Source organism: Serinus canaria, chromosome 2 (assembly GCF_022539315.1).
Source record: "Serinus canaria isolate serCan28SL12 chromosome 2, serCan2020, whole genome shotgun sequence".
Taxonomy (NCBI): Eukaryota; Metazoa; Chordata; class Aves; order Passeriformes; family Fringillidae; genus Serinus; species Serinus canaria.
The window spans coordinates 43,779,124-44,005,486 of NC_066315.1; the positions used below are offsets into that span (position 1 = coordinate 43,779,124).

Sequence of the window (226,363 nt, forward strand, 5' to 3'; positions counted from 1 at the left end):
CAGCTTTCTTAAAGCTGGGGGTGACTTGCTACTAGAGAAGTCCTAGGGTGAAAAAAGTTTATATACACAATTTTTATAAAAAAAATCATTCTGGGAACAGCCCTCAAGAAAATATGGTGCTCAGCATTTTATAACTTTGGACCTAGAACTCTTACAGCAAATGAAATTTATTTCAGGTGCACATGTTCACAGTATCCCAGGGAAAGTGAGTTTGCTCTCACATCCAAAATGTCATTTTCTGTCAATGTATGATGCTGGATTTCAAATAAGTATTATAAAAAATAAACCAGTAAGTGTGGCAGTCAAGCACATCTTGTGAGTATACATGAGAGAGATCCCTAATTTTTTAACCATGATATATTAAAAAAATGGTGTATCTGCAAGTTTCTGAGCTACAGATTAATTAAATAAAATATAAATATGAACAAGAACAATTATCCAGCATCAAAAATATTAGCTGTTTAATTTTCTCCCTTTGATATGTTTATTAAAATGATCCAAGATGCAGAAATTGCTGCTGTGTAACACTGCAATTCTCAGCAAGATATCAGTATTTTGTTATTAGTTCATTAAATCTTTATGCCCTTCATTTTTTAAATGTTTTAAAATAGAATACAAATAAACCCTGATTCCTGTTCCCATTTCTAGACATTCAGAAAACTCAGTAATGGCCCCAAACCAACAAGTTGATGAAAACTGAATGCAAAGACTATGCATGGTAGTATCACATGAGCAGAATGGGAGTTCAGGGTCTTCACATTTTCATTAGAACTGGAAGAGAGTGAGTTGTTTAAAAACATAAACCTGCTCATAAGAAAAACCTGTACAAGATCTATTTTACCCTCAGAATATGTCTTAAATTAGGCAGCCAAGCATAAAACTATTTTCCCTCCCCTCTCTGTGCCAGCATGAATGCTGGGATAGCTCAAATACCTAAGCTGAAGTTAAAATCTTGGCTGTAGAACTAGTTGGCCCCCTAGAAGGGAGTGCTTGCTCAGACACAGATTTCTTACTAGCATAAACCTTTGCTAAATGCACACAGAACTTGCAGTGTCCATACCACTCTGCTTGCCAGGTCAGGTGGACATTTACCATGCAGCAGTTGTGTGGGTTTTGTTGTGGCAGTGATGGTCTTGTGAACACAATGAAATTAGTTGAAAATTATATAGTTTAGCTATTGCTCCCTGGCTCAACACAGAATGACCCTTTAGGTCTTTATTTCATATGCTGGGTGCTTTTTGTGGCACAAACTGAGCTCCATGTCATAACAGCTTTGCTTTTTGAAATTTCCTATGCAGCTTAAAGTTAACAAACTGATTAAACCTCTAATTTAATTACATACCTAGGCTGTCATCACTGTCATCACAGTGCAAACATGTCCCTCTGCTTTGCACAGAGCTTATTTTGATGGGTTGATGAGATGGTGCACAGACCTTGATATAACCTAGAATCATGCCATAGGCTTTCCCAGGAATGATTTGCCCCAACACTTGGCTCATTCTGTACTGCAGAGGGGACTGGCTTTGGAGTAGGCAGAGTTGAGGGTACTTACATATTTTGATGAATGTTGCTGTGGATCTCTATCCCTTTCTGGGAGCCGTATCTGGGAACGTGTTCTTCCCTGAATAGATCTTATCCAGCAGAAGGTTATTGTGAGATAAGTCTTCTGTAAAGATGCAGAAATCTCACCTTTTGGTACTGTTTTGCAGATGTGAAGATCACCTGGGGATATTACATTTTATTCTAGGTGGGTTATGAGGTTTTCACCATTGTGTGCAATCCTGCCTGTCTAAATTACATATTCAGATAAGAAAAAAAAATATCTTTCTTTTCTCCTTGGTAAAAACTATCATAAAATGGGTTTTGGATGGAGGAAATGTTCTCACATTAATATTTGAAGCCTAAGAAAATTACTGCAAAACATTGGTTAAGCAATAGATATTCAAAATGTGCTTGTCTGAAACTCTAAATGATTGATTCACAGAAAAATTGACAGTGAATTGGAAAATTTCAGACTTGCCCTTATATTAATAATCTTTCTGTCTGAATTTGCAAACTGTAATTTCTTTCAAAGTCTTTACATGAAAAGCAAAAAGTGACTTCTGATATAATTTTAAGGGAATGATATCAGAAAGTCATTAACTAGCATTTAAAACCTATAGTTCAGACTACAACTCTATACATCTCAAAATTTAATATGGTTCTAATTAGGGTTTAATTTTCAGAACATACATAATTCCTTCTTGCAAATTAGCCATTATTAGTGAATCATTCTTGACATGGTATGCATTACAAATCCTGATTTTTTGAGTATGGGTGATCTTGACTTTCTGCCTGCAATCTTTTCACCTTCCACTGTGTTTGCTTATTCCTGTGGGATGCTGAGAACACTCAGCTCTCTCTGTATTCCACACAACCAAGCTCTGAGCCTACTTAGATTCTTTGATTAAAAGTTTGTTCCTTTATTTGCTTTGTGCTCCCAAAGGCTTTTCTTCCAGGCAGCCCACATTCATTAAAGACTCTGTAGGAAACACGTGGGACAAACTTAATTGAACACTGCCAGTCCAGAATAGCAATGCATGTTCAGTGAGAACAAGGTGCAAGACAGTTGGCATCTTGGGAATTGTAAGCCATCACCAAGGCCTTCAGAGACAGAAGCATTTGCTGGAGACAGCGCAGTGTGTCAGGGGATATTGCATCTCTCTTCCGTAGAAACAGGGATTTGAAAGGTTACTGTGTATCTTTCCCCATTACCAAATATCAGACTACTCTTGAACTATATATAGTATACACTGTAGTCTTCATCCTTTGCTTATTCCAGGTAATTTAGGGTCTTTTTTTCTATTTCATGTAGCAGAAATTGACTTTGGTTGTGTTTCTGCATTTACTGAGATACATTAAATGTGCCATCCACTTAAGCAAAGGGCAGATTGAATGAAAAAACCCCCAACACTGTCACTTGGTATATTGAGTAGTGTATGTACTACCTAGAGTAATAAATACCTCATTGATAGCTAGCAAGTACTTCACATGTAAATTATGAATGAAGTATAATGCAAATTATTGATCTCTGATTTAAAATATTTACATTCTTAATTGAAATACAACTACAAGTGTGATTTGCAAAGTTACCATAAATACTACTTAATTAAAAAAGAAAAAAGTATCAAATAGACATGATTTCCCAATAAGGTGATTCAGCAAAGACTATTTGATCATGCTGAAACAAATTCTGCATCTATTTCCCAAGTGACTTTAAGGAACTACAGAATTAGGATATTTATTTTTAAACGTAAATGTTATTAAAGTTCTGGATGTTCCCCCAAGGACTAGATTTTCTTCTCATTGGCAAAAAGTCATAGAAGATGATATACTTTATTAAAATTGTGTTCCAAGTAGTTATAGTAGAAACTGCAAAGCTATTTTTGATCAACATACAGATACCTTAAAAATACACACAATATAGATAAAAAAGGGGAAATTAGCCATGCATATGCAGGTGTACCAGTTTTTTAAGCAGCTTTTCCATGTTTCCAGATAAAGAAATTTTTGCAGCTTGTGTAAAAGTCCAGACTCACAAGGCAACAGTCAGCAAATAGAACCCCAAGTCAGACAAAAGATGGAAGTATCCTGAATGCAAAATAATCCACCTGAAAATTGCCACTGCTACTGGGGATGCAGTCAGGTCACTGTTTTGTTTTCTAGATATTTTTTTACCTGTTTTCTGAAAAAAAGGTGAATTGAGAGACTGGTTTTCCTTTTTCTCACAGAAAGAGTATGGGAAAGATTGTTTGCAGCTGTTTTTGAAAGAGAAGGAACTAAAGTTTGATGTCTTTTAGAACCAAAATGGATGAAGTATGAAGCTAAGGCCTTTATCAAATCAAAAAGATCTTGTTTAATTTTTCATCTTATGATATGTGTTCAACATTAAAAAAAAACCTATTAGATAGAACTGACCCAACAACATAAGCTCATCTCTGGAAATTCAGCATCTACACAAAAATGTAAATTAGCAATAAAAAGCACAAGTATCATGCCATTTCTATTTTGTAAAGCTTTTCAGTATCTCTAAGAGCCATCTCTCCACCTGATATTATTGAGTCAGACACTGATATTTGGTGGGTTAGGCATATTCCGATGCTTTTTCCTGCTGCTTTACTTGTAAAACTAGGACTTGTTTGTAAGGCCATTCTATTTTTTAACTGGATTTCACAGTCATCAAAGCAATTTTGTTGTATTTAATTGGATGTTGTATCGCCATCCTGATGGTTTTTAAGAACAGTAAAAGCTTGGTTGGGTGTTATTATTTATATATTGGTTGGGTGGCTGAGCTTGAGAAGGATCCAAACCCAACCTGTTGTGAAGGCAGTGCTGGATGAGTTTGGTTGCAAGTAAAGAATGAATGTGCCATTGAGCATTACACTTTTAACTCCCTATTCTACTATCATGAGCCCAAAACCTCAGAAACAGCTCACATCATTTTTTTATATGTTGTCAGTTAAACTGACCCAGTGCTACCTTGCAGGAATGATTGATATGGCCAATTAAATCATAGCATGTTAAATGCAGCTGATATTTTTTATATTTTACTGAGATATATAAAGTGTGCCATCCACTTAAGCAAAGGGTAGATTGAATGAAAAAAAAACCCAACACTGTGTTACTTGGTGTATTGAGTAGTGTATGTACTAACTAGAGTAATAAATACCTCATTGATAGCTAGCAAGTGCTTTACAAGTAACTTAGGAATGAGGTATAATGCAAATTATTGATCTCTGATCTAAAATTATTACATTCTTAATTGAAATACAACTACAAGTGTGATTTGCAAAGTTTCCAATAAATACTACTTAATTAAAAAAGAAAAAAAAATTCTCTGCAGTCCAACATTTTTCCTGTTGTCGCGAACAAACTTATAACCCCCATGCTCTTGGACGTGGTGTAAATAAAAGGAGAGAGTGAGATTATAGGGGAAGTTGAAAATAAACCAAATAAGTTTGCAAAGTATCCTACATGGAAAAATTACACAGAATTTTAGACAGGTGAAGACATTAATATTCTTAGTGTTTAATTGTTGCAGTCCTTTCTGAGGGTTGAGTGACAGCCCTTGAATAAATGACCAGCAAATCTTTTTCTTGGATTCAAAGTCAGAATATGATTTTTCACTAGGGAAATGCCAGAACCTTCAGAATTTACAGTTTCTTTGATCAACACATGTACAATTTAAGAATATATTTTAATCAAAAGTATTCTTAGTGTCAAGGCAGTGTAAGATTTATGTACCATACAGCTCGATCATTTAATAGCCTCCTCAGAGCTATTATTTAGTGTAGAAGAGAGTATGTCAGGAATCCTAAAAGCCTGCTTTTAACAGTTTGTTGTTCTCTACATTACTCATTTCTTTCAGAAACTTCTTTCTTTTCTTACACATGGTTTTGCCATTATATTGTGTTTGAGGATGAGAACTTACTGTGTTCTGTGGGCATAACCTGCCTAAGTGAAAGTGCCAAGAACTTGTTTTTTAATCCTAGAATCACAGAATGGTTTGAATTGAAAGTTAAGCTAATCTCTGGTTTTGTTTAGTCCCAGTGTCAGGATATACCAGAGGCCAGTAGTCCAATGGAAATGTTCCGATGCAGAGTACAGCTTATAAAGCAGTACACAGAAATGTTTCTACAGCACAAGTGTGTTGTTGGATACTTCAATGCCCAAATCTTCAATCTTTCTGGCCAAAGATTCACCCTGTTGAAAGTTTCCAAATGCAGTTGGATTGTACTTGCCATCTGCATTTGCTGTTTTCTCATCTTTCAACATCTTGCTCTGCTAGAAAAGCATTGTCTTCTCTAAAAGCATTGACTTCAGTCTCCCATAGGTCATTTGATGAAACAGGTTTATTATGTCGCTTTCTGAGTGAGAAAACAAAAACAGCAATAAAAAGAAAGCAGATTGGCAGTTGCTATGGCAATTCCATCCTTTGCTAGGGTTTGATATAAGTCGTAGGAGCTAGGGGAAATGCTTGGAAATGATAATTATTCTTTTTTCAAGGGAATTTAATTTTCCATTGTGAACAGAGATTATAAAGTCAATAATTTAACTGATGCAACTGGACTCTAAATTTTATATTATCCATTTCTTAAGGAGGGGCAAGGGACATTTTCTGTAACATAGTTGTATTCTTACCTGCATTTCCAATTATGTACTGTCAAATTCTATTTCAGATTATTGGCTGTTTTTACAAGTGTATTTTGGTGACAATGGTTAATATTATTTGAGCAAACACAAACCCAGTAAAGCGTGCTATTTTTTGCAAAGAGATCCATTAATTTCAATATAAAACATGGTGCTAAAATGACTTAGTTTTTTTCCCAAAACCTGAGAACCTGAGAGGAAAACATTAAGTGAGTTTTGGGACATAACTTTGTGGGATGATCTTTGTAGATTTCCTGAAAATGATATAAAGTTGCAATTATATGGTATTTATCCATACTGCACATTTAGTAGATTACAAAGGACTTCCAAATTAGAAGTTTGATACCAACACATTTTTTTTTCTGCAAAAGAAAATTCTAGTGACAGTGTAGTTACTACTGCTGCTAAACATATGAAATAACTCTGGGGTAGGAGTAGACTAAAGGAATATGCAATAATACTCTTCCCCATTTATTATTCTATTTCCACAGACATGTAAATGTTATTATTTATATATTGCTTTCTTATTTTGAGACTCTTCTTATATTAGTATTCATTAAATATTTTACAGTGATGGATTTTTTATATTTCTAAGGATGGACATTGAATAAGTTTAGTAGCTATTTTGGAGGTTTACTTCTGGAAATTCTCTGTAGAAACTGCAGCACAACCACAGGACATCCGTTGTGTATCACCTAATATTTGTTTACCATTGAGTTGAATTTGTAAGAGATAATATTTGTTGTCATGAAGAACAATTGATTCCTACCCCCTCTTTTTAAATCACTGTACTTATAGGAAAAATTAAACTTTTATCTTTTGGGAATAGTTGCATCCAATACCCTGTATTTTCTAACACAGCTATAACACTGGGAACATACAATGAAATACTCTCTGGAAAGACAAAGGAGACATTCTAGGAAAATGAGCTAAGAATGGAGAAGTCATTCAAAATAACAACAGATGAAAATATGGAGTCTAGCTAACAGCTGAGTCACTGTATATGCTGAAATAAGTCTGGAAATTCAACCAAATTATTGTCTGGCTTTCCTTTCTTTTTCTCAGGTTTTCTGCAAGGAGATTTTTCCTCAAAGTACATTGACAAGGCAAAATATTAGTAATTTCTAGAGCTTCATTTTAATTAAATGGTCATTGCATTTTAAAAGATATTTTTAAAGTAGATGATAGCAGAACACTGTCAGATTTTGAATTATGCTTTTGTTTCCCACCAGAGTTGTTGTCTAAAAAGAACTTCAAAGGAGGGGGATACTGTAAGTCACTATTTTCCTATTTTGATCCAAGAGATTATGATTTACAAAACAAAACAAAACCAACAATCAAACCACAACACAAAAGGGAAGGAGCTAATTAATTGCAAGGAGGAACACTTCAAAAGGCTGAACATAATGTCTTTCTCTCTGGTTACTGCTAGCTCCTTCTGATTCACACAAATGAAAGAAAAAGCAACATTCTTGTGTGCTTCAGCTCTGAGGTACACAGGAGTATTGGACACCTCTGTGGAGAGAAGACTCTTCATGCATGTGGATGCATTCTACCTCTGACGACGTCTGCTCCTCACTGTCACCAAATGTATAAGGAACCCTTTAAGTGAAATGATTTTTAAAAACAGGGTAAATAACCTCTGTGTACTCCAGAAAGGTATATTTCAGAAATTAAGGGATAGTGTCCTAAAATCCTCATATACTTGCTGTTTTCTGGGAGGCTTTCAGAGCTGACTAAATAACATTCTTGGAACAGCTAGTACTCACTTTTTATTTGTTATGGGACATTAATTAGCCTTAGAGATGACCCAAAGTTGTGCATAACCTACCTGCATAAATTTTCATACCCTGGTGTGCTCTGTAGGGAATGCCCAGGCGTGACTGAAGGCTGCAATTGTCTAGTAAGTGACCCCAAATGTAAAAGATCAGATGAATCCCCTCCTAGACACTGTGGGCTGGCAACAACAAAGGTGTTACATAGCACTTTGCAGCTCTGAGAATCCATTAGGAGATCTCACAAAGAATATTTCTCCAAGAGAGATCACCTGACCAGAAGCCTGCGGCAGAGCTCTTAGAGGGGAATTAATTTGGATGCTAACATATCTAGGTTTTTGAATAATTTGTGCTGTAGAGAGATACTCCAAAAAGAGTCCAAAAAGTATTTTCTCAGAACACTGAGGAGGGAAGTTAATTAAATTGTGCTGATTAGCATTTTATGACATTTTCTTTGTATTACCATCCAGGCAGGAATTTCCTGTTGGTGATATGCCATAATCCAATGAAACAGTGGAGAACACAAGTGCTGGTGTTGATGAGAGCACTTTGTCCTCTGGCTGTCTGCATTACTGGTTCCTCAACAATGGGAATATACATACAAGAATGCAGATTTTTTTTTCCCCTGTAATTGTTACAGATGGGGATGTGCTGAACAGAGCTGGAAAAGTTCTGCAATACTTAAGACAGAAACAGAAGGGCATCTCTAAGTCTACCCAGTGGTTGCAGTGTTCTTTGCCATCAGCCTCACTTGGAGGTGCAGAGTTGAAGGCTGGACTCATTTAACAAGAAGATTATACAAGTAACTGTAATGTTGGAGAGGGAAATTCCATCTATGCAGACTCTGGCTCTATGCAGAGATGACCCTGAGCACTAATCCAGAGCAACCTAAATCTAGAGCCCTGCAGAGATACTTTAGTCAGGGTCTTAAGAAAGTCTTGAGCCTTTTCAGTCAATTGCAATTGGCTGCAGAGGTGTGGAACAATTATTCCAGTCAAAAACACAGCATACACATTGTCTCCTTCCCTAGCATCCTAAAATCTGGCAAAGCCAAGCTTGCTCATTGAGCTTGACCCTGTGTGCCGTGCCTAGGGATGGAAACATTTGAAGTTGTAGCCTGCATAAGCAAAGAGGCTCAAATCCTTCAGCGCCCTCTGTAATGAAGAAAGAGAAGTAACAGTGGGGGAAGTGAAAAAGCCAATAAGTGGAAGAAAACAAAGCAGCGGGAGGTGTTCTGGAGCATCTAAAACCTGGGTGCAAGAGCACCAGCTCAATGATGCTATCTTTCCTGCCTTGGACAATGGAGGTGGCCAAATTGAGGCATGGATTCTAGCAGCTTTGGGAGAAACAGAGTAGGAATAGGAAGGATTTGCACACAGGCAGATACTTTCTGAGCAATTAAACCTTTTTAGTTCTGCAGGTTTCTCTGTGGTAATGTAATTCTGATACAGTTTTACAATGTGATAAGCTTGAAGAGAACAGGGATTTCACAGTAAATGGAGGTACAGTGAAAGTGTCTTGTAAGGTTCACACCCCATATATCAATGTATTTAAAAACCCAAGTAATTTTGTATGATATCTTACATTTTAATGTATTAGTTAAAATATGGTTCATGGTCTAAAATTAAACAGCCTAGGGTGATCATATGGTAGCGGATAAAATATTCATCTCATTATAATTACAGAACTTAAATATAAAAGATTTAAACCTAGTAATGTTGCATTTTGAAAAAAATATTGTATTGTAATTCTGGGGGGTTATGTGAGCAACATCCACTCTAGGGTTTTAAAATATTATTTCCTAGCTGTAATAAATGCATTTTCTGTAGGATTCAACTTCTTCTTTTCTCTGTAAAATGAGCAAACTAACAGTGTCTTTTTCACTGAGTGGCACAGAGAATCATGGCACAGAGAATTTCCATATTAAAATGTACATTTGCAATAATATCACATGAGTAATGGAAGCAACGACTTCCCTCCCTGCCAAAAATACACATACAGCAGAAAAATACCCTTGAAGTCTACACAAGGAGGATGTGAAATATAGCCTAGAGAAGAGTAATCAGAGGCAAGATAATACCAGTTTTCAAACAGGAAAAAGGTTGCTTAAGAAGAGATATTCTGGGTCCATCCACTCTGTTATTCTAAATTTAGCACCCTCAGAGGACATAAAAAGCCAGTAATTTGGACCAAGAAACAGCAATCCACCTTCATTATGTACTCCCTCCCCTGCTTATTGGACATCTTAGGCACAGCAATTATGGCCAGACTACATGACTGGGAGCTATCATAGAAAAAACATTGTTATGAGAGAACTAGAGAACCTGCTTAACTTGAAAGGAGGACAGCTCCCATTCCAGCTGTGATTTACTATTACCTGCAATGACACCAAGGTTCCCTGACTCAATAGCTTTTTAAGCACAACTTTCTGGCCTCTCTATGGCCATAAAAAGCCATAACAATGTTATAATAGGATTTTAGATTGGAGAAAAGGATACAGGATGCAAATTCAAATACCACTGGGCAGGTTTGTCATAAAAATATATGGCTACAGACAGAATATCAGCAAATCAAAATATTTGTACCTATAAACTTAACTCAGACATCAAAAATTGCTTGTAAAGGACCGAGTACAGCTAGATACACATGAAGAAAGCTATTGCCAAACACCTCAGCCTTTTGCTACCTCTTCAAAGTCCACAAGGAATGGTTTGAGCAGCAGCTCAAAAAAATGTAAATTATACAGGGTATTAGATGTATATCCTTTTCCTCATTTTATCTTTCAATTATTGCAGACAGATGCTATTCAACTGGAGCATGCTTGTTTACTTGTGTATCATTTATCATGCTTCCTTTGAAATTTTTTTTGTAATGTGAGCAACTTCTTCAGTAAGAACAGCTTCTGCTCACTCATTAATGTCTCATAATTTTAATGGTTCTTTCATTTTGCAGTATTGTTGTTTCATGGTTATAACTCCCAGCAGTGCTAAAGAGTGGCCAAGAACAAGGCCCTGTCAGGGAGAGGTCTCTTTTTTAAAAAAAGAGGGAAAAGGGTACACTTGTTTTTCAGTTTTTTAAGTATTTGATATTGACTGTCAATCAGGTTGTTGTCAAATATACTCAAATATGATGATCTTTCCTTCAGTCTTGTCAACAAAGGAAATGCCATTCTGCTCTTCATTGTTTCTCTAGTTTTCTGTTCAAAATACATTTAATGAAATTGAACAAATTCCTTGGATCAAGACTAATTTTTGTGGTTTTGTAATTAGATACTTGATAAGCCTCCAGCCACTTTGACTCTATTCTCTTTTTCCTCCTTGTATAAATTAGCAAAATTAAACCTATACTTGTGTCACAGGCTGATATTGTACTTTGTAAACTGTGCTTTTCTGGTATCATGAAGGATGGGAGAGTTTGAGCAACTCTTTCCTAAAATAAATAATAATTCCTCTGGCAATTGATTGCTTGCTAGATGAGGTTAAGTGACCATGCTCTGACCTGACTACCTGTTCATGTTGTGCAAAAGATTTCAAATATTTGCATTTTTTTGAATCAGAAAAAAGTATTAGTTGCACAGAGCAACAGTGGGTTTCTGGAGCATATGTGCAGATGTGTCAATATTTCTGCTCCACTGCCTCCTCCATAGCAATTGAGGTAAAACTTGATCTTCTGTCCAATTAAAGACATTTTGACAAAAAAATGGCATTCTCATGGCTGCAACCAAAGCTGTAGCAATAGCAGCAAGAAGAGGGGAAAAACTGCATAATCTCTATTTATAAACAGTCCTTTGGCTTTCTCCCATCCACATCTGAAGTGAGTAAACTGCTGTTAATCTTAACATCAGCAATCTGAACTGGAAATTACACCGTGTCCATAATTTATGAGGAGGGGTGGAAAGTGAATAATCTTTTTTAGCATTATATTGCAAATTTGGAGAGGGATATGCAGGTTTTGGGTGATATGACACACAGAAATAAATCGTACTTCTCTCCCAATTTAACACATCACATTCTAAAGACATAAAAGTGGTTTTGTTTGCTGCATCCCATTTGATTACTTCCCTATTTTGGTGCTACATCTTAATGCATTTACTCTCTGCTCTTTTGCATGAAACCAAAGTAAAGCTTGGGTATGCTATCAAGATGGAATAAGGAAAGTATGGGCCCCAAGCCTCCTTTCAATTACACCAATGTAAAGGAAAAATGTAATTGAAATTACATTTCCTTGGTGCAAGGCCTGCTGAAGTCAATATTCCCTCAACTATGAATCTAGTAAAAGATAGTTGATGGATTTGTTGTTCACTGTGGGCAATGGTAGCACCTGCTTTTCCATTGAACATCAGGCTACAATAAAATTTTGCTGCTTGTTAGTCTGTCATTGCAAATCTGGTGCTTTGATATAAAGGAGAAAACAAAATATTACAATAAAGTTGTTGTTTGCCATTGGCAAGTTTTAAAGAGTTCTTATGTAACAGGAAGAGACATTCTTTCCCCATTCCTTTATGGTGGTTGTTTTTCCCTCCTTCCCCCAGGGTCACCTTTAAGGTCTTGTTTCTTGAGTGATGGTAGAAAAATAAATCCTTTTGCAAAGAAATAAGGACAACTTCTTTTAACTCTGCTTCAGGCTGCTTTCTTTGTTCCTGTCACTCTGCAGTCACTTGGTATGAAACAGTCCATATTTACAATCCAGAAAGAAAACTTTTGGAACTTGTTAGAGGCCATTGACCCTAGAAAAGTAAGCTAGCATTTCCATTTAACTTCTACCCTGGAGGCTTCTCACCTGCATGTTATGATTCATTGTCTACACAGAAAATCAGGCTTAAATAAAAGGCAAAAGGGCTGGATACACAAATGTAGAGCAAAAGAATTTCTTGCATATCACAACATTTCTTGCATATCTCAAAGTGCTTTCTGGGGATGCTGATGTAAATTCAAACAGAAAGTGCAATTTTCTTAATGTCAGGGATATAGCAAACTCCCAGCTATGCCTTCAATTTTTGTAAGTAATGTTGTTTTTCTTCTCCCTCCACCACCCCTTTCCTACTGCCATCCCTCCCACCCTCTTGCCTTTTTCTGCCCTGCCATATTTACTCTTGATCCATTAGCTTTTTAACTCAGGGTTTTCCCTTCTAACTTTCCTCGAGGAAGATACACCCAAGAGTGTAGCCTGAGTCATTTAGTTCTTCTTTGCAAGATGTTGCCTGTTAGAGTATATTACTATCAGGCAGATATTTTTCTACTCCATTGAGTGCTTTTCCCTATGCACTCCTTGTATTATGGAAGAATTCATTAGCTGATTGACTCCTATCTCTTTCCCCACGGTGGCTGGTAATGTTATCTGTGAGCATTCCCTTTAAATCCCAGTCCAACTCAGTACTGAGTGGTCATGAAAGAGCAGGCTAAGGCTGTCTCTGTACTGAAGGACAGTGTGATCAAGCAGGAGAAGATTGGGTCTTTGTTCAGGAACTACAAATTCCTTATATGCAGCACTATGTCCTTCTGAGAAAACAAGTTTACAGCTTCCTCACACACACAGTAGGGCTTACCTTCTGGTAATGGAAATGGACATTGATCTACTGACATTACTGGAGCTATTTGGAACAAAAACAATTAAGGACTTGGCCCCCTAATCCTGCTTTCCCATGCTTTTTCTCAAGGAGAGGCTTCCAATTAGAACACACCAACAGCAGTGATGGTTTACCATCACTGTTCAAAATGGAGACATCTCTGTGAGTCACACTAAAGAGAGCAGGACACGCCTGGGCTGCAAAGATCATTGGTATGTGCTTCAGCAGCCTTGCTGCACATGTGCCTCATCTTAGACACAGCACAGGGCCAGGTTGTGCTGCTGTGTGTTTTGAGAAGTCAGCTGCTCTCTCCACATGAGGCTGGAGTACATGGAACTGCCATCCCAGTTGGAGTTGTTGTGGGAAACAGTTAAGATAGGGGTTTACATGGCTGAGATCCATTCTGCTGCTACCTAGCTCTGAAGTGTGGGGTAGAGGATTGCATATCAAGGAGGGAGTTATCTTTGCTGGTGTCATCTGACTGCTGCTCTGAAGCAGCAGTGAAAAAGTACCTGCTAAGAGGGATTTTTTTAGGCAAACTGCATATAAATTTCTCATATAAAAGAGTAGTGATTTCATTAGTCCTTCAAAGACATGAGGGTCAAAGGACATATTAAAAGTAAATAATGCAGATTTTTTAAGACTAATCTTTTTCTGCATCCTTTGCAGTATTCTGCCCTCCAAAGACAACTAGGAGTGCCATACAGAAGGAAGGGTAAGGCTCACTTTCTTTCTCAGCAGGAACGTTTGTTTAACTCCATTCTGGTGGGATTTTTTTGCCCTATGGCTTGGGGCTCTTCACCAATAAAATCACTGAAGTTCCAGAAACATAATTGCCATATTCGTCTTCAAACCAATCTTTCAGGATCAATAAAAGATTTGCATTTGAAATGTTAGTAAATTCTTAGTTCATCTGTATAGTTTTAGACTGGCTGCAAGGTTACCAACAGGAGTTTTTGGTATGTACTTGGGCATCAGACCTATGTTGTCAGTGTCATTCCTTCTCCAGATGTATGCAAGTTACTTTATTTAATCAGTTCCAACAATTTAATGACAAAAACCAGGTTTTATGTGGCCATCATAGATTTGCAGATGATGACACAGAGGATATTAGCTGAACTCTTGCTTATATCTACTGCTTGGCAAAGATATTTTGCTGTAGATTGGAAATGTCCTTTTAGTGCAACCAGAACAGATGTTGGCAGATAAACATAAAAGGCAGGCTGCAGGATGTTAAAAGGTCTTGAAGAAAATTTGGGGACATAAAATTATGTCACAACTATCACAAATAAGGTGCCATGCATCGATTTTTTACTCAACTAGCTTGAGTTTCCTGCTTATAAAGTTGTGTAGATAAAGGTTTTGAAAGCAAAGCCTAAAATCTGACACGTAAAACTGTATTCAGGCACATAAATAGAAGTGCATGACTAAACTGATAATAAAGGTACCTGGCTTGCTATTTCTTTTAGACTTGCAGCTTACATGATGACTGGTGGCTTTGTGAATAACATTTTTTACACAGAAGAGCTACAGCAGGTCAGTCAAGAAGGTGACCTTCCCTGGCATTTTTGACAATGTTCAATAGCAGATGCTTTAGAGAGAATATTGAAAATATACAAACATACAGTAACACTACTATCAGTATATCCTCCCAGCCTCTGTCTGTTTAAAACATTAGAGGCATCTCTTAGATTGGAGTTTGCATCCATAATTGCAATCTATAATGCTATTTGATTCCCATTTAAGGGTTGATCTTGCACAAATTTTCCTAGCCATCTTTTGAATCTCCTAATACATTTGTTTTACTGTGGCCATCAGTTCTGCTGCTGAATTATTTTTTTTGTTAAATTGTTCTTCTCTTTTGTTTCTTATTTATGTCCCTGCATTTAAAAATAGTGTGGCAAGCTCAGTCTCTCCTGGTCTCCAATTATTGATTCAATATTTTAAGAATTATTTAAGAGCTCAATTTTCACTAAGGAAAAAATACGGTTCTCTTGTTTCTAGTGTTCTTTGGTGCTAACTAGGCTAAACTTTCCTCTCATGTAGCTACTCTCTGCTAGCTTCCAGGAGACAGACAATGACAGTACCATATGTCAGTTTGTGATGTTCCCAGGTGGTAGGTAAGTGATTTCCAAACACAAGAACAGATTGGTGATGTTTTAGACTCCTCTCTCTCTAAGGAAAAACACTCCAATATACCTCACTGTTGTAAAAGAAAATAAATTTCTTCAAATATTCTTAAAAATTGCTAAAATTAGTTTTAAGGAGTTAAATGTTCACACCTGAACATTTCAGATAAATCAGAATAAAGAGAGGAATTCCCAGTAGGAGAATGTGTTGTGGAACCTCATAGATCTCCTCCCTTTCTAAACTCTGTTAAACTGTCATTCATGTTTTTAAAAATTTATGTTTCTGACAAACAGGAACCCTCTGGAACCTATTAGAGAGATGTAAGCAGCCTCTCAAAATGAGGATGGTGTTCACTAATGGTACACCAGTACCTCTGAAAGTTTGCAAGTATTACCTGTCCAATCTGCCCAGCAAATCTGATCACTAGGTGAGAAATACATTTGCTGCTGGCCTTAGGGTGCCAAATATACTATTTATTCCTCCCTAATGCATCTCCTTCCCATTTCTGCTACTATTTCAAGCTGCTTGTTAAGGAAGAGATGGCACAGGTATGACCTCAAATTCTGACTTTTTGAGAAAGAAATAGTAAAATAGAAATGTACCAAATTTGATAGAAAAATATTAGAAGCTTTTTGGATTCAGGATACACACTGCTGCAAAAGGGCCATATGAGGAAAAGAAAGATCCCCAGAGCAGCTAATAGCCACTAACCAAGACATTAATTTGTGTTAAAAATAGATCTGGTCAAATCAGTATGTTGAATATGGAGCAAGGGCTCAAGCAAGTGCCATTGTATCTGATGAATGCCTTACACTAAAATTATTGGCTTTTCCAGGATGGAAGTCTCTCAGACTCTTTGGATTCAGTTCCTGTGCTTTGTGTAAGAACTCCACCTCTCTTGGCAGCAGAGAAATTAACCCTTGTAATGGATGGTTAGCTCTCTCTATTGTCTAGAGTGTGGGAGATTCAAGAAAGGCAGGACAGTGGACCTGTGCCTCTCATGTGTAAGGAGGTCTTGGTTGCCTTGATTTAAATAATCTCTGTTCAGCATGTCTCTCATTATTCCTGAGAAAATACTGACAATTCTTTATAAAAAGAGCAGCCAATGACTGAAATCTCAGAATTTTTCATGCATTCTCATTTTCATGCATTTCTCATTTCCAGTTGCACAAAAGCATTCATCAAAGGTCCTAAATTACAGTTCTTTTGTAAGGGCAGTAGGTTTTAATTATACAGTACTTTTAAGAATGTGAAAAATACTGCAGCTTGTTGGAGAATAAGACCTGAACTTTGTCCTCATAGTTACTGCTCCATCTAGGTAGAAATGCTTTACTCCCAAAAAAGGTTTCTAAACAATGCAATGAGAAATTGAGAAATAGAGAAATATTTTCTGTAAATTATGTGGCATATGCAATATGCAGCATGGCATAGATGTTCAAGTGGTTCAACATGGGATGATACTCATGACTTCAGCATCCCAAGGTAACTAATTCTTCCACTGTTCCTTCTGGTTCTTGTCTCATTGCCAAACACATATTCTTTCTTCTGTGAGGGCAATACGCTGAGACTTTTTATTTTTTTCTATCATTCTCTTTCAATGAAGGGCAATACACTAAGACTTTTTATTTTTTTCTATCATTCTCCTTCAAACAGAATATAAACTCAAGGCAGTTAGTCACATTTTCAATCCATTTTATTACTGGGTTACAATTGCTCAGCACAGACTCTGCTCCTTTCTCCATAACTGAAACTGATCCTTAAGGGAGAACCAGGATAAATTTGTATCTTCTGTAGAATACCAGTCATGTCTGCACAATATTACAACAAGAAATTTAAAAACATGATACATAATAGTCTTCTAAAACCAGGACTTGGCATTGCTCAAAATTAACTACTGACTGTTCAGATCTCATCTTTTTTAGTGGGTACAGTAGTGGAGGTCATTGCATTTTTCACTGGTATCTGCAGGACCATGAGATGAGAGATGTGTAATTTAGCATCATTTCATCAGAAGGATGTCTGTTCTGGTTTACAGCTATTATTTCTGTCCTGTGATATATTTTTGAACTTTAATGTAATCAGATTTTACTCACCATGTAGACTAAGGGAAAACTGGCAACCTATAGGTAGTACATGAAACACTTGTCACGTACTGAAAAAGAAGTAAAAATCAATCTCTTTTTTTCACTGCTAGTCTGCAGATGAAACATTTATTTTTTGAAGTATTCCTGTGTAATAAAATTCTGATATTCTATTTGATTGTTTATTATTTTATTTATAATGCATGTGGGACTTAGTCTGTATAGATAGTTAAAATGGGTAAAATGAATGAAGTTTTTAGCAGCCATGCACTGGGGTTTGGACTGAGTCAAAAAATCTGAATCTGGTTTCAGATTCCACTCTCCTTATGAGTCAAAGACATATGACAGCACTGAAATCACGAATTCTGGAACAGCAAACCCTGTAAATAAAAGGCAAGTATGGATATGGATGTCAAATTTAGATTCAGAGTTCAGATCTGATATTTTGATTTAAGGTAAGCTCCCTTTATCTCTTTCAGCTTTCAATTCAAAAAGCTAGGCATTGTGTATGCTGTTGTTAGATTCCCAGAAACTAGGCAGCTCCTGCCAGCTGCATTCCACTTTGTCATGCTGTGCTTCCCATCATCATTTTCAATAAATCTGCTATGCAAACTGACCTTGATATTTAATGAAGGGATAAACTTGTTGCTACTGAGATATTGAATTTAAAGCATGGGAAATCATGTAGTCTCACTTGAGTGCATTTTGCCATTGATGGTATCTTTCAGCTTACTCCTTAAACTCTGATGGTTGCTAAAAGCTGGATCAGAAAAAGTCACTTCTCATTTTTCACCCTTACCTGGGCAACCTTTTCTGGAAAAAAAGAGTGATGTGTAGTACCAAAAGGCCATGCTGGTTTCCCTTACCTGGTCCTGGCAAAGCTGCTCCAAGGGATGACACATTTCTGTTATTCTCATGCAAAGCCAGTGAAAATGCTCTATGTTGGATAAAGCAGTGAAGAGACAGATGATAACAGAACTGTAAAATAAAGCAGCAGGCCAGGTGCTGAGAAAATATGCTGGTTTTGCTCCATTTGAGGATAAGTCTGACTGAGTTTAATCATTTCACTTGTACTAGGAATTAATTAGGACCTTAAGGCTCTACCAATACAGAATAATCACTAATAATCTACCATGTGCAAACTATTTATGTCATGGAAAGGGCAGGGATAATTACAGGTTATAAATAACTTGGTAGACAAAACATGAAGGCAGAGACCTTTCATTGTGGTTTTATATGAAATCAGTACCTTTTGATCCCTTTTCCCTTTGATTTCTTATTGAAGAAAAGATACTGATCTCACATTAAAATGCTGCTTTTCACCTCAAAGCACATCAAAAAGTTGTACACACATGGTAGCATGTGTGTGTAATGTCTTACATAAATATGAGGCCCTCTATTTGATAGGAAATACAAAGGAGATGGAGGCTTAGAAGACAGAGTGGGAATATACACCAAATATCCATTTTAATTTTTTTTGGCATTTAAACCTTCAAAACAGAATTATCCAGATTCTGGTCTGGTTCTGGGAATGGGAATCCTGAAGTTTTTAGGCCATGTAGCATCCAGCATTCCAGGTTTATCAATGCACAAAGCCACCAGCTTCACAACAATATGGCTGCACGAATTTAGCACAAATCACTGATCTCCACGGTAGCGAAAGGGTTGCATATAAAATAAAATATACAAAAGCCCTTTATAAAGGCCCTTTATAAAATAAGGGCCTTGTTACCCTTGTAAAATCATGGCTCAGGCCTGCTCCTTCAGCTAAGCAAAAGAGGACTGTGGGAAAGTGACCCAGCTGGATTAGAGGTAGAGAAACAAGTTAAATAACCATTACGTGTTCACACCATGGTGTGTGGTGGTTGGTTGGGTTACATTTGTTATGATTTAAACCTACATAACTGATAAAGGCCTGGCTGCTTCAAAAGGCCTGGTTTCTAAAGGGCTCTCCTTTGCACCTGCCTGGGGACTCGGCGTCACTGTGGACCCTGACCCACATGAAAGCAATTTCGTGAAAGCAATTGAGAATTCCAGTGATTTGCAAAGGCCAAAAGGACTGGTTTTGTTTCATCATCTGGATGGCAGTCACGCCCATTGCCATGGTGATGAGGAGCTGATTTGGTGCTGATTTGGTGCAATAACTGTTGATGGTCCTCTGGCTTCAGGCTGGTGCTGGCCTGATCCTCCTCAACTTGTGGAAACAAAAGTCACAGCCTTAGGTTTTCCACAGGAGAGTGAGCTAGAGAATGAATCTTTATCCCTCCCTGGGGCTGGCTGCTGTGTGGCAGAGGACATAGCATTTAGGAAGAATTTTGTCATTCCTTATCTGCAGTAAGCACTACGTGGGCCAGCCAAAGTAGAGGAGGCTCAGACAGCTCAGTGTGAATGCTCTGAGAAGCACAGGGCCAATGGACAGAAAAAAACAGCATTTGTGTTCCTCATGATCAGAATAAATGCAACAGTGTAGGATCACTAATGAACACATCAGAATACAGAAACTTTGTGTCATATATATTAGATTTCATTCTTAATTTTCTTTGTGCACTAGAAACACGTGGAAAGGAGGCAGCTGTATGGGAATCATAATACAGAGAACTTTGCAAATGTTGCCAATGCATAGAGTTAGAAAATAAATTTAGTAATGGAAAATCATGGAATCATTAATTGGGTTGAGATGCAGGGTTGGGTTGGAAAGAGACCTTAAAGATCATCTAATTCCAACTCTCCCCACCATGGGCAGGGACACTTTCACTAGAACAGGTTGCTTAGTGTCCCATTCGGCCTGGCCTTGAACGCTCCCAGGGATGTTTCACATCTTCTCTGGGCAACCTTTGCCAGTGCCTCACCACCAAGACAGCAAAGATTTTCTTAATATCTAACCTAATCCTGCTCTCTTTCAGTTTAAAGCCACTACCCTTTGTCCTATCACTACATGTCTGTGTAAAAAGTCTCTCACCAGCTCTCCTGTAGGATCCTTCAGCTACTGAAGGATGCAATATGGTCACCCTGGAGCCCTCTCTTTTCCAGGCTGATCAACCCCAATCCCCAACTCTCTCATCCCTTCCTCATAGGGTTCTAATGTTGTAGCAGAATCTTAGGCAAAAGGAGGAAGGCAGAATGTGAGTACGCTTTGGAAACAACAGAAGAAACACCTTTCAGGCTGTGCTCAGAACCTGTAGGAGTGATCTGAAAGCAACTCTGGCATGTATGGAAACATAGGCAGGAAGTTTACATTTTGATGAAATCTGTCCAAGCCTTTCTTCCCCCTCAGTACTTCAAACAAACCACCATGTGTTACTCTAATGAATAATGGGACCAGAAATGTGAGCATAAATAGCATTTTCTATTGTCCCATTGAATGAATTATGCTTTACATATCCATTTAATCTTGGCTCTGTCCACAGCATTATTGTGGTATGGTATAAGTCCTGCCAATGTTAGCCTTGGTTACAAAAAGCATTGAGTTTCTCAGATGTGCTATTTCCTTTTGGAACAGCATCAGTTGAGACAGACTGGTTTCCCCAGGGCCCAGAGTAACTTTTCTTTGAAGTACTTTTCCCAGTTGATAATTTGGCCTGATCCTATGATCATAATAGCCAAGTTGTTTGGTGTTTTTTCATTGTTTTTTGTTTTGTTTTGCTTTGTTTTTACCATTAGCAGCATGAGTATCTCCCTTTGTTCTATAATACCATCAGCCTGAGACCTACTTTGGAGTCACCAGTTCATGGGTGATTCATTAAGTTCAGTTCTACTTAATGGTCAATCATAGTCTGCTGTATACCAAATATTTTCTTCTTCTTTTGATAGAACCTCTGTTTTGATCTGAATGGTATACATAATATTGATATAGCACACACTCTGCCTCAGACTGACAAACAAAACCCCCACTTCATTGTCTTGTCACTTACCTGGACAAGTATTTCTTGATATCACCAAGAAAAATCATTATCAAAAGCAATAGGTCTTTAGTGGTGACAACTTCTGTGATGAGTGTCAGGGTAAGGACATTATAGACAAATTTCTTGATTTTTTTTTCTAGCCACATTCAGAAATAGGGTATATTTTTACTTAAAAGTTACTTTAAGTTAGTTTACTTAAAAAAATGTTTTAAACCTTTAAAACCCATTGATGATAAAGTGGCAGATGAATGACAGCCTAGGGATTGGTATACATGGGGATTGAGATCTTAGTCAGGGGCAAAAAACTTGGGAAATGTCTGCAGAGGGCATCTGTAGCACTTATTTTCATTCTGGGCTCCAAAATACTTGTGTGATTTCATTCAGATGTGATATGCTGCATTGAATTTTGCCTTTGCATAGTTATATATAGTTTCTTGGCCAGGTTTTACAATGTAATACTTTTCTTTGTCAGAAAGAACCTTGGATTTTTGTCCTCCTCTCACAGGTGTTTCCTTTTCCCAGACTATTTTCTTAACATTTCCAACACTTCCCATTTATTTCTCCCCAGCTGTCGCGCCATACCAATAAATTCATGCAGTAAACATCTCAACAACAGAATAACCCAAGAGAATGTAAATCAGCACAGAGCAGCTCAAAATCTGGCATGATACAAATTTATGAAGCCTAGAGGTCTGTAGAGTTGAACCTCAATCACAGTCATCTCACAAAAAAATTTGCAGTCAGTTGTGTGCACCAATGCCTACTCTATTATAATCTTCATATGCAACAAAATCTATTGTTCAGTTTCAGGGGAGTTCAGTCTTCTCCCTTAACTCTTTGTCTTATCTATTTTCCTCCCCTCCTTTTCCTTGACAAAACCTGGAAATCAGGCCTTATCAATAAACCCTCCTTTGAAATTAATGTGCAAGGCACAAATAAGTAGCCTGTGTGTGTGATGTTTGTGTGTGTGTGCATGACAGAGAGACAAAGAAGAATGGCATTAAACCAGCTGATTATGAAGAATGGCATTAAACCAGCTGATACAGTTGGGACACACAATTAGGCTTCAAATGCTTGTGCCTGGAAACATGTCCATTTTTCCTGACTGAATCATTTGAACTAGTAAGAGGACGTGCTCATCCTACAAACCTTGCTTTATCAGAACTGTTACAATAGCTTTTTATGCATTGTAGCTTCCTCAACTCATGACTTGTTAGCAAAGCAAAGTCATAAACAATATTTAATCTGGCTCTGCAATCCTGTCAGCACAGGGTAACTTTGAGTGACATGGAGGAATGGATGTGAGGACTGAGCACCGAAACATCCAAATGGTTCACTGGAAACTAAATGAAGTTTTAAAAATACACCTGTTCATCAACCCTGAGACAGCAATGAATAAATGTGTTTTAGTAATGATCCAAAGAAACAATAAGGCATGGCCCTCGATTATTGGGACTGACATGAATAAGAGCATGGGAAAAATATCAATTGTTTCCTGCCTGTATTGGATTAAGAAGAGAGTTATCCAAACAAAGATGGAGAACATAAAGTGAACCGATACTTCTTTTTATGCCTGATGGGTAAAATCTGCATGCTTGACTTATGCTGAGCACAACCTATTTATAACCATGCTCTTGCAGACTTAGTGGAATTTTTCCTGTAATCCGATGTTCATTGCAGCATCAATGAACCTTCAGTCAGGATCATGCCTTTCTGTTCTTCAGCAGAGCAGCACCTGCAGATGGGTACTTGCAATGGGAATAAATGTGTCAGAATAGTCCTTTTTTATTTTTAGCAAAGTGGATAAAACACTAGGAATTCAGCTATAGCAACCTCTTTCTCCCTGAAATATTTTGTTCAGTTGGAGGTCATCATAGTTGACCTCCAATTTTATAAAGCCTTATGTAAATTAAAATTAGGATTACGTAATTCTCTGCATTGAAATCCACTGCTATTGTTTTCATGCTGGATAGCCAGCAAATTGATAATAGCACTGTGTATGCAGTAATTAATTCAGAATTACTATCACAAGCAATGACTGATATAACTATCTTCCTTCTCAACAAAAATTCCTGAAAATTATTTCCCCTTAAAAAATCCATTCTTTTTGTAGAATAATTCGTTCCCATTTCCCTATATTATTGCTAACATTTTCCTCCAGACCCTTTAAAGATATGACATATTGGCAGCATTCTCAGAAGCAAATCACAGAAACATTTAAATCAAGGCAAATGATTTCTGAGGAACAGTTTTTAAAACAATGTAAACAAAGCAGAATGGAGGGGCAGAATTGTGTTTAACAACCAGGATATAGAGGCTGACAAAGTTAAAATGAGAGAAATTGAATTTAACTGCTTCTGGCCAGTGAAGTGAATGGTAACTTACACGTACTTCTCTGTTAAAGAAATGCATGAAGAGTGCATTATTGGCATGTTGCTGCTATTTCCAGTGGCATTTACTGTACATTCAATTAGGCAGCTTGTCACAAAGAAACTCAGAGCTTCTAGACTCCCCTGTGTTGTCTTACTGTACCACACACAGCCTTCAAAATTTACCTTCATTCATAACAAATTTGTGAATTTGTTTTCACATTCTGAACAAACTTAGGTTTGTTTTTCAGTTGTATCTTCCTTCACATTTTCTATTCAAACAAGAGTAGTGTGCAGAAAATTACAAGTGTACTCATTTATATTTTAGTGAACTTGGGCAGCTCTTTCAGTATGAAGAAGCAGATTCCTTCTTCTAGCAGAAACTGTAGCTTGATGAACAGGAAATCCCTCCCAGGTCATCCCCTTGAACCATCCCAGTTGCTAAAAAGAGTGGTGATAAGAGCAGGAAACTTAGTATGACTTGTGCCTTATCTATCTTCTTTTGTAATCAAGGGTGTTTGATGAAAATGAATAAGCATTGCTAGACCATGCTCTAGGTGTATTTTTTTAAGCAACTTCTTTTTCATTTTAATTGACTATACACAAAAATTCATGCCTTTAATATTTTACAATCATTTGCTGCTTTAGAAAACACTCTTGAAAGTAAAAGTTCATTTTAAACCAAATGAAAGGAAAATTAATTCTGCAAGAGGAAACTGTCTGCTTCAAAGCCAATACCAAAACCACTACACAAACACACAGGGGTTTTTGCAAGGGCATAACGTCCTTCCAGACAAAAAAAAAGTCTGATACCTTACAAAACATTTGGGAATTTGCATCTTTTAAAGGAATTATTTCTTACTCTTTCTGTACGACATTTAGCACTTTTGTTGGTCCCATGACTGACTGGCACAGTTTCCTGCTATTTTTAGTATTTCCTTAGACCTTCATTGCTCAGTTCTCTTTAATTTTTTCACATTATGGACAAAAATATCCCCTTACTATTTGTATGTTTGCTATAAAGTTATTAGCCAAGACTGTTTGTGTCAGGTAAACAGATTTCATTTCAAAGTGAGATGTAGGTAATTTCCCTTGCTTTTAATTCTTGTGTCTTTCCTAACCTTCAGTCACAAAGTTGACCAATTACAGTTACACTCCAGAGAAGATTATCCTGAACAGGTTTTAAACTAATGCAAAAGATGTCTCCATTTTCTTTTCATTTCCCCTTGTATTCGGGGGCATTAGTTATTTATAACCTGGTAATTATTTTTAGTCATTCAACTGAACAAGATAGGAAGAAAGCAACAGGTGAAGAGAAGGTAAAACCACTTTTGAAGCTAGCAAAAAATACATTGTTTCAAAAGCAAAATCCTGACTTGCATCTAAAACAAAGTTCTTTATCCTTGGAGTCAACATCAGGACTTATATTGACGTCAGCTGGACAGTACCACTGCCAGAGGTCTTGTGATGCTGCTGCAAATGTGCAAAAGGATGAGAGAGCCAGCAGCAGCAATTGAAGTACAAAAATACTGGTAGGTCAGCATTATGTAAACCATGACTGTGTATTTAATTTTTCAATTTTTAAAAATAATTTCTGGTGGTTTTCAGCCAAACTTTTAAGCAAGTTTGTCTCTTTAGACTATATTTTCTTTTGCCTGGGTGTATTGTGTTCCCCATATGATCTTTCTTGCCATGTTTAGGACAGAAAGGAAATAAAAATCAAGATGAAAGAGGAGAATCAGTTCTAGTTTGTTTTAATATTGATGGAGTCAAAGCTGATAATAATATAGGTAATGTAAGAACACAAACGCAAACTTTTTCTGACAGAAAGAGAAACTTTTTTGTGGTTGGAAAAACCTGTAGTGAGCAATGGAAATATATATATATATATATATATATATATATACATATAACTATGTGCATGCAGCTGACATGCAAAGAAAAACAGGTTCCTTCACCGCTCACTTCAAGAAATGGAGAATTTCAGTTCTCCACTAAGTAAAGCATTTCCTGGAGGAGATAAATAAGCAAGTGCCTAGCAAGACATGGTGAAGGTTGAATAGGGCTGAGATGAGGCTGATGCCACACTGAATGGCATTATAAATCAAAAGGCACCAAATAAATAAAACCACTGGCTGGAAGAAGTTGATTATGGATTGGCTGAAGTTTGACTTGAGCCTGTGATGAAGGGTAGAGGAAGAATGAGTTTAGAGATTTCTTATTGAAGGAGGATAACTCTGAAGATTTAGCTGTTTGACACAGGCACTAAATAATTAAAGTTGTAAGTTGTCTAGGATAAAAATGGTTACATCAAAGCTGAAATGTGGTCAGTATCTCCCAAGAAACCAAATTCAGACAGAGAAAGAGAAATTTAAATGTTTGTTTGAATTCAAACATATGTTGCATGAGTGCTAAAATTCCACAGGCAAACAAAATTAGTTTTACAAATTCCCTTTGTTTTCTGTTCATTTCTTCATTTTTTCCTTTCATCATTCCAACAATAACTGTTGTGGGGAAAAAACTACTCATGGTCCTCCTCTAAGACAAAATAAATTGAAAAAAGAACAGCACTAAAACATACTCATTCTTTTTGACAGAATACAGAGTTGTCTTTACATTTTCTCTAATTATTTTTATCTTTGAAGGGCAGCTTAAGAAAAATAAATTATACACTGAGGTACTACTCACACAAGTGCAAAATTCAGTAAACTGTTAATATTGTAAATCTGTTACAATTTTCTCTGCTCCATTACATGAACATGACTTAAGTTGAAGCTCAGCACATTTAAAAACTTGGACGTAATTTTGAGTCCTGAGGGAGCAAGCCTTAATAAGTACTCACACTTCTTCCCACTTCATTATTACTAGATTATTGCTTTCTTATTCCACTATCTTAACTTGTATGACTTGACTGTTCAAATAGAAACTCATTGACTTGAAAATGAGCCCCATTGAGTTGGCTCAACAACTTTTGCCTTAGAGGAGAGTTTTTAATGATGTAAACGTTGTGAAACTGCAGATACTTGCATGGGAAGAGAAAAGAATGAGGCAAACATTTCCACTTTGTCTTCTAGAGAAAAAGGGATATGCAGGGAACATTGTATTTTTTGCTCCTGTGTCTGCAGTTCTCAACCAAAGCTTGAACACTTTGGAACTTCTTATTCAAGCAAAATGATTAACTTCAAAGTCTCAGAATATGGCCATGGGCCTGTGAAACCATTAGGATCATCTTGGTTGATGTGTGATGAACCGTGAATTGCTAGAGGGTTAGTAACAAGGCTGGATTAAGCAAACAGAACCAGACACAGAAATTGGAAACCTCCATTTTCCATCTGCAGTGAAGAAGTTACAGGATAGGTGGAAGAAATGTAAATTCTTCAATGGCTTAAAAAATGCCTTTGCTTTTGAGCTGAAAAGCTTGATACTAATGCTGATAAAATAGTTTATTTAGGAACACTGATGAAAGAGGACATGGATGCTGTGTTGGAATTGAGCTGCAAATCACAATATTTATTTACTACTGCACAAATATGCACATTCATACTCAGACATAGTTTGCTGCCTATTCTGTGAATTCAAGGCATAACATGACAGCCCTAGTGAGGGATTCCCAAATTCCCTTGGGCTGGTTGTTTCAGGTGAAAAAGTCCTGTTACTATCAGTCCTAGCTCAGCAGCTACCAGCCTGATTCCTTACACAGCTACCACAGGGCTGGGTGAATTACTACAAATTTCATAGCTGAAATAAACCTATTTTCTTTCCAAGGATTGGCCTGTTGGCATAACGATGCATTGGATACTGTCCATTTCAGAGCGTGATCAATGCTCAGCCAAACACCTTGAAGTGTGACACATAATGAACAAATTCACCCACATTTGGGACCCTCATTTTTATTGAACACAAGTAAGAAGCCAAAACATTTGCTGACCCATCTTTTCCAGGGAAATCCCTATGTGATCCATGCAAATATCAGCAATTGTGCTACCTGCACTGAGTAACTTGTAATTGCTTTAAAATATAGACAAAGTGGACTGTGTGCTTGCTTTGATGGATGTTCAGAGGTCATTGATCTTGCCAATAGACTAAAGACCTGCTTACAGACAGACATCTGCAGACCTGTCAGTCTGTGGCTGCATCTGGTCAACAGTGGGAGGGTTATTATGAGTCCCTGAGGAATGTCCTGATCATCACCTGAGCCCAGCACTCTCCCCAACAGGAAACCAAGGAATGACTCATCTCTCCAACTGTAGTGCTGTGTCTGACAATTAATGTCAAAGTTGATTAATATAGCTAATTCGTACATATTATGAGATAAATATCCAAAGAATGTCATCAGAACTAATGTGGCAAATGTAGAATTTGGAGATTTGCATTGCAAAGCTACAGACTGGTCTTTCCAGAATTTTGGAAGAGTCAAACACCTGAACCCACAGGAAACTGATGAGCATAGATTGTTTAGAACATTGGCCCTGTGAAAATGGCTGAGAAACTTAGCAAACAGGGATGAAAGCAACAAATGGTAGAAATAGTAGGCAAAAGGAGGATGGCAATGTGGGTTGAAAACAAAGAGGTTTTTTGCCCTGGAATATACTAAAAGAAAGGAGAGCATTCTCTAAAAACGATTTTATTTTTCCTGCCTGTCGAGTAAACAAAAATATCACACTCTGAATAAAAACTATCAAAAGAAATCAATATACTATAACAGAATTCACCTTCCAGTTTTCCATGTAATACATATTTTTACTCCTTTTTCTTTCACAGAATGCAGCCATATTTTGTTTGTTTTGTCAATGTTCCACATTTATTTTAATAATAACCAAAAGGCAGATACCTTGGCCATATCTTCTATTTGGCTGAAATATTTTCACACTTTCATTGGAAGTCATATTTAGACAAAATATTTTCTTGCTATTTTTTCTCAAAAGAGTGATAAAAAATACTGTTGTCAGAACATGGAAGCTGTTGTGGAACCCATCTGGAAATTTGCACTGACTGGGGCATTTCCAGGAGTTACACCATCAGACAAGTAATGCACCACTGAATCAACATCCAGCAGTATGTTTTGTGACCAAATGCACTTAAAAATCTCTACAAAAGGCTAATATTTACATGGTTGGTTTAATAGCCCCTGAAAAAGACTTATAAAACTGTTTTGGTAATGCAGTTGCTCAAATACTTTCATCCAGCTATGAAGAAGAGATCCAGTAGGCTCTACATGGTCATATTTTCATAAAACCCAGAAATAACAGTGCCATCACTGTAGAGGGATAGTTTTCTAATTGGATCAGGGGCAGTGCAAGCAATTTTAATCAGACATCTGTTTCTGAAGGCTCACTTCCTAGATTTGTAAGATAAGTTACAATTAATTTTCAGTATAAAGTGTCCCAAACCTTGAGGTTGGAAACATGTATTTTCTATTCCTTATCTAGTCCTTCTCCTCTTGAATGCACAGAAGAATGTCAGAAGAAGACAAATAGCTCATCTTATTTTAGTCTTCTCAATTTAGGGAACTGTAATAATGAATTAATCCAACACCTTGCTAATTGGAATATGATTGTAGTTTTAGAGATTTATACATTTAGGTATAAGAACTGCACTGTCCTTTCAGGGGAATTTTTAGCCTAATATAAACCTTTGCAACTTATTTAAAGTCCTCACTGTATATATAATTTCTGTTTCTCCAAAGTTTTTTTACAAATAAATGCATCCAACCAAAAACTGCTGGTGATACTATAAATCTGGACACAACAACTCCAAAGTAAAATGATGCAATTTAGGAAGAAAAAGCTAGGAAAATTTTACTTTACCTGTGTTTGCATGACAGATGGTGAGCACAGTCTTGGGTAATCTGTTAGTCCTTGTGAGTGAAATCAATTAAGTTAGAAAATCTATTTATTGCCAGGGAGATTAAAAAGTAATTAGCAATCATAAAGAAATCTGTAAAGGTCCTAATTACAATGAAGCAATGAATTTAGTTTCTGAACAGGAGGGAGGTTCTAAATACATGGGAAGTTTGTATCTCATCTGTTGTTCATTAAGAAAATAGCAAGCCCAATCTTTTTGGTGTTTTGGTCATGATGTGTGGAAAGGCCACTTGAATTTTTTTTATCACAATGCTGACACAGTAGCAATGTCCTTAATACCAGTTTATTAAAATCCAACAGCAGGATTAATTACTTAGTTAAGGGCATTTTGCAACAGATAGGAAAATAATCTTAGAAATTTTTTTTATTTTCATATTCTTTCATCTTTTCCTGCAGATGCTTTTAGTTTTATTTAGCCTTTTACTTGTGCCATTAAAATTCTAATTTTTTTTCTTTTTCTAAGAGCTGAGCATAGGAAGAATAATTTAATTTCCACACAATGCTTCCATGGGATGAACATAACCTGTAGTCTTTGCTGGAAAGCACATATCAAACCCCAGGCTAGAGTTGGCAGTGGAATGTTTCTGTTGACCATACAGACATAAAACAGGGAAACACCTGAAACAAAGGGAAAGTCAGCAACAACAAATCCCTGGAGTTTATGGGACATGTGAAGATATGTGGCTTGTTGAAGAGACTTAGGTATGCTGTGGGGGGAAGTCTTATTGGTCACCTGCTGTCCAGATTGCCTCAGCTTCTTCCCTGCTGTGCCCCTGTTGTTAATACTGACTCTGATAGACACATGGCAAAGTGGAACTTAAGCCTCCACTGTTCTGGTTTTTGTGGTGACCTTTCAGGAACAGTTCCCAGCAGTAGTGATTGCTCAAGCAGTACTAGGAATTCTTTATGGGTGAGATCTACTTTAAACCAGTTTTCTTTGTTGACATGTTTTTATTCTTTTCTCTTTGTGAATGACTCTCTTTGCTCTGAACCAATAAAACCAATAAAACCAAATAACCCTAAGTTTACTTTCAGCTACCAGTGCTCTTCCTCAGAAACGTGTTTCATTAAGGTATGGTTGAGGTATGCACACATCCTCAACACCTCTGGTTTTGAATAGTCTATTCAGCACATTTACAAGAGAAGCACCCATTCCAAAGCCTGTTATGTAATATTTAGATACAGATCTAAAATAATTGTGGCAAGCTTTGAAAATGTTATATTTTAGTTTAGTCTTTTCAGTGGTATACTACATGCTCTTCCGCAAAATCCCTAAACAGATACAATCCTACTCAATGAAATGTACTCTTAAAGTATTTTGAATTCTCCTATAAACCCTAAGGCTTTTCCTTCCCTCTAGGAGAACTTTTGAAGCATTAGTAGTTTTTTTTTGTTTTGTTGAAGATTTTGTATTTTTAATATATTGCTTCTTTTCCATCTTGCTTAATTAACTGCTTGTAGACTTCTGTTATGTTCATGCAACCAGCACAAGAACAACTTTCCCCCAGTAACAGCTGCCTTTTTGAGAGCCTGTCTTAATCAATATGCATCAAACTGAAATCTCTGAGCACTTTCCTAAAACCATTCAATATATGAGCATGCCTTATGTGTAAGTGACTTTGGCATTCATAGCTGATCAACTTTTCCTTCTTCAGTCCTTCCCTTTCTCTTTACAAATTCTGGGGAGCTATGAGATGCTTCTGAGAAAAAAAAAAGAGGATAGAAAACCCGAGATATGAAATTTCGGGTTTTTGAAGTCTGTAGGCTTAACCTTGGATTTCCAGGACCATATATAAACATTTAATAAAAGAGTGCTCAGTCCTAGAGCTGCTATATTTATAGCTTCTATAGGCAGGTAGACATTTAGGATGCCTGGAAACCAGACTATGTAATTAAATATTTTACCAAGCATTCAGGGACCCAATGTTAAGCGTAAGCATAAATACAAAATTACAGTAGTAAAAGAACACTTCACTGCCTGCTGTTATCTGAATTCACAATCAAAATTATCCAGTGGATGCAAAATTAGAAACATTATTTTTAAAACTTGCTAAAATGGCTCAACTCCAAAATATTGGAGTTTCATTCATCCTGAATGAATGAAACTCCAATATTTTCCTTACTCTTCCCACTATTTTTATCATTATTTTATTGAATCTTTGTGAGATCATTCCTTCTTTCATTCTAACTCATCGTTCTTAGCACATGCATAATTTCATGACTTTGTAAAGACCTAGAGATGAATTAAATCTGAGATGAAAGGAAAAGAGATTAATAGTAAAAAGGAAAAAGCTTTCTCCTTTAAAAAAGTGACTCAAATACTACAGATTCGCTGCAAGTGCTTTTCTGAGAAGTATTTATGATCACAGATGTTTATAAGCCAAGACATTTTTGTAAAAAGTCCTGCATATTTCAGGGATATTTTTATGCATTTAAGGAACGTATTGTTAACAACTCATCTCCAGGTTTTATTTTTAGAGCAGTGCCACAATATTTTAGTATAATTTATTAAAAATTTATTATGCTGTTAGCTCTCAAGTTGTAAATGAAGCATGTAGGAGGAGAGGGATTACTACTGTACAGCTTCTACAACTGGGAATAATTATAGTCCTTCTAGAATAAGAAGGGGGTGGAAAAATACTGTGTAATAGGTTGTGTATACTTTTTCCTTTCAGTTACAGATGGATTCATTTTTAAAAACTGCAAATCTCTCAGCTCCTGCTGGGTGTTGGTTACCCACCATGCGACTGACCTACAGAGAGAAGAAATGGATACAGTCAGAGGACTCGTCTGGGGCTCCTCGTGGCTGTAGCTCTGAGAGCTGACAGCTCAGTGTTGCTTGTGCACCTCATCCTGACCTTTTGAAGCTGATGAGCATCTATCAGGCTTCCGTTCTCTTGAGTGCTAAGGAATCCTTCAAGGACAAAGAATTCTTTTACAGACCCTTCCTTGTTCATCCCATTTTACAACGTACATTCATTTTGCAAAGATAAAGTTTACTTTTTATCTAAACCAGTTCAATTTGGATTGTCTATGCACTAAAGATTTACATTCATTTTGGTTTGACACTCCTTTTTTTATTTAATTTTCATTAGGTAAAAGATGAATAATGTCATGTGGTTTTACCAGTCCCATGAGGATTTTGAAAATTTCTTGTAACTATAGTTATAACATCAAAAATAATTTTGTTCCAGTGAGAAAGAACTTCCAATCTTTTCATTTGTCCTTTATAATTACTTATTAATTACAGTGCCTCAAAGGAGCCAAGCTTGCTGGCTTTTGACCAGAGACAAGTCATAACTTCTCTTCAAAACATAGATCTCTGAAGTGGCTGAACTTTAGTCTTCTTCAGAAAACATCTTTTAACCTGTAAATATCTATTGCTGGCTAGTTAAATAAACTACCTTAAAATGGTTAACCTCAGCATGTAAAACATAGGCAGACAAGTGATTTCTCTGAAACATGGTTTCCATATGTGGTTTGCGTGAGCCCTGGGATAATGTTTTCTTAGCAGCTGAAATTTCCTCCTGAGCTGTATTAAACAACTATGGAAGAAAAAGCTTTTACAGAAAATAGTTATTTTTAAAGTTTAGCAGAGTTGACGGACATTCTGCCAAACAAACCCCCTCTGTGTGGAGCAAAGGGGTCTATTTAACTCCAGGCTGTTACTTTATTCTGTATAAGGCAGCAGGGAGATTAGGCAGACTGATGCTCCTTCTCTCTTTCACTATGAACCAGAGTATCCACAGACTGGCAAACATAATTGAGGCTGCCAGCCTGGGGAGCTCTCCTTATTTCTATTTGCTCATCATACAGGAAGGTGAAAATCTTACACTTCCTAGTCAGTAACAGGTACTCTGTTATTACAGCTTCATTAGCATATTTAGCCTATTTATTTAATATTTTTACTGTGATTGAAAACAACTCACTGCAGGTGTTGTTAGTTGTTGGTGTATGACATGGACTCAGCCATTCAAGCAGCAACTTGTACGAAATATCGGGCAAAAGAAGAAATAAGAAAGGAAAGCCAGAAAAACATGGCAGTGGTTGGTTTTTGCACTCAAAAAGTAAAATCTCAGTGAATAATCCATAGTTTCAGTGTTGGTGATATTTCACCAGCAGCAGCTCTTTCTTTAATTAGAAGGAAGTCTGCAAAGATTGTAAAGCCTGTTGAATGAAGTGCTGAGCAACTAGACAGATGGGGAGGATCTTGTTTTGCCCTTTCAGTGTCTGAAAGGGGGCTTATAAGAAAGATAAGAACAAAGCTTTAAATCGGGCCAGTTGTGATAGGACAAGGTGTAGTAGTTTTAATCTAAAAGAGGGTAGGTTCAGAGGGTGGTAAAACACTGACACAGATTCCCCACACAGGTGCTGGACATCCCATTCCTGGTAACATTGAAGGTTAGGCTGGACAGAGCTTGGAACAACCTGATCTGTTTGTACCTGTCCCTGCTCATTGTAGGGAGGTTGGACTAAAGGACCTTTAAACGTCCTTTTCAACCCAAATCATTTTGTGATTGTTCTATACACCAGAAGCTCTGTGTACCGCTTTGCACTCTTAAGTCCTAAATTCCTCACACATTAACATTTCCATGGAAGTAATAAGAAACAAAAAGTAAGATAGCCTGCACTGTCAGAAGACAGATGTATCAGGTTTGTATTGGCTGATAATAATTATATAGCAATAGCAAATCTGAGGCAAAAGGAGCTAACCAAAAAAGATAGGGTTTTCCCCTCTGTTGGTTAGTATAGAAAAATACCAACCAATAATGATTTTGGCTAATGAGGGGAGAGGTAGGACGGCTTAAAATTTTCAGGAAGCAGCCCTGCTTTGGGTAAGACATTGAACTAGAGCAGATCTGGGAGCTGCCACTATTTCTAGATCTGCACTTCCGAGGCTCAGGTTCTCTTGGAGCAGCCACACCAACGTCCCTACAAACGTCCGCTCGCCTACGGGTTAAATACTAACTCATCAGTAGCAAATTTCCTCTGGAGGTCTCTTCCAGCCAGGCTCAAACCTGTAAGAGTTGCCCTGACAGCACACGAGCCCGGTGTAAACGAGTGGTAAAACATTGCCACAATGTCAAACAAGCCACTGCTCGCAGCGGAAGGGGCTGTGTGGAGGGAACCGCTGTGGCAGCCACCTGTAATTTCACTGTAACACCGTATTCCTGCCAACAGCTCCTGCCGTACATTTAACCTCTCCAGCCCGGCCCCCCCCTAAACCCCGGGCTTCCCTTTCGGCGCAATCACTGCTAACCCCCCTCCCAGCCCCGGTAAGACCCTGCCCCTCATCCCTGGCAGCCGCTGCCGCAGCCGCGGCTCCTCATTGACATTCGACGCCAGCGCCTCGCCCGCCGCCTCTCCGCGCCCCGCGGCGGGGCCGCCGCCTCCCCCCGCCCTGCCGCAGCCAGGGACCCTTCCCGGGGAGGCCGGGCCGGCGGAGCCCCGCCCGCCGCCGGGCCAGCAGCATCAGCAGCGGCGGCGGCAGCAGCAGCGGGCGGCGGAGGGTGCCCGGCAGCAGCAGCAGAAGCAGCAGTGCCGCTCGCTCCGCAGCGCAAGGGGAGGTGAGCGGCAGCGGGAAGCGGCGGCCGGCTCCTGCTCGCCGGGGCGAGGGCTGCGCGGTTCGCTTCGCTTCGGCTCGGTTCGACTCGGTTCGGTTCGGCGTCACCAGCTCCGGAGCGAGGGGTGCTAGAGGGATGGGTGTCCGCTTGTGAGATGTGTTCTCTCCTCGGTTTGTCTTGTTCTTGTTTCGCGAGAGGTGATCTGAAGTGGCGGCAGGCTGGTGGCTAGCGCTGATAGTTTAAGGAGCATTGCGTTATAACTGTCCTTCTGCGGCACAGTGGGCTCGGTTATATGCGAGTAAGCAGTTTCAGGGGAAGGTACGTAGTGAAAACAGCGTGTGGATTATTCCCACTCTTTTCGAATGGGTGGGAGCTGCGAGGGAAGGTGACAGTATCTATCATTCCGTGAAAAGCATCATATCTCCGGTAGAAGGCAGGATTTTTTAATTTTTTTTGTTTTTCAGGCGTGAACGACCAGGTGCTTGTCACGACCAGTTTTCTGAGATGTGTATTGGTAATATTCAGCCAAAGGCACGAGACTGCTCCATATCAAAATGAACTGGGAGCCTGTGGCTTGCATGTTATATTTGAAGTAGAGCGCTGCATGTAAGACGGCATCCTTTCTTAAAGATGTCTAGAAGTGTAACCACAGAAAAAGCCTGTTGTAGTAGTGATAGGCAGTTTACTAGAGAGAGCCTTCATATATTTATCTCATATAGTAGGAGGGGCCAGACGACTGTTTCAGTAAAATATTTTAAAGCACAGATTGTAACAGAGATAAAACAACTATGGATAAGTAATTAAGGATTGAACAGACTTATACAGGAAAAATTGGGAAGGAAATTGAACTGTGCTATGAATAAATGGCCATGCTTGTGCAGCAGTACTACAAAATATATACTGTATCAGAGAAAATTCACCTCTCTTAACTGCAGAAAGCAGTCAGGCATTCAAGGTCTGTGGGGGGGAGTCCTTTATATGGAGAGGCTGCTGTGGAAAAAGCCACTAATTAAAGCAAGTAGGATCAGTTCATCTTTATCCTATTGACAATTTAATGTTTAAAAATGACCCTTTGACTGCCTGAGAAGGTAAATCAGCAATGAGAATGTGCTTTTGATGAATGAGGATGTCATATTACACCTGGCCTTTATTTTTGGGGGGGATGGCGGGGAGAGGGGAAAGTGTGCTAATCAGTAGATTAAGGAATGCAATTCAAAAGAAAAAGAAAATTTAAGTAAACATTTTCTACTAATGCTTTGCAGCACTATCCCTGGAAGGCAGATGCAACTGTTCAAATCTATGCTAAGTTCATCAGAGTGATCTCTGATGTTTGCAGAATGATTTTAACCAGATAATTTGTAGGGATAGAAAATAGTATAGTAACAATGACACTGTCTGAAGATAATCGAGAGACTTAAAAACTTAACTAGACCTAAAACAATACATGCAAGCATTTGGCTGTTTTCTACTATGCTGTTGTCCCAGAGTGACCTATTCCCCTCTAGTTTATGCCAGACTTACTGTAAGTCAGAATCATAAAGTAATGTTTCATGCAGATGCAATGAAATTATTCTGCTAAATTTCTTACCAGCTATTCTGATTGTGGTGGACCATGCTAACAAACTGTGTGAACGCCAGGTATTCCTTTGAAAAAAATGTGTTACTTCTGAGGATTTGAAAACTGCAGAAATACCTTTAATCCTATTAGAACTGATGGAATTTGCTCTACCCTTGTAAACTGATGTTCTCTAGGCTAATGCCAGGTATAGACTAGTTTGAACTTTTGTCTTTCCACTGGAGAGATTAAAGAAAGAGGGAAGCCAATTACAGGTGTTACAATGGTAGAGATGCAATCATGCGATTGCACCCAAGATCTGCAGTAACAGCAGCAGAATAAAACAAAATGCAGGATTATTATTGACAAAATCTTTTATTTCTGCTAATAAAATGGATGTTTCAATATAATCCTGACATATCTGCAATGTTGTGCATACATTAAAGAAATTTTATGTGTTGTCACTGCCTCTAAAAGTTTGAAAACGCTGGGCAATCTTTCCTCTCCTGGCAACAGCAGGCAATATTCCTAAGTGCTTGTGCCGTAGCATCTCCTCTGGTGCTGCCTTCCACTGGAGGTCTTGCCAGGGCTGAGTTTTGCCTTAGCAGATAAGCTGAATCAGCACAGATTACATTTCTTCACGGCCTGCAGCTCCCCCAAAGCAAGAGTTCAGCTAAGCTGAACCTCCTGGTGGCCATGTAACAGACCTCAGTTGCATCAATGAAAAGCAACCAACTCATGCTCCAGTCTAGCTCATTGCATTATAGGTAGACCAGAAGTTTTGCTATAAATTGGATTAATTGATTGCCAGGTAAATAGGGGCAATTAATTGAATAAATTCTAGTGCATGTATTTGCAAGTTATCTGTTCTTGTCAGAGTTAGTGGATATATGTAGAAAACTTTCCCTGACTGATTCCATGACATCCTTGCTTGAGCAAAATATGAACTGGTATGCCTGGCTGTGCTTACTAAACCACTAAATTAATTATTAAGCAACTTATGATTTTTTATGAATAGGTACTAAGTTTTTGCATCCAAAGCTCGGCTGTGTTGTGAAGTGCAATTAAAGACAACATGATGTCTACGACAGATCTCCTTTGAGTGACAGGGAGCAATTTCATGACTATGATACTGAAGATATTTAAAGCTTAAAAGCAGTAGAAATTAAAGTGAACCAAAAATCTTGTTATTCCCTGAATTATTTCAAGGAAACCATTAGGCACAGTTACTGTGGAGTAACTACAAGTGACTCATCTGGTGGCATGTGCTGGCCACAGTAAATAGACAAATGCGAAGAACGAAAATCTCTGGTTTTAACTTAACATCCACAAAGAGAAAGCTGCATTGTCAGCTCTCTTGTCTGACTGAAGACTCAGTTATTCTTCAAAAGAAACAGGAGTTAACCTAGATTATAACTTTGGATCTGCTTTGTAGTCCACTATAAAGGAAGCTTTTCAGACTTTAAGATACCGGGACTCAGAATGGTGAGGTTAGAGGTGTAACCAATAGATCATTAGTAACAGGAGTGTGGTAACTGTTGAAATAAGGAGTGATGGGTGTAGGAAAGAATGACTTATCTCTTGCTCTTGGCTGATGGATGAAATGAATTATGCAGAACACTTAGCCATCTCTTTGGGCAAGAACATGATACATCTCTTCTTAGTACTGAGTAATCCTTGCCGCTGATGATATAAGTAATCCACAGGTAAAACACTCATTGTGACCTTTTGTTTGCTGATAGCATTCCCTGAAAGATGTGTATGAGCTGGCATGATTGCCAGTTTTCCTTTGAAAAGCTCTCTGGAGCTGAGTAAGGGTCCAACTTGTTCTTTATTATGGCAGTGAATTCTCAATGTGTCTCTTCATTCTTCTGCATCATTCTTCTGCAGAAAAGCAGGTTTTATTCAGTGTGCTGGGAGGCTGAGGGAAAGATTTGCTAAAAATTGCCTTGGCAGTCACCATTTGGGAGCATGATATAAAGGGGAAACATAAATGTAATTTTACAAGTGGCTAATGCATTAAATGCTGAAAGTAGGAATACTGATCTTGCTGTAGGCAGCAGTGACCACTGGAGCTTTTCTCCTAAGAGAAGAATAAAAGAAGCTGCATGATTCTTAGAGTAAGAAGCATCTCTAACATCTGGGTACATTTTCAAAGTCATTTTTGCATCAGTCCATTCCATCTGTGAAATGTGGAGAACTCAACTGAAATTCTTGTACCACTGTTCAGGATTTGGCCAGGTCAGTAACATTCTATGGTGAACCTGTTTTTAAAAAAGAGTTAAGTAAATTTGGGAACAGGGCTCTGTTTACAGGGTTGTAGAACTGCTAAAGTTGCAGGTCTCTCTGGAGGTTGTGTAGCCAACCCTTTGCTCAAAACATCTAGAGCAGGGTGTACAGGACAGTGTGCAGCTGAGTTTTGAATGTCTGCAGTCTCTGGGGTTGGAGACTCCAGTGCCTCTCTGGGTCACCTGCATGTGTGTTGGACCAGCCTCACAGTGAGAGTTTTCTTCTGTTTAAATTCAGTTGCTCGTGTTTTCAGTTGTGCCTGTTGCATCTTGTTCTTTCTGTGAGCCCCTGAGGAGAGCTTAGCTTCCTCTTCTTTGCTGTCCCTTCTTTGTCACATGGGCATGCTCCTTGTCCATGGTCAGCTTGTCCACTGAGAGTCCCAGGTCTTGTAAATCCATTTTGCTAGCCAGTTGCCCTCCAAACTCTGCTAGCACTAAAGGAGAGGGAGAGCTAAGCAGAAAGGTGGGAAGAAGACTAAATGACAAAGGGAAAAGAGTAGGAGATGTGGGTGGTGGGTGGGAGTGTGCAGAGGAATGCAGGCATCTGGAGGCATTATGCTGTTTGCAGCAGGCTGGTTTACCTCAGCCCCACTATAGTGCTATTGAGGGGAGACCACATGTCAATCCACAAGCGCTTTTATGCCTGGTAATTGAAGCAGGATTTAATGCATCCTGACGTTGTAAACAATGACATTAGTATGAATCAACAAAGATGTGTGAGTTTTTTCTCTGTGATTGGTACATACGCTTCCAGGGCAGCCAGGATGTTCCAACAGTCTTTCCAATGGCATAAATTCAGGCAGTTTTGGTGTGATTTAATAAAAGGTTTGGCTGGGTAGCTCACTTTGCCTTATTAAGCTTATTAAGGCAGACTTTTCCAGGAATGGCCTTTCAGTATGACATCATGATTCCTAAAGGAAGAACAATAGTTTTATGACAAGCCACCAGTACGATATGTTAGTCATGGAAAAAGTGGGTGAGAGAAGCCTTCTGTGGTCACTTAAAGGATCACTGACATTCATGTTTTAATCCAGTGGTAGTCCTCTTGAGTAGATGGTGCAGGACTACACCTGGGAGTCCTTTGTGGTGGTTGTAAAATGGAGGTTGTGCAACAAGGTTGATTCTGGTGTTTCATAGCACATTTTCACTGAAGCATAGAATTTCTTGGTGTTTGGAAATCACACAGGCATACTGGGAGTCTTTCCTAGCTCAGAAGTAGTTGCAGCTTGGACTTATCATTAGTCCTATAAATAGGTCACTCAAAGTCAATGGAGCAGTATCTGTCCTCCCTTTGTACTTTGGTTTTTTTCTTCCAGAAGATTGAAAGTCACCCAAGAAACAAAAAATATGGTTTTCCTTTTCAAAGTCACCAGAGGTGGGATCCATGGTAAGGTGTTAGAACAAAAATCTATCAAAATTCTAGCTATCAAAATTCTCTTTACTTTCATCCAGGCACATGCCAAGTCCTGTGTCTCAGATGTCCCTTTTCTTAACCTGCTGCCTCTTTCTGCCAAGTTGAGTGGTCCTAGTCCATGTTTCAGTGAAACTTCTCTTTGACCCACTAATTGAAGGACAGCAGCCACTCACCTCTGTCTGAACCCTGCTTGCTTTAGGACTCCTTGGTGTTACAGGGAAATAGAGATTGATCACAAAAAATTTGCTGGCTGCCTCTCCTGACCTGCAGGCCCTGGTCCATCCAACAGGTCTGAGATGGCAGGAGGGTTTCATGTGCTAAGACCAGATTTACTTATTTGAAGTAAAGTATAAAGTATAAGTATAAAGTAAAAGTATTTACTTATATTGTATTTGACATTATGTTGGATTTGTATTCTGAAAGAGTAACACAGTATTATGCCAAAATCCCAGCACAAGCATGCTGCAGAAATTGTAATATATAGTGGAATTGCAATGCAAGCTGCTTCCTCCTAGTCTCTGCCTGTTCCACTGTCATGATGAAGGTGGATTTCTTCTAATTAGAGAGGTCCAAACCCACAGGTTGAATACAAATGTAGCCTGAAAATGTTCAGATAACCTGCATAGTGTGGCATTTTCAGGTTTTTTTCCTAGCAGTTTGCATTGTGGTGCTTAATTTGCAAGTGTGTGTGTTGTATTTTTTCCCCATGTCATGACTGTCATTTCATCCAGTACTTCTGAAGGACAAACATTTTACTTCACAGAAACCAAGTCCTGAAACTTGTTGGGAGTAAAAATGTTGTGTAATGTTGTTATTTTTTGGAGATTGAAAATCAAGGATTCTCGGGTAATTGTGTGTGACCTTTCAGATCTGAGATCTGTCTGCATCAAGGCAGAGGCACAGATCCATTAAAACGTGTCCCAGGATCAAGGCTTTTTCTGGCTCTATCAAGAGTTTCAGGTTTGAATAGCAATCAAACCAGATGTAACATGTGCCATCAGTGTGTGACATGCAGGGATGGGGGGGCTTTATGTGCCACCCTTCATGGTGGGAATTTACATCAGGATGTAAAGCTACAAGTGGTTCATATAGTATAAAGTGTCACCACTTAGAATTTTTAGACATTCTGACCAAAGTGAATTAATTTTTAATTTTCCATAATAAAAAGGGGAGTGAAAGGACAGCCTACAGAGGATATGTATACTGCTCAAACCCCACATACAAGAAGTTATACTAGCCTTTAAAATTCTCATAAACAATGTCTATGGAGAGCAGGGACAGCTTTTAAGCAGCAGGAGCCAAAATGTGGAAAGCAGCAAATATGCATCCATTTTCTGTGCCGTGATGCTGGAGCCAGGGGTGTCTGGTGAAATGTCATATTGAAACAGTTGCTTGAGCATTGAATACAGCCCAGCAAAGCAGCTCTTGAACTGACACGGGCTGCCTGTCTGCCAGTAAACAGATAATTACACTCTGTTGTTTAATTAAGCTTTCATGAAAACTGCAATATGTTTTTTGTAAAATCCACCATGAAAATGTGTCCTGCTTGTGGATCCTGCAAATAGGGATCAAGATCCTGGGGAGGGGTGTCAGGTACAGAGCTAATGCTCTATATGCTGAACACTGTGCAGTGGGGAGTCAATAAGAGACTCCCTCCTAGCTTTCACAGAGGAAAACTGTATAAGCAGAGAACCTGTTGCTTGGTTTTCAGAAGTCCTTTTGATTCAGATAACCAAATTTAGATACCTGGAGGGCACTGCAGCTCTGGATACATTTGAGGAATCTTACTGTGACTCCCTGAGTATTTGCAAAAAAAAAATCTTTGACTGAATTTTCCTGCTGTCCCACTAATTAGTTTTGTTCCTAAAAACCATTGAACAGTGGCCAGGGTCACTTTTTGGGAAGGTTTTTTCTTTTTTATTACCTTGATTGCTGAATATAAATCTTGGCCACTCTGTCATCTTCCAGTTTCTCAGATTAGTAGCATTCTTATTATGAAACTAGTATTTAAATTGATTTTAGTCTCTTTCCACAAGAATCAACCTTTAACAGATAAATTAACAATTAAAAAAAAAATTTAAAAGTTTAAAAATTGACAATTCAGAGATGCAAGTTGTGCCATGGTTTTGGGTTTTTTTGTTCTGTGTTTGAATTTCATAAAATTAGGAGCATGTTGAGAAATCTGTAGGATATACACATATGGAATGTGACAGTCTGGAAAGTCTGAGTCTGCAAAGAAATCCTAAAGGTCTTATACACCCAAAAATCAATAACCTACAGAAACAACGTGGTCTGTAATCCATTACACTGAAAGCTCTGGAGAGCAATAGGAGCCACATGGCACAGAGCTGTATGTACTTAAATTGAATGCCTTATAAAATTAAATGAATAAACATCTTGGAATAACACACCCACTTCTTTAAATTTACAGGTCGCACCTGCTGGCAGATTAAAAAATAAGAAAGCAAGAAGCTGGCAGAGTTTTGGTCACCAGGAAGATCTGAACCAATGGACTGTGTGGATATAGATATGTTTGAAGGCATCTGCTCTTCCCCTTACAAGGTAAGGCACAAATGGATTTCTCTGCTGCTTTGTGTCTCTTCAGTGCAGTGCAGCTCCCTTTTGTGGCACTGCCCAAGATGGTAGTGGAGGTGTTCTCCAAAGCTTGTTCAACCTAGAGGCTGACTGCTAATAACTGTGGCCTGTTATTAACTACATAAATGGATGATATGCAGACCCAAAAAAGCCTAAAGTTTCGAAACCCAATGATGAATTTGGATCCTTGGGGCCTGTAAAATTCAAAGTTTTATTATTCAAAGCTACCTTCTCAGATAGCTCTACAGGTTGTCTATTTTTAGCATGTGCTAATAGAGGACCTTCCTGCTTACCTAAGGCATCTTTTTTATGGGTTTATTAATTGCTATAGATTGAAGTAGACTTGAGACCTTTATGTAGTGTAGCAGCTAATCCGGAGAAAAGGTCTCTAAACTAGGTGCCATAAAATGTCTCTGAATGGAGATGCAAATTGTGCCATTTTCTTTGTATAGTTTTTATGTTTCTCTTTCAGGATTGTTATATGGTTTGTGTACAAAACCTGCTGGATTATTCTTGTTTTTTCCCTACCAGTAAAAATATTTACTTACTGGTCTAAACTGAAGGTGGTGGAGAGCTTGATGGATTTGCTGGGCATCTTTTGCCTGATGTCCAGACACACGCTCACTTACCCTGAATGTTTCCTTTACTGAGTTACTTTCAGGGAAGGTAAACACAGAATTTCAAAAAGCTAATTGAAGCTGGTGGAAACATTTGAGAAATACATGAACGGAACTTGTTTTAAAGTAAAATATCTCATTTTTGTGATGATGTAGTTCTGCGTGTCTGGGGAGTGGCTATGTGGGACTTCATATTTTAATAATCTGGATCAACACAAGTTTGCTAGAAAGCAAATGCAAAACCATACCAGCTCTGTGTTATTCAAGAGCTCAAATCAGGCAGCTGAGCAGTTGGAAAAAGAGGAATCTGCAACTGGGCTTAGTTGGTCTCTGCTTTAACCCAGAGAGGCTGAAGAGAGGACTTTCAGTTCAAGTCAGTGCCACACTTAATTTCTCCATTTTCCACAGCCAGTGTTAAATGATAAGGGAACAGTCCTGTGCAGTGCTCTGCCATTGCTTCTATTCTGTATGGAAATATGACCACCAGTGTTATCAGCCTGGCATTTCCACGAGTGTGAGATAACCAGTCTCCTTCTTTTGTGGAAGAACTAAATTGAAGAGATTCTTAGGTGGGGAATGTAACAGACTGTGGCACTGCATCCTGTAGATATATATATATTGGGGGGGGGGGGTGGCCCTTGCATGCTGAAATAACAGGAATGACATGTATAAAGTATTCAGAAAATGCAAAGATAAGCAATAGCTAATACAACTTAAAAGGAAAAACACTTTCAAACTCTTGAGCACTTGGGACATTCCAGTAATTTTCCACAACTCTTGTTAGGAAGGAATGTACATGGATCATAAAAACCTGTAGGATCTAGTCTAGAGAGCAGGCCTTTCTCTAGAGAGTTTTATTTCATCTACCAGATGCTTGTGTAACCCCTGGTGTCCACACTCAAGTGCCCCAGTGGAATCTGTTTTGCCACCAGCTGTTGCCAGCTCCCACAAGTACAAATGTCTGCTGGTCTGTGCTTTCCTGTTTAAACATCTTTACACGAGGTGTGTGCAGGCGGGTGGGGAGTGGAGCTTTGGTTCTGCCTATGTGAAGGGACAATGCCATTTCCTGTGCCACCTTGCCTGCTTTAATCATGTCCTTCTCTGGATCAGAACTTCCTGAGTTTGTGCTTCTTGGCACAGCAGGGATCCCAGCCTTGGACAGGGCCTCTGGCTGTTGCATGGCAAGTAATCCTTCCAAATAGGATTTGCATTCTTGCAGCAGCCATTCTGGAATAGAGGCTGAATACATGGAGGCAAATTGTGCTTACACAGACATAGCTCAAGCCCAGCCATTCAGAACACCAGTCAATGACAGAGTTGCACACAAATTGAGTATCTGAGAATCTGAAGAGAACTTGTACTAGTAGCTAAGAAAAATGTACAGGGTCAGAGTATTCTGCAGTGTCTTAGTTAACTGGATTTATTGGTGCTGCTTCACAGCAGAAATGTTGTTAGAGCCCCAGAGTTGCTTTGTTACTTTTCATTTGCCAAAGGCTGTTGTCCCTGCAGTGCTGCTGTGTGGAAACGTGAGCTTGCAACTCAGCTACCTCTGTGAATTGTCTTGGTCTTCACTTAAAACTTCATTGCTCTTCCAGTGCTGTGCATGTCCTGTTTTAAAGCACCTGAGATGACCTACTACAGTGACTCTTGGTATTGGTATAGTGTATATAGCAGAGTTTGTATAGTATATGTTGTATAATGATTCTTGATGGTAGCCTGCAGCTGTTGGATAGAAAAAATAAGTGGATGTAATAGTCACTTAAATCAAAGCCAGACTTTGAATTCCTGAGCTTTTGAGTTGTGATTTATATGTGGGCATTATCTTGATAACCTTTAGGATGTGTTTATCCAGTTTTGGCTGAGAAATGATTGAAAGAACAGACAAAGCTTAGGAACTGAAGGAACAAATGACCAACACAGCTACTCCAATATTACAAGAAGCTATGTGAGTTTCAGTTAATATTCACATCATGAAAATGAAGGCCTGAAAACCTCTGAAAATCCTAGATTAGAAAAGTTAAAAATGGAATAAACATTTTCTTCATCCAAATATTTTGTAGCTCTAGTTTTGTTGTGGGTTTTTTGTTTGTTTGTTTATTTCCTCTTTAGAACATAAGGACATGTTTTTTTCTCCATATTGAAGCACTGGTAATTTTTAATTGACACATTTATTTTTAAACTAAGGTTAGCTGAATCAAAATGAGTTAACTTTGCTAGGAGTTTGCAGTCCAGCAAAAGACTTTCTCATACTTAAATTTATAAAAAATATTTTCTAATGACTTAGTCCTGTCTTCCTGCTTTCTGGTGTTTTGAATTTTATGTTCCCATTATTCACTTTTCTAGCCTTGATGCGGCCTCAGTTGTTCTGCATACCATGTTGCGTCCCACATAAAGAGAAAATGCATCTTTTTGCAAAGAACATATGATCAAAGAGGCAAGAAAGATTAGATGGGTATGACCCAGGAGCATAAGGACAGTGAGACATTTTTCATCAGCATAGTAAGCAGTGCCTTCACGAACCTGGTGGCAGCCATTTACATACACAACTCAGTAGCCTTGAGGTGATGGTGTTTTAAGGTAGTGGAGAATCAAAGCCTTTCATCCATGCAAGTGGGGAAGGATCTGAAGAACTGCTCATCGTGTCATTGTAGTACTCCATCTATGCTGTTTTGATTTGAATAAGAACAATTTGATTTAAATCAGCTTGGAAATGGGAGCAGGTTCTTGGCAGTGAGGGAAGCCTTTTCCTTTTGGAAGTGAATGTGACATACAGCTCACCTGTCCTGCTGTGTAATTTGTCCTGACATTTGCTGGCACAGTAAGTTCTTACTAACTGCAGTGACATTTGCCCTGTGTGACATAATTCGGAACACTTTTTCATAATACTTCCACTTGAACTGAAAGCAGCCAAACTGTCTTTTCTAATTTCAGCCCTCTTGATCCCTCGTCCCCAGTGATAAAATCTGCCTTGCAGTGTTTCTCAGTGGTGCCTGAAGTAAAAAGATGAGATAGCAGCTAGCAACGCCAGGTTTTTCCCTTGTTGCTACTCTAGAGCATGCAAGAAGTCACTGATCCTTTATGAGTCAAATCCTGAAGGAGTTAGCTTCACAAGTCAGCCCTCCCAAAGCAGACATTAAGATGCAGAAGTAACAACAGAGCCACCTAATAATCAGGTGTGTTTGTTCTTGCCTCTATTACTACCAACACTGGTCACTAGTCACTGAATATTATATTCAAAACCCATCAAAAGGAAAGTGGTATGAACAAAGTTTACAGTCTAAACATGCAAAAAGCATTTTTTTGGTTTTGCTGGAGAATTGTTTCAACTTTGTTTTCAATTTGTTTCTAAAAGAAAAGCATTCAGTATTCTTCAGTAAGGAATACCGAAACACTTGTTGCTACTCATTCATGTATTCAAGCTGTGAGTGTGATACAGAATTTATTTCTTGATGATTAGGTAGAAAATAAAGTTGTTTTGATAGCATTGTGTTCATGTTGGTGACACTGAATGTACATAATTCACTCCACTTTGTGATCTGGCCCTGACAAGTTTGATTACTATCTCTATCACTAGCAAGTGACAGTGTATCTTTTGGGGTGATAGGAGACAGTAGGGATGAAAAGTCTTTTGGGTGCAGTTAAATGTTGCCAGATGTGATGGGGAATTCACCATTAAGTGGAGGAAGTTTGGGATTATGGTCTCTTGCTCAGTATCTGGTATGAAAAACAAACTGGTATACTGTGTAAAATCAGACTGCGAAATCTGATAAAAGGATGAACTTGCTATGAGACTAATCTAAGAGGGTCCATCAATAGTGGCAGAAAGAAAGAAGCAGGAACCTGGCTATGCAGGATGTCATAGTGCTCCCTCTAGTTTCTTACCAAACATAGACATGAAAGGTGGGAGACTTTTAGGTATTTACTTACATAGCCTTAGATTCCTCACAATCCATAATGAACCATAGTTTAGAGGACAACCTTGTATCAGCTCTGTGGGGTGGGGAAATGCCCTTATCCCACCCCCCCCATACAGATGGCCACTGAGATTAGCCCAGGATCATCATGCAAAGCAGAGAACTAAATTCCACTTCTAAAACTAAGCACCAGACCTGGCTATACTTTTACAGGCATGGGCTGATTTTTCTGTAGAATGAGTGGGCCATACCATACCTGTCCTCAGATTAAGGATCAGTCTCTTAAATTTCAGCTGTGCATTTCTAGGTCAGATTTAAAGTGAGTAAAAAGGTCACACTTCAACTCTTTGCTCTTCAGGAAGAGAACTGAAAATAGTAAATGGAGAACAGAGAGCTACAGAAATTCAAGAGACTCAGTTTTCAAGAAGCAGGACACACTGAACTTCTAATCTGTCTGCAAAGGTGAAATTGCAGCTGAGAGAGCATCATTTTGTGCTAAAGAGGTCCCTATAAATGAAGATCCTCATACAGGAAATTAAGTCAGTATAGAAAATCTATGCAGAGTGACTTGTGTATTTGTTTTTGTATCTGTGCTATTAATTACATGTTAGATTACTAGAAGGGAATTTTTAATACTCTGCGATTTAACATTTTCTTTTTTTTGTTTCTGTTTTTCTCTTGTTTCTTATTCTTCCTTACATGTGTGTGATGATTGCTTAGATTTAGCTGTTAAACTGCTTAAAAACAAGCCTTTGCAAAAGCAAAGTAACATTCTTTTTAAAAACCTGTCTTTCGGCACGTAGCGTGCCAACAGCAGTGCTAAGAAGTTAAGGGAATGCCTGCAAGTAGGCAGGGAGAAGCACTTGAAGTGAAATTTCACATATGAAAGCCGGCATCCTCTTTTGCAACTAGTTGGGGATGTTTGTGGCTGTGAAAAGCTTGCTGACTGCCGAGCTGTCGAATCAAAGTGCTTAAAAAGTTGGGAAAAATTTTGACTTCTATATGTTCTGTAAATCCTGTTTTCATGCATTTCAGAGTGGGATTCAAAGTTAAACTGTTGGCTTCTTTCTAAAAGTGTACAGACATGGGAAACTGATAGATATGATGCACTCTGTCAGAAGAAGCCACAGTGGTGGTTTTTTGCTAGAAAGTGAGATGAAAGATGATCTGAACATTGTCTTACCTGCAGGATCTGATTGGGGGTTTTTTGCATGGCTTTAGCTAATTTCCTAATTATCTTCCTTAAATATTTCCTTTGGTTGAATGGAGTAATGGCTTGACTTTGGGAATGAAATGAGGGGGTGAAAATACATGTGCAGTTGCTGAAGCTCCAGATTGTTAAAAATGCAGACTGCTGGTATTATACAACTTTGGTCTCATTTGAACAACATGATCAGCAGGCAGCATTGTCTAAGCATCCTAGTGAACTACCAAATAAGTATTTAATTCCCTAAATCCTCTATTGTGGTTTTGTATGCATCAATGTCATAACTCGTTCTCTTTTATAGCTATTCAAAGAAAAGGTTGGTCCTTTTTTTAAAGTTATGCTCTTTGTCCTAATCCTTTTTTTGGAATACTCTGATGAATTGTATGTCTTGCTCATTTAGCTGCATCCAGTGCTGACTTTCCTTGCTCAGCTTAGTCAAATTTTGGAGAGAGGATATATTGTCTATAAACTTCAGGTAGTTCAGCTGCTCTGCCTTTTATGCTGAATCTTTTTTAATTTTCCACACCATTGTCCGGAAGAGACTTTCAAAGCTAAGAATGACATCAGAGTCATCTTGTTCTGTTCTTTCTCATTTGGTATTATTAGCTGTTCATGCCCTATCTCACAGTAAAGTCAACACCAGAAATGGTGCATGTAAAGTCTTATTCTTTAAATTGAAAAATGCTTTACCTATCACTATAAAGATACTAATTTGCAATTGTTTCTTTCTCTTTTGAAATGTCATCTTCATGCCCTTGAATCCAGTCTCTCTTAGCACGATGTCTTAGGCAGACAATGTTTATTTTATTTTCTCATTCTGTCACACAACCTAATAGCTTTCAGAATGGAAGCTGTCAGGTACCAATTGGCAGGAACGGCCACACTTAAATTTTGTACTTTTTTTGGCAATTTAATAATACTGTAGTCTTCAGTTTTCTGTTTCTCAATAGTAGTCTGCATCTTTCTTCATCTTTCATTAAGGCAAGGCATCATTTATGACTTTACTCTTTTGGAGGATGTGACATTTTTCTTCCTTTCCCTTAGGCTGTTGAAATTCTTCTTTGATCTCCTGCACCTTTCCAGGTTAATTTTAGTTGTCTGCTTACGGGTGATCAATCTGTTTTTATCCAGCTTTACACTAAGTGGAATCTTCTTTGTGTTTCCCTCCTGGGACTGTCTCATCCCTTGAACTTTTGCTCTGTGGAAAAGTAGAAATATTCTACTTCTCGATCACAAAAATATCAAACACATTTTCATGGTAGGGGGTAGATTTTTTTCTGTCTTACTTAGGTAAGACACAAAATGCATATTAAAGAGATTTACATGGTGTCTCCTAATCTAATGCTAGCATTGCTATAGTCCTGTGCTAAACTTACTAGGCATGGCTAAAATCATGTCTGTCTCTTGCAGCACCAATTTTAAGTGTATATGTATATGAAACCTGTGCTTTGTGCTCTTCACACACTTGTATAAAACTTCCCAGTGACTTTCAGCTGGGTGTCTGCTGAGTTTCCAGTCTGGTTCCATACAGAATATCTTCTAATATAATGTTGCCTGTCTCAAGTTAGGCCTCAATAATTCAACTTGCAGAACACCTGACTTCCAGGCTTGGAAGAGTGAAGGAAAACTGGAACTTGTTAAAAAATTTTTAGCAAGAAGTGGAGGTGGTAATTTTCAACAACCCAACCAGAAATAGGTTGAGAAGACTTAATGCCTTGTTTCTTTCTGATGTAATTTGTATCGTGTATTTTAAAGTAAGCTCAGAAATAAAAGAACGAAATTCATATGCTGGACACATGGCAGATCAGAGCAAAGCAGTCCTAATGAAATAGCAGTCCTTTCTCTCTTCACATTAGCAGCTGCTGGGAAAGAATTGCTGTGATTTTCTCCTGCACAGGTAGAAAAGGCACAGAAAAGTGATGTAAGGGAAATAGTCCTTAAAAATTTCCCTAGAGTGTTTGCTTTCAAGTATGAAAACTGTCTAGACTGATCAGTAGATCAGTTCAGGCATAGAAGAAGGCATTCTGCAGATCTTTCCCTGCAAAACTGCAGAAAATTTCTAACTACCTCAGATATTAGAGGCACCAGCTCATCTAAGGTGTGCATCTGTTTCAGTGAAGCAAAAAAGAAATAATTGGCTACTTTCCCAAATGTGTGTTTAGTTTTTAAGCACCATAGGGTACAGAGTACCAGCAGAGCTCCCTAAGAATTAGGTTTAGATAGATGGCTGCCAGCAGTGACTTCTTCTTAAAAGGAAAGGTGATTTTAGATATCAGCAACTAATGGTAGAAAACCAGTCTAGCACTCAGTCTGATAGCACAGCCGTGGAAGTTTGGTGCCGAGGCGGGAGCTTGGGAGAGACAGTCGGGAAGGCGTTGAGGGGGTGGGAAGATAATTTTCACACTCTGCACAAGTAACATAAGCTCTGTGTTTAATCTAATATCCTGAAATCTGACATGGATAGCTATCCTCAGGGGATATTCACAGACTAATTGTAAGTTCTTCTTTGACGAGAGGAGAACTCACTGAAACATTGCGGTAAGGGTAGCTGTGAAAATTTTTCCACACATTTTTTTTCAGTGCTTCTTATCTCCAGTTTAACCCTTTGTACTACAGAATTGCCTTCATTATCTCTGTCTGATATAGAATACATTAGTGGGTTATGACAAACACTCAGACCCGTTGCAACAATGGGATCATTCTCTATTTTTCTTCAAACTTCCAGTAATATTGTTCAGTGGCTGTGGCACACAACCTTGCAGCAATGCAATGACCTAGCCTCAGGCTTTGCCAATGTTTTGTGTGCAATAATTTAACTTTACAATACCCTTCTGAAGCACCATCTGACCTGTGTTAGGCAGTGCTTGGTGAGTAGTTCTATTGTAATTATGTTAGCTGTTTATGAGTGGAAGTAGGGTGTTGGGTGAAATCATGGAAGCTGGCCCCGTCACATACCGTATATCCTCCTCCCAAGGTCTTAACACTGTGATGACAGGCTTGACAAAAATAGAAACTATGAGTCTCAACTCCTGGGAGAGTGATTTCATCATTGGGCAGTGTCTCTTCCCTTAGGACCTTCTGTGTATTTGCTTTATCCTACCTTCTTTCTACCTTTGTTGCAAAGAAGTAGCCTGACTCTAAATAAAATTTTAAATGAAGTTAGTTGCAATAATACATCTCTTCCACAGGGGTTTGCATTAGCTTTCTTTTTAAGTTATAAGGACTAGGAATTATACTGAACTCCTTGCTGTGTAGTCAATACTGCATGAAAATTGAAAACATTTAAGCACCTTTTTGAAATGGAATGCCCTTACAATGCAAGGCAATTGAGTTCTGTTAGTTTTGTTTGTTGAAAATCGACCAAAACACAACACCATTTTTTTTCCCTCATCCCTATGTCACAACCCTCAGTTTTTTGTGTAGATTTTAAAAGCTAAGATTCCCATTCTTTAGAGAGCCTGCACAACTTCATTCTGCTATTGTTTGGATTATCACGTGAGGTGTAATCAGGTTTTTTTATACTGTATAATAATTTTTGCATTCTAAATCAGCAAAACTTGCAAAACATGATCACCAAAGGACTGTTAAAGCTGATTTCTTATCACTGGAGCTTAGAAGGTGTAGCTGACAGCTGGGAATACATGTAACTAGGTAAAGGTCAGAAGTAATCCATCTCTTTGCATTCTGGCATTGCAGACCCATTCTAAATACAGTAACTAGCTGCAGAAGTGGGTTCTGTTCAGGTCTCCCTCCTGGCATACACAATGAGATGAGAAAAGGAGCTAATGAAAGCTTAGTTTTTTGTTTTGAGAGGGCTTGCCCAATTCCTTTTACTAAGGACCAGGCTGCCCACTGCTTTGCTATAACACCACTATAATCCAAAATAACAAACTGACTACTCCAGAATAATACACTGACCACAAATCCTGGTCAGGAACAGTAAAAGTAGCTGATACCATAATTCTGCGTGGGAAGGGCAGCAGCTGTTACAGCTGTAATTTATTTATTTATTTTTAAATTGTAATTCGGTTTTGCTTTTGTTTGATTTGGAGGTGGTTGTTTTTTTTTTTATTTCGGTTTGGTTTGCTTTTTTAACTTGGTGTTGGAGATGCCACCTCAAGGGAATCCATAGAGACATATTCTCATTTATGCAACATTTTCTGCTGTGAGGATGATCAAGTCCCTACTTAGTATGAGGCAATCTGTAGTAATTTATGCCTGTATCTTGCCTGCAGATTACAGACTACATCATGCATATTTTTGGAAAAGTACATGAGATTTCTTACTGAAATTAAAAGTAAACTTTCTATTGACTTAAGGGTTGAAATTAGTTTTGGTGGTTTTGTATAGTTGTTTTCAATTATTTGGACAGAACTAATCACAGGAGAATGATGAAGATTTAACAGCAAGAAAATAGGGTTAATTAGGAACTGTGGGGCGCTGCAATGACCCTAGAGATCACTGAAGTAGGGATGGCTTTTGTTGAACATGAGATTGCTTTCTTGTCTCCCAAACAGTTACACCTCAAAGTGTGGATAAAGCTCTTGCAAAATGTGCTTCTCAAGAAAGTGTCATTGATCAAGATAAAGAAACTTATTTTTTGTTGGTTTCTGTTTTGGAACTATTTGAATAAACATGAATCAGTTATTCTTTCTCCCACTGACTCGTGAGTCAATGTGAGGGATTTTGATCCTATGTTATTAATGATCAGTTTTAACTGCAATGTTTTTATGCAGTGCCTTTAGTTGGACTCCTTTCAGAGTTTATTTTTGTTACTTTATGTACTACAGTATTGCTTAGCACATTTGAAAATTATATTTTGCTCAAACTCAGAATTTCTTCTGTCATTTTGCAGTAAAACAATGTTATGTTGCCATATAATCTTCTGAAGAACACCATCACTTGATTCCAGTATCATTTCTGTTTATTTAAAAGGCTGACACATTATAGTTTACTTCAGATCAGAAAAAATTAATGAACACTCCAGGAACATCAGGGATGAATGATGAGTGTTAGTTAGTCATCGCTACAACTTTTCTCTTTCCTCCTTTGCCTTCAAAGGAAGGAAAAATTCAACTACTAATATTTTTATTCTTCTTTATTCCGTGAAGATATAATTCAAAATGCATTAATAGCTAACTGCAGAGTGCCGTGGAAGTCTAATAAGATAACAAATTACCTTTAAAACTAGGCAACTTTCTGTACTTATTCTTGATTCTGGACCATGTACTTTCAAGGCTATGTACTTAAGCCATTGTCCTCTCAGATAATCTCTCCCAGTTATTAAAGAAGGTCACCATTTGGTACGAACAGAAGTATAGACTCAGGTTTCAAAATAATTTACCTATTCTGATCTGTGGAATAAAATACCAGTAGTTTAATGTATTTTTTCAAATTATAATTACAGTGTATTTATACTGTCTTTCAATTAACATAATTCAACAGCAGATGATGAAAAAGAGCATAGATAAGTCAATTCATGGCTGTGCCAAAGCAGGATTGTTCCTGGTGCCATATTTTCCATGGCATTGCCCAGTACACTTTTGGTAACTTCAAGGACAGATTGCCCCTAATTTCCTCTTCTTGTCTAAGTTAGGTTGAGGTTCTTAAATGAGTTTTATTAAGAGGCTCATTCTTTGTTGCAGTCAGAAGTTCATCAATGAAAAATGACATTTGCTGAGATGAGTCCATGTGTTTTGTGTAATAACGGAGCAGTTTATAAACCTTAGTGACTGGATGGTGCAACTGGAAGAGAAAGCATGTGACCCCTTGACTTCTAAGGGTCTGAAAAGGTAGAAGTGTTGCTTCTTGAAGGTTTTATCAGAAGGTTTATTAAGTGATTGGTTTACAGACTCTGCACTAAACATTGAGCTTTGTATTCCAACCTCCTGGGAGAATTCAATGGAAAGTAGGTTTCCTGGTTAGCCAGGAAAAGTTGTGAATTCAGTCCCTCATCATGGAAGTGGGTGTATTTCTTAAACAGAATTACTAACCTTCTTGTAATCTAGAGAGGCTGATCTGTAATATGAGTCTTTTCCCATTTTGTAACTTTATCCATGTGAAAGGATTGGCAGCTCCTCCTACTCATATAAAGTCACCTTAATCCAGGTAAAACTTCTTTTCTCCTCTCTTCTTCATCACAGCCCACCGGACTTACTCCTCAATTAAACCTTTAGTTGTATTTAAAAGATTACTTTAAAAATGTTTCCTTTACTGTTTGCAAAATTACATTCAGTCTCTTCCAAAAATAATTTTCAGTGTGAAAGTGCTTCAGGTGAGCCCTTTCTTCAAGCAGAAAGCTCTTGCACTCTGTTCTTTTATTTAATAGAGGAAAACATTGAAGAAGTTATAAAACTTGAACCTCTGTGTCTTGTGTTGTCACTTAAACCAGCTACCATAAGTGATGACTGAAGGATGTACAGTCCAGCATTTATCTTTCTTGATTAGCAGATCCATCAACTGAGTTTTGTTCTTCCTGACACTGAGGCAGTGGAGCTGCTTGCCCAGCCTTCTCAGTTCTGTCCAGCTAATTATCTCTGTAGGATTAAATGCAAACAAACCAAAGAAGGCAAGCATGCAAAAAGCATGGTTTATGTTTGATTTTGAAAAGAGATGTTAGATACTCATTCCCATTTGTTCTCATTGTTAAGGAATTGTGCTGACAAAAGCACTTTGCTTGTGAAATAAGAGGAATGGAAGGAGAGGGCAAAGCAACATTAATTGGACTGAAGGATGTGCATGTGGCTTGGCAAATTGAGGAAGTGGAGGAGGTGGGGTCAGGGTTCCTGACTTCACAGCTGATAGACTGATGTTCTCAGTTTAACTGATTTACTCTGTGACACAGAGTACCTTGGCTCTTCAGTACGCCCATCCATAAGAAGGTTATGTTACCTGATTTAATAAAGGGTTCTGCAGATTATTTTGTAAAATGCTTTGGGAAATTTGAATGAGAAGATTTCTAGCTAGATAGGTACAGATGTAGAAATAAATACAGATATGCATCTTAGCCTACTCCAGTTACAGAACACGGCATTACTTACAGAGCATAGCATTACTGCCACGAGAGGAAAAGACTGAAAGAAATCCTATGGAAGCCATTAAGTAATTCCTTGAATCTTTTCATACATGTACTGGAGGTTGCTTTTGTTTAGCAGCAAATGTGGAGTGATATGCAACTTAGTGCATGGATAGAGACAGAAGTGTGGGAGAAAGGATCATTTGTTGAGGCTTTTTAATTCCTTTGTAACTTGTCATTAGAACCAAAATTCATTCTTTCATCTAGAGCCCTAGAGTGTTAAGTTCCAGGCATTTAAAATAAAAGAATTTCAATACCCTAGAATTATATCCTGAGGAGAAATAAAAAGGCTTCTTCAAACATGCTGTTCTTGAAAACAAGGTACAGGGTAGATAGTTCCCTGGTCAGCTACAAGATGGCAATTTCTACATGATTATAACAGCTCTTCTCTGAACACTTGTTTCTCCTATGGCTCATCAATTCCATTTGCAAATCAGTCAGTTTTTAAACCATTTAACTGGTTAACACATTTTAAAACTCTGTCTTAAAAACTATTTAAAGCTGTAGTGATCTGCCAAAAATAACACCAACCTGTTCTTCTATAGCACTATAGGATTCATTCCCCTTGCTTTGTATCTTCCATGTATTTTTCTTTAGATTCATCTTCTGTCAGTTTCTGCTGTCCTTGTGGCAGTGGTGTTCCGATGGAGTAGAAAGCAAGAAGGGAGAACTCCCTGAAAGCATTTTTACTACACCACTGAGAGAGAAGCCTATTGGTGTGTGTCAGCAGGGGCACAGACAAGAGGTAACATGTGGCATGAAAGGAAATGTAAGAAGCCATGAAGGTACAAGGGAACAACATTTGTCAAAGAAAGATAAGTAATGTCAAAACAATGTGCAGGGAAGGGAGACAGCTGGGCACCTAAGGCAGAGGTGGTCAGAGCTTGCAAGTGGACAAATCCATTCTTCCCAGACAGAGCTTTTTGTGGGATGAGTGGCCCATGGTGACCTGCTGACTACTGGGGAAAAAACTTTGGCCTCTTCACACTGAGCTGAAAGACCCTGTTTTTTTAGATCAAAAGACAAACAGACCTCTCAAGTACTTTGGTTCATGTTTCTGCTTGAAAGTGTCCTGTGCCATTAGTAGATGGGTACAAACTGAAAGAGGGGAAATGAAGGTTCAATATTAGGAAGAAATTCTTTACTGTGAGGATGGTGAGACTCTGGAACAGATTGCCTAGGGAAGTTGTGGATGCTCCAACTTTGTCATTGTTCAAGGCCAGGTTAGATAGGGCTGTGAGCTACCTGGGAGATGTCCCTGCCTGTTTTGGGACTAGATATCTTTGAGGTCCCTTCCAATCTCTTAACATTCTGTGATTCTACAATTAAGCCATGCAGTAAGGGGAAAAGCTGCAGGGCTGCAGCTGGGAAGTGTTTGTTTTGCCTAGCCAGTATGGCAGTATCAACATTAATAAATGTGGCCAGCACGCCCAGGGTCACTCAGGCCCTGAACACAGCTAGCTACATGCAGCTCAGCTCTGTGTAATCAAACATTTTTTAGTTTACAGATGATAGCCACCTGTAAACTGCTTGCTTGGTGTAGTATCTGTAGATTGCTAATTCCCAAAGTGTGTCTGGGAATCGTCAAATCCAGGACAGTGACCCTTTGAGTGATCTATCAGCATTGGTGATTGATTTCCAGCAGCCAGGGGGCCATAGGTTGGCTTTCTCTGAAGGGTATAGAAGGGGGTGGAAAGCTGACATTATAATGATAATGGAAGGTCAGAGGTAGGCAGTAAGGATGCACATTGAGTCACATTGATCTTGACATTCTTTACAGCCCAAAGCATTTTGGGTTGACTTTACTTTACCTTCAGGAACTAAGAGAGTATTTTGAACAAGTTTTGCTTTTCAATGTCTGAAGTTTGTTTGAGCCTGAGAAGCTCAGTTGGAAAAGTGAACAGGGACAGATTGCAAGTCTTCTTCCAGAGAACTGCTTCAGTTTTTTTTCAGAACTCCCTGCACAAAGAGAACAAGATTATTGGGACTTTATTCCATGAGGACCAGCTATTAAACAGGGCTAAAAAGAGGCACTTGTCTGTTGACTGCACAAGGAATTACACTTGCCAATGCCATTTTGTGGATGTCATCCGAATGCCCATTTGCAACAATGCTGTAAGCAACCTTATACCATGGTTTATTTCTAACTAATTAAAGTCTTATTTAGGAATGAGTAATGTGTACACCAGAATAATTTATTTATTTCTCTAAAATCACAGAAGCAGGCATTTCATACTGAGGTCTGCTGCCTCTGTAGTGCAACTTATTATCCCAAAAATGATCTGGGGTTGCTTCTCTCTGAATTCAAGCATCTGTGACGTTAATGTTACTGCATTTTATAATTGGTACTTGATGGTTTAAGTGGATAATCAGCTAAGACATAAATGCAGCTTACCAGGAAACAATTGAGAATTTGGGATAATAAGACTGATTAGACACTGTGTTATGCCAGTCTCATGCTAAGATAATTCTACTGAGTTGAAGTTGTACAAATAATGCTGTAAGATACACAGTGGTCAGGCAGGCCCCCTTCACATATGCTTAACTGCCTGTCTTTGAGCAGACACTGAAAGGTAGTAAGCTCTTGTTAGTGGAAAAGATTATATGCTTCTCAAGTCTAGGATCATAGACATTGCTTTCCTGTGATCTTTGCTACTTCTTTCACAGAAGAGTTTGAAAAACAGTTAATAATATCTCAAAGCAGTCATCATTTCAAATACTTTTGTCCTTTTATCTAGGCTCTTTATTTTAGATTAAAATATAAAGGGAGAAATGTCTTGTCTGGTATTACATAAGCCTGGTGGCTTCCAACATTCATTGGGAATGCTTGTGTGCTGCTGAAGCAGGTGTTAATGCTCTGTGGATGAGGGAACTGAGGGCATTTTTCTGGTGGACAAGCACAAAACTGACAGCACATAATTTGTACAGCTCTTAAAGCAGGGCCCAAGCAGCAGAAGGAGCCACGTGCTCCACTTGAGCTGTTAGGTAAAGGTGAGCAAAGAAAGCTTTATCTTACCTTTGGTACAAGGCTTCATGAGAACCAGTTTAGTCTGTCACAAAAGATACCAGCCTTATTGTCTGGGTATCAAAGGAGGGTGACACAGCCTGGTGTGGAGGACGTTGCTGGATATAGTAGCACATTATTTGTAGCACAGGAAGGAGACCACTCAGTCTTCTGTCCCAAGGGCTCATTCTGGCCCTGATTCCCATGGTCTAGGGATGGAGGGCAAATGGAGAGGGTTCAGGGATGATAATTACAAGTTTGTTTTTTTCTAGAATGTGCTTCCCTGACACCAGGAAGTGCTTCTACTAAGAAGGTTGACTTATCAGTATCTTGTGCTGCTCTGGGACTCGCAAAACCTGAAACGCTTGGATCCATTTCTCAGATTCCTCTGTACTTATTAGGCTCATGAAATCCATGCACTCTGAGGAGCATTTAATGCTGTTTCCAAAAGTGCTGGCTAATCCCCAAGTGCCCGTTTGGCATGCCCTTGACACCTTCAATGTCACAGGAGCAGCAGCTGGAGCTGTGTGTTCAGTGGCCATGTGATGGTAGGTTGGGGTGTGTCAGGCATATGCTGTGTGTTCAGGGCTATTCAAAGGATTAATTTACATGAGCCATGCCACTGTACTGAAGCTAAAGGTTTTCAGAACAGAACAGCTTCCATGACTGGTTGGAGGAGAAAGAATGAATTAATTTCCCTAGCTTTCCTGTTCTAGGCTCAGTCTGGCACAAGGCAGCTGCCCGGTGTGTCTGGTTCATAGATGTGAGTGAGCCACAGTACCAAGCAAAGACACTGGGATGTGTGGGTGGGGAGCTTTTCTGAGATTATTAAGGTGGAGGGGAAAGAAAATTACTGTTTAGGAAACAGGCTACCAGTGAAATTATTGCTTATTTAAGCAATTTTGTAGAATGACTGCTTTTTGAGCTAATAGGGCCAGATTTCTTCTTTAGTTACTGATTGTATATTGGGTTATTCTTTCAGGTCTTTGCAACAGACTTTTTTTTTTTTCATAGTGGCACTTTTTTATTTCGTGTACAATAAGGGTTATTTCACTGTCTTCCAAGCATAGGAAGCTTCACTTTTTTTTTTTTCTTTCTTCGATGTTAATAGATTTACTTTGTTGTTCTTAGGCTGAGAATTTTTTAATTATTACTTTGGTTGTAGAAGTATGGCAAAAGTCTGAAAACTGTTGTCCAAAAGGAACTGTTTGAATTTTTGCTTTGATGACAAAGGAATTTCTGTCAAGGAAGGGAAAACTCTGGTCTCTTTGTTACTGAGAACATATCTGAATTGATTCCAGTAGAATCTGATAAAATTGGCTTCAACCTTAACCACTGGAAAAAGACACTTTGCATTATTGTCTTACTTCTTAATAACAGTACAGTGCCATTTCCATCAAGGTTAGACAATTCTGAAGTGTGCTAATAAATATCTGATGGCAACTGTGCCAGAGGATCAGCATGGCTCTGAGTCAGGAAGACTGAGATTCTGATTTCTGTTCATTTTTTGAGGTGCCAACTCTCCATTGACCTGTCCTTCTATCCAGCTGCTATTGCCAAGCTACACCTTCACTTTCTAACAGACAACTTTTCCTTTTGCCCCACATATTTCTGGAATGCTTGTTTTATTTGTTTGTGCATATATTTATGCATGTATTTAATAACTTATCTTACATCCAGCAAGAATCCAGCAAAGAATCTCTATGAAGAGCTGACTGTGATTCATCCATGTCATCACAGCAGATTTTTCCAAGGAGAATTGGAAAATCCCACTATGACAGTCACAGCCCAGCTGCACATCTTAAAACTTATTGCAGTTCTGAACAAGAAAATTGTACAATTTAAATAATGAAGTGGATCTCAAACGTTTTTATTGCAACCAAACAAATAGATACACAATGAACATGGCCCTGCCACTGTTGACTGACATAAAACATTAGGAAATCTCATATTTCATGGTGCAGTTAAACACCCAACAGCCCTATCTCAGCATGGATGTCACATTTATATTCTAACAGTTCTTTATGGTGGCCATGATTTTTATTGATGACCCTTGCTACCCATATAAAATGTTTTCTTCTTGCAACTGTGTTATCAAACTGACATCACCCCTCTTCCTTCCTATTCCACATCCACAGCAACTTTCCACAGCAGATGGATTCAGGCATTCCACCTTTTTTGGCTGCTTTAACAAAACACATCACTCATAGGTTAAAACTGCAAGGTGAAATTATAACATTTCTTACAGTTCCCCTCACAAAAATGTATGTGGCACAGAACTTTATGGGAAGGAAATGTCATACCCAAATCTTACATAGCAAGAAAAATGAGTCCATCTCTTGCTAAAAATGCTGATTTGTGGGATCTGGGAATGATCTCAGTTTTGATAATCAACTGAATACAAATCACTTGAAAAATATGAGCATTTGCCTTGTTCCTTTAGAGGAATTACACTAAACTTATGGTTAAATAGCCATTTCCTCTATGGTCAGCCAAAGGCAGTGTTAAAGAAAGTTTGTTGTATTTCAGGGAAGCCAAATCATCTCTCTCCAACATTCAGTAGGAATAGGGGGGTTTTGATTATTTTGGCACCTTTTACATCTTTATTCTTGCAAAGCTGGAAATACTGTGTGAATAGTGTCCCTCTGGGAAAAAAGTCTTATTTTATTTGCAGCCTGTCAAGAATGGAGAGATCTGAAAGCTGGTCAAAATGAAAACCAAAGAAAATTGTTTGGATTGGGCTGCTGCCTGAAGAAAGCTTGCTCCAAATACTGAACTATGTATTACTTCATGTTAAAATTGCCCCCATTGTTCAAACTGTGTCTTAGCTAGTGGATTGAATTTTTTTCAGGGATGTCAGCTGAAGGTGCATTCTATGTCAGGATGGGAAGTTATTTGTATATTTTTGTGGAAAGAAACCTGATTTGGGTAGGAAAATTATTTATGAATTCCAGGTACATTTCATGGCCGAAATTTTAGTCTGGTAACCTACTGAATTTACAGTCAGAATTTAGTTTTAGGTGGGATGAGATAATCTTTATATCTAGATGGGGGAGTGTGTTTTCTAGGAACAAACAACTGACTGATTTTTCCCTTTTCAAAGTAGTTAATGTTTTCCAAGGTCTCTTCCTCAACCTTTACAAGCAGAGCATAAACAGCAAGGGATGAATCTTCAGTGTATCAGTTTCACACCAGCCAGTAAGAAACATCCTGCCTCTAAATGGTGCTGAGCCCTCACTGCACAGCAAGGCATTCATTGCCTGCATGTGTGCAGCAGTTCTGCTCCTGTCTAGTTGTGTTGAACACTCTGCACTTTGGAAGGTTTAATCTACAGGGCAGGTCTTGTACAGTTGTCAAATGCATTTTTGTTATGAGGTAGTCATCTGACCAGGGGTGTTTAGCATCCCAGAAATTCCAAAGGGTTGAAACTTTCTTCTTTTCCTTGTCTGTAAAATTCCTCAAGCAGTAAAAAAAAAATGATGTGAAGAGGAAAACAGAGGAGTGTTGATCACTACTGCTGTCAGTTATCTGCTGTCATAGGCTTGGAATTCAAAGAAAGGCTAAAAATGTTGATACTTCTGACGTGCTTTACTGAAAAAAAATTGTTCAGTCACATTGGCTGCAGGCTCTGTCCCTTTGCTTGTCCTCCTGCATGGGCTGTGCCACTCATAAATAGGATTGTGCTCTCCCTTGCTGAGTTCTGTGCAAACTTGGTGTGGGTTCACTTGGAAAAGGGAAGATAAAAAAGCAGATGTAGAAAATAGAATTATGTGTTCTCACCTGTTTTGTCTGAGGTAAAGCAAGTTGTTTACTGACCTTTTCTTGCTTTAATGATCTCTGTGTTCCATCTCTTATTCCAGGAAGCTTTGCTTATCTGCTTGCTGTAGCTATGACTAGAAAGCATTAATTTGGACACCTGGCTGACAAAGAATTGTTTATTTACATTTAAGCAGCTGCAGTATTGGAGTGCATCCTTTGAGGATAAGAGCACATGATGGACACTAATTGGAAGACTTTGAAAACTGAGCAGGATCTGCCTTGAATTATAACCTTGTGCTGTGCTCTGCACAAGATCTGTAAGATCAAGGCAGAAAGTCTCACTGAGAATTAGCACAGTTTCAGTGACTGCAAACAAAAAAGGCATTGGCAGTCCTAGAAATGCCTCACTCAGGGGTGAATGGTAGACATGTATCTCAACTGCATGGGCCTGAAGGAGCGGAAAAAAAATTCTGTTGTTCTGTTGGGGAATTCTAAGCTGTGTTGTGTTAGTTCTGTACGAATTGAAGATATTTGTTAATTTAAGAGAGGGCTAAGCCTCAAGACCTGAACAGGCTGATTTTTCATGTGCAGAGTTTGCAAAGACTGCTTTGTAGACTGGTTTTTAGATATCTATGAGCTTTACAAGCCACTGTACAATAGGCACAATGAAAAGTGTATAGCCCAGAAGTACAGACAGTGAAAACTATTATCTCACCAGGAAGTGTGAAAAGGGAACACTGCTGAGGCAAGCAGCTGAGTGAAAAACTTTGACAAATGGTAACTTTTTCTCTTTGGAGCTTTTCTGGATTTGCAAGGCTGTGGGTAGGGAATCAGCTGGGGTAGAAACCAAGCACCAATTTTAGTGGGACATTCGTGATGGCAATGACTGTCAAGTGAGAGGACACAGAAGGGAGGCAGCAGCCCGATGGAGAATTACCTTGTCATTCACCTAAGGTGGCAGCATCTGAGAAAGGGGAACTAGAAGAAATGCAGTTGTATCTCACAAGGTGCATTGTTGTTGTAAGGGGTAGGTGCAATGATGTTTGCCATTTTCCTTTGCAGGACGACCTGGCAGCCAGGCTGCTCTCAGGGGCAGTAAGTTGATTTGCAGCAGAGAAAGGCTTGCTGTATCTTGGTCACTTTGGGTAGTTTCTGTAGTAGCCACCAGTTCAGTGACAAGATCCTGTGCTTTTTGTCTGTCCCCTAGAAAGGAGTCACTTTCCCTGCCCACCCTTTCTTTTGTAGATATACAGTAGCCTGTGATGAAACATAAATTTAGACTATTGTCCTGTTCCAAAAATCTGTTCAATGCTTTTATAATGCAGCTAGAGTGATTTTAGGCATGTGTTTCTTTTCTTTAACTTGCTTGCCAGTCATGTTTATGCCTTACAGAGCACATTGTACTGTTTGGCCATCTTTGCAAAAGCCTTTTTCAATTGTGTTGTTGGTTTATGTCTAAAGATGGAAAGCTTTTTGGTCATGGTCCTTCACAGAGGCACTTCAGTAAAGATAAACAGTTGGTATATAAAGTACAAGGCTAGATGTAATGAGCTGCTTGCTTGACTTATTTGGGTGCAGTGATTTTTACATGGATGCAGCTGGTGCTGGTTTCCCATGTAGACACCCTTTTAGCAGGGAATATTAGGCTGTTTTGGGGATTTATTATATGCATCTCATATCATATAGGAATTTTTTTAAATAACTTCTACATGACAGCTTTAATAACCCAGGTATCTGAAATGCAGGTCTCACTTTTGTGGAGATTTGAGGATTAGAGGTTCAGGTGTTCCTGTACAATAAAAATCCCTTCATTGCTCTGTGTGTCTCATCTCGGTGTGAAGTGCTGACCTAAAGCCTTGCTTGTGTTTCTCTTTGTATATCCTGGCAGCAGAGTAGCTGGTGTTGCTGCTGCAGGAGTAACAAAAGCTTCCAATTACCATCTGTCATGTCATATTTATAATTTTCAGGATCCAACCACGGCTCTCCTGGCGCGATTGACTGTGAATCATGATTGACGTTAATAGCTATTTTTAAAAGTCAGAACCTAGGCTTTATTTCTGACAAGAGGAGCATGTTTGATTGATACTGAACTCATTACAATAATATAGTCCAGTCCAGGAGTCCTGCAGTGACATTTATAACAGCTTTGTTTCACATGCATATGTACAATTATGTCCTAGTAGTGCAGGGCCTGCTCCAACAGTTTGAATTTAATGCCATGTTTGGGGGGCTCAAAGAAGGAAGGAGAAGGGAAGAGACACCTGTGGAGGCAGTGAACCCCCCCTTTTAGAGAGTTGTCCAATTGCTGAGTGGAGGAAAATAAATCAAATGTAACTCTTATGCAGTGACTTTAGCCATTTTTTTGTTTGAAGAGATGCATATCCCACTTTTAAGCTGAGGTATTCTGGCATCAAAAAATGCTCTGCAAGGGCAGTAAATCCCTGTATTTGGAACAGGCTCATGATGTGCTTGAGAAATGCAGACTTTTGATTATCCTCACTTTCGTCATTCACACTTGATTGCTTTTTATTTTATATACAATAAATAGTTATGAGGGATACAGGCAAAAGTTTTGATTCAACCTTGAAGCCAGGCTAGAAATAAAATGTTTTTGCCAAAATGAAAAAAAAAAAAAAAGGAAAAGGCAACCAGACTTGTGTGAACTAAGTTGGCAAAAGTAAATACTGCACTAGCTTTTGCTGCATTGATTACAAGAAAAAGAAGAGACAGCTGTGAATGAAGTCCAAAGGACAACACCTGTGGCCTGAAAAATCAATATATTGGAATAAATTGTGTAAAACATTGGCTGTAGTTAAAAAGCACGTTCTGTTGAGAAGATCTATAGAAGTAAGTATTGTACTTCAGAACTTTGCCTTGTGTTCTGTGGTTTTTCTGCTTTTGTATATTTTTAATAATTTGTGAACAAACGAAAATGAAATTCTGAAGGGTTTTTTTCTTTTTTGTGGCAGACTTCTAGATATTTCAGTGCTCAAAACACTTAAATTTAGGATTAAGTACAGCAGCATCTAGGTCTGCCACCAAAACTAGCCCTATAATTTCTGTGCAATGTTAAGGTGTTTTTGATGATTAAGAGCCTGTTTCTGTCCTGTATAATGAAGTTTTTAAAGGGTTTCCTTCCAGCTCTCTGCCTCATTTTTGGTGTTGGGAGTTTGAAGGGTGGGCTGGCACCAAATTAAACAGAGCTCTCATGTCTTCTCTCTCTGCCTCCCTGAGACACAGAATAAGTAATAATAAATGGTAAAGACTAGATGAGATTAGAAAATCTGCATAAATAAATAATGTGATAAAACTCAAGTTTTACAGTCGGGGCAATTTTTTTCTTAAAGCCAAGTGTCATAATTTTTAGAGAAACACCTTAAAAATATGTAAGTTAGTGTAATAATTTGTGAAAATGGCAAAGAGGTTTTAATAGGACTATATAACAACACGATATATGAGTAGAATTAATTATATCTGATTGTATCCAGTGCAACTTCTAAAATAAGGCAAACTTCAAATAGGCATTTGTCATTACCACCCTCTGCCAAAAGGTGGGATAGATGGCACTTATCTTGTAGTGCCTGGGAGCAACAATAGTATTGGCTGGCCAAAAATAAAGGTTTTCTAGCAAAATTATGCTCATTGCTGCAAGAAGAGAAACTCACATTTGAGCAAGCAGGTTGGATTATGGTGCACACAAGCAGATAGCAGCTCTCAGGATGCACAGCCAAATGTTTGCTTGACTATGTACAAGACATTTTTGTTCTTGTAAAGGAGTGCATGAGCACTTTCACAGGTAGTTATTGGATATCGTTGTGAAAACTCGATCTTTCATTTGATAGCCTAATGGACTGATATTATATTTTCATTTTCATTAATACACATAAACTTGAATTGATTTTGCATGAATTTCACTGAAAAAAGGATGTAACTTGTGTGAAAGCCTATTAAATTTTGTCCTTCTTATCTTTTTCTAGGCAATACTTTAAAAAAACAAAATTGTAAAAATTAAAGTGTTTCTTGGCATAAACTTCAAATGTCTTCTGAAGCAAATTTCCTTTTTGAGCTGACTTAGCAAAGTGCCCTGTCTGCTCTGCAGCACTCACGCTGTGAACACAAGTTTGAAATGCAAAGATGTCTGTCTTAGTACCACTGGCCAGGGGCAGTGAAAGGAGTGCAATTCTTCTTACCTTTAACATAATTCAGTGCTCCCAGTTCTGGGGGAGAGACTATTGAAAGAAGAGTCCTCAGTTTGGAAACAACTAATGATTTGTCTATGGCTGGGTTTGATTTCAGATCCTTGACCAGGTGAGACACCTGACCAGGATATAACCAGAGGATCATATTTTGAATTTAAAACAAACCTAAGTAGATATAGCTGAGGCAAAAGCTTTTAAGAACTTCTGCACATAATAGAGAATATTTTTTTCAAGTATGAAATGTTATATGTGAAATTTGTAATGAACCTTATATTCTTTTTGATTCTCGTACATATTAAAAAAGCTGAGACATGTGATATACAGTAAGGCGGATAAATTTAATCATAAGTTGGTTTTCTTTTATTTAAAAAAAAAACCTAAAACTAAGAGATATGAGACTTATTACTATTTTCAATAGCTGTGAGGTGGGCTAAGGAAGGTTTGTGAGATTGTTTCCGCTAGGAAAACAGAGTTCAAGTTCTAGCTGAAGTTCCTCTGCTCAAGAGCATGCTCATGCCAGTATGAGAAGGCTCTTGGAGGCAGCCCTGTGGTCCTGGAGCTCAATCTACAGATGCCTGGGTAACACTGAGCTACTTCCTAAATGTTCTACAGCACAGAGCAAAGTAAAGTAAGTTTACTTCAGGAGGTTTAAAATTGATTGAAACAGAGGCTCACCTCCACTAAAAAACACCTAGGGGAGGTCTGCAAATGCAGAAAGATTGAAAATCACTGGACTATGTCTAGTGACATACATATGTATGATTATTACAGGGAGCTAATCTAACTGCAGGTTAGATTAGTTCTCAATATGGATTGCTTTAACAATTGACCTTGTGTATATTCTGGAAAAGAAATTGCTGTTGTTTTGATTTCTGCAGAATGAAGAATATTTAAGTGTTAAAGCACATTTGTCCCATCTGTTGGGACCGAAAACCCAGACACTCCCACAAATGCCCAGTCTGTTTGAAGGTATCAGAATGCCTTTATGGTCAGCCATCAATTAACAAGATTTTCAAATCAATTCTTTAGATATCAAAGGCTACCTTGGCACAATTGTTGTCTTTAAGCAGTGATTTTTAAATTAGATTGTTCTCCAGAGAGAAATGAAAGTGTCTCTCTCCTGTTAGTGTGATTTATGCTTCAAGTAATGTGCATACCTTGAACAATAATACTTGCATACTCAATTCTATTTACATGTGAAGCTTTTTTTTTTTTAATTTCTAGTAAGTTTTGCTTATGTGATGGTGGAGTGGTTAACATAGACCAAATTCTAATGACTGGGACTAGTTACTACAATATGGATGCTTTTTGGAGCAGACTTTGTGCAGTTGAGGTGAGTTTCATGCATAAATTCATGTTTAGGTATTACATGCTTTCTTTTGTCTACAGATTGAGATGATCACATGTATAGATATTTGTAGATCAAGTGAATGTTTAGTTCTAAACCACAAGACAGACTACAACTTAATGGCCTAGAATTTTTAGAAGATACAACTACGGTGAACAATCTTTTATTTTAGCTTGGCTTCAAGGTATTTGAAGTACCTCTTGTCAGTTTTTAGCAAATGCATATTGATGTTCTGAGGTGATTTTTAAAATTGGATTATTTTATATTTATGTTTGAGTCTGAATGAAGAGCATTTCCATTTCTGATTATCACTGAAGGCTCTCCACTGAGAGGAATGCTCTAGAAATAGCTGTCTCAGGATCAGTGCCTTCTACAACTTAACCACTGACCAAGTGCAAAGTCATAGAACCATATAAATTGGTGATTAGCAGGCATTTCTGGAGGTCACCTGGTCCAGCCTCCAGCTCAAAGGGGGCTACTGCCAGCAGTAGATCAGCTGAAGTGTGGCTTGGCTTTGCATTGCTGAATCTTTGAGCAAAGTAGCCCTCCATCATGGTCATTTTGCTCTTGGGCAAGAGGTTCAGCTAGTAATCAGTTGGTGTTTCTTGAGCACACAGTTCTAGGTCAAAGAAGGAGGAATTAATCTCTCAAACTGTAAGACCTACACTGTAAATCAAAACACTTTCCATAAGTAGGTTTGCTGAAGAAAACATAAAGGGGAAATTCCATGCTGCTTTCCTTTAATCACTTCAAAGCTCAACAGAGGAATTTGAAAATCTGTTCTACAGAAATGCCTCATGCCAACACATCTCTTTTGGAAATAGCAGAATTGCTACTCTTCATTTTGCTGATGATGTCATGAGGAATCCGAAGCAGCAATCTGAGCAAACTGCAGCTTAGGCAATGCTTTATCAGCAAAACAGTTATGGATTTGTGGTTAGCAGCATATCGACCATGTATTCTAATGCACTTGGCAGTTTTATCCTTTAATCTGCTTGTAAACCCTTTTCACCAGCTTGTAAGATGGGCTTTCTCAAAATATGTAAACTGCAGAGGTGATTGTGTATGATGTTACACTGAGATGAGCATCTCTCATAGTTAATATGATGCCATTTTTTCTTATTGGAACCATGGGAACAATTTGATAAATAATGTAGTTATAGATTTCAATAAAAAAGGGTAAGGACAGAGTAGGTCAAGCTAGGCACAACTAGACACCAAAGCAGTTGGTTTAAAAATAGTTTTGAAAGTTGGAATGAACCCCATGAAGTCTGAATTGGGGCAAGGAAATGTACTCAGTTACTTTCAGAAGTAATTTTTGATTTCTGCTAGAAATAAGACTGACTATGTGGGAATAACAGTGATAGAGATCCTTTGACCCTTGGTTTTGCAGTGTGTAGAAACTCTTCAAGATTCTTTCAAACTATTTCCCACTGGAAATTCTGTGTGCATTTTGCAAGCAAATTTGCAAGCCGATGTCCTCGAATTTCAAAAACACGCAATCGGTTTAAGTTACAACTCCTGAATGATGGAATACATCTGAAAATTTGCAATATTAGTTCCAACAGTCCAGCAAGATTTCATATTTAGTTGTCAGGAATTCACCTGACTTAGAGACTAGTGCCTGAGGGCAGGTCTTACTTTGGGTGCCACTTCCCTGCTGAACTCTGCTGCCTAGGGGTGCTTGTCCAGACTTGGATTTGCTGCAGTTGAGTTTGCAGGTTGCCATGGGCATTAGGTAGTTCAAAATATGTTCTCACATTTTAATAACAGCCAGTTTCTGCCCTTCTGGGGCTGGAGGATAATAAAATTACCATGTGGAAATGGATAGGGGACAAATGAAGTGCTGCTGAAAAGCTAGATGTGACAAGCAATATGAAGGAATAAGACATTTCCAGGGCTTTCATTTGTGCTGCATTATGTGAAATGGATGAGAAATGGTTTCTTTGTTCAGTCAAGATTTTGTTATTAGGCAGCTAGGTCAGCAAGGTTGACTTACAGTGAAAACAGGAGGAGAATATTGATGACTCCTCATTGCTAGCCAAAAGCAGGAGATAGGGAACAGCAGTTCATTTAAAATCAAGGAGTGAAAAATGTCACAGAACACAAGTTGTTTCTGTTTCAAAAGAAAATCTAGGTAGGGAAGTTTTTGTTCTCTTTGTGAATGGGTATCAGACTTGATTGTACATGCAGTCACAGGTATGCAGGTCTTAAAGCTGTACAGATACCATTATCAATGGCCTTCCCTTACAATCCATGCCTGTTGCATCCACTTATTGTATTGAAAAGTAATGACTGAGAATTTGTGTTTCTTTCCATCTCTCTTTCTCCTAATAGGTTAAGTATTTTCTGTCTCTGTAAGAAATGAATCAAAATGGCTGGATCCCCTTGAAATGTACATCATAGGGTTTTTTTTTTTGTTGTTGTTGTTGTTGTTTTTTTGTGTTTTGTTTTTTTTTTTTTTTTTTGTTAAAGGGGTTATTTTTGATGACATCACTTCAGGTCTATTATGTAGTTAAGAATCCTAACCTTCCCTAGTGCTGCTGGGTCCTGACATAATAATAGGCACATGAAATTTTCATGTAACCACACAAGTGGACAAGAATGCTGTTTTCTGTATTTCCTGACTGTTTCCTCATGCCAGTCATACGCCAATCATTTAACCAACACCGTTTGCTAATATTTTTGTTAACTCAGATTTTCTGAGTGATACACTGAGAATGTCATAAATTGCTAGCAAGAGGGCAAGAGTCAACTTCAATAAACCACTTCTTGAGGCCTTTTCTTCACTGGGTACAGATCCCTCTGCAGCATGTACCAAAGAATAGTTGATTTCTTGGTACAGTAAATCTTACCTGTGATGGAATGGGATGAAATTCTTCAAAGGGTTGAAAGAGTTATCTGTGCCTGGTAGGGCTCCATTTAAGTATGTTTGTTTACACCTTTTTAGATTGTCTCCACTGATCATTGTTCAATGCCTTGTTTTCTCTTTCACTGTTTAAAAGTTATTTTGTTTTTTCTGCAAACAAGGCAAAAGAGTTTGTACATAAAGAACACTGTGGAAAATTACCTCTCTGAGTTCAGAAAAATATGGGAAACAAACCCAACAACTTAGTGTACAAATTTTGAAAAAGAAAAATACTGTGCATATATGTAAGCATATTAATATACCTGCATACCTAAGTAAAGATACAAACCATGCATGGTTTTGCTAAGTCACTACAGCTGCTTGAGATGTATCTTGGTCACAATTGCATTTATGAAATTGTCAACTCGTATACATCAACACTTTATTTTTCCTGTGTCAGGGAAAACAATGGTTTGAGATGAAGTTGACATTGTATGATAGGTGCAGAGAAGAGGGGGTACTTGTTTTGTGGTTGAATGGTGGCATAAGGTCCTCCTAGCTTGTAGTTTTTCTAGTCTCTCTGAGCTGGAGCTGCAGGAATTAAGTCTTTACAGCACTCTGACAAAAAGAAGTGGGAGGCAGACATCACAGACCTCAATAAAAGCATCAGAAAACCTACTGATCCAGAAGTATTAAAATTTCTTGGAGTTTGATATGAGGAAAGTATCCAATTATTCGTGTAGGTTTAGTTGGACAGCAGCTCAAAGTCAGTTCATGTTTAGGACCAGATGATTGAAAATTGTACATGGATATGTACTATTTTCCCCCATGTGGTCATGGATAGTTGCCTTGAGTCCAATGCCTTTTTGTCTGGCCAGTGAAGATAGGACAATTAGAGATAAATTAATTCTTGATGCATGTTTGCTTTTTACATTAAAAATTGGGCATGGAATGTTGCTGTTGGTCCAGACAACCCATGTTGTCTGGTAGACAAGACATGCATAAAGTAGCAGAAAATTTTTACCTCCTCCCTGCTCAGGACTGCTTTTTCTCAGACTCAAGAAAATTACAAATTGTACAGGGTTGTAAGTGAAATTTTTCTGCTTCTCTCCCTTCTGAATACAGTCACAACTTAGTCATTTCTTATATGTTTAATATGAGAAAGATTCAATGTTGAAACTTAAAAAATCCATACTTCACTGTTACTCTTGTGATCTCTGCTGCCCATCTGGCACTGTCTTCAGTGCCTTTTATAGAAAAATTCTAGTCTCATGTATGCAGATAATTTTTCATAAGCTGAGCAATCTCTGGAGCGGGAGATGGGAGACCACAAGAGTATGGCTTTGAAATTATGAGAGAATGTCTACAGGTGGGCAAATGGCATTTCTCAGTGGAACATTATCAGCTGGTCACGATCTACCAAATGTAGCTTGGGGTTTTTTTCCGCCTGGTACCTGATTTTTGCACCTCTGACAGATGGCACCCCCAGCCCTTGATATCCCATTTGTTCCTCTCCTCGGTCTTTACTCTGAGTTAAGACTGCCATCTATTGAAGCCTCAACATTATCTCCTGCAAAATTTAGCTTTCCACCTAAATACTGACCACTTGTAGTCCTGCTTTGTTTATGAGATCTGACAAGATTGGAGGCCTCCCTGGCATGCCTTCAGGCTGGATCACCTTGCAAGCAGAGATCAAAGTGTCAGAAAGCAGCAGCTGAGCAAAAGCTCTTAAGTTGCTGTGCTGATTCTTTTTGCACTGAAAGAAGCCATTACAGATGCATCTTTGCAGAGCATGGCTGTCAGATGCATTTTTCCAGGGCTTGTCAATTGCAGTAGGATGCAGCTGTCTTCCATCAAAGGGGATTTCAGGCACTTGAGGATAATAGAAAGAAAGAGATAAGAATAACTTTCAGAAAACACAAAATTGGAACATGATTATAAGAAAAAACCCCTTCCATTCAGCTCATTGATTCCTCTCAATGATTTCTCTCTTCTTTCATTTATATGCAGGAGTACTCTCAAGTGTAATAAGATTCATACCCTGCACAGTAGTAGCAGAAATTTTTAAAAGCACTGGCAGGGTGCAATTCTGAAATTCTGCCTTCTCCCTAGACACCACTTCACCTTAATAGTTTGATAATGTGGAAATCCCATAAGCACAACATTTGAAATTTTAATTTTTTTTTTCTATTTCAAGATTTATTAAGAGCCTTTGCTGAATGCAATGGACTTTTAAATAAGTCTCCCTCATTTAAAGAAGTTAACTGACCTTAGCCCAGGGTTGTGTGAAGCCATGTGGCTCAGTGGTCTTTTCTGGATGCCAGTGCAGGGGAGCTCTAGCAGTTCACCTAAGTTGGCAGGCCTTGAACATTCTTTGTTAATCTCCAGGGACTTCTCTTGCACAGTAAGCAAAGGGTCTGTTCGGGAGGATGGTGAGGAGGCTGACTGTCTCTAAACACAAAAGGATCACTACCAACCTAGCGCCTCTTGTGTTTTCAGGCATTCATTCTCCAGGCACTGAACAAGCCAAAGGGGCATGGCTAAAAGCTTCACTTCGCTTGACATATTCTGCACATCTGTTTAGAAGACCTCTGTAAGGCTTTCCTTTCTCAACAGTTTTCCTAGGAATATCTCCTCTGTATAAGCATTTCCAATGGTATCACCTGTTTCAAGCAAAATCCTAAATATCATGCACTGCAGGATGGAGCTAAGCATCAAAGATGTCTGAGTTTAAGTTGTGAATCCTCAGAATATTAAGGATTATTATTTTTTGTTGTCTGCAATGGAAATGTTTGCAGCTATACCAGCTAAAAATAAGGTAAATCACAGGCCCAGTTGTTCTTCTTTGCTCTCCCAGAAACTGATGTGAATTAGTGGGAGCTCTCAGTTTCAAAGTGTGTTATATTCCCCTTCAGTGATAAAGCAGCAAAGCTGCTTGTACCTGCAGATCCTTCTCTTTCAATTTAGGAAGGATAATGCCTTCCTATTCAGGCATCATAAATGACATAAACCCTCACCATCAGAAGGCAATTAAAAAAACAAGGACTAAAGGTTAGCATGCATCTTATGCTGGTTTAGCATTGCCTGGACATTGGAAATCCACTGTTCCCTGCTCACTTCCTATAGCCCAAGGAGCAGTGGCCTCACCTTGTTCTGCATGCAGCTGTCCCTTGTGGCCCTTCTCCCAAGGCTATGTGAGCAGTGAACTCCTAATGGAGCCAGAATTGCTTGGCCATTGTGAAGTGCAACATAACAGACAGAAATGTTCTCATCCCTTAGGGAGATAAATTGCATAGACACAGGAACGAGAACAAAAGATTTTGGAGTGGATTGAGCAAATAATACATTTTACCACAAAGAGTATCAGAACCTGCTGGGTGAACATATTGCTCAAGAGGGTATGTTCAAGTGCATAAGTGTGTGGGCTTGTATGGTCCAGTGTTCTTCTGTAGGTGTTCTTGTCACCCGCTTTTCTCACTTATGCACAGACAAAATTTGGCTTCACCCAATTTTCACCTAGTCCTGCACAGTGATCCTGTGCGAGGCCTTTCAGCACCATAAAAGTACCTGTGCAACAACCTCTACCTGAATTGCATGTTGCAAGAGCAGGAGAGACAGAAAATTACTTCAGAACTGAAACATTTTCTTCTTCCTTGAAAAATCTCCATTTTCTCTCAGTCGTCCTTGGGGCTTTTCATTCAGACATCAATAATTTCTTCCTTGACTGCTGGGCACCCAGAGAATGGTGATGGCCCAGGAGCTCGTTGTGTGCCCCAAATGGCAGCATCTTGTCCAATTCTTGACTTCAAAGTCTAAGGGAGATTTGGTTCCCCTGAGCACATTGGGTAAAAATACTGGGAAGTATATGGGCATTTACAAAAATAAATTTCCCCACACTTTGTGTGAAGTATTAGCCGGAAAAAACAACTAATGAGTTAATGTATGTGTTTTATTCCTCCTGAGGCAAAAATGAATATGGATCATCATTTGTTTATGCTGGACAGAAAATCTGCATAACTTTAATAGGGCTTTCTATTAGTTTGTGACAAATAACAAAATGCCAATATATTCACCATTCCAAACCCATTAAACCTGTCAGCTTTGCAAATGATTGATAAAATGCTCTGATTCAAACTTGCACATTTCATCCACATTTTACTACAACCACTGCTTCATGGATGAGGTGCAGCCTTCTCACTAGTTTCTCATCAGAGATGAGTAATTGGCCAGTTAAATCATAGGCCATGATATCTTGTAGAGTGGAGTTAAATCAGTGATAGACTATCTCTGAACACTTTGAATCTTAATGTAGGATAAATTAAGCTCCTTCCTTTGCAGTTCCCTCCATATGGAATCCTCTGGTGTGAATAATGGAAAACCTGAATTTGTCAGTCAGGTAGGGCTTTACATTCCTTTTTTGTCACAGATTTTTTTCCAGACTGGGTTCCACCTCTACATTTATTACTGAGAAGGCATTACCAGCTTGGTTGATGAAATAATGCCTCCCTTATTTATGGCTGAAGCCTGACATCTTGGTAGCAGGAAGTGTTTGTCAGGACGAGTGTCACCAACATGTTTTATGAAAAATCCTTTTCTTAGGATTTTTCCTCCTGAGAAACTCAGAGGTCTCAGGAATAAAATGCAAAAATTCTTATCTGCTGCTGTGGAATGCAATAGGTGGATCTGTGATTGGTCTCATGTAGTTGTTTCTAATTAATGGCCAATCAAAGTCAGCCTGTCTCGGACTGTCTCAGTAAGTCCGAGCCTTTGTTATTCATTCCTTTTCTATTCTTAGTCAGCCTTCTGATGAAATCCTTTCTTCTATTCTTTTAGTATAGTTTTTAATATAATATATATCATAAAATAATAGACCAAGCCTTCTGAACATGGAGTCAAGATTCTCGTCTCTTCCCTCATCCTGGGACCCCTGTGATCACCGCCACAATGAGGACTCCAGGACCTGATTTTGGGGCTTTCACTCCAAGATTACTTTCCCTCAGAAATTTTGGCTTCTTAGTGCTACAAGTTGAATTAATATTAGTAGTCCAGTAGTGTCTAGAGTTTTTGAGCTGTACCCGAGCTCCATTGTGTCACAGACTCTATATAAACCCATAGTTTAGTGGGGAAAAGTCCCAATCCTGCAGAGACTGCAGTATAATCAGGCAAGAAGATGGGTAACAAAAAGGAAATGGTATCTTTCTTTTTCAGATGGAGGTTTCACTATTCAAACAGGATAACAGAACAGTAACACTGTTTTCAGAAGTGTGGAGAAATAGAGCATTTTGCCAAATGTCAAAAAGAGAATTTCTGTTAGAGTGGGGGAGTAAGCTGAGATTTCTTGAGTCCCAGTAGACTACTCTGATAAAAAGACAATCCTCCTGCTTTGTGATTCTTAAACAAAATTCAGGCACATCTCCCATAGGCTGGAATCTAAGTAACATTCTTCTGGTAGATGAGAAAAAGCACTGTACCAACTGTGGAGGGTGCAAAAAGTAAACAGAGGTCATACAAATAAATTAGCTTTTCTTTTTTCCTCTCTAAGTAATTTACAGATATCTTAGTGACAGTGCTAAAAATGTAAAAATTGCTTTTACTCAACTCAGAGCACTACTTCATAGTTGGAATATCTCCTTTTAGCATTCAGGGTTAACCTGGATGCTTGGATAAGAAGGAACAAAAAAGGTTAAAACAAAAGGTGTGTTTAAGTTCCTAGTAACAAAAGTTGTGACCAAGGTTTACTATTTACACTCCTGGATCCCTTCTGCATTCCTGTGCTGGCAGTGACTGTTCCCTAACTCAGGACGGAATGTTTTAAGCAAAATCCCTCCCTGAAATATGCAGCAAACTCAAATCCTTATTTTTAAATTGAGCTCAAGCCCAGGTATTTTTCCATCAAGGCAAGGACTCCAGCAGAGGAGGTACAAAAGCACTGTTAAACCCATAAGAATCTTTAAAAAACAGACTCATAGAATCATTTACATGGGAAAGACCTTTATGATGATCAAGACTAACCTTAAAAAAAAACAAAAAAAACCAAGCTCAAATCTTTTTGGTTTTGAAGAAGCTCATAAAACATGATTTATTTATTCTTAACCCATCCTTTGGTTATGAGTTAGACAACACACATGCAGAAGCAGTAGCAGGACCACAAAAAGTCCTGATTGTGACTACATTTTCCACTGAATCTGTGGAGCTGCACCCAGTGTCCAGTAGCGAGGAATTTGGTGTGATGTCATGTCAGGGGCAGATGAGGAGGGCAGTAATGTTGCCTCTGGTTCCCCGGAAAAAATTTCCTGATGACAAAAGCAAAACCTCAGCCCTGATTGTGGGGTTTTCCCAGCCCAGCATGGAAAAATGAGTTTTTGAGCTTTTCTTTTTGGTGCTCTGTGAACTTTTTGTAGGTGGATCATGTGTTCATACACTGAGGAAGGAACAGACTTGGCTTTTCACACCACATCAGAAGGGCTTGATTGCTTTTTTGGAGAGAATGTGCCCAGACACCATCAGGGCATAAGTAGTAACCAGCTGGTGAGAGGTATTTAGAACAGAGACACATTTGGTGATTAAGTTTTGACTGTTGCACTGATGGCCTTCAGCCTCGTTTCCTTAATGGGGCAGACTTGGCAGCAGGAGCAGTGGGAACACCTGTCTGCTGGCTTCCTGCTCCCGCCTGAGCATCCTATCATTTGGAACACTGGACATCTGCTGCTAGACCCGGCCTTTGTGAGCTCTTGTATACGTTTTTAAATACTTGCATATGAGATAAATGCCAAATTCAGCTGGGGCAGAGTGTCAGGAGTCAAAAACTGAAGCTGAACACCTTTGCCTCTGGAGTGATCAGTGGGCTTATTTAAAAAGAAATGCAGAACAGAAGTGTAGTGAGTCCCAGCTGTGATGCATGGTAGGGTTGTGCAGACTCTGAAAACCAGATGTGAAAAGCACCTGCATTTAATCAGTCTGGGGAGAGTTGTCTCTGAGCTTTATCAAGACTTCTGATCAACTGCTGGTGCCTAACAACACCCAGGGAGGCATTGGGAGTTGTTGTGTCACTGGCAAGATATAATGCTGTTGTAAATTTAATGCTCTTAATTTGGAAATGCAGACTTAATCAAATGTCAAACTCAACTGTCCAAATTCCTAAATTAAACATGAATTGTTTGGAAGCTTCTCCAGAACTGCTGTATGTTGCATCAGTCCCACAGTCACTTTTATTGGTTGCAGAAGCAACCATTTTGTACCAAGGTAATTTGGCCCTTACTGCAGAAGTCAGAATAGCTGCCTTGAGACATACTGAGCCCATTTTCTGTAAGAACTTGTGATTTTTAATAACATCATCGAAGTCATTTTGGTGGAGGCTGAGCAGGAGTTGAATAAAAACCCACAAAAGGAAGGGTAATTCCCATTCTCATTAAGGCATTCCTTTTGTCTCTGTATCTTGATGTATGTCTGCTTAATGACTGTCATCTCCCCGATCCTCCCGAGGGTATTCATGTTTGTCTGCTTTTGTAAGAAATGAGTCATGGAGTTTGGGCATCTCTGTCACATAAAAGCATCCACAAAGATCTGAGTGTAAACATTAGGGTTTTGTTCTGCTGGTTAAAATGATGCTCTGCAAACACTATGCTGGCTAAAGTTGCTTGTAATATCTTTGTGAAAAGGGGAAAGACCAGACTTGTACTGTAAATATGTAGGAATATTTGTTAACAGATGAAGCTCTGGAGCAGCTTTTTAACTTAATACTGGAGTTTTTGGTGTAGTGTTGTAGGTGTCTGATTGCTACAATGCTGCAGCCTGGTTCCTTGTTAACAGCAGGGCTTGTGTGAGCTGAGCGTTGCTGAGAAGCCTGTCCCACTTCTGCGTGCGAGTGTCTCACAGCAGAAACACGGGTCCATCTGCTTTATAGCGACTTCCTTCCACACTGGCACTTCCTAATGGCACTGAGGATGGGCTGTGAGACAGCAGCTAGTCTAGATTAGAGTACACATGCCAAGTGTCTCCCCACATTGTCCTTCTGAAGAGTTGAAAGATTTGGAGCAAGGGCTTTGCATGAGTCTGTTATTGCATAAATGTGTGTGCTATCAGAACAATTTTCAGAATAGTATGGTTTCTGGTATTTTGTAAATCCAGAACATTTTACTATTGTTTTATTTCATATTTTTCTTAAGCTAATTGAAAGCATAATTTAGTCCTCAATGCAGAGTATCAAAAATAAAATGGTCATTAAGTTAAGTTCCTTAAAATAGTGACATTACATTCAGTCCAGGAGGGCTTACTGAAAGATACTCTGCTCCTCCTCCTTGCTCAGAATCACAAACAATGCAAATGCCCTTGCTCCAAAAATAGACTTGATCAATACCACTTGTATTTAGATTTTTATTGCATTTATGATTGTTTTTCAACTTTTCTTAATAAAACCAGCTACCTATAGTTCACCAATTCTGTTCTTGGTGCTATTGGCAGAACGGCAGTTACAAATGTGTCTGTTAGTGCAGATTGGATTTTCAATATGCACCTAAATTTCAGCCTGACCCATCCACTCTTTTATGCTGGAACATTGGAACTCGTGTCCCACATCTATCCAGGGATTGTCAGTGGTACCAAAAAACTTGCATTGTGGTCAGTGTAAAAAGAGGTGAACCTTCCCTGCAATTCTCAAGAGAGATACTGGGGGTGCTTTGTTGAGACAGTTGTAGCATTTGGTGTTGATGGGACCCTTTACCCTGCCAGATCCATTGGAGCAGGATGTGACTGAAAACTTCTTAGCCTAGACCAGTAAAAGTGTTTGTGTTTGTAAGATCTGACTTTCCTAAGTTCAGCTGGGTTTTTGAATATTTTCAGAAGCCAGCAAACAGCTGCTGCTTACCTTTTCCTCACTCACTTTGTAATTTTTGACCTGTTACTTTAATTTTGTTTCAGCCTTGTTTTTACCCAAATGTGACTCGGACTTGTCACTAGTGCCTGCAGTACATGGAGCAGGAAAGGAAAAACAGGAGGGAGAGAGGGACAGGAAAGAATCTGGCAGTGTGGTCAAAGCCAGATGGTATAAGAGTATGTTTGGGGGAAGATATCTGGCTTCTGAGAATATTTTCTACCCTTGTTATTTAATTTTTTTTTTTAAATGGCATAAGAGTCTGTGGTTAATCTTGCTTTGTCACCAATGTGTAACAGCTAAAATGTGTTCTTCCTAGTCTGCAGAAAGCTGTGTCCCAACTAAAGTGTGAAGCAACATGTCAGAAAAGTAAAATGACATACCAAGTCCAGAACAAGACTTTTATTTTTTTGCTGAAGCATAACCAAATGTGAAAAATAGAGAAAGATTATTTGGCTTAATATCTCTTGCATTAATGCAAGACTGGTAAAGGGCAACATGAGTGTGCTGTGAAGTGGACGTACAGAATGGGTAATTTAATTTTGTTGCTGTTGTAATCTGCTGGGCATTTTTCCAAAACAAGAGTAGGGAGTAACTGGCATATTTCATTACAACTGTCCAGATGACTAAGAGGAGATTAAACCTTTAATTACAAGATGGAGCATCCTGAGCCAGCATTACAGCTTGTGACTGAGGCCACAATCAATCCTAGAAAAATCTAGAGGATCTCAAATAGATGACCTGTATGTACCTGCTAAAGACTTAAAGTCTTGCCTATTTACATATTTATTTTATGGAAATTATACAAATGTATGTATAAGAGGATTAATATTTTCCATGAATTGGAAATATTCTTATGTGTCTGGTCTCCTAGCGATGTGGCATTGAAGCAAACTGAGAGCCAGTTCTTTTCCTCTATGTTTTCATATCAGCAACATAATTTTTAAAGGTGCTACCCTGTGTAGATAGAACCTTTAAACATCATATTTAAATGCCTTGTCTCCTTTTTGACTTTTCCCTTCAAATTAGCAAGGCTGGTTGCTGTCAGCAGTGGTGAATGGTTAACATTCTTGCTGATTTTACTTGCCATCAGACTGTCAAGTTAGGAGATGGCACGCAGTGCTCATGTAAAAGTGGCAGAGAAAAGATTTTTGGTAATTTTTTCCCTTGTAAAATAGGTGAAAAGCCAAATGGAGAGATCTCAAGAACCAAGAAGGGCTGTCTTTCGATAATATTTCATTAAACCAACCTGTAAGAAGGAGCTGATTTCTCTTTTACCCAGAACATTTATAAGGAATAATTATCTATCATTTGAATATTTTGATTTTTAGGGAGATCCTTCAACTCCATTTGTCTGTAATGGGAGTTGGAAGGGCTCAACTTATTGCAGCCCGAAAGTTATACCTTTATGCACAAGACTTAGGTGATTAAATTTGAGACCTTTTCAGTAAATTATGCTGGAACAGTAGCCAGAGCAGAGTGAAAAAATTTATAGTGCTAGTTTGTCTGCCCAGGTTGAAGATATGGCATGGAAAGCTGCATTGTGCCAGTGTTGGATGGTTTGCCAGAGAGGAGCATTCCCTGATATAATGCTCGAGTATTGCAGACAGTACCTGGCTGTGAAGAGCAGTCATTCTCTCTCAGCTGCACAAAATTTGCAGGATGTTGGTGACTTTGTTGCTCTGATTCCTTAAGGCCTGGAGCAGCACCCAACTTTAATAAAGCTCTGGTGCTGTGGACGTTTCTGTTCTCTGGCACTGGGAGCAGGATGCATTAAAGGGGCAGTTGAAAACAGCCATCAAGTTGGACCTTTTTTAACACACATTTCCTCACAATGTGTCTGACTCTGGTTGGCATGAGGTAGCCTCTTCCTGACAGAGGTCTCTAAGAAGAAAGCAACAGTGCAGTTTTTTTAGACATTACAGAGTGTTTGTCTGAGACAAGGCAAGAACTAAGTGGTTACAGGCCTATCAGCTCTAGTTGAATGACTGAAATATGGTGACCATCAGAAAAGACCTAAAAAGGAGCACAGAATTCAGCTTTAATGGGATTACTGTGAAAAACGGTGTCCTGTGAGCATTCAGTTTTTGATGTTGCTACTCAGAAATCCTCTGGATGACAAAAAGTGTTATGGAGAAGCTGTAATTTTACATGGGATAAGTGCACTTTCTCTCTTGAAATGTAGCATATGCGGGCAGTGGCCTGGTGAGTTGATACTCTTCAGCATCTCAGTTCAGGCAACACTGCTGTTACATCAGTAGGATTTTTCTGCAACTTAATTGTCACTTAATAAGATGAGAGAATATTTTCAGAAGTGAAAATATCCCTGCTATCTTCTTTGGAAAGGAGTTTTACCTTTGAGAGCTTTGAAGTTAACATGAGAGGAGTCAGTAAACTAGCAAGCATTTTGGTACGTAAAGGTCAAGGATAACTATTACATAGAGTGGCTGGCAGAGAAAATCCAGGCATTTAGCAGTGGATTCATGCCACAGTGAGTTGTGATCAGGCAGTTAAATAGCAGGGTTATTTGCATCATCCATGTGGCTCTGCTGTGCTATTAACCATTCCTCCTGGTGTCCTCTGCAACAGTGTTTTTGAAAGTTTGTATTTAATTGCATAGATATCCTGAGGCCCAGACTTCTTGTTCTTGTGTTAGTGGGCTTTAGCAAGGATATCAAGAGCTGCAGGATAGGGCATATTGCTTTAGCCTAAGAAATTCAAAGACTACATTAAAGTAGCTCTTTCCCTTATTTGCTCTTATGTATTCTGCTTTTCATCCTTTGAACATGACAGGAATTTATGTTCTTTTCCCCAATAGCAGAGTGCATTGTGAGCACTGTATATGTCCCCCAGCTATGACTGAAAAATAAAGGAGAGAAACAGCTGCAGCTATTCCGTAGCCAGCGGCAGCAATCACTGCATGCTGGGTCGCCTGCTTGGCAGGCTCTACAGCTCTCTGCTCAGTCTCTAGTACAATTACCTCTGTTTATTTATGGTCATGGGGGGACATAAAGAGTAAATTTGGGGAAAATTTTCATTTTCATGGTATACCTGGAAGCCTCAGTCATTGCACAAATTCAGCAACCCTACCTCTGTTGAGGCAGAAGCTGAAAACCCATCCATTCTAACCCAGCTATAAACATCTTTCTTGGGTCTGCTTCTGTTGTGACCTCATGTCTGTGTTTTCAGTGATCAGCTCCATTGAAAAAGAAAGGTAGACAGTGGAGGGTACGTCTACATCTAGTTTGGTTTAGAGAATCCCTCCTGTTGTCTGCACTTCTTATGCTTTCATTCACAGCAGTCTTGGTGCTGGTGAACTGGACTGCTTTAGGATAAAACTAAAACAGAAGCTGCAGCTCTGTTTGCAAATTTCTCTTATTCAATCCATGAGAGCCTAAAGCAAAGCTGGTCCCAAGTAAGCTGCCCTGAAACATATAGGATGTGGTTGCTGAATATTTAGGAATACTGTTATAAAAAACTACTCCAGTTGGGCTACACTACTTGCTTAATAGATTACAGAGCTTACTTCCGAGCTCTTTAGAGCAACTCTTTCCATGGAGTTCACCTCAAGCCTTCATGCATCTCTACTCCCATGTAGGAGACTCCATATTCAAAACCTCTTATGATGAAGGTGGTGATGGTGATCTTCTCATCAGCCCCTGAGTACTCACAACAGGGCAGAGAAGACTTCAGACACCAGCAGATTCCCAGCTGCCCAGGAAGGAATGCCTCCATTATCCTGCAATAACTCTGGTCCTTTGAAGATGGATGATCCATATGAACTCCACTTTCATTTAACTTCCTCAGTGCTGTAATAAAATGCCACCACCAGGACTCCAGATCTGTTGAGGAATAGAAGAACAATTGTGACTGCTTCGTTTTACAAGCTTTTAATTAAAAGTTGCTGAATGCAGCACAGGATACAAATACTTCCTGTGTAGCAATGTTTATTACTATTACTGTCTGGATGAAACAGGACAGATTATTGTAGTTATATAGCTGTTAAATGATCAACAGAACACACTTTGCATGGAGGCTGTGGAAGTTCAGAAGATGTCCCACAGCAGCTGAATAAAAGAGTGGAGTTGCAGCTTATTCCCACTGTGTGGGCTGGGTAGTAACCAGCCCAGTTCACTCTTGCCAGGACGACTGGGTGGGCCTGTTTCTTTCATGCTGTACCAGAAAACTGCCTGTGGTAACCAAACAATGCCAATGTTTTCAGTATTACATTACCATAATTGAAAATACTACTGAATTGCTAGAAAACTGCCAAATCAAATGTTCCAAATAACCGTGGTGCCATTTGTCTGACAGATAATGTTTGATTTTCTGAAGAGCCATGCAGCATGCAGAATTAGGCAAGGGGAAATACACTGCATGGTTATTAATTCTTTAATACTTGAAACTACTTAGCAAAGAACATGTAGATCAAAGCTTTTGCATGAGAAGATTGAGCTTCCGAGACAGGAGATAGCGGGAGCAGTCTGGAGCAATATAACTGAATCCTGGAGGATAAAAAAAAGAACTGATTACATTTCCATTAGTTTTAAAATCTCCTTTGTGTTCAGTTTAGACATTTTCATGGCTCTTGAATTCCAGGTTAAATGTAACCTGTTAAGCCCTTGATCCATTTTCTCAAATTGACAGACGCTAGCTTTCCATTTCTAATAAATGTGCTTGGAATTTTAGTAGCCATCCTTCAAGAAAAAAGCTAAGATGCTTGTTGATTTCTGATTGTCTCTTTAGATTATGAAAGAAATAGGTGGGTTGTAATAATCCATTCTTTATTGAAACCGCCCCCAAAAGACATATTTCAGACAAGTCAGATTTTCATGACCTCAGTCGCTATTACTCATAGAATGGAAAAAGGAGAGATAATCCTTTTTTTCTTGTTGTGATGTGCATTCAATGATCTGATTCATGTTTAAAGCCCAAGTCTACCATAAGTATGTTCCCTATTGATTTCATTGGAAACAGAAATAGTTTTTTATACCCAAAAAATCCTGTAAATCCAAAATCTGACCCTCCTGAAGTCAATGACAATTATACCAGAGATCTTGTAAGTGGCAAAATTTGACCTCAAGCTCTTCTGGGTATATATGGGAGCTTTGGAGAAATTTTTTGGAGCACGACTCCAGTTCAATTACATGAAAAATAAAATAAAACATTAAGGGTCATTTTCATCTATTGCCAGCTTTTTAGCATTTAATGTACTCAGTAATTTGATAGTATCAATCCTTCTGAGATTCTATGCTAGTGTATATTGCAGTTTAGTGTTACTGAAAAGGATAAGTTAAGCAAAATACTGATTTTCATTGAAAACCCATTATATTTCATTTGAAGGGATTGCATTTCTCCTTGTGTAAGTTGTTGAAGAACCTGAATTTCATTTCAGAAATCTCTAAATCAGTTGAAGCAAATTAAGATCCCTACAAATCCTGTATTAGTAAGGAAAAAGTTGATGCACTGCATTCTTTAGATTTCCTCGACCTGTAACTGTGTTTATTTCTGTAATTAGCACAAGTGAGAAAAATAGCACAGATTAAGACAGCAAACAGTCCAGTTTACAGAGCTGTGACTTTGAGTCACTGGAGGGGAGTGCTGAGCACTGGCTTAGTTAAATACACAAGCCAAGGAGTAAATCATCAGAACACTAAAGTAGGCTTTAGGAGATGTTAATGCTACTTATGTTAATAACCCTCCATGTGATACAAGAAAGTATGTAAATGGTTCTTTCACCATTGCTGTTTTTATCCTTTTGGTACTAACTGGTGAAGCTTCAATTAAGAAAAGGTCACCAAAAGGTTAAGTTCTTGGTAGAATTTTTTCAGCTCTTTAAATAAAAAACACTTTTGTACCTTCCTTCTTCTCTCCTTTCCACCCCTTTCCTGACTCCTTTTTAATGGGTATAAGTAGTACTGGGGAGGATTTCCAGGATGTTTAGGAGTCACCTTGGCCCCACTGACCTCAGTAGACATATGTTGATTTTGACACCTTATATTATATTTCACTGTGTCTTTTCTTCCAAAGAAGTGCCTGAATGTTGACTGCTTGGTTGGTTTGGTTTTGGGGTTTTTTGTCTTACAAAAATGCATTTAGCATTGCTAGATAGCAACTGGCTGTTTTAAAACAGTGGGAGTAAATAAATATTGACAGAAAGTATAACATGCTGAAACAAATATAACTCTATCTTCTACTGCTAATCAAAAGTTGAAAGTCAGATTTTTGCATATAATTTGTGTGTGAATAGAGCAAGTCTTTGTAATTAAGGGTGTCAAAAGAGGAGGCTTCTAACAGCCATCTTTTAATTTATAAGGTGATTTGATTGTTAATTGATTCATGGCTGCCACAATTTTGGGTACACCTGAGTGTGGGCACCCACATGCTGCTCTTTGTTTAGCTGTGTTCCTCTCCCCTGGAGGCACCATCACACTGGAGACTGATGTCTCAGGGATGAGGTACTGCAGGGTATGTGAAATATATAACAGCACCCAGCAACTTGGCTCTTGGTGTGCATCACAGCCCACTGAGCACTCCTGAGGCATGGTGTGAAGCACCTCGGAAAGGCTCAGTCATTTTTATAAACTCAAGTTTACTTATCTGCTCAGTTCATTGGTACTGAAGTATTGAACTCCTTTATGAAGAGGCAAATGTGTAAAATTCAAAATGAAGGGGTTTATGTGCAGTAGGCTGGATTGCACCTTGAGGTATCTTGTGAGTCAGAGTAGAAAAAGAATCTTCTGGCTGGTAGTGGCAGGTGTGTTGAACTTTTCATAGGTGTGATTTATGCTTCTCTCTGCTTTCCAAACATTTTTGTTGGGCTGAGGGTGAGAGAAGACAATTTATCCTATGCTTTTAAAAACAAATCAAAGTTAAAACCTGCTAAATTTTCTTCCCTCCTTCCTTCTTTTTTGACCTTGAATTCAGTGTAGTGGTAGCATGTTAATAGCAGCACAGACAGCATTGAAAACAGAGAGAAAATCCTCAGGTCCTGCCACTACCTAGAACAGATGAAGCACTACTGAACAGGGCCTGGCTATGTTCTCTTGAATTTTGGACACGTTTTGTTTGGTTTTGTCCATCCTTTGTTAGTGTAGCATTATGGTTTGCATACATTTACGTCATGGCAGAGCATTCTGTCTGTGCATGTGAAGTGTTGTGCAGTCACTACTCTTGTTGGCACCGAGCTTGGACCTCTTAGATATGAATTACAACAAGCCTCAATGTTCAAAATGCAATATATTTTGTCAGAAAATACTTTTGCATTGAAAGGAAAGTGTTGTTTTACTAAAATATACAGCCATTCCACCTAATCTCTGTTTGTCAAGTCCAATGTTAGACAAAGAATGTCCCTCTCCAGGGTATGTAAGTCCCTCCTGATGCAGGCACTCATGTGAGAAGCTGGAGCTTTGGATTCAAGGCCCTGGTTGAATCAGACAAAGCAACAATTTGGGCTTGTACTTTTCTAGATCCTAGGTGAGGTTTAGGGCATTTGGTTTTGTGTTAGGGTTTTTTTTTCTTCTTTTTGGCCCACTACAATTTTAAGTGTAAATTCCTTACCCCAGCATGGAACTGAAAAATATTCCAAGTGTTTGCAATTTTCTAAGCAGAAAAAAAATCTTGCCCTTTATGATAGATTGCAAGGAACTCTTTATTTAAGTGATGTGTCTTTCAGGAGGAAAACATTGGATTCTGTAGTATGTGCTGGTCTGGAAGCCCATCTCTCTGGCAAGCCCTGAAAAGTGAGAGACAAAGTCTCCAAACACTCCCTATTTCCACAAGGGAGCTTTGGCATTAGCACAGAGATTTTGGGAGCTGCTATACCCACACTGTTGTAAAGATGAAGGGATGTGGGAACAGAAGCTGCTCTCTGCATTGTCTCCACTTGTGGGGAGTGGGGTTTGCAGTTTGGAACAGGGGGTGGTTCTTTTGCTGTCTGGAGGACAAGGACATAGGTTCCTCCTGGCCACTTGGGTGGGTGGGGAAGGCGCTTGGGGCTTGGGTGAAACTCTTATTGTCTTCTGTTAGAGACAGAAGAAAGCCTTTGTTTTGTCCTCCTCCATCTTTCTCTCCATCCCCCACATAAGAGCTGTGAAAAATCTCCCCTTAAAAATACTCTCCAGATACATGTCTGAATGTTTAGGTACATACACACTCACGTGTGAGGGCATGTGGGTATTCCTTGGATTGTCCTGGGGACGTGCAGGTGGTCAGCAGGTGGAGAGCACTAGCACACAGCAAATGACCCGATTAGTTTTCCCCTGTTAGTCCAAACAATGCCAGCCCTGCGAGTTATTTCTGGAATGTGTTAGAGCAGAGCCATGTTCAGTAGACTGGCTTTGTTGCTAAGGAATAGCAGCAACCACAGGGAAAAAAAACAAGCTGATTTCTAAGCTTTTAGAAACAATGTCTGGAGGGATTTCCCTCTGGACTTAAAGTACATTAATCTTTCTATCCCTTGTCAGAATTACAGTGTATTTGTGTTCAGGTATCATAGCTTGGCTGGGGCCTTATTTGTAAACACAGACAAATGTGTCTTCTCTGAGTATTAGGGATCTTTTTATTTCAGGAAAGCAATTTGGCCTCTACAAATAAATTCTTTACATTTTGTGATTTCAGCACTTGGGAATAGCTCTGGCTTGACAACCTCAGGTACATGGGGCTTTTGTTTTGCTAAACAAAGCTTCTCCTTAGAAAAGGGAGAAAGATGTTTTCTTTTCTGATATGTGATGAGCAGATCAGCACCTGGTCCACAGAGAAGGAAACCTAAGCAGTATGGCAGCAGCGTAGTCACGTCTGTGTCTGTCCATATGGACAGAGAAATTCTGTGGCACTCTTAATAACTCAGTAGAATTGATCCCAGTGGTGGTTGTAGAGGACATGTAGAGAACATGAGTTTGTCTGCTGTTGCTAGTGAATGGTAATATCTGTTTAGTTGCACAAACGAGTGCACTTTGGTGCTAAAGCCCATTTTCTGTAGCTGCTGTAGGTGGTCTGTGGTCATTCTACATGAACTCTTAATTGTAGGTTTCTTGACTGCTATTCAGTAAAATGAATTGGAGATTTCATCTTTCTTAAAAGAGCAGCAAGAAATAAACATGAAAGTAAATAAGAAAATTGTGAGTGAGAAAATTTAATCTGTGTATGTATCCCATCAATTGTAAGCATCACCTCTACACTGATATTTGGCTTAAAGCATCTACAAGAGCCAGGTACAATTTACTCCTGTAATAGAAGGGGGACAGGTACTTTTCCATGTGTGCTCATGGGTAATGGTCAGAAAATGGGATAAGCATGATATTAATACAGAAATAGAGTCATAAATATGAGTTGTTTCTCAGCACAGCTCCCTGTTTACCCTTCAGATACGTGCTACAAAATTAAGTCTGTTTCACTAAAGAATGAAATAATAGGTGTAGCATCCCAAAGCTTGGTCAAGAAACTGTTTCCTTCTTCAAGAGATAAATTCTCTGCATCTAGAGCATTTTTTGTACCACCAAAATTACAAAGAATTACGAAGCTGAAGGTAGATTGTGTAAGTTTGATTTTCTTGAGTATTACTGTCAAGTAAATCCATAAAGATGATTAAAAACTGGCTTCCTCTTGGCCCTTTCATTTGTAAAGAAACAAATGTGCCAGTCTCAGCAAACAGATGTCCACATCATAACAATCATCATCACAGTTGGCTTGAAACCTTGCCTGTCTCATAAATGCACTGAAGAGATGAGGAGTTTTACACCTCTTGGTCTCTCTGGGTCAGGCCTGAGAGAATAGCAAAGGAGAGTGAAGAAATTTGCTTTGTTACTTGGGTGTTATATTGTATGGGTTTTGAAATCCCGTGGTTCCTGTTGCTGTCCTCTAGGGATATTTTGTTATTAAAAGAGACTTATAAGCAAAAATATGTAGACCGTGTTGTTGTGTGATTGTTACTTTATTCACACCATGCTGAGCCTGGGAGGGGGATGCATTAAGGATTTAATGCAAAAGGAGTGGGAGAAGGAATTGAGTTTTATCCCCAGTCCTGGCACAAGCACTTGAATCACTGTGAAGAAGGGAACTCATTAGAACAGGGAGTTGATCTGAGTGCTGTGGGGTAATTTTGGGGAGCTTTGTGCAAGTTCTTTTACTGACTCCTATAAGAGTGTAAGTCAGACTCATTGGATATGCCTGGGATCTGGCTGTATGTTTTTCAGATTCAAAGATTGCATGAAAATGCAATTTCCTGAATCCTGGCTTTTTGTCTTTTCTCTGCATAACAACAGCTCTTAAGACCCAAGAGTAAATTTGCAAACAAAATAAGGTGTTTAGACATTTCTTTACTGAGGAACAACTTCAGATCTGCTGTTGGTGCTATAGCTTATCAGCCACCAGCACATGCAAGATGTAAGAGCAGAATGCTTTGGGGGTGCCTTTGTTCCTGAGAGGCTTTGTGGATTTACTAAAGCCTGAGATGCCTGCCAGTCAGTGTTGGTAAGTAGTGTCTCACTGCAGGATGGGTGGGGAGAGTGCTGAAACACTGGAGTCCCACTTCACAGATAATGATGCTGTTTGGTGCCTATGCAAAGAACAAAGAGGCTATATCTCAAAGTGCTTTTAATAATCTCAATTTGGTTTTTTTTGGGGAAAGGAGTGGGTGATTTTAGACTACTGCATTGTAGGGTAAGGTCCTGTAATCCCAAACTACCACAAACTGCTGTCTCTAGTTTTTATCAGGAGTTCATAGTGCCACAAATGAATTCTGCTGTGGCACTGGGATGGGATGGATCATTCCTCACAGTCCTAAAAGTACTGTGAGTCTGAACCTGTGTGAGGAATTTTGCCATATGTAGTGTGCTGTGTACAGTATGTGTGTCTTCTTCTTGTGCTGTGACCTCTCTTGTGTGTAGGAGGGTGGGGGTAGGGAGAGGTGTCTGGAAAATGTCTGTCTTTCAAAAGGACTGTATCTTGCCTGCCTATACAGGAATGATAATGCTGAATTTCTTACATCGTCAATTTCCATGGCAACGAAAAATAATCTCATAAATGTGGGATTATTGCTTTAGGATTAAAGGGGGGAGAACCTGGTCTGTGAAAGTACACCCCTTACTTTATTTAAATATCTTAGCAGAAGAAGGAGTAAGAAAACAACTCTTGAGATTTGAGCGTACTTTGCTTTTACTTCTTGATCACCTAAAAACCCAAGCCTTAAATATTAAGCAAATAAAAGCAAGAATGTTCATCTCTCTTACTCTATTATCTTGTCAGCATTGTTCATTGCTTCTGAGTGCTCAGTAGATGATAAAATAATTGCAGTGGAGCTATAAAGTATATCTAAAAGAAAACCTTTCTTTCTTTCAGCAGTGCTCTCACAACATCTGGTTGGAAGGTTAGACCCCAAAAAAGAACACGATAATGTCCACGTTGTGGTAGGTCACTCATCCCAAACAGCTCTTCATGGGACTCCAGTGGAAATATTTCTTCTGAGCAGGCTGGTTGGAGGGCAGCAAAAACATTCATGGGCTTGCTGAAGAATTCTAGATGGAGTCCACTGCAGTTTCCATCATGAGAGGATTGCTGCTGTCCTGTGATTCTTTTCATCACGTGTCATTTTGAAGCTGTTTGTCTCTCACATACCTACTTACATATGGAGAAGCTACAGAGGAAATGTAGGTTTGTAGAAAGGGGCTCATCAGCTGCCATTTTTCCTAAAAGAAAAGCTGCAATTTAACATTAACCTAGCAATTAAGCAAAAATTTACACTAACATGCTGCTTTCTTGCATAAAAATCCCTCTCAGCAGCTCTGAAAATTATCTACGAGAAAGGTAATAGAATAATTCCCAGCATCTTTGATTTGGAAAAGCCATTTTCTGGCATGATTGATATTTCCTTTGTGTGAGCATGGGAGGCCATAGAAAGAGGAGTAATCTCTGTAATGGGTGTACTCCATGCTGGTGCCTGGGGTCCATGATACATTTGTCAGGCTTTAATTAAAGCTCTGGAGTTGAATTTCCACAGTAATTAACTTTTATTTTCAGTTATACTACGTCTCTCATTTTTGACACTGACACTTTCCTGTTAGAGATAGGGGCAGCAACTGGCACGAAAAAGAAAGAATGTGGAAATGAGGAATAATTTAAGAAATGGAATTGTATTTCCCATGACTTCTGACGGTAGAAAAAAATCACATTTTCCTTCAAAGCTTTTTTGTTGTTAGCTACCTAATATGTTTTCTATTCTGCATAAACACATACCCTCTTACCTTGGTAACTCTTCCTTATGTAAGGTCCAGTAGTAAAAAAGCAACTTTTGTTCAGTGGTATCACACATTGCTGCTACAACAGGTGTTTCCCATTATGTCTCATAGAAATATTTTGATACTTTTTGGCAAATCTTGACTTTTAAGCATCACTGTGTGCTAGGGAGACTATTCAACCATTGTTTCTGGGATTTCTGCAACTTTTAGTTCAGTTCTGAGTTGGATTTTTAAGAGTAAATACTGCAAGAGTCTACATTCTATTGTCGAGTCTACATCCTATTGTCAATGGTGGATTTGCATTGCAGGAATCTCTGTCTCATTGAAAATACACACTGCTTTTATTAATAGAAGTTGGGCACTTGTATCTTTCTCTTCCACTTTTAAATCATGTAGTTTTCACATGTTTCACATACTGTGAAGTACTGGTTTGTAGGAGCACAAATAGACAGAGTCAGTGTCATTTGGCTTGGCCTTAACACAACAGCCTTTCCAGGAACAGAGAAATGAAGACCTGGAATCCAGTCCCCTTCTGTCTGAACTGCTGTATCAATTACCCTTTGACAGACACACTGAGCTTCATTTTAAAAATTAAGGGTTCTTGGTTTTTTTTACACTACCGTGGTCTAAAATCTCCGCTATTCATTGACTGTCTTCTGATTTCCCCTTTGAATATGTTCCCAGCTGGCTGTCACCATGTCCTCACATGTGCCAGTCTGTATGTTCCTGTGCTCCTAGGTGGGATAGGTGAAAGCCTCCTTGCAGGATGCTGTAATTGAGTTAAGAACTCTCAGAAAATACTCATTTCCCAGGTGTCTGAATGTTGTCTTCTCTCACCCTCAAGAATAATTTTTCAGAGAGGAGGTGGCTGCTTTCTAGCTTTACTTTTCTCAGGCCTGTTGCTGTAGACTAGCTCTGGAATTTGCTTTCTGTAATTTGCAGCAGCTTCTTCTTTCCCAAATACTTGAAAGACATCCCTTGTTTCTAAACTGCAGATCTGGTCTTGCTGTTGTAGCTTTGAAACAGGTGATGGGATGGGCCCTCCAAATGCAATACTACCAGTAAAGAAACAGCTAAGAACAGTATTGCTTCTGAAATAAGACACTAGAGATAATTAGGCAGAGAAGTGCAGTAAATCAGTGTGGCACTTAAGGGCATGGCAAAGGCCATGAAAAAAAAAGGTAATAAATTGTGTGGTGAGAGATGCTAATTGATCATTGTTTACAATTTCAAGCTGTGTCTCCAGATTTCATTTTAATATTTCTTGTGGACTGAAAAGCAAGTACAGAGTTGAACTGATTGTGATCAGATAGAAGGATGGAAGCTGCAGAGACACATGGGCTGTTCAGGCACCAAATTCCTGTGAATTCTGACTGGCAATATGTTTCCAAATGTTTTGCCTATCTGTTTTATAAGGTTCTGGCTCTACTCACCCCACTTGTCTTACAAAACTGTTCCATAACAGAATGTATCTGGGTGCTGTGAAATCCTGTATGATATTTTCTCTATACTTCCTTTTCTTTTAATTTGTCTTGATTCTTCCTTGATTCTACCATCTCTATACTTCATGTGTCCATAAATTGTTTATCCACTGTCTATTAAAACTGTTCATTGTGGATAATTTTACCAGCTCTTTGATCAGCTTTATCCCTGAATGTACTTCAGTGCTATCATCTGTTTGGCAGTGCTGTGTCAAGGACTGAGTGGCATTATTTTACAGGCAGTTGTTCTAGAGATGTCATGGGGAGGAACCTCACCCATGTGTTCCACTGCAGTACCCACTTGGAAGAGAAATTGGGGTTTGTTTGATTTCTGACCCTGATAAATTCCCAGATCTGATTTTGCACTAACCTGTGGTTAATGACCTGTCCTATTTTAATACAGGACCTCATCCCAACGTCGTTAAGATTAAGAAAGAGCTGATGTAAATGGCTTACAGTAGATTCCCAAGGATAGGCCTTGTCTCAAATCTGCCATTAAACAGAAAAATATTTCTTCCAGATACCTGGAGGCAATATCTGGAGACTTTCAAAGCAAGAATTAATGTGCAGGGGTCCTGCATTGGTAGAGAGGTATAGCCGCTGATGAGGTCACAACTTTATAAACCATATTTGCAGAATTGCTGGGAAACTTGTGTGTGATATACTGTGTTTTAGATCCTTAATAATGATCTTTTTTGTTATAAGTACATTTCCAAATTTTCCTTCTTCATCTGCAGAGCATTTTATGTCATAAATGTATAATGCAGTTCTTCCAGGATCTGTCTGTTTTGCACAGAGAGCTATTACTTCATGTTTTAAAGAGAAATCTCTTACCAGGAGTAGGGTTTCCTGCCTATTCATTGTCCATTGATGGAGTTTTGCAGACCAGTGAGTTCACTTTGATCTTGATTTCCCCAATGAATGGGAAGCCCTGCAGCTACCTTAGCTGTGCTTGATCCAATAAGCTCTCTCAGGAGCTGGATTTATTCCCTAGAGCATAGTGTCACACTGTGTGGCTTTTGCCTTCAGCCAGCTCACATCATCAGTAAAATATGTCTGTGCTTATCTGCAAAAGGCTGTGTAGCTGTAACACTGATGTGTAGAGTGAATGTGTCTTGCCAGCTCTTGGCTCCTTGGGGAGGTACTTCTTTCTATGTAGATGGTATCTAGGAGCAACAGTTGCTGCCATTCCCAAACCTTTAGGATGTTGGAAACCCTGCCCTTTGTGTGGAGAAACAGACTGAATGTGCATCCAGGATGCTTTTATGGCATATATTAGAGGTGAAAGCACACTGTGACATTGACTAGAATCATCCCATCACTCAGGAAGGCTTTCAAGGCCCCTGCTAATCATTTACAGCATCTGTGGTCTTTTCTGACTCTTGCTGTAGCCAAAATATTCTCAACACAAGTTAGCTCAGCTGTTTTGCATCCCTTTGCTTAATATCTCTGATAAAATGAGCATACATTTGGAACAGGATTTAATATTGATCACAAATTGTGGTGGTATTAGTTGTTGGTTTTTTTTGTGTTTGGATTGAAGGCACTTGAGACAGTAGTTTATGTTTGGATTCGAGTGTTTATTATTTCTTAGCAGTAAAACAGTCTCGCTGCTGTGAGTTTGGCAGCTTTTTATTGGGAGGCACAAAATGGCCAACAATTTTTTGTTTCAAGGTTTTTTAAGACTAAACTATCCAATTAAGAACTGACACCTAGATTATTTTTCCTTTTAACTTAATAACTGATCCTAAAGAGCCCACAATGCAGACTTTTTTGCTCAATTACAAAATGCTACCCAAACTCATGAAGAAGAAGGAAGAAGAGGCATGAAGAAGAAACCCAGGATGACACTCTGTGCTCTCTATTTTGCTTCTATCTACAGCATACTAAAAATTCCAAAACTTAAATTTCTCAGAGAGTGATACACCTACACTACTCTCTATAATCTATTTCACACTTTTGTGGATTCTAGTCTATCTTAAAGTCTAGGAAGTTTTCTCCATGAGTGAGGATCAAAGTCAGCGCTCCCCTGGGGGTCAGGGCACCCCAGAGCAGACAGAAAAATATTTCCAGGGCTCCGGGTTTCCACAACAAATCTCAGGCTGTTAATGTTGATACATAGATGTCTGAGTCAAGAAATAGAGAGAGGAAATAACTTTCTGAGCTTTAAATCTATGTGTGTTATTTTATTCTTTTTCACCTAAATTGTAAATTAACAGGCTACAGTCAATCTGTGCATCTTAGTCCTGCTATAGCTGTTTGGTTTCAAAGAAATAGTTTGGTGTTTGTGGCTAGAGAGAGAGACAGAGAAACTCATCTTTCCATTTAGAGGAGATTTCAGGGCATTCTCACGACAGAAAGGAGACTTGGATTTTGTGTCAAATTTATACAAAATGGAAAAATAGCTCTAGGAGGGCAGGGAAGGAAGCCTTATGTTAGAGTACTCAGCAGAATGGTGATTAAGGTACTTATATAGGCTGTGGGTAACTAGCTTAACCACCACACTGGAAGGAGCCTTATTTTTCTGAAAAAAGAATTGCAAGGCCATATTTCCATCCAAGAAGAGTGATCAAATATCTGAAACCTCAATAAAAGAAAAAAAAATTGGGGTGTGAAAAATATCTAACTCATCTCGCTGAACAACACTTTCAGCTGTACACACCCATCAGAAAGTGTCACCATCATATATCACTCCTCAGCTTAATATTTCTGCAGTTGACAAATCAGAGTTTGGGGCAACACTGCATCAACTCTGCTATCACTGCAGTGCTCGAGGCCTGTGAGCTGAGGCAGTCAAAAAACAAGCCAGAACTTTAACTCCTGTGTAGCAAGGATTCTCCAAAATGCACAAGTAGGTGAAACTGGAGTAAGAAATCACATTACTCCTTAAATTTGCAGTTTGTGGCTACTGCAGTTCTAAAGTGTAAATACAAGGAACTTGCATGTATGTTAAATTCACATATACAGATTGTCCTGCTGCTGACATCTGTTGTGCTACTTGCATGGCCAGCCTGCTTTCAGAGCAGATGTCAGTAAAAGCATCACAAACCCTAGGTAAGATAAATCTGAATATATGGGTCTCATCTGCACTCATAGCACAATGGGGAAGACTTGACAGAGTGATAAAGATTTAAGAAATGGAAGCTTGCACAATTCAGGTGCTGTGTGCTAAGTTACTTAGGCATTCTAACAGAAAGATATGTCCTGTTTTTTTCCTGAATCTGTGATAAGAAGGATTATTCAAAGCTGCAATTGATTCATGGATAATGCAGATGTAGTATATTTTCACTGGAAAGCAGAGAAAACTGGTTCATACAGATAAGTTATTAGAGAGGAATGGCACAAGATTTTCTTTCCCTGTGAATATCAAGCATCTACATTGCCCTCAAAATGTCTCATATTGGCTTTTCCCAACAAAAGAACATCAGATTCAGTGGACCACTGCTTTTGTGACTGTGCCTGGTTTATAGATCCAGGATCACTATGACAAATCCCACTGTTCTTTGGTGTGAGATGCACTGTTTTCCCAAGAAAACATTAAATGGTTTATATAAAGTCAATCTCACTCCCAGCCTTAACAAACTACTCCAGAATTTCTCTTTGTTTGCATTGTTCCATGTGCATTTAGCCTTCTGGTGAATAGCAAGTGAAAGTTTTGTTCTGCTGTGTTACAGCATGCTCAGTTGTACTCCTACCTGGTGGGAACAGATGTATCTACTTCTCCTTCTTCAGAAATGCCTTGCAGGGCTTTGAGACTTGAAATGGCCTATTATCTACCAAATAACAGATGTCTTCACAGATTAGCCTCTTGGAGTAAAAACACAGGCAGACCACACAAAAGATGATGATTAGCTAGTTGAATAACAATAGACAAACTCCAATGCAGATGTACAGGAAACAAGGAAAGGATCAGGCAGTTATATTTCTATTTTTCTGAGTTCATTATATACATTCTTTTTTACAATGACATCTTAATGTTAAAGCTGCTATTATGCAGCTTTCTGTTTCAAAGCTTCTAACTTATGATTTTTTCAAATTAAAATAATGTATTAATGTTTCTCCTAATTACATGCTAATAAAAGACTTAATTCAGTTTGCATACAATTAAAGCATTTGTTGCAAAAGTATTCCATATGTTATTTTACCTAATTTCTTTAAATATATTTCAGTTAAGGATTTGCCTTCATATCTTTCAATATGAAGGAGATTGAAGAACGCTTCAGTGATAAATCCTGTAAATCATAATACACCTCTCTGTATATAGTCCAGCAGAATCCAGAAAGTTTGCTCACATAATTTGGAGTGAAGCATAGGAAGAATCAGACACATTTATCTACAGGACTTCCCCTTCTTGATGGTTTGATTGTCTCCTTGCAAAGACTTGAGTGCCTGCTGATTTGGTGGGTCAGAGTCTTCATGAATGCAGAAAAATATAGACAAAAACTCAGTTGACCTTGAATCTGGTAAAGGTTGCCTGATGCCTATTTTAGTCTTTAATTTTTTTTCATTTCAATGAGAATAATTTAGTCTCTTAGAGAAAAAGAAATTAACAAAACAGGGGGATGGGCAATCATGTTTGATCACATTACAGTACCTTGTATTATTATGTGGAATTTCCATATCACAGATCAGGAAGTTGAAATCTGTCAGGGGGAGGGGACCAGGATAAAAAACTAAGAGGGATTTCTGTAGTGGATGTCAAGGTTAGAGCTTTTCTCATATTGGTGGAAAACTGCCACATTAGACTGCCTTCTGGACTGAAAAATCCTTATCCATGTATGTTTCTTCAAATTTTACAGTTCAGCTGTGCTAGGATTTGGTTGGTAGGGAGGAGGGTTCAGATGAGGAAGATAAAAGGTTGTGGCTATGGCCTAAGTGGTTGCCCTGGGGATTGAAATGATGAAGAAAGGACAGGGCTGGGGTACGGTCCCCATGCAAAGGAGATGAGGAAAAGGACAAAGAGATTACTAATATGTGGAGATAACATGGTGAGACCGAGAGAGAAGGCACAGAGGGGTGCTGAGGAGGAGAGGATGGGACGTTTAAGAAAGGATGAAACCAATACACAGGAGAAAGAGAGAGAGGTGGGCAGGATTCAGGCAGTAGGTATGAGACTAGCAGTAAGGCAAGGTCAGGTGTTTGTCACCTCAAGGGTTAAAGTCTGGGCTCAGAACAGAAAAGGCTCCAGTTCTCTGGAGGATTATTTTTTCTTTTTTTTTAATTTACTATTTTATTTTTGTGTTTTTAAACTGTGTAAGTTACACCTAAAAAGCCCTTTTAAGGATACAAAGCAAAGCTCTCTGGAGTATGGAGATATTTCAATCAACACTGCTCAGATGAATCAATATTTTATTTTATCATAGTAGTTCATTATGTCACCTCTTCTTCCCGTAACTGTACATCATTCAAAGCCAGCTTTGAAGCCAGAGTTATTAATTTCCTGGGGAGCACTTCTGTGGCTCTCATTATTGCGGCATCCGAGTGCTTTAAAAACATTAATGAATTTATCGGCACAACGCGCCAATAAGGTGAAATGACATTGTGCACCGGGGAAAATTATGCACAGAATCATAATGTCAACAAAGGACATTTCATTTAGATGCCCAACTTGAGATGCTCATGCCCTGACTTTCAAGAAACAGCATTGGATCATCCTCTCTTTGTTTTGGAGCTGGCTTCTGCTGAGTCCATCACGGTTGGAATTGCTCCACGCCTCCACAGTTCTGAGCGCAGGTGTTCTGTGCTCTGCTCTAAGCAAACAAAGATGCAGTTAATGACTGCCTGCCTGAAGTTTGGGTTTTGTGACTCCCTTGGCATTAGGCACTGAGGCAGAGACAGAATTCAGTTCCCCAGGGCAGCTTTCCACTGCCCTAGGCCCAACCACGGTGGTTTTCCAAGCCCTTACCTCAGTCTGGTTGGATTGCCCAATGCCATCAGTGCTGAGGCAGAGATGCAGCAAACAGCAAGTTCCTTCTTGTTGTGACCTTGACTTGCTGAATGTGTGCAGTCAGTCCTTGCTCTTACACTGAGTGAGGCTGGATATCAGACTAAAAACCAAGGTATGTGAGTTTATTGTTTGCATTGTTGCACTGTGTACAGACCAGAGCCAGTGTAGATTTCTTGCCCTGCTGGGATAGATGCACCAAAAGAACTCTCATTCCTTCATATTGATTCATATCTCCTGTAACTGTGTTGTGACAACCTGTTTTGACACAGGAACAGGGGCTCCTGAAGCAGAGAGAAGCTGCAGTTTTATTTGAAAAGGATTCTTCATTGTGTCCCTGGGTAGCCTCAAATTGTGTGAGCTGATCTGGGGATAAGGTGGGAACTGTGTCACACAATACATCTGTGGCTGGACATCTCCTGGTTTTGTCCTTGCAAGGCTGAACTCATGCCTCAGAAATGCATTGCACCCAAAAGACACAGCATGTTTTCCCCAACTTTTACCACCTGTAGAAGCAGAGCCATGGTGCAAACAAGCACCATTGAAGAGGTCATCTCTGTTTCACTGAAAAATTTTTCTTTAGTAGGAAAAGAGAAGGATAGAAAGGGAGAGAGAATGTTTTTCAGATGCACAAATAGGAAATAGTCTCTATTAGCTTTCACAATGAGAAGGGTGTCTCACTGAAGTCTGTACCTGCAAAAATCCTGCTGTAACAATCCAGTCTCTCCCACATCCTCTCCTGTTCTGTTCAAGACCACTCTTCCCCATTTTCCTTCATCAGTTCATTTTCATAGTGAATCCCATTGTGGTAGGACAGAGTCACTGGAATTACTCTGGATTTGCAGTCAGCAGCTCAGAACATGGCTTAGCCCATCTCAGTTGCAGTGTAGCAGAAAGTATCTGACACACCTGAAATGGTCCTCACATTTTAGCTCTAGTCAGCTATTTAGGCACATGGTTATTTATTAAATCCACCTATCTGTCTTTCACCTAAGCAGTCTTATTCTTTCCATGTCTAGGCTCTTCCTTACACCTGTCAGGAAAAGAAAGAACAGCCTTCTTCAAATGGTGGCATTTGCTTGCTCTGCTTTATGAATCTTGAGCCAGATGCTGAATCTATCCTGAAATCTCCTGTCAGGGTCAGTGGGCTTCATCTGAGGGGGAACTTCACCTGAGGAAGAACTTCACAGTCCCAGGCAGTTAACAGAGTTTTCACTAACCTATTAGAATAAGCTGTGCATGTGAGCATAATCTTAGTTGACAGGATAATGTGGTTTTAGATGCTGGTGTTTTGAGATTTCTGGTTTTTTTTGGTTTTTTTTCATGTGCTTTTCCTTCTGCATTACTTGGACCTCTGTACATGCCAGTGAACCTTTTGAAGGAGGGAAGATGAGCTGTTTAGCCAGGGGCAGTCTTGTTCGCTGCACAAACTGAAAAGGAAGAAAATAAGACACACAGTGATCTGCATGCTAAATCCTCTCTAAAGCTTCAGACCTGTCATATAGAGCTAAATCTCTGTCAGTACCAGGTTAGCATCTTGCCCAATCATCTTACCCTACCTCTCCTTCTTTTGCCTTCAGTCCCCCTTTCCAAAGCCTTAAGTTGTAGACATGACATTGACACAGACTAGTGCATTATTATTATTATTATTCAGAGTTGCATAAAAAGTGAATTTACATTGAGTAAAACCAATAAGCCGTGCTGCTCTGACATTTAATTTTCTTGGAAATTCTTCCTATTGAATCAGACAGCACGACATGCCTTTTCAAATGAATTTCAGTGTTTGCACTACAGTAATCTTGAAGGCAGAAGAATGAATAATTTGGAAATTACCAAGAACCTATTTCCTGCCACCTTCCTTCAAACCTAAATTTTTATGTGACTACATTTCTGTGTGATGCCATGTGATTTTTTTTTAATTTTTATTTCCACCCACTGTCTCAAAATGATGTGCAAAATAGTCTTCTGTAAAAAAGGATTGCTATTAATGTCTGGATCACTGGTTGGCAGTCTCCTAATTTTTCTGTGGCTATTTCTTCCTTTGACCTCAAACCCTGGGAAAGTTGAGGATAAATAAATGGTGTGCCTTGAACTAGACACAGTTGTGATAAGCTCTGAGATGAAATCTCAAGCCTAAGCAGGTGTACTATTCTATTTTCCAGTGTGTGTTGATCAGCCCGCCAAAGCAGTGCAGTCATATTTCAGAGCTCACTTTATCTCCCTTCTCTCCTTACCATATTGAATGTCTGATTATAAAGGAGGTAGTAAATGGCTCTGTTAAAAGGAGGTTTGACCAGAGACATAGGTCAAGACATTGTCTTACTTTCTGTGTCAAATGATTATGCATTTATGCATCCATCCATCCAGATCTGCCAAAGATGTTCCTATTCTTAGAGCTGAAGTTGTTATAATTTCATAGAAGAAGCTAGTTCAGACAGACTTTGTCTTTGAAGTGATAGACTTCATTTCAAGATGAATGTGTGCTCTAAAATAGCTGAGCAGAGGAAACCAGCAAACACTTCAGTTGGGATTGCCCCTGAATTAACAACCTGTCATGGGGGCAAGAGGATCTGGCAGAGCACACAAGAAGGTCTTAGAAATGCCCAAACTTTCACGTCTGTTTACCATACTGATATTTTTACTAAAAATATTTATTTAAACAATCTTGGGTTTTGTTGGGATTTATGGTCTGTTAAAAATCTAGCAATATAGGTTAGTATTAAATACATTATTGCACCATTGAGACTGAATGGTTAAGAATTGAAAAGGTGGTTATGCTTTCTTACCATGCTTTTTTCAATTATAATGAAATGTTTCTTTCAATCTTAGGTACTTGTGTATGTCTATTATAACCTGTCATTCTGAAATTAGATCCTTATGCTGTACTCACACATTATGATTAGAGCTAGTTCAAAACATTCAATCCAAAACTGACATGGAAATAATCTTGAACATGTATTTTGATAGGAAACTTAATATGATTTTCTTTTGACTGAAAAGAAAAAGGAGATATGTTGTACAGCTTTATTAAATTTTTTCCTTTCTTCTTTTTTCTTTTTTTTTTTGTTACCTTTTGTCACTGAGGGGCATGCTAGTATAAATGGGGAAGGAAAGACCAACAGAAAACATAGCTATCATCTATACATATATCCACAAACAAATACATATATGCAATTCAAAATTACAATGATGAATGCATCGCATTTATTTAATTTTTTTTTGGCAACTGGCATGGTTATGTTTTCCTTAACTGTGGGACTTGTTTGTTACAATTGGATGGGCCACAACCAAAATATACAGGCAGGACACTGTGACCTGATTCAAAGTTCTTGTATTTCACCCATCTTCAGTTCTCAGAAAGGCTGAGTCTGTGGACTGGGCTCAGCATCTGATGGAGCCAGGAGAGCACTGCACTGCCATCCTTCACTGGTGATTATTTCCTTTGTGCTTTGTAGATGTAAACCAGCCTAGGGAGCTGAGAGGCAAGGCAGAGTGGATGGGTCTTGGACTCAGGTCTGCTGTGCTTATCTTATAGCAGGTCACTTGAAGTTCCCCTAGAGATGCTCCAAAACTTAATTAGCCTATCTTGATCATTTTCTTCCTTCATATCCCCCAATCTTGTTAATCTTTACAGTCTCTTGAGGGAAGTTAGTACCACGGAACCTTTTTTACAGATGAAGTTTTCAAAGCCAAAACCCAGTATGTGAGATTTTTGTCAAAACAATTAGAGGCACTTTCATCTCCTAGCTTGCATCTTTAGTTCACTGTAAATCAGATAATGCTGATGCACAATATTGAGCCTCCTTTGTGGTGGTGTCTTAAGGATTATTTGTTTAGCTGGGTAATTGTGACGTTCACTAAAGGGAAGATGATCTTGCAGTTAAAATTATATTGAGATTATATTGAGTTAAAGTTATATTGAGATGTTTCCATCTCAACCATAGATTTCCTTTGAAGCCATCTGGGGCCTGTGTAACAGTGTTTTCAGGACTCCAATACAGGTATGTTTGGCAGCACAGGACTTGCTTGCATTTTGGAGCATCTTTATGAAACTGCTATTATGGCCTGAATTTCAGAAGCATGAAGCATGCTTTGTGTACAGCTGATGCTTTCCATTCTTGAAAATTTGACCCAGTCAATCCACCTTAGGAATACACTACCATATTGTAAAAAAGGGAAAATAGTGCCTTCTCTTTTGCATGCTTTTTTTAATCTACTTGAAATACTTGCATTTAATCAGGCTGAATAATATGAAAAGCCTGATTTCAGCTGCTTCACAAAGGTAAACCCTTTTTCAACTCTCCTGTGTTTATTACAATGCAGGCAAAGCTATTTGCTTGCCTGTCCTTTACATTAAGTCTTTTTTTATTGTATACCCTACACAATGGGAACAAGAGAATAGTTTAACACAGCTGCAGAGAAGTTAACCCCATAAGCCTTGAAATCCCTGTAGCTGGACAAAGCTCTGGGTGAGATTCCTTTTACAGATGTTGGCATCCTCATTTTCAGTGTTATGGGCTGAAATCAATTGCTTGACCTTCAGCCCTTTAAAACTCAGTGGAGAAAAACAGCCCCACAAAAAAGGAATGGGCCTCTTCCTCCCAAGAGAGGCATTTCAAACAGGGCACAGGCATCAGGCTTCAGAGGAGCCAATCCACCTGCTCATTGCAGAGGGAGTTTCAGTGTGTAAATCAAATGTCACATCCACAGTGGGGACACCCTGAGGTCCATGAGACGCCACAGGAGATCCTCCAGGGAAAACCCAGCATCACAAGAGTGGTGTGGAAGTAGAGCTTGTTTCTCCATCCATTCCCTGCTGTGAGTGAGAAGGATAAGCAGGCTGTATTTTCTTTATTTTTCCAGAAGTTGTAGAGACAGCTTTACCAACATAGTCTTGTGTGCCAGAAAAGTCTTTTAGCAGGAGGGCTTCCAGTGGTTATAAAGTTTTTCTATCAAAGAGCAGGCAATTTATACTGCTGAATGCTTCCTTGGTGTAGTGCAGCCTGTGAAATTTTCATCATGAGCTTGAAATGAATATTTAAAGATTTTCTTTGGTTTAGCTGTCATAAGACCCACAAGGAAAATTTTGAAAAATTACACAACTTAGTCTTAATTTTGTCATATTTCATTTCTAAAAAAAGTCTTTTCAAGAGGACAGTAAAAAGTGCTTTTCACTATGGACTTTTTCTGTACAACTTTCTTGACTCAGTTGTTCCACTTTGTTTTTTCATGTTGCATTGTAAAAGATTATTCTCCTAAATACTCAGAGAAGTTGGACTTTTTCCTTCAGTTACCCAAAACAGCATGTTTCAAGGTGTATTTCAATTTCATATTTCAATGAAATAAAATTTCATTATCAAAGTTTCAAATGCCCATATATTCTCATGTATTGAGGGGATTGCTTACTGGGAAAGAGAATATTGCTAGGTGTCCATAGGGATTTCACAAAAATATTTCACTATTTCATCATTGGATATTTTATATTCAGCCATATACAAGTTTTAAAATAAGCACAGAAGTCTTCCCCTGCCCACCTCTAATATGTATTAATGACCAAATTCTAATTATCCCTACAGCTGCTAAGTCAGTTTGATCTTTATGAAGATGTTAGCTTCTCAGGGCTTCACAGACTTGAAAGATGTAAGGAAGGGCTTCTTCTTTTCTTATACTAAAGCTGGACAGACAGACAGACACAGTCATGTCTTTGCACCATTGGGAACAAGAAGCAACCAGAGCAACTGTTCAGACTTTTCTCCCACTGGAGCTGCCATAAGAAGTATTTGCTAATGGTAGGTAATTAGGAACAAAGAAATAGTCAAGAAATAGTCCCTTGCACCACTGATGTAGTGTGAAGAACATTGAGCAGCCTAGCGCTTTAGAGTTTTTCTGATCTCCATCTCTGGGATTTCTCAGTTATAATCAGCCAAGAGAGTGACCATCACAGCTTTTCCAGAATGGTCATGTCTCCTGTGAAATGACATTTCATTTCCACCCTGGTGGTTTTCCTCTGTTTTCCCTTCCCTTTGAATCATTGCCTTTTGCTGTTCAGTGATTGTTCATGAGATGACCATAGATGCCAAGATATTAAATGGCCAAAGGCAACAATAGTTTTACCCGGCCTTTCCCAACTAAGTCCTTCCCCTTGCCATGGTGACTTAGACGTGAGGTTCTTCATGCCCACCTATTTTTATGACAGTGACCCTCAAGAGCTAGCTGGCCATGGCCTCCACTTGCCACAGGAATGACAGTAGTCTTTAAGTGATCATCTTGCCTAGAGTTGTTCATGGAAACCCTGTCACAGCTGGGAGCAGCGCTGTGGGAATGAAGGAAATGGAACTGTTGTGTTAGAGAGATGAGGGATTGGGACTTTGGTAGTTAATGATGAAGTAGGGAAGATGAGGAAGAGGGAACAATTGCTGTAAGGTTTCCCTTGTATATCGACCCTGCTTGGTGTGTTTTCCTTGATGGTGTTTGTCCTTGTGCTAATGGGGAGGTATGGATCCAAACACCAATACAAGGAAAACCACAGCTAGCCTCAGGCCCAGTGGGGATTGTAGATGCTGTGCATCTGAATTCAGAGGGGAGAGGCTTTGGGAAGGTTGTTTGGTTTTGGTTTTGTTCTGGATGCTCTGAGATTTTCTGCTTCCAAGTTTGTGTCACATAGGATGCTAGAAAAGCATGGTAGTAGCTCCAGTTCAGATCCCACCTGACTATTCCTTATGCACATATGACAGGCCTGCACCCCACCACCAAGACTGGTTTTGATCAGCTGTGATATCCTGATGATAGACCCTACTCTCTGGAGACCTTAGGAAAGCAAAGGGTGTACACTTCTCTGGGTAATAGTGGAAGTAGATGTGAATTGCTCATTCTTAAATCTGCAAAGAGGAATCTACTTCAAAAAGTGCTGAAAGATCTAAGTATAAAATGGACATAAATATAAAAAATTCTGCACTCAGAATGTTATGAAGAAAGATGGTAAAGGTGGTTTGCATGTTCCAAGCAGTGGGAAATAAATCACAGCAAACAATCACAGCAAAAAACACGTTGAACAAGAACAGAGAATTCCTTCTAGGAGGAATCTTATTGCTGCAAGTTAATCATCTTTTTATTAGCATGCCCTGAAGCTTTTTTGGATATAAATTTTGCAAAATAACATCTGGATTGTGGAAGCAGGCCATAAAATTAAGAAACAAACATAAAGAAGACACAGAGTTGTGCTTGAGCCGTGTGTAGCTTCCTTTGATGAGGCACACCAGAACACCCACTGTGACTAACCTGTGGGATGCAGTGGATGAAGACCATGGTGGTGGAATTTACCCTGGGGGAGTAACTCCTGAGGGTAGTCTCAGCTCTCTTGAGTTGTAAGTGAGCAGCCTCTGCTGTTGATGTCTTATGAGAAATCCATTGAACATCCTGGGACAATATTATACTGAAAGGATCAAGGCTGGGTGTTCTTAAGAGAGGAGTCAAAAAAGATCGGAGATAAAAGTACTTCTGAGTCTGTCTGCTTTTCCTCTTTCATTTTCTGGAGAAATACTATTGTTGAAAACTGTCTGAGGTGTACCATTTTCTTCTTTCCAGAATGATCCATAGAGGAGAGAAGGCAGTCAGAAGTAAGATAATAAGTTTTATGTGCTTCATGGATGGGAGTGGCATGTCTTTTGCCTGTCTACTCTTTTCATCACCGTTTTTCAGTTTCTTTATTTTAGTCTACTGGTTTCCATTTGACAGACAGCAAAAAAGAGTTCTCCACTGACTGTTAGCTTTGCCTCAACGTGCATCTTCTGTTCTTTCCCTTCTATTTCTTTAATTTAAGGCCTGGTTGGCATTTTTTCCCCATCAGACATAATGAATGGCTGGGAGCTGTCTGCTCTTTTGGACTCCTTTGTCTTCAATCCATCATTATGTCTTCATTGTCCTCTTTAATTTAACTGAGATGTTGAGGGGATCACTTACTGTGAAAGACAATATTGCTAGCTGTCCACAGGGATTTCACACATCTATTCATCATCTTGGTAAGATAAACTATATGTGAAATATTGTGTACTAAAAAATGCAAAATACGTAAGTCCATTTCAGACACCAAGTGCTTAACCAGTATTTTTAAACACAGGTGTCTGTGGCTAGGCATATGAAACCTTTTCTGGATACAAATGTTGTCAAATTTAACTATGGAAGATGAATATTTCAAAGTTGACATAGATTTGGCTACGAACTTGCACTAACTTTATTGCTTTGTTTCAGAGTATGTCAGTAGGTACACCAATATGAACTGCAATGCAGAACTGAAATGAAGGTCATAATTACACCTTTATTTCCTGGCTTTCAGAGGGAGTTCAGAGGAATTGGGAATATGCCCTTTCACTTGGAGACCAAAATCTAGGAAATTAACTTTACAATACTTAAAAAGAATAAATCTCAGGGACCAGGTATAGTTGCATCAGATAATTCCCTCAAATACTCAGAATGGCTTCTCAAACATTAAAGCTCAGTATGTTTCAAAATTAATATTTTGGAGACATCTACTCCCAAAAAACCTCAGGGAGGTGTTGAAGAAATGAGTGAGGAGTATGAAATAGATACAAAACTCAGAGACTCACATTAGATTTTGGATTATTGAAGTTTAGCACACATTTTCCAACTAATTTTTTTTCCAAGACCACTTCTATTTCTGCTCGTGCTTCATTTTTTTTTCTTGTAAGTGACAGTCTGTGTATTTAAAATGGGTGGTGGTACTCTGGTTTTCAATTAAACTGTCCAAAGTCAGGAACTGGCTGTGTGTCTGCATTTTCCATCTGCCTGTGCACAACTTTGCTAATCTATTTGTGCCTAAAATTACGTTCTCAAATACCTAAGAGGACATGGGTTGGTGAACTGGAGCGCTCTCAGCTACCAGCCACTCAGTCTGTAACCTCCCTTGATTGTGATAAATAAATGTACCTACAGGGCCCTGAGAAGAGTATCATGATGGCTGGACATGGCTTGATACTCAGAAAGGAGATTTCCTCTGCAGCTATTGAAATGTCTGACCATGAGATTTTGCTTTGTCTTTTTAGAGGTACAGAAGAATTTCCATGATTGGAAGGTGTTATTGTAGAAACTGTGGCAGCTTCAGAAGTGCTTATATATGATAGGTACATATTTGCAGTTTAATAATAATAACAATATTATTATTTTATAATAATAACAATTCAGCCCTTCATTGCCATCTCTCAGAAAAGTTAAGGTAGGAAATGATTTCGTGGCAAAAATGGCAGATGAAATTCCATGGTGATAATTACAAAGTCACCTCCACAGGCAAAAATTAGTCCAAGCTCTAAATACTCGAGGAAGGGGTCAGAGGAGTTGCTGTTACTTAGCAGGCAGCTCTATAAAACAGTGCAGTAGAGCCCAGGAGCAGTGATGAAGACAAGGAGAATCATAGGCACAACTGGGAAGAGATGAGAGAAAAAACAGGGAATATCCCTGTGCAGTATGAAACTCCAGTACACACCCAAATTTTGGTGGCTGCATACAACTTTGTGCAGCCTTGATAGTCATTGCAAGCAGTCTCTGCCTTTGGAAAACCATCACTGGTGTTCCTGGGATTCCAAAATTATAAAATAAATCTTATTAGATGTCTCTTGCCTCACAAGAAGTTTCGCACATATTTCCTGTACACAAGAAATAAGGTATTAAAAACTGTGGGAAAAAAATGTTTTCAAAATGTTTAAATTTAAATTAGTTGAACTAGATGATCGTTGTGGGTCCCTTCTGACTGAAATGTTTTCTTCTATTAAGCCCAAGTCAGGACTTTGAAGAAGTTGAGACATTCATGGCAACATGTCATTTATGTATGTTCACTGAGTTCTCTCTATATAATTTTATGGCCATGTAGTCAAAAGGATAAATCTTCTAACTTAGACCAACAGAAGAACATAATAAAGTTTTCTATTGATAACCTTTTTTTCTTTGCCCATATGCACACTAGTTTGTATTTCTTAGCACAGGGTAAATTCCTGGTCTAAAAAAGTATATACACAAAAGCCTGCAATTTATTTCAACCACAATACCAGAATTTATGAGCAAATATCTTTCTTTATTATTGATAGTATTAATATGGAGATGGGAGAGAAATAAAAAAAAAAAAAAAAAGGTTCACAGCCAAGAACTGCATCACGTCAACATTGCCAAGCATAGTTAAAAATTATACAAAGTTAATAATGTGGATTTAGGGTTGCAATTTCAGATTCTCCCTTTTTTCCATTGTTTTTCCTGATTTCACATGCTTCAGTGCTTTTAAATCCTGTTTTGATACAAACCTAATTCATTTGTACTTTGTAAGAGTACTTGGGTATATGGTTTCTACACTCTCAGTGGCTTATCTGGTTCTTGTCTTTTCCTCCATTTATTTTTATTAATATCTTAGTGGCTGCTAAACACAGGCCTATTGTATATGCATCTTTGAAGAGTGCTGTAATAGATTACATGATTTCTGTTTATACATGAAGACTGAGGTTTTTTACTACATCTGTTTCATCATTTGGTAAGCCATAGGGGAAAAGGGGTAAACAGAAGTCCCTCAGCAAGTTTCCATGATAAAACTTTAGCATGAATCTAACACTAATTCTGATTAAAAATGATAGGCTAATTCACAGGTGATTGCTTCCATTTAGGAGAAAGACGCCTTGCAAATACTGACATTTCTGCAAGTTACAGAGATGTTTTTAAGGTCCAGTGTTAAATGGAAAGTGTGAAGAAATCCAAACACATGGCATTTGTGTACATAAATTTCTGTGTGGAATAACTTAACAAAACCCAAGCATCTTTTGTTATGGGCAAGAAAGAAAAGTCACGATCCTTTTGAGTTTTCCACATAAAAGTCAAATATAGCTCTGTTTTCACAAGCTCTGCAGCATTTATGCAGTTCAAAGGTGTTATTCATTGGTTTGACTTGTTTATCTTATGTCTTCAAGATTGCATTTTAAATAAGCTCTGAAAGATTTATATGCATGTTAAAATGACTCAGAAATGTCCCTAGGAGTTCAGAAAATGAAAATGTGTTGAACTGAAAGCTGGAGGATACTACAGGCTTTTTAATATAGACCAGGGGACTTTTAAGGAGGTGATCTCAGGGTCCTGCTTTTCACAGTTGGTTCTGAATGTTTAGCAAATTATTTTTTCTGGAAGAAAAGAGCTTGAATGTTATCTTTGGGTACTTGGTGAGACATTACTCACAGCAGTGCTTTGGGACCACATTTGCTTTTCACTTCTGATTTATGCATTTATTTTCCTCACAATGTGAATAATTAATATCAGCATGATTGGGATTTATTTTTTCATAGTATCTTTTAAACCAAGGTGAAAAAATATCCATGTCAAGTGTTTGAAAATACCTTCTGAGGACTCATAAAATATTATTAGTTGTTCTCCAAGTGGGCAAAGGCAGGGAGGTAAAGTGGTCACATGTTTTTGCCACATCACATTTTCAGACAGCAGGCACAAGAATTGTGAGATCCCCTTCTGCACCAAGACAGTTCAATTTAGAATAAACAGAAAATGTCTAGAGACATAGAGAAGGTTCTCCTGCCCAGGTATATCAGGAAGGAATATGACCTACAACAGCTGACTAAAATAAAGCTAAAAATGCCAGGACAAAGCTTCCCTCTGTGCAGAGATTTCAGCAGAGTTTGGGATCTCTGCTTTGGCACCACTGAAATTTTCATTGGGAAAGGAGGGGTGGGCTTTCCCTGTGCCGTACTTGTAGAGAGATGTGAAAAGGGGAGGCTCAGGGGGAAAACTACAGCCCCATGTGCCCAGCACAGCTGCCTGGTGGTGTCTGCATCTTGTGTTTGCTTCTCCACTGAGGACCCTTCCTCCAAACTAAAAAGACTCCAATGAAATTAATTTTATCAAGACATAAGCACGACATGAAAGTAATTTTCAGTGTGTTTATTTCACATGCTCTTGAGAAATTTTTTCCCTGTTTGGACATGACTCTATCCTTCCCTGCCAAGCTGTTGGAGTGCATGGCCAAAGCAAGCAAAGGGCAGTCAGGAAATTTCCCAGTGCTTATCAATACAATTTTCCTGTGAAGCTTCATCTGACTTTGTAATGAACAGGTATAACAAGGCAGCCTATATTTTTCAAACATAATTTTCTCCTCTTGACTTTTTTTTGACAGAATCATGAATAAACTGGCAGACCAGCAGGACCACATGATACCATGAAGAGAAGCTTACAGGTCCTCTATTGCCAACTGTTTAGTAAGTAAATATTAATTTTTTTTCTGTAAGAAAGAAACTATTCAAATCCTTATGTAAGATAGTAATATTTATGCAGGACACAATTCAGGGAAGTGTTTAACCACGTGTCTTGCTTCAGGAACCTGGAGGAACCACATGGAAGTTAAATTTCCCTGTTGCCTGATATATTTAGTGTTCTATTAAAAAAATGAGTTGAAGGATCAGCTAATTCTGCAGAGTTTTGTCCAAGAATTGCTTTGCTGTGTCTTGCAACTGAGGCAACTATCACCCTCAGAATAATGAAATGTAGATACAGAGGATGGTGGCTGGAAAAAATAAGGCAATATTTTTTGGAAGAGGGATCCATCCCACTTGGCATTTCTGATGATCACCACTCAATGAAAGATGTGTGAGTAAGGAAAAGTCTAGGCTCACACAGACCTAAATTCTGTGTCACTTCCTGAGATGTCAAGTTTCTTTCTTTTTCTAAGTTGTGGCTTTCAGAACAGTCCATCCCGTGTGAAAGTCCAGCAAAAACATCAGGTGGAATTTAGACTGTGTGGACAGGGGCTGGCTCCCCTGTTCATGGAAGTAAGGGGAGGTTTTAGGTGTAAACCCAAAGTATCAACACTGTTGGGGCATTTTGTAAACTGACAATTTTCAGTGCAAGCATCATAAGCAACAATTTTTCTTCAAATTTGTAGAGATTAAATAAAGTAGGAGTAGATAAAATGTAAATACCATAACTTGCTGTCATGGTTTACAAGGGAAATTGTTAATTTCCAGTAAAAATGAAAAAAAACCCTCAGTTTTTTTAATGTTGTCACTTCAATTTGGCAGAACGTTTCACTTCAGTATACATATTTTCATAGATAATTTTGTATGAATTTCCCTTATTCTGGCCAAAGCAAGAGAAAAAAAACCAGAAAATCAGGCTTAGTATGCTGGGAATTAGCAATGGAAAAACTGTTATTTTATTGGCTGTGTGAAAATTAAATCTAAGGAATATTTTGTGGGCTGTTACAGAAATCTGGTTGCTATCATATCTTTGCTTTACTCATGATCATAGAGTGAAAGATTTTGTTTTGCTTTGCTATATTGGTTAATGTTCTTATTCCTATGTACAGCTTCTCCTGTGACAGGGGAAACAGAGGTGTGTATCCTCATGACATTAGAGGGGAGGCTCCAGAGGTGCACCCAAGGTTATTTCGCTTGAGCAAAAAGCTGGGCCAGGTGTGCCTACATGACCTGCCCAGCAGCATGATTTTGGCCCCCTCAGATTTGCTGACTGGCTGGAATGCAGTGAAGGAAGAGCTCCTCAAGGAGAATTTTAACCAGGAACCTACTGAGAGCACTGGGGGCTGTGGTATTTTTACCAGAGCTGAGGACCTAGAACACATCGCTGCATTTCGTCATGTTGAAATGTGATTTAACTCTAAAACTAATTTGGTTTCTGGACCAACGTTAGGTTCATTGTAAAGAAAATATGAAGCAGAACTGTATAAATGCATTTCTGCCAACAGGTAGGGAAAAGAAGGAAGGTATACTGTTCATCCAACCTGTCACAGTGTTGAGTCTTTCTGTAACAATTCATATTTTTTTAAAATACCATGCTTCCCTGCTTGGCAGCATTCTCCTTTGTTATCCCTGTTGCTTTAAACTGTATTTTTCAAGGTCATATGTTGAAGAGATAGGTGGCAAATAGTGGAATACTGAATATAAAGAAGGAGAAACTGAGAAAAGTCTATGTATGTATATATACACACATATATACAGTATGACTATGCAGGAATATTGTCAGCTCGGTGATGTAATTTGAAAATATGGATTCTGAGCTTACTACTTCTGATGACAGGAGAGAAAACGGCTTTATTTCTCTGAATGCAGCAAAAACTTGTAATAAATGTATTTTCATTAACAAATGCAGCAGCAACTATAGCTATATAAGAGGTATTTTGGACATCTGGAATGTGTTTTTTCACTGGTTGTTTTATAAAAAGCCAATGGCAAGTTACTTAAATTCTATTATATCAGTTTGCTTTTAGATGCTCTGAGGTGTGTTACCTAAGCTCACTTTTCCCCCAGTTACATCACAGTGCTAAAAACAAACTCCAAGAGAGTGCATTCTGTCCAAGGAAGAGGAAATTACTTTAATGTGTTTCCTGTGACTGTTCCTTATGGTATAAGAGAGGCCTGCATCATGGTCTTATTTGTTTCATTTGGACAAAAGAGGAAAATTGCTGCTGCTCTACAGCTGAAGAAAAAGCAAACTTTCAGAGAAATTATCCAAAGAGGATACTCTGCTTTGGGCTGATTCACCAATGTCTTCCACCTGCCTACCCTCCTCATCTGCAACTGCAACAAGTGGGTCTGTGGTGCTGCCTCGATTACGTGGCAGTGTTTTCATCTTGTCTGCTGTGGCTGAGTGAGTGACTGAGGTTCAGGTTATAGAGAGAAGGGCCCTGTGTGTGCATTCTTGCTAATAGGAGCATAGGGCATGCATAAACACAGAAAGCCCAGGATAGCTGGAACAAAGTTTTGGTGTGTTTTGTAGAAACAGCAATCAGCTGGAGAGATGAGACTCTGTGCGTGCTTATGGGTGTGCCTGTGGCAAAGAAATGTAGGAAGAAGCAGTTTCATCTCCAAACTGGTGTGTTGTTATGAGTCTTGCCACATTTTGCTTGAGTCTCAGCTGTGCTACTGTGCCAGTAGTGGCTACACTCATCTGTGAATTCTTTTCCAGCTCTGTTCATCTGTGCTGTGTTCAGCTGTGTTTGTGCAGTGTCTGAGACAGTAGGACTCTGTACTCTGGAGGGCTTCTTGGCTTTGGGGCTGGAAGAAAAGACTTATGGAGATATTGGTTTGACTCTCCAACAGTGGGATTTGTTACCTGTATTTTTAAAATCAGACCCATGTATAAATAAGATTTTGATTGTAACATGTCTGGGTTTTTTGGTGAATTTTGAACTAGTTATGTAAGCATTCTATTGCCATCCATACTCTTTTGCTTTCCAAAAAGAGCACATTCCATCCATTCATGCTGATCAAGAATAGCATGTGAAAATGGCACTAGCAACAGCTGCTCTTTTGAATAGAGTTGTAGCTGGCTTGAATCTGATCCCAGCTGTCAAGGGGTAGAGTCTGTGAAAATTGTAGCACTACACTTGGCCCAGGACAGGGGCTCTGGGCAATGCTGCTTTACCTCTAGTCATTCATAATTTATGAATAAGAAATTAAACACATGATGCAAAACTATGAAGAAGTAGTGCTTTCAGACTGTATCTTCAAAGATTCTATTTAATCTGAAATTTCTTAAGACATTAAAAGGAAAAAAAAACAAAAAAGATTGAAACAAAACAAAAAATTTGGAAGAGGTTTCTTAAGAGCTCTTTGAAGTCACTTGCTAGATTGAGTTGATGAGGACCAATTAAAGAAAAACATGTGTCCACAATTTGCTGCCATTTGTTTTAGGCGCATCTTTATGGATGAAGTTTGTTGCCTCTGTAATGATGAAGATGCAAATGTCTTTCCCATGAGGCTGAGCGATCTGTTTTTTTAATAAAGACCTAATGTGATGATTTAAGCCCTACAGCATGAGCCACAATATGTCTGCATTTTCTGTAGTAAAACACGCATCTCATCATTTGCCATGCATGCACTGTTTGCTCAGGGCTTCTGAGTTGCATATAAGCTAGAGAAAAATGTGGGGACAGGTAACTGGTGAAGCTCTTGGTGCACAACCTCGGTATGGACTTTCTTCCTCAGGCATTTATTTTCCTGAAAAAATGCAAGGACTTTTATTTCTTGTTTACTTACAGCACTAGGGTCTGTGTGAGGATCTGTCACACCACAGCATCTGAAATAAAGGGCCATCTGAGTGCATCTTCATGTCATTATCACTTAGTGTGTTCCCAAGTATCACTCTTTCATCTCATACTGGCATGATGCCCAGTAATATCAATAGAAAGAGTTTCCTATTTGCAAGTATGTGCCACTCTCTGTAGTAAAATGAGCAAAAATGGCTGTGAGTGGCTGTGCCCTGCAACATGGGCTGTCACAAGTCTCCTATCCCCTTGCTGTGGATGCAGATTGCCTTCCCCAGTGTTAACTGGCAGCCTGGCTGCCTCTCAGTCCAGTCTTTGCAGGGAAGTTCACCCTGTAGAAAGGGTTAGCACAAGCCTGCACTTCATTCCAGTCTGAAGCAAGTCCAGGGGCTCATCCCTCTTCTCGTAAATATTTGATAAGCAACGTGAGTTTGTAAAATTCCTGTCTTAGAGAAGACCCAGTCCTAAGTACCTTCTGGAAGGTGTTGAGCAGCCTCCTAATAATGCCTCTTGCCTCTGCTAGGAACCCACACCCACCAGCTTTTCTTTCTATTGCCAAGTGCTGTCTGTGAATAATGACGTGTTATTAATAAGGTGGTATGCACTGATGGCTCGTTTATACAATTACACATGGCTCGTTTAGTGCAAGTGAAGAGGCATGGTAACACTGCAAGAAAGACTGCTGCCAGATGCAGGGGAATAACTGTTCTCTGCCCAGAGCAGTAGATGAGACGTGAAGAAATGGATTTATGGAGCAGGTAGCTTGACATCAGGTGTAAGGCAAAAATGCTTTATCAGGTTAAGGTATTGAAACCCTAGAACAGGCTAGTCAGGAGGATTTAAGTCTGCCACTGAAGCACCAAATGGAAAAAACCCATCTCTCAGGGGAGACAGAGGTCATCTAGATGATTTCAAAAGCTCCCATCAAACCCTCTGTTCCTGTGAACACTAGGTACTGTGTCCTTAGTGCAAATGAGCCTGCTTGCTTCCACAGAAAGCTCTCAGCTTGCACCAGCCATGTATAATTAATCCATTCGCTAGAGATGCACAGCTGACTTGGGCTTAAAAGTACTGGGGATCACTTGATACACATCAGCAGAGAGTGTCTTCCTATCATTCACAAAGACCCACAGAAAGGAGAGAAAACAGCATTTCTGTTGTGCTCTGTTAGATTGGCAGGTATTAGCTTGAGCAAAGACAGCAGCAGGGAGTGGTTATCCAGCAACAGATTCCATCTGGTTTGCTTAAAAATTAGAAAGGTAAACAGCCTCTGGCTATGCAGTGTATCATGTACAAAGCTTTTTGGGATACTCACTGGGCTGAGGCATTTGTATTTGAGAGTCACGTGGCTTAGTAACAGCCTGCCCATCAGGCAGCTCACAGCAAGCAGTCCCTCAACACTTTCTTTTCCCAGAATTCAATTAAAGGTTGTTGCTTCAGTTTCTCAGCAAAAACTGCCTTCTTGAAAAAAGCTGCAACCTTCCATTTTGCGATCCTGAAAAGAGACCTTATGAAAGGGGGCTTTAAAAGCAAACCCATGCACCTTATAGAGAAACTAAATAGAATTTACATTTTCTTATCAGATGTAGGCTCCAGTGTCCTTGATGTGCCCTTTAGTGAGATTTCAGCTTAAACACACACACACACAAGAGGGAGGGTTCCTGCTTGCTGCCTGAATAAGCAAAACTCTGTGACTCGGTTGGCTCTTGGCATTCCAAAACTGAGATTGTTCCCATGAATAGCTTGCAGTATTAATTTTAAATTTGCTAGTTCCATGAACTGTGCTCTTAAAGGCATTACAGTTTGGTAGGATTTCACAGACAGTGTGAACTCTTTAACAAGTTTGAGGTCCATCTGTAGGGTGGGGATCTTCTGCCTTGTTTTGCCCAGAGCAGATACAAATTCAGGACACAGCAGCACAGACAACTAACACATTGTGTAAAGTTCTTCACTTTTCTTGCAGATTTGCTGAAAAACACAGAAAAATGTGTAATAGGCCTGGGGCTGTAGAATTTCAAGTCATGGTTTAGGTCCTTGATACTGAATTTGGGATAAAAAGCCAACAGGCAGCTGCATTATTATATTTGCTCTTTCTATTTGCAAACAAGTGATTCATGCCTTTGCACATATCATTTGATAGTCTGAGTATGTTCCTGTTATTAAGCACCTTCAATTTTATGCTTATAGCGGTGCTATTTGCACTAGAACCCTGTAGATTTTTCAAAATTAATGAGCATGGATTCTTCACAGTGTTTATATTCAACAAGCATTCACACACCAGTTGTGTGACATTCTGGTAACAATGTCCATGATTAGTATGCTAGAAAAGAGATATTAAGAGATAGTAAGAGATATTAAGTAAATACATATAAATATGTATGCTTTGACTAATTTGAAAATGCTGCAAGGATTTGGTTTTAGAATTCCTTACCACCTTGTTAAAACAATAATCTGATATAAACCCACAGTATTACTTCCATCTTATGTTTTGAATTATTTGTGTTTTGGACCTGAAGTGATCCCCATTGTATGACACCATATCTGTCTAATCTGTTTTAGATTCAGTGCTGTTTGCCTCAAGCCCTGAGAGAGATGTTTTAGAGGGAGGGTGAATAGGCAGGAGTACAAATGTGACTTTCCTCTATTTTCCCTTTCAAAAGTCTATTCATCCATCTCTAACAGAAATGAAACTTCAGGAACAAAGACTTAGCCTGTGCAAATTCATGTGTGTGTTTTGAGACCCAGTGTCAAGTGGAGGAAGAAATGTTGCTGTTGTGCAGGCCTAGCAACCGTGAAATATTGGTCCTATTGAGCTCAATGGCAAAACTCCCATTGACATTAGTAGGGTTGGGATTTTATTCCCAGCCTTCATGTTCCCAGCTTGCTTCAATAGGTTGCAATATAAAATGAAAATATCCTGTCAAACATTTATTTCTTTCCCCAAAGCCTTCTTTTCTTCTTGGCTGTGCGTAAGAAACATTGTTGTGGCTTTTGACAGTATTGCAATCAAGGCCTAATTCAGCAAAGACAGTTAAATATGTAAATTGTGTTGTTACCCCAGCCAGACTGCTCCTACAGCAGCCACTAGCCTTGGGCTTGAATTGCCATTGAACTATGTTCCAATAATTTAAAATAAGAAAATTTATATGTCAACATGCACACTGGTGTCTCATGTCCATGAATTATCCAATGCCTGTGACAGTGTTCCTGTGGGAAAGACAGAAAAATTTCTGTTAGGTACTCTGTTACATTGTTATCTGATATTCCCCCTGTGAGAACTGCCCTGCTCAAGGATTTGTACCACTGGTATCAATACCAAAGCAATATTTAGACCCCCGTGTCTAAATTTTGTGCTGAAACTTTTATATGTTAAAAGTGAGTTTGACTTCTTGCAATGCCTTTGAACTTTTCTCCCTCCAGCCACCCCTTGGCATGCTACATTCCATTATTTTTGAGCAGGAAGCACCTAAGTGTGGATGGTATGGCAGCTTTCATTGCTCAGTTGTGTGTCCATTGTAGCTCACTGCAGGCTGTGTAAATAATTTACTTGTAAAGCCAGGCTTGTTGCAGGAGTGGAAAGAGTTTGGAAGAAATACACAAACACCAAAGTGTCATCTAATTCAGTAGCATGTGATGGGTATTATCTCTGTCCCTTCTCTAAATAGAAAATATATGGATGCCCTCTGTGGATCTACAAAAATTCTCCAAAGAACTTAAGCACATTCGATTCAATGAAAGACTTCAGACCTCCACCTGTGAAAAAACTTGCTGTGAATCATTATCCAAGTTAGCCTTTGGAGCAAAGACTTTGCTTCTAGAAGCAGTGTATCCATCTGGTCTTTATATGAAGACAGGCATCTACAAAACTTCCTTGACAAATCAAGGCCCTGTACATAATTGGTATGAATGCGTTGTTTTGTAGCACATTATTGGCTTAAACTGCATGGATCTTCTAATGTCTGAAACATCAAGGGCAGGATGTGCTCCCAAGGTCTGGGAAAAGCCACAGTCTCCTTTCACATGATGTTATTCCCCATATTATTTGTGGATAAGAGGAAGATGTTTGTTACATGTCCTACACAAGATCTTTGAAAAGTGATCTTAGCAGGAAAAATACTCCACCCTGCTCTGGTAGCTTAAAGCTGTCCCTCTACTGGGTTCACAAAAGGTTCTGGAAATGAGGAGAAAAAGTTTATAGCAGGTCACAGCCTTTCAGCTGGAGACAGCAAGGGAACCACAACACTAAGGCCATTTTTCCTTAGGGTTGAGGTGCTGGCCCTGCACTCTGGCTGGTGTGCATTTCATAATGTGCATCACGAGTGCCCGGGAGGAGCCCCCACTTCAGGTTTTGGAGGAATAGTGCAGCGTAGCCTGGCCAGCTTTCCCATTAGTGAGCTATTCCTATTGCTCAAGACCAGGCTCCTGGTCATACCCAGGGCCAAGGACAGGATTTCTGGGGCCAGGTTTTCCATATCAACAAATGCTTAAGAACTGATTTTGTCACTCTGTGAATTTTCCTAAGTACCTAAGCAGATTAACCTGCTTTCTTCCTGGTGGCTGGAGCAGGAAACTTCTGCAGGTGGCTTGGAGAAGTACATGAGGCATGTCTCACTAATACACAGTGCCAAGATATTTTGGAAAATCTTTCCCTCAAATTTAAGGCTGCAGACTTTGTTTCAAAACTGTGTAATACAGAGATAAATATTTTGCCTTAGAACTGATGTGTGATATTTGGTGCTTGCTACGACTAAGTTATAAGGAAGGGGGAAAACCGAAAAAGAATGCACATTGAAGGAAGTAAAACAGTGTGGATGGGTAGAGAGATGGCTGTATATTCCTCATAATAAATATATTCATAATAAAGTAAATATATCCATGTTTTATTGCAGGTTTGATTGCAATCCTTAGGATATTTCACATACCCATTTAAAACACTTGTTCTGATTGGATTTATTGTGTGCCTACTCTGTATTCATTGGACTGTTTTCCCTAACTCTCTACTGCAGCAACATGTAAATATGCTTCTAGCCACTGCCATCATCAGTAGAAATGTGTATCCTGTGGCAGAATAAAGCTTGCTCTGCATGGAGACCTAAAATATTGCTTAGAACAAAATGTTCAGACCACACAACAAACTCTGTTTCATGTAGTTAACCCACAGACCTTCCTTATTGCTAGAAAAGGAACCAACAATTCTCTCTCATCCCTGAGGAATATTGGTCTTAAATAAGTTGATGACCAATGCCATCAGTTGTTATGAGTCATTGCAGGAGACCCTGAAAGAGTTGGAAATTTTTGTGCACTCTTAGGTGACTTCACATCACATTTTATTGTGACTGTCAGAGTGAACCAGTGAGTATTATGGACAGTACTTTGATGTAAAACTGTGAAAAGCAGCATGATTTCTGGCCACACTATAAATCCATTTTGTAAAACCCATGGCTTTGTTGCTGCTGGAATTCCCATGCAGACAGCCTGTAAGGGATGCTCAGTTTTCTACTCCGAAGTTTCTCATTCTTTATGCATTCAGAAAAGGCACTGCTTCCTTAAGTTAGCATTGCATGGGAAGGATGATGCCTTTGCACTATCTTCTGAAGCATTGGATTTCACTGGCTTCTGTAGAGGCTACAAATTCCTTAGGCTGTTGCACCTTTTCGTTGCTGAGGGCATTAACAATTAACATACAAACACCCCAATGAAGATGTCAAAGAGAAGAAAGTAAAGATAACAAACAAGGAGAGAACATGATAAGTGAATAACAGTATGCTTGCAGGGCAAAACACTTGTGTTTGTATAGACAGATTTAGTTTTGCCTTAAAGCACAGGGAGAGAAAAAAAGTGGCTTAAAATCTTGTGAGCTTTCAGCCTTGTCTTGGAGGCAGAATGGATCAATTATCTCCTTTTATTTGTTGTTCGCTTCAACAGTGCTGGGGTTTGACACTATTTTTTCCTTAGAGAACCTGGCCATTTCACCTAGTTCAAAGCTGTTTTGTTGTGCCATTTCAGGAAGGAAGAGCTGTTTTTCTGATCAAGGTTCTGTACATGCCTGAAAGCCTCACGTTAAATCCCTGCCCCGGGACCTACTTCTTAATGCTGAGGTTGTGAAGCATAAAGTTAATCACATTACAGTCTGTAATGCACAGAGGTGCCCTGAAAGTTATTAAGGATCAAGCTTCAAGCTTGTGCTGGAGAAAGGGCAATAGGTGCTTAGGGAAAGAGGATCCTCCAAGGCTGATTCCCAGAAGCAAAGGAGGAGGATGTGCAGGAATGGAGTAGTGTTTACAGCTTATTAAGAATGGACAGTAGCAGCTCATTCTTTTTCTTTATTTTTCTCTTTTACATGCAGGGCAATCTCTTATGGGAGAGATCATCAACAAGATAGGAGTTATAGAACCCTGGGCCTCAGCAGTGCACACTGCAGTGCATTTGTTCTTGCCCTTGGGACATTCATGACTGGGACCATTAGTTTCAAAGTCACCACTGAGCATGTATGTGACTGACAGGGAATCAGATATAAATCCTCTAGCCTCTGAGGTGGAAGTGAATGAACTGGAGACAGGATAAGGCAGGGAATGCTTAGTGTGCATTGTCAAAGAAAAGGAGGTCCTCTTTCCTTGTAGTTTATGGATCTGCAGAAAACCTGGGTGAGTGGGGTGAGGCGTGCATAGACTTGACTAGCGCTTCTTTCAAGGAAAATTTGTTTCAGAAATGAAAGGCAGTTCTAAAGAAACATCTTGGTTTGAATTGTTGTTGGGGACATCTCGTAATGCTCCTAGCTATAAGCTCCTCTCAGTTCCAGGGCACCTGTATTCACCAGTATTTTCCAACATGAAAACGATCCCTCTTTCTTGCAGAAGGTGGTGACACCATTTAATGACTTCTGCTGTTCCCTGCTTCTGGCACTTCAGTTCTACCAGAGCAACGTGCCTTTTCCACAGTGGTTTTCACTGCTGCATCCAAATGTTCAGCTTCATTCCCCTGGTTCACAGGCTCTGTGGCAGCCCAGAGCTGCACAGCACAGCTCAGCACAGCAGCCTGTGCTTCTGTGGACCATGGGCTGGCTGTGCTCCAGAGCAGCCCCATCACAGAAAGAACAGCTTGAGGGTTACAGTCAATTAGCATAAATTGCTAAGGGCCCAAAATATGTTGCAGGGCCAGTGTGGATTGTTAAGCCTCAAAATACGTTCCCTTTTTTCTCGCTTCTTTTTCCTCTGCTGACTCTGAGGAGGAGAAAAAGCTTAGAGCCCATTTTTGTCATTCTCAGAGAAGGGATGTAGCTGATGGAGCTGGAAGAGTAGGGCCAAAAGCACCTCCTAATATCCAGGAGACCTTGGGCTGTTGTTTTTCTCAGTATCTCCTGTTCCTGCATGTCTTTTCTATTGAACTGAAAGCATTTGAGGCTAGGGGTTGACAGTATTTGGATGTGTTATACACTGCTGAGCATACTTTTGGCTCTTATTTAGTAATTATAACAATTAATAAGAAATACCATATGGCTAAAAATATTGTAATTCTCAAATGAATTCTTGGGCCATTTATTCTTTGTGCATATGAGTGTGTGCCTCATTTAAGCCAATTATTTTTGTATTAACAGACATTGGTTATGCCATCCTTCTGCTTTTATTTTTAGTAATATTCAGATTATTACAAGAAGTGTGAAGAGCAAATGAAAAAAAGAAATCTGTTTCCTAGTACTTGTCTTCTAAAATTAAATTTTCTGGTTGAATAATCCTACATTTAATCCTCTAAGGGACGTGTCCCCCAAGGGGAGCATTCTCTGCACCCTCAGGTACCTGTTGTCAAAATGTCAGAGGATGGGAGATGAATCCAAATGAATTAATGAATCCAAATCCTTGTTTGGAAATCAGATGGTGTTTGATTATGGCTTTACCATCTTTAATCACAAATGTGAAATTTATGGGCTAGAGACAAGTTACTCTCAAAATTCAATTCCCAGGTTGTGTTCTGCTTTTCATAAAATGCAGCAAAATATGGTAGAGTCCCTCTTACTCCCCATCTTGTCAGCTGTGGGAGACTGGGAAATCTCCGTCTTCAGCATTTCAAGATGAATTTTTTAGGTCTAGCAGAGATGATCCTTTTTAGCATGGCATAGACAAGTGTAAAGCCTCTTTTGTCCTATGGATTGAAGGGATTCAAGCTTTATATCCGTGGAGGAACTGAGATCACACACGGTCCTGGAGTACCTCCAGACTGCCTCTGTGTGTCCCACTTTTTGGACTGGAGGTCTGTTGTCACAGGCTGTGACAAAAGCTTCTGTTCCTGTTCAGTGATATTTTGACAGCAGGGTGTTGTTACTGAGCCCCTGATCTGGTGCAAAGGATGCATCCATGTGTGTTTGCACTGGGCAGCAGCATCCACAAGGGAACAGAAAACACAGACCAAGGACTTGGGGCACCATGGTACCTAAATCATCAAAGTAGCAGACTTTTAAAGTAATGAATGAGCTTATAAAAATGTATTTCTTTAAAATTCAGCTGTGAGTAGAATATGATGCTTATTGCTGTTAAGAATAAGGGCTAACGTAATGTGCCCATTTCATTGATAATTTCCAAACTATTTCTTATGTTTAAATATTAAGTAGAAATTATGGAAAAGCTTTGACTACTGCCTTTTTGAGAACAAAAGCACAGGTAAATATATTTTTAAAGTGTGATCTGATATGCTGAGGGGGAACTCCAGGGAGATATGTGCAGAAGAATGCAGGTTTGTGTTAGTATTTTTTTAAAAATAGCTAAGATGTTATTTTGCGGAGTAGAGTTGTTTTGTGGTGGCAGATATATAAAGACATTGGTTGTTTCAATGTCAGGTGTCACTGACAGATGAATAACAAGATTGTTTAAAGAACTGCAGTTGGATCAGCAAGGCTGATTCCTACCAGTCAGAGAGCTTCTGGAGATTACTGTATAGCATGGAGAATTTATTGAGGTGATTTATCCACAGTGCTTGTGAATGCATTGCATCCATACTCTGTCTCAACTAGTGTAGAGTGGTTCTGAATACCTACAAATGTATTATTAATCTTACTTTAGAAAGCAATATGTTTTTGAATAGTTTCAATATCCTTCATGTTCATGGATTTTGAACATAACTCTAAAATTCGCAGTAAATCTTCTGCTGTTGAAACAAATAAATTTTGGGAAAACATAAAAAATACTTTTAAAAATTACATTTGATAAAAAATACTCAGTCAGCCTTTCTGCTGCCGAGACTGCCTAACAACCAGAAATGGAAATTTCCATAAAAGACACTTCTGAAAGGAACAAAGGGGGAGAAACTAAATATTCTGGATTTGCCTGTGGGGCTGTCTTCTTGTTTTGGAAGCTTCCATCAGTAGGTTGGTAGAGAAGACAGGTGGAGAAAAGCTAAAAAAGGAAACAGATGAAGCACAATTTCATGTTAACTACTCTGTTTTCCTCTTCATCCATAAGTTCTTGTGCTATGAGGGAAACAAAATCAAAAGGACTTGTTAGAGGAGGAGACCATGAACTTTTGTTTTTTTACAGTCAGCAATAAGACAATCATGTGAGAAAAGGCTCTTGGGTCCGTGTGGTTTCCTCTGTCATGGTGTCAGAGAGGGTGAGCTCTTCTCTCTGCTTTACAGTGCCAAGCAGTTCCTCAGCTGTTCTCCTCATGCTCACAAGATCCACTTGCTGACCATGCTGGCATTGCCTCCAGCCCAGGCTTGCAGATACATATATTTTGTCACTCAGCATCTACAGCCAGGGATGAGTTACCAAAAGAAGTAACTCCTTTACAGCCACCAAAGAACGACCCCTACTAGTATTTTTTACTGCAGCATTTCTGAATGGTCCTTGTGAAGTGCAGAGAAAGGAGTCTGGCAGAGCTATCCCTTTTGGAACCCTTTGGAAACAACCACTGGAAGTAGGGGGAGAGTGGCATGGGCAAGGGTAGCTCTTGCAGCAAGAGTTTTGGGAAGGGGAAGATTGCTCTCAGGTCAGTGTGGCACCCTGCCCCTCAAAGCTGTAGTGAGAAAGAAAATGAAGCTGTTCCAGGAGGCCAGTCATCTGTGACTGATCTTCCACAGCAAAACCTGTTTTCTACAGTGTATCTGTGCAAGAGTAGGAAACAGTCATGAATTTGGCAGGGAGAAAATTTTGCCTTTATAGAGTTATTAGCTGCAATGGTTTCATTTGACAGCCCTGAAATACACAAGACAGAACTGGGAGCGTCTCAGTTTTGCAAAATTCAAAACTGCTGGCTTTGCACTGAGTTATGGCAGGACACTGTGGTAGCTTCTGGTAAATGAGCTTCAAAGATTTACACCCTTATGTTTGCTTTTCTAAGCCAATATATATTTGTACCAATATATATTTTCTAAGCCAATATATATTTGTGCAGAGGCAGTATTTTTAGTGCAGGTAGGATAGGATGTCAAGAGTGTTACGTTTGTCATTATATAAGATCAAAAATGCATTCATGTATAATATGCATTCCAATCTCAAGACCCTGTTAATTTCAATGAATTTCAGGGTTTGGTTTGAGGGACAGTCTTTTAATGAAGACATAAATCACCAGTCATAAGCACCTCATGCTATTTTCATATATAAAGTCAGTAGCTGTATTAAAGGTTCACTGATATTCATAGTGCTTTTGGTCACTATTGAACATGTCTTTTTCCAACAGGTCTGAGACTTTGTCATTTATAATAAACTGTGAGAATTATGGACTCAGAACTGTATGTCTCTGAGGGAGAGAGGTACCTCATAGTCTACTGAATTTGTCACATATTTCAGTGCTTTAAAATTTTAATTTATTTTTATTCCATTTTCTAATCTGTTTGTCCATTGTTCAACATCAGAGAATTTCAGCCTGTATACATGCATTAAGCACATCTCCTATCCATCAGGCTCTTTGGATTTCAAGGTAATGCCTCTAGGGCAAGTTTGGATATGAACTGCATCAATCTTGCTCTTTCTTCCCCTTCTCTTACCCCATTTTCATTTGCAGAAGACCTTGGCACTGCTGGTTGTCATAGGAATGTGGTAGGACTGTTGAACAGGAAAAGGGGAGATGCATAGCTTTGCCCATAGTACATTCAGGCTGCTACCTCCAGGGGCTGCAACAGCAAGGGACACTGCTTGGAGATGCACGAGTGACGTTGCAGTTGCAATAGTGTTCTGGTAGGGCACTGGAATTTCAGTACTCCTGGTTTGAGCCCAAAGCCTTTACAACCCCCAGCAAGGGCTGGGAACAGAGGTTTAAGGGCTTTACAGACCTAGAGGTGATAGATATGTGGGAGTGAAGCATGTACCCTGCTGCTCTGTGGTCTCGAGGAGACATTGCTGTGATGCATTTCACAAAAATGTTGCAGAGCTTCTCAAGTATTTTGTGAGGAGACACTAAAGTTACCAAACTATATCTCCTACAGCCTTCCCAGAAGAGGCAGAAGCTAAACTGTGCTGTGGATGGCTCGTCTTCACCCTAAAAGGGTGCTTGGTGGCACAGATGGGAGATGATGTAAAGGAGAGACCTTGGAAATGTATGTCTGACTGCTATGCTTCTATAGTACTGATGTCAGCAGCCTGCTAGCTATTTACTCAGCTTTGAATGGAATTATATTTGTGATGGCTCCTCTCTAAAGCCAGTTTTTGTGATGGAGGGGATTAATGGGTCTCTTTTTTAAAGGAGCTTTGCTTAGTTCTAAGTCAGTATGCTAAAAGCACCCTTAGGCTCTTTTTAAAGTATGTTGGAATTGCAATACTCTAAAACATTGCTGGCAGTGATGGAGCACCTGCAGTTTTCATTCTTTTAATTTTATTTCCTAGCATTTGAACAGGAATTAATCAGATTGTGAGGAGACTGCTGCAAGGTTTAGGTAGACTTGTGGCTGCCCAAGCTGCTTCCCTCAAAACAAAAAGAATGTCTGTCCATGTCTCTGTGACCCTGTCTATGCTGGCTGTCACTGCATCAAATACTTAGCCTGAACAAGAGAATGGAAGGTCCAGCTGAAGAGATGATTCCAAATATTTGAAGAAGGAAAAAAAAAAAGTCCTGAACATCTCTAAGGTCGTTGTTAAAATTAAGTTTAAAATCTCTAACCTGCTTTGGTAAAGAGGAGGCTCAGCAAGGACAGGTCAGTCAACAAGGCAGCAGTATGATGCATAGTGGGAGTGTGGATACATTGGAAATTAGGAGTGTGAATGTGCTGGAAATTAGGATTGTGGATGCATTGGAGGATTAGTTTTTGGTATTGTTTAAAAATACCTCACAAAAGGTAGTGAGCAAGAATGCAAGAGCCTGAAACATGCTGCCTTTACTCCACAGCAAAAAGAAATATGTCACCAAAGGGAAACCCTGGGATCTCTGGTGCTCCGAGTACCACCTTCAGGTTTCTTTCTGAATTTTCATCTTTTAGTATATGAGCTTCAAATTGCTTCATTGTCATAAGGAACAAATAAAAGTAGTTTTTTATTAATGCTTCTATTGAGTCTAAAGATCATACTCTATATTTCCAGCAGTGTCTGACCACTGGAATTTCTTTAATTTACTGAATCAGATTCTTAGTGGACAGAAAGAAGAACATGATTAACTTGGTTTAAATCATTATTGCTCTGTGGAAATAAATCTCAAGGCAAGTATGAGAGTTTTGTCTGGCTTTCTTGTGTCCTTCTGCTAGAGTTCACATTACTGAGCACACTGTTGATTCTTCAGGAGTTGGTCAGGTAATGGTCATCTTTTAGACACAGCTTTACTGCAATTAACAAAATACTGATACTGTATTTCAAACCCATAGAATTTAGTAGAGTATTTATTTGCAAACCTAAAGCTAGTAGATATTCATTAAAGCATCTTTTTAAGGATGTTCCTACTGTTTTCCACATTAGTGTAGTCTCAGAGAAATAGATATGTAAGGTCTGCGCAAGCCCCTTTTTACATGCAGCTGTTCACACAACTGCTGTAAATGAAATCCATCAAGCATCTCTTAATTTATTTTCTGGTTCTTGATAACTTCTTTCTTTTGCTAGTACAGCACTTAAGCATTATCAGAACACAGCTTAAGATTCTATCTTGGTTGCTCTAATTTAATTTTGAGGAGAAAAATTTAATTCAGTAGATTATCTTTGGATTTATACTGATGTTAAATGTGATCTGCTTCACCCAGCATCAGTTCCAATGAGAAAGCCAATCTATTCAGCTTTTATATTGAACAGTTGAAAATTTTAGTATTTTCATATCCCTTCTTTGCTGTAGTTACTATAAGTTTTTCCTATTTATGACAGCCCTAGATAGTTTACAGCTCTCTGTGCTGGTTGATTGTCATGTGAAGGACCAATAGTGGACATCTGGCTGGGGTAGGATGCTCTGTAAGAAAATGATTCCCTGAAGTGTGCCAATTTTGCAGCTAGGCACAGTGCAAGGAGGAAGGTTGTGTGGAGTGACAGATGGATGCCTCTGGTTAACCTTGCTGTAGGTGCAAGAGGAGCAGATGGCAGGCAGGGTAATGTCCAGATATATGATTTTAGGTACCTTTGACCCTCAGCATAGCTGTGTACATTAGCAAGTAAGACTGGAGTCTTGTGAGTCACTTTTCCATGTTGCAATGTGCTTCTCTGGTACTTTAGACATGATTATGAACAAGTATGCAGGAATAATGCTGTCCGTTGTTTCTTTTTCTGAGAGTCTTGTAGTGCCTTGCATGGATAAACTGAAGAACTCATGACTTATTAGTGAGATCCACAAACTATTCACCAGTAACTATTTCTGTGCTCCTTGTGCTGTAAATACATGCTGTAGGTAGAAATAGTGCAGTAAGCATAGTTAACCATAGTGCATAATTAGTTTCTCTGCCTGTTTTGCAAGTGAGAAGCCAAATCCATACAGAAGTACTATACAGGTTACCACTTGAGATTACTTACTATGTAAATTATGTGAAGACCCTCAGCAGGTCAGTGGTAGAGCAGAGCTGCAGTGCTGCCTTTTCTGTGTAATTCCTGGTTGTGGTAGATTTTTGGTGAACGTGGCCCAGATTCTGAAGTTTTCCTCAAAACATTTGCTTTTCATTGACTGGTCTTAGTTCAGAGGGTGACTTGATCAAAGCAGGAGAGTGATGATTTGACCTGAGATTGCTTTTATTTCTCTGAGTGATGGCTGAATAGTTCTCTTTCTTTCTTGGATGAAGTAATGCCTGATCATGAGCAGACATTAATCTCTACTGAGAACATTTATCATAATGGGAAAATGGAAAGAAAATGAATCCAGGCTTTTATAGCACTTGGCTTTCTTCTTCTGTAGCAGAAAGAGCTAAATGGTTTATAGGAAGGGTCCCAGTTCTTCCTCTTTTGGCCCCAGCCAGCAAGCAGCTAAAGGTTAGGTGCAGCAAGTGACTGCACAGCCAGGGTACAGAGAGCAGGCTGATCTCTGATATGACAGAGCTCACTGACCACTGAGGAGCTCTGCAGTCACCACAGCAGCACTCTTGCCCACAGTAATGGAATCATATAAGGAAACCCTAATTTTGGGAAGCTTCTTCCTCTCACCTATGAACAGATCCATCAATCTCTCTCTCCCACCTTTCAGGAACCACTGGAAATCGGTATCAGGAGATAAATGAGGCTATTTAAGGTGAGAGGGTGAAGTTACTGCTACCGGTAGAGTTTCTCTCGAATACAGCCATTGTCAGGGTTGGGCTCCTCAAATTCCTGGGACAAAGACACAAAATTTGAGGAAAACTTTCTGCAGCTTATTATTTCTGATGACAATCGTAGTCTTTTTGTGTTAAAGTAGGAGAAGGGCTCATTTTTCAAACCCTGTGCATATACGTACAATACCATCCTGGATCCTAATGCATTTTAAATCTGAACTGAGAGAAGATGAGCAAAAGCATTATTTTAGCATTGGAAAACTGAAACAACATAGGAACTGGCTTCTTCAAGATTGAAGGGAGATTTGATGGTTCTAAACTCTACCTTCAAGGCCCACTTGGTGGTTTAGTGCATGTTCTTCGCTCAGTTTGTCAACCAGTCTAGCTTACTAAATTAGGAGGAAAATTGATCCTGTGTTAATTTGTTTCTTTCTGTTCTTTACTATTGTAGAAATTAAAAATAAGCAGCAAAGAGTAAATAACTTGATTTTTATATCACTCAGAACTGTATAGTAATTGTAAATCCTGCAGATAGTTGCTGTGTGATAAGCACTCTGCTCACATAGGGAGCTTATCTTCAGAAGTCCCCTATTTCCCTGTAATCACTGTGGGTTTGTGAAGGAGAAAAGCAACACATAAGTTACATGTACAAAGGGAGTCTTTATCCCCAAAGTAGATAAACTACAGTGAAATGGTTGTGCCTGTTGAGCCCATGGAAGGACATCATTTTCTGCCACAGCACAATGAAATAGGGGTATTTCTTTCCCTTTTTAGTGCATACTGAAACCTTTGCCTCTTCTCCTCGCTTGGCATCTTTGTTAGAAACTGGCCAAGAATGTGGTAGAATCACATTGCATCTCGTATCATATCATAGTACTCAGTGGGTAGACTGAGCACACACTGAAATGTCTCTGTGCACCTATTCCTTACTCACTTTCCCTGGAAGAGGTGAGATTGCACATTTTGTTAAGAGTCACAGACTCAAATCCTCTTTGTGTTGGGTGTTTTTGGCTATGGTGGATTTTCTTACTGTCTCATGTATTTTTTTCTTTTTTGACAGTTTCTTTATTTGTCATGTATTTTTGTACTCTTTGTGCAGCTTCCCTTGGTCTCTCACACTTGGCTTGCTGATCATGGCCAGTGGCATTACCCTGCTGAGCAATGCCCAGCTAGGAGCCGTGTCTTCTCTCAAGCATGGCAAAGCAGGGCTGAGATCTTGCTCTGAATAACTGGCTCCACTGCCACCTTCTGTGTTTAAATCTCCCATTTGCCCTTGAAAGACTTGCTCCATCTTTTGCCTTGTTTCCCCACCCCTGCACCCTGCCTAGCCCGTGTCCTGTGCAGAGACTGGGACACGCAAACATAGCAGAACTTGTGGCCATAAGTAATGTGGTGTTATAATGTCATCTTGTGGGTTTTCTTTTTAAATTGAAGCCAACTGCCTTCAGCAGCAGTCACAGATGAAAAGCTCTTTAAGTGCTGGTGAGCTTTAGCAGGAAAGGAACCACTTATTCTGTGTGAGCCTGACTGTGCCTCGGAGGCTTCTCAGAAAGAGAACATTCAAAGAAAACAAGAGCTGATTTCAAGTCCATCAAGTCCATCAGACCATCCTCTGCAAAACAGACTCAACCCTGCCCTGTTTCTCTTGTTCTTATTGGTTTGCCAATTGCAGTTACAGAGGCTTTCACACTGACCCTTTGGAATCACCTTATAAACCACAGAGTTTTTGTTTTTTCTTCCATGTGTGCGTATAGTTAGTGGCATGATTAAGCCTTTGCATAAATACAAAGAGAGATTGAGAGAAACAGGAGCTGGCTTATCAGCCTCAGGAGGGGTGTCCTGCTCTGGCTGTAGCTTCTGGGGACATGCTTAGCACGGTGAATATGTGAGTGTAAAATGTTTGTCTGGGAATGAGCACGTACTGTACCTGTGAGGGAAGGGATGTTGCTCTCTAACTTTGTGCTTACAAAGCCTTTGGTGCCACGTGCCAAGCCCAGTCACACTCATTCACTTGATACTCTGCTATTAAAAGCTGATTTTATAAAACTGCTTGTTTAGCACAAAATCACAGACACTGGAAACAAAAAAAAAAAAAAAAAGTTTATTTATACAGTTTATTTTTACACTCTCCCAATTATCTCCAGATGTTCCCACGTCATACTTTCCAGCCCTCATACAGTCCTCTCTTAAGTCACACCTTTCATATAGAAATTACCAAGGAATACCAATTAAGGTCTATTTTTATCTCTTCCAATACCTCATGACTACACAGGACCTAATTTGAAACTTAATTTGTATGACAGAGAGCTAAAATTATGTGGTAAAGGCCACGAAATTTTTCCTTGTCTCCTTTTCTTGTCTGTCTACCTTTACTTTTGGTTGAGCTTCATTTATTTCTCATTAATCCCCATGTTCCACTCCTGGTGCATTGTTCTTGTTTGGATGTAAAATGAAATGGACAAATACTCCTGTGCATTGCAAAAATTTTCCAGGGAAAGTTAAAGGTTCCAGTAAATAGACTACATATTTTGGAGTTTTGGGTCTGCCAGGCAGTCTCTCCTGACACTGATTAGAAACCTGATTAGGAGTGAATCTCCCCTTTTATTCTTTCTTAACACAAAGCTAGAGGTGGCTTGTAAAGTGGGCTTGAGGAACCTTTCACAATAAGAAATCACTATACTGCTTAATATATAATCATAATTACTGATACCTAGTGCCAGGGCAAAGGAACATTGCACTTCTTCATGCTGATGAGACCATGAACATGGTAGAATGAAGATATTTTATTTGTCAGCATTAGTAGTCAGAGTGAGGAGAACTTTAGAAGAAGTCATAAGATACCAGATCTGCTACTTAAGCATTGTACTGATTGATATTAGGAGGTGTGTTTGTTTATGTGGTTTTACATTTTCTGTACTTGAAGCACTAGCAATTTTTAATCAAATCTCAGAAGGGCATGAATCTAAGGTTTGAACTTCAAAAATGAGACTTTTCTATGGCTCTTTCCATTCTCATAGCCCTATATTCAGAGGAATTTGATTATTTTGTCTCCTTGCACTCTCAATGATCAGACTGTGAAATCCCCCTAATGGACTCACTGCTGTCTAATGTGCTGTGTGTACCTGCCAAAATGACCATGGTGCCCCTTTACTGCCAAACAAGAGCAGAGTCCCTGGCACCAGGTGCTGGCTCTACAGTGAGAAATAGGTGGTCTGTATTCCCATCCAAATACCCTCATCTTCCTAGACATTTCAAGAAAATAATCTTGGAATTTGGCAAGGGAACAGGAGACCGTACATGGCCAGATTCCCCTGCACAGATAGCCAAGCAATTAGGTGCAATTTAAGACAACAGTCATCCAAGCTGTTCTGTGTGGAGCCAAATTGAAGTATACCCAAAGCAGATTGCAGGATGTGAGCCTAAATTTGAAGCCTCAATATTCTTAGAACTTTTCTTTTATATTTAATTATTATTTACTGTTTGTTTATTTTGTCACAGTTCTCCCCTCCCCCATCAAGAAGACCACTTCCATAAAAATCAGCCATTTGATTTCTGTAAACGTGTCAGAATCAAGCTTTCCTTATGAGTAATAAAGAATACATTTATGGGATGTTTCTTTTCCACAATGTAGTGCCAGCTCTTCTTTCCACCAGGAGAGGCTGTCTGTTCCATGGAACTGGAATAGAAATATGATTTTTCAGTTGAAATATCCTAAAGAGACTCATAACAATGAGGCCCACCTAAGAGTGATGGGAGGGAATGGGTGATTTTAAATAAAGTTCTCTGGCCAGTTTAGACAGGGATATTTTCTGAAACTGTGGGGCAGAAAGTCTCTGAAAACCCAAACGCTATCAGGCAAAGAATTAACTTCTTCTTTATAGCTGCTGAATTGAATTATCACTGGGAGGGAAAAAAGCTCCTTAATGGTTTACCCAGACATTGATTCTCTGTTGTTGTCAAACCCCAGCTGTTCTGTGGAAAGGAATAGTGGGGTCAAAATATAACCCTTGTTCCACACCATGGAGGATCAATACCTGCAGTATAATTCAGGTAGTTGTAATTACAAGGTCTTGACAGCTTTGTCTGTAGGTTAAATGACAGTCAATACCAAGTTGTTAGGTTTCTTTTTCCTGAAAGCCCCTAAACGTGTGGGTTTTGTTTCTTTTCTAACAAGAAAGGGATCTTTGAGTCCTGGCACTTTTAAATTGTGTGCTCTGCAGACTGGCATGTCTACTGAGCATGGGTGTGTAGGATAAAGTCTGGTTCATTTACCCCAAGGAATCCCATTACTTTGCTTTCCATGCAGCCTGCAAATCATCCTATTTTATAATGTTAAGATTTTTTGGGTTATGGTGGGCATGGGGAAAAGTATGTCCAAGAATCAGGACCAGCTTCCCTTTCATGTGAAGGATGAGGCTAAGGTTTCCAAAGCAGCAGCATGTGGTGGTGGGTGGAATGGCAGCTCTGGAGTCAAATCACCAGCCCTCCAGAAGACATAGTGGAGAGCTTTTTGGATGGCTTCCTGCTGCCCCTGGATTTCAAGTGCTGTCTTGAAATTCTCATCCACATCTGCTGTCACTGTGGATTAAATGATTTGTGTTCTTACCACACAGCAGGACAAGCCATAAGGCTCCTTGTGTGCTTGTGTGCACGCAGGCACTCATGCCTACCTAATACTCCTCTTGTGAGCTGGTCACAGGCTGTACAAGAGACATTCTGCACAGCTCACCACTGCTGCTGAGCTCTTAGTGCCCTCCACCAGTGGCAGGAAGAGGATGGTGCCCAACCCAGCAAGAGCTCAGTGGGACCAGTCACCGTTTCATTGACAGGACCTGCTTGGCTGACCCTAGCTGTGAAATAATGCAGGCAGTATGTCATTGAAACAATGCAGGTGCAACTCTGTACATTAAAAATGATAGCATGGTGCTAACATGGTGCTAATCTGCATTGAGATAAAAGCAGCATGGTGTGCTGGGGCACCTGGAGCCCAGCTGAGCACAGCCCAGCTCTGCATGCAGAATCCCAAAAGGACTCAGAAATCACATGGGTAAGGGCTGTGGTACTCTGTGTGCACCAGTTTGATATTTTTGGGCACTGCTGAGCAGTCCACCTTACTCCATCAAGAAGGGGGGAAAGCCCAACCAAGTTACATCAGTTTATGAATGTTGAATGCTTTTCCTGACATTCTGTACAGTCTGAGGCACTGGAAGAGTTTATAGACTGATCTTCTATGGGATCTTCTAGGTTCATGTTGAAAATTTTAGATTGTCACCCTGCATTACAAGGAAGAACAAGTAGGTTTTTTTGCCTTGATCTTCCCATCCAGAACCTCTCAAAAGACTTGGTATTCAGCGAATAGTTGGCGTGCCCTTCCAACAGAGTTTTCTGTGTTTCTGGAACAGTCCAAAAGCTCAAAAATTTTAGTTGTCTGTTGTGACAGTTCCCCCATCTGAAGGGACTTAAAACACAAGTAGATATGAGGAGAAAAAATCCTGAACTTCAAACAAAGATATATTGTTTATTATTACCGCTGATGGAAACAAAAAAAAATCCCTGTCTCACCCTTGCAAATCATATTGATTCTCCTGCTTTATATTTCATCTGAAAAAAATAGCCTCCTTAGTAGCATCTAGGAGTCACACTGTAGTGACAGAGAGGGAAGTGTGCCACCCTATAAATAACAAATAAACTGGCAGCAGTACCCAAAACTGCAGTTTTTTAGAGGTCTGTCATGTTAGAATTCACTAGACTAAGCCATACTTAGCTGGGGAGACCAGAAGAGATAATAGACAAGTTACAGACTGTCCCTGCTGTGGACAGCTGGTAAAGTCATTTAATTTTTAGCCAGAGATTTATCTGCAGACTTTCACTTAAATATCCCTGAATACAGAAGCACAGAAAATTCTTATATCTGTCTGTCTAGAAGTGTGTATATATAGTTCTTACATATTTTAAAGAATGAGAGCTTACTTCTGAGTCAGGATGTCAGTTTTCAAGCTTAAGTTGTTCTAATAAATAAAAATTGCTCGATACACCAAGTCCACAAAAAAAAAAATTGAAGAATAATGTGAACAACATAACTTCAGTTTTTCCATATGGATTTGAAAAGAAGCTGTTTAACAAAATGGAGACATCTTTCAGTTTGAAATGTCTATGATCTCTCTGCAATTATGGGATAGACAGGTAATCAATGGGAATTTTGATTTTTTACTTACACTGAAAATCCACCCTGATCCTCATTTTCACTGAAGTATTTGGTGTTAAAATAATTTGGATCTCCTTTAGATAGGAATGCCTAGAAGAGGATTTATAACTAATATATGCAGCGAATGGAGAAACAATGTTTACAGGCATCCCCTGGGTCTCAATCAAGGCATTAGCCATGGTTATTGAAACAACAAAGGAAGGTGCATCCCCTCTTGGCATACTCCTGTTGTTTGCTTATCTCATGGGCAGCTCTCTGGTGTTTTATTTGAAGAACATTTATTGATTGTTCCTCATTAACAATCATGTTGTATTGAATGAAAAGAGTCAAGTCATGTTTGATATACTGCCCTCAAACCCTCAGGCTTAGCACATCCGTCCTGCTTCCATTTTTTCCCTGACTGCTTCTATTCATTATTTTTAATGGACACTTTGAAAACTGCATGATTAGGAGCTGATTGTGCTTAATTGTTTTCTTTTTATTTTCTTTTCTTTTCTTTTCTTTTTTTTTTTTTTTTTTAATGAGGAAACAGGTCTTATGTTGTAGGAACATACCAGCTCAGTCAATTTGGCACATCCAACACCTAGATATGTATATCTAATCTGATACTATCTTACTGGGAATGGCAAATATGTTGGACCAGAGTTCAGGAGGTTCCCTAGAGAACAGCTGCTAGCTTAACTTTGCTTATGACTGACTTTTGTCCTGAAACAAAAGGGCTTATTGTTCCATTTTAAGCTAGCTAAACTAGCAGTGTGCTGTTCTTTTTGTTTTTTCCTTAGGTAGAGATAGAATGGCTCTGGATGATTCTAATTCCTTTTTGTCTACGAGAATAACACAGACCAATTTATGTTCTTCTCTCCTGTTCAGAACCACATACCAAACTAGGTCTATTTCTACAGCTTCTGTTTTCACAGGTCTCACTATTCTACAAGTCTAGATACTATTGGATTTCCAGACAGAGCAAATAGACACATCAGATTTACCTTTTATCATTATTAGTGTGGAGAGCTGTCTCAGCATTCCTTTTGTGCATGTCATCTCTAAACCTTAAATCTTCATCTCTTCAATTTATCCATGAGGATAATCCTGACCACTTTTAATTACTTTTAACATCATTCACATTTTGCTCCTGCCAGGAAAGGTATTGATAATTTTGGGGCTCAACATATTACTTTTTGTCTGACTGTATCTATTCCTGAACCATATACCTATACTTCTGCTTCATCCTATTTAGCAGAATATTGGCTACATAATTAAAAAGGAGAACAAGGCATGTTGCAATGTTACTTGATAATTATATAAACAAAGCATACCTCCAAGAAGTGACATTTTAACAATCATCAGCTAATTGAACTTAAGCAACAAATAGCTGGGGATGTATGACCTCTGTTTGAAGAATGTAGTCCTGCTCCTTCAGCATAACCATAATTCTGCTTTCTGAGTCACCAGTTCCCAAGCTGCCTGTTTTTCTCTGGATGGCAGTGCTGTACACATGCATCATGCAGCACTGACACAAACACAGTTTATTAAGCCACTTTCATCTCTGCTGAAAGTAAATGGTACTGATGATGCCTGCTGCAAAGTCACCAATATCAGCTGAAAAAGTTCTGCTATTGTTGTCCTATGGTAGGCCATAATCCTTCACAGGTCTGGAAAAAGAAAACAGTGCCAGCTACTGGTTGAATTGAAAAAACAGATTATTTTTGGTGTGCCTAATATGCATTTTGGCATTTTTAAATTTAATCCTGAGCGAAGGTCTGTTCTACACCAATAAAATTTAAACATATATTCCCATCTCCTTGGCAACTGATGCACAGATTTATATTAAATGCTGCCTGAACAGGCGTCAGGTGCAGCTAGATGCCCTGCATCCCATGGCAAGTCAATTCTTTGTTCCCAAACCTTTAAACAGATACAACTTGTGGAATGATTATCCTCTTTAAACTAGCTCCAAGCTAAATTAATTTTACTCTCTACTCTCAGGTGATTTCTTTCTTTTTTTATTTTTAGTTGAAAGTGCAGAAAGAAGAGGTGATACCTGACAATGGACAGGGTAGTGAGATTTTGTTCAAACATCCATGTCTGAGCAAGCAGTTTCTTTATGACCTTAGCATGCATTTCAGTGAGCAAATTCAACACCAGCTGCATTTCCCCTCAATGACAAAAATATTATTCTTCTGGGGCTCAGCTTAGTTTTCCAAGAATCCTTCTAGCCTTAAAAATTGTGGGAAAAGCTCAAGAATGTGACCTCAGTGTCACAGGACACCTCATTGTGACAAGCCTTTTAGGTGGTTGATCTGTTGCTGTGTTTTGAGATGTTTTGAAGCACTCCCAGTTTGCATGCTGACCCTACTTGCAGGCTCCCCACAGCCCATGCAGATGCTTTCCAGCAGACACATCCAGGTGTGCATTTTGCTCCCTGGACTTTACCAGGGAGGTTTCCTGGCTCCCTGCTCTCACCAAACGGCATTTGTCTTTCTCACTTTCACAAGATTTCACCTCTGGGAGTTGCAGCTATTTCCAGTTTCCATCCCTCTTTGAAACCCCAAGTTACCAGAGGCTGAGACAGCTCCTTTCACAAACTCCAGACCCCTCAGAATCAGGATCTCATGGCAGACACCATGGTGTGCTGCGGCTCGGTGCTCTTGGCTTGTGCTGATTTGGAGTTGAGTGCTTCCAAGAAGCCCCAGCTTCTCCTGGGGACCAGAGCCCTGAGCCAAGAGAACTGAGCCATGATTCACTGCCCATCACACATTAAGAACCAGCTATCAAGGTTCTCCCAAGCCAGTCTGATCTACATTTTGGAAGCCAGTCAGAAAAGTGGTTCTGGAGCACCTGAGATAATGTGTGGTGATGTAGCTCTGCTCTAGCACCCTACAGCTCCTTTTTACATGTCAGTTAAAATGTACAACTGAGACAAAAACTGACTCCAGGGTCTGTGTAGTGGGCTTTATCTCTGCTTAAATTTGCAAATAGCCTGAAATACTGGTTTTGAGCAAACAGCCCAACTTACTGAGATGTTTAGAAACAAAAGACACAAAATGAAGCACTGAAAAAAAATGCAGTGCACTAAAAATAAAAGCAGATTGTCCCTTAAGAAACCCAGCAATAATGATGATTATTTTTCCTACTTTGTCCAACAATCATATATTTTAAAATCATGTACATCTGTCCCACCAATATTGTACTATATATAGGTGCTTTGCAACAGAGCTTGAGCCATGCCACAACTGAACTGTTGCAGTCAAGGCTGTAATACATATGTCTGTGGTGAGGTGTCTATGGAGAGGAATTTGAGTGCATGTGAGCATTTGAAAATCAGAGTTTGGCTTTGTGGTGGGTTGACCTTGGCTGGAAACCTGGTGCCCACCAAAGCTGCTTTGTCACTCCACTCCTCAGCTGGATAGGGGAGAAAAAATATAGCTTAAGACTTTTGGGTTGAGATAAGGACAGAGAGATCACTCAGCAGTTACTGTCACGGGCAAAACAGACCTGACTTGGGGAAATGAGTTTAATTTACTGGCAATCAAATCAGAGTAGGAACAGGAACAGACTGCTACAGCAGTAGTCCTGCACAGGGTCACAAATTGTACCAGCAAACCTGCTGCAGTGCAGGCGTCCCCTGGCATCACAGCATCCTTCAGCATTTACCTGCTCCAGTGTGAGTCCCTCCATGGGCTGAAGGTGGATCTCTGCTGTACAGTGGAACCTTCACAGGCTGCAGGGGACAGCTGCTTCACCATGGTCTTCATCATAGAGTACAGGGGAATCTCTGTTCTGGCACCTGAAGCATCTCCAGCCCTTCCTTCTCTGCTGACCTTTGTGTCTGCAGAGCTGTTTCACTCACACACTCTCCCTCCTCTCTTCTTTGACTGCAGTTTCTGTTGTGCCTTTTATTCCCACCTTGAATGTGCTCTCCCAGAAGCACTGCCACTGTCGCTGATGAACCTTGGCCAGCAGTGGGTCTGTCTTGGAGCCAGCTGGCTTTGGCTCTGCCAAACATAGCAGAAACTTCCAGCAGCTCCTCACAGAAGCCCCTCCTGTAGACCTCCTGCTACCAAAGCCTTGCCATGCAAACTCAAAGCTGACTTACAAGAATATAACCATCTCAGAGGAGCCAAATCCCTGTGCAGAGCTGTTGAGCAACGCTGATGTGCTCAAACATCAAACTAAAAGAGGCCAGCTGTCTGGAATCCCAGTCTCTGCTTGATCCATCAAGACCCTGCTCATATCAGTGTTTTGTGGAGGATACCTGTTTGTCATCACTGCAGAAGGAGGTCCTCTCCTGACCTTTACAATGAAAAGCTCACAGGCAGTGATGCACAGTCCCCTGACACTGTTAATCTCAATAGCAAGCTAGAAGGTCTGCCGTGGGGACAGGTAGACCACTCATCACCCAGTGTCAGCTTGGCTTCTTTCAAAATTAAAAAAATAAAAAAACGAAAATTAACCTGAGCAGTTCTTCATAGCAAAACTAATAAGTTTTTATCTGCTCCTTGTGCTGACTGTTATCAAATTGGATTGCCAGAAACTTGGAGTGCTTCTGGATATTGGTCTCTGCTTCACCAGTTGTCCACAGCTGCCAGCTTTATGTTCTTCAGGTAGACCATGCTGTATCATCAGATAAAATGGCAATATTGCCTCCAACTAATGATCCATTTAGCGCTATTTCCTGGTCAGACCCATATCAAAATATTTTGAAACTTACTGATAGACAGTGAGGTTTTTATATGGGCGAAAGTAGCTCTACCATTAATCTTGGGGTCGGTAGCAGAGCACTGGAGCCAGCTTTGAAGCCTTTGTCCCTGAGTATTTCCTCCTCAGCCCAGGACAGTTTATCCCATGGTCATGTATAAACAGGAGCACACTGATGGATAAACAGTGTTCCTGCTGTGTCCTGTTTGGGAGCTGTAATTATTACTCAACAAATTACTGTGTACCCTGCTGAGACATTATTTAATGCTACTTCAGGTGCACAGGAACTGATTAATTGAATGCCCCTGTAAGCAGACATTGCTGCTGTTTCAATAGGATTTTATTGTTTTGTCTCTCCTCCACTGGGCATTTAGAGGACTTTTTCATTTCTTAACTACCCCATATCACAAGCATTTGCATCTAAAGAAGAGGGAGGAGATCTGGCCCTTCCAGGTCTGTCTGGGACTATGACTTTGCCTCTGTAAGAGCCACACATGAATTAACGTAGATCACCCTGGTTAGTTCTTAAACTGATATGACTGAAGGTTTGTCTCCCCATCTAACACATCCATAGGATTAGCAGAACCATTTAACACGACTCTTGGTCACAAAAGAGAACAGCAATCATGGGACTTTAGCCTCCAAATCCAAATGAGTATGTCTGAGATGGAGCTCACCCCCGTATGGCGGTCAGGATTGGGCTAATCAAGATGGGTTAATGGAAAGATGGGTTTGGGCTGCTTGGGAGTTAATCCACAGCAAAATTCTAAATTAGCTGTCTGGATACAGAGAGAATTATGATCTTTTATAAACCTTTAGACTGTTCACAGATCATGTATTATTCTGCATTTTAAATCAGTCTCATGCAAATCAGCCCTATGGGAGGAAAAAGGGTTAGTTAGATACTGATTTCTAACCTGCAGTTTTGCTTAAATTATGTTTTTCCGGCACTGATTTACAGACATGAAGTATAATTCCATAATCAGAACCTCAGATGGACTAAAACTACATGATGGCTATGGCTAGGGTTATGCTGTAAATTCAGATCTGCCTCTATTTATGCTACAGTAAAGAATTATTTTGTTCTTTCATTTTGCTTCATTTGCTAGACTTCATCCTGCAGAGAAAGTATATCTGCAGATAGCAAAGGATAGTTTCCAGTACCATGAATATATTTCTGTTAAAACATAAGTTCTTACTTTCAAAGTGGTATTTAGTGTCCGGCTGCCTGGCACTGAGACATCTAGTGGTTTTCATCAAGGAGTCTGCGAGCCTTGTTACTAATGCCTTGATGATTTCTCAGCTCTAGTTTCTCTGCCAGGTAACCAGCATTGTTGGCTGGATGGCTACCTTAAGCTCACTGGTTAGATGGGTTCCATCTAACACACATGTGCATGATGACTCCTCAGTTTATCTCAGCCACAAGTGAAAATCAGCTGCATGTACATGGAAAAACTAATTTGATGAACAAGTCCTCTTTCTTCTTTTCCCTTGTGCTCCTTAAAGACCTTAATTCATCTCAGTGGAGAAAAAAATAATAAACACTTAAACAATGGGATTTTGCTTGAAACCCTGGGCATTGGTTTTTAAGCAGCTCATGGTGGGTCAGTCATGTGCAACTCATTTGAACTCAGTGAGTCCTGCACATCTGAAACTATGCAAAGCAGTTTGAAATTTGTACATAGAGCAGTGTGTAAACATTAAGGATGGATGCTGTCTGCTTTCAGGTAGCTTTTCATCCCACATTTTGTACACAAAGAGGCACCAATTCTGCTGACATCTTTATGCGGGAAGAGGAAATTGCAGTTTTCTGGCTGTCACCTTCCCAGACAATACACAAGGCTGGTAGTTTCTGTGAAAATTCTCACATCTTATTCAGTATCTTTTCCTTTGTCTATTTTTCTGTAGTCTACCTATAAAGTCTTCTAACTCTAAGCAAGGAGTGTTGTCAATTTCTTGGGTGCCTAAAGCATAAGTGACTGCATAAATGTGACCTCAAAGTACTGTATTTAATTTGTGTCCTCTTATTTTGCCCTAGAGAACTATGGATTTCAGCAGCTGAATCTCATTTAGCCTGCCAGCGTAGGCTAGATCAGCATTTTTGCTCAGATTAGAATGATACTTTTGGAGTGACTCTCCTGCCTGTCCTGATTTGGTTCACATCAAGGAGCTTTAACAGCATGCAGTAGTTTGATCCCTGCACCTCTGGTGGGTGAAACCAGGCTGAAGTCCTCAGCTGGGAGCACACTGCTGTGCCCCAGCTGCTGATGCGTGCTGGAGATCATCAGAAGGAGCCCCCTGAAACACATCCACAGTGTGGGTGCTGGGTCTTCAACAGATCCAGCCCCACTCCAGAGCTTCCCACCAGCTGCTCCACACTACTTGCTAGCATGGATGTTGGTGCTTGATTCTGGAGTCCTCTGTTGCTCTGAGCCACATTGGGTTGAGTGTGCTCTCTGCTCTGAGCAGCATTTCTGGGTGAGCCAGGTGACTCCAAACAAGTCAGTCCCTAACTTCATGCCTACACCAAACCCATTATCATTCCATAGCAAGAGCATTGCTGCTGTGAGATTTATTACACATATGTGCATAAGGTGAAATGAAGATTACCATTTTTTCTTTCAAAGCAGGTTGACAAGATAATGAATGAATGAACGTGCAGCTCTTACTGACACACTGGATGCCTAATTCAAAAGTCATCCTGCCCATGTTAAAGTCATAATTACCACCAATTGGGAAAAACATCCATTTAGCTCATGTTATCTTTATTTTAAGTTACTACTTTCTCAGTTTTCACGTAGTGAGATTTTGAGTCCCCTGTTATCAGGTGTCATTGCTTCAGCAGGTTTGGTCAGAAGAACCAAATCACAACATTTTCAATATCCCTCTTGATACAGTACTTCAAATCCCCTTGCCCATGACAGGAAATGCAGTACAACTGACTCGGTAAATGCTTGAAATAATTGAATAAAATCCTCTCTTGAGTGTAGAATACAGAGGTTCAAAGCAAATGGTTTCAAATCCAGAGATCAAAATAGAAATGCAACATAATGGGTGTTGAAGGAGCAGGGAAAAAAATTTCCTTTCATTGTGATGAAATTCTGGGTTCTTTCAGCTTCCCTTGCAGCCATTCTGATTTTTTCATCATTGTATGTTTTACACCACAATTGAGATTTAATACTGTGCCAAATGAGATAATTTATCTTCATCTAACTGCATATTTCTACTTAATCTACTTAGCAGATTTCTACTAGCTCTGTCAACCATAAACACAACTCTACCCTTATACAGATTTGTTTCAGTGCTTGTGGCTGTGTGATTACCTCTCCCATCTTTGCTTCTGTAAGCTTTCTTTCATGCATAATGGCTTACAGCTCAGTTGTGACTTGTCAAAAAAAAAAAAAAAAAAAAAAAAGAAATGTTTTGTATGCATGTGGTTATGCTGTTGGGAATATAGCATCTCTTCTTAATCAGGAAATGCATTTGGAGTACACAGCAAAACTGCTACCCTGCCATACTTTTCACTGATATTGTATTTAAGTCCCTTGAAACAGGGAGTATGCAGTTCTCAGTTATCTTTTTGTGCTACAAATAAACAAGTGTAGTATTTTGTATACTTTCAATTTGTGTAAACAGTTGTGAAATTGATTTCTCAGGCAGGTCCTGTGTTCCCCAGCCTTGCTCCCACTCAGCATGTGGTTAACATTGCACCTCTGGAAGTAGTTCCAGGTGGTGTTGATCTTATTCCACATCTCTCATGGGCACTTCAAACTGGTTTTCTGGTATCTACACTAGTAAATTACTCATTCCCAAGAACAGTCCTGAGGGCTGATGCCAGCTGGTGGGAATCAGTGGGCTGCTGGGGTTTACTGATCTCCCTAGGCTGGGAAATTCTCCCAGCCTGCACAAGAGGGTGGCTGGGTCCCCACTGCACTTGGCAGCAGTGGCCCCACTGGAGCAGTGCCAGTACTGTGTCTGAGAATCCTTTTGCTTTTGCATGACATGGACAACTGCTACCCAGGACCAGGGGGTCTTCCCAGTTCTTACTTAATTAACTAATACAAGCATAACTTTATTCAAGGCTTGTGTGCTGTCTTCCAAGGAAGTTAGGAAGTACAAGTCCCTAAGTCAGATTGGCAGTTTAAGATTCATGCTTTTCTGAGATGGGGAGATTTCACAGCACTTCTAAAAGGAACATTTAAAATTATTCATACTGCCTGGTTGTCATGCAAGTGAAAAAGTGCTAACGGTGTAAAGGGGTTAGAAGTGAGATAAGGTTTTGGATGGCTGTTCTGTGGAGCACTCTAGTACTGAGAGCAAAATCAGAATCATTAGACTTGGAGATGAGTATCAGTGCTGCATTGTAGAAAATGGGTATGGAACTACTCCTTCTAGCTAACTTATAGTCCCAGTTTCTGTGATAATGAGCTATGCTATGACCCAGCAAAAATTTCTGCCTTTGTTTCAGAATCAAGGAATGAAGAGAAATTAACATATAACAACCCTCACTGATTTCTGTTAGGCAGCTCAGTTTGCTGTCTTCTATTGCAGTGTTATGATCAACTTTGATAGAAATTAATGCGTGGTAAGAGAGCTCCACGTAACAATTTATGTCTCTTGGATGGGGAGTTTGCACTGAGATAATGAGAAAAAGGTTGCATTCATTCAATCTCCTTGAGTAATGGTTTTAGTTGCCAACTCATCCTTATTTTCAATAGAGAAAGGAAAAAAAATGTTTTTAAACATAAATCAGGGTATATGGCAAACAGTTCTCCCTTTCAATTATTTTAGCACATTGCATTTTTTAGAAATAGATTCCACTGATGAAAGAGTACATTGTGAGCCAGAAGGTTCTGACTCCTTTTTTTTTTTTTTTTTTTTTTTTTGCATGATGTATTGTAATAAAGCCCATTCCTGTTTGAAGTTAATATATGCCAACTGATATTTATTTAATCTGGGCAAAAGAATTGCAAGAACAGCAATAGATCACATTCTGTTGTGTTGCATTTTTGGTCCGCTGGAATAGATGGTAACAGGAGCTGGTAGTGCTTTTTGCGGAATAAAGAAAAAGAAAGCTGATCTGATCATTTACTGACTGGCTCATCTCTTTTGGATGTTGTCACTTATGTCACCTGTTCTTCATCTTTCCATAATAAACAAGATCAGCTGAGAAAGGTGGAGAATTTTTTCTGCAATGAAATAAAAATGAGGAGATCATTAATGCTCTGGTGTTAAACATCCTCTCAATAGGGAGCATCTGTCTCAGTTCAAGATAATAGACAATGAAACTCTGAGACAGGAGCAATTTAAATTACATTTTAATCAACTCTCAGGAGGGAAGACAGCATTATATGAAACTGCTAATAGAAAAACAGCAATGTTTCCTACTCTATCATTTGTGTGCATTATGCCTGAGCAATCCGATGAATTAACAGATTATCTCCTAATTCAGTCAAACAGTTCTGTGATGCTTTAAAAATAAAAAATCCCATCCTACCTTCCTGACACTCTTTCAGAACAATAACATCAGATAATCAGAGTCTCTTATCTAATTTCATTGCATTTAAAGTCTGAGGGGTGAAGGCAGTGTGAACATAAGAGGCAATGTTGTTATCACTGCTGCATTGTGACTTCTAATGGAAATATTTTTTTCTTCCTTAGAATTTTGTGCACACTGTCAATGTTGCTGGAACAACCTATAATCTGTGTAATAAATGCTAGAGATTTGGCCTAGAGTCCAGTGAGTAGGCTGAGTTTTCATATGGCTTGTTCTTCTTCCAGAAGGCAAACTCAATCAGCAAAATGTACCAATTGTAACAATTATTTAGTGAGAGGTATCACTGACAGAGATGAAATGGCAAGTGTGCTGTGCTAATCCCACTTCCCAGGCTGGAAATGGAAACTGCTGATTAAGAGCAGCAAATCAATTTGCTAACTATAGTTCTAAAAATAAGGTGTGCTGCAAATAGAAAATTAATGGGAAATGGATAATGTTGAATGGATTGATCAATGGAAATGTAAGAAAAGACAAATAATGTGTAACTTTACTTTTCCCTTGGCTAATCAACTTCATGCCCATATGTAACCAATGAAAGAAGAGAGAAAGAACACATTAGTAAAAATTAAGCAAAGACACTGAACACTGCTCCTCCACAACCCTGAGGAATTAGTGCAGGCAAGAGGAAAAATGTTTTACATGAAAAAATCTTTTATTTCTCAGAGTCTTGGTTTAGCTGAAATGGATCCACTGTGTGCCTTATATTATCCCTAGATCCACCAGCCTGTAAGAAGGGGGTACTGGAAAGGGGCAAAAGTGGAGGCAGGGGCATTACTGGAGGGAGAAGGAGTAATGTCTAAGGAACTTGCACCAGGCTAGAGGAAATATTGAAATTGAACTGTTCATTGCCATTACTGGGTTTAACTTGCAAGGGTGACCGTGGCCATGGTTTCACCTCACATGCCATCCCAGAGACTGATTGGGATTACTTAGGGTAAAATAAAGTGAAGAACTTTGCCTCTTAAGGCTGAGAAATCTTAGTGAAATTTGGAGGAAAATAAGCAAAAGTAGAACTCTGCAGCTTGAAAATGCAGTTGTGCTGCAACCCAGATTAATCTGAATACCTGCAGTTGTGCTGTCTTTGGAATTCCCTCCTTTAAGAGGAAAAACAGGTGGATGATTCATGACCTCTGCTGGGGATCACACAAATCTGTCTGCATGAGGCTCCTCTACTGATCTTGTGTTCTTTAAGAGCACACATCCTTGTGTTACTCTATGTCGTATCTTGATTCATCCTCAAGGAATCACCACTCCTCAAGCCAAGCATGGAATGGTGGACAGAGGATCTAGTGTTTTGGTGCAAAGGCCTATATTTCAGATAGCTTTATTTCATAAAAATGGGGGTTTTGAACATATTTTTAATAGAAAATATTGATTTAATTCAAAAACATGTACTAATCTCTGTAAAACTGAAAACACTGAAAACATCCCAGTTTTTAAAAAAGTAGAAAAATCTGGGGTATGTTTGTCTTCAAGAAAATCAAAACTAAATTGATTTTTGTTGTGATGTTTGAAGATCCCCAATATCTAGTTGCTTTTTTACTGTTAAAATTCAAACAAACAAACCAAAGCATGAAACCCCCACATTTCATGCAGTGACAATTCAAAGTCAATCCCCCATTTCTTTTAGGAATTATTTGCCAGCTTCTTTCAGGAATTATTTGCCAGCCTCTGACCAGGAGTTCCTGTGATCAGAAAGCTCAGGGTTAAATCCAGCAGAGATCAAGGTCCTGATGATGAGGATGCCAGGGCTGTGTTCTGGGCGGTTGACTGCATTTTGGCAGACCTGAGATTTCAGCAGCCTGCCCTGCAAAGCAGGCACGTCCTGGTGAGGGTTTGTTGGCTTTATGCTGCTGGCTGCAATCATCACAGCATATCTTCATGTTAAAATCAGGAAGCAGGGCCAATCCCAAGGCCATCATGGCTTTGCACAGGCTTTCCACAGCCAGGTATATTCCTCAGTGGCTGGAGTGTTTTGTCAGATCAACGTTTCTTCCCCATATTTGATCCTTCTGCTTTGTGGCAGTAGTAAGACTTATGAGACTTGAGAAACAGTAGTTACCTTTTCAAATTTATTTGTATTTTTAACATGCAAAGCCAATTTGTGATTACTCCATAATTATTTGGGGTGTTGAGATATGTTCTGAGATGAGCTGTATTTTTATTTAATTAATCAATTTCCTGAACATGGATGAATATAATAAGCTCAGTTGCAAGTCTGGAACAGACCAGTGTTGATACCCAGCACAGTGAGACATCTAGCTAAAATGAAATCCAGCTTGCATCAAGTACTATAAGCTATCACAGGGCTTTGCTTGATTACTTTGGGAAGAGAAGAGCTGGGAAAGGGAAAGCCTGAGGTGGAGATCCAGGTACATGCATGAAATGACTGGGTGACCTTATAGATGGCATGTGCTGAACAAACCAGAGAGCACTTTAACAAAAACCTGAATGATTTTGGAAACTCTCCCAAGAAATGGTGCTTTGAGAGAGTATATAAGTCAAATTATGGTACTGTGTATTTGGCTTCACAAGCTGAGCCACCTCGAGATTCCTGCATTAGGATATGACCATACTAACCCAGCATTTGTGGTGCATGAAGTGCCCATGTTGTTGCCAGAGCCTGGATATATGGGGAACTTTTCATCTGGCATGGCATGTCATGTCATCCCAAGGAGAGCACTGAGCCTGAATCTTCAAAGATGATCTTGTCTCATTGGCTTCCAGTTGTGTTTACTGGCAACCTGCAGTGTGTTGCCATGCAGCTGGTGTGCAAGCTGAGGAGAACATAAACAACACACAGTTGGGAGACAACACATGCTGTTTCCAAAAAAAAAAAAAAAAAAAAATCTGAAATGCAGCAGCACATTTTTATGAGAATTCCGTATGGAAACAAAGCTCAATAGAGAATCAATCTCACAAATGATTATTTTTGTGGAAAACCTTCCCTTTTCCCTGAAGCTTTCTCTTCAGCAATCTTCCACTGTAATTCCTTACCATTGACAAAAGTTTTTGGCAGGCTACAGACACGGGTCTAGCCTGCAGCTGGCCTTTTTGGATGCTGCCATCCTGTAGGAGAGGGCTGCCAGGACCACCTTATCTTTTTTTGCCATTACTGAGAGTCAGCTCTGGCAGTCCAATAGCTCTAAGGCAGCAGCAGCCATCAGCTCAGGGCTGTGGCCAGGACACACAGCCACGCTCTGCATACACAGCAATGGATGTTGGAACACAGGCTGCTGCTTTTGACAGCAGTGGCAGAGCATGCTGCTGCAAGCCACATCCTTCTAGGCTGTTAAGCTGGCAAGACAACTTAACCTCCTGGTTGGCTTTCCTTCCTGGATCCCCTGCTCTTCCACCTAGCAGGGGCTTTTTGCACAACATCCAGGTCTCACAGTGCATTTCTGTTTCCCAGGTCTCATGACTATAGCTCCTGAGATCTGGGGCTTACTCCAGCAGATACTACCTGCTGACACTGAAAGCACTGCCTATTTCCTCCCACTAATTGCATGCCAACTAGTCAAGCTGCTTCACTCCCCTGCTTCCCTCTGTCTGCTAAGGTCTGCAGATCAGGAGCATGCCAGGAAAGTAGGCAGAGGTCATATACAGGTTTCATCTTTCCAGAGCGACCAGTGTGTCAGAAAAGAACAGGCAGTCAAAGGCACCAGTGTTCTTCAAGATCTTTGACTTCAGAGCTGGCTTTTCTCATCACTGCTCGGCCTTTCCTTCCCTCTGTCAGTGTCTTCCTACCCTGGACCAAGTGTGCCTTACAGTCATCTTAAGCTGTGCTTTGTGAAGGCAGGAAATTGTCAGTGCTCTGTGTCCAGATTGAAAAAATAGCTGCAGAGGGTCAGGCTGAAGTGAGTGCCACAGCTTTCCCACTGCAGTGGGCTTTGGCTCTGCTTTTGTGAAACCAGATGTCAAGGATCAGACATGTGAAAAGGCTAGTGGTTGTTAGAAAGTAATTTAGTAAATAAAATAAGTGGATATCACATCCCCAGCTGGAGTTATTGCAGTCCTAAGTGCTTGAAAGTCATTAGTCAGGCTCCAAGAAATCCTGAAATTGGCTTAAATAATATGAGATTAGAAAGTGATTTTGGGGTTCATGTAGTTGCTTTTCAATATTGAAGCATTAAGGGCTCACGTGGGTTAGAAATATATTTTTATTAAAAAGTGAAGCAGGGATTTTCACTTAGGCTTCCTCCGTGTTTGAAGAAATTCACAAAATGTGGCAGAACTCACTGAATGGTTTGCTCAGTTTTTGATCTGGGGAGGAGAGCAGCATCAGCTTTCAATGGGTAAGCACTTGGTTCCTCAAACTCCATGGGTGCCAAGGCAGCTGCTCCAGATTTACACTTGAGTGTATGAGAGCAGAGACAAAGTAGACTTCTGCTGACAAAAAAATGGTACAATAAATTTATGATTAGTCTTTTCTTTGGTTGCCTTCTAATTACCTCACGTACATCTTGATTTTCTGTGTCAGGCAGCAAAGCACAGGACAAAAAATGTGGACTGTTGTATAATGAGCATGACCTTCATATACTCAGGGTCAGGTGTTTTACAGGAAGGGTGGTTATTTCTTGCCAATCTATTTGTATGCTGGCATGAAGATCCCATATGAAAATGAAGGTTTTCTTTTGACATATTCATGTATCTTCAAGAAAGATAAAATCTTTTAATTGATGTCATCTCTTAGTAGCAGCGCCAAGGTTCATTTTGATAAGAGCAGGCTAAGAATTTTAAAAATTCTGTATCTTTCTTATTGATACAAACTGAACTCACAGCACTTTTAATTAAGTTGTCAATGTGGTGACAGTGACATTGAGAAGGTAGTCGCACAGTCATTCCTTTTTTAATTATGTCTCTTCTTGGTAATTAGGGTAATTCCAGATTTATGAGGATTAAAAGAGCCATATACCTTAAATTTGTTCTTGGAGGTTCTTGTAAGAGACTGAAAGTATTGTGCCGATGTAGTAAAACTAGAGGCAAGATAATGACAGATAGATGATTCTCCCTTTCTGAAATCATGTCCTTTGTCTCCTGGAACATTTTTACATCTATTGTATGCATGGCTGGAGAGAGAGCACAGTCTGCCCATGGACAGCTTTGGCATGGAGGAATGATGGTGGAGGGTTTCTGAAGCAAGAAAGGGATGCTGTTTACTGTGCTGAAAGTCTCCTACAGTAAAATATTACCTGCCTTTTAAACGGGAATAATTATTTGGGGCACTTCAATCTGAAGCAGTATGAAGGTTGGGGAGCAATTTCTTAGAGGACAGGTAGTAGCAGCCTGTCCAAAATCAGAGTGCTCTGATGTTTCTGACATTGATGCTTGGAAATTGAGGCATCCATATCCAGATAAGGGGGTTGGTGGATGTGCCTGTCAAGTTCATTTCCTTTTATTCCCCACATTTTTTCCTCACTCACTGCAGTCTCTTTATATGCAGAGTTTCTGTTCAGCCTGTAGACTTGTGCAGGGTAGTGGAGAAGGCCAGGTGGTGGCAATGCCTTGAGTTCCTGCCTTCAGCCCCCTGCCAGTGCCTGCCAAGGCAGAGTTAGTTCAGTGCCACCATTCCCCATGTGCCGAGCTCGGTGCTGCCCACCCAGTGTGACTTCCACTAATCACCAGTGCTTGTCCCTGAAACAGCAGTGTGTAAGTAAAGCTGGCAGAAAAGAGGCCTTAGAAGAAGAGCTGAGAAATGAGGTCTCTGGGCAGGATGCAAGGGACTGGCCAGTGCCTTGGCTCTGCCTTGCATGGAAGGGAGCACCATGCACTTCAGCCAAGCCCGGATGTCTCCTGTCCATGCCTCTGGTTTGCATACCAGCCTTTTCATGGGTCAGAATTGAGGTGCAAGGTATTCCTGTAGAGGTGTCATTCCTGTTCCTCAAGTGCCTGTGTCTCCTGCACAGGAGGATAGATCACCAAGCACTCTCTGCAGCATATACTCAATAACTCTTTAACTACTGCCTGCCTTCTGATTCTTGACATCTGTTTTTACAAAGCCAGAGTCACACCTTATCTATCTTGAATGTTGAGGCATTCACATGCTAAAATACTCAGCTGAGGTAAAATTGCCACTGATCCCAATGCAGCTCTTATTTGGGGGATTGAAGGTGTAATTTCCTAGCATGATAAACAGCTGCCACAGTGGATGACAGCCAGGAGAGCCAGTGCTGGGAAGCCCTGGGTTGCAGGCAATGGTGGCACAGCCCCACTGGGGCTGAGGCTGCATCCAGGGTGTCTGGAGCTGAGCAGGAGCACAGGCATTTTCCACTTTCCTTGAACTGGGAAACACTGCCAGTGTTTTACGCACTAGACTGGTTGGCTTATGGGTGCAGACATCCCTTAAATGATATTCTTACTCACCCAAGAATTCCTCATGATTCTAAAGGGAAATGCATAAATGAAAATACAAACAGTGAGCAGAAAGTGGTAATTAATGTCCAGTGCACATGTGCAGCATTGCTGATAATGTTGCCTGGTAACAGAGGAAGGGGTGGCAGAGCCTCACCAGGAGCCAGTGAGTCCTTTTCAAGTCTGGGGTTTTGCCCAGGGGAGAAAGAGAGCCCCACTGACAGCTCTCTCCTCCTTATTGACCCCCATTTACAGATGTACATGCATGCATACATGCATGCTTACATTTCTTTTGGGGCTGCAAAATGCCATCCTGAATAAATAAATACATGAGCTCTCTCTTTTCATCTCAAACCAGACACTCGTGTTTTGCTCTGAGGTGCCTACAAAGGGCTTTGAATAGCAACATGTTCAGTGGGGGAAATTTTTGCATCCTGTTCCTTTGATCATGATAGCATGGTGAGAAGGAAGCAGACTGTCTTCATTTCTGTAACTAGGTAGGGTGCCCAACTTGACAAGGAAAAACTGTTCTTACCCTACCAATTTGCTTTTTGTGACCTAAAGAGCATTAGAACAATTTATGCATTTGTAAGTGCATTAGAAAAAGCTTAAAAAGAAAATTGGGAAATTCCTCAGGAATCAGCATTCTTTTTCCGTCCTTAACATATTCTGTTCTATGAAATTATAATCTGTTTTCCTCAGGGTTTTTTACTATGTTTTCCACAACTACAAGGGTCCTTTTGTGTTCCTGCTGCAGTCCATGAGACTGTTAACTAAAATTTGCAAGCCGTGAATAAGCAAAAATATTTTATTGTTGCAGCAGCTACCAAGGCCACAAAAAGACACTCCTGAATTTACACTCCCAGCAGGCTGCAGCAAAGATTTTTGATCCATCCACTCTTAAGTCCCACCTGGTGCTGAGGACTCGAGGCCCAGGATGGAGTCCACCCAGGAACAGCATGCACTGCCAAGTCAAACGTGCTCTCACAAACAAAATTTCCATCTTGTGAGGATGGAACTAATTGTATTAGGTGTTTCAATGTCAGGCAGATTATTAATGGTTCTCAACAGCTCTCACAGAAGTCAGAATAGTCTTTATCTGCAGCTGAGAGGTATCCCAAAAGGATATGCATTTTCTTTTCATTCAAAACTACCTTGTGAATCCAAATAAACTCCTTCCTGCCAGAGGTGTGGCAGAAATTGCTGGTGGCCAGCACGAGCTTCTGGGAGACATTTACATCTTTATTAAGTGAGTTTTGCAATTCATTTGAGAAATTGTTTGTTGCTCTCAGTAATGTGTAAATGTTTTATTAAAATGTTGATGGCATTGACTGGAAATGAAATAAAAGGATTTTTAATTCCTAAAAAGCCTGTAAGTAATTACCAGTTCATGCCTAGGAAACCATTCAACTGCAGTAGCGCCTCAGACCTTTTTTAGCATCTACCTCTAGCTATTTTTTAGAGTGCAGAAGATTAGAATTAAGAAAACCTATTAAACAATTGAATTCCAGCTTTTGCAATAACTGTAATCTAATAAAAGATTAATGCATCACAACAGATCTGGGTATGTTGCCAGTGGAAGGTTTTTGACTGAGCCTTTAGAGGTGTCACTTTCGTCACAGGCTAATGACTAGATAAATAAAACAACCTCACAATAAAAGAGTTTCAGAAGGCTTTTTTATGGTAATAAAATTGCATTGCCTACAATCAAAAGTGAAAATAGGAGTACACAAGGGAGATCCATTGTTTGAAGGGAATCATAAAACTTGTTAGGAGAATTAAAAAGTTACAGCAAACAATGTGATTCCTGTCATCACAATCTTAGTATTGCAGTGAACAGCAGAGCTACCAGCTTTGTTTTGAAATTATGGGAACAGTGATTGAGGACAATAAAGAATAAAACAGTCTTCTTTTAAAGGGACTTTTCATTTATAGACTGCATTATTCAGAGACCAAGTGCTGAATCCACTAAAAACCATTTCATGTTTAAAGTCATGACTAGAACAACTTTGCAGGGGTGATATGTAGCCACAGGTCTAATTACTTGGAGTACACAGGATAGATGGATATTCTGTTCACTTGGAATTGTCACAGCAGCAGCGAACTGGGAGTTCCTGAGCGAGAGACTCAGTGAAATATTACCTAGCACATTGAGTAGCCATGAGATTGGAGGGAAGGTTCGACACCCTGAAAGTTGTTTTTCTGCAACTCTGAAGCCATGAAATTGAGCAGCAGCCAATCCCTTTAAAAGACCGCTCAGTAATGAGCTGTAAAAAGCAGGGTAGTTGAGTGAGATGCTGCTTTATAAACAGTAGGAGAGAGATTTTGGCTAGCAGACAAACTCCTTCCAGCATCTTGATGAAGCAGGCATCGTTTTCCTGCTGGGATGCTGCCCATTAGCATCAATCCAGACCACCGTGCTTGGGTCTTCCAAAGGAGTGTTTTACACTAATGACATTGACAATTATAAATTCAGATAGCACCTTTTAGCCTTACTTCGTGTGGTTTATCATTACTAAACACAACAGTAATCACAATAACAGTGTATCTGAAGTAAAGTTAGGACATGGAAATACAGAAACACCTCCGCAGCCTTGCTGATCATCTGAGTTTAGTGGGAGCTCCAAGCAGTGGCTGTTGGGTTGCTGTTCAATAATGCAAAATACAGCTTCATGGCTCCCTACACTGAGGAAGAGAGCATAGCCAGCAAAGGCTGTTTATTTTCCTTTTCTCTATTTGCTGTTATCCAACTGTATTGGGTTTTTTCCAAAAATCTGCTGTGTCACAGAAAGCGCGCGGCGCGTTGATATCTGTAAGGAAATGATTTGCTGGAGGTTTTTGGGAGTGGTGTCCTCTCATTCTCAGGGTAGAACACCAACTGGTTTGGTGGGGTTCCTCCCTGACCACCTGCTCACTTTGAATATTTTCTGATGACAGTCTAGCAGGATAAATGCCAACCATCAAAACTTTAGTTTAATGCTGTAATATGAAGCTAATTGAGCCCCAGCAGCCATGGGGGAGTGACAGAGAAAAACAGGTAAGCACAGCAGGATGGACTTGGGCACCATCTGGCTTCAGGAGTTCTTCATTACCTGGGTTTTCTCATTTTCTCCAGATTGCTTCTGCTAGGGAGAGGCTACCTACCCCCTGGAAATGAGCTCACTTTTGTTAGGTACTAGAATACATATTAACATACTTAATTTTATGTGTTCACATTTGGGGATCTGTGTCTAGGAACTCACAGTTTGAATGGATGTGGGAGAAAATTCAAGGAAAAGTTCATTTTTCTCTCACATAAAATCTAATATGTTTATAATTTTGGCCATTTTTTTAGACCTGTGGTCTTTGGACCAAATTTTTTCATCATTAGTTCCTAGGAGCTGAATTTAGTTTGGAAAAGGAGTTAGCAAATAAAAAAGTAGGGTTTTTTCTTCTAAGTTATTTCATTCTGGACATTGAGAAATGAGTAAGCTTCATTATGTCAAATTTAGAAGCACACAGGCTCTGTTTGCCTTCATTTTACCCATGGTTGAGCCAGCATATTTTGATTAGCCAGGAATCATTTAGATAATCCTTTGAAAGTCTGGCCACTTTCCTCAGTCTTGTGAGCCTACTGCACCCACCTCGTTCTTTGGATAGCACCCAAAATCAGATCCTTAGGATGTTTTTGTCTCTCAGAAGCTAAACATTCTCACAAACAGAAGGGTTTACCTACTGGTGGCAGAGATGTGGTTTCCTCTTAGTGCAATATTTGAAACAGTGTATTGGCTAATCCCATTCTTCATAGATGCTGCTGTCTGCAGTACCACTGAAATGTAAACCTGATGGTGACCTTCTGTGCAACTATCAATTTCTTACCTTACCCCTGCACTCTCAAATGCCTGTGACTTTGTGGTGTATTAGAGGAAAAAATGGCTCATAAGGATCTTGGGTATCCAAATCTTTGTGTTCACTTGTGCGTCAAAGCTGTTGAAACTGGAAGGATTCTGGCATGCCATATGTATCCATGTTGGATATACCACTGCCATCTATGGCACAATAATAAGAACAAGATGCAGGCCTAGAAACTGACAAAAATGCAAACCTCAAAGCTGCCAAATTAAGTAAATTTGTCAGGGAAGCAGTGAAAGCATCTGCAGGCTGCATCTCATGAATTTCATAAGGAAGAGAATTCCACCAAATTCGGGCCAGGCATATTCCAGATGGCACAGATGGTTTAGCAAGTGACAGATTGGAAACAGAACCCAAATTATGAGCAAGTACATAAACAGAAATCAAAATTTCTCCAATAGGTAGGAATCGAAGCCTGAAGGGTCTTCAGAGACAATAACAACATGTTAATTTTAAGCCTTAAGAAGTAGCCAAGTTGAATGCCTGAATAAGGATGGAAGATGACAAGTTGTGAGAAGAGCACACAGCTTTTCAGCAGCTGCCAAGTTTGGAGTAGGTTCTTAACAAAACTGAGAGGCAGAAAATGGCCCCCCAAATGCAGCTATAGTCCAACCTGTAAACTGCAGAAAAGAAGTCAAGGTTTTGTTTACTGGCTCATTGAAAAACCAGTCTGAATACTGGATGGAAAAAAATGACATTGTTATGACTTTTAAAATCAAAATCCAATTCAGACTGGCTTTTATGACAGCCAGTTTATGGATGGGTGAAAATGTGCAAATTATAAAAAGAGTAAGTACTTGTGAAGACGTGAAGAAAATGTGTGAAAACAATAGGAGCAATGAAGGAAGAATCAGAAGTAAGAATATTTCAGTATCAATAAGGGAGAGAAGGAAATCACAGCAAAGTTAATCCTCAAAACAGCTTGTGGGGAGAAGCGAGAGGAATCTCAGCTCTAACTTAAACAAAGACTGATTATTTTATTCTCCAGTATAAGGAGACCACCCTAAAATTCAAGACAGAAAAACATTGTAATTATTTGAATAATAATTACATTGTAGGGGCAGTATAAGAACTTTTGAGTGTGAAAATACCAATTATAGGTTTGTGCGTACGTGTATGTACGTATGTGCACACACAGACATGTAAAATGCACGGATGCAATTTTACAGCTGCAAGTGTCTCCTACTCCCTTTAAGCCAATGGTAAGAAGGCTTCCAAACAGCCATCCCTTTTTTAGCAGTGCTGCCCTTAATTGCTGATTAATCCTTAGGTGTTAAACATGGGCTGTGGGCCTTATTCATGGGTGAGAATTGGTTTTGTGGCTCTTAATACCTTGTAGGCTTTTCCTGGCATTATGGACACCAAGTATTTTCCTGGTCAAAATAATGAAGTGGTGCAGTGGTGGTTTGGTGTTTCAGGCATGGTTAAGTATTCTGTGTGGTTCTTTTGCAGAGAGGCTGTGGACATCCTTTTCCTGGTTGTTGTTTTTTTTAAGGAGCTGAATGTTCCACCTCCTATAGCCACACAAAGAAGGCTGGAGAGTCTCAGTAGCTCTGCTCTGTCCCACCATGCACATGTACATTCCTCTTCAGTTTTCAGGGTGGCAGAGGGCCATTCCATCTGGTAGGTCTTGTTGTTTATGCTTTGCTCTGGCCAAGTGCACTAAATGCACATCCTCAGGATCCAGGTCAAGCTCTGGATTTATTCTAATGTGCATCAAGGAACTGTCTTCAGCAGTGCTTTGTCCATAGTGCTTTAGTGTAAAACTGTTTCATGGCCCTTCTATCACCCACTGTCAGAAAACTACAAAAAAAAAAAAAAAAAAGAAAGAGAGTACGTGTAGCCTATGAACAATCTATAAAATGTCTGAAATGTCTGATAAAATTAGGTGGGGAAAAAAACCCCTGTATTTATGTTTAGTGGTTTTTCCTGGTGGCCAGTGAGGTTGCCTCTTTTTTTCATCTTTTAATCTGGTCTATCTGCAATATCGTCTTTGTACTGCCTTCCTGGTTTCTTTATTTTCCTGTCAGTCTCTGCCCTACTCCTCACCCCATTGTCTTTCTGTATTTCTTTGATATTCAGATTTACTCAAATATGCTCTCAGATCAAGTAGCAGAAAAAACGCAGTAATTTAAGTCACATTATAAATCCCAGATAGGCACTAGAGGTTTCTCTCCATATCTGCCTCCCTCCCCTCCAAACATCACCAGAATGTTTTCAGGGTCTGATACTGCCTGCCTCCTTTATCTTTCCTGAACAAGGGAGAAAAATCCCCTGTGGGTGGAGAGCACGGAAACCCTAAAGCCTCTTGTCTCCTCTGATGTGCAGCACATGCCAATGGTGTGGGAAGGAAGGGAGGGAGCCCTGCCAGGGGGAAATGTGTGCTGTGCTCCTTGGGTAAAGGCAGCAAGCCTGGAGCTTAATGAATCAGCAGCTTTCATCTGAAGAGGGGCTTGCACAACGTCCCTAATTGGATTTTTCTGAAGAACTGTAGGTCTTAGACCATCACCTGGAAGGGCAAGGTGGTAACAAATGTGGACAGACAGAGTATGGTGCTGCTTAAAGGAAAGGGAAGGTACTGGGTTGGAGACAGTGTCAGCACTGGCCTTGTGTGGCTGCTGTGATGTGACGGGGCCCACATCAGTGACAGCATCTCAGGCACAGCAGGAGACCCTATTAAAAATAGGAGAAAACTTCCAGTCTTCCTACAACAGCACAACCTCCTGTGTGACAATTCACCCAACCCCAGAGGGATGCCAGCATCCCTGGGGGACATCTACATTCCCACCTCGCTCCCCCATCCCTCACCCTCACTGAAGTTGTGCCATCCATCTTCAGGCTCACCCTGCTGACTCCACTGCCTCTATGGGGTGTCTGATGTGGATGCTGGGGGCACTGGCAGGTGGTCCCTTGGGAGCTGCTGGTCAGGAAGTAGGAGCCTGCATTAGGGCTATGCCAGGGAGCAAACAACTGACAGCTAATTAAACATAGCTTTAGGCTGTGGTCACTACACCTTTAAGAAGAGGATTAAAGGAGAAATGCATTGGTGTGTTCTCCATTAGAAAAAAAGCGTTTAAAGTCTCCATGTCTGTCCCACCATATGTGGAGGTGGAGATGTTCTTTCAGTGGAGGCCTGAGACAATATGTGATGGGCTTTCACTAAGCAAGAAGATGCAGATACTAAGAAATTTTGCTGAAGTCTGGGAATTCCCCTGCAGTTCCCTGGATGTCCATATTTTGCACCTGCTGGAGTTGCTGTTGACCTCAAAGGAAGCAAAGAGACAAATTGGGTTTCTGTGTGTGTAAGAGGGTGTATTCACCGCTGACAGCTTTGTCAGAAACCAAACTGAGTCTTCAAACTGGGAGTAAATTATCTGATCTGTCTTTTATTTTTCTTGCTCCCTTTATTATGACAGTTAATTTTTCTAAGTAATTTTGTTCTTTCCCTTTCGCAGTTCCACTTCAGATGCTTGATCCAGCCTAGTACTTTCTCTCTGACCTCACAGTCTGTTGCCATGGAAATTCAACTTGGTAACTTCAGTGATGGATTAGGCAGAAGACAGAAGATAGACTGGATAGGAAGCTATTACCAAAAATCCATAAAATAAAACTTCTTAACATCAACATGGCATTAAGAAGCAGGCATTCTGTATTTGGTGCCAGATGTGCAAGGGGATATTTCCACCAAAATGTTGCCCAAGCTGAGTACAGAAAAGGCTCTTGTTTATCTACTATAGTTTACATACATATTCATTGATTTCCCAGAAGAAACATACATATGATAATCATTTCCTTGAAGTCATCAGTGTATTTCCTTCCTCATTAGTGCATGTGTTCTCTCATCCCTGGGGTCTCTCTGGTGGGCTTTGGTGGCCACCAACCCTGAAGTTGTAGTTCACTGCCTGATGAACACAATATTATTTCCCAAATTTGGAGCTGAGGTGACACAACTGGTCTAGTTCATTACTTTGGGGACCCTTGATCAATAAAATGTATTCTCCCATCCCTCTCCTTTGTTAACATTTAACACAATTCTCCTCGCTGTGTGGTTTCAGAGTCTAATGGTTTTGCAAAATAATCATTGTCTTTTTCCTACCAGCAAATAGTTCTTCATCTGGCAACAAAATGAACTTTCATTTGCTAAGAGGGCAAGACCAGTTGTGGCTGTGCTGTTACCGAGTCTGAGGAAGCTGCTGAAAGCAAACTCTGGATTTGCTACACAATGCCTGGGATTGAGCTCTTGACCAGCTCATATGTGACTGCACCAGGAAAGTGGGATACCTGGAGGAGAGGGTTCAGTCTGTGCCTTTGCTCACTACAGGTGGGTCACACCTCTGTATCTTGCAGAGAGGTGCCAGAATTTCATCAGCATTTCCTCAGCCCCTGCTAGGAACCAGGACTACTAGGGCTCCTGTGGTCTACATGGCTGCAAATCTTTGATTGACCAAGCTGAAGCACACAAGGCTCCCTGAAATCCTTGCTTTTCAGTGGAAGGCCATGTAGAAATCCCCAATAAGAAGCTCTCTGTTAGCAAGGCAAGGCCAGACATCCATTTAATGTTTTGTCTTGCACTCCATTTTTGCTGTAGAAAGTTGTGAAGGGTATATTCTCCCCCGTGGGTTTGTGTGATGATTTCAGTGGGTTTCCAAGAGGGAGGGTGAGCAGTGCTGCTGTCCCCACACAGTGCTGCACATGTTGCTGCATGGGTAGGGACAGATGTGCAGCACTTTGCTGAACAGCCCCTGAGAACCCCACAGCTTCCAGGGCACTGCCTGACATTCTGGCACAATCTGAGACCTTGCAGTGCATGCCCAGAGTGCTGTGTTGATGTCACTGTGCTGGATGTGGGCCAAGCATCCAAAGGGCAGTGAGTTGGTTAACATGATTATCACGTTGCATCCTTGTCTCTCCATATGACAGAGCTTTCCATTCCTGTTCGTGGCTCTGCCACATTTTTCTCTAAGGGCAAATATGACTTAAGCAAAGTGGCAGAAGGGAAAGAGGCCAGTCAGCATTAATCAGGGAAAAGAGGTATCTGTGATGTAAAACGGTAATATTTGGGATTATAAACATCAGGAACAACTCCCACCACTGCTGGATACAGTCTGTTTGGTCTGATAAATCTTTGAGAACTGGGAGCCCCCAGAAAGCAACAGGAGTGCTGGAAAAATAATAACCCAGTGAGGGTCAAGAAGCCTGGGGGTGGCAGGGACTTCTGTGACCAATCCAGCAAAAAGAGGGGGGAGCTGGCATATCTCAGAAGAGGTGGTGCCTCTTCTCTGAGGGATGAGGGTTGCAACAGCTGGAGATTGTGCAGCTGGCTGCAGGCAGTGTTTAACAGCTGGTTTAACATCCAGCCCTACTGAGGGGCAGAGCTGTCCTCACATCATGAGAGTTATTTGGGTTCCCAGCAGGATTTTCTGCTCATGCCAAGGATTAGAGCAGTGCAGGGCCTCTGCCATTCTCTGGGGACAGAGTAGGGCACAGGAGCTTGCACAAAATGAGAGCCAAGCTACAGGTTTTGGCTAAAGCCACTTTAGATTGGTGGAAATCCTCCCTCTGATGGCAGTGGGCCCATGATCAGACCTTGAATCTTTGCTTCTTGCCTTGAACAAACACAAACTGTTCTTAATGTGGGTTTATTTCATCCTAAGAATTCGCCAGCATTCCCAGCCCTGAACTGTGCTCTGGAGTCTCCAGCTGCACCTACTTCTTCTGGGTTTGTGCAGGCTGAATTTGGTGGAATTGTTTTGAGCTCCTTGGGACAAGGGCTTTCAGTTGCTATGTGCTGGTAGTGGGCTTAGGCTCATGGGAAAACTTGCTTCTGGCTGCTTTTTCCAATTTCTCAGGCACAGCTTGGCCTCAATAACAAGCAGAACATGGGCAGGCAGAGCATAGGGAGGGAAGAGGACCATGATGCACCCATCCAATTTCTTCTTTATGGCAAGGAAAACATGAAACAGTGATCCTTTGCTATTGAATTGGGTACTCTGGAGGAGAATGTAGAAACATTGCTCATGCAATGCATTGCTCATGCCATACATTTCCCACCATCAGTCTGAAGCAGAATGCAGATTGATATGATCAGTATTTGACCAGCAAAGCTCCAATATCACCAGATGAACCAGAAGAACTTTCAGCTTAGTGGCAGAATCTTTTCTTAATATATCTATACAATACTTCAAAATATTTGCAATGGATTTATTTCCAGTTGGGTCTAAATCCTCTAGTTTGCCTCCAGCAAACTCCAAATTTATTACCTCTTTTATGTGCAAAATACCTTCTTTATACCTCATATCAGCTTCCTTTCAAACCAGATGGTACTTAGAGTTTATGGCATACTACATTATAGTCACTTACCACCATACATATTGTGTTCTTCCATGGCTCTAAATGTTAAAGGACACCTTTTTGCCCTATTTGAAAGGAGGGGGAGAGCTGAAAACACATGTATTAGCAAAATTGCTGTCATTTATTTCATCACATCAAGGCTGAAATAACCAATCCATTATAAGGGAGGTAGTACATACATTATCTGCTGCTTGCTATGGCAAGCCACTGGCTCAGCACATACAGACTTATGGATTTGGTACATGGAAAACTGCAATGAATGGGCAGTTGTGATGAGCAAAATTAATGCTAATATTTACTGCTCTACCCAATTTCTATATATCAACAGCTTCCCCCTCCCTTCCTGTTTGCCTCCCTCTGCACACACAGGCAAATGTTCCAGCTATTTAATTTCCATCTCAGCTATCACTCAGTAGCAAGGGTGTCAGCAGGGGCTCCAACCCTTTAGAGGACAGAAACGGAGCAGAGGCCTCAGGGAGGTTGGTTTGCCATGCCACTGTGACCTCCTCTTTAGCTGCCACTGTGCCTGTGTGTGAAAAGCTCCAGAAAGATGCTGCCTGCAAACTTTTCTCTCCACAAAACAGTTCAATCAGAATGTTTTGGATCAGCTGGAGGATGTCTGGCTATGCAAAGCAACAGTGAAATTTGGCATCAAATGTTTTTAACTACTGTAACAACATAATATCTTATAGTGGTGTGTATATATATATTTATATATATTATTTTTATATCTATCAAGACATAAAAAAGTATATGTTATAGATAGATAGATAGATAGATAGATAGATAGATAGATAGATAGATAGATAGATAGATAGATAGACAGACAGACAGACATTTGTCTATCTATCTATAGATAGGTATATATAGATCTATATATAACATAGATCTGTTATATTCTTCCCTGGTTGCAACACCCTTAATAAGACCATAAGACCCTGTATTTAAGCTCCTGCTCTATTGATGACAGGGTCAGGGTGAGGCATAAGCAGACTGGATCAGGTGTGTCCTGCCCCACTTTGAGTGAGAAGAGACCATGGGGACATGACAGGCTCTGTCCCTGTGCTCCCAGGAGCTGCAGACAGCCCCTCTGCAGCTTCATAAGAGGGTTCCTTTGGCAGCTCCTGGAAAGGCAGGGATGGGCAGGGCCTGATGTCAAGACCTGGGTGACTTTCCATGTGTTCCCTGATGTTTTTTGCATGCAGCCTTGAGGTTCCTTTTGAAGTCAAGCAGAAACATCCACATGTCCAAGCCTGGCTCTTCACAGCCACCTGTCTATCGATGCAACAGGGCATGCTTGAGGCTTGGTGCTTACAGTTTCTGGGCTCATTAACTACATGTTCAGGAAGCAGATCCATAAAATTCATTAACCCTGGATGATGCATCAGTACTCCCTATGGTGCAGACATCAGCCCTGTACTCTTATTTTTGCAGTATGGACAGCAAGAGCACACTCCAGGATTAGTTCTGGCCAGAACACAGCTACTCCACATGCACACCCCAGGCAGCTGAGCCTGTGCTAAAGCACCTGCCCTTTGGAAAGGCAGGGAGAAACACTGGCTTGCCTGACCACCAATGTAACTGGTTTCACATGCAGTACAACAAAATCATTGCTACAATTGCAGTGTACCATTATTTTCAGGGTCTGAAATGTTTTTCTAATCAAATTTTTACTGTTTTCCTCAATGCTGAGTCGCAGTTGGTTTATAGCTACCACTATCCTATTATTTTTAAATAAGAATGCTGTATTCTCACTGAAAGGCTGAGTGGCAAACCTCGTATTAATTTGTCTCTCCACTTTTCAGCATTCCCATGTCACCCACTTTAGCTAAATGGGAGTTGCGTGATGCACCTTGGGGAGCAAATCCCCATAAACATGCAAACACTGTAACCTATTTATTTCTAAAGAGGAACAGCTGCCCTGTTACACTTGTTTTCTCAAAACAGCCAGAAGATAATGGGTCCAGATTTGCCCTCAGCTCTGTTTCTGTAACCCCTGTGATTTCAGTGCATTGCAGGTGCCTCAGGGATGGGCAGATCTTTGTAACTTGTTTTGCCCTGATCGTTGTCAGAGCACCAGGGTGAGATTGAACCTGATGGGAAGCCTGGTGGCACAGGTGGACTGTGCAGGCTTTTTGTCTTAGAGGCAGGAAGCAAAAATGGCAGAGCAAGTAGCTGGGTCCTCAAGAAATAGCTTTTGCCCACAGCACTTGCCCTTCATCACCATAAAAAATGTATTTCAGCATCCCAGTGACCCTTCCTTCTGGTGATCAAGATATGGGCATTTGTGTCTCAGTATTTCTGTATTTGCCAGGAGAGCTTGAGAAGGAGCAAAACAAGTCATTCATGGCTCACTAGAGCAGTGAGTGGTTGCAGCTTTTGACAGCGTGACAACTGAGTAATAAGATGTTTTCACATGGTGGCCCCGCGTGATGTCCTCAGCGTCTTCATGCTGTACTAGAGATTCCCTGTCCCAGGGAATGACATGTGAAACAGGGCAGTTACATGGTGTTTCATAACCACTGCCTTTGGCTAGGGATGTGCAGTTAGGCTGGTCAGGAGGTTTTCAAGTGCAAATAATTTTTAGCTAAAAAGGGACTAGGGGTAAATGAGCTCTTTTTTTCTTTTTGTATTTGTCTGTGTATTTCAACAAGTTGGTTTGTAAGCACCTGATTCCAATTCCTCCTTGACCCCTCCAATATGAGCATTTGGAGCTGTTTGGTTTATTACAGTGGCCCAGACTTTAAAAGATCTCATTTGATCCTATTAAAGCTGCAGAAGGCAAACATGGGTACAAGTGTTCCTCGGAGAATGACCGGATGATTACAATGTCCCAGGATGCCTAACATGGAGCAGGCTCCTCATCCGACCAACATGTCTCAATGTGAAATGCATAAATATATCAGATTATGCTAAAACCCCTGGGCAGGCTTCGTGAACGTGGTTCTGGCCATGGTCTGGGCTTCAAGGTTCAGCTTGAAAGGTGGGGTTGCCAAAGCAGGCAGTGAGCAGGGTCTGGGGGAAGTCTTACACACGTTCCCGACAGTCATCATGGCAGGGTTCCTGTCTGTGAGACAGAAGGAACAGATTAAAATTTCCCTAAGCAGCCTATGATTATCTGATGCTAAGAGCAAAAATGTCTCTTCTAGGAAAGAAGAAAGCCACAGTCCCACTCAGGAGTGTGTGGGCTCCTCCAAAGCTAATTTATGATGGAGGTGTGGGAATTGTAAATTACTTCTGTGGAAACAAAACTACTGTTACTGCTTCCTGTCGGTTTCTTTTTCCAGGCTCTTCCCCAATTTTCACTTGTTCCTAATTTTCTGAGGAAAGTTCTTTGAGGGGTAGCAATGTACCTTTCAGGCTTGGCTCAGTCTAAAGGTGAATATTTTGAGAACACCCAGCAAAGGCAGCCTGGCTGTTTTTATGATATGTGGGCGTGAAGAGAAACCAGCTATTCCTATTTGTTCCGGTTGCAGCTTCTCTGACCTCATAACTCAAGAAGAGCTGACGCTAGGAAATTTGAACCCAGCTTGTTTTATAGACCTCAGTGATGAAGGAGAAAACAGTTCATGTCTGAAGAAAATCAATTCAATATTTCTAGAGTTGGGAGCAATTAGAATTGAAGGCCAAATTTTGCTTTGAAGTACTGCAGCACAGCCCTCCTGAAATGCCAGTCTGAGGGCAGAGCTCATCCTGGCACAGTTTGTACATATTGATGAAGAATTTAATTCATCAACAGTTTTTCCTAGACTGTTAAGCAGTGGTTGAAGGGAGGAATGTCAGATTTATTCTGAATGAAAGACCCAGTTGCAGCTCTGATGCCAAACTCTAGGCCAAAGTATAAATAATGTTCATTCAGCAAGAAATAAATATCTCAGCCATGTAAACGGGAGGTTTGTGCAATGATCAGAAAAAGGATTTTGCCAGATACAAGCAATTAGCTTTTCCAGATAACGTTATTTATTCTGAACATAGTTCTTACATCCAGTATTGCTTGGTAACAAAATATGCCATCTTCCATTCTTACTTTATTCTGTTCTCCTTTTCCTTCCTTTGTCTTTCTCCCTACTTCCTGTCTTGGGGTATCTCCTTTGTTTTTCCTTCTTCTTTTCTTTCCTTAGAGCAATTCTCCAAGGCTGCTATCTGCAGAGGTTTCCCTAATGTTTTACCCATTCCAGGGAGCAGTAAAGACTTAATGCTGGAATTCAAGTGTCCTTTTGGGGCTTTGACTTAACACGTTGGTGGTGGCAGAGAGAGACAAACTTTCCATTTTTACAAACCCAGCACACAGGTACGGATAGCATCTCAAATTTTGCGGATAGCATCTCAATGGATTTGTGTGACCAATCAAAACATTGAGGGATTGGTCACACAAATCCATTGAGTAAGTTTGAATCAGCCTTTGACTTGAGTTTGTCATTGGGTGAGTTTGGTTGTTTCTGTCAAGCTGAGCACTTGTATGAAATTCCACATAAAATTCCACCAGATCTGCCCCCTTCATCTTCAAATAAGCTTCTTGACCTAAGAAAAACAACTATAGACTGCAAATCATTAAAAGGAGCAGACATATTAAAACCCCTTAAACCCATAACATATTTACAGAAAGTGATTTTTCCAGTTCCTGCCTTTATTGAATTGTCACTTGCTGTGTCAGGCAAACTGCAAATGAGCAGCTGTTATAGAATCAAGTCTTCCTACTCCTAAACCATTGAAAGACATCTCCACAAATGACCCAGCCATCCTCTGACATCTCATGACAAAAATCTCTGCTTAGTGTGACAGAGGTGTCCCTCCAGGTCTAGCTGAGGTCAGTTTGTCAGCTAGGGCTCTGTTCCACCCAGTTCAAAAGCATTCTGCCTCTTGTGGTTTGGAGGCAGAGCGCTCCATTCTCACACCTCAGCTGAGTGTCTGTTGTCATGACATATATTTGGGGTTGAGCAAATGTTGTGTCTTTACTTTGCATTAGGAGGCATCCTTTTAAATTGATTTTATAGTCATAGGCTGCATGCCATGTGTACATGGTTGAAGATTTTGCCATTTGTAGAGATAATGCCTCCAAATGAGTAATTTTGCTCAGGGACTGTAATAGAGGAGACTCAAATGCCTGTGTTTTTATCTCCTCTCCTATTGGAGATGATGCTGTGTGGACATTTCAGACTCACCTCAGAATGCTCCATCTGATTCGCACTACTGCCTTCCTTGGGCAGCCTGTGTCAGTAGCTCTTTCCAACTTCCAACAAATGAAAGAGAAAGACCTTGATATGTATACTGGAAAAAGAGATAGGACCTAAACCACAAGAGATTGAAATTTTTCCTGATTTGATTTTTCATAAAAACATGAACAAAATATAAAAATGAAATATAACTCTGTGTGTGTGTTAATTATAACAAACATTGTTCTGCCCAGACTTCTTCCCTCACAACTGCTGCTATAACGTACTTGTGCCTGTGGCTGTGCAGGAGGGGCAGAGAAAACTTTTCAGCATAATCATACACACATCATGAAAAGACATGTAAATGCATCCCACAAGGTGCCTGCTAGGAATTGATTGGCATAGCTGCCACCAGCAACTCCTAGTCTCTGCAGGGTGAGTTTGATCATATCCATGCCCATGAACAAATGAATGAATGAATGAATAAATGAATGGGTGAGTCTTTTTTTTTTTTTTTTTAACAGAGATTACAATTGGTTATTTTGTCCTACTATCTAAAAATATTTGCTTTCTGCCATCCACTTGTGTCCTCCCTTTCCTTTCTTCCCCCTTGCAATCAGCTCATTTGTTTGAGGCTAGAGGCAGCACTGGCTCAGGAGGGAGGTGTAGGAGAAGCATGCACTGACATGATCCTGTTAATGGACTGTGCCACCAAGATAAGAGTGGAGCTCTGGAGGGGTCAGTCTGCACTGCTGGCTCTCAGGCTGTGGTAGTGACAGAGTGCTCTTGGCCTTGCAGCTCTGCAGCCACAGAGCCAGCCCCTGGATGCTCCAGCTTGGCAGAGCTCTTTGGGTTTCAGTAGGGGCAGATGTTTCACACGAGCTCAGGGTCAGGTCTGCTGCTCTACAGAGCCTGCAAGAGAGTTGATACATGTGTTGCCTGGGCCAGAATCTGAAAATGAAGGTTTAGGTGGGTCCTGCTCAACCCACAGGTACTGCTGCTGGGAAAGCCAAATGAACCAATTCCATTCATCCATCCATGTGGCTGGAGAGCTGTGTGCCACCAGCTCTTTACCTCCGCCGCTTGTGAATAATTAACACCCTCTAGAGTTAGAGAGCCTTCATGGAATCACACAGGAGAAGCTTTAGCCTGCTTTAGAGGAAGATCTGAATCTTCATTAAAACTTAAAGGATTTTAAAGAATAATTTCTGCTGCAACCTGCTGGTTTCATCCCAGCTAAGCTTTCCCCGTGACTTTGTCCCATATGAGCTGCATGGGAGCAAGCAGGAAAGCCCTGATGCAATGTGCAACTGGCACCAGAGCTTGTGATGCCCTCCCTTTCTCTCCAGACAGTTGTTTGGGAGCCACAAAGGGAGCAAGATTTAAAATGTTTCCCTTTCAAGCAGCAGTGAAGCACAGCAGCTCTCTGCAAAGTGACTCAGCCTGCCCTTGGGCACATCTCTTTTGCTGCCATTCCAGAAACGATGCAGCAGAACTCTCCAGCTGCATCCTCTCCCCATCCTCCTCATCCCTGTCCTACACTCACATCAAGGTCCATCTCAGGTAGCACAACAGAGCTGTTCAGACAATTCAGTGCTACACAGACAGTCCTCTTATATCAGAAAGGTTTTGTTGAGGGAGGCTGTGCTCTTCCTGTGCCTCCAGAGATGCTGTATAGGTGACTGGCCAGTAAAGAATCAGCTAAAATCTCCTGCTCAGATAAAAGCTTGGTGTCAGATGTTTTGCTTTCCAGTAATGCCATATAAAAAAACCAAATCTCTCTTGTTTTCAGGGATCATTTTTAAACTAGCTTGTAAGAATTGTTATCATATTCCCCTTTTAATCATGCTCTGCCAAGAGCAGCTGCTCTAGGGGTGAAAGGGTGTTTGTGTCCAGCTGCTCCCAAGACCCCAGTGAGTGAGCAGAGACAGCACTGCCTCTGTTTCAGTTCAGACTTGGGCCTTGCATTGCTCCCTGTCCTCCTTATTTTCTGGAAATATCACCTCTGGACTGACTCCAAACCTGAAATGTTTTAGCCCTGTTAAATAATTATTGTGACAGTTATATGTCTCTTGAAACCACAGGCTTATTAGGGAGCCATAATTTTGGTCTGTGCCTTAGGTACATTCTTCCCTTTTACCCTCCTTTCTGTTCTTTCTAAACTATTCCACATACATTCTTAACATGTGCCAAAGATTTCACATAGGAAAAGAGTGAAAGTTTGGAAACAGCCCTGGATAAATTAGGTAATATGATGTAATTTCAGGGAATAAGTCTGGGTATTTTTTTCCTCCTGCATGGTATGTGCCACGTAGCTTGGAAGATCACTTAGTGCCTTGGACACGTGCGCGGTAGCTTGATGATTTTTCAAGAGACATGCTGAAAAAATGGAGTTAGCCAAGCCTGAACCCAGTGCAAAGAGTTACACAGCCTTTGAGCTTCAATTAGTAACTAAACCCAAAGATGAATCTGACTGTAGAAATTAAAAATATGTCAGAAAAAAAGCCTGTAAAGCGCCCAAGGCGCTGCTGATAAATATGGAATATTTGTGTCTTACAAAATGTATTTTTTCATAATTACCAGTATATGGATTTGTACTGTTCAAAGCCCAAACAGTGAATGTTCTGTGATGGATGCACAATAAAACACGACTAATTGGAAGCATTAATTTAGACAGAGGCAGAAGTTGACATGGGGCTCAGAGTAAGAGATTCTTTCTATTACCATAGCAAGTACAAAGTGCTTGCCTGTAATTTACAAGTTCAAATCACACCACCTTCACAAACAAATCATTGCAAACTGTTGCTGTGTCATTTTTTCCTCTTTCTGTTTTATTACATGTCTGATAAATATCTTGGACCCAAGGTCATCTTCAGGAAATAGTTGTAATGCAATAGAAACCTTGCTGTAGGTGCTGCTGTGTTTCTGGCAATGTAATTGACAGTGAGTGAGCATGCAGGAGCAGCTCCCAGCAGGGACACTTTTGAATAAATATACAATAAAGAATCACAGAGGAATGGGAGAGTAATAAAGGGCTGTATTCCATACATCACATCCCCCCAAAGCCTCTTCTTCAGGCCTGTAAGAGAAGAGGTACATGTCAATTTTGCTGCTCCCCCTGCTTTATCTGCCTGCTCCCACCCCAGTGCCAGTTCAGTAAAGTGTGATCATGTGTGGTGCTCCTGGCACGTGGCTGATGCCGCCACCATCAGATGGAAGCAGCTCTCGCTCCAGTGCCTTTCTCAAGAAGTCAGATTCTGATTGCATGAAGATACAACCTTAGGCAGGTTTCTGGTTATCTTAGGGATTTCAGCCACTGACTTGGCTCATGCCAGATCACTTGTCTTTAGCCACTATATCAAGCTACTGTTTGTGAGTAATCTTGGGCTGAGCAGCTGTTTTACACATCTTACTGAAATCTCTTATTTGACTGAAACACTGATTTCCAGCAAACAAGGTAAAGGGGGAAATTAGGCACCCAAGCACCCAACCAAGGTTGTGCTAAGCTATCTGGATGGCTTCAGATGGTCCACCCAGTACCCAGTTTTGAAGAGAACAAAAGATGAGCCTTTCCACTCCTTGCAATTCTTAATTGCCCTTAATCTTCATATTATTTCTTACTCCTAATTTGGCCACTGGTCTTCAACTTCCAGCTGTATTTTACTTCTTCAGGTCCATTTACTGTTTCCTCTGTTCTCCTCTGAGAGTCATTTGTACGTTGAATAATCTTCCTAATTGCACAGGAGTTGCCCTGGATTATCCTGCTGCGGCAGAAGCCACCATCAGTCCCAGGGGGCTTTTCCTGACACTGCTCTCTGTGGTCCTGGAATTGGTACCTCAAGCAAGCCTTCTGTTATTTATTTCCATCCAGTCCTTTGAACCCATACTGAACAGGGCTGAAACTCTGCACTTAAAATTATGTCCTTTGTATAATGCTTCTTGATATTCCTTCCTCTTGGTGTCCTGACCTTGGCTAAGGCCAGTGCATTCTCTTAGCCACAGTAGTTAATGCTAATGCAAGGACTAATGCTCCCTGCAGTTTTAACACTGATGTGCCACACTTAGTGCTCTGTCTGCAAACAGAATTACATCCTGATACTGCACTTTGCTGTGGGAGTGATTTTGCTGTTCGGGTACAATGACAGCTGAGAATGCTTAAAAAGAGAGAGAGGGGGAAAATGTAATAAGGCAAAATTGTGACAAGACACTTTTGTCAGTATTATCATTGCATTTCATGGGAATGTAACATCTGACTGCCACACAGCTCTTCCAGCATCTGTCTGGTGAGGACTCAGAGTGATGTTTAATTGTAGTTCATTCAAAGTGCTTGAACAGAAAGTTCTTTGTTTGTCAACAGCTCCACTGCGCCCTAGTTTCAAGATTATGTTTTGCATATTAATAAATTAAGTCCAGACCAAGGAAAGCCTGGAAAAGAGCAGTGTAGGCAGTAAAAACATGTTATTATCTATTTCAGAGATGAATTTGTCTTTCCAAACGCACCTCTGGGTATGTTTGCACTTGCACTGTTTCTAAGGAAACAACTCACAGCTGTGTTGGAAGTTTGTTGCCAATGCACCAGCAAATCTCAAGCCCTCTCTGAGGCCCAAGCAGTCACTCATATTAGGGGCAGTGCAGTGAAGCCAGGTGCTACCACTGAGGCAGGCACTGACACTACCAGAAATCGAATGTCCCTGTTCCGTGGCTGGCATTTTTGCATTCCCACCAGAAAAAGAAATCAATAGCCTTCAAGAGCAGAGCAGCTGGGTCACAGGGCAGAGGCACAACTCCCTGCAAAGCATTAGGACAAGCACCTCAGCACTTGGCTCCTGCAGTGCTATCCCAGTGTGGGACAGCCATGCACTGGAAAGGCAGAGGTGTCTGAGCACTTGGTGCTCTCAGTGGACACCCAAGGTTGCTGCGCAGCTCTGCACAGCCACCCTGCTCTTGGAGGGGAGATGGTGCAGGGAAGAGATAGGAGAGCAGCTGCCCTCAGTTTTGCCTTCTGATGCCAGCTCGCCTCAGCAGTATCTGAAAAATAAGCACTGTGCTTTGGGAACTATGTTATAGCCTGGCTGAAATGAAATGAGGCTCCCAGTGTAGTTTCTGGAGGAGGAAGGAGAGAGATAAGATGTCCACGTCATATCACCAACAACATAACTGGTATTAAGGAAACAGAAGTCAAGGATGAATGAGCATTGGGGCTGAGCTAACTTTCACATCAAGAGAAGATCCCTGAAGGGCTGTGTGCTGACAGGGCAACATGGAAAAGCTGGTACACTTAATCTCTTCACAAGGGCTGCTCTGTGAATAATCAGAAGTTGTTAGGGTTGTCAGTCCAATTTCCTTCCAAAATAAAATTAAGTGTGGAGGTGATGACATTTCAGAAATGGGTAAAGTAAATTCTTTCCTGAATATAAACAGAGGCAGGTTTAACCAGAAAGGAGAGATGACTAAAATATCCTACCTGTAAAGTACTGTGCGAATAAGGCTGCAGTAGGGGCCTGCACATTATTATTGCTGGAATTCCAAACAGTTATTCTGTGTTGATGGTGTCAAGTGCCAGCCTGTCATGTGTAAGGCAGAGTGACTTTAGTCCACTATGAACACTTTAATCATTGAAGGTAAATGATGCTTCAGACATGCAGTATATTCCTGTGGAAGGACAAGACCAACACATGTTCAAAATTGCATTCCAAAGCAGCACACACGTAGTTGGTAGTGGATCTTTTATTTCTTTTTAATGCAAATGGGGATGTAAAAAGAGGCCATCCACACAGAGAAGTGAAACATTTTACTTTGTTGTGTAACTGTATTCATGCTGAATTGCAAATACAAATTGCAAAGTGAATGAACTGCAGAGTTGATAGAGCAAATTTTTATAAAGTGAGATCCTCTTCCTAACTTCACATGTATTTCCATTTACATTACTCATCCCCTGACTAATCAAATACTTTGTGTCGTTGTGTCATCTCACCCTTCTGTTCCTTGTGTATGATATTGAGTATCTCCACCTCTTGAATCGAATTCAGAAGCAATAACACTGAGTGAAATACAAGCAGTGGAGTCCTGCTCTCATTAGCAGAAATTATATCCAGCTCCTGCTGTGACCTTACTTATAAGTACATATGATTTACTACACCAGCTTGAACCATCATTCCTTCCAGACCAATACCCAGCTCCAAAGCATGGCAAAAAATCCATATCTCAATACCTGTGCAATCTTGCAATTCACCTAATGGAGCAAAAACCCCATTCTTCATCTCTGCAGCCAGCAGCTGATATTCTCAAGAAGGGAATTTGATCTTCTACTTTTATCTTTGTATGTCCTAATGCAACATGCACCTCTGACTTTCTGGAGTTCCAGGCATGCACTCTGGTTTTTTGCTGTGCAGGGGCTTTGCTGACCCCCTCCGGCCACAAGCAGAGCTCCTTGGAGAGCAGCTCCCAGAGCATCCACGTGGGTCAGTGTGGATGGACCATGATGAACATCCAGATTATTCTGAAATCAGCTTTAGCTGAAGCCAGGTTCAATTCAAGACAGCAAAGAGGCAATACAACTTTTTGTCCCAGAAGCCAAAGGAAAGCTGTCTCTAGTCTGTAGGAAGGACAAATAGAAATGAAAAAGAGCTCACTTCTTTCCCTAGCAACCTTACATCCACTCCAGAGGCCTTGCTAGCCTGTATAATCCAGCAGATAATAAAATCAGATAATGAAACCAGCACATTACAGCCTTTCTGGCTGATTTATGTGCAACCTCACATCCTTGTGCTGTTCTCACAGGAGAAAATCTGGACATGGAAACGTTCACTCACTAATATATCCCAAGTCCATCTTGGGAATAATTTCCATTTACATCTGACCTTTTGTATCCCCAAACCAGTCCCCAGTCCCCCATACCAGAAATGCTGACTCCCTTGATCCTGACCTGGTTTGCTTTTCACTTGCCCAGATGATAACCTGGGACTATTAATAATTTGCACAATTCTTCCCTGTCCCCTGCCCATTTACTCACTCTGAGGCAGTGTCCCTTTTCCTTCAACTAGAAATGATCAAAAAATCAGAATAAAGCTTTCCTGCAGGTAAATATAGTAATTACTTTCTAATTGTGTCTTACCTGCTCATATAGCAAATCAGTGCAAGCTCCTCATTACCAGCTCTCATTGGAGATCAAGCACAAGGATAACCAGGCACTTGGAAGTAATAATGTGTTTGAAGGGGAGCATAAGTAATAAATCATCCAAATTACTTTCAGTGAGTAGATGAAATGACAGAAATACCTTCAGGGTTTATAGGAGTTAGTCAGCCTGTGCATTATGACAGCATTCCTCCTGGCTGCAATATCAATGCTTCTGTACCTGCAGCTGAAGAGTTTAAGCACAGCTTTTGCAGGTAGAGGAGAAGAAGGTTTGCACTGTCAAAGCAGAGGATTCACAAGTGGGGTGCTCTGCTCTGCCTCACCAGTTGTCATACAGTGTGCTACAATGTTTGAAATCAGGATCAGGAGTTAGTGAGAAAGATAAACATTGGGTGGATGGAGGATAGATAGACAGGGTCGGTTCCTTTAAGTGTTTCCTTAGAAAAGACAAGTTGAAATGACTGTGCTGTAATGAAAGAGTAACTTGAGTCCAGAAAAAGCATCCTTGATTGATAGGTAAGTCAGTGTAAATTACTTAGAGCTGGAGGTTTAGTCCTGAAGAAATTAGGTTTGGAAAAGGTATATCATCTGGTGCTGGAATCAAATGCCTTGGACTTGGTTGTCTCCAACAGCAAGTGGAAGGATTTTGAAAGGAGTGCAGCAGGCACAAGAGCTGTGTGGTTTTGGAAAAAGGTTTGTGCATGAAGTGGTTCCTACTTCCTCACACTACCCACCACTTTCCAGTTCAGCAGGCACCAGACATCTTGCCTTGCAGGGGCCAGGAGCAGCTGATCTGTAGTGTGCTGTTTCTTTGAGAGGCAGCAGCTCCAGTTTCAGCCCAATTAGTGTTTTCCCATTTACCCTCTAATATCTGAAAGAAAAATGCTTCCTAATGCATCACCATGGAAAAGCTGTCAGGCCCTGGTCCACTCTTTATGCCTAATGCATCACCATGGGAAAGCTGTTCTAGTCCACTCTTTATGCCAATGTAATGTTGCTCTGTAGAGCTTGTTGTTCACTTGGTGTTCTGTAAAAGCTGGCTCTGAATGTCCAAAGCAGTGGGACTTCATCTCCTGGAAAGTATCTATGGGGACTTCGTTTCTCCTTTTCAAACATCACTTCTATTTATCCCTTCTATTTATCCCTTTAAATTGCTTTATGATGATGCAATTTAAATAGGTAGAGGGATATGAGGTGGGATTCCTCTCACCTAGTTTTTATCACCTGAAGGATGGACATCAAGTTAAAATTCATCATCCTCAATGTGACCTCTTTTGCTAAGGCAGGAGAAGTGCCTCTCAGCCTCTGGATGGAGTGAATTGCCTGCCAGAGCCATGACTACCTTCAACTAAGCACGTAACTTTTACATATGTGAGTTACTCACTGTTTGGGGAGCTTTCAGAAATCTTTTTAGCATGGCTTTGAATCCTCCCCTCTCCTTTCTTATCAGTGCTTGGGAAATGGACACCCTGGCTTGAGTTAGCATCAGTGACACCAACTACATCCTCTCTTTGGCAAGGTCCTATTTTAAGCTTTTCATCAGAGGCCACAGCTATTTGTGTCATTGTCAAAACTCTTCAAAAGGTCCGGTGACATTGATGGTAGGTCTCTTAGAAGCCAAAGGTTCTGCAGTAACATAAATAGGATCAGCAGCACTAAGTGCAGGTGAAAGAAAAGCCAGCTGCACATCCTTTCTGTCTCCCTTGGCAACAGCATCCTGCCAACAAAAACTGCTGCCAAGTCAAGGCTGGAGAGGAAGGGATGTGCATTTGCAAAGCTGGGGCTGGACAAGCTTTGTGTGAGGGGGGAGCTGTCAGACCAAGGAAATGCTCATGTGCTTTTAAAAAATATTTTTTGTTTGTTCCATGTGTTTTTGGACAAGGAATGCACAGAGCCTCTGTCCTTATGAAGAGTTTTCGTCTGAAATTCCAAACGACAGTCTATGCAGTTTTGGGCCATATGTTTCCATCCATGACAGCACTCAGGGAAGAAATCTGTGGTGAATTACTACTTACAGATGTGGCAAATCCCCCAGTAAAGGTTAAAATACGTGGCATGGTTCTCTTGTTACGCCAGCTGCAGCTTTGTGCTAAATCATTGTTTCAGCAGCAAGCTCTTAATCAGCCCCGAGTTCTAGAAACTGCTAAACAAGCTGATATTTTTAAGGACCTTTTCTTTTTTATAATTCACGAAATATCTTTATTTAGAAAAACCTTCAGACTGGAAACAGTAAAGGCAAAAAGTGAACTGCAAATGGCAGGGAGAAAAGGAGCATCATCACAAAAGCACAAAAATGCAAAGCAGACCTAAGATTATTATTTTTACTCTGTTTTTCCACATAATTCATAAAATTATCAAACCTTTGAAGACAGAGTTTGTGTAACTGTGGGTGAAATATGCTTGTGATATATGCACCTGCCTACTCTCCTGATAGGGACTCTTGTCCCCAAAAATCAGCATTGGCGTCACTGTCAGAGTCTCCATAGCTGCTAGTGCTGCCACATCTCAAACCTATTGTCACAACATCACTTCTTACAGATTTGGCCACAGCATCAAAAAAGAGGTCTGGTGGCAACATACTTATTTCCAAGGCCTGGAAAAAAATTAGGATATTCTCACCTGGTATGGTAAGAGAGAAGAAAGAACTGGATTTTCTCTCTAGAAAAGTATTAGGAATTTATTTTGTGAGGAGCCCATGTAACAAACTGCTTGGGCTGTTGCAGCGCCCTTGGGTACAACAAGAGCTCTGAGTCAAAAACCCTCAAGAAGCCCCCAGCTTGTTGCTCTCTTAACATTTTCCTGTGCCTTTTGAGGGATTGGTATTTTGCTGCCCAGGACACTTTTTTGTGCTCTCCAGGCAGCGTTTTTTTCCACAGCCAGCTGTGCCAAAGAGACAGAGAGAAACTAAAAAAAAAAAAAAAAAAAGAAGAAATGGAAGAAGAGAGGCAGGATTATGACTTCAGTAATCACAGGATCTGTGAACTTCTTTATGTTTCCGAGTTGAAATTGCCCATTCACCACTGAGGAGTGAAGAAATAAAATACAGAGTGAGAATTTTGATGCCAGGGAAGGAGAAGGAGAGAGGGTGATCACTATTTCATTCCCTGTGTTTTCCTCTGACAGGAATATTAATATCATTAGAGATAATTGAATAAGTGGAAAGCCTGGTGGAGGTGCAGAAGCAGGAGGTAGATCTCTAAAATCTATCCACACACAAAAAGCTAAGCTCTGCTCTGGAGGGAGGGCACTCTGCCTTGGAACTGGGACTGAACAGCCTCACAAGGGCATGCAGCTGGGCTGCTTGTTGCTGTTTTGTTCCCGGAAAACAAGAACTGCCAGCAATCCTCTGGCATCTGAATAGACTCGTGTCAGACAAACTGTATCTGGACTTGATGGGAAACCAAGCTGGAATACCAAGCAGCCCTTCGATCTGCTGGCAGAGAGGGGGACTGGCTCAGTAAGTAATCTTGCCTTGCAGTTGCAAAGGTACTCCATAAAGGAGTGAGCCCTCTCGCTGCACAGCCCTGCAAGACACGCCTGCCTGGGCTGTCTCTGTCCTCATTCCTTCAAACCAGTTCCAACAATAACAGCAACTCCTGCGTGCAGCTGCCTCATTAGAGAGATGTATTTTTCCTTTTTCCACTGAGAGATGAAGCTTCCAAATCCTTGTGATGTGAGCAGGTGAGGATGTCTGCTGACAAGTCCAAATGATATTTTCAGGTAAGTGCTTACCTTGAACGAGCAGCTAGAGTAAGGCTCTTTATTACCCTCCTCTCAGTAATTACTGTTACCCTGATTGTCAGTATGCCTTTTCACAAGCTTGAACAGCTCCAATATCTGTATTTATTTAGCTGAGTAGGGGATCTAAATAATTTCTAAAGCACCTATCCCTGTAGTATCTGTGAGTCTCTAGTGCAGTGTTAGAACGAATTGGGAACTGCTTGCTCTGCGACTACACGACACTGTTCTTTTTGTAGCACCTATTGTTTAACTCTCTGGAGGGCCAGAAATTAATTTTGATTCACAGGCTCACTCTCTCAAAGTCTGTGGTGTAAGTGCATTTCAAAGCAGTAATAGTGGTCTGCAATGTTTCTGTATCTTTAAAGGACCGTGACTTCTTGCCACATGAAAACCATAACTGCTGTTACTGTTGTTGCACAGGGAGTGTCAGCAAGAGCTGTTTAATTTGTGTTTGTACATGTGATTTCCAGAGCTTCTGCTGGTGCTGTTTAATGTTACTGTAAATAGAGCTGTTACTCTCTGTGTCTCTTTCCCTGCATTTTACCAAATGCTTGTGTGCTGAATTTCAGGTTGATCACTCATCAAATACCAGGGAAAACAGATAATAACTTGTAAGTTAATATCTGGGATTTCTGGCATGACAGATAGACTTTCAGAGAAGAGAAATTTTCTGTGCAGAGTAACCTACTTCTTTTTCCCTCAGTTCTGCAACCAATCACAGAGATTAAATTTGCTTAACTCTTTGTTTGTACAAAGGCTGCTTTATTGTGAGTGAAAATCATATTGCTTAGACAGACCACAAAGAAATGACCATAATGGAAGTAATAATACACACTTTGTGCACAGTTTCCACCTATTAAAGATTCATTTTGCTCCCTGTAACATTTTAGGTTTGTTGAGGGACACATGAGAAGTTACTAATGTTGAGAAGAAAGCTTTTGTTGCAAAAAAGCTTTTGTTTCTTCTTGTTATTGTTGTTTGAAGAGGTTTTTCACAATCTTCTCTCGCTATTACTAAGTCAAGACAGGAGCACAGAGAGGCTTCAGCCTCCCTCACTGTGTCCATGTGCACCCAAGCCCTGGGTCTGTAGATAAAGGGTCCTTTGTAGGACAGCTCCCGTTGCTTTCCTTGCCCACGGCAGTCTGAAATAATGAGTCCGGCAGTAGGTCTCTGCGCAAAAAGCTCTTCCTGCCTTCCTAGAGCAAAAATGTTTGCCAAGCACTGCTCAGGCTGGCTCTGTTTGTCTTGCTGCAAGGTCCGAGGTAGCAGGGGCCAGAAGGGGTCAAACGCCAGACTGAGCTCGTTGTGCATTTTCATTTGCTGTAGAAAACGTAAATGTGCAGCTCAAAAGTTTCCACTGCATCTCTGGCAATTAGGACTTGATCCAACGCTTGCTAAAGTCATTGGGAACCTTTCCATGGGCTTTAGAATAGGAGTTACATAAGTTTGTGTTGTTTAAAGGGGGTGCCCCAGGGAGGCTGAACGCATGAGCTGACTCGACAGCCACATGTCTGCTCTGCCATGTCATGCAAAAAGGCTCCTCTCAAAGTGGCCATGAAGGGTCCCAGGCAGCAGCAGGCAGTGTGAACTCCTGAGTGAAAAAACCTTCTAATGCTGTCCTGGGCCAGGACACTGGCTCCTCATGGAGCCTCCCAAAGTCCAGAGATAAAACAAAGAACATAAGCAGCTGAGGCCTGAATTGCTTATTTTTTCTGTGAAGGAGGGACTCAGTTCTGTCACTTGTGTGCAAATAAAAGGGTCACATGGAAGTTTCCAAGTGGTAGAACCCTGAGGATTTCATAGTCTAAGAAAGTGAGGTACTCCTAACTCCAGACTTTTCTGAGACTCATTGAAGATGTAAATCATGGTCTTTTAAAGCATTGCTGTAAAGGAACTGCTTCATTTCCTTCACAAACTCAACTATACACACCATTTCCACTCTCATGCGAGTGTACAGTGGGAAGAAGCACTGCAGGGAGATCCTGTTGAGATTTGAGCCATTGCACTGTGTTGTCAGGAAGAAGTTTTTATGGCTAAATGCACATCCACACCCTCTGTGTACATTCTGCCGTCACTCTGCTGTGTTTCATCCTTGAGTTAATTCATTTTGTACCTAATATGCCCTTCCTGGTGCACTGAGCACTATGCAAGACCACAGTTCACACCACAGAGATGTCAGGTCAATCAGCCTTCTTATTAGGGTTGAATGGATTTAATGTAGCCATAAAATTAGGTTCCAAAAGCATGAATTTGGCACGTAGCATCTAAAACACAAACCAGTTTGGTCTGTTCTGACCCTGAGCTCCTGTACCTTAGCAACAGCCCCTTATGAAAAAACTTAATGGTGTGAGCTGACCTTTGAAAATATTATTATTTGCTATAATGTGCTCACATCAGTCTGTATTACTGTTGCGCCAGCAGATCCTAAGGACTGCCAGTCCTTACTCCAAAGGGCTCATGCTCTAAGTAAAATCAGCTCTAAGAGCCTTAGGCAGCCAAAATGAAGGCAAAGACTGAAGGACTGCACTTTGAACATTTGTTATCTCACCTGGAATATCAAAGTTTGGCACGGAGAACTTGCTGGCAAGCAGAAGGCTTCCTTTCAGTGGCAGTAGAATTGAAGGTAAGCTGAGGCACTAGGGGACAACTGGCATTGTGCCCACCGTGGTCCTTCCCTTAGTACGGGTGCATTTGTGAAGCACAGACAGAGGGAAGGAAAGGAAAGGGAAGAATGTCACAGCTGCTGGATAAGTCCATTTCTGGGACAAATACCTCCTGTGCCTGAGTACCAAAATTTAGAGTATCATTTTCCCAGGCTTAAGCTAAAGTTGCCGATAAGGGCAGTCCAGTATCAGGGAATTCAGTAAGAGCCTCACTTTGTAAGACTTTGCCTATTCTTGATGACAGAAAAGTAAGTGAGAGCTCTGGGCAATCAAGTCACTGCAAATCCAGACAGAGCATGCTTGGGTGATGATGCAGAGCATCTAAAAATACCAATTCCAGCTTTACTTTTGCTTTCCAGCAAATTAATTCTACTTAAAAGGGCCACCAAAATCCACTGTGAAGTCCTTATCATCAGCTGTTTCTCTCTAAATATACAGCACTGGCTATTTTTACAATGATCCTCTAAGCTGAATATTTTTCCAGTAGTTAGAGGCACAGATTAGCTCTGGTGGTTACTGAAGGAATTACTGTGGGCCATCCAACCAGCAGAAAAAAGTGTCCTAAAAAGCTGTAGCTTATAGGGCCACAGTGACTCTGCAGAGGCTTTTAAAGCAAGAGTGGCAGATGAGCAAAACCTGACTGCCTCAACTTGGGATGGCCAAATGTCATGGGAGTTATTGTTTCTTGTCAGATAAATTACTTCTGATGTAGTATTTCCTATAAATATTTATTCATGCTTTACAAGCCACCTAAAGGTAAGAGCTAAATGCATCTGGTTTCCCATGCCTGATGTGTGGTGACCTGCTACCACAACAGACTGCCCAGAGAGACTATAAATGTTTATAGGGGCAAGCCTCAGCTTTATCAGTATTTCAAGAAGTGGAGATGGATATTAGGTGGGTTTTCAGCAAAAGATCAGGGTTTCTAACCTCAGAGCACGATATGCAGAAAAGCTGACAAGTTCTTGATTCTTTCAGAAATATCCTGGAGAAAAACATTGCTCCGGTAGTGATGGGGGTTTTATGTGTGTGAGGTGTGAGAGAAGGTAGTTACACAAAGAACATCCAAAAATTTTAATAGGCATTACAATCATTATAATCTAGTATCTCATAATATCTGCCAACGCACTTTATCTTGTGTGCTCAGAACAGCAGGCCCAAAGTTTCCTGGACCATTATCTCCACACACCAAATCCAAAATAAATCGTCATCCTTTCCTCTTTGAATTTGTTCTATGGCAGCCACTTGTCTTGGCATGAAATATTAGCCATATGGACACTAGAATATCTGCTTTGACCTTGACCTCCCAATAAGCAGTGCCAAATATGTGAGGATAACTCCTGCCTTTTATTTCCAAGAGTGATGCTCCATGGGTACTGCCTGATCTGCTCTCCTGGTTGCATTTCAGTGTAGAGAATTCACAGGTTTTAATTTGAATAGGTGTTCTGCTAAGAGCATATTGTTTGTGGCTGGCTAGGAACTGGGAAGCAGTATCCCAGATGATGGTTTATTTGGCAAAGATATTTATTCCAGAAATTAAAAAAAAAAAAAAAAAAAAAAGAGCTAATTTTAGCATCAGGCAGTGGAAAGTGTATTGCTAGTAATTGGCTCTCACCATGTTATTTAGTCAATGTTTTCGTCTTCTGGATACTCTTCAAAGTAACAGGAGGCTGCTGGGGGCAAGATGAGCTGAATTTTTTTGGTTGCAGAGATCTGCACTTCTCTGGTTCAGAAATGATGGGTAGTATCACAGTAGCACATTTAGCTGGGTAAGAGGAACAGATACTGCTCCTTTGGTGAGTTTTTGCTACATGTATTGCAATGATCATGCATGGGTGTGAATGATATTTAGGATTCAGAATAAACTAACTTCATCACATTTGCATTTGCCCAACATGAAACAGAATCAAGGCAAGCAGACACCTAATCAGAGATCTTCTTCCATTTTCCCAAGTCCCTGTCTTCCTTTGGCCCATAACAGACAGTCCCAAAGAGTGTAGATCTAAATGCCATAATAAGACTCATGGAGAAAGCTGGCCAACTAGGAAGGGTAGAGCAGGGGGCAGGAAGGCACTCCACAGTCCTGGCTGGAAGTTGATCATCACCCAGTTTGGAGTCCTGCAGCTTTGACCAACTCATCTCCCTGATTTGTTAAGACCATGACAACATTTTTCACCTCGACGCTGCTGGCTGAAATCCACACTAGCACAGTGCTAATGGTGCCATCTGATGATGCTCCATGGACTGTGCAAAATGGATTTATTCCATGTGCTTCCTGGTAGGCAGAGATCCACATTACACTCGACAGCTTCAACATATGGAAATGGTGACATGTGATTGATGTGGTCCCTGCAGGTCACGCTGACTCAGGGCGTATTAGCCCTGCATCCCGGGGAGGCTTATGCTACTGCAGCTGCCCACCTCCATTATCTGAACTAGGAATAAATGAAAGAATTGATGTTCCCAGCGGTGTGGATCTGGCACCTCGTGAAATTATGTGCAGTTCTGAGGGAGGTGGGAGGCAAAATTCACACAATTCAACCCCACAGCACATGTGAGCACAGAACAGGTTACAACCAAACTTTGGTTGTGGGTGCGAAGGGCAGTTGTGTCAGATCACAATAATCACAAAGTTCTTTAAAATGGCTGGGATAGCTGTGTGTTCTTGTTAATTTTTGACATTTGGAGTGACTAGATTTTCCAAAGTCACTCAGTAAAGCACAGCATGTATAACCCAGGTAGCCCTCTCATCAGACATCCCTTCTTGACCTAATTTTCAGCAAGGCCTAAGCAGATGCTCTTTCAAAAAACAGATTGCTTAATGGCAGCCAAGACTGGAGGCAGCCAAATTTAGGATTTTGCAGCCAAAGGAGTGAGCAGACTAAGGTTTCCCATAATGATATGGACATTCATCTGGACACGTCCTGGACGCCATGAAAATGAGGACGTCTGTTGTTTCTGTCCCTGAAATGTAGGATGCTTTTTAGCTTCTCCAGGGAAGTCGCCTGACTATGGCATTTAAAAGCTTCACATTAGTCAATGCTGCAAGGTCCTCTCTTTCTTTGCAACAGAAATTCCCTGTAATCTTGCTCATCACTCTCATGACCATGGGGTCGCCACAGCTCCTGCAGATTTGTCTTTCTCTTCCTACTTTCGCAGAGAGGCAGACAAAGTTGGATGTTAACTCTTCTGTCCTTCTGCAGAACATGGAAGGTATTCCTTCCTGGGAGATACACAAGTCGTGCTGTCCCCATCCACCTCTTCCTCCCCAGGATCTCACTCTCTTTTTGTGTTTTTTCCTCAGGTGTTCTACTGATCTTGGCACTGACAGAAGAGCTGGTGTTTTCTGTTCAGGTACTGTCTCCCACTGTCTCCTCCTCTCAGGGCTTCCCGATGAACACTACAACTGTCACAGCCATGGGAGCAACACCTCACCACAAAGACCACCACACGGCAGAGCCCCTTCCCACGTCTGCTCAAGCCATGTCCCACCCCATCAGCCTGGTGGAGAAAGCCCCTTCCACCGGGCAAGACCCACAGAGTGGCCCTCGCATCAGCGAGAAGGAAACTTACCATTTGTACAACCAGAGTGCTTTGTACTCAGGACAGTCTCGTCCCAAGGGGAAAATATTCCAGGTTTTCAAAGGCAACTTCTCAGAGTCGACAGAGCCTTACCTAAAGACGACCCTGCACTCTCCCTTCCCTACCCTGAGGAGCCCTTTCACAGACCACCCGTTTCAGTCCCAGACCACAGCATCCAGCGATCCAAATGGAATGGGGCTGGCAAGAACTACACACTCAGACCCTTCTCCCCACCGCAACACCTCGGGAAGCCTTAGGGAAGCAGAGCGAGGGGATGGGACCGAGGTAGTAGTACAGGAGGCAGATTTTGCCACCACAACTGCTGGACCATCAACTGATCCTGAAGCAGTGTCGGTGCCTTTTAAACCCACCCGCTATGGCACGTGGGATATGCTGAGCAAAAACAACTCTTGGGTAACCCTGAATCTCAGTACAAATGTCCCTCTGTTTGCTGGCTCCGGATCTGCTACAGCAGCAGCTGGTCACTCAGTTCAGACCAGTTTTGATGTCAGCATCTCGTCCTCGGCAGCGGGAGACCCCGAGGGACTGACTCCGACGCAGCACGGCGCGGTGACCAATGCCACGGTGCCGGGCAGTGCCCTCTCCTCAGTGCCTGCCACCAGCTTGTCCAGCTCCACCTCCACAGCTGGCTCCACCGCCACTGGGAACTTCCTGAACAGACTGGTTCCTGCTGGGACCTGGAAACCAGGCGTGCAAGGAAACATCTCCCATGTCACCGAGGGGGACAAACCCCAGCACAGAGCAACCATCTGTCTCAGCAAGATGGACATTGCCTGGATCATTCTGGCTATCAGCGTCCCTATATCCTCATGTTGTAAGTTAATTGCCACTTTATTTTGCTTTCTCTTTCCTTAATATTCAGATTTTGGCCCACGATTTAAGGTCTAGCTGGAGACCTAACAGAGGCAGGTCAGCTTGGGATGGATGAGATGCACGGGCATCACATTTACTGACCAGAGTGTTAAACTTCAAAATTCAGGACTAAAATGTTACAGTCAAAGAATACTCACTCTATTGCTATTAAAAATCTTTTGGGGTAACTCTCCATTTGAGGGTGTAACACTAGCCTGAACATGAAGCAGCTTTACTCCAAGTTGTTAAGACAGTGATCAAAAACTTGATCAAAGACAGTGATTCTTTTAGACAGCAATTCTTTTATCTAGAAACTAGTATTTGCTGCCCTGAAATTGGAGTTTAAAAGCCCACTGCTAACCCAAAGGATTAATAACATCTGTAATGACCAATAATTCAGGAAACACCTGTTTTCCAGTGCAATAAAGTATTTCATTGCAGGTAGTGCATGAACGATCAGATTTTAAAATCTGATGACCAAAGTGCTGGTTTCCTCCATTTTAATTCCAATTTACAGTTGCCAAGGGAAGAGAAAGAGTTGTAAACTTTGGCCTTCAGATACCTGGAGTCAGCCACCTGCAGGACCAGGGCAGGTTGGGTTTCCAGAGCTGGCTCAGGGTCTTGTTGTTTGATTAAATTACAAAAAACACATGGGAAATTATGAGCAAGCTAGTGAGTGCTTGGCAGGATATCCTGTGCCTACCTGGGTTGTATCAGCTTGGTGGGACAACATATTCTCTGGAGTCTCACTGTCATGAGGTGTGCTTATTCTGAGCTGTCTGGAGTGAAACAAAACCAAACATTTCCCAGCCTTTGCTGCCTGAGGAATCATAAAGGGGTAGCAGCCAACAACACTGAGTATTAGTGCTGTTATTTACAGCTGTGAGCTGTACTGAGGACAAGGCTAGATGAGCTGCCTGAGCCAGTCTCACACACAGCTTATTCCAGCCAAAAAGGACAGTGCTGCTCTCTCCTACTCTTTCTGGTGTGCAGGTACCTGATCCTGCCCCTCTCCTTCTTCCTGGGCCTGACTTTTTATCCCCCTGAGACACTTTCAGATTGTTAAAGTGGCAAAAAAATACTCACTTTCCTCTTTGGTACTTTCTGATCACCCAGTGAGCTGAATCAGCCCCCCACAGAGTCAGATGAGCATCCTTCACCCAGAAAGGATAAGGCTGCAGGAATGCAGACCTGGAGAGGGGGCCATACTAATCCTTTCAGCAGCTGCAAATTATTGGATTGGGTCAGCATATTTGTGAGAGTCACACCTCTGGGACCATCAATTCTGCTATTGCCAACATGGTTAAAACCACAAGTGAGAACGAAGCTTAAGGCTAAAAGATGGCCAATCAAAGAGAAACCAAAGCAGAATTTGCATGTGCATTTCTGTGCAAGATGGAGAGGAGAAACTGGCACTTAGGAAGCATGTGGTCAGAAGCATCAATATTTGATGATTTGATGAATATGCCTTGTCTGTCCATCAATAGAACTAGAGGATCAAATAAATTCTTCTAAGAGTTACGTTTTGAGCCAATATCCAGAAAGAAAGCTGAGCTGGATAGAAAGCACCTAAATATAAAATAAGAAGTGTAATACCATTCAACACAAGCATGGGAAGTATAGCCAGTGGGTAAACTGGTCTGTGCATGCAGAGTACCCTGTGTGAGGTAAATAATAATAATAGTAGCAATAACTATAGTAAGAATAAAATGAGAAGTCTGATAGCAGGAGTGCTAACCCACTGTTCATTAAATAAAGGTGTTAGCACTTTTCTTCTTTTCATTTGTGCCATAATACTGTGTTCATGTGACTCTGCCTATTCTGGTTCTTATAACCATAAGCTACACTTTTTTAAAAAGTCAAATGTTATTTTGAAAGTTACCTGCATCAGCTCTAATACAACTGAGTGTTTAAACGATTCAGGTATTTAAGTCCTGCTCTCAAGACCAGACTCCTGAGGATGGCCTTCATTGGGACTGTCCTTTTAAAATCCGGGGATCCTCGGATGTATTTCAGAGCCGAAATGAACGGCCGGCAGGCATTTAAATGGTATTTTTTGGGGGTGATCTGGCTTTAGATGAAGGAAAGCGATTCCATCCCGGAGTTTGGCTGTCCGTGGCGTGCCGCACGCCGGCGGGGCGCTTTGCTGTGTGCGCGGTGCGGGGCGCAGGGGCTGCGCTGTGCGAAGGGGACTGCCGCCACCTCCCGGCACAAGCGCCGCAGCGGGGGACAGCTCATGCTCCTCTCCTCCGGCCTAGAGCGGGCTGATGCCGGGAGAAGCATGAAGAACAGATATTTGGGGTTCATTTCATCTTCAAACAGCGAAGAAGTTTTCCAAGAGAGGCTCTCTCGGTTGTTGTGGGCGCGGATTGAGAAAAAAATACAGTCGTGCTCCTGCCTTGGGATGCTGAGAGGCTCTAGAGGCACAATCCCGTGCTGTTAAATACCTGAGCTGCTTCAGGAGGGATCAAGCCGCAGGGGAAGTCACTGAGGACCTCTTACAGCTGTGGGCTGGTGACTCTGTGCCCCTTCAGGACCAGGCAGAGAGACAGCCTCAAGGCAGAGAAGTTAGCCATACACCCTGGAAGAACATGGAAAGAGGTGAGGAGAGGCAACCCAGAGCTTGTGCGTGAGGCTGCAGAGCTGCAGGAATCCAATTAACTCAGCTCCCTTGTCCTGCTAATGAGGGGTGCCTGTAGCCGAGCCAGCTCGCTGACCTCCTGTTTTCCCAGAGCCTGTGATGAGCTGTGCAGTGACCAGAGCATCTCTCCTCTGCCAGGAGCTCTTGTGTCATTCCATAGAATCTCTCCGCTGTGCGAGGAGTTACAAGGAGGCTGGAAAAGCTTTCTTTGGAGGGCTTCTGGGCACAGCTTGTGCTACCCAAAAATCCTTGGCAGGGAAAACATATCACGACACTGCAAAGATGTCTCTGTTCTCTGTCCCTCTCTGATCCCTACACGCTGCTGGCTGTCACACATGTAGTGACAGGCACCTGAAAACCTGTGGGCATTTGAGCTTCTACAGCTGGGGAAGTGACTTGCTGGAGAGCAACCACAGGAGCCTTTGGCTCCTCAGCCCCACTGGAGGAAGTGCTTGGGATGCTGCACTTCCCCTCACAGAGGACAGATCCTGCTGGGGTTTCCTTGCTGGCCCATCCCTGCTGTGGGGATTTGCACCAAAGGGCAGGAAGCAGCAGAGTGTTTGTTCAGCAGCACTGTGCTCTGACATCTGAGTCCCACTGAGGACTGGCAGGTCCCACCACCCAGTGCTGGTAGCTCAGCTCAAGGGCTGTAACTCAAGCCTGAAAATCTGTGCCTCAAGAACTCCCCTGCTTAAATAAGAGCTGGAATTTAGCCTCCCACCCTTACAATTCATACTTCTTTACAGATGCACTTATTTCTGAGTCCCACTGAAATCCCTGAAACTGCTAGCCAGGAGAATGATGCTTTGAGTAGGAATGCACAAGCCATGTCTGCTGCATGAACCTAGGGAAATCGTTTGACATTTTGGCAGCTCAGTTTCACTCATATAAATAATGAGTAATGTTGCTAATGCCACAGGAGGGCTGCAAAAATGAAGGATTCTGTATCATTCCCTTTCCCAGAATAGCAAAATCATATAACAGTGATGTCATTATTTTCTTCATGTCACAGTTTGGGTTGGGTTTGCAGTGTCCTTCAGGCAGCCTTGAACATTTTTTGTGCACATGTGTAGGTGCCTCTCTCTGCAGTGCAGAACAAGAACAATATGAGCTCATTTTAAAACTCACTGTTCCAGTCCTTGGGCTCCTGGTCCTTGCATCACTGTAACTACAGAATGACACAATGAAATGTGGAAGAAGGGGAACTTGCAAATCAGATGCACAGGAGTCAATTTATCCAGTCAGTTCTGCTGACACAGGAGAACATGAGAGGAAGGCTGAGCCTCTCAACACAGGCATCAGCAGAACTCAGAGAATATGTGAAGAATTGCCTTAGGCCTAACCTCACTTAGCTCACATTTCATGCACTGGAACTCTTTCCAAAATTACCTCATTCACCTTCTCCATCACAAAACCTGCTTGCTTTCCAGTCTGAAGCAAGAGAGATCCCAAGCCCTGAGCCTAATCCCCAGGTGTGAACTCAGGCTGAGCTGGAGTGACTCCTGTCTCCAGATGTAAGCAGCTGTAGTCAATAACCAAATCCATCCTGATTCCTTTATCACAGCTAAGTATGTGCTGCTACTTATAGGAAACCAGGGAAATAGAAAGAAATAAGGAAAAAGCATTTTTGGTCACTGAGGGAAGGGTTCTTTAAACTTAGATTATGTTGTGACCTGCAGGCGTAGGGAGGAGTAGATGAAGATCCTTCACCCTGAATATTGCATGACTTTTAAGTGCTCACAGTTTCAGGTCTGCTAACACTGTGTTGTGTTAGGGGGCTGGAAAGGGGGGGAAGGGAGTATGCAGCTGTGTAAGACTGGTAAAATATTTTAGTGAGTTGAAGGGATTTTATTGTCAAATAAACACTGCTCCTTCTGCTGTGTTTATTTGACAATACTCTAAAGTCCAGAGCCTAAATGCAATGCATCAAAGAATGATAAACTGTTACAGAAGTTCACCAGCGCATTGAAGACCAGAAAGTAAATCCAAACAGTTTCTACCAGAAAAAGAGATTTAGCAGATTGGCAGGCAACTGATTCTCCCTTTTCACTCTGAGCCTACCTGGAGTACTGTGGGCAGCTCCAGGGCCCCCAGCTGAAGGAGGAGAATAAGAGGGCTGGAGCACCTCTCATGAAATGACAAGCTGAGACAGCTGAGGTTGTTCAACCTGGAGAAGATGAGGCTCCACAGAGACCTTTGAGCACCTTCCAGTACATAAAGGTGGCCTACAAGAAGGATGGAGAGGAACTTTTTACAGGGACATGTGGAGACAGGACAAATGGTGATGACTTTAAACTGAAAGGAGGCAGATTTAAATCAGAGGAATAAATTCTTTACTGTGAGGGTGGTGAGGTGCTGGAACAGGTTGCCCAGAGAAGCTGTGGATGTCCCATCCCTGGCAGTGTTCAAGGCCAGGAAAACTGTCAGAAAACTGTAGGGAATTGGTATGATCTCATTGCAATGTATTAATGAAGCTGGATTGAATGTGGTATATAATCGTAGTAGGTTAGATTAAAAAAAAAAAAAAACAAACACCAGAAGATTAGAGAAGAGACATGGAATGAGGAGTGGAGAAATGCAATATAGTTCCACTTGTGCCATGATGTGGCACAAAAAGAGGCTGAAGCCTACATATATAGGAGAGATTTCTGACAGCCTAATGGAAGTTTTTTATAGAAAAGGCTAAAGAACATGGAGGAAGTGATGGTTGAAGGTGAAAGTATTTATACAAGAGTAATGTAAGCATGTCCACACAATGGAAATTAAACATTGAAACAAAATTTATGGGAATGGGATCGACATCTGGTCACTCTGTATCCTTAAATAAAGCTAAGTATTTTCCTATGAGATGTGCCATATCTTAAATACAGATTATGTTAAAGGTAACAGGTGAAAGTCTCCTGGTGTGCAGCTGCTAGATGGGTGACAGTAGGTGATGGACATGTTCCCACCAGCCTAGAAACTTGTAAATCTGTGAGAATCTTGTTTCTCCCATTTGTGGGATGTTTTATGTCCTGTGTCATCGGTGGGGGGACAGATAATGCCGATGTAACTTGCCCTATGGCCAAAAAATGTCCAGTGTCAGAGCTGGAGCTCATCAGCAGCTCAGTCCCTTAACATGTGAAAAGACGTGGGTTAGAAATGCTTCCAGAACCTCTGAACCTCCAGAGACCCCTGATATTTCCTAACATGTGACACAGTCTCTGTACAAGGGACTTCAGGCTGACACAGGGACAATCACTGACATGCCCTCCTCATGGCACTCGCTGTTGACTTGAACACTGGGCAGGCAGAGGGAAGTTGGCTGAGATTTTCTGACTCCCAGAAAGCAACCAGAGGATTTCTTAAAAACCAGGGGAGAGTTAACCACATAATATACCAGGATAGATAAGCAGGGTGGTGCAGCTACTAGCTCTCTCTTCAGCTCTCTTGTTGTCATTACTGCCATTTGTGCCTTCCAAACCATCTCTGCCCTCTGTGTATTTCATCCACCTAATACACCCTCCCTGGCCATCAGAGCTTTTCTGGAAGAGTTTTTCTGCAATACATGGAATTCTAATTCTGGGAACAAAAGCATATCTAGGAATATAAAAGCTCTACCCTGGTCCTAGTGTTCTGGAAGTGGGAGGTCCTATGTTGGCTACATTTACTAAATCATGTCCCAAATATGGCATGTTATGTGGTAGATGTGGCACTTAGTGCTGTCATTTAGTAGTGGATCTGGCAGTGTTAAGTTAATGGTTTAGGAATGGTCAACATTCCTAAAGGTCTTTTCCAACCTAAATGATTCCATGATCCTGTGAAAAAGGGCAGTTAATATAAAATGAAGAGGGACCAGCCCCATTCCAGCCCTGCTGTCCTCAGTCACCCTCTTAAATGAGGTCTCCTCTGCTTTGAATTGGAGCAGCTTAGGTAGATATTCTTCTGCTGAAACACATATTTGTGAAAGCTCAGGAACTCATTTTCCATACTCTTCCATCCATTTTCTTGTGTGTGCACCATGGTTGGAGGCTAAGAGTGTAATTAAGAGAGGGAGAATTATTGCTGTATGTATCTACATATGGCAAGGCCATTTCCTGCTGAAAGAAGCTGGGATCTCTCTCACCTCAGTGTCACTGGCTTTCCAGCCCCTAAACCCCAAATCTGATACTTCTCTGTCAGCAACCACAATATTTTATAAGCTGTAAAACCTCAGGCTTTCAAAAAAATGTTTGCACAGAGTTGACTTTACTGGGGCTCTCACATCCTCAGGCACCTTCAGAAATGCTCTGTGCCTTAGGGATGGATCTCTTGTTGCTGAAAAGCTCCAAGGACTGTTTGCTCTCACCAGCAGTGGTGAGGACTAAATGCAAGTCCTGCATCACCTTCTAATCTGCCCAAGCCTGCAGGCTGGGCTAGGATATGGAGAGGGCAGCAGCCAAAGTAGGGATAAAAGGTGCAGCCCTTCAGGAGGACAGGCATTTCCCCAGGCAGGGAGAGCAGTTCTGAGGGGGTTCTGCACCCCAGTTCAACAGTTCTGCACCATGAGGTGCAGCAGCAGGATCCAGACAACTGGGCTGTCAGCTAATGAAGTTGTTAGTGACAGAACTGCCTGAACTGAAAGACATTGGTTTTTTGTTTATTATTATTCTTAGCAGTTTATTCTCTTTTTTGAATAGAGCTCTAGCCTTGCATTTTTGTGTTGCTATTTTTATGTGGTAGATGGGATAAGGAATTAGATCCATGGCACATGGGTAGCTGCAATGTCTGTCAAAACATACATAGCAGCAGTGATCTCTCTACAGTCTTTTCTTTCCTGAGTTATCATTCTAATACATAATTTTACCTGTAGCTGAGGAAATAATACATTTTTCTTCTTCATGAATATTTTCTCTCTTCTCTTCTACCATGTGGGATTTAGAAATGATAGAGGGAATTTACAGCAGGGCATTTCCTATTTCACAGGTACAAATCAAAGCAAGTACATGTGCAGCTACCTGTCTGTATAAATCAGGTAGATTACAAACACCACTGGCCAATGAATTCCACAGGTGTAAGGGGAGCAGACAGAGCTCACACATTACAGCTCTGAGCAAACCCTTCCACATGTCCCAGCTTTTCCCTGAGCCAGGGCTGGTGGGAACAGTAAATCTGCTGCTGTGGGTTTGCCTGTCTCTCCTAAAGTTGCCAAGATTACCCGTCTGAATGGCAACAGAGATGAATAAACTGAAAGCAATTCCAGAAAATAACACTCAGCCAGCTTTGTGTTCAGCTGCCTGCTGGGAGAGAATTACCTGGGCATTTCTGGGGCCCAGGATTCCTGTGGCCCTGGGACCAGACAGACTCCTGAACATCAGGAGTTTTGCTTGCTGGTCACTTTTTCTTGCCTAGCTGCTCTACTTTAAGTTCAGGTGTTTCAGATTGTAAAAGCTTAAGTACTTTCTGCAGATGAGAAAAAATCCACTCTCAGACATTACCCAATGCCCAGGCAAGTGTGGGAGAACAGGTTACCCTTATCAGTAGATTCCACACCCCACAGCTGATGGAGATAGGCGGGAAAAGTCCAGCCCTGGCATTAACACTTTCCTGGAAGTGTAAGGTATGTGAGACTGGTGCCACAGGGGATCTCCACACCACCTTACCCTCTATCATCCTACTCAGGAATCCATCTGTTCCTCTGGCTGGTTGCTGATGTGTTGGAACACGATCACAAACCAAAATTCAAGTTACAAATGGCAGGCAACAGAGGCAGGGATCAGTGGCACTTCAGGACAGAAGCTTTTGGTATTGAAGCCACACAATGCAGCATTTATGACTCTGCTATTTGAAATAGGACAGGTATCTCGCACTGCCCACTTGCTAATGTGCTCATCACTGCAGCCTCTGAACACACCAGATGCAGAAAAGATTCCCACAGAAGCATCTTAGTCCCTGAGGAATGCCCTCTCTCCTAGAGGGTCTATAAATCCCTGCTTAGGTATTAAAATGCCATCAGTTACAACAACAAAGATTTTCATTAATCAGCCAGCCACATCTTGAAGATTATACACTCACATCAATAAGAAAGCAAAAACTGCATATTCTGCCAAGCCCAAAGCCTCAACTGCTTGGCCCAGATTCTGACATAATTGTGTAGGGTTTGCTAGCAGAGAGCTGGGACTGACTGAGACTGAATGCAGCCAGCCCTCTCCTTAAGTAACAAGTACAAATGCATGGTACTGATGAGTCCCTATTGAAGGAAATAACCAGATTTTTGGCATGTTTCTATTGACAGCAGTTCTGCTGACAGTCTGCTGCATGAGAAGGAAGAAGAAGACATCTAACCCAGAGAACAACCTGAGCTATTGGAATAATGCTATTACCATGGACTACTTCAACAGGCATGCTGTAGAGTTACCAAGAGAGATCCAGTCACTGGAGACTTCAGAGGTACCTCACTTGCAGAACTGGTGTCTGCAAACTGTGACTGAAGCCATGCTGGGAGGAGGGGCTGTGGTGGTGTGGTGTACACTCATCAGCCTTTACTTAAGGGATCTGACTGGTTTGGTGGGATTATTCACACATGAGCAGGTGATCCTGCTGACAGAAATCTATTCCCTGGCCTCAAAGACAGAGAATAATTCAGTTTAGTTCAAAGATAATTAAAACCTAGAAACAGTGGAGAGTCTGAGTGTATGCTAAAACGATTTTCAGATCAGCTAGCTGACTAGCTCATGTGACTAAATTTAAAAAAAAGTTTAAAAAGGAACCTCTAAGATGTGATTAGACAGTCACAGTCACTTCATTAACCCCACTTTGCTGGCAATCATGTTGCTCAGGCTAAGGCAGGACCTGGTCTGGCTTGCCCAGAATGAAATGTCAAGCCTATTCACATACAGGATGGTCTTCAAAAGTTGAGTAATTTAAACCTGATCAGAATATGACTGAACTGGGGCATACTCAGGTGGACCCATATGTGTGGCTTTCTAACCAAAAAAAAGAAGTGGCAAATGCATCTTTGAGGAGTCAAGCCCAGCTGAGAGACAGGAAACACTTGCAATGAGTCAATAAATTTAAAAAAAAAAAAAAAAAGGAAATGTGAAAGCTCCAAAGAGATTGGAAATTCGGTGCAGCTGACTTCTGGGTCCCCAGGCTGAGAAAGAATCAGCAGACCCTCAGAGGAACTTTTTACTCACAGCTCCTCCTGCCTGACAAAAGGTGACAAAAGGAGAAACAAGCTCACCAAACCCAGCTCTCCAGAGTCACAGCCCTCAACATTCAGGCACCTTCGGGGGATTGGGAGGAATGCCCTGTGTGGAGGTCAAAGGGTGTGAAGTGCTCAATCTGCCTCTTTGTTTTTCCCCAGGACCACCTGTCGGAGCCGCGCTCCCCAGCCAACGGCGACTACCGCGACAGCGGGATGGTCCTGGTGAACCCCTTCTGTCAGGAAACGCTGTTCGTGGGACACGAGCAAGTCTCTGAAATATGACCCCACAGCTGCCCCCGTACTGCAGTTTCATCTCTACCGTCTCCAAATTATAAATAAATATATATATATATTATAAATATAACCTTTGTGTAACCCTGAACTACAAGAAATGTTTTCAGCTTTTCTTTTGTCCCTCAGAATTGTCAGCCCCTTTTTTATAAGTGTGGTAAAACTTTACAGAACAAACTGTGGCTTTATAAAATAAAGGTATTTCTAAGCAAAACATCTGTCAAGTGGACTGTATCCTTTCTATGACTCCAGTACTGCCTGAGCACCAACCGGGATGAGCCCTTTACTGTCCCACTTCCAGTCTGAGCTCCAAAACTCTTTTAGATGAGCAAGGACAAGAATGGCTCTTTTTTCCTGCATAAGTGTTTAAACCACACTGCACATTGGACTTACAGCCACTACACTTCAGCCCAATAAGCTTGGAATGATCTTCTCAAGATCAAACAGCCTCAAAAGAAGGCATGTAGAGTGCTCCCTTCAGAGGAACAGAAAATTCCTTTCAATTTATCAAAAATCTTGCAACCTGGCAACTAGGGACTACCACCCTTTGACCACAATTCCATTTCCCCACTGTTTTATTTATCTTGTGTGTTTAGACTGCTGGTGCCACTGAATCAAGTTTCCTCATACCCTCTTCTCCTCTCTGAGTCTTTCCTTTCCCCCTTAGGAAGGAAAACACAGCATTCTGGAGTAAAATGGCAATTCTTTCCTACCCTGTTAAGTGGTAGATTGCAGACTCTAACAGTGTTAGGGGAATAGTAAGGGTTAACAAAGCTTAAATGATGGATTAAAAATAGGTTGCTGCAAGGCAAGATTAATATGGAACATGGAATGACTTGGCCCAGATCAATGCTCTCTCTCAGTAACCCAGAACTGTTACTGTGGGACCAATTCTCAGTTTTGCTTCTCAAATTGCTTTTTTATATCATTCAGCAAGAGAAATGGCTTCTGTCCTTTTAAGTCTTGTCCTCCTTCTCCCCAACTTTGGCCTCCAGTTCTGCTGGACAATGTTCTGCTTTCACTCCTGACTTCATCAGGAGCAGGCTGTAGGGGCAGTTTAGCTCCTGCTCCACCTGGCTGCTCTCTGCCACTGGCTGCTCAGATTTAGTGCTTGGCTGCATGAAAGGGAAGTTTGGGCAGGACAGGGTTAGTGTAGCATCATTAACCATATGCCTTGTTCAAGATGAGCCACAGCTGGTGGAAAGAGACTTACAGCTGTGGCACATCTGGTCCAGCTGTGCCCACTTGCCAACACTGTCCCAGTGGCTGCTGTTGCTCAGAGCAACATGACAACTTCACTAAATGATGGCTGGAGTCAGACCCAGACTTGGCTCAGGGGGCCACAGAGGCCTCATTGCTCCTCCTTCCTCCCCATCCCACACGTGCACTTCTGCTGTGCCGAGGCACAAACCTGAATGTGGACTACAGGCATAGGAAACCGGAAGATTGTGATGTTACAGGGACTCCCCTGGATATTTCTTTCTCTGCTCAGCATCAGAGAGTAAAGCAGGGCTTTCTCATGAGATGATGGGGCAGGCAGGATGAGAAGGCTCTCTATGGACATGAATGAGCACTTTGGAAATAGATCTTGTCACCATGGGATAAATGCTACGCAATATGATACCTGTGATCAATTACTAAAAAACCTCCTAAAAATCACTGTTTGATAGGAGAGCAAAAATTCCCTTAGGGCATTGCCAAGACGAAAAGCAATCCCATAAGGATCTTAGCTTTTATTTAAAGAGGGAGGTGGACAGAGGGAACAAGGTTACAGAAAACTAAATTAGATCTTTGAAAAAAGAGCCCATATTATTACATTTGTTTTCAGTACATGGTATTACTTTTTCAAGGGAGATTTTCTAATTAGACACAGAGCAGCTACACTGTATAAGAAATACTGGAGGATGCTTCCCATTTAACCAGCACAGTTTGCTTGGTAATCTAAAGGCAGAATACCTAAACTAGCCAAAAGTATTTGCAAAGCTGAGAGATGCTGCCCTAGTCCCAGTCTTCACACAACCTAGAAATGGTGACCTGACTTTAGGCAGCCTTGTACTCCTCCAGCTTAAAAAAACAAGTGAAACAAGCTCCAGCCATCAACCCAGCGAGCCGGGATTAGGCACCAGTGGAAGACAGGGATTTCTGACTGTATCCTGTCTCGCCAAAGACTCACCACTGCCCCTGCACAAACCTACACTGCATTAGGACAATGCCCAACATCAGCACATTACAATCGTGCCTACAAAGATGTGCACACAGTGATCCTACACTGGAACAGCATCCTGGCTGTGAGGTATCCCTGTGTGTAGGTAGAAAAATCCAGACTTAACATTGTGTTGTGAAGAATTGCACTGTACCAGGAACACATCCTATTTCTTATTTATTATTACCTATAAACTACCCACCTGATCACTAGTAGCTAAAGAATAGTGACATAAAAAGAAGAGCAGGGAAAATCTCCCCCTTTCCCTGCAATAAGTGTCTAGGATTGTTTTGCCTTTTTCTTTTAAATCACAGTTGCCTCACTTAGTCACCCCATTACACAGGCTAAGAAGTGAAACAGGCCCTTGCTGAGCAGACAAAGTACCATTGATTATGTGAAGTTAAACTGCCTGAGAAGGGGTGGACATGAGGGGTGCTTGTCCCTATAAAATCTGCTGGGATTGTGTCAGTATCCTTTGGGTAGGTAGCAAAGCCAAATTGCAGAGAAACCCAGAAGCTGCAGCAGACACAGAACATTCAGTGCTCTGCACTGGCAAAAGGCTGCCTTAGTTCTGCTCAGCTTGGCCCAGGTGACTCCGGAGAGTTTGGGTTTTGCTGAGTTAGGAAATGTTAGACTATGTCTGGAGCAAGCACCGGGGTGAGAAGCAGATGCATTTGTAGTATGTAACTGGATACCTGTGGCTATAAGGGTAGGAAATCATCTGGGTGTCAGCGTAGAAAACACTGCCGGTATTTTAACACGTACATTGTACTGAATCCCCGTCCCGCTGTCCCCGTAAACACCATTGTGCTTTTCATCTGCCACATTTGCAGCAGCAGCAGCAGGGAGATTTCCCCTGAAATGGGACTGCTGACCCAGCAGCCGCCCGGACAATGTGACGGGTGCTCCCAGGCGGCACAAAGCCCCCTTTCCAGAAAGCCGTCGCACAAAGCCGAAATCCCAGGCGAGCCCCAACCTGCTGGGCTCGGCACATCCCTCCCGCCAGTGCGGGGCCAGGCTGCCGGGCTGAGCGGCGGTGCTCGGCAGGCTGGAGCGACAACATGCCCTTTCCGAGGCGCCGGTCGTCCTTCCTGGGGCAGCAGCCCTCTACCTCCACGGCGGAGAGCTCGGGGCCGCCCGGCCGCCGGGTGAGCGTCGGAGGCGGAGGGAGCCTGTCGAGACCCCCCGGCGTCTACGTGGGCACCGTTCCCACCGGCGGCGTGAGCAGCCTGGGCACCCGAGTGTCCCGTAGAGCCCTGGGCATCAGCAGCGTCTTCCTCCAGGGTCTCCGCAGCTCCGCCGCCGCCGTGCCCCTGGCCCCGGGGCTGGATAAGGGCAGGGGTCTCTCCTACGAAAGCCTGAACGGCTGCTTGGTGGAGTACATCGAGAAGGTGCGAGCTCTCGAGCAGGTGAACCAGGAGCTGGAGGAGCACATCAGAGTCTACCTGGACAAGAAGGCGGCCAGCGTGAGCAGCTGGGGAGCGCTGCGGGAGAACTGGGAGGCGATTTACCACCAGGTGAGCGCCGGAGCGCCGCCGGCAGCCGGCGGAGCGGGAGGGAGCTGCGCGGTCATTAGCAGCTCCGGGCGGCCAGGGGCGAGGCTGCTCATGAATGCCGTCTGATTTCAAGGCGAGGAGCCCTAGACAGAGGGTTCAAAATCTATCTTCATGATAATTAGCATTATTATGCTAATTATTAAGCGGGAGAATTGCCTCAGGCATGGTGCGCATGGGAGAGAATGAAATGCACCCCAAGGCGCCGAAGCCTGGGCTGATTAGAACGGGTGGGGTTTTTTTCCTTTTTTTTTTTTTTTCCCTTATTTTAAGTCTGTGGTTATTACACTGAGTATCAAAATTATTGAAACGAACCTGCTAGGACTGAATTAGGTTATCTCTCAACATGATATTACAAGCACGTTGGGGGTTTGATTTTTTTTAATCAGCAATTCAGATTTTTACTTTATTCCCTTGTTGGCCTAATAACATTTTCAAAAGCTCTATTTATTTAAAAATAATAATTACATGGCTACAAATGAGTGACTCCCTTCCTTTCCTTTGCCATCACCCCACCATCCCTTACTCCCACTTTCTCCATAATGCACAGATGTTTATTGTGGGGGTGCGAAATGATGTCTGTATTGATCTCATGGACAAGAAGGAGTTCCTTTTGCTGGCCAGTATGGCCTTGCAGGCTGGTGTCCTGCTTGCAGCAGACACAGGACTCTGTCTGCTGAGGTTTTGGTGCACCACACAAGCCTGGCTTCCCAGCTCCCAACCAGTGGGAGCAGACAGGATTCCAAAGACCTGGAGTCTGGCATCTCTCACACATCTCTCTTCCCAGCAGCGCTTGTGCAGGCACAGAAAATGCCATCACCAGGTCTTCAGAAAGTCTGAAAGCCAACTTTAAGTTGCCGGGACAATTGCGTGTTTTAACTTGGGCTGGCCAGTTTTACTTTGCATTTTTAGGACAGGTGTTCTCCCAGAATGCTACAAACATTGCTGAATGTGTTGGCATAAGCTGTTGTACAAAGATCATGTCAGCAGAAACATCCAGTCAAGCACCAGCTTTTAAAGTTGCTACCTTTTAGTATTAGTCAATGATGTCATTGCTTCCTGTAGGGAGCAGCTGCTGAAGTAAAGGTGTGCTCTGAATCTGGAGTACAAAAAGCCATCTCCTTGAACCTATTATCTCACTGGGGAGGATGGGGACTTGGATAGGGGACAGGGAGTTAATCCTTTCCAGCTGCCATCCCGTGCTCTCCAGACCAGTGTCACATTTCATAGTTGTAGACCTCACCTGTAAATCCTACCACGATTTATGGTTAAGCCCAAATATGTGAGACCACAGGAAAGAACCACTTAGGAAGAACTGCTTAATTTTTCATTGTATAAACCCCCAACACTGCAGTGCAGATGGACCTGCAAATGTGATAATTTTTCATGCAAATTGCTTTCCTTTCAACCTTCCTTTGTAGTCATCCTTGCCTCTACCTCTTTTTTATGAATGAATAAGAGCATCTCATAATGAAATCTAGCCTGAATATTGGGCTCTTCCTATGTGAAAATCAGAAAAATAAAGCCATGTAGTAATAGCATTTGTGAGTATCATAGAAAAGAAGAGAAAAAGATTAGCATCATCCGTATCTATTTAACTATCAAAACACATCAGAGAGCACATAAAATCTTTTGAATTGCTTCAATTAAATCAATAAAAGAGGCATCACTTAGTGGGTTTTGTCTTTCACGGATGTGATCCAAGCTGTTATGTTCAATTCTGATTAATAGGTTTCTTTGCTTTTTTTATTAAGCATTTAACCAAAAATGAAAGTAGGACCCTATCCAGCCCAAACACCAATTAACTCATTCGTCCTGGAGTTAATTGGTAAAATTATGCCAGCATCAACATCAAAACCACCACATTTATTAAAATAATGTCAAAATCTGTTGCTGCAGAAACAGCTGAAATCACATGAAGTCAGAACCCTCCTGCCACAAAACATCCCAAACAGAAAAGGAGAAGGCATTCAGGAGCAAGGTGTAGCAGAAATGAGAGACACCTGGCAGATACATTCCTAAATGTAATTTTTGTAAATATATTCAGATTTTTTGCAGATGTCCACATCCACCTTGATTTCTTTAAAAGTGGCATACCCCATTTTCAGCTTCTTGTAAAGTCTGAGCACTCATTTCAATTCCCAGCCAGGCCCATGGGTTCAGTGGGGAGAAACGCCCAGCAGCTGTAAAACCCCTCAGTTTTGCATAAAGCAGCTATGAAAGTTTTGGGGAAAAAAACCACTTGAGCAGGCACCTGGATTAGCCCATGCACTCACAATAGGAACAGTTTTTGAACAAGAAACAGCAAAGGAAAATACACAATCAGGAGGGGGTCTAAGCTCTTGTCCTGCTAATGAGAAGACAAGGACATGGCCACAAAGGACTCTCCTGGTCTCAAAATCACAAATGTGACACGCCCATCTCTGCCATGGCAGAAGAGAGACCCCAGCAGACCTGAAGTCCCATTTTGCTCCTGGCCTTCCTGGGACGTGCTCCAGCATCCCAGATTTTGTGTAGTTGCATTGCCAGCAAAACCAGCTTGGTGCCAGCAAAACTCCCAAACCCAGAGCTAAGGGGAAAAAGCGAGCAGCGAGTGACTCAGAGGGTGTGTGTGAGCACAGGGTCCCTCGGGGAAAACCACTCGTGTTTCCTTGCAATTGTCAGAGCTATGGCTGCAGCAGGGGATCACTGGTGGGAGCCATATGATGGAAAGCCACTATCCAGCTCACAGGGTTAGTTACCCACCTGGGCAGCTGGCTTTTAGCAGAGCAGGTGGACACACACTAATTGGGACAAAGAGAGAGGACTTTTGCAGGAAAAGAGGGAAATGAGAAATCCTTGCAAAGAGGAATTCATATGACAGAATTACAATTTCATTGCAGAAATATAAATTTTACCCTGTGCATACTCTTCTTCTCCAGGCTTCATCCTGGTCTTCTTGTGCAAAATTCTCTCTCTAATCAAATATGTCTCTTCTGCAGAATAGGAGACTCTTTGCAATGGCAATTCCTTCCCAGGGAACAGGGCAGCACCTGGCAGAAGTGGATGCTTGAAACAATCTGAGTGAGTTTCCAGAGAGAAGAGGGTAGCTCAGCCTCCATGACTGCTCAATTACAGCTGCATGGGAGACACAGAGATTTATTTTGTCTATGAGATGACACATAGTGCAGTTCAGATTACAGGAGCAAACACACAAGCAAAAGAAAGAATCAACATCCTGGACCAATTTTATCACTGCTGTGACTGATCATGACATCCTGTGCGTGGTTGGGAGCATTTGAAAGACCTCCAGGGTTTTCTAATGGAGCCACTTTTATTTGCATTTGGCCTTTCTATCAGCATTTAGTCAGTATGACTATTAAGCCTGGAGGATATGCAGGTCTAACAGCCTGAGGAATTGCCACATTTGGACCCACACCCACTAATTTATTTGCTGCAGGGTCAGAAGAGCCTCTGAGTGTTACTCGTGACACACTCTAGCACAACACAGTGCGTGACCGGTGTCTGTAAATGCATGAAATAGCACTCTGCTACTCATCTAAGGGTACAACAAACTCCCACAAAATGGCACAAAGCTTGATCAACTGCCCTACAGAGGATGGCAGGGAGTTAGTTTTAATCATGTTCTCTCAGCCACCTCCAACAGCATAAATTTGGGCTGCCTTCACAGGCAGCTGTGAGGGGGTGTGAGGTTTTCTCCTTGTGCTTGGGCAACATTACAGTTTTATAGATCATTTCTTGAAGAGGTATCTCCTGCTTTGAGAACCAGGCATTCTTTGATGCAGTCTGTGTACTTATAAAATATTTGATGTATACACGAAGTTGAATTTCCCTGGATGTTGCAGGAATCAGGAAAGGAGCCATCAACCTCAGCCTCTCTCCAGGTATTTCCTTTCCTGAGGCCATGCAACAAATGCTGCCTTTGCTGCCTTTGAGGTTTCCTCCTTCAGGCTCTGAGAAAGGGTTCAACGTGGAAAGCATGACCAAGACCATTAAGAGTTTATTGCTCGGCAGTGGGCTGCAGGCTTTTAGCCTGATTTTAGCTGGGAATTAAAATGTGTGGAAGGAAAGACTAGATCGACATCTTCTGATCTTTCCCCATGGAGGCATTTGCTTTACTGAAGTGACTTAAAAGCCAGAGAAGTTTCCATTCCATGAATAATTAAACCATGAGATTCATTATCACAGGCCACACCTGAGGCCATGAATTTAGCAGCAGTCAGAAAGGATTTAGACTTTTGTAAGAATAGCAAAAGTGTACAAAGCTACAGATAAAGGACAGATAAAAATTTGAAAGTCATAGTAAATTTTGCCATGCCAAACTTGGCCAAAGCTCTGTTAAAAATCAGAAGTTGCTAATCTCAGGGATAAGGAGTAAATTCTCCCTGTGTCTGTATCACTTCAGTCTGGCATCTGCCCACTCCCTTGAAGCAGCTGTTGTATCCTTGATGCCAGTTTTAACCCAGGAAATGGGCCAGCATGTCAATGCAGATTTTTATGAGACTTTTCTTCCAAAAAATTAATATTGCATGTTCATGTCCATAAAATCACAATGAAATCAAAGAAAATTGTTGCTCCTTTGTAGTTAAGATGTTTAATACCATGAATATTCACTGTTAATTCAAGAGCTGGAAAAAATCCTGATCAAAAAGGTGTGTGTGCATCACAGAACTGAGAGTTGAAAGACAATGCGTGACTGAAAGGAACTATTGTTAGTAATAATATTTGCATTTTTTTAACTCTTCCCATTTTGGCTCTTTGAATGTTACATGAGCATCAGTGACATAAGCCTCCCAGAAGCTCTGTGAGGCAGGACAGCACTGCCTTCTGCTTTACAAACAGAGGAGGCACTGTCTAAGTGCTTGCAGCATTGCAAAGCCTCTTATTCCCAATGGACACAAAGAAGGGTGTTTCCCAAACTGCTGCATCATGTGTTTTAGTATAAGTGTCAGCAAAGTGGCTACAAATCTGTCTCTCTGATGCTGTGTGTTTGCATCCAGCTGTTGATTAATAGCAGATTTAAATCAAACAAAAGATCCCCTAGGTGGAAGACTTAGATCTCTTCTTCTGGAGCCTAGGAAAGGGCTTTCTCAGCTCATGCAAATCAGAGGGAACCAAGATTTCAGAGCTTGTATCAAAGAGGTCCCTCTACTTCTGTGATGACTAAATGCCAGTTTTCCATCCTTCAGGAGAAACTCAGGTGTCCTGGTGCAAGGGAACCTGAGGACAGAAGAGCAGCATGTCCCCAAAGCCCCAGCTCTGTTCAGCTTCTCTGAAATGCCACAAATGGACAACCCAGGGTTTGGGGAGTTAGGATAGTGCTGGTAAAGAGGGGCTGCAAAAAGATCAGGGAGAAGGAAATAAGAGGTTGAACAATGAAGAGCAGCCAGTTCTGTGTGCAAACAAGCACACAGAATTCTTCTGTACTTGTGTACAGGTAGGTACAAGCCTTGTGCTGCACAACAGGGCTGGCTGGTGTGTGGTGAGGGACCATCTCTTTGCCCACACCTGTGCTTTCACAACATCTCTGCACTCTGCTTTTGCTGCACTCCACAACTCTCCCATGCCAAAATTGGGGCTTTCCCCCAACCCCCCCCCACACCTTGAGCAGCAGAACCTCTCTCCTCTGTCTAAATGCTATTTTCATGAACTGAATGTCTCTGAGATGGTCTATCCCTCTATCATATTGTTTGGAATAGGCCAAGAAACCCCATAGTTATTGAAGAAAAATAGGTTCCCCATGCAATGGTGTGAAACAAGCTCCAGTTCCCAGCCACCTTCTCTGACAGTGGGTGAGAATTATGAAAACCACTTTTTAAACTCTTGTTCCTCATCAGATTGAAAAGCTGTAGAGTGCTTTTAACTTCCTGATCCATTACAGACATCATGGATAGTGAAGGAACAGGTTATTTCTCAACATTTCTCCTTATCAAATGCCTTCAGGTATTAAATATTTGTTGGTCCAAACATTTGTAAGACATTTGGAGCAGTAAGCCTCTCCATGAGGGTAAATGTTAAATATCACCTAGAAATGCTTCAGCCTTGCATGCCCACCTCCACTGCATCACCAAGCAGCCTCAGGTGGGAACAAAGGGCAACAATCCCACTTGACATCCACTTGTCTGGATGCAGCCTTGATGTTTCCACATTGCATGGTGTGTTTCATCTTGGAGGAGCAGAATGCTTTGGGTGATTTGCAATCTTAGTTACAGACTTAATTATCTAAGGAAAGATTTTTCAGCTTCAAGAACTCTCCTGGCCAGCTTAAAAATCTGATTTTATTCATGAGGTGATTTAGTTTTAACTGCAAACCTTCATGGGTGTCTCCTGAGAAAGACCAAAGAAATGTTCAGTTCAGCTTTTCCAGAGTGACAGCATGGATCATGGGATGACTGGAGCTCCCAGACACTTACTTGCAGAGGTGATCACTCTAAGCCTGGTACTGAATTCTGCATGGTCATAGCTCAGTGTATGTGTGACTCCAGGGCAGGCAGTGATCTTTTTTTCCTATTTATCATTTTATATAGCCTTCCTGAATCACAACAAGCTACCAAAAGTCACAAGCCTTTCAGATTTACTTACCCCTCAAGTACCTCTTGGACGTTAGAGATACACCCCAGCGATGCCACAGTCTGCTTTGCACGATCTTTCCAATCAGTGTAATAATCTTTGAAGGCTTCTCAGGTCTCATATCTATCGCAAGAGCCTAGAGGATCCCCTAGGAGAAGGAAAACGACACTCTGGGAGCTGAGGAGGGCTCGCAGGCGGCATGAGCAGCAAGTATTCCGTGGCTCCCTGAGGAGGACGACCCTGAAGAGGACTGCTAATATGGGAAGTAGAATAGGAACTGCATAAGTGCTGCTTAAATTGTATCTAGAAAGTATAAGTGGGACTTAAATGATGAAAGTACCTTGAGCATAGCAATGATTTTTGCCCCTTGCAAAGAGCTGGTGATCAGAATAAATATGTTGCTGCAGGAAGATGAGGGCTTAGGAGGAATGAGCAGATTGATGACAAATTACAGCCTATTTGCCCAGAATTTGCGAACTTATATGTACAAAAATAATTTATTAAGTTATCTGGAATGAGTCACTTGGACAGCCCTAGGATGAAGGATTATTTTCAGAATCAAAGTTGTACATCTGCTTAAGATACATGTGCTGAAGCTGTTCATTGCTTGAGCTCTGTTGTCTCTTTCTTCTAGGTGGGTGAGGCAGTCCTTGAAAATGCTCGTCTTATGCTGCACACCGAGAATATTCAAGCCTGTGCTGAAGATTTTAAAGACAGGTAGTCCTGTGGTGGCACCCAAATGACCACTTTCTTTAAACTTTGTGAACACTTAATTTACAGGGGTGTAACTCTAGGGAGTAGAATGGGCTTGTTTTTTAAGTTGCAAATTCATATTCAACACCCTGATTTGGGAGAAAAATAATGATGGTATTAACATTATTTTGGAAGATTTTTAAGATTCATAGTAACAAAAATGTGCACAAGCACAAGAAGAATGACCTAAACTAGTCTTAACACAGACATTGGTCTCTCACTGAGAGGCCAGTATTCATTCAAAATTGAGTTAGCATATTATAAAGGCAAAATTCCATGTGCTTTTTAGCTGTAATTTTCAGTACTTCAGTGCCAAAACCAAACGTTTTTGGAAGTAACAATCATTTTGCTGCAGCCACAAAGTGAAAACTGCACCCCTACAGACATGGGTGGAAATGTTAGACAAGAAAACAGAAATGGCCTGTGCCGACTTTACTTTTCTTTACTGAGAAAAATAAGAAATAAAGGAAGATTTTAAACACTGGCAAACTACTTTTTTATTGTCTTTCAGTTTGAAAAGCCTGATAGTCATGTGAATGAGTGCATTAACCTCCTTAGATTTTACTCAGGAGATGTGATCCTTATAGCTTTCTAAACTCCTAATGGTCTCATTCATTTACAAATAGCTTTTTGCAAGCTCTGACACAAAAACCGCAATTCAAATTAATTGATTTTATCTCCTATGGTTTTTTATCATCCCTTACACTTCTTTTTCTCTCTCTGTGGAATTATTTTATTTAATCATAAAACCACAATGTGTTAGTCATTTCTAAGTTTGCGTTTTATTTCAGAAAGGTACAACCCTGAGATACTCATTTGGCTTTACATGCAGCAAGTTACATTCATATTTTATGTCGTTTTAAAAAAATAATGTTAGAAGTGTCAGCTGACTTGGACAAGCAGTCTACATGACAAAAATAATGTTGAATCAATCTACTGCATAGTGAAAGCTCCTGGGATCAACTGCTACTCTCCCAGGCTTTCAACTCCCAGCAATGAAGGTGGTTATCAAGGAGCAAAGTGTTTCTGAAGCAAGTTCCCAGCTAACCTGCCAGCCCTGCCAGGTCCCCAGGTTGGACAGGTTTGGCACAGATGTCTTCCACCCAAGGAGATTCACAGTGCAATCCACATTTTCAATGGAAAGCCTAAACCAAAAAGTTACAAACAAGAGCAATGCAGCAAGCGGTGCTCTGGAATGGAAAGTGCTTGCCAAAATTTCCCTACCATTACAGCCATGGTTTGGAAATGAGCCGTTTGTTCCAACAGCAATTCTAGCTGACAAATGAACCACAGAAATTTCCTCTTTATTTTGATACTACTGGGATTTGGTCTTAGGGATGGGCCAGGACCCTGGAACAGAGGCCAGACTTCCATCAGAATGTCCGTTAGTAAAAGAATGTTTGATGTTTTTTCTTTAACCATTGTTCTTAAAGGTTTTTATGTAGACAAGTGAGTTGGTATTCTCATTTTAAAGCCAAGACAAGTGAGAAAAGCCACCCATGGTGATACTGTAGATAAATATCAGATCTAGCAAGAAACCATGACCCTCTCCATGCTTTTTCTGGAATCCTATCAGGTAGATAACCACCACAGCACATACTGCTAACTTGGCCTGTTTTCTTACACTCTGAATTAATGACAGGGCAGTTACCTTCAAGTACAAAGAGATAAGGTGAGAGCAAAGTATACTGCCTGAGTTTCTGTGCCTCTGTCTGGGACACATTTGCTAATTAGCAGAAATAATATCATTCAGAAAAAAAAGACAGGTTTTACTTGCTGAGTTTTGCTGTGTTAAGTTTGGCGCTTTTTTTCTTTTTTTTCCTTCCTCTGCAGGTATGAAAATGAGCAGCCATTCAGAAAGGCAGTGGAAGATGAAATTAATTCCCTATATAAAGTGATTGATGATGCTAATTTAACTAAAATGGATCTGGAGAGTCAGATAGAAAGCATGAAGGAAGAACTAGCTATGCTGTCAAAGAATCATGAAGAAGTAAGTGCAGACTCAGGATACTGCAAAGCCAATGTGTACCTGTTTAATCTGGTTGGTATCTAATGCAAAGCAAACATTAAAAAGTCTACCTGCCATGTCAGGGCAGGGAGGGTGGGGGATTTTCCTGAAACCTACTCCTATTTCTTCCTTCTCTTTTAACTCAGAGGACTAGCCCCTGAGGCTTTATCAAATGACTTACATGTAGGTGTTAACCCTTTCTCGTTTGATAAATGTGACATGGAAGAGACACCATCCCTTCATTTCTTGTCAGTCACCACGTGATGGTCAAGGGGCTGCACAGCCATGTATGTGGATATCTCAGCAGTGAGATCTGATGGAAGGAGAAAGTGCATGTGCAGGGCACAGCTCTGGTCCTGCTGCTCTAATGTTGAGCATTAACCAGGTTCTTATGAAAATACCCTGCTTGGCTTAGCAAGGCGCTTGGTTCTCAAAACTGAGTCTCTCTTGAGAAGCACAGCACTGAAGCAAGTCACAGGGACAGTGGCACCAAGGAGAGGCTCTAAAGAATCTTTATCACAGGTGCTGGCAAAAGCAGGTTTAATATGAGATGTGAAAGTGCAATTTAACTTTGATGGCAAAGTTCATTTTATTACTTACTATATAATTAAGTTCACAAAGGAAAATTGGATTAGAATCAATCTAGAATAGTTTACATGGAAATCAGGGATGCAGAGGGTAAAGGTGCTAAAGGATAAAGGTTCAAAAGGGTTAGGGGAGGTCTTCCCGTTGAGTCATGAGGTTCAGAGCAGACCCCCTTGTTTTCTAAACTCCTGATGGAGATTAGCCCAAACCATTGACCTCAGACTTGGTCAATGGTTTATAGCTAAAGGATTTGTCAGCACCTGATCACTGAATAATTGAATAATTTACATTTACAAAATGATTCAATAGGATTTCCTGTAAGCACAGCAGTAACTTAATTGTAGATCTGGGATGGCAGTATTCATACTATACTTGCTATAGGGTATTTAAACCAATTCACACACACAAACAGACATGAAGAAGTTAGCACAAAAGTGCCTGTTAAAAATTTCCCTCAAGTTCAGTGCAATACTCAAGTCAGATTATTTTGCATCTCAGAAGCATCAAGTCAGATACTTCTGCACCTCAACAGGTGAGGGCTGAGCCTTGAGGAGTAGTCAGGATATCCCAGGCCTTACCATCAATCAGCATTTGGCAACAAGTATTGGGTATTGCAAACTTGAGAGCTTGTTACTTCCGAGAGGCGTCCCAGTCAGAGGGAGATTGCTGCTCACAGCCCACTGCAGTCCAGGAGATCTCCAAGGGCCTCACTCAGGACTACTGCTTATAGAGTCCCAAGATGATTGGCTTCAGTCATCTGTTAATCTCCATCCTGGCTGTAATCCAAGATGGTAATTACTGGAGTTTTCCTCAGAAGTCTGGTAACAAAAATATTGTTCCACTTGAGCTATGATTCGGGCAACTAATATTCCAAGTTGCTTCTAGGATAGCTGACTATCTCTTGCCCTTCCTTTGTTAGGCACCAGAAGCTCCTAGGAACAGACAGTGTTTCTGATAAACACAAAGGAAAATTAATTGCCCAGGAGCTGTTGATTGATTGAGGTTGACGTCGATAAAGAATTGCTGAACCCATAGAGAGGCCCCAGTGGGTGGGGAGGATGCACCACCACAGACAAGCAGCCAGAAGAGAAGCCCATACTACCACATTTTACAATACTTTCCCACCTACTCACCAATACCATTTGCATGAAGGTGGTTTACTTCCTTCAGCAGGGATTTCAGGATTGAACACAAATCAGCATCTTTATTCATGGGGACTTGAATATGGAGCTGTTACTAATCCTTCATAAGGGAGAGCAAGCAACTGTGCTGGTGTTAAAAGCACAGTTAAAAGTAAGGTAGAGCTTGAATTATGATGGCTCATGAAAGCAAGGTACTATCCTATCTTACATTTCTTACCAGTTGTTCCTCCAACCACAGGATTTCAGCAACACTGGCTTGCCAAGATGAGGTTGCATCACCAGCTCCCTACTTGCATCAGTCTAATTCCAGGGCTGGCATTTTGCAGAAAATAACCAGTGGCTTCATTACCAGTGCATGGCAGGAGAAAATGAAAGTTGTTTTAAATAAGAGAGTAAAGAGAAAAATGACAGAAATAAACAAGATATTCTTATCCTCTTTAAACCACCAAGTAATGCAATGGCTGTTGTGAAACCAGAAAAGCTGGTGCTGATGCTGTTGTCTGTAGCTATGGCATAATGAGAACACCACCTTGATCCATCTTGATCCTCGTGTAGCCAACAAGGAGCCCTTGCAGAGTGGAAAGATGCTTTTTTCTTTGTCTTTTGGGACTACCTGAGCATTTGCAGAACCACTTCAGCACAGGCCTGGTTTTCCCATGGCAGCAGGACCAGGGGAAGCTGCTTTTGAGAAGTCGCAGAACAAAGGCTGGAAGCAACTATTGCTGAGCTGTGGCAAAATAAAGTCCCAAGGACTTTCCTGAACTAATTCAAACCTTTCTTTCCACTGGTGGTCCCACTAAAAAATCCATGCCAAGTCCTTTTGAAGGGTTTGTGAACTTGGAGTGGGCACATTTTGAGGTTTGCATTCTTGCAGGTTCATAATTCACATAATTCCCATCCATTTTTTCCAGTATTGTCACTGTCAGGGGCCACTGATTACAAATATAATTCCCAGATGCTTTTTTTTTTTTTTTTCAGCCAATAACACAGATAAACAGGCTGATATAAAAGAATTGCAGTGCCAGACAGTTAAGATACATGTGAAAATTTCATTAATTCTTGCATTTCTGAACACAATGTACAACTGATGTGCTACCTTTAAGTGTGCAATTCTAAACCTGCTAATTCTCTACTGGTTTTTGGAGCATTTAAATGCTGCCACAGAGGAGAATCCTCTTCATCTAACATGCACATGCATAAAACACACACTTTTCTCTCACAAGCTGCGAGGCTGTAGAGCTCCTGCTGCTTTGCCCATCTTGTATCTTCCAGCAGATGCTGGAAGGCCCATGCTCCTGTGTGGTGCAGCAGCAAGGGAGAAGTTTCTGATATCCTGTAAGCTGTTAGTTCCTTGGCCAAAGTCCACACTGCAGCTTTACTGGCAATGTTTGTAGTGATTTCGGGTCCCAGCTGTGCAGTGTGCACATGCCAAGCACTGGCTGCTGGAGAAACTTGCCACCATTGAGAGGCTGCTCCAGGCACTGCCTTGGTGCAGGGCTTCTGTCTCCTTCCACCAAGGGGAAAACTCTTCCAGTACCCTAGATCTGCAGGAAGAGACCCCAAGCAGAAGCAAGGCAAATCCACATCTGAACAAGAAGGCCTTTGGTGCCCTAAATCATTAATGCAGAGATAGCTTTTGGGACCAAATTTAATTACTCTCTCTGTTTGTGGCACCAAAGGAGCTCTTCCTTGAGCTTCTCTGAAGATACCACTCAACTCTCCAGTTCACTTTCTTTATGTTTGTTATTTTTGTTCAAGGATGTGAAGGTATTATACAAGCAGCTTGCTGGATCTCAGCTGGAAGAACTTGATGTTCCCCTGGGAAGTGGCCTGGATGACATTCTGGAAAAAATCAGAATCCACTGGGAGAGAGACATTGAAAAGAATCGTGCTGAGACAGGTGCCCTGCTCCGTACCAAGGTCAGCACTCTGTAAGCCACTCCAACATCACAGGATATCAAGCAAACACAAAATCTCTCTAATATTCTGCAATATCTTTGAAATTTGGATGTTTTTTTGGTTTTTTGGGGTGTTTTTTTTTTTGAAACAGAAAACATGTTAAAAATCTAAAGTATTTTGGTCCAAGTCCAAAGAAGAATGCACTTATAAAGGCCTTCTTGGGATGGCCTTTAGAGTTAAGCACTGGTGGAAATGGCCCTGCTCATACCAGAGTTAAGCACTGGTGGAAATGGCCCTGCTCATATCACAGGTATCTGTGGGAGCCTTTCAAGGGCTCTAAAAAGTTGGCTAAGGAAAACAAATCTAATCAGTTGATACCTTCTGTATAGGATAAGCCACTGTTATTACCCTTCTTACTAGGGCTATTCCTCCACTTAATAATTTACAGGGGTCTATAAATAAGAAGGGCAAAACACATTGCCCTTCTAGACTACAGACTTCTTGGTTTCTCCCCGATATTGTTTCTCCTGCAGTGGGAAAACCAGATATTAACTTAGAAATGAAAAGTGATTATAATAGCCATTCCCTTTAAATAGGGGTTATCTCCTGAGGCTGAGTTTGAGTCTGAGACAGCCTTTTAATACAGCTTTTTCTCTGTCATGAAGGATCTCTTATTTTCCAAAGTAAGTGTTTTTGCACAGCTGAAGCACTTAAGTTCAGGGGATGATCCTGTATGTTAGAACCCATCTTGTTCTGAGCTGGCTCTTACAGCAGAGCATGACAGAATAAATCAGGAGAGCAACGAAGATGGTGAAGGGCCTTGAGGGGACCCTGGTGAGGAGCTCCTGAGGTCACTTGGTTTGTTCAGTCTGGCGAGGAGGAGACTGAGGGGAGACCTCATTGCAATCTACCACTTCCTCATGGGGGAAAAGGAGGGGCAGGCACTGATCTCTTCTCTCTGTTGATCAGTGACAGGGCCCGAGGGAATGGCCTGAAGTTGTTTCAGGGAGGTTTAGACTGGATGTTAGAAAAAGGTTCCTCACCCAGAGGGTGGCTGGGCACTGGAACAGGCTCCCCAGGGAAGTGGTCACAGCACCAACCTGACAGATCTCAAGAAGTGTTTGGACAACGCTCTCGAGCACGTGGTGTGACTCTTAGGGATGGTGCTGTGTAGAGCCAGGAGTTGGACTCGATGACCCTTGTGGGTTCCTTCCAACTCAGCATATTCTGTAATTCTGTGAAATCATAACTGCAGCAGTGCTGTTGAAATACTTAGCAAAACCATATAAACATATCCCCCCTGTTCCAAGGTAAAGAGCTGCCATGAGAGGTGTAGGGGGTATTGAAGGCAAACAGCAAGAAAACCCAACAAAACCAAGAAATATGATTGCAAACATATGTGCAAACTCTGGGTAATTTTCAAAATAAAGAAGAAAAATCCTGTGACAACAGTGATACCAAAATTGCTAGGAAATATACAAGAAGCCAAGCAGAGGGGTTTATCCCAAAGGTCCCATCAAGTTTGTGGGAATGCCAGACTTATTAAGAAAAGTTTTTGTAAAGTTAGTCTGTGGGGCCTGATTTTCAGCTCATGCAGTCCAAAGGAAGTGAGTGACACAGTAATAAACTGCATGAGCCTGGAGAGTGCCTCCATACAAAGCACATGCAGCCCTGAAAAGCCAGGGCATCCTCAGTGGCCTCTAGAGCTTTCCAGAAAAATCTGTTCCTGACCCACTGCCAGGTTTCTGCAAAATGAGCATCACTCCGATGGCACCAAATTCTTCAGTGCTCCCACTTCCCTGTCCTGCTTCTTCCTCCTCCTTGTTTTCCTGTGTAAAAACACCCTTACAACTTCTTTCTTTCTATTTCTTTCACACCTTCAGTATCTGGTCTTTTAGCTGCTCAGAGATATCGTTTGGTGAGAAAATTGGCAGCTCCAGTACACTGCTCTATCATGTCTTTGATACCCAACCCACCCCTACTCAGCCATTTCAGCCTAAGTTCTTACTAGTTTCAGTTCTTCCTGTTTTGGTTTGTTTTTTTAATGGAACAAAGAAACATAATATCATAGATTTCTGGAACAATCAGTTCTGGTTCTGGTAAGAGATTCCAGGAGATTTTTTGCACAAATTAAACCCAGATGATCCAGTTTTGTGTCCCTTATCTCCTACAGACACAGTTCAATTCAGATTACCACTGTGTATACAGATGACAAGAGTTTAGCTTTTATCAACTAAGCTTGTGGTTTTAACTCATCTTTTGTGGTTAAGATGTATAATTTGGTTATCCACACAGTGAAAAACTTGCTCTTGCTCTTCTGTGACATCACAGGAGGGACTGCAGTTCCCTGCACTCCTTGGCTCTTCATTACCAGTTTTTTCAGTGTGTCTCCGTGAAGTTCTCCTTGGCCCCTAATATTTTAATTTCCTTTTTCTACACCTACTTTCTGGTGTACTTGTGACCAGCTCAGATGTTTCCAAGGTGTTTCAGATGATGTCCTAGCACTGACTTGGACATGAGAGCAGTATTTTAGTATTTTTCTTATTCTGATTAATTACCTTGCCTCATTTGCTTCGTCTTGTGATGAGATTTGCAATGTTGGCTCGACTTTTCAAGGACATTTGGACACCAAAACACATCAATTTAAATTCATACCTAATGGGGTTTCATATGGGCCTTTTTTAGATGAGTAACCTCAAAACTCAAGTCCATTGGTTTCACCTGTTTACTTTATTGTCTGTAGTGGTCAAAGTCTTCCCTGAATTGACACAAGTTTCAAACCCTTGCAAGACATGCATGCTACTTAATATTTTTCCCTGGAAAGATACTTTACTTACTGATATGCTGTTCATTCATGTAGTTTGATTCCAAACATCCAGCCCTGCTCATTGCTAATCTGTATGGTATTCTGTCATCCATAAATCCTTCTAATTCCTGCTTCGTTCCCAAGACAGTACACCTTGAGGCATCAAGCTGTTAAGCTTCTGTCTTAATGGAACTAGACCTTAATTTTCCTCTTCATGTTCTGTCTCTCAAACAGCTGTTGATCCATGGAAATGTTCTGCCCTGAGCACATAATTACACAGTTTTCTCTCTCGTCCTCGTAAAACGTTCTGAAAAATCTTGTGAATTATGCCAGTTTTTTCTCCCTTTTTTTGCTACTTTGCTAAAACTTTCCCAAAACTCTCAAGAGCTTTTCAAAGTAACTTTCTTTCTTTAGATAGCAGGCTGGTCAACTCTGGGTGTTGGTTTTGCATTCCTAACCATTCTTTCATTATCTGAATTCCATGAAAAACAGACTAATGAGGGATCCTGCGCTCATGCACAATGCTTGGCTTGGGACTGTACAGATGTTTGAAATTCACAGATTCCTAGGAAACTCAAGCACCAACATGATAAAGAATTAGGAATATGAATTTCATCCTCTCCCTCCATTAATCCAGTTGTTTGTGGTCACCACATGTATAGCCTTTCCCTTATAGAGCATCTCAGGAGTAGGAAAAGTCCCCAGAAAACATTAATTATCTGGTGAAAAGGACACACAGACTACTTCTGCACTTCTCCACAGAAGGAGCCCCAAAGCTGAGGCCAAGTGTCATGCCCTGCAGCATCCCACACATGGGCACTTGGGGCTGGTAACCCTGTAAGGAGGGTGGGGAAACCTTGTGTGTCCCAAAAGCTTTAGAGCGCATTCACTGTGTGCTCACTTGCTGTGTCCTCCTGAGTGTTCAGGACCTGATGCAGCCACCTCCATCTACTCCATCTGCCTGTTCTCTTGTTCACACCACTATGCTCAGTTCACAGCTTAGGGTAGCTCCTGGAAGGGTTTCAATGCCACCTGTGGTGAGGGCAAACTGGATTTTCAGGCAGCATTTGGGCCACCAGAAGGGTAAATGTCAAAGCCAGGCTTCAGGTAATGGTGTAGGCTACAAATATAGATGCAAAGGCACCTTCCCTTTCCTGTGTATCTCTTTAAAAAAGAGACATTTGCAGTCCTTGTAGCCCAAGAAGGTGCAGACTACTCTCTCAACACAATTTAGGAGATACAATTTACTGAAGAGTGGCAGGTCCTTGATCAGTAGTTCACCAGGAATAGTCAGGTAGAATTATGTCCCTGTGAAGCACAAGCCTCAAAAAAGCACTTCCAGAAAACAAGGGATCTGTGCAATTTGGTTTGGTGCTTGGATTGAAATTCAGCCCTCTGCAACATATGTTCTTAAATCTAAATTTCTGTTTGAGACTTAACTGGTATTTAAATGAACTTTTCCCACTGAGGCTATTTCATTCACAAGGTGTGGGCTTCACATGGTAATTCAAAGTAATCCTTATTTTTGCTTCATGGTCCTAGATTTTTTAAAATTCAATCTTACTTTAAAAAAAAAGAAAACCAGAGCAGGGTGAGCAGGGTCAAGATGAAGTTTCAGAGTAGGATGGAAGTATTTTGCATAGTTTAATTTTAGCATCAACCACAAGAAATGTAGGTTTTGACTGAAGAACTGTATTTTCTAGAGAGCCCAGAGCTCTGGGCTGAAAAACCTTGATCTCAGCCCTTATTAAAAAGTATAGAAATTCTATTTTTACTAAGGTACTTTTTCCTTCACCTATTTTCAAGGAACTTGAACTAAACACATATAAAGCCCCCCAAGCCATAAGAGCAGGAAATAGCATAATTAACTTAGGACTTAATTAACAGGATTTTTTTTTGACCCCTGTAATATGACTTGCTGTCTGACTCATAGAATCTTATGTGCAAAATTAAGGTGTGAGTAGTTCTGAAGACATACAACTTTTTAAGAAATCTTATAGTATGGCTATAAAATGAACAATTACAGCCATGTTTCCTCTTTAGAGATAATTTTAAACATACAAGTATGAATTCTGAACAGCTGTTGTTGACACAGATAACATAAATATGCTTGTATGGATAAGCCATTTTACAGTAAATGCCTAGAAAATATGATAATTTTGACACTAAGAAGTATCCAGAGTTATTCAACAGTGGGATTTAATGCACAGGAATCAAACTTAGAGGCAGGATTGCCACAAACTGTGAAAATATTACTGTCAGTTTGGTCTGTAAGGAAGCTAAACCATAACTTGCGTAGGTTGTGATGACAGTCGCCTTCTTTCACCAGCAACAGGCTGAGACGACGGCTGCCGTGCGAACCCAGGAGGAAGAGCTGGTGGAGGGCCTCAGAACCGAGTTCCACGAGACTGCCTGCAAAATACAGAGCTTGCAAGCAGAAACTGAATCTTTGAGAACCTTGGTAAGGAATGCTGGGTTTTCAGTGGGTGTATTCTATTCTCTGCGAACTCAGCACAACTTCTGAGGGGAACATTCGTGTCTTGGGATGCAGAGTTAAGAATGAATCCCATTTTCCACCAGTCTCGGGTATTGAGTTGTTAGAATGGCTCCCGAGGTATCAAAAAGCTTTTTTTCCCGGCCCCACACTCGAAGAAGAAGTTGGGATTCCTTGGCTCTGGTTTTCAAGGTTATTTATTTTCTCTTATCTAATACATTCTTTTTCGGACTGGCAGAAGTCTGTCCAGCAGGTTGGGTTGTGGCACACTGACTGCCTTGGGGCTGTGTTATCTTTTTATACTAAAAACTATGTGTACTTTATTTACAATAATTTTCCAATACCTATCACCTATGTTAGACAGTTTGTCTCTACTCTAAACCAATTCTCTACTCTAAACCAATCCAAAGGTGCCACCATCACAGCAGACAATGGAGGGCAAGAAGAAGAAGGAGAAAGACAGGACACGCCCAGATTTTTCCATCTTGCCTCTTGAACCCCCATTCTAAAAACCCCAAAATTCTACAGCTTCACCCTGTGATAAATTCACTATCATTCTATTCAAACCCTTGTGGCTTGTAACTCTTTGCACAAAGTTGGTAATTGTTTCCATGGGTTAAAATTGAAGGCACAGGTGTTTTTGACTCCGTGCCAAGGTCTCTGAGCCCCCTGCCAGGGTCTCGAGTTCTCCAGGGCAGCCAGAGGAATGTCCTGGGTTCTGACACACCAAATACTGTTTCCAGAGATGCCAGACATTTCTGGTCTCTTCTTGATTGAAATAGTGCTCTAAGTGTACCACATTTGACAACCAGGCTCCACATTTCCATCTTCAGTGTATTCGTACTCAATCTCACTGAGATTGCTTGGTAGTGTAGTACTAGACAATGTGAGGAATATCTGCACCTTGTAAAAGTGGAGATATTCAGCTTTTGTAATGATAATACCTAATACAAAGGTAGCTAAAGAAAGGAATTCTTAATACATATATATAGTCAAAAGAGATATTGGCCAAACCTGAATAAAAATCACTGTGAAGCATATGAAAATTGACTGATTTACTGTCTGCTGTCCTGCCCTTGCAGAAGAGGGGTCTGGAGAACTCTTTATATGATGCCAAGCACTGGCACGACATCGAACTGCAGAACCTAGGCTCTGTCATTTCCAAGCTGGAGGCAGAGATGGGAGAAATCAAAGTAGAAACAGAGCAGCAGCAGAGGGATCGTGAAAATCTGCTGACTAGCAAACAACAGCTGGAGAAAGACATTGCTGCATATCACTGCCTCCTGGATGGAGAGCAAAGCAGGTACTTGTCCTTAAAAGGATGGAGAACATGCTCCCTGGGAAGGGGTTGTGAGGTTGCTGGAAGCAGGACTGGGGTGCTTCTCATGTTTCATAAGGCTGGCTGATAAATGGTGAGGTTTGGAGAAGCTGCCAAAGGGGGAGAACACACCAAATCCCATCAAACAGAGTTTCCTAACATATTGGAGATGGGTGGTTTCCAGCACTACCACAGAAAGACATGGTTTGGGAACATGCCATGAGTTTCACTTCTCTGAAGTGAGGTTTGAGATGTGACATTAAAAAGCTGCTACCAGGGGCTACATTAGTGGCTGCAAAGCAGATTTGTTGTTGTTTCCTGATTTGAATACATTATGCCATCCTTCCTCCTCTCTCAATACAGTCCAAATATTGTAGCTGTGATCCTGGGAAAATTCCCTGTCTAAGCTTGTAAGTTTGTCCTCAAGTCCAAGGACAGAATCTGGACCACTGACTGTACCTTTTGTGAAGAAATGTGGTTCCAACTCTTAAGATTTTTCTTCTGGGAATAACCTGCAAACACCTTTACAGTGGTTGGGTTGGTTTGCTTGGTTGGGTATTTCCAAGATCCTTAATCACCCTTAGTCATGGGAACCTCTGAGAATCTAATCCACAGATTTTGACTTGCTCTTTTGCTCAGGACAGGGAGAAGTTTAAAATAATCAAATCCTGCTGATGCTGGTGAGATTTTACCAGGCTGAACTGAGGATAGGACTTGGTTCAGCATTTTTCCTGTTTGTAGTTGTGACCAATTTTTATTTTTATCTTTTTTTTTTTTACTTATAGCTGATTATGACTCCCAGCTCACAGAAGACCATTGCCATTAAAGCAAAAGATGTCACTGCCAGTTATGTTCGTGGAAGCTAAAAACCCATCAAAACAGCCTGCTTTATTCAGTTTGATTCAACAATCAAAGTAGGTTGTAGCTTGAACAACTTTATTAGACCCTCTTCACATAATTGCTTTGCTTACAGATTTCAATTTACTCATGTTGTTAAAATTATAATAAAAATAAAGAATATCATGCTTTTGTCTGATTTTTTTATTTTTTTCCAGTATTTTTCACGATAGCTGAAGGGGGTTGGATTAAGAATATCAGCTCTCCATTTCCCATCAAGTCAACTCTTTCTTTTCACAGTACAAATATATCAAGACTGAGCTATCCCTCCACTGTGCACACAGCACCCACATGGAAATGATGTATGTTCTATTGTGTCACAAGACCATCAGCTCAGTAGTGTGAAATCAAATTCAAATAATGCCGAAGAAGTTTAAGTGCACTGTTAACTCAACATGATTAATTTTGCAACATGTAAACCAGCAGAATCATTAACCTAAGCATCCCAACAGTACCTTACAAACACATTTTTAAATCTAGACTAAACTTCTGGAGAAGGTGAAGGTGCAGGAGAGCAACAGCAGTTCTGCCTGCATCCAGGTTACCTCCTTTTACTGTATACTGAAAGTCCAAGCCAGGGTATCAGTTTGTGAAAATTTGATACTTTTTAATATATTGATATATTTTTATATTTGTTTTTATATGGTTGCTCTTTCTTAAAATCCACATCCCTCCAAGGAAGGTTGGCCACACTTCTTTTGAAAAGGAATCCACACAGCATCATCCTGATACCTGACCTTAGGTCATTTCCTGTATTTTGATGGCATCATGAGGAAAATCATTTCTCCATCTTTCACTTTTGACTTTCTTTTATATTTTAAACATTAACAACCTCATTGTATTGCATGTGCAGTATGGTCACATAAAATGATCCATTATACTCCATAAAAATTAAATTAGATTAATACTAAGATGCTTATTCATTGGAATGGAAACGTTTTCTTTCAAAATCATCAAGGTATTTCATCACTGAGAAGTGTCTGGACAAGGAGGAAGCATCTAAGCATAAATAATGAATTTCCAGCAGCTTTTCTCTCTATTCCTAAAAAAGACCAAAAAACCACAGAAAAGATTATTTTGTGAATAGCCCATCAGAAGTCAAATGTAGCACATCTGGTCCCTCTAAATCAAAGTGTTTTCATATTAAGTGCTAAAGCTCTTGTGAAGAAATCTCTCTGCACTTTTACACAGACTCCTGTGAGTCCCTAGCTGACTATGCAGCCCCTCCAGGCTGCCTGAATGCTGTATAAGCACTGACAGTCTTCACTCTGTGAGATGGGATATTGAGAATATGAAAGGCTAAAGGCTTTCACAACTATTTGTAAGCACTAAGGTTCATAAACTGATTTAGCTTTACACTTATCCTCTAGTCTAGCAGTTGCTTTATTAATACACGTAAACACGTTTCCAACTGGTTTTCCATAGAAAATCAGCACCAGAAAACAGATTTTATTATCTCCCACTGCAGCAGTATTGCTCACACCTATATTCCTGTGAAGGAATTTGTGGCATTTGCTGTTTTGAACACAGGATGCAGGATCCAGTTAGAGAGCACAGATAATACAATCTAACAGCCAGCTGCTACACAAAAAGACAACTCTGCTCCTCCTCATGTGCTATGCATTCCCGTTGCATCATCTGGTGTTAGCACCAACATCTGTCTGATGTCTCAGGACACAGGTCAAGATTCAAAATCAGCAGAAAATTAGACCTGCAAAATTCTGGAAAACTTTCCTGACACTTGGTTTCCTGAATCCGGCCACTGCAGGGACAGACAAGTACCAATGGCAGCACAGGGATGGGAGGGGGAGAGGAACTAGTCCAGACGGTAAAGCACAGCCACTCCTTTGGTGACAGCTAGTCACTAGGTCAGATGAGCAATGCTCTCAAACCAGATATGTACTTTATACTCCTCCCAGCCAGGCACAGCTTCTTCTGTACCACAGCCTGAACCCACACTGCTGCATCCTTGGGGGAAGGAGAGGGTGTCAGCTCTATGGGAGCCCCTGCCTCATTTAAGATTTCACACTGAGCAGGAACATAGCACACCAGCTAGAAATGGGTACTCTAGTCTATCATTCTACTCTTTCTATTTTAGTATAAGAACTATTATACTGATTCTGTGATTAAAAGATTATTTTTAAGGTCACTTTCACTCTGGCATTGTCTAAAACTTAACAGTTTAACAAACCACCATGCACTGCTGGCACCAGTGCCTGCATTCAAATGGTAATCAGTGGTGGAGAAATGAGCATGATAAAACTTCTCCCTCCTGCTTGTAGACGTCTAAAACTACACCAAACTGAGAGCTTAGAGGAAGGCTAAGCTCCTAAAGAGAAGTGGGCCCATGATGTGAGAAGGACTCCACCAGAACCCTTCGGCAAGGTGCTCTGCACCTAAAGGCACCTTCTCCAATTTCCTTCAGCAAGCATCTGCCGAGGAGTTCCAAAGAACCAAATGTTCTTCTGCTTGTGCTCTGCAAATGTCAATGCAGTTCACAGTGCTGTCACCTTCATGTCACAGAATGGAGATAATTGGGTACAAAGGGAGATGAAACACTGGGAGACTGGAAATTGAAGTCTGCTCCTAACTCTTGCATCACCCACAACTCACTCCAACTTTCCTTCCATCAGTTTCCCCAAGCGAACAGTGGCTCCTGCACCACTTTCCCTACATGCAGTGGTGCTTCATGCCTCAGGTTTTATAAAATGCACCAAGATGCAGAGGGAGCAGCATCATGGCAGGATAGCTTGCCATAGCTCCCGAATGGAGAAGAGGCAGGCAAGCACCACTGTATGAGGAGGAGAGAGAGAAAAAAGTCCTTGGAGTCCTGGGGGTAAATGTGTACCTGAGCAGAGGCACGCAGAGCACTGTGTCTTGCCAAAGGCGGGTCGCACAGGTCAGTGATGCGCAGTGCAGCAGGGAGCCATGAGCTGAACTCATGCTCCCAGCACAGCAATGTGGCATTCTGGATATATTCCTTGCATTACAAACATCACTTCTGCCAGTCCATGCCTGCAAGCCATTCTTCAGCCAAGTGTCCTCTGTGCAAGTATTGAGAGACGTTGAATTTGAGAAAGGAAAAGAAAAACATAAAAATTACCTTTTTCCTGCATCTAAATTTTTACACAATAAGAATCTCAATGGTAAAAGCTGAAGCAATGCATTCTCACAATTTTTACACAGTAAGAATCTCAATGGTAAAAGCTGAAGCAATGCATTCTCACGGAAATACAAATGCCATGCATCAGCACATTTTCACAACTTTACATAAAAATAAAACTAGAAGTGGGAGGTAAATCCAAGCATAACTGCATAACTAATGCTTCCTTTAAAGCACTGAGACATGTCTTTAAATCGGGATCTAAGCCTTCCGAGGCATAAAACATTGCTGCTATTTTCCATGATTTCTGCTGAGTCTGTTCCAGATTTAACAGCTGAAATGTTTCTTGGTGCGCTGCTCCTGACAGGTATTAAGTTATTAATCCAGAGCTGGGCATTCCAGCCTTTCAGTACTGTGTTTGCAAGAGACAAGTGACGCAGATGCTAAAAGCTGCAAAAAGGCATCAGGTTCACATTCTCCAGCCTGATAATGGGGGTCTCCATAATAATACAATGAAAATATTTTACCAATTCAAGAAATGATTGGCTTAGAATCAGGCACAGCACTGTGCTTGGTACATTATCTATCACAAAAGCCAAGGGACACAAACTGTCTGCTTAGTTGAATGGTATTACCAGTGCTGAGCCTGCAAGTCCCAGCACAGGGCAGTGCTGGAGGTACGTTGGCTTCCCAGGAAATAAAGGAGCACAAACACAAGGGAATGTGGCCCTTGACAACCGGAATGTCAAACACTGCCACACCCAGCTGTTCCCTGTCACACCTTCCCCATGACCTTCCATCAGCTGAAGGGGACAGTAGGAAGGGAGTACCCAGGAGGCACAGAAAAATGAAATTTTGCTACCAAATTTGCTCCCTACTTCAGTAATGATTCCAATCACAAATGGAAAGTGTCACTGATCACGTGACATTCATGGTGTTACCAAATGAATTGTTGTGCTTGCAACTTTTAGCTCTCTAGGGCCTGCTCTGTGCAGGCTCAAATCCTCTAAGTACACAGGTAGTAAAAATACAAGGAGGACATTGGGTGACGCATAAAAAGAGGATTGTAATACATTTCCCAAAGGCAGAATGCTTGACTACAGTGACTCAGTTACAGCCACAAAACACTTCATGAAGACATCATGTATTTAACCTCTTTCTGCAACGTCAATGGCACCTTGCCTGTTTTCTCAAACAACCTGAGAACTACGGATGGAAAACACTAAGTAACAGCACTGTCATGGACATAAGTTGAGACTGACAATCTCCAAAGGGTGGAAAACCTTTTAATTTGTATGCTAATACACACATACATAACTATTTCAAGTGAAAGTATGACATGCACAGAATTATACTAAATAACTCCAGAATACAAACATGCCTGCGTTTATTTATTTGTAACACAAATCAATACTTATTTGATGGGTAATTTTCATTTGGGCTCACACTTCCCCAGTAGGAACTTCTATCTCCTTTAGATGGCTGATGAAACAAGTAAGTGATTGGAAACAGTGTTTCATGTAATTATTCATGAGTCATCACAGGCTGAGGATGTTTTTCCAAATGTCCTGCCTCAAAGCTTTTGACGTGTTTTGAAGCCACAGTGAACTTTTTAAACACCCATGTTTTTTCCCAGAATTAAAGGTCACTACAGTACCTGAAGTGAGAGGTAACAATCTGCAGACACCAGCTGCAAAGCTTGTTTTCCAGCATATATTCCCTAGGCTTCAATGCCAGTCAGAAAAGCAGCTAGGAAACTCTGGCCAACACATCCAGGCAGCCTAGACAGAGTGGTGTTTCAAGACTTACTCACTTAACCACACAGTCTCAAGATGAAAGCTAAATGACTTCCTTGCATCCTGTGCAATGACAGTGTAAGTTCACAGCCCCTGCTGGGTGTGGGAACCAGTGCCTCTGTCCCCGCAGTCCATGCTGGGAATGAATGTCACCTTTCCTCAAGGGCTGGGGGGAGCTGGGCTGGCCCTGAGCCTGAGGGACCAGCTGAGGACTGGGGCTGCTCCAGCAGCTCTTGCAGCCTCCTGGGAATGGTCCTGATAGAAAGAACCTACACCCAAAGCGGGAAGCAGCCAAGGGCTTCCAGAGGAGCTATGCTGCTCTCAATCACAGAATTGTTAGGTTTGGAAGGGTCCCTGCTGCCAAGGCAGGGTGACCTAGAGGAGGTGACATAGGAATACACACAGGAGGGGTTTGAACGTCTTCAGAGAGGGAGACCCCACACCCTCTCCAGGCAGCCTCTTCCAGTGCTCTACC

At 40.7% G+C, this 226,363-nt stretch overlaps 2 protein-coding genes across 9 annotated transcripts; both read left to right on the forward strand.

Moving 5' to 3' along the window:
- Positions 1-35,340: 35,340 nt before the first annotated feature.
- On the forward strand, positions 35,341-196,994 carry TMEM108 (transmembrane protein 108). Of its 7 annotated transcripts, none has more exons than XM_018909661.3 (6): positions 35,341-35,443; positions 43,129-43,259; positions 111,957-112,038; positions 185,514-186,626; positions 195,559-195,713; positions 196,630-196,992. In XM_018909661.3, exons 3-6 carry the CDS (start codon positions 111,999-112,001, stop codon positions 196,750-196,752), a joined length of 1,431 nt encoding a protein of 476 aa, XP_018765206.1. In that variant the 5' UTR covers positions 35,341-35,443; positions 43,129-43,259; positions 111,957-111,998; the 3' UTR covers positions 196,753-196,992. The 7 variants fall into 7 exon arrangements, with proteins under 7 accessions (XP_018765206.1, XP_050827527.1, XP_050827526.1 ...); XM_050971570.1 differs by lacking the exon at positions 35,341-35,443 and adding an exon at positions 35,954-36,046; XM_050971569.1 differs by lacking the exon at positions 35,341-35,443 and adding an exon at positions 40,600-40,670.
- Positions 196,995-198,501: 1,507 nt separating this feature from the next.
- Positions 198,502-220,979, forward strand: BFSP2 (beaded filament structural protein 2). Of its 2 annotated transcripts, XM_050971583.1 has the most exons (7): positions 198,502-200,481; positions 207,722-207,804; positions 209,674-209,830; positions 213,334-213,495; positions 218,610-218,741; positions 219,857-220,077; positions 220,878-220,979. In XM_050971583.1, exons 1-7 carry the CDS (start codon positions 200,026-200,028, stop codon positions 220,879-220,881), a joined length of 1,215 nt encoding a protein of 404 aa, XP_050827540.1. In that variant the 5' UTR covers positions 198,502-200,025; the 3' UTR covers positions 220,882-220,979. The 2 variants fall into 2 exon arrangements, with proteins under 2 accessions (XP_050827540.1, XP_030087900.1); XM_030232040.2 differs by having other exon boundaries at positions 219,857-220,881.
- Positions 220,980-226,363: the final 5,384 nt, after the last annotated feature.

Bases quoted from the DNA above. Each gene is read 5' to 3' on its own strand.
- TMEM108 (XM_018909660.2), top strand. From the start codon at position 114,339: ATGTCTTCCACCTGCCTACCCTCCTCATCTGCAACTGCAACAA. The intron at 186,627-195,558 runs GTAAGTTAATTG...TTCTATTGACAG, and splicing joins CGTCCCTATATCCTCATGTT to CAGTTCTGCTGACAGTCTGC. The intron at 195,714-196,629 runs GTACCTCACTTG...GTTTTTCCCCAG, and splicing joins AGTCACTGGAGACTTCAGAG to GACCACCTGTCGGAGCCGCG.
- BFSP2 (XM_030232040.2), top strand. From the start codon at position 200,026: ATGCCCTTTCCGAGGCGCCGGTCGTCCTTCCTGGGGCAGCAGCCCTCT. The intron at 207,805-209,673 runs GTAGTCCTGTGG...CTTCCTCTGCAG, and splicing joins GCTGAAGATTTTAAAGACAG to GTATGAAAATGAGCAGCCAT. The intron at 213,496-218,609 runs GTCAGCACTCTG...TTCTTTCACCAG, and splicing joins GTGCCCTGCTCCGTACCAAG to CAACAGGCTGAGACGACGGC.